Below are 257847 nucleotides of genomic sequence, written 5' to 3'. Positions count from 1 at the left end.
AGGCAGCCCTGGAGAGTCCGCCTCCCTGTGGGATGGCACGTAGGCGCATTTCTGAGACTCAAGCCCAGGCACGTGCTCCTGCAAGTGCGGACGTGTGTCTACGCCTTGTAGCGTCCTCCTCCTTCCCGTGGGTCCATCTGGGATCACGGTCCTTGAGCCTGAGGAATTAGCAGCAGCAGTGAATTCCCTCGGCTTCTGCTCGTGCAAAAAAGACCTCTCCGTTTCACCCTTAGTTCCTAAAGGTGTTTCCTCCAAGTGCAGTTGAGGGTGGGCAGGGGTGTGGCTGTCTGCCTCCTGCCTTTTCTGTTGAGAAGCCAGCACTTTGGTCTCTTGCCTCTTTGAGTCTGGTCTCTGGTGCCTTTAAAGTTTTCTTTTTGTCTTTTAGTGAAAACAGTTTCCATACATTTTGGGGATCTTTTTTCAAGTTCATTTTGAGAGAGAGAGAGAGTCCCAAGCAGGTTCTGCACTGTCACCACAGAGCCCGACCTGGGGCTCCAACTCACAAACCCCGAGATCGTGACCTGAGCCGAAATCCAGAGCCAGACGCTCAACCGACTGAGCCACCCAGGCGCCCCGTGATGTGTTTCTTTCATCCATCAGTATGACACCTTTGTCCCTTTTGAAAGCTCTTGCCTTGGATATTTTCAAATCCTACATTTTAAGTTTGTATTTTAGTGATGCAAACTCAAGACCAGTCCGAAGGCTCCAAGGGCACGTGCACAGTGAGCAGTGACCCTCATTCCTGGCTTTTCCGTGTCCACTTTCTTACGTGTCCCTGGAGAGCTATCGTCCGCTCACGACCAAGACAGACCTCCTACACCCGCACGCTTTTCCCCCAGGGTATCTGAGCACTCCTTCATTTGGCCGGCCTTCCCGGGTCCCCTGCCGCGACTGCGCATAGCCACCCCCCCCCCCTCCCCGTGCACGGGTGCCACCGGGTCTCCAGCCTCCCGGGGCACCCGCCTCGCCCACCCCCCGCCTTCTGCCGGCGTGCGTAGGCACCTGCGTGCTTGTGTGTCTGCGAGTCGTTTCTGGGAGCCCCTCGTGGAGCACGACACTAGCTCTCGGCAGCGCGTTCTGTTCCCCCGCCCACCGCTTGCCTGTACGACCGGCGCGCGGCGTCCCTGCCACGCCCACGCCTTGCGTTTACATCAAGCTTTTCCCCCAGTGGCTTCGGGGTGGTTGTTCCGTGGGGAGGTTACAGGTCTTCGCTCTCCCCTGGTTTCTTCCAGCGACTTCTTGTCTTTCCCCCTTTCCCTCCCTCCCTCCCTCCCTCCGTCCGTCCTTCACCCTTCAGTTTGTCCCATCTGGAATTCGTTTCACCATGAGGGAGGCCCCCGGAAGTGATGCGAGGCGCTCCGTCCCCAGCGGCGGACTGACGGTGCTTCCTTCACCCGCACCTGCCAGAGACGCCGTTTCTGGTGCATTCCTCCGCCCCTGCACGCGTTTCTGTCTGAGCCGGGCTTCCCCTCCTCTGCAGATGTCAGTTACGACCCATCCCTGAGCTTTTAATTACGGCTGCTTTGTAATTTATTTATTCTCTGGTAGGACTAGCGCCCCCCCCCCCCCCCGCCCCGGCTTCGTTAATTATTCTTCCCTTTTCAGAGTTTCCCCGCACAGGCTTGCATGCTCGCTTTCCTCACGGAACTAATCAGCCTGAGCTTCAGAGCGTTTTCTTTACCTTGCTGTTCTGAAGTTTCCTGTTAGCATTTTGGTTGCAACGGTAACTGTCGAGCGCGTGTTGCCCTGGCGTCTGGTGGGTTCCCGGCGAGGCCTCGGCCCTTCTCTCCAGGTGACTAGGTGACTGCAAACAGCGGTGGGGGGCTGGGGGCTGGGATGTTCCTGCACCGGCTCTCGAGAGGTTTACCGGGCGGTGCAGCGGGATCGGCTTCTCAGGTAGACGGTGCAGATTCTCAGAGTGGAGAAAGAAACCTAGCAGCTTTATCAGCCCTGTTTTTGACTTTTCCAGAGCCTTCCGTTCGCAGCCCCTCACCTACCTAGGCACAACGGACCTTTTGTGGCCAGGCAGTTTTTCCTGGTGTGGGGGGCTCCCCTGTGCACTGTGGGCTGTGGGGCAACAGCCCTGACTGGCCTCCCCCCACCGAGCGCCCCTAGCACCTGCCTGCCTAGTTGGGACAAACCCAAAATGTCCCGTAGACGTCGCCACACATGTTCTGGGGGTGCAGGACCACCCCGGGTAAACACCACTGCTTTGGCGAAACCACTTTCATCGTCCTTTTACCTTTGAATCTGAAACACTGCCCCAGAGGGGTGGCTTAGCGAAAACCGGGGAGGGGTAGCGGGCATCGCTGGGGGCTTCCCTCCCACCGGAAGGCGGCTCTGTGATCATCCAATGGGGGACGGAGGAGGCCCACGGCAGGCGGTCTCCTGAGGCAGCAGGAAGCCCCCCCCCACCCCCCCACTGCTAGTATTCATTCTTCTCCGAGTAAAACCTTTCAATCTCAGGCTGGTACATCTTGCCCACGTTGGCCCTCTTCAGTTTGGCGGTTGCCCCTGAAACAGAATCACGTCCAAGGTGGGGCCTCCACCCCCCCCCCCGCAGGATGAGGTGTCGGTGAGCCAGATCTGTCCTAAGGACGCAGAGGGGTGACTGGATTGAGGGGCCCGGGGAAGAGGGGTCCGAGAGGCCTGTCTCCGAATGCCCTGTGCCCACCCTGCCTGGGGACCACCGCGGGCAACCGCCTGCCAGATTCCTCAGAGGTGCTGGTTAAAAATGCAGGTGCCAGGGATCCCGGCCCGGGAGATGGTGGCATTTTAATGAGCACCCCAGTGCCTTGGCTGTGAGCGACCGCACCCGGACCCCTTCCCCGGCCCGTGCCCACTCACCCAGCTGCCCTCCGGCCATGGAGAAGTCCGTCTCAAGGATGGTCCACTTGACGATCTTGGCGCTGTGGGAGGTGACCTCTGCATTGGCAGCATCGATCCCCTGACTGATGAACTCTGTGACCACCGGGTCTCTGTCACAAACGATGTCCGACAGCCTGGTGGACTGGCTCTTGAGCTGCCGGCAGAAAGCGACCGCCTCGCTGGTCAGCGCGTTCCGAGGCTCCCCCGTGTCCGTGTTGATCTGGCACTGTCGTTCGGGGAAGGCGGGTCAGGTGGCTCTCACACGGCCCCCGAGGCCGGCTCCCCGTGCCGGGGCTCACGCTCATGGTCCCGACCCTGGGAGGGCCAGGTCCCCGCCCCCATTGTACAGATGAGGAAGCGGGCTCAGCCTGGGACACCTGCCCAGCACCTCCCCGCTTCCTGGGGGCTGGGTGGGCTGGGCTCAAGTCCCTCTGCCATTTTTCTGGAAACAGGCCAGGAGCTTCTCCCCTACAGGCACAGCCAATGCCCCAGGCCCATGACATGGGGAGCTGGCACTGAGCAACCAACCCACTGCCTCTCCTCTCCCAGCCTCGGTCTCCCCATCTTTTTTTTTTTTTTTAATTTGTTATGTTTGTTTATTTTTGAGAGAGACAGAGACAGAGCGTGAGTGGGTGAGGGGCAGAGAGAGAGAAGGAGACACAGAATCCGAAACAGGCTCCAGGCTCCGAGCTGTCAGCACAGAGCCCGAGGCGGGGCTTGGACCCACGAACGGTGAGATCGTGACCTGAGCCGAAGTCAGACACTCAACCGACGGAGCCAGGCAGGTGCCCTCCCCCACCTTTTTTTAAGTTTATTTTGAGAGAGGGTGCACACTCATGGGTAGGGGAGGGGCAGAGAGAGAGAGGGAGAGGGAGAGAATCCCAAGCAGGCTCCGCACTGTCAGCACAGAGCCTGATGCAGAGCTTGAACTCACAAACCGCGAGATCATGACCTGAGCGGAAACCAAGAGTCAGACGCTTCACCGACTGAACCCCCCCCCGCCAGGCGCCCCAGTCTCCCCATCTTGAAACCAGGATCCAGCCAACACCCCAGACTTGCCACGAGGCTCAAAACCAGCGGAGGTACCTTGAGCGTGAGCAGCGCACAGAGGTATGGGGCGTCCTGGCCCACCAGCACGACGTAGCGGACAATGGGAATGTGCCTCTTCACCCGCTCCTCGATGGGGTTCGGGTTGATCTTCTCACCTGAACTGAGGGTGATGAGATCTGCAGGCAGAGAGGAGGCTTGTGGTCCTGAAAAGCTACATCAAGTCAGCTGTCCTGGAGCCCAGAGCCACCCCTGGATGCTCAGAAACAACGGAGATAGAGATAGACAGCATACAAAGGGTGCCCCTTCCTCCAAGCTGGACCTCAGTCGTCCCTCATCATCGTGCTGCCTGCAACCTGCACCACTGTCCGCAGCAGCCCCGTGGGGCCTGGTCAGAGGCAGAGAGCACCCTGCAGCCTGGTCTTGCTCACCCCTTTCGTTGCCCGTGACGTAGAGGAATTCATCATCGTCCAAAAAGCCCAGGTCCCCCGTGCGCAGCCAGCCATGGAGATCAATCTTCTCCTGGGTTTTCTCCTCATCGTCGAGGTACCCCATGAAGATGTTCCGGCCCCAAATGTGGATGTCCCCAATGCCATCGTCATCCTCTTTCTGGGTCTTGGTGCGGGTGCCGGGGAGGGACTTCCCACAGCTGGGGACAGTGATCAGGGAGGGGGTGATTATAGACACCAGATACAGATCCCCACTGGCTTAGGGGTGCCCCCTGCTCGCTGCCCCTCTGCCCCCCGGCACACAGGTGTCAGATCCCAGGCCTCTTCTGCCTGCCTGGCTGCTAGAGTCCCATAGATCCAAAGTAGGGGACAGATGGGGAAGGGAAACAGGGTGCGGTCCCCCAGGGAGGGAAGGCTTGGCCCACCCTGACTCAGAGCCAAGCTTGCAGGGCACGTGGACGCACGACACCCGGCCCCCGGTCCCTGGGGAACCCACAGGTAAGTACGGGGGACAAGGCAAGGGACAGGTAAACTCAAGACACCATCTGGGTGGAATTGGTTGCTGGGAGGGAGAGGAAGCCATGATCCAGGCGAGAATGAGGCAGCTTACCACCTGCTTATCTCCTTGGAAATGGGGGCCGGGGGAAGATGCTTTTGCTTCACCTCTCAAAGTTCGAGGGTTGCTGTCCTGGCACCTAGACCCCCGTCCTTGCCCTGCTTCCCCCAGGCTGTCTGGAGACTCAGGGCAGGGCCTCCAAGCTGGCCCAGCCAACACCCAGGATGCACCCTGCCCGGACTGAATTGCGTCACCCTCAAATTCCTAACCCCCAACGGGGTGGTATTTGGAGGCGATTAGGTTTAGATGAGGCCCTGAGGGTGGGGCCTTCGTGATGAGTCTGATGTCCTTCACGAAGAGACACCAGAGTGAGCTTGCTAGGCCTCTCCCACCGCGCAAAGACACGGAGAGGAGACGGCCGTCCCCAAGCCAGAGAGAGGCCCTCCCCCAGAACCGAATCCACGGCACCTTGATCCTGGGCTTGCAGCCTCCAGAACTGACAGTAAATCTCTGTGGTTTAAGCCCCCCACCCCCTCCGGTCTGGGGCGCTCCGTTACGCCAGCCCCGAGCTAAGACACACCCCATGAGGGCCGACGCCCAGGCCCCAGGGCAGCGCGAGCTCCGAGTTCAGGTTCAGACCCTCCCTGAATGCGCAAACTGCCCAAAAGGAATGAATGGAAGCTGAGAGCCTTCAGTGAGCGGCCCCTGTTGTGACTTCACGTCTGCGAACACCACTTACCGCGGGCCGCTTTACGGCTTGTGTGGAATGATCTGGAAGAATCAAGAGCTGTCTCTGGCTGCCTAGACTGCAAGCCCCACACCCCGCGTGGGAGGGATTCTGTGACGCCTGGTGTCCCCGCTGTAACCCTAGGGGTGTGACACAGGCCTAGCAGCTACCTAGGAAGCATCGCTGGGGCCCGGACCAGAAACTCCCAAAACCACCTCCCAGCGGCCGAGTAACCTCCCCTTCCTTCAGCCTCCCTGCCTGACCCCCTTTCTGCCCTGCCTCTCTGGGTTTGGGGGTCGAGGTGAGTAAGTGCTTTGTGACTGGCTCTGTGTCCTGTCTCTGCTGAAAGTTGATCCCACCTCCCCCAAAGCCAAGGTGCACCAAGGGTGGTGAGTCTCTCCTTGACCAAACTCTGGTCGGGCTCCTCTGAGCCCTCTTCTCGCTGGGTCCTAGCCTTGCCGTCTAAGAGCCGCAGGCTCTGTGCTCGAACGATTGCATCCACTCCCACACAGGAAGACCTGAGAACATATTCGCGTTTCTGAAAGCGCGGGCCCCATCCCCAGGATGACTCCATCCCCCTGCCCCCCGCATTCCTGCCCGAGAAAACCCCGAGCTGCCAGGAGAATTTCCCAGATGGCCGCTTAAACCTCCCCCCTGTAGACTAGCTCCTTTAAAAAGCTTGCGAATAAGTCCTTTCTCCGCCCTTTGAGATGCAAATCTACTCCCCAGAACAGTCTCCTCCCTTTGAAATGCAAACATTCGGGAGATAAACTCTGGCTCTCTCCTCCAGCTCTTGTGGGAGGTAACGGGCCCCACCGCGGAGGGGCGGCTGGCACTGACCTACACCATCGCCTCCTTCCAGAAACGCGCGAGGAGTTTATTTCTCTCTAGAGCGGCGCCGGTCTGCGGACCCCCAGATGAGTTACTGAACCCCCTCCCTTCTTGCTTTTTGTGTGTGTGTGCGACTGCCATTTCCCAGACCACTGAAGCCCCCACCAGCCTCCCCTACCCCACAGACTCTAAGATGTCCGGTCCCCTCGGCCCAAATGGAAATGGAGGTCCGATCGTACTGGACCCTCCTCGCGGCCGCGGTCGTACTGCGTAAAATCTGCCCCTGTCGCTTTAAGTAGCGTCTGGTTTTATCTTTGAAAACGGTCCCCGTTGGAGAGGTGAGTCCCAGGTGAGGAAGATCCAGGACAGGAGAGAAAGCCGGCGCACCAGAAGGGCCGTGACTCTCGCCCCGGTCGCCTGTTCTGTCCCGTTCTTCTTTCAACTCGGCACTAATCCGCTGGGAAGCATGCGGGGGACCCCCAACTAGATCGGAGGCTGCAGTAGCCGGCCTCCTGGGTGGCTCCCAAAGATCCCTTTGCCCACCCAGAATCCACACCCTCCCACCCTGGATGGGGCTGATCTGCACGACCCGTCAGAAGCGGCAGAAATAACGAAGGGCCTCTTCTGAGGGGGGGGGGGGGGGACAAGGCCGGGTGATAGCGGGCACCCACCTGGTCCGGGAGCGAGCGGGGGAGGGGGGGGCCAGCCCCGCCCGTCCCCCCGCCCACACCCACACCCACCTCAGCAGCCGGAAGGCCTCCTGCCTGGACAGCGTGTGGACGCCCGTGCTCTCTGACAGGCCGTAGAGCTCACAGATGGGCATGTTGAGGCTGAGGAAGTACTCCGTGGTGGCTCCGGAGAGCCCCGTGCCCAGGTTGAAGTACTGGCGACAACGCTGCAGGCCCAGGAACCTCCGTGCTTGGTTGAAGGTCAGCCTCTTGGCCAGGCTGAAGCACACGGGGGTGCGGGTCTGCCTTGAGGAGCAGACGCAGGGGGAGCAGAGCTGGGCCTCCGGACTCCGCCCCCGGCCCCGACGCGCCCCCACCCCCACCCCCACCACCACCCCGGGCGGCCCTGAGACCCAGCCTCACCCCAACATCCGCCTTTTGTTGGTCCTGAGCCCCAGACACATGGCCCACTTGTCGAGCCTCCTCCGGAACGGGGTGGAGGCCAGCTGGCTGGTCTTCAGGCTGTCCAGCAATCTGTCCCAGACCCACGGGACGCCGTAGAACATGGTGGGCTTGACCTCCCGCAGCGTGTCTATCAGGGAGCCCTGCACCACACGGCACAGTGGGCACCCCGCCAAGCCCCCCCCTCCCCCCCCGCCACGGGCACCCTGGGCCCTCGGCCGCCCCCCCCGCCCCGCGGCAGGGCCAGGTGCTGGAAGTCCTTCCCGCCGCCCCGGCCGGGAGCCGTGTGGTGAGTGGGGCAGGGGGGCAGTTAACAGCCGCGGCCAGAGCTCCGGCGGGGATGGCAGGGACCATCTGCTCCCAACTGCCCCCATCAGCGGGACACGCAGGATCCGTGTCCTTCCCCAGGTGGCTCAACGCGCCGTTGGCTGTCTCTGTGGTCCTGTCCACCCTCTCCCAGAACCCCTGAGTCGGGGTGAAGGGGTGCGTGGAGAAGAGCCGGGAAGGGAAGGTGCAGATACAGAGACCCCCAGAGATGGAGGGACCCCCAGAGATGGAGGGAGGGAGAGACGAGACGAGATACAGAGGGAGGGATGGGGGTCGGAAGGAGAGAACAGGAGGAAGTAGGGCACGGGGACGGACAAACTCCGCCCTTGTCACTCTTTCCAGACCTCCTTCCAGGTACCGGGAAAGGTCCCCACAGAGAGACCACCACCGAAACATTGACCCTGAACGCTGGCGAGTGAAGTCTGTACCAAGCGAGGCAAATCCCACCGCGCCCGCCCGAGCCAGCCTTTCTACCGGCCAGGACAGGGATGGCAGAGGCCAGCCCCAGAGCCGAGATGGCTTGGACGTTATGAAAAGGCCTCTCAGGAGTTCCAGGAGGGAAACTGTTTTGTGACGCGTGAAAGCACGAAACCGAAACTTTGGTCGTCCGTAAAGTTTTCCGGTTTGGGCCGCGGGGAACCTGCAGGTACGTGGTCTCTCCCTGGGAACCTACACGATGTAGGGAAGCCTAGATCACTTACTGCCTGGCCCTTCGCAGGAAAAGCCTTCGAGCCCCTTGGCTGAGGGAGTCCTAAGGATCCGGGCAACGATGTCAGTGTTCGTTCCCCCCTAATTCCTGTCTTGATGGGAATTTTGTGTTTTTCTACATTCGGAGAGTGACTGATGTTTCATGATGTATGTCAGTGACCTCGTGTGCTTTTTTTTTTTTTTCAACTGGAAGTAAAATTCACCAAACACCATTTTCACCACCTCTAAGCGCACAGCTCAGGGGCATCAAGGGCACTCGCTGTCGTGCAGCCGCCCCCGCCCTCTGCCTCCAGAACTTTCCATCTCCCCAGACTGAGACTCTGTCCCCATGAAGCACGGACTCCCCACCCCTGGCTCCCACCATCTACTCTCTGTCTCTGTGGACGGGACGCCTCTAGGACCCCCTGTGCGTGGGGTCACGCGGGACGTGTCCTTCTGTGTCCGGCTCCTGTCACCGTGCACGGTGTCCTCCGGGTCCGTCCACGCGGTGACGGGCGGCAGGAAGTCCTCCCTTCCCAAGGCTGGATCACATTCTATTGTACGGACGGAACTCATTTCTTTATCCATCTATCTGTTGATGGGCCCTTGGGTTGTTTCCACTAATATGCTTTTAATGGCTCAGTTAAGCTTCCTGCACTGGGAATTTTCTCGCTGCGAGAGGAGCCAGATACACGCTCCCCATCCTGCACGACACTAGCTCCTGTCCGCTCACCCCCTTCGCTTTACAGATGGGGAAACTGAGGCGCAGGGAGGCGAAGGACCAAGGTCGCACAGCCACCGGCGGGGCACCGGGTGGGGATCCCAGTGCTGGGGTGAGCCCCTCCCCTGCTCAGGGCGACCCCCCCCCCCCGCCCGGCCGGCCTCCCCCACCACCCCTGCACCCACCGCGGCAGGGGACCCAGGAGCTCTGCCTCACCCTCAGAGCATCCGGCTGGGCAAAGTAGAGGGCTCCGGCGACAGAGATGGAGACCCACACGTCGAAGAGCTGGGCCGTCAGGTAGCTGAGCGGGAGGTAGCTCACCAGGACCTCCTGTTCCTCCGGGGGGCACTTATAAGACAGGGTCTGGGCAGCGGTCTCCGTGGTCCACGTGATCTGCAAGGCACCTTAGCTGTCTCCCGTGGGCCATTCTGCCCGCGACCCCCGGGAGCACGCGCTCGTCCACCACGCGAGGCCGGGAGCCCCAGCCTGCCGGCTCCGGGCGGGACGCTCACGTTGTCGTGGCTGAGCATCACGGGCTTTGGGGGGCCGGCGACCGACACGCTGTAGAGCAGGGCGCAGCACTGGTTGGGCTTCTGGGAGTCGATGACCTGGTTTAGCGTGTCTTCCGAGACGCCGTCTGCCAGGTCCAGGAAGCCCCTCCACTGCGGAGAGGGTGCCGCGTGGGCTCACGGGGGTGGCGGTGGGTGGGGCCTGTGACCTCCACCCCCGGGGCCGAGCCTCCCCCCACCCCCACCCCCGGCTCCCGGTGAGGACCTACAGAATACAGGTTCTGCAGCCGGGTCCGGATCTCCTCCTTGTACTGGACGATGGCCTTGAGGTGCTTCAAGTAGCCCTGGATCTGCCGGATACCGCGGGGCTCAGCAGGCGCAGGGCTTGAGAGCCGGCGACAGCTCAGCCCCGAGCCCCAGCGCTTCCTACCACGGGCGGCCAGGGCGCTCCCCGCCTTCCCTTTTATTGTGTCAAAAGGCACATGAATTTGCCATTGTAACCATGTCAGAGCGGGCGATGCAGTGGCGCTTAGCACCGCTAAATTCACGTCATGCGACCGTCACCCTCTGTCCAGTTCCAGAACATTCCATCTCCCCGAAAGGGAAGGCGGGGCCCATCAGCGGTGACTCCCTTCCTCCGTCCTCCAGCCCTTGGAAACCACGGATCCGCTCTGCCTCTACGGACGTGCCGGTTCCAGAGGTTTCGGACACGTGGAATCCCACGCTATGTGCCGCTTTCCCCGAGCGTCACGTTTTCGAGATCCAGCCACGTGCAAGCGCCTCACTCCTCCTGCGGCTGAACGACCGCTCCGGTGTGTGGATGGGTCGCAGTTTGCTTGTCCGTTCACGGGGTGGTGGGCAGCTGGGCCGTCCCCATGCTTTGGCTGCTGTGGACGTCTGTGCACGGGTTTTTGTGTGCACACTTGTGCCCCATTCTCTTGGGGGGACACCTGGGAGCAGGATCGCTGGGTCACGGGATCATTCTACGTTTGGCTTTGTAAGGAGCCGCCAGACTTTTCCAGCTTGTTCCACATCCTGACACTTGTCACCCGCTTTTCTTTTTTTAATTTCTTTTTTAAATTAATTTATTTTTTTTTGAGAGAGAGAGAGAGAGAAAGCAGGGGAGGGGCAGAGAGAGAGGGAGACACAGATTCCAAAGCAGGCTCCAGGCTCCGAGCTGTCAGCACGGAGCCCGACGCGGGGCTCGAACCCACGAACCGCGAGATCATGACCTGAGCCGAAGTCGGACGCTCAACCGACTGAGCCACCCAGACGCCCCTCTGCTATTCTGATAATAACTGGCTTCGTGGGCGCAAAGGGGTGTTTCGTGGCTTCACTCTGCGTTTTTCCCCGATGACGTTAAGTGTTGGGCATCTTTTCACCGGCTCATCGGCCTCTTCGTTTCTTCTCTAGAGAGAGGTACTTAAGTCCTTGGCCCGGTTTTTGAATTGGGACTTTAGTTGTGGTGGTTGTGTTTTGATTTTGATGTTGGGGGGTCCTGGGCACATTCTGAAGGCAGACTGCACTAATTTCCTACGGCTGATAGGGGCCACTAAGGTACCACATATTGCGTGATTTGGTCAGGTCTCTGCTTAGAGTCTCATAATCCCCAAATCCAGGTGTGGGTGCTGGGTCCCTTTCTGGAGGCTCCACGGAGGATTGTTCATTGGGACCCTGGCTCATTTGAGTTGTTGGCAGAATTCAGATCCTTGCAGATGTAGGACCGAGGTCTGCCTGTCTCCCTCCTGGCTGTCAGCTGAAGGCCATTCTCGGCTTCTAGATAGCGCCATATCCCCTAGCTCGTGGTCCCTTCCTCCATTTTCAAAGCCAGAAACAGGGTGGGGTGCGTTCCTCTCCTGCTTTGAATCTCTCTGCCGTCCCTTCTGCCTCACATCTCCCGTCTCCAGCTGGAGAAAGTTCTGTGCTTTGAGGGGCTCGTGTGATTATAGGAGACCCACCCGGATAATCCAGGATCATCTCCCATCTGAAGGGCCTTACTCTTAATCCTAAGAGCAAAATGCCTTTTAGCCACGGGAGGCGCCCGGATCACAGGCTCCGGGAATTAGGACGTGGACGTCTTCAGCCATCATTCTGCTGATCCCCCAGAGCCAACAGGATTTCCTGAGAGAGGGGACCCGGGAATCTGGAGGGAGGAAGTACCCGCCACCCGAGACAGGAAACTCGGAGGGAAGGCGCAGGTCGTGGGCGGGAAGATCGGGAGGTTAGGTCTGGATAGGCTGCGTCTGAGATGCTTCTTAGGCGTCCCAGTGCAACCATTGGGAAAGCTGGAGATGAAAACGTGGGACATGTCAGCAAATAGGTATCACCTGGGGGGAAAGTACAGGACCCAGAGCAGCCATCTGCTGTCCCAGACGTGGCCCTCTAACTGAGGTTCAAACAAGACGAATGGCAAAGAGCAGAGGTCAGTGAGGACAGCCAAGCAGTGTAAGTTTCACTATTTACATCTTGCACTGGCCCCTTAGCATCTGAGTTTGCGACCCCACCTTCGCAGGGGCTCACCTTCCAGGTGGCTAATGACCCAGGCTGCACATACCTTGTCACCTGCACAGACCCTGTCTTGGGTTTATTTACTTATTTAATAGACATAGAAAATTAGAATCGTGGTAAAAATAATATACAACAAAGTTTAACACCTTAACTACTTTTAAGCATATAGTTGGTGGTGTTAATTATATCTGCATTCATGTGAAACAGAACCCCAAAACTTTCTCATCTCCCCCAAACTGAGACTCTGTCCCCATGAAGCACGGACTCCTCACCCCCTTGCCCCAGCCCTGGCTCCCACCATCTACTCTCTGTCTCTGTGGACGGGACTCCTCCGGGGACCTCCTGCGAGTGGGGTCGTGCAGGACGTGTCCTTCTGTGTCCGGCTTCTGTCACTGAGCACAGCATCTTCATGGTCCATCTGTATTGTAGCAGGTGTAGAAATGTCCCTTCCTGGGGCACCTGAGTGGCTCAGACAGCTAAGCGTCCAACTTCGCCTCGGGTCATGATCTCACGGGTTCGTGGGTTTGAGCCCCGCATCGGGTTCTGTGCTAACAGCTCCGAGCCTGGAGCCTGCTTCGGATTCTGTGTCTCCCTGTCTCTCTGCCCTCCCCCACCCTCCCTCTGTCTCTCTCTCTCTCTCTCTCTCTCTCAAAAGTAAACATTTAAAAAATAAATAAACGTTTTTAAAAAAGGAATGCCCTTCCTTCCTTCCTAAGGCTGGATAATATTCCATTGTTTGGCTGGACCACATTGTGTTTGTCCATTCATCCATCAGCGGACACTGGGTTGTTTCTACATTTTGACTTCTGTGAATACTACTGCTGTGCACTTGAGCGAACAAATAATATCTTCGGGGCGGGGGGGGGCCTGGGTGGCTCAGTTGGTTAAGCGTCTGACTCTTGATGTCGGCTCAGGTCATGATCTCACTCACGGCTTGTGGGATCGAGCCCTGTGTCAGGTTCCGTGCTGACAGCCTGGGATTCTCTCTCTCCCTCTCTCTCCGCCCCTCCCCTGCTCTCTCTCTCTCTCTCTCTCACACACAAGATGAATAAATAAGCTTAAAAAAAAACAATCTTCGAGATCTTTCCTTCACTTCTTTTGGGTATGTAGCCAGCAGTGAGATTGCTGGTAACTCTGAAGCTTTGAGGAAACGTCGTGTTGTGTCCTACAGTGGCTACGCCATTTTACGTTCTCACCAAGACCAAGAGAGGATGGAATTTATTGAGGAATAATTTCCGTGCAGTAAAAGTCGCCTCTTTAGGCGCACGGTTTCGTACGCGTTGACCAACTTAGAGCGGTGTGACCACCGCCTTCATCAAGCTGTAGAATGTTTACGTCACCCCCTACAGTGTCCCCGGGCCCCGTGTTGGTCAATTTTCCTCCTTTGCATCTGGCAACCACGGATCGAGATTCCTGTCCCGTAGCTTTGCTCTTTCTGGGGCTTCCTATGTACGCAAATCACACGGAGTCTATAGCCTTCCCTCCGGCTTCCTCCATTCAGCACGTTCGAGAGGCAGCCACGTGATTTCACACGTCAGGAGACCAGCCGTCGCTGTTGTTCGTCCGAATCGTAGAAAAACAGCCGCGTCCTGGTCCGTGGGCTGTTTCCAGTTCCTGGCGATCGCGCGCAGAACAGCCACGGACACTGACACGCAGTGGAGACACCCGTTCTCGTTGCTCTTGGGTGCATATCCGGGGGTGAACGGGCTGCACCACATAGTAGGTGTTTATCTAACATGAAACTGTCAAACCGCTTCCCAGGGTGGCAGGTACCATCCTGCAGTGAAGGTCCTCATCAGCGCTCGGTATTACCCGTTTTAAAATCGGAGTCATCCTGGGGCACCTGGGTGGCTCGGTCGGTTAAGCGTCCGACTTCGGCTCAGGTCATGATCTCGCGGTTCGTGAGTTCGAGCCCCGCGTCGGGCTCTGTGCTGACAGCGTAGAGCCTGGAGCCCGCTTCCGATTCTGTGTCTCCCTCTCTCTCTGCCCCTCCCTCTCTCTCTCTCTTTCAAATATAAATAAACATTAAAAATTAAAAAAATTTTTTTGAGTCATCCTAGTGGGTGTTTCATGGTGGTCGTCTTTGCCTACTTACCTCTGTCTGCTTGTCATGGTCCTCTTAGCGTCCCCATGTCACAGGGAGTTGCTTTGAACCATCGCGCCCATGCCCAGAACCACCTCACTCAGATCAGCCCCGGACCCAGGGAAATTCAGGGTTCCCCCCAAATAGGACGTGTTGTACCATCCCAATAAGATGAAACATCCAGAACAGGCAAGTCCACAGAGACAGAAAGTGGGTTGCCAGGGGCTGGGGCCAGGGGAATGAGGAGTCCCCACTAATAGGCACAGGGTTTCCTTTGCAGGTGATGGAATGTTCTGGAACCAGACAGAGGTCATGGTTCCATAATACTACGAACGTACTAAATGCCACAGAATTGTACACTAAAAAGGGTTAAGAGGGTAAATTGTACGTTGTATGCATTTTACCGTAATAATTTTTGTTTTAAGTGGGAGGAGGGGATCTGCCTGCTCGCAGCAGGAAGGTGTAAGTCCCAGTTGGGGGTGCGTTGGGGGTTAGCGCCAGAACCCGCACCGGGTCAGAACATCACTCGCCTGGCACCCCATAGGGGCCCTGGGCCCATCCATCCGTGGAATCCGCGGTTCCCATCTCATGAGAGACCGCGGATGGTGGGTCCATCGCTCATTGGGTTCCTTTTCTTTATTAGGCAAAGTTCGTGCCTTTGCACGAGTCACTAACCTGGATGATTTTCTGCAACTGTCTGTCATTATCCACCACAAAGATGTCCATCTCCGAGCTTTCGGCGATGACCTGGCAGGTTTTTGGAGAGTTGGTGGACAAGATGCCAACGGAGAAGCCTCTGGAAGCAGAACCCAAGGAGTGAGGACCCACTGGTGAATCGGAGGGCTCCCAGGAGGCCGGTTGTGTCACAGGAGAGACAGTCCCTTGGGTGGGGTGTAGAGTATGGCAGACATCCCCTGACACCCCCAATATGCCTTGTTTGAAGGTGGGACTCAGGGACAGCTTGGGCTTGGACCCTGCCTTCCAGGGGTCCCCCAAAAGTCTGGACAGGTAGAGGGAGGTCTCAATGCTGGGGAGCCCTGGGGAGGCTTCTTGGAGGAGGGGTCATGGGAGCTGGGCTTCACAGGATGTGTTTGAGTTCGACAGGTAGAGAGTGTCGGAAGGGCGAGCTGGCTGGTGCCCAGGGCTGGGCCCTTGACAAATCCCACTGAGCGCAGACCAAGCAGGAACCTTAGTTTGCTCCCTGAACTGGGGACTCTTCCGTGAGACCCCTATGGATTCAAGGGCGGGGGTGGGGGTGGAAGGAGGGGGGAAGAGCCTTTGCTGGGCTGATGGCTTCCTGACTCCGTGTACCCCAGGGCGATACCCGGTACCTCTTACCCAGCCATGATAGCACCAATGCTCGCGATGACCCACTCCTCGGAGTTTAACCCCATGATCCCCACGCTGTGGAAGCGTTGCAGGCCCAGCTGGGAAAGGAGGCCCTTGTGAGGCACAGGGGGCTCACCGGCCACTTGCCCCCACGTGCCCAGGAGCCTCAGGCTGAGAACCTTGGGCTCTCTTTTCTCTGTTGACCATTGGTGCTTCTGTTTGCTAATAGAATAGCCCATCCCCCCCCCATTACGAGCTACCATATATATTCACGTGGAGCAGGGGTTCTCAACATGGGTGATTCTGCCTTCCAGGTGACATTGGGCAACGTCTGGAGACATTTTTGGGGAAGGGGATGGTGCTGACATGGAGTGGGCGGGCACTGGGGTTGCTAAGAAACATTGTCTCATGTACAGGACAGACCCCTCCTCCACAAAAGAATGACCCAGCCCCAAATGCTGATAGATGGAGATTGAAAAACACTGAGAAAAGACAAACAAAATGCCCACCCCCGACATTTTTATGAATAAATACTTGACAAAATCTGGGCAGTACTTATCCCTATATGATCATAACCCACCATTGTTCATAAAACCATGCATCCTATTTCCCCAGCCTTTATTTATTTATTTTTAAACATTTTATTTATTTTTGAGACAGGGAGAGATAGAGCATGAACAGGGGAGGGTCGGAGAGAGGGAGACACAGAATCTGAAACAGGCTCCAGGCTCTGAGCTGTCAGCACAGAGCCCGACGCGGGGCTCGAACTCACGGACCGCGAGATCGTGACCAGAGCCGAAGTCGAACGCTTAACTGACTGAGCCACCCAGGTGCCCCTCCCCAGCCTTTAAATATTTCTCTATGGTATCAGATATAACACCTCTATGATATTGTATTGTACAGAAATGTCATAATTTAGCGACTGCCTCCCTACCCCGCTTTACTGGTTGATACTTAAGTAAGATCCTTTCTCCCCTCTACTTTTATTAGATACAATATTGGGGTGAACATCTGCATGGCTCAAGGTCTGGATTCCCACATGATCACTTGTGCTGACATCTGGATTGACTTAAACATTCAAGATGATACACGTTCACCCGTCCTGGCAGGACCAGGTGACGCCATCCCCAGGTGGGTCGTTCCCGTCCACTCCAGACTCTTGGGCACCACTGCCCACTCCTAGTGTCCTCGTCAGGCAGGCACGACACACCCAACACGGCCCAAACAAAATTGCTGACGTTACCCACCCCCCTCTGCCGGCCCCGCCCTCCACAATCTCAGTCAGTAGCAGTCCCTCCAACTTGCGACTGGCTGGAAATCTTGATTATCCTCAGTGCCTTTCATTCTCTCTGACACCCAATCCGTCAAGAAATGATGTTGGCTCTGCCTTCAGAATCTGACCACCTCCTATCCCCTCCCCGGGTACCACACAGGTCTCCAAACCGCCTTCATCTCAACCTCCACGGGTCTCTCTTTTTCCACGCAGCCTGTAAGCGGCCAACTCTGGGCGCATCCCTCCTCTCACAGCCCTCCATGGCTCCCACCTCACTCCTGGTAAAAGCCCCACAAGACCCAGCAAGACCTGTCCCCGTTACCCCCTGCCCTCACCACCTCCCTCTCTCCTTTCCACTCATTCTGCTTCAGCCACATGGGCCTCTTTGCTATTCAGTCAACATGCATGGCACTGTTCTGCCCCAGGGCCTTTGCACATTTGTTCCCACTACCTGCAACGCTTATCCCCAAATACTCACTTGGCTCCCTGCCCCCCACCAAGTTGTTGAAGTCTTTGCGAAAATATCACTCTCAGAGAGGCTCTCACTGGCCACCATATGTTAAAATTTCCCCCCCCACCCCTAGCTCATCTACCCCCTTCCCTGCTTTAGTTTTCTCTGGACCACTGTCTACTTCACGCATCCTTGTTTATTACGTTGACTGGAGAAGTCCCTTGAGGTCTCTTATCCTCTTTCCTAATCTGATAGATGGGCATTCAGTCATTGAAGACATACCCAAGGGGCTGGTTCTGTTCTAGATTCTGGGGGCCTGCAATGAATGAGGCAGACTGGCCCCTTGCCCTCATAACTGACCAGCTAAACAAATAAATTATACAATCATACTACCAGGTGGCCATGAAAGCTGGGCAGAAAATTTTCAAAGGAGCTGTGATAGAGATTAGTGTGTGTGTGGGGGGGTGAGTTTAGGGACCCAGGGTGATCAGGGATGACCTTGCTCAAAAGATGAGACATTGGAGAAGAGACGCATTAACAGTAACAACCATAAGAATAAATGCTGAGTAATGCTTCTTGCGAGCCAGGAGCTCTTTGATATGTGTCCGCTCACTGAATTCTTGTAGCAAACCTTTGTGCGAGGTGCTATGATGTTTTATTTTATGTATTTGCACACAAAAGTCCTAATATAACAAAGTTTTATACTAAATTCAATACAAATAAAGTATAAAATGGATATGGCCATATAGAACTTTCCTATTTTTAATATTATATATTTATTTATATAATATATAATTTATATATTATATATATATTATATATATATATATATATATATATATATATATAATATATATATATATAAACAGATTCAGAACCCCATGTTACAGATGAGGAAACGAGGGCATGATGAGAATCAGTAATTTTTCAAAAAGGGTAATTGAAATACAGCTGACACCTAATGTTACATTAGCTTCACGTGCACAACACCGTGATTCCGCAAGTCTACACGTGATGCTGTGCTCACCACAAGTGTAGCCTAAGTCATTGTTTAACGAAAGAGATCACAGGCACTGAAGGTACACCTCTCGATGAGGGAGGTTAAGTGATTTGAGCAAGAACGCGCAGACCGGGGCAGAGCCAGGGGAAAGGATTCGCGCCCGCCCTGCAGGCGGGGAGGCAGAGGAGGAGCGGCGCGCAGGCGCAGTGGCGCGGGCGCCGCAGTGCGCAAGCGCGCAGAGGCGGGCGGCGCGCAGGCGCGGGAGGGCACGTGGTACCTTGAGGAAGGCCTTGGCGGCGCGCCGGCATTCCTCGTAGTACTCGATGTAGGTGAGCAGGTGCCAGCCGGTCTTGTGCTTGGAGCCGAGCGCGATGTAGTTGGCGTACTTGATGGCCGTGTTCATGACCATGTCGTGCACGGTGACGGGCGCCTGGCTGGCGAAGGCGTCCTCCTGCCGCAGGTGCACCTCGCCGTCGCGCCTTGATGTCCAGTAGCGGGGGCCTGTGGGCAGGCGGGGCCCGGGGGCCAGGAGACCCCAGGTAGGTGAAAGGGGGCAGGGCTGTGGCTCTGAAGGCGGCCCAGGCGGGGCGGAGGACGCAGGGGAGAGTCGGGGGCGAGAGGCAGGGCGGCGGGAAGGGAGAAAGACACGGCCGCCAAGGGAGGAAGACAGAGGTGAATGGGGAGACGCAGAAAAGGGCGCAGGGGCGGGCGGACAGACAGATGCACTGGCCCCCCTGCCAGCGAGCAGGCAGCTCAGTGACGGGCCCGCCACCCTCCCGTGCACTTACCAAGGACCGGGCACCTGTGACAAACTGCATCCACCTTCGTTCACAGCCTCCCTCCCCTGCTCCCAGCCACCCCCACACGACCTCAAAGATCCCAGCGCTGGCTCAGCCACCCTTGGCCATCCCCGAGGGGCTTCTCTGGGAGCCCCACCTTCTCTAGGACGCCACACCCGGGGCCCAGGGAGTCCCCCACCTCTGGCTTTAGTTTCTGCTCGGTGATCTCTTTCCCTTGGACTCGGCTTGTTCGAGGACATGGTGTCCACAGTACCCTCGGCCTCTCTTCTTCTTACTGTCTGGGAGGCATCTGGTCTCCTGGGACTGAAGAGACATACGTTCATATAAACCCAGTGACAGTCCGTTGGAGGGCTGGGAGTGTCCAGCTGTGTGGAGGCACAGGGGTCCCACCTGGTCACGGGGGTGATTGGACAAGGCTACTCTAAACGGGGGGGGGGGGGGTGTATGAGGTGACCAGACAAAGAAGAGAGGGAGAAGGAATCTGAGAAAAGAGAGTAATGTGATGAAGCCCATCAGGGCTGGAGTATAAGGAAAAGTGGGGGCCGTAGAAGGAAATGAAGTGCGATGGGTGGTGAGGGCAGAATTGGCATAATGGGGTCTTGCCGGCTGTGTTACTAGAATATTGCTTTCTGGTGCCTTCTGTGCCCATCCCCCACCCAGTATGCAGACTGGTTCATCCCTGGCAGGAGCTGAAACATCTCAGCTCCCAACCCCTCCCTTCCACCCACAGCACATTTTTACCCTTCTCTGTCGTCAGGAAGGCAGTGCCCACTTCTGTCTCCAGCTTCTTTTTATCAGCTTTGGTCACCCCCTCTGCTGTAGCCACAGGGGGGACAGCCGTCTCTAGACTGGATATCTAGAATGTTCCCGCCTGTGGCCAGCCTTTGTGACATCACTGTGGATTCCGTAGCCTGGATCCTCGATGGCGACGTGGCCTGTTGCTGCTTTGCAGAGGCCCGTCTTAGGGGACCGGGGTCTACCCAAGAAGGCCCTTCACTATCTGCACCCCACCCCCCGACCCCAGCCAGTGGTTCCCAAGGTGACAGCCCCCAGGGAGGAGGCAGCAGCAAAGTCTTGGGTTTCAGTCTGGCGGCTGGAGGGACTTTATAGTCTCTGCCCGGCTTTGTTACAGCTTTGAGTGAACGTGTTCACAAGGGAGCCTGACAGGGAGTAGTGAGACAGAGGAGGCAGCCTGGAAGGCACTGGCAGCACGGAGGCTAAGGAAGCCGACTGTTTCAAAGAGCTAGGCAAGGTCAGCAGAAGGTCGACAAGGACTTTGATTCCCTGTGCCTGATTGTTCATGAATTCATATGTCCATTCGGCACCTTTTGGAGATAGACTAGTCTCCCAGATGTGTAGGCAGCTATATTTGCACAGATTGTTGGACCCTGTTGAGGCCGATTCGCACACAGATCATTTAGAGGCCTCTTTGGCTCCTCAAAAATTTAAACATCACATTATCGTGTGACCCCACAATCCCATTTCCGGGGATATACCCACGAGAATTGGAAGCAGGGACTCGAAGAGGGTTTGCACACTCCCGTTCAAAGCAGCATGGTTCACAGTAGTTCAGAGAAACCCACCGTCCACTGGTGGATGAAGGATAAATGGTGGTCCATCCGCGCAATGGACTATCACTCAGCCTTCGAAAAGGGAGGACGTTTCTGGCACCTGCTACAACGTGGATGAACCTTGAAGACATTATGCCCAGTGAGATAAGCGAGACACAAAAGGACAAATACTGTAGGATTCTGGTCCTGTGAGGTACTTAAGTCAGATTCATAGAGACAGAAAGGTTGCTGGGGGTGGCTGCTGAAGTTCCAAATCTTGATTGATTTGGAGGTGAGTCACGTGAGGGGGAGAGCCAAGGTGGTTTCTGGCTGAAGCCACATGGTTCTGGGGCCAGCAGTGGGAGCCCCAGCTTCCTGCTTTGGCCAGCAGTCTCCCGAATCAGCAGCTTCTTGGGTACGAACAATGTTCCTGATCACAGCGGGGACAGTGTGATTCCACCGTCAGCTGCTGTAGAGGTGATGGAGCCTTCTCGACGGGGGGCCTAGGGGTCATTCCTGCACATCCTCCTCCAGCCTTATGAGCGATTCCCACCCCCCAGCTTTTTTGAGCTGTAATTTACAAACCATAAAATCCACCCATAAATCCACCCAGTGCAACAATTTTTAATAAAGCCATGCGATTGTGAAGCCATCACCATATTCTAATTTTTGGCTGCTTCCATCACCCTGAAAAGACCTCATCCCAGCCTCGGGCAACTGCTGATCTGCTCTCTGTCTCCATAGCTTTGCCTTTATTAGAAATGTCCTATAAGCAGAGTAATGCATCGTGTGGTCTCTCGCGTCCGGCCTTTTCCACGTAGCGTAAGTTCATCTGCACGTGTTGGTTGTTCGAGCATTTTTATGGTTGAGTGGCATTCCATTATTTGGACGTACTATGTTTTGTGTAGTGACTCATTGGTTGACGGACATTCGGACTTTCTCCCAGCGTTTGGTGCTTATGCATAATGCCGCTATGAACATTGTATCCAAATTTTTGCGTTATCTCTCCTTGGCATCGTATATACGTGGGAGCTGAATTGCTGGGTCACATAGTAACTCCTTGTTTAACGTTGGAGGAGACTTCTAAACTTGCTTTCCAAAGTTGCGGTGCCATTTTGCATTCCCACCAGCAGAAACGGGTTCCGGTTTCTGCACGTGGTTGCCAACACTTGGCATTGGGTGGGTGGGCGTAAAGTGCTGTGACATTGTACTTCCCACTGGCACGTCCTTGATGATTAATGACATTGGGCATCTTTTCACATGTTTAGTGGCCACCTGTCTGTCTTTACAGAAATGTTCCATCAAATCCGTAAATTGAGTCATTTGCTTTTTTATTGTTGAGTTGTAAGTGTTCTTTACGTATTCTGGCCACAAGTCCTTAAACCGATACATGATTCTTTTTTTTTAAATTTTTTTTTTGAGAGAGAGAGCAGGGGAGGGGCAGAAAGAGAGGAAGAGAGAATCCTAAGCAGGCTTTGAGCCCAATGTGGAGCCTGACATGGGGCTTGATCTCATGAGTGTGAGATCATGACCTGAGCCGAAATCAAGAGTCAGACACTTAACTGACAGAGCCAGATACCCCTAGCAGATACATGATTCTTAAATACATTTGTCTTTTTACCTGCAGAGTTGACGTTTATTTGCCAGTATCTTTTGAAGGACAAGAGTTTTTGATTTTGGTGAGGTCCGTTTTTGTCATTTCTTTTAATTTGTGGTTTGTGCTTCGGTGTCATATCTAAGAAATCATATCTCAGAAACTAATCCAAGGGCACATTTATCCCCCCTAATGTTTTGTAGTTTTGGCTTTTCCATTTAGGTGTGCGATACATTTTGATTTCGTTTTTGTGTGTAGTGTGAGGTGATGGTCTAAGTTCTCCGAAGTGTTTTGTTTGTTTTTGGCATATTCCATCATTATTTGTTGAAAAGACTGCCCTTTTCCCATTGAGTCACCTTGGCACCTTTATTAAGGATTAGTTGACCATCAGTGTGAGCTTGCATTTCAGGACTGTCTGTCTTATTGATCTCATACCACAGTTTCGGTCAGTAGCTTTGTGGTAAGCTGTTAAGACAAAAGTCCTGTATCTTGGTTCTCTTATTAAAGGCAAGGATCTGGTGGATGGAGGGACAGGACAAGGAAGTCATCATGGGGGACATAAGGATTACACGGACTCTGAGCCTGCAGGCTATTTGTGACAGCATGGGAGGGTTTAAGAAAATGACAGGCTCTGAGTTCAAATTCGTATCTCAAAGCAGTTTTCAGAGAATCAGTGCTGTGGATGTTTTCGGTGATTTCTTACCTCTTCTAGCTTCAGGTTGCTGAATTATAGCGTGGCATGAATTCTCACCAGGTCTTTGTGTGAAAGTCAGGGCATTTGCTGAGTTAGAGGGACCCTGAGAATGGAAATATTTGGAATGGTGTCATTTGGGAAGAAGACTGTATGATTTTGAGTGCCCGCCCTGAACTTTAGAATCCCACTCAGGCTCCCTTGCCAGGAAGGAAGAAACAAAAGGCAGCCCCTTCCTGCCATCTAGAGAGGCAGTAACCTTGCAATAGAAGCCAGTTTGCACGCTGGCTCCCTCCTTGCCTCCACACCGAAAAGGGAGTGAAGTCTCAAAATTACTTCAGGAGGCCACTTACAGTGCCAAGCCTTGGGATGAAAAATTGCAAACGACCTATAAGATTTGGGTAATGTAGAAACGGGCAGACGATCTGGGTCCTACATGTGGGGTTGGATTCCGAGGGTGCTACACCGGGAAAGGAGAAATGAGTTTACCCAGATAGGTGTGCGGAGTAGAGGTGGCAGCTATATTAGACTGGCTCAAGCAGCTGGGGGTTGTTCTGGTTGTAAGTGGGGTTGGTGAACTGAAAGCTGAACTCAGTGCCGGCCTTGGTGACTACAGTTGAGATGCCAGCAGGAGAGAGACAGAGCACAGGCGGGGGAGGGGCAGAGAGAGAGGGAGACACAGAATCCGAAGCAGGCTCCGGGCTCCGAGCCATCAGCCCAGAGCCCGACGCGGGGCTCGAACCCACGAACCGTGAGATCACGACCTGAGCCGAAGTCGGACGCTTGACTGACTGAGCCACCCAGACGGGCCCTAGCGTATTTTTTTTAAGTGGGAGAAAAATCAAGTTTATGTCTTTTAACATGCCCTTTAAATAGCTTATTTTGAGGCCATAGTAAGTTACGGGAAAGTTTCCAAAACACTCTGCAAAGACCTCTCCATCCTCTGTGCAGATGCATTTCCTCCGTCACCCACTGCCCGCCCCCCGCCCCCACCAGATTGTCCGTTAGTCTTTTTCCGAGAAACCTGCAGGTGTTTCGCACAACTATTCCGAGTGTGTATCTTCTCCAGACAAGGACGCTGTCCTACACAAGCAGCACACAAGCCTCCACATCAGCACATCACCATGTCCGCCTGCCCATCCATTCCTCGCATCCCATTCTTATTTTCTTACGTGATCCGGTACGGCCCCCCTTTCTGGTCCAGGGTCATGTGCCCTTAGCTGTCATGTCTCCTCAGACTCCTTCGGTCTCCTTCACCCCCTCTCTGTTTCTCATCCCTGGCCCGGCTTGAAGAACACGGGCCTTACCTTCTATAGAGTGAGCCCCATCTTGGGTTCGCCTGCTGTTTCCTCTTGACCAGACTGGGGCCACGCCTCTGGCACTTAAAGGAGCCACAGAGGGGCCCCATGTAACTGGCCTGTGTGGTTCACTTCCTCACAGCAGTTTGGGACCTGCAGCTCAAAACCCCAACTTTTTTCTTTGACTTGGAACAGACGATTTTCTAGGTCCCAAGGGTACGTTAAATTATATTGATCATTATGCACCATCAGAAGGGAAAGACAGTAGCAAACTCAATTTCCTACACAGCCAGTTGTTTAAAATACACCTTAGGGGCGCCTGGGAGGCTCAGTTGGTGAAGCATCTGACTCTTGGTATCAGCTCAGGTCATGATCTCACGGTTGGTGAGTTTGCGCCCCGTGTCGGGCTCTGCTCTGACTGTGTAGAGCCTGCTTGGGATTCTCTCTCTCTCCCTCTCTGTCTCTGTCCCTCCCCTGCTCATTCTCATTCTCTCTCTCTCTCTCTCTCTCTCAAAATAAATAAACATTAAAAAAAATAATATACCTTAAATAAGCATATTTTTAGCCATTTAGAGCCTGCTTGCTTTGTATATCCCTTGAAACTTTATGCAACATGTGCCATATAAAAGATAAACTCCGGAGCTATAAGAGACCCCAGGCCACTGTGCCCTTTGGAGCCGTCAGACCCCAAAACTCCCTGCCCAGCTGCTGAGCAATATCACCCAGACAGATAAGCCCTCTTTCTCCTGGGGTGTGAGGGTGGCCCCTTGCCCTCCTCTGGTCCTGGGCGGTAGCCTCTGGAAACTCTCATGCTGTGAGGGACTTTCCCTGCACTGGAACCAAAGTGTTGCCCACATAAAGCTATTGTCACCTTGTGGTCATGCTCAGACCCGGTCCCTCCAACTCGCAACAGCTTTCTTGGAAGGAATGGGACAGAAAGCACGCTATGTTCCTTTTTGCGCGGTCATCAGGAGGTGACATAAACCTTGACCACCTGGTCAAGTTGGTGTCTGTCAGGCTCCCCACCTTAAATTTATCTTTCCTCCTTCTGTAATTGATCGGAATTTTGTGGGGAGGTATTATGAGATTATACCATCTTCCCCATTATCAAACCTCCAGCCACTGACCTTGGTACCCAGTGATGACCCCTGTTTGTCCATCCACCTGCATACTGATTGCCAGATGGAGATTTTCCAGTCCCACTATTCCTTCTGTGTTATTAGGGACTTTGTGTTACAATAGTTATAACCAGTTATTCTGTGGGGTATACTCTGTTATTGTCATTATTTGTTTTGATACTCAAATTGCCCCTGACGTGGCCAGCGGAACGTCCTTCAGCCTGGTTCCTCTGGCCCTTTGCCAGGCCCCACCTTTTGTGTTTTGTTTCATTTTGTTTTAGCATTTTACTTTCTGGCACAAGAAGTTCCAGGCTCTTTCTTGGCCCTGGAGTCAGACATTTCCCCAAACATCCCTGGTTCCTTTTAGCAGTAGATGGGATTTAGAAGCCAAGATCTGGGCATTCAGTGTGCTAACTGCTGCTGGGCCCTTGGAGCAGACGGAGATAGAAAACACGTATGTATGTATGTATGTATGTGCATGTATGTACACAAAACTACGTGAGTGTGTACTTACAGACCTAGTAGATACATATAACACACGTCTATAGTTCTGTATCCATGTGTATGTATTATAAAACTATGAGTTGTGCATAACCTCCAATTCAAATATAATACCTCCTCATTCTAGCCTTTTCCTACGTTTCTTCTCTGGCAACGAGAAACTTGGCTTCCACTTTTTAAAAATCTATTTACTTATTTGTTCAGTGTATGCAGCCTCCTGACCACACTGTTCCTCTCCTCAGCCTGCCATGTCTGTGTTCCCCTCGGTTCCACACCCTTGGCCTAAGCCTGCCCCCTGCTCCTCCCTGTAGCTGCCACCCTGCCCCCTCCTCACATTCTCAACCACCCTGCTAACTGTCCCCTGCCCGGAAGAGAAAATGTCTCTCTTACATATTTTTATATGTAAATATGAATTCTCCCATCTCTATCACACACACATATCTTTTTTCTATAGTGACATATATATTTATATGTAGTCAATTCTTGTTATTTGTGGTAGTTACGTTTATACAGGTGCTGTGAATACTGGATTAGCAAATATTGAACCATTGCTCTTAGGAGAAATACAGAATCAGGTTCCTGACAGCCTCTGTCACAACATTTTTATGAACTGATTGCTACCTGACCTTGTTTATTTGTGTTTTCTGTTCAGGGACACCTTAGTTAATACACATTATTGATCCATTTGCATTGAACTCATGGCCAACAGCGCTAGAATTCATGTGTGAATGAAGTTTATCTGACACCTATATTTTCTCTCCCTGGGCTCATCATAGCCTTCTTGCACTCAGGAACACTAGGCAGAGTTTCAACACTAGACTTGGGGGCCACTTTCAACAGTGAAATCACCCAACAAACATGCAAAAACATGGTGCTAAACAGACCCCCAGAAGGATGTGCATTTACATTGTGAGCTCAAGCGAGAAGCCAAGGCAGTACTGTGTTTGACCTCAGCTGAGAATGTGAATGTTGGGCACTTCAGACTTTTCACTGCTCTGTGCATGTCCACAGATGACCACAAAAGTACAGGGAGCATTGATTTGGGGGTTACAGGTAAGTTTTAGTGAGTGCCAAACTTGCAAATACAGAGTCTTCAAAAGAGGAAGATTGACTACACTTACATATTAAAAAAACAGACCTACCAGATGGGTAAGGAAGCCCACCAAAAATGACTTTACCCTTATATGCATTATTATTATTATTATTATTATTATTATTATTATTGCAAGGAGAATGTCTTCATACATTTCTGATCTATTTATACTTACATATATATAGATATATAGGTAGAGATAGAGATATATATTTAATGTTCATTCATTTTTGAGAGACAGAGCATGAGCGGGGAAGGGGCAGGGAGAGAGGGAGACGCAGAATCCAAAGCTGGTTCCAGGCTCCGAGTTGTCAGCACAGAGCCCGACATGGGGCTCGAACTCACGAACCGCGAGATTATGACTGAGCCCAAGTTAGATGCTTAACCAACTGAGCCACCCAGGCGCCCCTATACTTTTATATTTTAAAAAGAAAAGGGGCCCTGGGACACATGTAGGTATCTAGAACCTTAAAAGACTGGAAATTTTCTTCCTCCTGTCCTAATAGGCTGTCCTCCTTTGGCCTGGGAGGTGCCTCCCCCACTGGTCTTTCAGGGACCAACACTGTGGATTTATTGTGTCAGCTTTGATCTGCCTGTATATGGACTTGTGGATGAAAGAAGAATGAACTTTTTTTTTAAGTTTTTATTTATGTATTTTGAGAGAAAGTGTGTATGTGAGAGGGGCAGAGAGAGAGGGAGAAAGAGGATACCAAGCAGACCCCACGCCATCAGCTCAGAGCCCGATGCGGGGCTCGAACTCATGAACCGTGAGCTCATGACCAGAGCTGAAACCGAGTCAGAGGTTTAACTGACTGAGCCTCCCAGGTGCCCCTGAACTTCTCTCTTCTTTAAGTTTCTGTTATTTTGGACCTTATGATAACAGCGAGACTCATCCCCAGAGATGGCATTCATCAAGAATCAGCTGTTAACCGAGACTTGTGGGTGCTTCGAATGGTAACAGTTTACCTGTATCGAGGGCTTTCGGGTATCAGATGCTGCACTCCGTTTGCGTTCTCTGTGTACCTTTACCTGTGATGGTGTGAGTCTTCCACAGCCACCCTGTGAGTGGCGGTGGGGGGGGGGGGAGGATTACAGAGCCCCACCCCCTCCAGACTCAGAAGGTTGAACTCACATAGCTAGTCAGAATTTGAACTCAGAACTGATTTCAGAGTCTGAACTTCTCAACAAAGGACAAAATGTTTGAATCTGGCCCCAAATCAGGACGTGGGATGCTGAAATGCTTTATTATCGGAACTTATTGGAAGAGTTTCCAGGTTGCTTCTAGGAAGATGAGTTGGCTTGGGGACCCACTTCCTCAGACGTGCGAAGGCTTTCCTCCCATCCGAGTACTAACCAGGCCTGACCCTGCGCAGCTTCTGAGATCAGATGAGATCAAGCGTGTTCAGGGTGGTATGGCCATAGACTTGTGAAGGTTTTTCTTTCTGATGCCTCAGCCCTCTGGGGAGAAAAAACTCGAATTGGAACCCACAAGATGAGAAGTTCTTTTTGTTTTTTATTTTTTTTAATGTTTATTTATTTTGGGGAGACAGAGAGACAGAGTGGGGGAGGGGCAGAGAGAGAGGGAGACACAGGATCCGAAGCAGGCTCCAGGCTCCGAGCTGTCAGCACAGAGCCTGACGTGGGGCTCGAACCCATGAAGCACAGGATCACGGCCTGGGCTGACATTGAACACTCAACCAACTGAGCCACGCAGGTGCCCCGAGAGGTTTTTTATAGACTTCCCCATAAGCTTCCCTGGGATCATGCCTTGAAGGTTCACAGGAATTCAGAGATCTATGATTATCCAATATATTCCTTCAAAAGGCATGGCAGGTCCCTGAGGGGGCACCTCTTCAACAGACTGACCCATGGGGAATCTGGGCTTCTTAAAAACAGGAGAAAAAGCCCCTACCCAGAGGGATCTTCCTGTTGGAAGCTGGAGGGAGAGGAAGGATAAGTTATTACCTGGAGAGACTTGAAATCTGTGTGTTCATTCTCTGAGATCCCACAGTTACCATAGGATGAAAATATTCCTGAATGAATGTATTAGTTTATAAGTTAGAAAAACAATTGAATCCCTCTCCAGTGAACTCTAGAGCAGTGCTGTCCATGAGAAATATCATGTAAGCCACCTATGTAATTAAAAATCTTCAGAGCACCCTGGTGGCTCAGTCGGTTAAGCATCCGACTTCAGCTCAGGTCATGATCTCATGCTTCATGAGTTCGAGCCCCACGTCGGGCTCTAGTGCTGACAAGCTCAGAGCCTGGAGCCTGCTTTGGATTCTGTGTCTCTCTCTCTCTCTCTGCCCCTCCCCCACTCATGCTCTGTGTCTTAAAAATAAACATTAAAAAAATTTTTTTTTAATTTTTTTTCTGGTAGCCACATGTAAAAACGTAATAGGTGAAACTAACTGAAGTAATATATTTTTGTCACCCAGTATGTCTAAAATAGTATCACTTCAACATGTAGTCAATATTTTAAAATATTAATGAGGTATTTTGTAGTCTCTATTTTATACCCAGCTGTCAAATCCAGTCTATGTTTGGACTTATGGCACGTCTCAATTTGAATGGCTGCCATCTTGGTCAGCACAGGTGTAAAGGGTCCATCTCCCACCCCCATGTCAGTGTCAGGTGGTCTTTCACCCAACTGCAAAGTGCAATTGGAAGTCTTGCAAAAGATGCGGAATGATACACATGATTTGTTTAGCTGCTGGCCTCGCCCATGAGACTTTGGCAGATGAAGGTGTGGAAGAGTGAGGCCAGTCAACAATGAAGAAAAGGTGTGATGGGCCGAATTATGCCTGCCTCCCCCCATCCCCCGCCCCGTCCTGATTCATCTGTGGAAGCCCTAACCCCCAGGACCTCAGAATGTGACTGTATTTGAGGATAGAGTCTTTACAGAGGTGAGCAAGCTAAAATGAGGTCATTAGGGTGGGCCCCGATCCAGGATGACCAGTGTCCTTGTGAAAAAGGGAAATGTGGACACAGAGACGAGATGAGCCTCAGAACAAGCCAACCCAGCCGGTACCTTGCAGGGTTCTTGGCTGCAGAAGCCCCGGCAGGCTGCTACAGGTGAGCTGGCTGGGGGCATCAGCAGGCGATGATTTGAACATGAAAAGTTTACCAGTGGCTTTTAGGACAACTGAGAATTTGTTGTGCCGTCCGTCTGCTCTTGCATCTAGCTGGGTTCCCACAAACCTATCAGGGACCCTTGGTGTTATGGGAGCTCCCGTGGATGAGACTTGGGGAGAGGACAGGGGTTGGTAGGTGGGAGTTTTTCAAGACCCCATCCCTTACCATCTGCGATGGGCCAACATGCATCATTCCTTGGGCTCCTGGCAAGTAGCAGTCTCCCCCCACGAACGTTCCTAACAAAAGGCCTCCTCCACATGAGCTACGAAACATTTGAGCATTTTAACAGCAAAACCTGGTCCTGGATGGGAAGATTGCTCCGCTCCTTCTCTGAGATGAGTAGAAAAGGCAGGAGGAACAGCTAACAGCCTTGGCAGCCAGCCAAGAAGGAGTGTGCACGGCTCGCCATGACCCTGGTAGAGAAAGCATGAGTTGAGGCCAGAGCCAGGGCCCCTGGGAGCCGTGCGTGTGTGTGCGCGTGTGGCCTCTGCAGCCCCGCCCACATCCCCGCCCACAGCCCCGCCTGCCACACAGGGGAGACCACCTCCATTGGCCCAGCCCAGCCAAGCCAGTCTCACCTTTGGGACAGCCGAGAGCTGCTCCGCCAGAGAGGTCAGTAGTAGAAGCTTTCAATTAGCCTTTTGTATTTCTGGGCCACAAAATGTCTCCTAACCTTTGTCGTTGGACCTGTCGAGAAAGGAGAAACCAGTTCCAATGTGGGGATGAAATAAAAGCCCACATGTCCTGGGGGGGGGGGGCAGCAGGGTCCCCGTGTTGGGGGCTGGCTCTCCCATCGACTTCCTGGGTGTGTTCCCTCCACCTTCAGTGCGGGGAGTGATGAACTCTCCCTCGCCTTGGGCTGCAGTGAGGACTCTGTGGGCTGGCAGGTGCACAGCACGCTGAGCTCTGTGCCTAATGTGGACAGCGAACCCAGCAAAGGGGGTGCACCGCCCCCCTCATCTTCCAGGTGAGGAAACCGTCTCAGGGCCAGTAGCTCTGAGGTGGCCCAGCATGTGCCCGGCGGGGGCAAGGCATGAATTCGGGAGTGGTCTGATGCACGGCCCAGGCTGCTCGTAGGCTCTGGGTCACTGTGGGGTTCAGGCTTCCCCAGCCGTGTCCTGAGCAGCCCCATGAGGGCTGCATTTTCAACTCGTAGTTGAAAGGACCAAGGCTTGGAGGGACAAGTGCCCCCTCGAGGGACAGGATTTGAACCCAAGTCGTTGGAGGCTGTGTGTTTGCCGTCACTCTAACTCTTTGCTGTCCATGCCATCAGACTACAGCTGAGTGCTGAGAGCAAGCCCCAGAAAGGACATTGGTAGGAGGCAAGACCTCCGCCCGTCCTGGAGAGGGCAGGGTGCAGGGGGCGGACAGACCAAAATCAGCCAATACATGGGGTAACTCCAGATGATGATGTGTTACAGGGAGAAGATGGCGGCAGTGTAGGAGGCGTGCCCTATGAAGGGCGTCAGTGAGTCACGTCAGCTAGGATGGCCAGAGGAGGCCTCTCTGAGGAAGTGTGCGGTAAGGTGAGACCTGTAGGTGAGACCTGGACAATGAGAAGGAGCCAAAGAATTGAGGGGGAAGGGCATTCTAGGCAGTGGGCACAGCAGGTGCAAAGGCCCTGAGGCAAAATTTGCCTGGGGAGTTGTGGGAACAGCAGGGAGGCCTGCGCAGTTGGGGTAGGGTAAGTGAAAAGGGAGAGGTCAATAGGAGAAGGGTCATGCAGAGTCATAATGACTTGGCTTTTATTCCTAGAGTGAGAGACATGCTGCCCTGGGTAGAAGGGACCTTGTGTGTAGGGGGGGGGGGGAGGATCTGGGACACCAGTGAGCTGGAGGTGGACCCTCTGACCCCCAGAAAAGGGCACATCTCCTTAGAGCCCATGTAGTCCTGGACACTAGCCAGGGACCAGCCTCCAAGTGCCAAAGACCACCTGCTGTCCAGACTGCTCACCCAGCTCCCCACTGGGGACAGAAAAGTCCTTCTCCAGGATGGCCCACTTCTGGATCCTCTGTGCATTGGAGATGGCTTCCTCATTCACGGCATCTATGCCCTCCTGGATGGCCTTGTAGACCAGGGGGTCCCGCAGCTCCAAAATCTCAGAGACGGTGGACACGTGGCTTCCCAGTTTCCGGCAGAAGTTGATGGCCTCCGAGCTTAGCTCGTCCAGTGGCTCTCCAGTTATCCCGTCCATCTTACACTGCCCCAGGAGACCCTCGTCACCACACCCAGTGACCGCGCACGCTTCCTGGCCACCCCTGCGGACCAGGAAGCAGATCTCGGACCCACAGGGATGCACCCTCCGGACCCTGGGGCAGAGCCCCCCCCCAGGACAGCAAACCCACGTTACCTTCAGTGTCAGCAGGATGCTCAGAAAGTTTGCCTTCTCTCCCACTAACATGGCATGACTGATCATGGGAATCTTCTCTTTAACCATGTTCTCAATGGGAATAGGGGCCACGTTCTCACCACCAGCTGTGATGAGGATTTCTGGAACAAAGCATGGCTCGGTGAGGTTTCAACAGAGACAGTACAAACGCCCCGCCCCCTCGAGGATCAGAGGGGATCAGAGGGGACGGATGCTGGCACAGATGACCACCCTCTTAGAAAACCCCAGAAGCAGAGGAGGACCTCTGCCCAGGGCCGGGACTCCCACCCTGCCCTTCTCTAGCCCACAGACCCAGCGTCACTCTGCTCCTGTTCCCTCGCCTCCTTGAAATTCCCAGCAAATGTCCGAGTTCTGTGCACAGGACACTTGGACAGCGCTGTATTAATCCATTGCCAGTTTCTTGGTCCTCTGTACCCTGATCCAAGCCCTCCAATGTGTCTTGCTTGGAAGACAGCGACATGCTTCTGGCTGTGCCCCCCAAAAAACCCAAGTCCTTAGGTGGCATCCCTAACTTGGGCAGACCTTAAGAGAACTGCGTCCCTTTTCCTCCCGGCCACTCACGTTCTCCAGGAGCTCCTCCTCCCGCCCCGGCTATGCTCCCTACTTGCTCTGTCGTCCAAGGATGCCGGCTGCCTCCTGTCCCACCCACCCAAGACCTGTCTTATCTTTCAGCTGTCCGGACCGAGGTTGTCACGGCAGTAGTGATAATATGCTTGTGTGACGGACCCCTGTGCTGGTGTTTGCCCGTGACTCGTCTTCCGGGTAACCAGCCCTGCTGTTTCCGTAGGGGACTCTTCTCCATCGTGCACGCTTGTCGTTTGGGCCAGGACCGCTAGGATGAGCACGTGACCCGGTCTGACCAGTCAGTGTATTCCATTCTCTACAGCGATTCACTTCGAAATGGGATCCAGTGACAGTCAGACCTAAGACTTTTGCTGTCCCTGAGGGTTAGGGTGAGCCTTGACTGTTGGCGGCCATCTTGTCACCAAATGGGAAAAGCCCCTTCCAGAAGGACCCCAACACCAAGGACAGCTCAGTAAGGGAAGGATAATGCCAATTCCTTGTGATGTTGTTTCGGCACCTGGATCCAGCCAGGCCTGAAGTGAGACCTTTTTGGACTTTTCCATTTTTGTGCCAATAGTTTCTCTTTGTCACTCAAACGTATATAAGATGGGTTTTCTGTTGCTTATCATGGAAATGATGCTAACATAGCCCGCTTAGTGAATAGTGAACTGCCTGTGTCAGGCTCACTGTCAAATGCTCTGTCAACATCAGAGGTTGGCAAACTATAGACTGTGAGTCCAGTCCAACCTTCCATGTTTTTGTCTGACCACGAGCTAAAAATGGTTTTTATTTATTTTTATTTTGTTTTATTTATTTTTATCTTGTTTTATTTATTTTATTTTATTTATTTTATTTTTATTTTTTATTTTATTTTATTTTTTAAATTTAATTTAATTTTTATTTTATTTTTTTATATTTTATTTTATTTATTTTATTTTATTTATTTTATTTTTTATTTTATTTTATTTTTTAAATTTAATTTAATTTAATTTTTATTTTATTTTTTTATATTTTATTTTATTTATTTTATTTTATTTATTTTATTTTATTTATTTTATTTTATTTATTTTATTTTATATTTTATTTTATTTTATTATATTTTATTTTATATTTTATTTTATATTTTATATTATATTCTTTTTTTATTTTTTTTATTTTTTTATTTTTGGGACAGAGAGAGACAGAGCATGATCGGGGGAGGGGCAGAGAGAGAGGGAGACACAGAATCGGAAACAGGCTCCAGGCTCCGAGCCATCAGCCCAGAACCTGACACGGGGCTCGAACTCACGGACCGCGAGATCGTGACCTGGCTGAAGTCGGACGCTCAACCGACTGCGCCACCCAGGCGCCCCTATATTTTATATTATATTCTATTTTTATTTTGTTTTATTTATTTTATTTTATTTTATTTTATTTTATTTTATTTTATTTTATTTTATTTTATTTATTTTTTGAGAGGGAGCATGCAGAACCACACACAAGTGGGGGAGAAGCACGGGGGAGGGTGGGTGGGAATTTTAAGCAGGCTCCATGAGCCTGATGCAGGGCTCAATCCCATGACCCTGGGGATCATGACCTGAAACCAAGAGTCAGATACTCGACCGACTGAGCCACCCAGGTGCCCCTGGTTTTTTATACTTTTAACCGGTTGGAAGGAAACTCAAAGCATAATATTTGTGACACGTGAGGATTATATGACATGGCCACGTCTGTTTGTCTACATGTTGCCCATGGCTGCCTTCGTACCCCAGTGGCCGAGTTGAACAGCCCTGACACAGCTCTCCGTCCCTCAGATCCAAAGAATATTTGCTGTCAGGCCCTTATCAGGAAGAGCTGGCTTATCCCTGCTCTTCAGCAGTTTCCGTTCATCCTCACTGAATTGTTACAATTATGTCGATCTCAGAGCTAGCATGGGTGTCTCCCCCGGGACCCTTCTTTCCGGGGCCAAATGCTGGGCGCCAGGGAAGAGCTGAAATCTGCAGAGGGGTTGTCACTGTACCTCTGTGGGGGCCCTCCCCCGGGTAAGGTGGGGGGCTGGGAGCCTTTGCTGGTGAGGGTTCGGGGTCAGCCTGCCTACAGGAAGCCCCTGTGGGGCCAGCCCCAGTACCTTTGATGCGGCCGGTGATGTAGAGGAAGCCCTGGTTGTCTGTGTAGCCCAGGTCCCCGGTGTGTAACCAGCCTTCGTCGTCGATGATCTCCACGGTCCTATCTTCCATATCCAGATAGCCCATGAAGACGTGCCGGCCCCAGATGCAGATCTCCCCTATGCTGTCCTTGTTCTTCTGGTACAGCATGTTCTTACATCCATCCATGACTTTGCCACAGCTGCTGGGGGACGGGAGGGGGGGAAATCAGGGCACAGAGAGACCGGGTCACCCACCCAGGTCAGCCCGGGTCTGCAGCCCAGGCTCCAAACGCCGCTCAGCTGACCCACGCGGGATCTGCTGTCTCACCCCCTCCGGGACCTGGTGGGCGTAGAGAGTTCCGAGGAGAAGAAATACAAGTGGATTTTAAATATATGCAAAGATTTTTTTTTCAACCTCACTCATAACAAAAGGAATGTAAATGAAAAGTTGTGTTGAGATACTTTTTTTTTTTTTTTAGCGCAATATATGGTACGTGTACAAAGCGCTTGCTTCAGCGTCGTTTGTGGTGATGAAAGATGGAGAAAAAGCCATACGAATCCCAGCAACAAGAGGCCCCGTTGAGTAAATGAGGGTACGTGCCCCCAGCGGGATACCAGGCGACTGCTGAAGACGGGGCAGCTGTGTGCTCGGATAGGGGAACGTTCTCTACCGGGTAAGAATCTCTCACCTGCCAGACCCATTGGGTTGCTGAGCGTGGGTGGTGAGTCAAGACTGGGTGTTTGTATGACAAACCCAGACAGCGAAGGACACCGGGTTCTCTGACTTCATTGGTTCCCAAGCTCCAGAGAGCAAGTAACAGTTGAGAGAAGACGAGTTTTGGGTTCATTGTCACGTGGAAAATACTTTGGTTTGGGATAGACGTAGATACATCCCGTCACTGCTTATGCAGAGGTTAGCTCAAAGGAAATGCTGTGGTGGCTTTGCCCTCGGGAGGGCGTTAGGGGCTGAATCGTGCCCGTCACTCCCCCTACAGGTTGGGGCACAAGCCCCCAGCATCTCACAACGTGACCGTGTTTGGAAGTAGGGTCACTGCCAGTGTAATTAGTTACATTAAGACGAGGTCCTACTGGAGTAGGGCGGCCCCCAATCCAGCCGCCCTGGTGTCTTTCTAGAAAGGGGAGGTTTCTCCTTCAGACACGCATGTGGGGGGAACCATGTGAAGATTAAGGCGGGGATCCGGGTGATGCGTCTGTAAGCCCTGGAACGCCAGAGGTGGCCAGCAAGCCCCAAGCCCCACCCCAGACGCCAGGGGAGGGCCTGGGGCAGATTCTCCGTCACCCTCAGAATGAGCCAGCCTGCCCACACCTTGACCTTGGACGTCTGTTCTCTGGAGTTGTAAGAAAACGTTTCCCTTGCTTGAGTCTGTGGGACTTAGTTATGGTGGCTGTGGCAAACTCACATCGCAGACTGGAGATTTGGGGTGGGCGGGAGGGAGCTTTTCACCGCGTCATTTTATGCCTTCTGAGTTTGGGGACGAGGGTCTGTATTCCTCATTCATTTAAAGATGGAGGCCGGGGGGCGCCTGGGTGGCGCAGTCGGTTAAGCGTCCGACTTCAGCCAGGTCACGATCTCGCGGTCCGTGAGTTCAAGCCCCGCGTCAGGCTCTGGGCTGATGGCTCAGAGCCTGGAGCCTGTTTCTGATTCTGTGTCTCCCTCTCTCTCTGCCCCTCCCCCGTTCATGCTCTGTCTCTCTCTGTCCCAAAAATAAATAAAAAACGTTGAAAAATAAATAAATAAATAAGTAAAGATGGAGGCCGGGACTTGCACCTTTCCTCTGGTCCCTTGTCTTTAGGGAAGGACTGCCCTTTGGTTTTGGAGAAACTGCACTGGGCATGTGGGTTACACCCCAAATAGGCCTCAGATGGGACTTCGGAGTGGGGAGGGGGACGCTGAGGTGCAGAGCTCCCCCACAGCGTAAAAGCAAAAGGCAGGAGGTGGTTTCGCCATGTTAGGAAGATTGAGCTTACTTTCTGCCAAGTTCAGAGGCGGTTGGAACCTGGCCAAGCGTGAAAGGCAAGCTGGACTTGTGATATGAGGGCAGCGAGGGGTCAGAGAGAGATGGTGGGAGCTCCTGTGACTGTCAGACCCAAAGAGAACTCGTCTTTGGTGTTCCTCCTGTTTCAGTGTCCCTGGGTCTCTACTCCTGCAGCCTGGGACCAGCTGAGCTTGGGAGGAAGCCATGGGGGCCCATGGACGTGTTTGAGGGGGAGCATGGCAGGGATGAAGGGTCCTGAGGTCTCAGGAGGTGAACCTGAGGTGGGCGAGTGAGCCTGGGAGGGCTGTCTGCAGGCAGAACTCACAAATTACAGTGGGGGAGACCCCGGAACATTCTAAGAGTCCTTGTCTGTGGGCTCTCTGGCACATGGGGGCTTCCTTGGTCATGAGGATGTAGGGCTTGGAGGCTGGAGAGCAGGGGCCATTCTGGACACTCAGGCCAGGGTTCCTCTTAGCTCAGTGGCTTGCCCACCCTCCCACCTTTAACCCCTGACCCCCATGTTGCTGGAGGGCTGGGGGTCTGCCCAGGAGGCCAGTACCTTTGAATCCTGTAGCTCTCCCGGCTGGATGCGGTGTGGGGTCCTGAGCTTTCACTCATACCGTACATCTCGCCTATGGGTATGTCCAGGCTTAGGAAGAACTCAGCGGTCTGTTGGTTGAGGGGTGCAGCTCCGCTGATAAAAGAGTGGCAGCGATCAAGGCCAAGGGCGCTCTTGACTTTGCTGAACACGAGGGCCTTCGACACGCGGTAGCTTATGGGAGTATCATGTGTCCTGTGACTAAGAATGCCAAGGACAAAAAAAAAAAAAAAAAAAAAAAGAATGCCAAGAACGGGTCAACAGTCATGCACAACCAAATGGGAGTGGGTGGGGAGCCAACTGGAGAAGGCTGAGCCCCTTCACCCCCTGCCCTCTCCCGGCCTGGCCCCACTGGACCCTGCACCTACCCTAACATCCCTTTTGTATTGATCTTGAAGCCAATAACTCTTCCCCATGAAAACACCTTCTTCCTCAGGCTTGAGAATTTGGCGCCAGTTTCCTTTATCCTCTCCTGCATCTTCTCCCAGATTCGGGGCACCCCCAGGAAGGCAGTAGGCTTTACCTCCTGCAGAGTATTGATCAAGGTGCCCTGCAAGAGACCGAGCTGATCTGGCCGCGCCTGCACCTCGCATGGAACCCACATGTTCATCTCTCCCCAGCCGTCCAGCTCAGCCCAGGAGTACCTTCTCTTTGCTGATTGGCCCAGGGTGGGTTCCCCACCCAAGGGAGCCAACCCATTGGCTGGCCGGTAGCCAATCAGATTTCGCACGCTCTCTAGGGATTTGGTGGAGCCCACAGACTGGTAAAAACAAACCAACCAACCCACACCTGACCCAAGCTTGGAGTAGAATTTTGCACAACCGTTAAGGATGTAAGATTCTCTCCCGGTTAGATTTACGGGTTCAGTGCAATCCCTGTCAAAATCCAGGCAGGTTTTTCCACACAGATAGATAAGCCCACCTTAAAAATTTACATGGAAATGCAGAGGACCTAGAACGACCAAAGCAGTTTTGGAAGAGAAGAACAGAATCGGAAGAAATACTATTTGATTTTGCAATGTATTCTAAAACAGGGCGATTGCCCTGGTTTGCTCAGAACTGAAGGAGTTCATGGAACGTGGGACTTTCAGTCATAAAACTGGGGATGTCCCAGGCAAACCAGGGCAAGGTGGTCGTCCTGCCAGAAAGCCAGAAAACTCCGGTCAGTGCGGTTCTGGCATAAGGACGGACGTACAGTTTGACGGGTAGAGTACATTTATGAGCAGTCCAGTGGAAGAAAGGCTATTTCATATCCTGGAAAATAAAAGAGCCCAGCTTAGTGTCTTCTCATCAAACGCAAAAGTGAACTCAAAACGGAGCACAGACCTGAGTGTAAGAGCTAAGATGCAGAGGCTTTGTGGGACACACAACAGAAACCTCTGTGGCCCCGGGGCAGACAGGGGTCTCTTGCATAGGGCACTACAGTCATGAAAGAAGAGAGAAACGACCTCATCGGAGTTAAAAATGAGAAGACACGATACTGGCAGGAGGTACTTGTAAACCAGCATTTGGTTAGAACCCAACCATAAGAAGATACACAACCAAATTTTAAATTTCTTTTTAAGTTGTGTTTACTTATTTTGAGAGATAGAGCGAGCATGAGCAGGGGAGGGGCAGAGAGGGAGCCAAGCAGGCTCAGTTGTGTCACTGCGGAGCCTCACATGGGGCTCGAACCCACGAACCATGAGATCGTGACCAGGTGCCCCAACCAAATTTTTAAATGAGCAAAAGAGGGGCGCCTGGGTGGCTCAGTCGGTGAAGCGTCCGACTCTTGGTTTTGGCTCAGATCATGATCTCACGGTTTGTGAGTTCAAGCCCCATGTCGGGCTCTGCACTGACATTGTGGAGCCTGCTTGGAATATTCTCTCTCTCTCTCTCTCTCTCTCTCTCTCTCTCTCTCTCTCTCTCCGCCCTCTCAAAAATGAATAAAAAAAAAATTAATGAGCAAAAGATTTGCACAGACTTTTTCTCCCAAAGAAGGTATACAGCCGGTACCAAGCACATGAGGCGGCACTCCCCCCACCCCCCACCCCCACACACACACCCTTAGTCATCAGGGAAATGCACACAGCGCCTTCCTGCCACTGAGACAGCAGCGGTAGGGACAGCAGTACCGTGGCCGCTCTGGAGGGAGTATGAAATGAGGCGGCCAGCTTGGAAACAGTGTGACAGTTTCGTAATATGTTAAGATACTTTATCACCTGTTGGGTTGGTGGTTTGGAAACTGTTGACAGTATTAGGAGTTGATAAGGATGCGGAGGGAAGGGAACGTCTCGGATCTTGAAGCCGCATGTGGGTACAATGAAGCAATCAGCCAGAAAAGAAAGTGTTTGTCATCGAGTGGCTACAACATCTCAGACACGAGCACGGGGGATGTGGGAGAGGGGCCAAGGAGATACCGAAGCGGAAAACAAAACGATGAGAGGAGTCTGCCAGGAGAACAACAGGAGAACAAATCTTCTAGAAGGAGTCACAAAGGCCGTAGGACTTAGCATGCTCGATGCCTCTGGGCAGAGTCATGGTCCCCTGAATATGTCACACCCTAACCCCAGAATCTGTGAATATGTTCTCTTTCACAGCAAAAGGGACTTTGTAGATGTGGTAAAGGGCCTTGAGATAGATTTGGTTTTTTGGAGCTTTTTGGTGCTGGGAATACTGACTTAAACACACACACACAGACGCATACATTTTGCTTTAAAAAATTTTTTTTTAAATGTTTATTTTTGAGAGAGAGACAGAGAGACAAAGCGTGAGCAGGGGAGGGGCAGAGAGAGAAGGAGATGCAGAATCCGAAGCAGGCTCCAGGCTCTGAGCCATCAGCACAGAGCCCGACGCGGGACTTGAACTCATGAACGGTGAGATCATGACCTGAGCCAAAGTCAGACATTCAGCCGACTGAGCCACCCTGGCCGCCCCCAATATGTTCTGCTTTTAATACCAGTCACATTGTTAGTTTGGGGTGGTTCAGCGTACCACCTACACAACCATATGGGGATGCCCTGACGTGGGTAAAGACATAAACTAAAAGAATGTAGTCAACTATTTCCACTGCTCCTGTGTTGCAGCGTAAGAGAGAGAAGGAACCCCTGGACCGAGGACTCAACAAAACCACCCCCTAACCCCGGGCTGCCCTCAGCCTTACCTTGAGAGCGTCTGGCTGAGCAAAGTAGGTGGAGGCCCCGATCTTCATGGTGACCCAGATGTCCATCATCTGAGCCGCAATGTGGCTGAGGGGGAGGTAGCTGACCACCACCTCCTGCTTTTGTGCAGCAGTAGACAGGCCACAGTTCTTTGCTGCTGCTCCTGCCGTCCACGTGATCTAGAACACAAGTCGGGCTCACCACCCAGGGTGCCCCGCCCTTGCCAGGGGGCCGTTTCGGTGCAACTATTTAACGCACGCTGACAAAGCACCGACTGGCTGCTCGGCAGTGCTGTCCTACTTTGTAAACAGCAAGTCATAGCATCCTGGGGTCGGTAGCTATGATTCTGTACATTTGACAGGTGGGAAATACAAACACGGAGCAGTTAAGGAACCTGCCCGAGGCTAAGGGGAGCTGTGAAAATAGTGGGCAGCTTTGGGGCTTGAAGAGCCCCTTGGATCCAGCAACGGGCCCTAGAACCAGAACGTCTTCATGGAGAGTCAGAAATCCAAAGGACTCAGTGAGTGTCCCAGGATCAAATCCTGACTCCACTACTTGCCCACTAGGAGGCCCTGGGCTCTTTGCTCATCTGTAAAATGGGCACAGGGGCTTCTCCTGTCCAGCAAACCGAACAGCCTCCCATAATCCCATCACACAAACACGCAGCAGTTAGCACATCCGTGGTTTTCTTTCCCCACCGCATGCCTCGATGTGAAGTCTTGGCAGATGTATAATTTCGCAGTCTGCATTTCTCACTGGTATCGTAAATCCCCGGCAAGGAATTACCTCATTAATTTCAGCCACACGGGCCTCCACGCTGTTCCTCCGACACACGAGGCAGGGTCGTGCCTCAGGGCCTTTGCACATGCTGTTCCATCGGCTCGGAATGCTCTTCCTCCAGCTTTCCCCCCAACTGAGTCTTTCTTGAGTATTACGTTTCTGCTTAAATGTCGCCAACTCAGAGAGGCCGTCCCATGCCCCCCAAACCGACGTTCCCGTTGTCTGCCTGATCCCCTGGATGTCATCACCACAGCCTGCATGATTTTATCTGCTCATTCCCTGTCTTCCCGAGGGCCCTCATTGGTTCAGTGCAGACTTAATGCGTGTTTGTTGAGGGAGGGAGGAGAGAGATGAGACGTTTAAGTGTGGTGAAGTTTGCTAAGCACTGGCCCATCGCGAGCCCTCAGGATCAGGCCCACTTCTTCCCCTGGGCCTCAGGATGGAGGGAGTTTCCTTCTTTTCCACCAGCCCGTTGCTTACAGCCTGTGCTCTGAGGCACCCAGCAACCATTCGTCCAGGGAGGGGGCTTGGCATGTGTAGACGATGAGGTCGGCCCCTGGTGTCGACCCTCCTGGGTTCAGATGCTGGCCCAGGGACGTTGAGCACATCATTTTCCCTGTCTGAGCCTCGGTTTCTTATCTGTGAAAGGGGTTCATGACAGTTTCCCTGGCGGTAATGGGTTTAGTGAGGGGTTCACACATGCTTATGTTGGCGTGGCACAGAGTGCCCTGTAAGTAGGAGAAACCTGGACCTGTCGTGTCTACTGAGAACACCGGGCTAGCTTTGACTTCGTGCTTTAAAGACGATGATGTGGGCACCTGGGTGGCTCAGTCGGTTGGGCGTCCGACTTGGGCTCAGGTCATGATCTCACGGTCCGTGAGTTCGAGCCCCACATCGTGCTCTGTGCTGACGGCTCAGAGCCTGGAGCCTGCTTTCAGAATCCGTGTCTCCTCCTCTCTCTCTGCCCCTTCCCTGCTCATGCTCTGTCTCCCTCTATCTCCCCAAAATAAGTAAACATTAAAAAAGATGGTGATGTGATTTCACAGCGAATGTTAGCACGGCTGGGTATGGCTTGCTGCGTGTCCGTGTTTATGCTGTGGGTTTCCCTGCCGCACGTCTGTTCGGAGCTGCGGTGTTTTCCTTTCCCCTCACGGGGGGGACATTGGACATTGAACATTGAACTTCAGACACTGAACCTCTGCGTCTGTCCCCGAGGTTGCTTCCTCTGGGGGAGCCAGCCGCCGCACGACGTTCCGTGACCTCGGGGCCACTGTGTGGCGGGGTACCCCAGGCCACGTGAGACAGGTGCGTGCGCCCTTCTTGGGCCAGGAGGCACCAGCTGACGCTTCCCGGGGCCAAAGAATCTCCCCGCTGAGCCCTGCCTGAACTCCAGACCCGGAAGGAATCCACTGCTGGGGTTTTAAGGCAGCCCGAGTCACCCGACACAGTATCTGAAGTAATTTACTCCGTGAGGCATCTCTAAGAGGAAGAAGCCCTTCTGGTCTCCCTGTTACAGATGGGGAAACTGAGGCCCCGAGAAGATGAGGAACTTGTCCCAGGTCACACGGCCAGCAAGTGGGAGTGCCGGGACTCAGACCCAGGTGGGCTCACGGGGGGACCTGTGCCGATCACCCTTATGGGAGGGGAACGTTTCCCCGGACACGACGGACGAGACGAGAGGGAGAGACGCTGGCCAGGGTAGGGTGAGGGCCTACCTAGGTTCCTTGCATCCATTTATTCACGGATTCCATAGAGGCCCTGGGGTGGTTTATTTTTGTGGGTGTTTTCAACATGGAAGCCCGGGAGGGCTTCGTGGAGGCGATAACGTGTGAGCAGGGACCTGAAGCAGGTGAAGCTACAAACTGTGGGGCTCTCTGGCAGCGAGAGCGAGCAGAGGGCACGGCCTGGTGCGTCTGCTGACCGTCCGTCTAGGCTGGGAGGCAACTTCGCGTGAACACTAGCGATCGTGCTGATGGAGACCCACCATCGCCGGTCGGGGGGCGCGTCCTGCGGATGCTTTTCTGCTTCTAAAATGCACACGCGTGCGCCTTGCTTGCTGACGTTGTTTAGTTTTTAACACAGGGCACGGTTTGCCCCGTCTGCCGCTCTGCCCCTGGCTTGGACGTGTTTACGTCGCGTCTCTGCTTAAAACCCGACCTGCTTTCTGTCCCTGTGGATAAGTTGGCATTTCTTAGGTTTTATATAAATGGAATCCCTTAGCATCTGTTCCCTATTTTTTTCCTTTTTTTCTCCTGCAACGATGATCTAAATTGCTTTCGCTAAAAAGACATAAATTGCCTTCGCTTGTGGACTCTGTCCAGACATATATGTCTTTTCCAAAGACGCAGCCTTTCCCGAGTAACCAAAACAGCGATTTCTGCTTTACTTCCGAAGCACAGAATGTGTGTTCTGCTCTCTCACATACGTGTCTTACTATCAAACACCGTCAGTCCTGAGCTCTCTCCAAATGGGAACTCATTTCATTTTCAAAACAGCCCGCCAGGCGGGGATTGTCGCACCACACCCATTTTACAGATGCCAAACTGAGGCCTGGGGCCGTTGGGTTAAGTCCTGAACGCAGGTCTGCTCTGAAGTCCTTGATTTCAGCCCTTGTGCTACACTGCCCTCTTTGGAAGCGTTCTCATGACTGTTCCATGCTTCACTGGGTGGGAGCCGTCCTGTGCCGGGCCCCTAAATGCCACCCTGCCCCTGTGGGTCAAGAACGGAAAGAGCCTGAGGGCCCCTGGCCCAGGGTGCAGGGACTCCGGGTGCTACCGAGTTCATCACTGTTGGCAAAGACCACACTTACGTTGTCGTGGCTCAGCATCACTCCCTTGGGGATGCCTAAGGTCCCAGAAGTATAAATGATCACTGCACACTGATTGGGCCTCTGGCTTTCCATGATCTGGTCCAGCTGGGAATCGGGGATGCTGTTGCCAAGCTCCATGAAATCATTCCACTGTGGAAAGAAGAGACAGGCAGAGCATGAGGACCCCAGATGTGAGGGTGACCCACGACACGCCAGGGGTCGCCCTCCCCAGTCAGGTCGGGTACTAGCAGCCTCTCTGAAGCACGACTGCCAGCATGAGGGAAGGCTTAGGATCACCAGTCCTGGTGCCTCTTTAAAAAGCCCTAAAACGTTTGCTTCTCCTCCTCCACTTCCTGGCCCGGCTGCTGGGTCTGGGCATGTGACGGCCGCTGGTCCAATCGCACTGAAGGTCAGGGCTTTTGCTGGAAGTGCTGGGGCAGGAGTGAGTCATCTGGACACGAATGAGTCAAGATGTAGCCCCGGGAGCCACCAAAGGTCAGCCGGCAAGTAAACAGGAACCAGCCTTCTGAACCAAGGTGGCCAGATTCCAGAGCCCGTGCGCTTAACTGCCTTCAACTACGATGCCTCAGAAGGCGCTGCTGGGTTGTGTGAACGGAGTGGCCACACAGGATCTGTAGCACTTCTGCCCGGGAGCCCCAGCACGGCTCTGGGTGAGGGCGGTGCCCTGGATTCCAGACGGAGGGCACGCAGCGTCCTCCAGAAGTGGAGCCAGGGTGATGCCGGCCCCACGGCAGCAGGTCATGTCTCAGGGCGTTTGTGGTTTCAGCGAGGACAGCGCTGCTGACATCTAGCAGGTAGAGGCCAGGGGCACCGCCTGGCATCCGACACCTCACGGTTCGGCCGCACGACTAAGAATGATCCGCCCCAGATGTCCAGAGCAATGAGGTTGAGAAACCCCACTGTAGGTAGTGTTGCCAACAAGGGAGTTTTTTGTTTTTGTTTTTGTTTTTTAAGGTATCCAGACCTCAGATATTGTTGCTGTGGTGGCCACTCTTAACCTCTAAAATGTCTGTGATTCTGATCAGCTTTCTTCCTTAATCAGTCGCCATCCTGGTCTTGATATTTGAGTGTTTTCTGGAAGGCACACAAGCTGCCGAGGGTTCTGGTTGGCAGAAAGGATCATGGGCGCCTTTTGTCCGCCTTGCACGGAGGGCAACCCGGAAAAACTCCGTGACGTGTTAGGACTTCTGATCCAAGTCATGAGTTTGAGAGTCTGATCACATGGGCGTTAACAGGAGCTTGTCTCGTGGCTTCTGTGAGATCACTCCGTGTACCGTCACGCACCTCACCCCTGCTTCGGCTAGCCTGACGTCACCATGCTTGGAGACGCCGCAGAGAGAGAGGGAGGTATAGGAGGAGGAGCCCGGGCTGCAGGACCAGAGTGAGGACTCGACACTTAGCCTCTAGGGCAAAGTTTAAGAAGATGCAAACAACAGAATAAAACAAAAGGGCAACAAACCTTTGGTAATCAACATAAGTAGTATTTTAATGCAATATTTTTAAAGTCACTAACAACGTAAAAAAAAAAAATCCATGATGGGGGCACCTGGGTGGCTCAGTTGGTTAAGCGTCCGACTTTGGTTCAGGTCATGGTCTCATGGTTCGAGCCCCATGTCATAGGGAACCCGTTTCAGATCCTCTGTCCCCCCTCCCTCTCTGCTACTCCCCTGCCCTTATTCTCTCTCTCTCTCTCTCTCTCTCTCTCTCTGCCCCTCCCCTGTTCACATGCTTTCTGTCTCAAAAATAAACCTTAAAAACACGTTTTTAAATCCATGATGAATGAAATATCAAAAATTTAAATAAAGACAGGCTCCAAGAACGCTGCTGGTCCCAGCCATAGCAGAGCCGCTCAGCCCCGGATGCATAGTAAATGGTGCTTAATGGTTTTAGCAAAATAACCAATTCTGATTTGGATATAAAGTATTTTAAAAAAAATTTTTTTTTAGCATTTATTTATTTTTGAGACAGAGAGAGACAGCATGAACAGGGGAGGGTCAGAGAGAAGGAGACACAGAATCTGAAACAGGCTCCAGGCTCTGAGCTGTCAGCATAGAGCCTGATGCGGGGCTCGAACTCGCGGACCGTGAGATCATGACCTGAGCTGAAGTCGGCCGCTCAACCGACTGAGCCACTAAGTCACCCCTAAAGTAAATATTTAAACTCAATGCTGTGAGTTTTCACACACCTAATTTCCCACAAGGCAGTATTTTTTCAATGACCTTAACGCTCTGGAAAAGAATTAATAACAAAATGATCGTTGTTGTCTTAAGCCGTCAGTCTGGGGGGAGATTTGTTTCACAGCAATAAATAACCAGAGCACACATCTTCCCTTGCGAGGCCGCCCCCCCACTCCCACACTTACAGAGTACAGGTTATCTCTGCTCTCCTTCATTGGCAGCTTGTACTGGATGATCGCTTTTAGGGTATCCATCCTGCCCCGCGGAATCTGAAAGAAAGTTTCGCATGGGCCTCTTGGCCCTGGGAGAGATTGAAGGCGGGTGCCCGTCCCAAGCAATCTCCCACAGCCGCCCCAGCCTCCTTTCTTTGTCCTGCCCACCCTGTACGGCACTGCTGTTTGTCCCAACTGACAGGACACGCCCTGGTCTCTGGACTGCTGGGTTCCCTGTGGTCCGTATCAGTGGCATCCTGCACTTAAAGGCTGGTGAAGCCCACAGCCTCCTGGGTTCTGCCACACACACAGCTGTGGCTGTTGCTTGGTGAGCTTGCCCCTTGTGCTGTGCGGCCAGGAGCCAGCTAACCTTCTAGCTGGAATTGGGCAACAAAAATTCTCTGTGAAGGTGACCGGGACCTGGACAACTTGAGAACTTTCTACCAACACCTAAGACGCCAAGGTTCAGTTGAGCACGCCTGCAGGATTCTTGTATCTTGTTGATGCAGAGGAAGGGGTATGCCTCTGTGCCATGACAGAAGTCACTTCCAGCACCCAGTGTGGTAATTACAATTATAACCAAGACCCCCGTGTGGATTGAGAGAAAAGAGGACAGAAGCGCTCATGACGGTCAGACAGGAGGTTTCTGGAGAGGAAGAGAACAGACCTCTAGAAAGCTTGGAGCAGGCAGTGGCCGGGGATGTTTGAGGACTGTGTAAAGTCTAAGATGGCTAGGACTCTAGCCCTCTAGAGTTGGAGGGCTGTAAGCCATGAGTATCACCCAGAATCAAAGATTTCCAAATGGAACTGAACGTCCAGTTTGGGAGGAGCGTGTCAGAAGCCTGGCTTTGAATCTTGCATACGAAGGATCCGCATTATTTTCTAATGGTGGAAAACCCAACTTGTAAGCCCCACTCTTCATCCACCCCACTGTTTGTTCTGCTCTGCTATGAACAGAACAAACAGGGAATGACATGAGTGTCAGGGACCACAGACACATCACTTAATTTCAGGGTCGGCTGGGTGGCTCAGTCGGTTAAGCATCTGACTCACAGTCCGTGAGTTCGAGCCCCACGTCAGGCTCTGTGCTGACAGCTCAGAGCCCGGAGCCTGCTTTGGATTCTATGTCTCCCTCTGTCTCTGCCCCTCCCTGGCTCATATTCTCTCTCTCTCTCTCTCTCTCTCTCTCTCTCTCTCTCTATCTCTCTCTCTCAAGAATAAATCAACATTAAAAATTTTTTTAAAAGAAGAAAGAAAGCAATTTGAGAAAGCTCAAGGCTGGAGGGGGGAAGTCTGCTCTCCCTGAACCAGGTCAAGGATTAGGCATCCAAGGAGGCTTGGCTGCCAAGTGGTCTGTTTCACTGGGTCTAGCTGATATCGTGAGTCTGGAAAGTCTGCCCTAATTTCAGAGATGTTAAAATGTGGGCAGACATGCCAGCGGTGATTGCAGGATGCCATTGACGGCAAGATACATCTCAACTCCAGAGACCTTAAAAAGTAGAGAAGTGTGTAATCCAGAAATATGGTGTTGATGCAAGCATCCAGGGGGCCCTTGGGCTGAGTGGTGAATCTGGTCACCTAGGCTCACCCTCCTGAGGATTCCCCTTCCCATAGGATCTTCCTGCCAAAAGATGGGTGAGGAAAGTGCGGCTCATTCAAACACTAGGAACTGAGAAACTTTCTACAACATCCATACGAAGATACTACAAGAAAACAAAAGGGCAGTCGGAGGGGAGCCAAATTTTGTACACAGAGAAAAGTCACCACAAAGCAAAGGAAAATTGCCACCCAACATTCCAACATAAAATTTAAAACAAAGTAGGCACAGCTGGGAAGGAAGAACACAAAGCAAACATACAAGCACTGAGGGAAGAGAGAGCCACACCAGAAAAAGGTGAAACAGGAAGAAATAGAAGAGAAAGACCAGCATTTTATAAATTATGACAGTTACAAAAAATATAATTACAAGGGGTATAAGTCTCAAAATAATTACATTTCTAAAAGAAAATAAACAGCAGACTGTACGTAAACATATTCTGAAAATAGAAGCTTAGGAAGTAGAGTTAACATGAGTCAGAAATTAAATCTCCCTGGCTCCACCCTGCTCCCCCTACTCACACCAAAGTAGCCTTAGTGAACCCGAGAATGGGGCCAGCCCCCTCACCCCACCTATCTCTTGCATCCACCTGGGAGCGACAAGACATGTAGTCAGAGCCCTGAGGTCCCCTTGGGTGACTGGCGGACAGTGTTTGGGTTAAGGTTTTACCGAGAGGATTTTCTGTAGCTGTAGGTCATTCTCAACCAGCAGGATGTTCACTTTGGCATGAGTAATGACGTATTGACAGGCGTCCGCAGAGTTGGTAGAATAAATACCAACACAAAGACCCCTGGGAAAAGAAAACGTGTGTGTGTGTGTGTGTGTGTGTGTGTGTGTGTGTGTGTGCGCGCGCGCACGCGCGCACGCACACACCCCCACACCTTAAAGTGAGAATGTCCTGGAAGGTGGGGGAGGGGAAGGGTCTATAGGCAAGTTCTGAGTTTGCAACCTTGGCACCAGCCTACCTCCCTCCACAAGTTAACCAGGATGAGAACAGCAAAAATGAGGGTAATGAGAGCAGCAGCTCCTATAATGTCATTGTGACGGCAGATCACGGAGCCCACACAGGGTCTCACTTTGTAGATGAGCATTTTATAGGGCACTTTGTTCTAGCAATAGATGCTAGAAGTGGGATTTGGACCTATACTCAGCCACCTGTTCCCCTCCATTTTACTGCCTTTTGTTCTTGCTTTTGACAGTTCTGGTTTTTAAAAAATTTTTTTTCAATGTTTTTTATTTATTTTTGGGACAGAGAGAGACAGAGCATGAACGGGGGAGGGGCAGAGAGAGAGAGGGAGACACAGAATCGGAAACAGGCTCCAGGGTCCGAGCCATCAGCCCAGAGCCTGACGCGGGGCTCGAACTCACGGAGTGCGAGATCGTGACCTGGCTGAAGTCGGAAGCTTAACCGACTGCACCACCCAGGCGCCCCGACAGTTCTGGTTTTTAAATGTGCGTTTCCCTGGGGCGCCTGGGTGGCTCAGTTGGATAAGCCTCCAGCTTCAGCTCAGGTCATGATCTCGAGATCTGTGAGTTCGAGCCCCGCGTCAGGCTCTGTGCTGACAGCTCGGAGCCTGGAGCCTGCTTCAGATTCTGTGTCTCCCTCTCTCTCTGCCCCTCCCCCCGCTAGCACTCTGTCTCTTTCTATCTCTGTCTCAAAAACAAACATTAAAAATTTATTACTCAGTTACAGAAGCGCCTTATGTATCCGAGATGCTGGTCCTTTGTCACATTGGTTGCTGTGTCTGTCTTGCCTGCTCACCTGGGGTTGCACCTGAATCCCCGGTCACATCTCAGTCAGAGGGAGCCCAGGGCTGCTGGGCCCTGAGCAGTGGCCCACCCACATTCAGAGTCAACCAAGCCCGTAGTCTTACCCTGCTAAGATGGCACCAACAGAAGCGATAAACCACTCAACGGAGTTAAACCCCAGGATGCCAACTCCATGGAAACGCTGCAGGCCCAGCTGGCAAGGCGAGAAAACGGACAGATAAGCAGAAAACAGAAACACAAAGACCTGTTGTTTCCAAGTGGGACCTGCTCCCTGGATGTGTGAAAGCAGGCTCCAGAGCCCACCCATGTGGTCACCCTGGGAAAAGCCAGTGTTGAGCCTAAAATCTGGGGTGTGATACTTGTGTGACCCTTGAGAGGGCGGTTCGCCTCCTTCTACGCAAGGCCCCATTTATTTATTCTTATTTGTATATATTTTATTTTTTATTATGGTAAGCCATCTATAGCATGAATATGCATCTTTTTTTTTTAATTGTTTTTAACGTTTATTTATTTTTGGGACAGAGAGAGACAGAGCATGAACGGGGGAGGGGCAGAGAGAGAGGGAGACACAGAATCGGAAGCAGGCTCCAGGCTCCGAGCCATCAGCCCAGAGCCCGACGCGGGGCTCGAACTCACGGACCGCGAGATCGTGACCTGAGCTGAAGTCGGACGCTCAATCGACTGAGCCACCCAGGCGCCCCATGAATATGCATCTTAACCAGGTTTTAGTGCACAGCTTACTGGCGTCAGACACACTCACTGTCGTGTAGCCGCCCCCACCACCCGTCTCCAGAACTTTCCATCACCCCAGACTGAGCCTTTGTCCCCCATGAAGCACAGACTCCCCGCCCCCTGCCCCACCCCGGTCTCCCACCATCTACTCTCTGTCTCTGTGGATGGGACTCCTCTAGGGACCTCCTGTATGAGTGGGGTCATGCAGGACGTGTCCTGTGTCTGGCTTCTGTCACTGCGCACAGTGGCCTCCGGGCCCGTCCACGTGCTGGCAGGCGGCAGGACGTCCTTCCATCTTTAGGCCGAATAGTAATTTATTGTATAGACGGGCCACGCTGTATCTTATCCATTCACCCACCAGTGGACACTGGATTGCCTCCACATTTTGGCGGCTGCGAACATCGTGTTCAAACACCTCCTTGAGTCCTTGCTTTGAATTCTTTTGGGAATTGTTCGGTGAAATGTAAGCCCATGTTTAATTTTTTTTGAGGAACCACCCACCGTCTTCCGTAAGGGCTGCACCATTATCCGTTTCCATCAGCAATGCTTTCTCCGCGGCTTCCCTGACACCTGTTATGTTGTTCTTTTTTTTTTTTTTAAATAACCACCTTAATAGGTGTGAATTTATTTTTATTTGTAATAACAGAAGTACTTAGAGTGACAGCCTGTAGTGGTGATAAATTGCACTTTTTAAAGCATAGCCTTGGTCTGAGTGGGCTTGAGGATGAACTAGGAAACCTCTCCCTCCTGAGGGGAGGCCCAGGTTTTGTCACACCCCAGATTTTAGGCTCAGCACTGGCTTTTCCCAATGTGGCCCCATGGAGTTTTGGAAAACTAACTTCGTTGGTTCTTTTATTTATTTATTTTTAATGTTTGTTTATTTTTGAGACAGAGAGAGCGCAAGTCGGGGAGGGGCAGAGAAAGAGGGAGACAGGATCTGAAGCAGGCTCCAGGCTCCGAGCTGTCAGCACAGAGCTCATCGCAGGGCTCAAACCCACAAACCGTGATATCATGACCCGAGTAGAAGTCGGATGCTCAACAGACTGAGCCCCCCAGGCATCCCATCATTGGCTATTTTAGTTATAATGCTGGCAAGGCTGGCAATGACCCACTGTTCTTGGGGAACCAGTAAGTGTTTGAAAGGCATCTGCTTGCTGATGCTTCCGAATGCGATGACAAGTCTTTCTGCTTAATGACAAATAGGCTGTCTTCTCTGTAGGTAGAGAGTCTCTGTTAACGTGCAGATAAACTGATTTATTACTGATCAGATCCCTGAGGATTAAGAGAGAAGGGGTCTTTAAACCCCAGATCTAAGGGCATAGCTAAAGAGGATCATCTTTCAGGAGAGGTGAACTAATCACAGCACTGTGGTGAGGCAGCCAAGCAGAAAGTCAGTGCTAACAGATGGTTCTCAGTGGTGACCTCTCATAGGCTCTCGGCAAAAGCACATGGGTGTCAGGGGAGGGGAGAGGGGAACTCAGGTCTGGGTCCAAATGTGGTAGCAATTCCTATAAATCAAAACCACCAGGCATTCCCTTTTACGTACGTAGGAGACACTTATCATATTCATGGTCAATTGGGACATAACACATCACCACAAACTTAGCAGCTTAAAACAACACACATTTATTATCTCAGTTCCCGTGGGTCAGGAATCTGGGCACAGCTTAACTGGGTCCACTGCTAAGGATCTCCTGAAGCTGCAGTTCAGGCATCGGGGGGGACTATGATCTCGTGTGAAGCTTGAGAATCTTCTTCCACACTTGTAGATTGTTGGCAATACTCATTCCCTTGGGGTTAAATGACTGACGTCCTGTTTTTCACTAGCTGGCAGCTGGGGACTGCTCTCCTAGAGGTTGTCTGCCATACCCTGCCACTTGGCCCTGTCCACAACATAGCAGTTTGCTTCCTCAAAGCCAGCAGAAGAATCTTTCTTTTAATGGTTTTCCTGCTTAGGTCAGGCCCACCCAGAGCATTTACCATTTTGATGAACTCCAAGTCAACCGATCAGAGAGCCTAATTCCATTTGCAAAATCTCTTCACCTTTGCCACCACAGGAGGGAAATCTCATCATAGTCACAAGCTCTGTGCATACTCAAGGGGGAAGAGTCTGTCTGTATATACCAGGGGTTGGGAATCTTGGGGGTAATTGTAGAATTCTGCCTAACATGCCCATCAAAGTAGCCAATATGAACATTTTTTATAATGTGATGTTGGCAAGAATAATAGGTAAGCAGATTCTGTCACACCCTATGAGTGGGCATACAGAGGCACTGTTGCTATAAGAATTCATTGTATAAAGAAGCTTCTGTGTGGCTCCATATATGGTGGCAAAGCGTGGAAACACCGTAAATGCCCACCAGTAGGGGGCTGGTTATGCCAATGTTGTTATATACGTATCTGCGTATTTTGTTGGAAGAGTATGGATTGTTTTGTTTTGTTTTGTTTTGTTTTTGGTAGTAAATGAATGTAGTAGGACCTGAGTGTGGCAGCCAGCCTCCAAGATGGTCCTCTCCTGGGGTTTGTAGTCTTGTGTAATCCCCTCCCACACTATATCAGTGCTTGTCTGCGTGACCAGTAGAATGTGGAAAGGATAGTAGGTCACTACTGAGATTAGGTAATGGAAGGTATCGTGGTTCCCATCTTGTTCATGTTTTTTTGGATCACTCATTCTGGAGGACGCTGGCTGCCATAAGCTGAGGACACCCAAGCAACCCCATGGAGAAGGCCCAGGAGCAAGGAACCACGGTCCCCTGCCAATAGCCAGCCATGTAAATAAACTTACAAGTGGGCCCTGAAGCCCGACTCAAGCCTTTAGATGACAGCTTGACGACTACAACTATGAGAGACTCTAAAACTAAATTTGGGGGTAATTTGTTATGCAGCTAAAACCTAGAGATAAAAAAAAAAGATTCAGAATCGTGCCTACAGTCGGCTACTGTGTATGTAAAAATTTGCATATAGAGAAATTTTATAATATACACATACCATTTATTTCCTAGAAGGATTTATAGAAACTGGCAGTGGTGGCTGCCTCCATAACGGATGGGTCAAGGGCCAAAGGGAAAAAATCTCACCGGTTAAGCTTCACGTCTTATGGTACCTCGTGCATTTTATACCATATGTACGTGTCTGTAGAATGAATGACTGAATGATGAATGAATGAGCGAATGACTCATTTACCTTGATCAAGGCTCTCGCCGCCTTCCGACAGGCCTCGTAATACTGGTTGAAATTCAGAGTTTCCCACCGTTCACTGTTCTTCGTTGCGAGGGCCGGGTAGGCCCCGAATCGGCTGACTGACTCCCGGAAAAATGCAGGGATGGTCACTGGGGTCTCATGGCCTGGCCCATGTTTTGATAGCCTCAGCAGGACTTCTCCGTCTTGATGAATGGTCCACAGCCCAGGAGTAACTGCAAACAGTCGCCAAGGTTGGGTGGCAAACGTTTTCATTAATTAAATAACTTTGGGGGAGGAGTGTCCTTTTCTGACCTGATGTACTGAGTGTTGAATTAATCCCACTCCTCAGGTGAAGTCAAATGGCCAACGCCAGTCCGCTCACGCTTTCTTATTTTTCCTTCCCCCTCTCGACACTTCATTACGAAAAATGTCACACATACAGGAAAGGTGACGGGACTGCATAGCCACCGCCCTCTTATTCGCCATGTGGATTCCACAGCCCCCAGCATTTACTGTATTTGCTTTATCATCACATCTCTGTGCAGCCACTTCTCTATATCCACCCATCGCTCTGTCTTTTTTTTATGTTTGCTTATTTTTGAGAGAGAGAGACAGTGTGAGCCAGGGAGGGGCAGAGAGAGAGAGAGAGAGAGGGAGACACAGAATCGGAAGCAGGCTCCAGGCTCTGAGCCATCAGCACAGAGCCCAATGCGGGGCTCAAACTCCTGAACCGCAAGATCATGACCTGAGCTGACGTCAGATGCCCAACCGAGCACCCAGGTGCCCCTCACTCTGTCTTATTCATGACGCATTTCAAAGGAAGCTGCAGCCATCCATCCATTTCATTCTCAAAAATCTTTTTAACATGTGAATCATTGTGTGTCACCCCCAGGAGGAAGGTTTAAGAGCCAGTGGGTGGCTCGCCATACGGCCATTCTCCTGCCACAAAAAATGGGGAGAGAAGATTCTAGAAACCCTCTCAGAGAACTGCGTGCGTGGCTCTTGACTTTATTCCACTGAAACTCATCTACTCGAGAGGTGGTAGCCGAAAACGGCAGCGTGGACAGCGGGGTTTGCAAGAAAACCTGCTGAGGGACATCGTCTTTCCCCTCGACTGACGTGGGCCCCGTGGATGGGCTCCTAAAGGCTTTTGGCTGGAAGCCAGTAGAAGGAGCCCGGAGATACGTGCTCAGAGGCAGATGCTGAGCAAAGAGCATGAGCTGTGTGTCAGTCAGCTGGGGCTGCCGTGACCAAGTGCCCCAGACAGAGTGGCTGACACAACAGACATCTGTTGTCTCAGTTCTGGAGATAAATACGAGACCAGGGTGTGGGCAGAGTTGGGTCCTTCTGAGGCCGTGATGGAGAATCAGTTCCATGCCTCTGCCCTAGTTTCTGGCGAGTTGCTGGCAATATTGGGAGTTCATGGCTTACAGAAGCATCACCCCGGGTCTCTGCCCTCAGCGTTCGCCCTGTGCATGTCTGTGCCCAACTTGTCCCTTTCATGTGGAAAACCGGTCATACTGGGTTAGGACCCACTCAAATGACCTCATGTTAACTAATCACATCTGCAAAGACCCTGTTTCCAAATAAGGCACATTCTGTGCTGTTGTGTGTTAGGATTGCAACATTAGAATTTTGGGGTGTATCTTTGTTCTTTTGACCGCTATAGCAAAATACGATACACTGGGTATCGTTTAAACAACAGGCATTTATTTCTCATGGTTCTGAAAGCCAGGAAGTCAAAGATCAAGGCACTAGCAGGGTAAGCGTCTGTTGAGAACCTGCTTTCTGGTTCATAGTGTCTTCTCGCTGTGTGCTCACCGGCCAGAAGGGGCAAGGGCGCTCCCTGGGGCCCCTCTTATTAGGGCCCTGATGCGGTTAGTGTGGGCTTCACCCTCATTTCCTGATCCTCTCTCGAAGGCCCCACCTCCTAATGCAATCACATTGGGGTTAAGTTTCAACATACAAGTTTTCTGTAGAGGGACACAAATATTCAGACCGTAACAGGGGGACACAGTTCAACCCATGACCGCCTACATCAAGGGCAGGCCAGTTCACAGAGGCTCCCCCTCACCAAACCGCCCACCCCCAAGGAGAAGTAGGAGGAGGAAGCATGACAGCTCGCCGTGGGCAACAGGGGAGGACGTGGTCAAGGGCATGAGAGGGCAGCACGGCAGGCCTCCCCGCCCCCACTGCCCCAGGCATCCAGCCTGAAGCCTGGGGGAGGGGGGAAGCTTTAACTAGGACAGGATTGTGGAGGGGAGTCACCTGGATGCTGGTTGGGGTTATTTTAATGACTGTATTGGGTTTAATGATGTTCCCTCCAGATTCATGTCAGAATACATCAGGTCAGAATATGACCTGATTTGGAAACAGGGCCTAGGCAGGTGCAACCAGTTGTAGGGTTGGCCCTAAATCCAGTGGCTGGTACCCTTAAGAGGAGGGGACACAGAGACACACGGAGAAGGCCACGTAATGACAGAGGCAGAGATTGCAGTAGGGAAGGCCAGGGACTGCCAACGGCCACCAGAAGCCCGAAGCCTGGAACGGATTCCCCATCACAGCCTCCAGCAAGAGCCAGCCCAGCCGACGCCTTGATCTCAGACTTCAGGCCTCTAGAACCGCCACAGAATGAGTTTCTGTTTCCAGCCACCTGGTCTGGGGTACTGTGGTACGGCAGCCCTTGGGAATGTGACACGGTGACCGGAACGAGATTCTGAAGATGATTATCATCTGAGAATGACTCTCAAAGTTGTCATTCTTGCCAACATGTTGTGTACTTGGAAGACAGCGGCTGTGAAAGATAATGAAGGCCCCTCATCTCGTGATGCTCCCTGAGCCTTGTTCCAGCAGTGAAGTGGTTACTGCATAGTGATAAACATTGTTACCATATAGCGGCACTGTTTATGTATTTATTATATAGAGAATACAAATGTCGGTATAATTAATACATAGTTACAGTATATCTGTACTATGTTATTATATGTCCATACCGTATAAATATCATTACATCTGCAATAGATAGATAGTATGTGTATATATATAGTATCTATCTATCTCTCTATCGATAGATAGATAGATACTATATATACTATCTATCTCTCTATCGATAGATAGATAGATAGTATATATATATATACATACACACACATGCCATTATATCTGTACTGTATCATATCTGCTCTCTATAATTACACATGGACTATATTATTACATCTGTACTATATATACACAATTGGATCTGTACTGTTGTACTCTCTCTATCGTTCTAGCCATGTGTTTTGTTATATCTGCACTATATATAATTATACATAAGTATATAATATTATATAAATAATATAAATATTTATACTTTTATGTATAAAGATAATACAAAGGCGCGCCTGGGTGGCTCCGTCGGTGGAGCAACCGACTTTGGCTCAGGTCATGATCTCACGGTCCGTGAGTTCGAGCCCCACGTCGGGCTCTGTGCCGAGAGCTCAGAGGCCGGAGCCTGCTTCGGATTCTGTGTCCCCCTCTCTCTCCGCCCCACCCCTGCTTGTGCTCTGTCTCTCTCTGTCTTTCAAAAATGAATACACACAAAATTAATTAATTAATATAAATATTTATATTATTTATTTACATGAATATAAATATTTATACTTTTTATTTATATAAATAATATATACACTTATACTTTTATTTATATAAATAGTATATATAAATATGTAATAATATATGTTTAAAAATATATATGCTCTACATATATGATTATATATAATTATGTCTGCACTATATAATTATATAAGTGTGTTATACATATAAATAAGTATATATAATTATATACATACATATATACATATATATATGTACGTATGTAATTATGTCTGCACCACATATACATGGTTCCGGGGTACTTTACCCACATGGCTTGCTGCCCTAACAGAGGTATTACTATCAATGCCCTGTGGTACAAACGATACAAACGAGGCTTCAGAAAAGCAAACCACTCACCACTGTCACAGGACTGGCAGGGCTCCACTCTGACTGACGTGGCCCCACTGTCAGCAGCCTGCCTGTGCTGCCTGCCCTCCCTATCAGGTGTAGGTAGCAGTACCCCACTCCTCCACCCCCTGTGTCAGGCGCCTCAGCCACGGTTAGGGGCCCGGGCAAGGATCAGCTGTGTCCTGACTCTCTGGGCCCCAGGCTCCTTTCTCAAAAGGCTCGGCCGAGTCTGTGTGCCTTTCTTTCCCACGAGCGTTCTCGCCAGCATACCTTTGGTGTCACTCATGTCCAATTCGGGGTCTCCAGTTTCCTCTTCATGAGCCATTGGGAGTTTAGCCCTTCCAGGTCCAGAGAGGCCATTCTTCACAGCACTGCAAGGCACAAAGCAGGGGGCTTAGCAGGACTGGCAAAGGGGCTGCAGGTCTGAAGCCAACTTCCATCCGCTGGTCATGTCTGCCTGGAATCCTGGGAATAGATTAGTCATGCCTGTCCTGGGCGTAGGAGGGGAGGAGAGGGTCTATGTGCCAGATCCTAGAGCAGTTGTAAGCCCAGAGGGCATTCAATCTGTGAGTTTCCAGAAGAGTCTCTTCAATGCTTAGAATATAGGGACCAAGTCTATATGTGGTATGTGGGTAAGAAAACATTTTAACCTGCCCAAGGGAAAGAAACTTACAGGAGAGTTCTGTTCTGGTAGGTTGTCTTTTTTTTTTTTTTTTTAGCATTCATTTTTGAAAGGCAGAGAGAGACAGAGCGCAAATGGGGGAGGGGCAGAGAGAGGGAAACACAGAATCTGAAGCAGGCTCCAGGCTCCGAGCTGTCAGTACAGAGCCCGACGAGGGGCTTGAACTCAGACCGCGAGATCATGACCTGAGCCGAAGTTGGACACTTAACCGACTGAGCCCCCCGGGCGCCCCTGTTCTGGTAGGTTGTCTTAAAGATAGTACAACATGAAAGCCCAAAAGACATAAAGGAGAAATGGTAAATCTTGCTACATAAGAAGTTTTTCATTTCCCACATGGCAAAAGAATGCCATAAACAAAAGATCAACAACAAGCTGAGAGAATATATGAGTAACATGTAACAGATAAAGGCCTGATTTCCTTTATATGCAAACAACTCCAGTGGACCAGTAAGAAAAAATCCAAACCCCAATGGAGGGGCATAAATAGGAAGCCCCTAGGCTTCCTATAAATAAGAAGTTCTCTGAAACAAATCTTACAGTGACTTTTTCAGTCATAAGAGAAATGCGATAGAAAATACTAGGATGGGATTCTCACCTGTCTGATTGCGTAAGATCAAAAAGGATTGAAAAGTATATTAGCAAGGATGTGGGAAAACAGACACTCTCATATGTTGCAAGACGGACAGAGCCCCCTTGGAAGACATTGGTCAGTGGTCAGACTTCAGATCACATGGTCGCTAACCCATCCTTGGAGGATGGTGCAGGTTCTGGCTGTCGGGGTCCTTGCACACTCCCTAACTGGACCGTCTTGTTCGAAGCCTTTCGTGTATGATGGGGTCAACCCCCACTCTTTAACCTTGTTTGATTTTCAGTAGGTTCATCCTTAAATTGATGAAGCAACATTCTTTTAGACATTTACTTAAGAGAAATCAATAATTATTTTCCTGGACTAAATTATGTTCCCCCAAATTCATATGTTGTAATCCTAACCCTCCAATGTGATTGTGTTGGGAGATGGAACCTTCCCAGGGACGTAATTCAGGTTCGATGAAGTTCTAAGAGCGGAGCCCTGATCAAACAGGGTTAGCGTCCTTATAAGAAGAAAGGAAACTGGCCCTTGCTCTGTCTTCAGCATGTGAGGACACAGCGAAGAGACAGCATCTGCAAGCTCCGAAGAGGGTTGTCACCAGAAACCCGCCGTGCTGACACCTTGATCTTGGACTTCCAGCCCCCAGAAATGAGAGAAAATAAATTTCTGCCAAGCCACCCATTCTGCAGTGTTTTCTTCGGGCAGCCAAAGCAGACTAATAGAGTTGCAAAAATGTTTAGAAGATGTGCACATATTAAATGTTGTTTAATGAACTTTTGAATTTTAACGAACCAAAATTTCCAGAACATTTGGACATTGGCCACACACGTTTCCTTAATCAGATTCCCCTAAGCATGTAGTTAACACCACAAATCCGGTATGCCATTTTGTCCCAATCAAAGACGTCTGCAGACGTCATCAGCTGTCCCCTTGGAAGCCAAAATTGCTGGCTGACATTGATTGAAAACGATGTGTTGGCAGTTTCCAAGAAAGAAAATTGTATTATCTTGTCCATGACAGACATTCTACTTCATGCAAGAATCAAGCCGTTCTACCTTCTAGATCTGCGGTTAATGTTCTACAAGAACCAGGGACATGGCAGACGAGAACCTGACGGTACACGGTCGGGCAAATGTAGCCCTGTAGCCTGCACACCGTTCCACACTAGCAGGCACTGGCTTTGTATTTCAGTGAAAACAGGTAGCTAAAAAGGCACATGGCAACATGAACTTAAGTGAGTCTCTGTGGCATTTACACACACGGAGTACATCAATCTGTGGGACAAAGCAAATAGCCAAAGAATCTGGATGAAGCTGTGAACACCCACATAAAGACAATTGTAAAATGTGCCACAAAAGAGGAAACCAGAAGGGCCTTGGACCCAGGCCCGGACCAGGAGGGTGTGGCCCAGAATCTTAGGGTCACCCTTGATCCACCCTTGAGTTCCTACACTTTTGCCTCCATTGCTCTTTCTATCATCCCATTCACTCCATCATTCCATCCATCTATCCATCCATCTTTCCCTCTTTCCATCCATCTTTCCATCCACTCATCCATTCATCCATCTACCCATCACCTAACCATCTTACCTCCCTCCCTCCCCTGCTTTGTCTCTCCCACCTCTCTTTTCTCCCTTCTCCCTTCCTTGCTTCTGTCTCCTCTCCTCCCTCCCGCCCTCTCCCCCCTTCCCCCCACCGTGTCCGTCTCCTTCCCCACATCCGACCCATCAGCAAACTCCCATCAGCTTAGTCTTGCAAATAGGTCCCCACATTCTGCACCTGCTGTCCCTTATGCTAAAAACACTGTTCTCCCTAATCCTCATCTATCAATCTCTCCCCAAACTCAGCCTCTGCTTATGAGTCTTTTCTTAAGGGGAATATCCTAGGTTATCTCAGGCTGGGCTAGACCCTACACCCTCTAATCCCACCATCTCTTTCCCTTTATTGCATAATCTAGGTTTGTCACTAGGTAGGGGTGTGTGTGTGTGTGTGTGTGTGTGTGTGTGTGTGTATCTTGTGGATCATTATATCCCTAACACGTAACACAGTGCCTGACACACGAAAGGGGTTCACTCAATATTAGGCAAATGAGTCTATATCTAAATATACCGATTCAGGAGACCTGTGGTTCTTAACCAAGGGCCATTCTGGGCCCCTGGGGACACCTGGCAGTGTCTGGAGACATTTTGGGAGTCACAATTAGGGAATGCTACTGGCGTCTAGTGGGCAGAAGTAGAAGATGCTGCTCAATGCCCTGCCATGCCCAGGATAGCCCCTCACGACTAAGAGTTCTCTGACCCCGAAGGTCAACAGTGCCAACATTGAGAAACCCTGGACAAGACAAGGCAGTTACAAGGTGCAGGTGGCAAGCACAATTCGAGTGTTTTCTATACACGAAAGTAATATGGGAGCCATACCCTGAGTCATTTCCTTGTGCTCCTGGGCTGAGAGGATCCTGGTAAAACCAGCAGTCCTGTTAAGACCAAGACTGCATTTAATACAAAACAGCAACAGCAGTCACAGAAAGTAACAGAAGGATCTTTCCTGTGCACCAAGTACTGTTCTGAAAGTTTTACACACATTAACTCATTTAGTCTTCACAATAATCCTAGGAGGTAGTTACTATTATTAACTGTTATCCCCACTTTACAAATAGAACACAGCAAGGTTAGTTTGCCTGTGGTCACAGCATAATTTTTTCTTCTTCATCTTGGGAGCACTCGTTCATTCATGAGCAGCTGGTACATGGAGATGGGTAGGAGTCTCCAACCAAGCTAAGGTCAAATCCAGCCATGTGTTAAAAGAATTTTGACCAGATGAAGAATGTCTACTTATTGAAACATCAGAAAACAGGAAGTCAAGACAAGTCACTGACTGGGGATAAGATATTTGCTTGGATCATATACCAAGAAATAATTCACACCCATAACATGACAAGAGCACCTCTGGATTAAAAAAAGTATAGGTAAACTTTCAGATATGTTTTTCATGTTATTTTATATGCAAGACGCTTCACAATTTTAAAAGGTCACACAGGATTTATTGTAACTGCAAAAATTATTCAACATTAAACATCTGTCAACGTGAATTTCTGCATTTAAGGGACAAGGGGTGGAAAAACATGATCTCCTCAAGATAGAATTTGATGAAATACTATTTTTTATGAAAATCCTTAACAAATAAGAAATGGAAGACATTTCCTTAACTAGCAGAAGCATGCAATAAATATTGTACTTAATAACAGCAATGAAAGCACTGGAAGAATTTCTAAGAAGGAAGGAATAAGACAAAGATGTCAGCTGTCACTGCTGCTATTCAGCATTGATCTGAAGGTTCCTAGTCAATGCAATAAGATAAGAAAAATAAATGAAGGGGATATAGATCGGGAACAGACAGCATTGTCATTTTGCACCTAATACGATTGACTGCTAGACTATCCAATAAACTGAAAAGCTATTAGAAATAAAAATTTCTATAAGGTTATCAATATTCGAAGATCAATAGCTGTTTTTGTGCACCAGCACAATCAATGAGAAAATGCAACACAGATAAGGATACTGAGAGTCTAGCTCAAGGTCAAAATGTGTGCCTCCTGCTGAATGACAACGAGACACTGAATCCCAAAGGACCCCCACATGCTCCTCTCCCATGTCACTGTCACCTGCCACTTGTCATGAGCCCTGGCCATCGCAACATGTCTTTGGTCACTGAAACATCTGGGCAGTCAAAGTGTTTTCTTCTGAAAAGATGATAAACAGGTTGCCCCTCCTGGAAATCTGGACATGTGCTGCCCCTTGCCAGCCCTCGTCACTGTCTGGGTCCAGCCAGGATGGTCGTGGTGACGAGAAGCAGGAAGGTGGTCCGTATTCCTCTCCCAACAGCCTTCTACCTCATTCAACCTTCCAGAACCTTCCATCCCTGCCACCTCTTGTGACATCACTGGCTGTCCTTGCCTCCCCACCCCACCCCCACTCCTGGAGGAGACTGCTGCTGGGGCAGGAGGATTGTTGTTCTCGTTTCACTCATTCACTGGTTCGTGCGTGCATATGTGCAGGTACCTCATTTCTGCAGTGGAATTTGTGGAATTGATACAAAGCTACAAAGCCACAGCACTTACACTGTGCATCGTGTTAGATGCTGGGGACACAAAGAGGACCAAAACCGGATGAACTCTGTTCAGGAAGACAGTTGGAAAACCTAGAATTGTGCAAATGAATGCAAACTTAACAATAATGCAGAGACCCACAGAGTGCCAAGTGGTTTTGATGAGGAACCTGACGTGGGGAGGTCAGGAGAGGTTCCCCAAGTGGAGACAGGATCCCGCCACTTTCTTTTTTTTATTTTTTTTAATTTTTTTTAACGTTTATTTATTTTTGAGACAGAGAGTGACAGAGCATGAACGGGGGAAGGTCAGAGAGAGAGGGAGACACAGAATCTGAAACAGGCTCCCGGCTCTGAGCTGTCAGCACAGAGCCCGACGCGGGGCTCGAACTCACGGACCGCGAGATCATGACCTGAGCCGAAGTCAGACGCTTAACCAACCGAGCCACCCAGGCGCCCCAATCCCGCCACTTTCTATTACTCTGCCCTACATTATGGATCTTCAGTCAGCCTCCCCTTCTCTACGTCCGTTTCACTCATTGCTGCTTCCCTGGGAGGGCACAGAGTAGCTGCTCAATACATAAAGATTTATCAAGCAAATATTCTGCCCTGCTGAGAAGAAGGGACAGGAGGGTTCCATTGTCTCCGGAGCCTCCTGGGTGGTTCAGGTCTGCAGCTGACCAGTGTTCACCGAGTACTGGGGCAGCTGTGGCTGGGAGAGCCAATGCCCACCAATATCCACTAGGCTGCTGCTTCTCCAGACCCCTCAGCTAAAGACTGTGTTTCCCAAGACCCTTGACGCATGTGGTCATCTGGCTAAATCTTGAGCCGTGGTATGTGGACAGAAGTGATGGAGGCCACTTTGGGATCATGCCTTTAACGGACGGGACATGGCATTCATGGATAGGCAAGTTCGCAGGGACAGAAAGTGCAACAGAGGTTGCAAGGGGCTGGGGACAGGGGGGATGGGGAGCGACTGCCGATGGATAGAGTCTACCCTTGCAGCGATGGGAATGTCTTAGAACTGGGGGTGGTGGCTGCATAACATTGTGAATGTACTCAATGCCACTGGGTTGTCCACTTTAAGCTGGTTAATGGCTCATCTCATGTGAATTTTTCCTCAATTAAGATTCTTTTAATGTTTATTTATTTTTGAGAGAGAGAGAGAGCACAAGTTGGGGAGGGGCAGAGAGAGAGAGGGGGAGACACGGGATCCGAGGCAGGCTCGAACCCACGAACCGTGAGATCATGACCTGAGCCAGTCAGACACTTAACCGACTGAGCCACCCAGGTGCCCCCCTCCATTCAAATTTTTTTAATAAATAGGTTATTCTGACCCTGTGGCATGATTTATACTCAGAATGCACCCCATTAGAGCCACGAAAGGTCAGAGAGGCCAAGCCACTTGGCTGAGGTCACACAGGAAGCAAGTGGCAGAGGGACGCAAGTCCTGCCCAGCCCCGTAACTCTGCTCTGTCCCAGCTCTTCACAGAACATCTGGACTCTCAGAGAGTCTTTGAGTTGTGGCCCCCAGACCTGAGCAGTGCTTCCTCAATACGGCCTAGTAGCTGCACTGTGGGAGAACCGTCCCTGACTTTACTGATGGGAAATCAGAGAGGCTAAGTAATTTGCCCAGGGGCGCACAGCCGGTCAGAGGCAGGGCGTTTGAGAATGCCAGTTCTAGACCCACATCACTTCTCTGAGCCCTCGCTCTGTCCTGGCCGACATGGAAATTCTTCCTAGGGGGTGTCTGGGCTCGTCCTCCAGACATTTAGCAAGGACCTGACCCTGCACATGCACAGCTCACAGCCCTCTAGTCCTGGCCCTGTCGGATCCTGTCTGTATTGAAAACGTTGGCGGTTTGTTCATCGTGGATTTTTGGCATTCGTCTTGTTTCTTTAACCTACTGCATTAAAGTGCCGTTCATCTTGGTGGCTGGTTGTTTGAGTGTTGCCTTGTTTTTGTTTTTGTTTTGGCTTCTCCTTAAATTTTCTCCCCTCACCCCAGCCCTGCATCCTATTTATTAACCCAGTTCATGTCTGTGACTGGTTGTTCTGGGAGCTGAAGTGGACCTTAACCTCTCTTAATATGATGATGGTAGTAGACTGTATGTATAGCCATTTCCAGCCCCAGAAAGGGTGGAAAAGCAAAATCCCCTTTCCCAGACTCCTGCACAGCGGCAAGTGCTGCGTGACCATCTTGACCAATAAAACACAAGGGCAAGTCAGTCTCTGCCAGCACATCTGCTTTAAAGGACAAGCAGGAGGGGCGCCTGGGTGGCTCAGTCGGTTAAGTGTCCGACCTCGGCTCAGGTCATGACTTCACGGTTCGTGGGTTGGAGCCCCGCGTGGGGCTCTGTGCTGAACTCTTGCTCAGAGCCTGGAGCCTGCTTCCAATTCTGTGTCTCCTCTCTCTGCCCCTCCTCTGCTTGTGCTCTGTCTCACTCTGTCTCTCAAAAATAAATAAATGTAAAAAAAAAAAATTTTTTTTTAAGGACAAGCAGGAAAGGAAAGATCACTGAGGTTTCTCCCTCCGTTCTTTTCTTCTGGAACGGAGATGTACTGTATGGAGCCATGGCAGCCATTTTGCAATCATGAAGCGACGGTTAAGGGGCACAAGAAAGAAGCCAGCAGCTTAAGACATTAAGGTCCTGGAACCTTGATGGCAACAGTGAGTAGCTGAATCAATGCCAGCATCCATTTACATGTCGATTTCCCCTCTGGTGAGAAAAAAGTAACTCCAGTTTTTTAAAGGTTTTATTTTTAAATAATCCCAACGCCCACTGTGGGGTTTGAACTCATAACCCTGAGACCAAGAGTGGCGCAGGTGCCCCAAGCCCCTATTTTAAAACCTGCTTCGGTTAGATTTTCTTTTAGATACAGGTCAAATGCTAACTGCTGTAATCTTCAAATGAGAGTTCTGGGCTGACTACAAGTTAGCAGTTTATGATGGGTGTAAGTTATCTAGCTAAGTAATTAGCCCCAATTTCTCAAGACAAAAGTCTGAACCTCATTCGTGAGGCTCACATACTGTTGGTAGCAACGCATCAGTACAACTCTGTTGAAGAAAAACTTGACTGTGTTTGTCAAAAATTTAAAACATATATCCTTTTTCCCCTATCCCTGTATTGAGTCAATTTAGTATTTGGTTGGGGGGGGGCTAACCCGTTACTTTTTTATATTTAAATTAATTCCTAGAGGCACCTGGGTGGCTCAGTCGGTTAAGCATCCGACTTCAGCTCAGGTCATGATCTCACAGTTCGTGAGTTCGAGCCCCACGACGGGCTCCATGCTGACGGCTCAGAGCCTGGAGCCTGCTTCGGATTCTGTGTCTCCCTCTCTCTCTGCCCCTCCCCGCCCACACACATTCTCTGTTTCTCTCTCTCTATGAAAATAAACAAGTATATATTTAAAAAAAAAAAAAAAGGAAGTTGCTAAGAGAACAGATCTTAAAAGTTGTCACCCCAAGAAAAAAAATTCTAAGTACCTACAATGATGGTGACAGGATTTGTGATCACTTTGCAGTATATGCAAATAGAATTGTGTTGTACATCTGAAACTAATGTTATATGTCAGTTATATCTCAATAAAAAAAATAGGATGAAATAACAAGACAAAACAAAACAAAACAAAACAGAAACAAAGCCCGCAGGTTGAGGGCCGGATTTGGCCCACCGCGTGGCGCTTTGGCATTCTCTGCTGTAGACCAGCCTTGGTGATTTTCAGTTTTACTTTTTCCAGAGAAAAGTCGTTGCGTTTTGTCACAGCTCCCCCTGGTGGGAGCTTCCACATCTCTCTCTACCTTCCAGGCAGCCGACTGGTCCAGACGGGACTCCCCGCCGTGGTGGTTTTAATTTATACATTGTTTCCCTGTTGTTCCAGTATCAAAAAGATGAGAAAGGTTTATCCCGAAGTAACAGCCCCTTGTGCTGTCTCTGCTACTCAAATCCCTTTCAACACTGATTCTTTCCCCTGGTATTAACCTTACTTTCAGACATTGTCTTTTTTGACTTCCTCTTTCGGCCTTGCTCTCAGACGATTTCCCACGCGCTTTAATATTTTTTCCATCATGTTTGCCTTAAGCCTACTGGTAGTTTTGTTTTGTTTTGTCCTTTCGTTTTGCCATGTGCTTGAACACACAGGACAAAGATTGGCAAACTGCAACCATTAGGCCAAGTCCGGCCTTCTGCCTGTTCTCACAAATCAAGTTTTATTGGCACGTAGTCATGCCTGTTCATGTATTTCTTGTCTCTGGCTACTTTTTGTGCTGTAACAACAAAGATGCGTAGTTGCGACAGAGACCATAGGACCCCCGAAGCCAAAAATGTTTGCTATCTGGCCCCGAGAGAAAAAGTTTGCCAACCCCTGATATAGGGCAATACATCAGTTCTTTCTTTTCCCTCCTGGGAATCTTGGACTCTGAGCCCACCCTCCACTCAGTGCCATTCTTCCTGTCTGTTCTTTCTTTTTTTTTTTTTTTTTATTTTTTTTTTAACGTTTATTTATTTTTGAGACAGAGAGAGAGCATGAATGGGGGAGGGTCAGAGAGAGGAAGACGCAGAATCTGAAACAGGCTCGAGGCTCTGAGCTGTCAGCACAGAGCCCGATGCGGGGCTCGAACTCACGGACTGCGAGATCATGACCTGAGCCGAAGTCGGCTGCTCAACCAACTGAGCCACCCAGGCGCCCCTCTTCCTGTCTGTTCTTATGGGGAATGAGGTCATGCTGGATTTGGGTGAGTCCTAAATTCAATGACTAGTGTCCTTATGGCAGGAGCCGGAGGGGGGCTCCCAGTAGAGATATCTCCCGGCAAAGGCCCCCGTCCCCACATAATGTCACTTTTCATAATTTGTGAATGGCTTGTAAAATAATTCCTATCACCTGTCAACTATAATTTTACCCGTGGCACAACTTACAAAAGTTGTCATTTCTTTTTTTTTTTTTTTACTGTTTATTTATTTTGAGAGACAGCAAGAGAGGGTGAAAGGGGGAGGTGCAGAGACAGAGAGAGAGAGAGAGAGAGAGAGAGAGAGAGAAAATCCCAAGCCCCAAGACGTGGGGCTCGATCCCGCAACCCTGGGATCATGACCTGAGCCTATATGATGAGTTGGACGCTTTAGCGACCGAGCCACCCAGGCTCCCCTGTTTGTCATTTCTTATCAACTGTGTTTGCATACAAAGTTTCTTGCCAGTTGTGCCTATCAAGAATTGGAGGACAGGGCACCTGGGTGGCTCATTTGGTTGGGCATCGGACTCTTGATTTCAGTTCAGGTCATGATCTTATGGGTCATGAGTTCGAGCCCTGCATCGGGCTCTGCACCGACAGTGTGGAGCCTGCTTTGGGATTCTCTTTCTCTCCTCTCTCTCTGCCCCTCCCCTGTTCTCTCTTTGTCTCTCTCTCTCAAATAAATTAATTTCAGAAAAAAGAGTTGGAGGAAACTGGGACCCATCCAAATGCCCATCAACAGGGGAGTAGATCGCTAAATCCTGGTGTATTCATACAATGCAATACTACTCACCAGTATTTTTTAGGGTGAATAAATGATGACTCAACAGTAGGAGTGAATCTCACAGACACAATTTTACACGAAGAATCAGGCACAAGAGAGTCCATTCTGTGTACTCCCGTCACCGTGAAGTCGAGAATGAGCAAAAGCCGTGTGGCGGCACAAGTCAGAATCATGGGCGCAGAGGTGTTAACTGGGAAAGGACGCGAGGGCTGGCAGTGTTCCGGGGACAAAGGTCCACACACATGTAAAAAGTTACACATAGGTAAAAAATGAACAACCGTTCGCTTTGAGGTACATAAGTTATAGCCCAGGAAAAAAGAAAAGTGTAAAACGCTTTTTTTTTTTTTTAATTTCATAACATTCTCAAACAATTTGAAAAGACCATTAGCCAAATTTGTCCATCGGAAATGGGAGTTAGTGATTACAAGCATGGAAGTTAATTTAAAAAGTTATTCACCCAAGGGGCACCTGGGTGGCTCAGTCAGACTCCTTGGGATTCTCCGTCTCCCCCCCCCCCCCGCCCCCGCCCCTCCCCAGCTTGCGCACGCTCTCTCTCAAAATAAATAAATAAATGTTTTTTAAAAAAGAATTTTGGGGGCACCTGGGTGGCTCAGTCGGTTGAGCATCCGACTTCGGCTCAGGTCATGACCTCACTCACAGTTCGTGAGTTCAAGCCCCGCATCGGGCTCTGTACTGACAGCTCGGAGCCTGGAGCCTGCTTGGGATTCTGTGTCTCCCTCTCTCTCTGCCCCTCCCCCACTCATTCTCTCTCTGTCTCTCTCTCTCTCAAAATTAAATAAACATTTGGGGTGCCTGGGTGGCTCAGTCGGTTGGGCGTCCGACTTCGGCTCAGGTCATGATCTCACTCACAGTTTGTGAGTTCGAGCCCCACATTGGGCTCTGTGCTGACAGCTCAGAGTCTGGAGCCTGCGTTGGATTCTGTGTCTCCCTCTCTCTCTGCCCCTCCCCCGCTCACACTCTGTCTCTCTCTCTCTCTCTCTCTCTCAAAAATAAATAAGCATTAAAAAATAAAAGTAAATCAAATGAAGAAGAATTTTTGACAGCTTTTGTCACCGAACTGTTTCCCTTGCCCGCTTTCTAAAACCCTTCCATGCCTCTTTCTATCCTCTCTCCTCCCCTTTGCCCTGTCATTCTCAGGCAATATGGAACGTTGGCACGGCCATTCTGTTCCCCTGCTTCCTGGTTGCCTAGAAGTGGTTAAGACTGAAAAAAATGGGATTTAAGGGGAAAAAAATGTGCTTGACGTGGATTCAGCCAGCCCTTGCGAAGGCTGTCCGAGGTCACAGCAGTTTGCTATGGAAATGATTCAGTATCGCGGAGAAATGTGGCAGCCAGTGGCCAGAAAGCCATGAGAAAAATAAGGATCTTGGTGGCACACAGGTGTTTTCCACACAAAATGCACGATTCAGAAGCTGCATCATTATGGAAATTGTCCTTTTGTGCCACCCTTGAAAGGATCAGATGCTCAGGTCTGTGCCAAAAAAGTGGCTTTTAAAACCTTCCCCCCACCAATTCCTAAATGGTCTTTAAAGTCCTAATAGCACTGGTTAATTAACAGCCATTAGTTAAATAAAAACAGTCAATTAGGAAGAAGCCCTTCTGGGAGGGAAAAAAAAAAAAAAGTTTTAACAACCACCGAGGGGAAATCCTTTCAAGGAGATTTGGAAAGCTCCCAGAGGGATGTATTTCATACCATTCTTGGACTCAAAACTCATTTTTGGTGGTCCTGTGGTTTTACTGGTTAATTCTTTTCTTGTAAACATGTGGTGAAACTTTTTTTTAAATTTAATTTTTATTTGATCTTTCAGCCAAAGCTATCTTTTCGTTTTATTCTGCTTTCGGGTTTTTTTTTTTTTTTACACCCTCCCCCCTCCCCCCCGCCAAAAAAACCCAAATCTGATTGGAATAGTAATGTTTGTGCTTGGAAATACAGACACACAGACATGCAGACGGCCTCAACAGTACGAAAAGCTCTATGGAGAAAAGCTCAGCCTTTCTCCTCGTGTGTATGTTCCCTGAGGATGCTCACTCTCTTCCAGGAATGTTCTGTCCATAAGCAAGCAGGCTGCAGAAGAGCCACGAGACGTCCTGAGCAGAGGCCGAGCACATGCGTACCCCCCCCCCCCCCACCGGCTCTGTGGTTTATTAGCTCCGTGAGCTTTCTCCAAGGAGCCTCTGGTGGCAGTCACCAAGGCCAGGGCTCAGCAAAGGGGAGCAGGGACTCGCGTCAATATCAATCTGTTTGCAACCCTATCCCTGAGTTACGGCACCTGGAGTGTTCCCGGGGACCTGGACCTTTCAGGTTTTTAAAAAAAAAACCAGGGGCGCCTGGGTGGCTCAGTCGGTTGGGCGTCCGACTTCGGCTCAGGTCATGATCTCGTGGTTCATGGGTTCGAGCCCCGCGTCGGGCTCTGTGCTGACAGCTCAGAGCCTGGAGCCTGTTTCAGATTCTGTGTCTCCCTCTCTCTGACCCTCCCCTGTTCATGCTCTGTCTCTCTCAGTCTCAAAAATAAATAAACATTAAAAAAAAAATTAAAAAAAAACATTTAAAAAATCATTGCTCAGATACAATCCACATAACATAAACGCCATCGCATTAGTGTGCAAGCTGGTGGTTTTAGCATATTTGAAGTGTCACGTGCTCATTCCCATCGCTTAATTCCAGAACATTTTCGCTACCCCCGGAAGGAAACCCCCAACATCTGACCCCGTTACACAGGCCCTCAATTCCCCCTCTCCGGGTCCCTGCCAGCCGCTAATCCGATGTCTCGCGGGCACGGGATCCCACCTCTCGCGGCCTCTTGTGTCTGGTTTCTCTCACTGAGCGTCGTGTGTCCCGGGTTCGTCTCCGCGTGTCACCGCTTCTCTCGTTCTGGCTGCATCCTAGTCCACTGTGTAACTACACCCCGTTTGCTTCATCCGTTCAGCCGCCGGTGGCCATCTGGGTCCTTGCCACGTTTTGGCCCTTGTGCGTAATCTGCCACAGACACTCGTGGACCAGTTTTGGTGTGGACGAATGTTTCCCGTCCCTTTGGGCATTTACCTAGTAGGGTTGCTGGGTCATAGGAGAACTGGGTTGAGGTTTTCCGTTTAAACAGCGGGAAAGTCCCAGGGAAGCCAGGATGTGTTGGCCACAGCCTGTGAATGACGCCTCCTTGATGTCATTGGCCCTGGACCTTTCGTTGAGAGGACAAAGCAAGCAGGAATGCATCCCATTCCCTCCACCGCCACCGGCTTTTCTGGTCCTGTGGCTTCCCATGCTGCAGACTCTGGTTCTGCCATTTTCCCTTTAAACCGTGCCCTGCGTGGTCCTCGGGAGAGCAGGGTGTGGTCCGAGTGGCTTCTCTAAGCAGGCAACACTTTCTCTCGGGAACCGACTGTAAGCGGAGGGCACGAGGGGAAATGTCAGCCTCTCCTTGGTCCATTGAGGAGCAGAGGCCAATCCCTCTCCTCCATGGCTGTCCCCGATGCCCGGTGAGAGCAGGGGCCTGGTGCTCCTTTGGTAAGGGATCACTTGGGCCTGCATAGGGATCCTGGGAAGCAAGGAGTGACGGAACAGAAGGTTCAGTCCTGAGCTGAAGTTGCCTGCAGGAAGTTCACACGTGCCCCCTGCCCGGACGCGATCCGTAACCACCACTTGGGCAGGGGATCGGGCGATTGCACGATCCGTGGGAAAGCCACGGGTGGATCTGGGAGCAACTCCTGTGTGTGTTTCCTGGGTTGGAGTCAGAGGGTTCAAACCCTTCCTATCAGCACAGAATTGCATTCTCTTCCTCTGACATTCCGCTCGTGGGAGAACCGCTTCACAGTCTCCGCCCATCTCACCTTAAGAGATTCGAGCAACGAAAGAATGGAAAGCAGGGTCTCTGGAGATGTTTGCGACACCCGCTTCCTCGGCAGCTTTGTTCACAGTAGCCAAGAAGTGGGGCCACCTGTGTGTCCATCCGTGGACGAAGGATGAACGCAACGTGGTCTGTCCACACACTGGAATATGATTCCGCCTCAGGCCATCCTGACACCTGCTGCATCACAGACGGACCCTGAAGACATTACACTCAGAGAGGGAAGCCAGACACAGAAGGACACAACCTGTGTGGCCCCACGCACAGGGGGAGTGGCGTCCACAAAGACAGAGAGTAGATGGTGGGGGCGGGGGTGGGGAGTCCGTGTTTCATGGGGACAGAGTCTCAGGTTGGGGAGATGGAAAGTTCTGGAGACAGATGGTGGGGGTGGCTGCACGACAGTGTGAGTGTCCCGGATGCCACTGGACTGTACATGAAAAACGGCTAAACTGGTAAATTTCATGTATATTTTATCTCAAGTTTTAAAAACTCTTTAAAAAGAAAGATTTGGGCGAGATTCCTGCACATGTGCTGTCCTACCACCCGTTTATTCAACAGCGATTTAGTAAAGGAACAGCTGTGCTCCGGGTTCGATTCTAGAGCAGGGCTCCTGAGCCTCAGCACTTGACATTGGTGCCGGATCATTCTCCGGACCAGGACCGTCCCATGTGTGCCGGGTGTGGAGTGGCGTCCCCACCTTCGACCCGTCAGATGCTCGTAGCCTCCTCTCCCCCATTCATGACTGCGCCAGCTCTGCAGGGACACGGAGCAGGGGACTTAGCCATGCCGGGGAGGGTGCCCAGGGGGGCATCACACACACCAGCTCCCACCACGTGCCTGGCTGGCTGCGTCCAGTTCCGCACCAGGGCCCTGGGGAGTCTTACCGCCTGGGGGAAGGCCTCCCCTCTGCCCCCCACCCCCCGTGCTGTAGAGGGAGCAGCCAGGGCTGGAGTGATGTCAGGAAAGAGAGGACCCGGGATGTGTGCTGGGACCTCACATTCATGGATTTCATGTCCGAAGACATTTCAAGGCTTTCAGCAGGAAGATTGTTATTTTTTATTTTTTTATTTGGTTTTCTTTTAATGTTTATTTTTTGACAGAGAAAGAGAGAGAGAGAGCAGGGGAAGGGGCAGAGAGAGAGGGAGACACAGAATCCGAAGCAGGCTCCAGGCTCCGAGCTGTCAGCGCAGAGCCCAATGTGGGGCTCGAACCCATGAACCGTGAGATCATGGCCTGAGCCGAAGTCGGACGCTTAACCGACTGAGCCACCCAGACGCCCCTCATTCCTATGTCTCTGCCCCTCCCCCACTTGCACTGTCTCTCAAAAATAATAAACGTTAAAAAAAAAGAAATTTAATTTTCATTTTCTTAAATGTTTATTCACTTTTTGAGAGACAGAGAGAGACAGAGCATGAGTGGGAGAGGGGCAGAGAGAGAGGGAGACACAGAATCCGAAGCAGGCTCCAGGCTCTGAGCTGTCAGCAGAGAGCCTGACGTGGGGCTTGAACTCACAGACTGTGAGATCATGACCTGAGCCAAAGTCAGAGGCTTAACCGAGTGAGCCACCCAGGCTCCCCAAGAAATTTCATTTTCAGACTGTTCATTGCTAGTGTATAGAAAAACAATTGAGTTTTGTATATTGACCTTGTATTCTGCAACCTTGCTGAACTCATTGATTAGTTCTCAAAGAATGTTAGAATGGCCTCACAGAGTATTCTTTACTCTTCTGACTTTAATAATAGTCTGGGAAGGATTGACATTAATCTTTCTTTATTTTTTTTAAAGTTTATTCATTTATTTGAGAGAGAGAGTGCATGCGCTCGAGCAGGGGAGGGGCAGAGAGCGGGGGAGAGAGAGAATCCCAAGCAGCCTCCGCACCGTCAGCATGGAGACCAATGTGGGGCTCGAACTCACGAACCTTGAGGTCACAAAAGGTCACCTGAGCCGAAACCAAGAGCCAGATGCCCAACCAACTGAGCCGCCCCTAATTTTTCTTTAAATAGTTGGTAGAATTCACCAGAGACACCATCTGGTCCTAGGCTTTTCTTTGTGGGAGGTTTTTTGATTACTCATGCGATTTCTCTATTTGTCATAGGTCCACTCAGATTTTCTATTTCTTCTTGAGTCACTTTCTAGGAATTTGCCCATTGCATCTGGGATATCTAATTCGCTGGCATACAGTCATTCACAGTATTGCCTTACCATGTTTTCTGTTTACATAAAGTTTGTTGTAACGTCCCCTCTTTGACTCCTGATGTGAGTAATTTGAGTCATCTCTTTTTTTTTATCCCAATCTGTCGAGTTCAAGATTTGTCAGCTTTGCTGATCTCTCCAAAGGACTAACTTGTGATCTTCTTAATTCTCTGATTTTCTCATCTCTGTTCCATTCATTCCTACTCTAATCTTTATTATCTCCTTCCTTCCGCCAGCTTTGGGTTTAGTTTCCTTGTATTTGCCATCTTAAGGTGGAAGATTTTCTCTCTTTTTTAACATAAGTGACTATAGCTATAAATAGTCCTGTACTTTAGCTGAATCCACAAGTTTTGGTATGTTGTGTCATTTTCATTCATCTCGAAGTATTTTCTAACTACTCTAGTTTCTAATTTTCTAATTCCTAATATTTCTGATTCCAAAGTACTTTCTAATTTCTCCTCATTTCTTCTTTGAGATAGCTGAGTCTTACATGTGTCAAATGGTTAAGAAAAACATACACATTACTGTAAATACGGCATCAAGTTGGGACAGACTTGAATTTTCAAAACACAAGTTACATCGGAATGGGCTGTACAACATGGCTTACAAGACACCTCCCATCACGCCCTAAAACTTTATCACTCAGCTCCTCACATCCAGTCCATCAGAATGTTCTCCAAAAATGTACAGTCCAGGAGAACTGTAACAGTCTCCTGAGATCTCTTGCTCTGTCTTGTGTCCTTCAATCTGGCCCCCATGTGGTGAGCTTTTAAAATCACAGGTCACAAATCTGGTTCCATCTCCCTCCTGCTTAAAGCCCTCCCATGGCTTCCCAATCTGATGAGGAGCCCTTCCTATGGCCTGGCAGACCTTAAGTGAAATGACTCCCTCCAACCCCTGACTCACCACCCCCCACCCACTTATGCCCTCCCCATTCCTTCAGCTCCAACCATACCCAGTGATCTGTTGTTTATTTAAAACGAGTTTCCACACCAGGGATTTTGAATTCTTGATAATTTCCTTTCCCTCTTCCTCATTATTCCAACATTGGCCCGAATGTCACCCTCTCAGAGAGACCTAGGGTGACCAGCTCTTCCTGTTGGGTCCAGGAACTTCCTCTATTGAGCACTGAAAATCTCACATCCCGGGAAACCCCATAATCTCAAACCATCCAGGATGGTTGGTCACTCTTGAGAGGCCATCCCTGGCTACTCTATCCAAAATAAGCCCCACCCACTCACCCCCAAGTTACTGTCATATCCCTTTTCCTGTAAGCCTGGGAATTGTGTCCCTAGCACCTAGAATGGTGTCTGGCAAATAGTAGACAAACAATACATATTTTGACTAAATTAATAATTGAAGGAAAGGAACTGATTCCTGCAGTCCTAAGCTTAAGGCTCCATCATACAGGTTATTTGCAGGAAGCAACCCACTAGACAGTGGCCAAATCAATTCAGCAGGTCACCATCAAGCATTTTCATTAAAATGAAAAGAATAGAAAAGATCAAGCATTGCCTCAAGTATCATGCTTTGAAAATTTTGTTTTAGTTATGATGTGTTTGTGTGGACTGGGCCTTTGAGTCAAATGTATTTCCTGCTGTGATTCTGTGGTCAAAAACATTTGAAAACCACCCATCTAGTGGTCAAATGCATGGACTTCGGTACCAGACTGCTGGGATTTGAAGCCTTACAAGCTGTTTGGCATTGGGCAAATTCACTCATACTTTCCAGACCTCAGTTCCCTGATCTGTAATATGGGGGTAAATGCATATCGCATTTCTTGGGAAATGAATGTGAGATTCAACCGAGTCAGCATACAAAAAATGTTTAGATCAGTTTCTGGCACCTAAGAACAATTTAATCAGCGCTCACTAATATGATTATTTGTTGAGTGAATGGATGAATGGATGAATGATCGGGGCTGAGGTCTAATCTTCCTTTAAACTGCCCTGCTTGTGTCTTCCCCAAACAAGTTTTCTCTCTTGGTGTTCCAGCCCCTTCCCCCGAATAACTATATATGTTTACTTATTTATCAGTTTATTGTCAGCGTTCCCCCATTAGACTAAAAGCTCTAGGAGAGGCTGGATTGTTTGTCCAATGTGTAGTTGGATTTATGATCTAGGGATGAGGGGGGGTGGTGAGAGGGGAAGAGGGTTGGCAAACATTTTCTTGTGAATGGCTGGGTGGTAAATATTCTAGGCTCTGCTTATGCTATTCCATTTTTGTGCAACGAATAAACTTTTCACTATGCAACTCTTGTCCATGTAGTGTGAAAACAGCCTTCCACAGTTTCTTAAAGGATGGGCCTGGCTGTGTTCCAATAAAACTTTATTTACAAACACAGAGACATAATTTGGCCCAAAGACCACAGTTTGCCAACTCTTAAAGATATTGAAATACTGGATTCAGTAATACAAGAGTTTCATATAGATAACACAAAATTCTTCTTTTGACTGTTTTAAACCACTTAAAAAATATTCTAAAACTCTCGGCTTGTGGTCCATGAAAAACAGGCGGCGGGTAGGATTTGGGCCGCAGGTCGGAGTTTGCTGATCCCAGACTCAGACTGTGTTCGCATGTCCGGTAATCATTTGTGGAAGAAACTAAGGCCCCATTAGAGTCACCGAAACTTAGCCTTCCCGGAGCAGCGCCACCCACCGGGGGGCCACGCGCGCTTCCCGCTCGCCAACCCTCCGAGCCGTGCGCGCCTCCTGCCAAGCCCCGCCCCCCTCCGCGGCAATTGGTCGAGACTCGCCCTCATCCTCTCCAGGGAACGCCCCTCCTGACAGGCACCGTGGACAGCCAATGGGGTGCCGGAGGACCTTACGCCCCGCCCCCCCTCGTGCCCTTTGGAGGCGGGCGTGGGCGGGCCGTTGAGGGGTGGGGCGTGGAGCCTGGTAACCGTTGCCGGTAACAACGCCCCGCCCCATCGCGGCGGGCGGGCAGGCGGGCAGGCGCGCGAGGCTGGCGGGCGGGCGGCGAGAGCGGGAGGAGGAGCGGCTGCCGCCGCCACCGCCGCCGCCATAGAGACTGTAGCCGTGGAGACTGTTACTTACCAACGGGGACCAACACGCAGCAGCCGCTGCTGCCGCCGCGGGAGCTGCTGCCCGAACTCCCGGCCCGAACTCCAGGTGACCGATGCGACCGCCCCAGGCCCGGCCGGGCCGGGGGAGTGCGGGGGGCGGCGGGGGTCCGGCTTGGGGGGGGGGCGGCAGGCGGGCGGTGCGGCCCCCAGCCGCTCACCCCAAACGTCCGGGACGGCGCGCCCGCGGGACCCGCCTCCTTAGCCCAGTTCCCCAGGCGCGGCCGAGTTTGGGGGCGCCCGGGAACCCCCCCCTTCTTTTAGCCAAACTCGGGGGCAAGTGGGAGCCCATCGCTTCGCTGTTCAAAAAACTTCCCGAGTCGCGGGCCCCCGAGACCCCACTCTCAACTGTTACCCTCGAAGGCCACGAATTGGGTGCGCCCGAGGCCCCTCAAACTTTTACCTTCAAATTCCCAGAACTGGGGCTTCTGGGAACCTCCTGTTACTTTTATTCCCCAGATCCTTAAATTGAGGGCGCCCGGGCACCCCTCTCTCACTTTCTCTCAACTTCTTGAAACCATCTCAAGCCCTTACCTTAAACTTTCTGAATTGGGGGCTCCTGGGGACCCCTCTTCTCTTTTAGTCCCCAAATATCCGAAATTGGCGTTCCGGGGGCCCCTCTCTCACTCCTCGCCCCAGACTCCTGAATCGGGAAGGGGGCCTGGAAGATTCGTTTTCACCTTTGCCCCAATTTCCTGGGTGTGGGGTGTCCGGGGGACTGGCTGCTCGTTAGCGAGTTTGAGGGCTCCCCTGGAATCCTTCTCACCCTTTAGCCAGAAGTCGATGCGCTCGTCTTGGGGGAAACACCCCCCCCCCCCTCACGTTTTCGCCCCAAACTCGCCGATAATCGGACTTCCCGGGGACCTGTTTCTCACCTCCTGAGGTCTTGAGCAAAGATCCTCGCGGCTAAGGCTCCTCGGACACTCCTCCCCTCTCTCCCTTTGAACCCCCATTCCTGAGTTTGGGCGGGGGGGGGGGGTCCGCCAGTGCTTCCACGCCCCTCGGGAAGCCCCTTCGCACACCCGCAGCTCCCCCATTTGGACTGATCTCCAAGCGAGAGAAGAGTTTCACCAAAAGTTTGTTGTTGTTTTTTTTAATGTATCAATTTATGATTTTGTTTAAAGAGCCCAACTCGTGGCCCAAACTGCTCAGTGACACTTTCTCTTGAGATTGTGCGAGTGCGTTTGTGAATTTAAACCCCACCCCTGAACACCCCCTCCCAAACGCGCACTTGCACGCGCGCGCGCACACACACACACACACCCAAACGCTCTAGTCCTCTCCCGGCCCCCTGGGACGAGCCACGGCTCTCCCTCCCGCTCAGTCCCCGCTGGCTGTTCTCGGCTGCTGCACCGGCAAAGTTGGGTTTCCCGATCCCAGTGGCTATTTCAGGGGCCCCTGAGGCCGAAGTTCCCCTGCCATTCCGGCGGAGGCGGGGGTGGTTCATCGTCCTAATTTTAACCTCCCGCTTGCCCCGCAGGAATGAGGGAGGGCGTCCAGGTCCGCTTCTGGATGCTTTCCTTACGCGGCCCCCCAACGCACAGAGCACGCACGCACGCACGCACAACTGCACAACTACCGTCTTGCTGGGCGCCGCGAACTGTCAGTGCAGAGCACCCCCCCCCCCCGCCCCCAGCGGTTTCCCCTCCCGGCCTTGCCTCCGCCAATCCAAAATATCAAACCTTATACAAGACTCTCGGTTTCCACTGAGATTCCAACTAAATCATTCATTACGGTAATGGTAATAATGACGCAGAACAGCAACAACGAAAACTTTTTTTTTTTCCTTGCACATATTGTCAACATGTTCTTATCATTTGGCTACCTGTTCTTTCTCTCCCTCAAGTTTAAAAATAACCTTAGAGTTGGTTCCTCACCTGCTCTTGCCAGAGAAGTGAGGAGGAGAGTGTATGGTAAGCGCCTTCCCCTCTCCTCCCCCCCTCCCCCCACATCTCAGCCTGGCCCAGCACCCCTGCCACTCCACCAGGAATCTGATTTCCTTAATCACTGATCACTTTGGACCCGGACAGGCTTGGTGAAGTATCAGAGGGGATTTGGTAGCTTTTAAAAAAAAAGACTTCTAGAACACGATGGACAAACGTAACTGCTCCTGTGGTCCTGTGATATTCCGGCTGATTTCGGCTGGGAATGAGCTCAGAAACCGTTGACCTCCGCAGTAAAAGCGAAACTAAATTATTTAGCCCCTTAGGTACATTCCTCTCTTGTGCCAGATAAGCTGCGGAGAAGCTCCAAAGGGGCATCTGGGAACAGGGCGACAGAGTTATGAATTACACCCGGCAACAGAACAAGTCCTTTGAAACTCAGCTGATATTTGCATTCTGGGTGAAGGGCACGCATTGCCTCAATATCCATCTTTTAGCCATGCTTACTTATCACCCAAGTGCTGCCGGGAGGGAGCCATTCTCCAGAGATACAGATCCTGGGAAATTGTTTATCTGGATCTCATTCCTTGGAGCTAAATTGTAGTTTCAGACTCGAGTTAAAATTAAGTTCATATTAAGGCAATATTTAATTAATTGAACTTTAATATTGTAACTGAGTCAAAATTTTGAAGGTACTGGTGGGATTTTTTTAAATAATCACTCGCGATTGTTTTGCTCGTAAAATTCCAGGGCCTGTAGGAACCATATCTTACAATATATTTGGCCCTTTGTAATTAATTGCAAGTTGACCACTTATTTAAATAATGTACCTCCCCCACCCACCGCCCCACCCCAGACACCTACTTACTTGTAAAATGTGGACTATTTGAAAGGCAAGGGAAGTTCACAGAGAGATCTTCTGGCTAGTTGGGACCCTCACTGAACTTGGGGACAGGAAAGTACAAGTCCTGATCCAGTGTCCGAAACCCCTGGCCCGATATGCAGGCAGCAAACACATCCATGTTGTTTGAGTATTCCAACCAAATGGGTAGATAAGGACCATAAGCAACCTCAAGCCAGTTCGGGTTAGAGTCTGCCAAATTTACCAAAAAGCTTCCAGATTTCAGAGCTTTTTGGCTATCAGCACTGTTATAAAGGATTGTGGACTTACATATTTAAAAAGACGTTTCCACTCCCTTTCTAGAATTTAAATGGTGAGCAGCTCTGCCACAGGTCATGTTCTCTAGACGAGTGCCTGGCACACTTAATTTGCCGAATGAGGGAGTGAGTGAATACGCACTGAAAATTAGAGAGAAAGCTGAGAACCACCTACGTGCTTCTTGGAAGCCACAGGAGCCACAAAGGAATTCTTACGGGGGGGGGGGGGGGGAGAAGAGGGAAGACTTTAGGAGAGGAAGACCCAGAATCAAGTGTGTGGGGGACAAGGAGTAGGTGAAGGAGGCTGGGAAGAAGAACCAGGGATCTGCGCCTGGGAAGCATGGTCTGCCTAAGGTGATGAGTGGGGGCACCGGACCCTCAGGCCTTCCGAGCAGAGAAGTCTGCCCAGCTACTCGCCGCACACATCAGGTGGATTCTGACAGGCAGCTTAAACACAAGGTGGCCAAACGGAGCTCCCGAAAGGCCCCACCGTCTCCTCCAGGCTCCACGCCCGCTGGCTTCTTCCGCTGGCTTCTCCTGGTTGATTTGGAGTCGCCCCGTGTTCTTTTTCTCGTAAGCCATCAGCAAATGCTCCGGCTCCACTGTCAGTGGGGACCTAGAATCTGAGCACGCCTCACCACCCCCGCCGCCAGCCCCCGCCCCGGGCCACCCGCACCTCTTGCCCAGATGATTCCAGCCCGCTAACCTGGCGGGGGCATGTTCCCTCCTGTTGCGTATCCCTCAACTCCAGATCCTCCCACGGCTCCCATCTCACTAGGAGCCGAGGCCGGCCTCCTCCCACCCTGGGCCTCTCCAACCCGGGACTCCTTGGCCTCATCGCTGACAGTGATCCTGTTCCTCAGGCCTCTTCACCCCTGCAGGCCTCTTGGAAGCCCCTCGAGCCTTCTGTCTGGGAAGCTCTTCCCGCGTGTAATTGGGGGGGGGGGGTGCTCTCCCACCTCCTCCAGGCCTTCTCTCAGACGTCACCCTCCCAGACCACCCCTCCAAAGTGACACACTCTTAGCCCCCTTGCCTTTCTCGTTCCTTAGCATTTATCGCTCACGTGCCAGACATAATGCGCATTTATTTTCTTACCACCATTTCGTCAGAAGGTCAGCTCCTTAAGGGGAGGAAGCTGTGTGTTTAATTCACTTCTCTTTCCTCCGAGCTGAGCGCAATTCTGGCACCGAGTAGGCACTCAAGCACGTTTGTTAAATGAATTGTTTCCTGCATACCTACAGGGGAAGCCCATGTGGAAACTGAGAGTTGCTGCTCAACTTGCCCTATGTCGCCGCCCGTGTCTGTCTTGCAGCAGCTTGGGTGGGACGCGTGGGGGGCAGAGGGAAGAATCAAGGGGAAACCGTAGACCCGGGCCGGGACCCAGCAGAGAAGGGCTTGCGTGTGGTGTCTGCGCCGCTTAGCTCGGGGGCTCCAGGCGGGGTGTGGCATCCGTGAAACAGATGACGATGGTGCTACGGTCACCATGTTAGAAAGATTACCGCTATTTAGCACAGGGCCTGGCCCAGAGCAGGTGCTGCCCAGAGACTAGCTGTGAACTATTCTTATCACAATGGTTATTATTACGATTAGGGAGCGAACGGGCAGCAGGGCCTGGGATCACGTTCTTGGTTGGGTTTTCCGACCAGTACAAGCGCGAGGAGGCCTTCGGGACGTGGGTTTCGCCCGATGGAGTGGATGAGCCTACGCTGTCTGTCTGCGGGCGAGGAAGGCCCTCCAGTGAGTGGAGAGGCGGGCTGGTACCAATACATCATCCCGCAAGCGTTAAGTACGCGGCAAAAACACAAGCAACTAAAGCGACTGGAGCTCTTCCATTTTGGTTGTGGCGTGGGCCCGTCTCCGCTTCGTGCCCACACGTCATCGTTTCGGGTGAGCTCTGGCAAGTGGCCAGCTCTGCACACGGACGTTTAAAAGCCGGTTTCCCTTCTCTGTTACCGCTGGCCCTTGGGCGCCGTCCTGGCCGAAGTCCGGAAATCAGCCGCTCGGAGGTGAGAAGCGGCCCGCCCTTCGTGCCAGGACTCGAGTTAGGCCCTCAGGAGCAGACAGCCTGGCCTGGCTCCTTGCTGTGTTTCCTTCTCTTTTCCCGAAACGCATTCCTGCCTTATGATACACAGGGCTCGTGTGCCTGAAAACGCCGTTGGTATGCCCTGGCAGCTCCCAATTCTCATTTTAAACGTTCTGGAGTTCTGTGGCTTCCTGGGAAATACAGTTGACCTCCCAAACCTGTAAGTGGTGCATACAGCAAGTGGGTATCAGACGCTGTGAGTCAGACCACACCTGCCGTAGTCTGCTTTAGGAAGGAAGAGAGAGAGAGAGAGAGAGAGAAAGAAAGGAAGGAAGGAAGGAAGGAAGGAAGGAAGGAAGGAAGGAAGAGAGAGAGAGAGAGAGAGAGAGAGAGAAAGAAAGAAAGAAAGAAAGAAAGAAAGAAAGAAAGAAAGAAAGAGAAAGAAAGAAGGAAAGAAAGAAAAAATCATACAGCCAATTAAAAATAGGTTGTCATACTTACACGGAAGGCCTGAGACAATGATTCTTTGTCATGCACTCTGTAATGAAGCCCAGACGTGCTATATGCAGTAAGCCTATTTCTACTAAGATCTCCACGGTTATTTTGAGCCTGTGTGTGTGTGTGTGTGTGTGTGTGTGTGTGTGTGTAAGAACTGGGCCACTGGGTCCCGGGGAGCTCTTCAGGAGGTGACAGTTGAGCTGAGACTGAAATGCTGACGGGGAGCAGCCCTGTGGAGTTCAGAGGAAAGAGCCTTTCCAGGCATGGGGTGGATGTGGGGGGTCAGGTGCAAAGGGCCTGTGGCTGGAGGACACAGCTGGGCCTGGGCAAGGCAGAGAAAGGCAGCCATGTGGTTGATGCCGGTGACATCTCTGTGGGGCAGGCATTTGGGTGGGGACAGTCCTGGCGTGGCTGTGTTTCCAGGAACCTGCGAGCGGCCCTGACCAGCCGAGTACAGGGTACAAGGGAGATGACATTGGAGAGAGGAGCAGGTGTCGGCAAACGACAGCCCTCAGGCCCATTCCAGCCTGCAGCCTGTTTTTGTGAGTGAGGTTTTATTGGAACGCAGCTCCGCTCATCTACGTACTGTCTCTAGCTGCTTCTGCGAGGCAACGGCAGAGTCCAGTTTTTGCGAAAGAAGCAGAATGTGACCAGCAACACCTCAAATATTTACCACCTGGGCCTTTAGAGGAAAAGCGTGCCGAGCCCTGGCTGGACACGTGGGTCTTGTCTCTGGCGCTGGGCTGAGAGCCGCTTGTGGGGAAGCAGCTTTGTGGTCACGTGTGATTTTGGAGGGTGCGTCGGAAGGCTTCGAGTCTGGAGGCAGGCAGGGGAGAGGAGGTTGTTGCCACGGTCCGTGCGTAAGGCGACAGGGGCCTGCCCGACAGCACCGGCCAGGGGGCTCTGGGAAAGGCTGAGCGGCCAGGTTCTCAGAGGCTCGGGGACTTCCGGACTCGCTGGGCCGAGGCGCGGGGAGGGCGATTCTCAGCTGTCTGACGTTGGGGGGTTCTGGTAGAACGTGTCACTTCAGTGAGTCAGGGGCCACGGGAGAAGCTGGTGCTGGGCAGGGGAAGTAATGAGTCCCGTCGTGGGCGCGGCCAGCTTGAGGTGTCTTTGGGACATCCTGCTGGGGACGGCTTTGCAGTGGGCAGCCGATCGCAGGGTGTGGAGCCGATGGGGGTGGTCCAGGCCAGGGATTAGCATGTAGGAGCTGTCGGCGCACAAATGGTCACTTCAGTCACAAAAACGCATGGGACCATCCAAGGAGAGGGTGCAGAGTGAGAACAGAAGGCCAGAGCCGTCAACATCCAAGAAGCAGGAGCCAATGAAGAGTCAGCAGAGGAAAGTGGTTTTTTCAATTGTGGCAAAGTACATGGATCGCATAAAATTCACCATCGTACCCGTTAAGTGTGCAATTCAGCGGTACTAAGTGCATTCACGTGGTGTGCAGCCATCCCCACTGTTGCCAAAACTTTTTTGTCACCCCAAATGGAAGCTCTATTCCTGGCAGCAGAAACTTTCAGTTCTTTCTTTCTTTCTTTCTTTCTTTCTTTCTTTCTTTCTTTCTTTCTTTCTTTCTTTCTTTCTTTCAAGTTTATCCGTCTGTTTTGAGAGAGAGAGAGAGAGAGAGAGAGAGGGATGTGGGAGGGGCAGAGGAAGAGGGAGACACAGAGAATCCCACGCAGGCTCCACACTGTCAGTTCAGAGCCCAGTGTGGGGCTCAAACTCATGAACCACAAGATCATGACCTGAGCCAAAACCGAGAGTCAGAAGCTGACCCGACAGAGCCACCAGGCTCCCCTTTTAGTTCCCTTTCTACCCTCCCAAGCCCTTGGTAATCTTTAATCTACTTTCCGTCCCTATGAGTTTACCCGTCCTAGATGTTTTGTGGAAGTGGGATCGTGTAACAAACGTGTCCTTTTGTGTCTGGCTTATTGCACTAAGCACGGCGTCCTCCGGGTGCATCCACACAGTGGCAGGTGTCAGCATGGTCTTCCTTCTACGGCTGCCTGAGACTCCAGCGTGTGGGTGGGCCAGTTCGTGCCTGCCCACTCAGCCGTCAGTGGACACTTGGGCCGTCGCCACCCTCTGGCTACTGTGGCTATAATGCTGGGCGGAGGAGAGTTTGAAGGGATTCTTAGGTGGAAAGGGAGGCTGGGAAAGGACCCTGAAGGCCAAGGAGACGCAAGGCAGGGGCCGAGCCCCAGGAAGAGCGAGGCCCAGTAGAGACAGGCGGGCGAGACGTGGGCAGCCCGAGGAGAGAAAGGAAAAGGGCCGGTCCCCACCGACAGAAGGCCCTGCTCCCGTGCGCCCGGCTCCGTGGAACACTGCTGAAACCATACGCGTGCTACAAAGTCCATTCCTAAGGTTGCAGCGACACCTGATTACACTTAAACTTTTGAAAGGCAACTGTTTATCTTGTAGAAACAGTGCTGTGTCCAGGATGCGTTTCTGTCTGAAAGGTGATCGGCGGGGTAAGGCCTTGGAAGCCGAGGCCCCCACCCCCAAATTACCAGCCCACAGATATGTGTTCTTGCTCCACCCCAGCCAGTGAGAACCCAAAGAAAACACCGGACAGCACTCTCCCACCTCTCCTGTCCTCAGAATACAGACAGACAGATGTAGCCTGCCTGGAGAAAAAAATATACTTGGAATCCCAGACTCGCGGAAAATAGCTTGAAGGATGTGCTTCTGATTTTTAAAATTCTCCATATTCTAGAAGAATCCACCTTCGTGGGGACGTCTTGGTGTGAGTTGCTCTCTGGGGTCTCTGTCCACTCGGCAGATATGCGTGGGCCCCAAATAGCAAGCATCTGAGGCGTTTATACTTGGCCGAGCACGTACGTGTGGTAACATACCCTCCCGGGAGAAGTTGAGACCAGAGAAGGGGCTACAGCGATTTGGAATTGTCCGTGGCCATTGGCCGCTGCGCTGAGGTTAGAGCACGAAGGGGACATACTTCAGGAGCTCATCGGTTGTGTGGTTATACCGGCAACTCCTCAAATGCCAAACAGGAGTGCATAGAAAGTATTTCTGGAAGCCCCGTGTGACCCAGTCCCTTGCAGTCTTACTTCGCAGCCGGGCGTCCCATCTGTCGGCTGGACGGCGGCCTTCGGGGAGCCTTGGTGGGGAAAAGACACTGTTCCTCAGTTGGGGGTTAAGGGAAACTGCAGGCGGTGGGGTTAGAAGGGCCGCGGGGCCGCGCCGTGGTGCCCCCGCCTCATTTCGGGCCCCGTGTCCCCACCTTCCTCCCAGCTGGGGGGTCCGCACGAGCCCAGCTTCTGTCCTCATTCTGGCTGCAGGGGCGACCACAGTCCTTTGTTCCCCTTGCGGCAGACAGCCCAGCCCTGCTCCCCTGCTCCGGAAGCAATATTGCCCCAGCGCCCAGGAGCACACTCCGCGGTCACCTCCGTGCCCTTGCACAGGGCTGGTTCCTTCCCCTGGCACTCTGGTCTTGCCTCCCACCCACCTTGCTCGGCCCTTCTGGGCTGTGTCGGGAGGGCCGACGGGCACATCCCCTGCCTACTGGCCGACCTGGTGGACTGGCCCCTGGCCTTTGGCGTAACCACATGGTGCTTAGCTCAGCGTTCGAGGCTGTTTCCGGCCTTGAAATGAAAAGGCTTCCTTTCCATCACCTTGTCCCTTGGTCCCTGGAATGGACTTGCCATGCCTCACACATGCCTTCTGTCTGCCCTCCTCCCTGAAATGTCATTTCTGCTGATGGAAATCTTACTTTTCCCTCAGGACCCGTGTCCGGGGCTCCCTTACCTGGGAACCTTGAGACGTGACTTAGTGAGCCGAGTGGGAAGATGTTCAGACTCGAGCCAGATTTCTCCCTCTCGCCTCTGTCGCCTTTGCACCTCGTAGGGCTCTGAGTCTCCACTGGCCTCCATCTGCCAGTAGCACCCGCCCCCTGTCCCCCGGGTCGTGACAACAACCGTGTCTTCAGGCGTGTCTGAATGTCACCTGCGGGGACAGAGTCACCCCCTACTTAGGGACCGTGGGATTAATCGGCCAGAAGTGGCACTACTCCTGAACTGCCACAGCACAAGGCTCCTTGGACATGTGGTGTGATTTACGTGTCTTGTCTCCTGTTCTGGGTTGTAAGCTCCTGGAGGACAGGGGCAGCCGTGCCCGCCACACTTCCCCCAGGGCTTCACATTTAGCGTGTGAGTGAGCCAAACGCCGGAGCCCAAAGCGTTCTTCAGGGGGCAAGGCCTACATCAGGTAACGGCAGCCTTTGGTTTTAGCGAGAAGCAAAAATCATGAAACCCTTGCCTGAGATCCGATAGCCCTAAAGGTGCCGTGTTTTTGATTCAGTCTAGATTAACATTCCAGTCGTTTCGACGCGTGGTTTTCCTTTTCCAAATCCCCAAAGAAATTTTAATCAAAGGCCCCTTCCATTCGTGATGCCCCTTTTTGCTCAGCAAAGAGATTGCGCGTCAGGCAAGTCGGCTGCTTTTCCGGGAAGCCTGGGGTCTTCCTGGAGAAATGGGGCCTCAGGAGCCAGCGGCTGTACACAGTGGAGGGTACTAAATGCCTCGTTCTGCATCCAGGCCAATTGCAGTGTCTTGATTCGTCTTTGGTTTGCTTTGGAACTTTTCAAAGATTGTACTTTGTTAAAAAGTTGGTTTGTAACAAGTCTAGTTATCGTGCCCGTCGAATTGTTTCATCCACAAAACGTAGCGCTCAAAATTTGTTGAATGGATGAATTCTTCTTTTTGCACCTTGTCAGTACTTAGACCCTTAGCTCTTGTGTGGCTCTGGCACTTTGTGAGGGTTTGAAAGCCTGCCTGCTGTGCTGGAGGAAGGCGTCACAGAGGATCAACAGAATTGTGTAGAGTTGACTCACTTTGTAGGTAAATATTTGTAACCCTGGCTCCCTTCCTGAAAGATCCGTTTCCCCAGCTCAGGAGCGGTTCCCATAAGGAGACGCTGGTTCAAGGTCATGGCCCCTTGAGGTGGTGGACGTGGTGGCTGTGTGTGGGGTGAGCGCCCAGGGAAGCTCGTCTCACTGAAGGCACTTCCTGTCCTGCAGCCCCTTCCCCTGTCCTCTGTGAAAGTGTGAACATTAGTCCCGTACCCGCCGCAGTGCCCAGGCTGGGGAGGGCCCCACTTCCGACGTTTCCACCGCAAGGCTCCCAATTCTAGTTAGATCGTCATGATTCTCACTGGGAATAAGAATAACTGCGAATGCCAGTCAAAATGGAAACCAATTGGACAGGCTGAGATGCACTTCATGGAAACCGAAGCCCCCGTATTGTTTGCCAGTAGAGACCCTGAGATATCTATCTGTACGGTCCCTTGTCCTGTTAACAAAGCTTGTAGCTAACATGACATTTAGTGCACCATTTTCACCTTCTCAGGGCCGTATGAGACCTTCCAGTGCTGGAGGGATTCTTGTCCAAGGGAACTGGAGACATTTGGATGCAGGAACATGTTCTCAAACGACCGTGATCCATGGGCTCCCGTGAAACATGCTCACGTGGATCCTGAGAGTTTCAGGCGGACAGACTGCCTTCTGCGGCCAGGGAGGGGACGGGGCCCGGCAGCCCAGCACTTCTGACAAGCGACTGTTGAGTGGCCAGGCTCCCCCTTGTGCTTTAGACCAAGGAAAAGAAGGTTTTTCGAGAAAGGCAGAGAGTGGCAGATGGGGCAGGGAATAAAGAGCAGCTCTCAGGAGGGGGCAGCCAGACTTTAAAAGTCGTGACCGCGGGATCCCAAGGTTATGTTTTGAAAATAAAGGGGTTGCCGTGACCTCACACCCTGAGCACCTACCATATGCCCGGTGCTTTACGCACATGCCTTCTGACCCTGGTGCAGCCCTGCTGGGGTCAGTAGGGCCAGCAGGCCCCGACAGAGCTAGAAACGCCTCCTGTGCTTCCTGGTCCCTTGGGCAGGTAGCGGAGCAATCCTTCCTCCTGCAAAACCCAGCTCGACTTGCCTTTCGGCCGCAGTGTGAGCTCAGTCTAGACTCCTCTCTAGTTTTAGAGAGGACTGGGCCCAGGGCCAGGGAGGACGGCAAGGCGGTAAGTGAAGGAGAAATTATTATCCTGATGCCACAGTCTCGGTGGCCAGCCTTGAACGCTGGGCCTCGCGCCCCCCGCCTTCTTCCCCCGTCCTTCACCCCACTAACCGCTGCCCACACGTCTCCATCCTGTCCATTCTGCTCCTGCTGTTCCAGTTCAGATGCTCTAGTGGAAGACTGCAGACCGCCCTTGCGAGGGCCGTGGCGCAGACCCACTGTTCTGCCTTCTCCTTCCACTGCTCAGCCGCGGCCTTAAGCTGCTGGCGGTGGCGGGATGGTGCCTGACGTGTTTGCGGGACACTGTGGGATATCAACACCTTTAATTCAAATCACGTGCACTCACAATGTTCTTACTAAGCAAAACATGATTAAATTATAAAATACGATGCTGGTGCGCAACGGCCGCTCCGAGCAAATGTCCTTTAAAACTCCTGCCGTCGAGTCAGACACAACGGGCTGACCCAGCATCTCCCAGTAATGCCGTACGTGTAGGGAGTCGGTTGCATTGCTTACTGCTGGTCACTAGCAGATGAGAGGAGACCTGTACCAAGGGTTTAAGAAACATTCTAGGGCAAATTGTCTTTAATTTGAGAAATATATCCCTTACGTATGTTTCTGCAAATCAGCAAAAGTACCATAACTTTATCTGAGCAGATAAAGCCCGTAGGATCTCTTAGTATTCCAAGAAAGTGGAGGAGTCAGCAACCATTCTCTATAACGGACCAGACAGGAAATATTTTAGGCTTTGTGGGCCAGACGGGGCTCTGCTGTTGACAACATGTAAATGAATGGGTGTGGCCATGTGCCAATAAAACTTTATTTCTGGGCACTGAAATGTGGATTTCATGTAATTTTCATATGCCACAAAATATTTTGGCTCTGATTTTTTTTTATAACCCTTTATGAATATAAAGACCATTTTTAGCTTACGGGCTATATACACACCAGGCGGTAGAGTGGGCGGGACTTGGCTGGGGCGTTGGGCCGTGGTTTGCTGACCTCTGCCCTGTAGGATGGAGTCGGGGGCGGGGGTGGGGGGGGCTCCACCTGGCATTCACAGCCTTTCTCCGGGTGGCCGAGCCTGTGCCCTCTGCTCCAACCAGCTCCAACCCATCACAGCCCCCTGCTGTGCCCAGCTTCCCACTCTTGAACTAGTCCCTCCTTCCTGTTTGCCCGACCCCCCCCCCCCCCATAGGTCCTGCCCCTCCCTCGGGGTCCAGGATGGGACCGTCCCAGATTCCCAGCTGGAGTCTGCACCTGTCCCCTTTGCCGCATAAGAGTTATTTGTGACTCTCCTTTTCTCTCCTGAGACGAGAGAATGGAGACCACGTCTCACTGCCTCTGTGGGACACCAAATGATTACACCAAGTAATCACTTGTTGAATTGACTCGAGTTCTTACCAGGTCAAAATCTTACCTAGCTCTAACAGTCATTTTGCTTACTTTCTAGGAAAATAGGACCTCGTAAGGTATTTGCAAATTCACAGTTTGTTGATTTACTCTAGGATTGTTCTAGATCACAGTTGTCTAACAAACACAATGTGAGCTGCGTGTGCAATTTAAAATTTCCTAGTAGCCTCAGTTAAAAAGTAAACAGACAGGTGAAGTTAATTTGAATAATGTGTTTCACTTACTCCAATATATCCAGAAAATTGTTGTTTTAACATGGAGTCTGTATGAACACATCTCTGGTGGGATGTTTCACATTCTTCCTGCCGAGTCTTTGGAATCCAGTGTGCACTGTACACGCACAGCACATCTCGCTTTGGACCGGCCGCATTCCAGATGCACCGTGACCGCAGATGGCCTGCGGTGTCAAAACGAAAACAGGCACACCTCCTCGGTCACTGCCGTTCTTTCTAAAAGGTGACCATTGTCTGAGCTACAAACCGCTGTTCAGATAGTTCACGGCCAGTTCAGTTTTAGGTCACTCACAAGGTGTGAGTAGCACAGGCCCACCTGACTCAAATGTTTTCCATTTTCTCCAGTGGTCGTGGCTGGGCTTTGCGCACCAGTGTCCCTTCCGGGCCACTGAGCAGTTTGATCCCAGAATTCCGTGGTGACCGGAATTCACGACTTGGGGACCCTTCTGGGCAGTTCCCAATAACTCTTGTTTCCTTCCTCTTTTACGTCAGGGGAATCTTTTCACGGTGAAGCCTCCAAATAATACCCAAAAATACAAAGGGGGAAGAAGAGCCCCTGGCTTCCTCCGCCTCTCTTCCTCTGCCCGTCCCACCGCTAATAAAGTTTGGTGTGGATTCTTTCCGATATTTTGTATGCATATAAAAGACACATGCCATACGGTGTTATTTTGAATTGAAATATATTCATATGCCTTAAAAACTCCCTCTTTGATGTAAGTGTATAGCGTATAATAGTTTGGTGCGTTTTTTGTATATTCACCAGGTTGTATAACCATCACCACTGTGTAGTTCCAGAACATTCCATCACCCTATAAAGAAACCCTGTGCCCATCAGTAGTCCTCCTCCACCCCGCCTCCTCCCCGCCGGCCCCCACGAGCCCCCTTCCTGTCTGTGGATGAGCCTGTTCCGGACGTTTCGCACACATGGAATCACACACCGTGTGGCCCTTTGTATCTGGTTCCCTCTCTGAGCGTCATGTGTTCAGGGTCTGTCCACGGGGTAATGTGTGTCGGCGCCTTGCTCCTTTTATGGCTAGTCTAGTATTTTTTCTTTTTACAGAAAAAGGATCGTCTCTTGCCCACTTTTCTGCACCTTCTCCCTCACCTAGTTTGCCTGTCATCTTCATTCTTTCTCCAAAACCGCGTGACTTTCCACAGTACCCGTGTGCCCTGAGGTACTTAACCAGCTCTTTATTGAGGGGTGTTTTGTTGATCATTTTTCACTTCACCAACAGTGCTGCGGTAAACATCCTTGTCCAAATGTATTTGTGCACGAGTGCGGGATGTGTGAAAATTCCCGGAAGGGGACTTGCTGGGTGGGAGGGACTTCCTTCCCCTTTGCATTAGGTCTCTTTCACCCACGTTCACGCTGCAGGCCTGCAGAGATGGTTACTTTCCGCTGTGTCCTTGCCTGCACGACACCATCCACAGCACGTCCGCTCTGCCACCCCCTCCACTCCCGCCCACGCCACGGGCACCCTGACAATATGCCCGTCCTTCCCTCCACTCCCCATCCCGTCCGGAGAACAGTGGGTCACAGGACTTTTGGCAATCCGGTGAAAATGTCCCCCCACCCCCAGTCACCTCTCTCTGGGCCAGCCCCGACTTCCGAAACTTGTTCCCTGTCGATTCTGCTCTGCCTAGTTTCCAGCCCACGGTGGCTGACTCAGCCCCGGTCTGTCACCACGAGCTGCACCCATGCCCGAGTGTGCCTCTGGGGGAGGCCCCGCCACCCGGCCGGTTTGTGCCCACACAAGCTCATGCTTGTTGCCCTGGCTCTGAGCTGCCTCTCCCACAGCAACAGCATCTTCCCAGCCCTTTGAATTCCCTGCCGACACGTGGTTCCAACTCTTTGCCTCCTTGACACTCCAGCAAAGCGTTCATCCTGCTGCACCCCCAGCAGACCGGTCCCAGCAGGCCAGCAGGCCACCTCCGGGCCACCTCTGTTCATGACCCGTGCATGGGGTCCGAGCCCCGCTGCAGCGCCTGCCCTCGAACCTCTGTCTTTCCGCTGTAGTGTAGACTCTTTCTCGTTAACGCCACACACTTTGAAACCAGAAATCCGACGCCCTGGTCACGGATAAGCCTATCCAGCCTTCGTCTGAGCTTTCTGCCCACCTTAAATTCGATGGATCTTATTTTTCTTCTTAACCTCCTTTAAGACTTCTGAGACACTAACCTATCTGGCTTTTCTTTCTTAGTGCTTCATGAGCATAGAGTCTTCCAGAAACTATCCGCTCTTTCTCCAGTGGTAATGTTCATGTAGGCCTTGGCCAGAAAGTCTATAATTCAACTCCAGAATTGAGCCCTATTCTCGTGTCGAGTCCTGATGGTGAAATGCCTGCCTCTCCCCTCTCATTTTTCGCTCGTTACCCACCGTTGGTTCTGTGTACACATTAAACAAATGTTTTGGCATTTCTAAAAGAGGCTTCCTTACACCTTTCACCAGTACCCACCCCCTCCCCCCCCACTGCTGCACCTGTCCCTGGAGGTCTTCAAACAGAAAGTCTCTCAGGGATTGTGTGCAAGGGCTGTTCTGCTTGTTAACGAAGGTTGTTTCTGAAAATGTTAGGAAGGGTTTCGACCCGAGGCGCCTGGCTGGCTCAGTCTTGGTCCCAGGGTTGTGAGTTCAAGCTCCACATTGGGCGTAGAGATTACTTAAAAATAAAATCTTAAACAACAACAACAACAACAAAAGATTCGAACCTTCTAAGTGCCCAGGCCTCACTTTCTTATTGTTTCAAGCTGTACCATCGTTGCTTCTCAAGTAGAGAATATAGGGACAATTTTGGTTTATATGTTGTCGGGTCTCTTCTTGTCTGGCCTTTGCCAACATGTTTGCTGGGTCACCTTTCTCTAAAAATCGAGATAAAATTCGCGTAATGTAAAATTGACCATTTTAAAGGACAATTCAGTGGTTTTTAGGCTATCCGAAATGTTATGTGACCGCTGCCATGCCACCATCTAATTCTGGAATGTTTCCATCACTTCAAAAAGGAGCCGCATTCCATTAAGAAGTCACTCCCCACCCCGGCCCCCACACCCCGGCAGCCATGAGCCCCCTTCCTGTGTGCGGATGTGCCTGTTGCAGATGTTCCACGTAAATAGAACCACGCGCCGTGTGGCCCTCTGTGTCTGGTTCCCTCACCGAGCGTCGTGTGTTCAGGGCAGCCGGTGTCGACGCCTCGCTCCTTTTCATGACTAAATAACATTCTGCCGTGTGGATGGACCACAGTCCTCCGCCGATGGACGTTCGGGTGGCTCCTGCTTTTTGGCTGTTACCAGAAATGCTGCTGTGAACATGTGTGGATGAGCTTTTGTGTGAACACGGGCCTTCATTTCCCTTGGGCAGACACGCTGGAGGGGGGCTGCTGGGTCACATGCTCACCCCGTATCCGACTCCTTGGGAAACTGCCCAGTGTGTGGCACAGCGCTGTGCCGTTTTACGTTCCCACCAGCCCCGCAGGAGAGCTCCGCTTCCTCCCGCCAACACGCTGCCTTCCCTTGTTCGTGTTATGGCCAACCTGGCAGCCGTGTGGTGGTTTCTACCTTCGTTTCCAAGTGACCAATGACACTGAGCATCTTGTCATGTGCTTACTGGCCATGCGTGCAGCTTCTTTGGAGAACTGTGTGTTCAGGAGCGTCACCTCTCACAATTTTCTCGCATCCACAAATTTCTCTTCTGTGAAATGCCCAAAGACCCTGAATCGTGAAGGGGCAGGGTAGACGCCAGAACTAGAGCGGGCAGGGGCGCCTGGGTGGCTTAGTCGGCTGAGCATCTGTTGATTTCAGCTCAGGTCATGATCCCAGGTTTGTGGGATTGAGCCCTGTGTCAGGCTCCGGGCTGAGCCTGGAGCCTCCTTAAAATGCTCGCTCTCTCTTTCTCTCTCTCTCTCTCTTTTTCTCTGTCTCCCCCTTTCTCTGCCCCCCTTCTCCGCTTGTGCTGTCTCTCTCTCTCTCTCTTAAATAAAATAAAATAGGGGCACCTGGGGGGCTCAGCCAGTTGGGCATCCAACTTCGGCTCAGGTCATGATCTCACGGTTCATGAGTTCGAGCCCCACATCGGGCCCTGTGCTGACAGCTCAGAGCCTGGAGCCTGCTTCGGATTCTGTGTCTCCCTCTCTCTCTCTCTCTCTCTCTCTCTGCCCCTCCCCCATTCATGCTCTGTCTTTCTCTCTCTCTCTCTCAGAAAGAAATAAACATTAAAAAAATTTTTTAATAAAATAAAATATAAAAATGCTTAAAAAAAAACCCACAGAAGGCGGTAGAGGCAAGAGAGGGTCAGAATCAGCAGGACATGAAGGCTGTCCTCTCTCTCCCTTGTGACACAGCTCCAGCTCCGACCTGTGGGCGTGCCCATTTCAGAGACTTCCCACAATCCTACATCGTCATGCTTTAGGAGGAGGACGTGACGGATGTCGGCCTTTACCCTCAGAGGGTCCTTGACTGTCTGGGCACTGAGCTATCTGGAATGTTATTTGTAAATTAACTGTGCTATCTGATTCCTGTCCGTTTGTCCAGAATTATTTTAGTCTCTCTTTTAGAGACACGAGTCCAAACATTTGAGTCTAGTACAGGTTCAAAAAACCACCTCATGGGCTGACTCCAACCCACCATCCGATTTGGGATGGACAAGAGCTAATAATGACTTTTTATGTTTCATGGTTGAAAAAATAAACAGAGGAATAATATTTGGGAACACGTGAAGTTACATGAAATTCACATTTCAGTGCCCATAAATGAAGTTTGATGGGCAGGTGGCCATGCTCATTAGTGCACATATTGTTGCTGGTGGCCTTCGCCCTACAGTGGAGGGGTTGAGCAAGTCCCACCAGGGGCCGTTTGACCTGCAAAGCCTAAAATATTTGCTATTGGGCCCTTCACAGAAAAAGTTTGCTGACAGCTGGTCTAACAAAGAGCCCTGGTTACATCTGACTTGTACTAATATAGCATAACATCACCCGTATATGGATACGATGCTGGTTTGGAGGTACACGAACGCCTTAGACTCTTCAAATCCCCTTTGCCTTTTTATGTCAATGAGACTGTGCCTTTTTTCTTTCTCTCTTTCTTTTTTTAATTCCACAGCACCCTGGCCTTTCTCTCCGTGGTGTTCCTCCTTGTCTCCCAGGCCGTGGAGAGCCCGGGTCAGGTTCAGACTATCACCCCAGGGCGGTAAGGCGCTCTGCAGTTGGGAAGCATGCGTTTCTCTCCTTTCTGGTCTCCAGCTCTCCAACACTCAGCCCTGCGTGGCTGTCACTTGAGGACTGCCACTCCCTTTTGGCAGGTGGCACCAGCTCTGGAATTTGGTGTGCAAATCCTGGCATCCAGGAGTGATTCTGGACACAAGTTACTGCTGCAGACCAGGGCCCAAGGAGGCGGGCTCCCGTGTGGGAGAAGCCGACGTCTGTGGCCACGTCCCTTCGTACTGGAATATGCCGTTAACAGTGACTCCTAAGAAGTAAAAATGTGTGATGGCTAATCAATAAGGAAAAAAATCAGCGTTCAGAGATCAAAAAACCACGTTTCAGCCATCTTACGTTGCACTAAAATCCCACCTGAAATGAATTCTGCGCGACTTTGTAATCTTTCGTCGTGGCCGTGGCTTTTAGAATTAAGACGTTCTAGGGATCACTGCTAGAAGCAGAACGGGTGTGGGGCTTCTCTGCGGTAAGAGCAAGTGGGGCCTCGCCTTAACCCCCTTGCTGCAGGGCTGGTCAGTGTTGGCTTCCAAAGGTGGCAGATCAGTTACGTTTCCTCAGTTCGGCTGCTCCCTTCTCCTCCCAGTGCCCCGCTGGCAGAGGCTTCTCTCTCAAGCTTCAAATCCGTGGCACGCGTGGGCTTGGTGGCCTGTGGGTTGCTTATTGCCGAGGTGGTCATTGAAGGTGTAGCTACTTATCAGCACAATCCCTTCCTGGACTCTTTGAATTCCTAACTGGGCTGGTAGGAAAGGAGACCAGATACCTTCACACTGTGGCTTCCTGCTAGAGGTGGGGCGTGCGGCTCACCGTACCCCCGTGACAGTCACCTGGCCCCATGTCTCTGCCGTATGTGATTGGGGCCCACGGCCACCCTTACGACCTTCCTCCAAGAAGTGAATTGTGTCTCTTTCTTCTAAAGACCGCTGACCTGCCTGGATTATACAACAAGGCCCGCTTAAATTGGAGTCCTTGAATTTATAAACTTAACTTAAAAAAAGACAAACCCACATATCACGATAGCCCAGTGGTTCTTAACCCTTCTTCAAGGCTGGACCTTTTTTGTAGTCTGCTGAAAGTTGGGAATTTCTCCCCAGAAGAACAGGTGTAAGCACACATGCCCCCACTTAAATTTCACATTCAAGCTCAAGTTCATGGGCTCCCTGAAGTGTGACCCTTGTGCATCTATTGACCCAAGGTATAGAATCCTGCTGTAGCTATTTGAGGGGGCATATTACAGAATTTAAGCCACTTCCAAATATTCTGTAGAAATTTTTAATGTTTACTTATTATTTTGAGGGAGAGACAGAGCATGAACAGGGGATGGTCAGAGAGAGGGGGAGACACAGAATCCGAAGCAGGTTCCAGGCTCCAAGCTGTCAGCACAGAGCCCGACGCGGGACTCGAACTCACAAACCGAGAGATCATGACTCCCCTGAGCTGAAGTCGGCCACTTAACCGACTGAGTCACCCAGGCACCCCTAGATTTTTTTTAATAGAAGGGCTGAAATTAGGTGGAAATCTAACACTTCGGTAGGAACCAGAAAAAGCAGGTCCTCACAAGACGTTTGTATCTCTGTGGAGTTGTGCGGGTCAGCTACTCACAAGTTCCATTTGAAAATGATCATGAGAAAGTCACCATGGAAAGCAGAAATGAGAGGTGTGCACGGACCTATCCATCACTATTGAAGGGGAAAAGTAGAATTCACCTCATTTATGCCTGCTTCTTTCACAAATTCATATTGAGGGTGCCCTCTCTGGCAAGACTGGATCTTCACATGTCACTTTAATTACTTCTTTATAATATCTTACTCCAGCAAGGGTGCCAGGACCATTCAATGGGGGAAATGACAGTCTTTTCAACAAATGATGTTGGGAAACTAGATATCCACCTGCAAAACAATGAAGTTGGATCCTTACCTCACGCCATATACAAGACTAGCTCAAAATGGATCAAAGACCTAAATGTCAGGGCTAATAGTACAACAGTCTTAGAAGAAGACACGGGGGGAAAGCTGCGTGAGATTGGATTCAGCAGTGATTCCTTTGCTGTGACACCAAAGGCAAGGCCACAAAAGGGAAAAAGCAGATAAATCAGGATTCATGAAACTTAAAAAAACTTTTCTGTACATCAGAGCATACTAGAAACAGAGTGAAAAGGCAACCCACAGAATGGGAAAAAATATTTGCAGATCATATATCTCAGAAGGGGTTAATATTTAGAATATATAAAGACCTCCTACAATTTTACAGCAACAAAGAAACAACCCAATTAGAAAGTGGGCAAAGGACTTGAATAGACATTTCTCCAGAGAAGGTATGAAGATGGCCAATAATCACAGGAAAAGGTGCTCAACATCACTTAGCATTAGGGAAACACAAATCAAAACCACAATGAGGCCACTTTGCACCATTAGGATGGCTGTCCTTAAAAAAACACCCAAACAAACAGAAAATTACGAAGATTGTTGGCAAAGATTTGGAGAAATGGAAACCATTGTGAACTGCTAGTGGGAAAGTAAATTGTGCAGCTGCTATGGAGAACAGTAAGGCAGCTCCTTGGGAAAAAGAAAATTAAACATAGAACTACCATATGGTCCAGCAACTCCACTTCTGGGCATATACCCGAAGGACTGAAAGCAGGGGCTTGAACAGATATTTGCACACCCACGTTCACAGCAGCACGTCTCACAGTAGCCAAGAGGTGGAAACGGCCCATCGACGGGTGAACAGATAAACACGGTGTGGTGCCACCAACAGTCTTCAGCTTTAAAAAGGAAGGAAATCTGACACCTGCTACACCACGGATGGACCTTGAGGGTGTTATGCTCAGTGAAATAAGCCAGTTCCAAAAGGACCAAACGCGCTATGGTTCTACCCCTGTGAGGTCCCTAGAGAAGCCAGATTCATGACGGAAAGTAGATGGTGGGAGCCAGGGGCACGGAGAGTTACAGTTAAGAGGGACAGAGTCTCCGATTTTGCAAGATGGATGGTGGCGACGGCTGCACAACAATGTGAATGTATCTAATGCCACACTTGAAAACCGTGCACCTGATAAATTTATATATTTTATATATATATATATATATATATATATATATATATATATATATATATATGTTTGTAATATATAAATAATATATGTACATATATATGATGTGTAAATAATATATATAATCATATCTTTTACCACAATTAAAAATAAGAATAATAGGGGCGCCCGGGTGGCTCAGTCGGTTAAGCATCTGATTTCAGTTCAGGTCACGATCTCATGGTTTGTGAATTTGAGCTCCGCATCGACCTCTCTGCTGTCAGCACAGAGCTCACTTCAGATCCTCTGTTCCCCTCTGTCTCTGCCCCTCCACGGTCATTCTCTCTACCCCTCTCTCCCTCTCTCTCTCTCTCTCTCAAAAAATAAATAAATAATAAAAAATACTTTAAAAAATAAGAATAGGGGCGCCTGGGTGGCGCAGTCGGTTAAGCGTCCGACTTCAGCCAGGTCACGATCTCGCGGTCTGTGAGTTCGAGCCCCGCGTCAGGCTCTGGGCTGATGGCTCGGAGCCTGGAGCCTGTTTCCGATTCTGTGTCTCCCTCTCTCTCTCTGCCCCTCCCCCGTTCATGCTCTGTCTCTCTCTGTCCCAAAAATAAATAAAAAAAAAAAAACGTTGAAAAAAAGGAAAAAAAAAATTTAAAAAATAAGAATAATAGACACTCCAGTTATATTTTCTAGTATTATATTAAAGGAGGCATATTCTTTCATAGTTTATAGTTTCTAGTTTATTCTTTCATAGTTTATAGTCCTTGGGAGTCCCATCCCTCCTGCTGAATCATAGGAATGGAGCTTCAGTAAAGACCCTAGGAATTTATCCTGTGGTTGTGTACCAGCTGGATGATGCATAGCTAACTCATTGAACTTGCACACCCCCACTTGGGAAAATTACACTTTTTTTAAAAAATAGTTTGTTTATTTATTTGAGAGAGAGAGAGCACGAGCAGGGAAGGGGGAGGGAGAGAGAGGAGAGAGAATCCCAAGCAGGCCCCTCACTGTCAGCACGGAGCCCGAGACGGGGCTCAATCTCATGAACCGTGAGCTCATGACCTGAGCTGAAACCGACTGAACCACCCGGGGCCCGGCGCCCCGGGAAAACTACACTTCTGAGTCAGTGGTCCTTCCTGGAAAGGAAAGCACAAGGCAGATGGGGGACACGGTCTACAGATGGCTGGCGTTCTGGGTCTGTGTGCTGATGCCTTTGGGGGACCTTTGGGTGAGAAGAGAATGGCAAGTAACCCAAGCAGGAAGCTCAGAAAGGAGAAAAGAGCACTTTTGTTCAGAGTCACCTGAGTGCCAACTTGCTAGAAGTTGCTTTTCCGAGAATATAAGGAGAAACCAGACCCGCTTCACAAACGGCCACCCAAGACAGAGGTCAGCAAACTACGCGCCGGGGGGCCACATGGGGCACCCGCCTGTTTTTTTGTAAGTCCTACAAGCTGAGAATATCTCCTGCATTTTCAAATGGTTGAAAAAAAATCAAAAGAATAATATTTTGTGCCACATGAAAACTATATGAAAATCAAGTTTCAGTGTCTGTAAATAAAGTTTTATTGAAACAGGTCCAGGGCCAGAAAACCTCAGGTATCAAGATAAGTCACATTTCACTTATGTAGCATTTTAAAAATCGAAACATGCCACACACACAAAAAGATCCATCGAGCAAAATGTCAACATTTTAAAGACAGGATCAGTATTGCTGACTTATGTCCTTTGCCGCAGGTTCTGGTAGGGCTCTGGATGCAACCGTACTCATTCCTTATGTAAGGTCACTGGCAGCTTTCTGGAAACAGTGAGAGTTGAGTAGTTTTGACATAGACCCTATGGTCTGCAAAGCCAAAAACATACTCTGGCCCTTTGCAGAAAAAGTCTGCCAACCCCTGATTGGACTCAATTTACTCTATTAATCCCTACCGGTGAGTAACTGTAACCAAACTACAGGTTCAAGGCCTTGTTCATTTCCTCTGTCTACTTTTTTATGTCCCTTTTTAAAACAAATAAGTATGCTTGTAAACTATTTAATTTGGGGATAATGGCATGTATAAGTCAATACGGACAGTTACCACTGAATTAAGAAGCAAGCTGATGCTTGTGGGCTGTGATGACTTACTAAGAGTGCAATTACCTGCATGAAAGTCGTAGAGGCTTTCATTTACTTTCGTGGTGACTAAATACTTAATTAGTTAACCTTTCATTGACTGGGATCAATGTTACTTGACTTCTTTATAAAATGACAGATTTCCTATCCAGCTTCCATATATAGGTGTTAATAAGCTCAGTTAGGGACTTAAAAAGCATTAATTATTATTAAAATCTTTAAACAGTATATGCCATGGGAGCTTCCTCCCTGGTTTTCCTGCCTTCACTCTTTCTCCCAATAGTCTAAGAAGAATATAGTTTAACCAGGATGTGTTGTGGCCCTGCTTGGAGTTTCCCTCAGGAACTGGAATAAGATTCAGACTTCTGGCCATGCCCTCGGGGTCTCTGCTGTTGTCTCCAGCCCCCTGCCCTCCCTTGCCACAGGGCCTTTGCACCTACTGTTCCCTGTGTTGGGAGTGCTTGCTCCCATCTCCCTATGTCTGGCCAGGTCTCATGTCAGCACCGTCCTCCACAATACCCTTCACTGGCCTGGTGACAGCTTGGGAGCCCCTTTTCCACCACCCCTCCCCACCGGCTCTGTCCCTCTGCCTTCTCCCTTTGTCACGGCCCAGATCTCTATGAAATAACCTTGTATATCTGGTGACTGGTTTCTTGTCTGACTCTGCTGCATGAGGATGTCCGCACCCCCAGATCTGGCTTGTTCACTTTTGAATCCTCTGAGCGTGTGCCTGCTTTTTGGTAAATTCACTTTGTTCCTTTCTGTTTATTTATAGTTTAAGTTTACATACAGTCATGTTTACATTTTGGGGTGAGTTTTCTCACACACGCATAGGTTCTGGTAACCACCACCCACCAAGTGGGCAGAGAGCAGTTCCAACACTGGGGTGTGTTCTCTTGAGCTGCCCCTCTGCAGCCAGACCCTCACTCCACCCTTGACCCCTGGCCACCCGCTCTGCTCCCCTCCCCGTCGCTTGGCGTAATGCCTTCGAGACTCATTGTGCCGTCACACGCGACGATAGCTTGTTCTTTTCATTGCTGAGTTGTACTCCACTGTACGAATGCTCCACAGTCAGTTTGTCCAGCAAATTTCCTCTTGGTGTTTGATACTGAATTAATACTAAAGCCTGTGGCCGTATAAGTGGCAGCATACTGTAGACCAAGTGGGTCGAAGAGCAGTGGTGTTCCTGTATGCACTGCATTCACGAGGTACAGTGTGCAAATTTATAAGAACCGATGTGCTTTCCAGCGCTTATAAATGTTATCACAATTTTTAGAATTAATTTTAATGTTTATTTTTGAGAGAGAGAGACAGAGCGTGAGTGGGGGAGGGGCAGAGAGAGAGGGAGACACAGAATCCAAAGCAGGCTCCAGGCTCCGAGCTGTCGGCACAGACCCCAACGTGGGACTCGAACCCACGGACCGTGAGATTGTGACCTGAGCCGAGGTCAGACGCCCAACCGACTGAGCCCCCCGGGTGCCCCGTGCTTTATTCTTTTTGATGGTGTCATGGCATTACACCAGGGATGTACCGTAATTTATTGAATGATTTTACTACTGATGAACATTTAAGTTGTTTGCAGTTTTTTTGTGACTTCGAGTAACTCCACCAGGGCTCTGTAGATCTTGTTTTCACAGCTGTATTGAGATATATTTTACTTACCACAGTGTTGGCCCATTTAGAGTGTGTAATTCAGTGGGTCTTTGTGTATCCTTGGGGCTTATGTAACCATCACCACTGTCTAACTCCAGAACATTTCCATCACTCCCAAAAGAAGTCCTGTCCCCATTAGCAGTCACCCCAACGCCACCCCCCCCCCACCGACCCCGGCACCCACTAACGCACTCTCCGTGGGTGCACCTGTTCTGAACATTTCACGTAAATGGCTTTTGTGTCTGAGCATCGTGTGTTCAAGGTCCATTCACGCTGTGGCGTGAGTTAGAGCTTCACTCCTTCTTGCGGCCGAGTAACATTCTCTTGCGTGGATAGACCACATTTTGCTTAATCAGCTGATGGACACGTGAGTTGTTTCTGCTTGGGAGCTATTATGAATCCTGCTGCTACGAACACCAGGGTACAGCACTTGGCCCTTTGCCTCTTCGGACACGTGTGTTTCCATAGGATCAGTTCTGAGGGAGAAAGGAAATCGCGCTTCCGGCTAGCTCTGCATCCCGGGACAAGTAGGTTCAGACACGTCCCAGGCCTTGAGGGATGCTCAAAGGTCGTTTTCTGCGGGGGCCGACCCTGCTCTCGGGCAGGAGCCCCTCGCTTTGTTGCGGGGCTTTGCGTCAGCCTTCATCAGTTTAACAACACAAAGCCTGGAAACTTGTAGCAAAGAAGAAAAGGCCAAGAGGGTCTCCTTATGGGGAATTGAAGAGACCCACCAGCTCCCGCTCCGTCTCCACCAGGAACGACAGCACTGAACACATCTGCATCAGGCACCACTTGTCAAGCGATGTAAGAGATGCTCGGCCGTGGAAAACGTGCCGTCTACGCTCTGAGGTCCCACGGAAGGACAGGATGCCTGAGAAGGGAAAAGGAGGCAATGATAGAATGTAATTTTTATGACAGTAAGGCAGCAGGGTTACGTTGGAAGTTTGGCTGGATGCTGCGAGAGGCGTGAGTATTAAGTATTGGCCAAAATGACGAGCCCGACAAATATGCCCTGGGATGGACCCAGCACACGGCGCGAGCCATCCCCTGAGGCGTTTAGCGTGCTTGTTTGCCTGTGAAATCCCAGATAGCAAAGCGTCTCCCTGCTTTCAGGGTTTCAGATCAATGAACAGGCAAAACCCAGCAGGAGCTCTTGGCTACCTCGTAACGGAGGGGATTCCGACCAGGACTTTAATGGATATTTACTGAGCGCTTCCCATGTGCAGCGCTGGTAATTAAACTCCACGATTGTCAGCCTCACCTTCTTCAGCACGGTGGCCCCCGAGGGGCAGACAGAAGGTATTTGCTCCGTTTACCGGTAGAGAAATGGAAGCTCTGGAGGCCTTAAGTCACCGGCTGAAGGTCACCAGCTAGAAGGTGGAGGACACGGGACTTGGACGCAGCGCCTCCTCTCAGGCAGCGTGTTCTGTTTACACGGCGTCATCGCTCTGCTGGGGCCATGTGTCGAGGGGAAGACACGGGCCCTGGGCGCTCTCCCCCGTCGTGCATGCAAGGGTAGGAGGATGCTGGTCGGGGAGGAGAGCAGGAGTGAGGGGAAACGCTCAGGGAGGGCACTGGCGCCCCCCTGCTCCTCTCAGCAGGTGCCCCTGCCCTGGGTGCCTCCTACCCTGCCCCCAGCTCCACAGCGGCCCCCATCTGGGCCCAGCAGCCCGCTTGGGGTGGGACTGCCCCCTTCCATCTTCTGTCTTCTTGAGTGTTGACCTTGACTGGGACACTTCCCAGAGCCCCTGAGGCCTGCACAGGCCTGTCTAGCGGCTACAAGAAGTCCCCGTGTGGTTAGCCGCGGTCACACACAAGTAAGGACCAAATGCACACGTCCTATCCGCCAGAGAGAGAAGAATCCGGCAGCTTTCTGCTGGTCTCCTGCACCCTCACAGATGTCCTCCTCATGAACACGCGCTGAGTAGTAGCCCGGGGAGATGCGTTAGATCCCCAGAGAGGGGCACCGAGCCCACACCGCTGAGGTCAGCCATCCACGCTTAATCTCCTCTTAAGCATGAAATTCGGGTGGCGCCTGGGTGGCTCAGTCGGTTGATCGCCAGACTTCGGCTCAGGTCATGATCTCAAGTTCGTGGGTTCGAGCCCCGCGTCAGGCTCTGTGCTGACAGCTCAGAGCCTGGAGCCTGCTTCGGATTCTGTATCTGCCTCTCTCTCTGCCCCTGCCCCGCTCACACTCTCTCGCTCTCTCTCAAAAATAAATAAATGTTAAAAAAAAAATTTAAGCATGAAATTCAGGTCGCAAAAGAGGTTTGACTTCCGCAGAAGGCGATCGCGTCTTCATTATCCCAGCCGGTAGTAAGCTTTAGAGGGCTTTTTATTGATTCGACCCGACTTTTTTCTTTACTCCAACAGTTTCAAATTTCATTTGGACAGAAGTGTCTCAGCTGTTTATCTTTTTAAAAATCCGGCTGAAGTAGTAGTAAATGCTTTTCAAGCGTAGTGATGGTCCAGATCGCCCAGCAGCTAGGCGACATCAGCCCCGAGACTTCCAGAAGCAAGGAGGATTGGAACCAATATGGGGCCTGGGAGGACGGGGGTGGGGGAGAGGCGGCCAGCGGAGGCCGCTCACTGTTACTTGCGTTACGTTTCAGAGGACTCCTCTCTGTCGCTCTTGCCACCTTTCAAGCAGAGCTAGAACATTCTATTCCAGTTTTTTCCAAAATTATCTTGTGCTCCGCTTTGGGAGCTGACTTAACACGGAGCCGGGAATGGAGACACCCAAAACAGAAGCACACAAAGCCAGGCATTTGTGCCCGACAGAGCGAGCTGCCCCCTGGTCTCACGCCCCACGGTCCCGCCCCGCTGCACGCCAGCCCAGAGAGCCTGCTGAGAAAGACGAGGGCCCACCTCAAACCTTTATGAAATAGGAAAGCCATTTAAAATATTTTCAAGGTCTCATGGCACCTTCTTAATTAAAAATTAAAATGTCCCCCCAACCTTTTGATTAGAATGCCTTCTGAAAATGGAATCTGTTCCAGTGTATCATCTTAGAATTAATTAGGGTTCGTTAAAAAAAAAAAAAAAAAAAAAAAAAAAAACCCCTAACATATCTCCAAGACTTCTCTCTTTGTATTTAATTAGAAAAATGAGTTTAACACTTTTGTAAAAGGCTGTTTTGCTCCGTTCTGTGAGAGCACGCTGAGGTTTGCACTGCGGTTGAAACTTTCACGGGGACAGACACAGAATGTGCTTTTGTTCTCGTAGGGTTGGATGGCGGGGCCAGAGATGAGGTGGGAGGTGACGGGTTGGATAAACATTTCCAATTTTGCCTTTTGTTGCTTCATTTTCATTTCCTCAGAGACCCCTGGGTCCTGCCGAAGGGATGTCTGACTAGATTCTTGGTCCCGGGCCCCTAGAGGCGCAGCTCCCCGGCCACTTGAAGCAACGAGAGGTCCTCCCAGCAGGGGACAGCGTGCCAGCCCAGTGCCGAGTGCGTTGGTGGCCCCAGCCAAGGACTCTGCGTTTGAAACTCCCACAGCAGGATTCCTGGCCGTACTTGTTTATCTTACACTAAATTTCTTGGTAATCTTGCATACTTCAAGCATGACTTAGCAAGAAATACACTTTTGTTTTTCAACGTGATGCTGAGACTTTTCTTATTTAAGCTTGCATGTTTGTACGTTGACATGGCAGAAAAAGGAGCCGTATTAGAACTAGTCTCTAGCAATCGTTGGACCTGGAAAGATCAGACATTTTGGTGGATCTGGAAAGAGGTGCATAGTCATCATAAAGAAGGCAATGAAAAGAGCAAATCGCGTGTGGGGCGAAACACGAAGGATGGGTTCTGGGAGGCTGTTGAGGGGGACCCGCAGGGTGGGGGGCAAGCGTGGGGTTGGCTCAGTCCGTCGTAACAATACCACGGGCTGGCCGGCTTCTAAACCACGGAAATCCAGTGTTCCCAGTTCTGAGTTCGGGTGCTGGCATGACCGGTGAGGGCCCTCTTCGGGGCAGCAGACTTCTCGCTGTGTCCTCACAGCCTGGAAGGGCTGAGGGAGCTCCCTGGGGCCTCTTTCATGAGGGCGCTCAACCCCCTCCCCAAGACCCCACCGCCCAACACCTTGAGCATTAGGTGTTGCCACATATGAATTTGGGGGAGACGCAAACTTTCAGACCCCTGCATGAGCAGATGGAGCCCTGAAGCCTGGGGCCCAGGGAGGCCATGTGGGGGCTCGTCCCTAGCTCCAGCTCACCCTTCTCAGCCCGGGCTCTGCCGGAGACTCTGGCGTGAGATCTGCAGACCTGAGTCATCTTGTGCGATGCCCAGCTCCCACCCCACGCTTCAAGCCTTCCACCTTGCTGAGGTTGGAGGCCTCCCAGCAGCCTTGCAGGGGCCAGCGCTCTGGCTGTCGGGGGCTTGAGTAGACTTGGAAGGGCCCTGGAATCGTCACACAGGGACCCCACAGCTGAGGGATGGCACTGGGGACTGGGAGCTCCTGAAGAGACTTGCGGATTTGGGATAACCCATTTATGACTTGGTGGTACCCCACCTCTCCCTGCATCTGGGCAGAGGCCCTGTCCTGGGCTGGTGGACCAATGGCCACGTGCAAGTTCTGGCCAGTCCCTCCTCTCTTCTGCGGGATCTCTGCATCCCGTCTCACCTGTGTAACGGCACTCCACCAGCAGTTTTCTCCACTCCCGCCCGCTGGGTCCTGCCCGTCCCTTCTTCCATTTCAGAAGCCCTCTCCCAACTGGACTTCCCATTTCCATGGCTACCCTCTTCCTCTCCTTTCCTTTCCAGCAGAGATGCCTCAAGGGCTGCCTGTGCCTGGGGTCTCCAGTTCCACGACTCTTGGTTTCTCTTGAATCCCCCAATCTCTGTGGACTTTGCCCACAGGGTTCCCCTGGAACTGCTCTGTCACGTCACCATAATCCAGCGATCAGTTCTCAGCCCCCAGTTCAACTAATGCTCAGGACGCTACTCGGTTTGCTGGATTTCCTCCTCTTTAGGATCGCTAAATAGTAGAGAGCCAAAGAGCCCAACCCTGGGCCTCTTCTCCGCCCTCTTTTGGTGAGCTCGGCCAGGCTCCTGGCCTTAAGTAGGCATCTATACACTGCTGGCTCCAGTCCTTGTCAGAGATACACTGCTGGCTCCAGTCCACATCCTTAGACGCTACGCACATCTGTACATCTGTATACTAAAACTCTGGCCCAGGGCATCTGGACACTGGTGACTCCAGCCTACCACTTGCCCCTCCGGCCCTCACTTATATATCTGTTGACCTTCTCAGCATTCCAGCTTGGGTGTCCAAGAGCCTCTCACCCACCTCACACCTTTAAAACTCAACTTGTGAGTGCTCCCCAGTCCTCGTGCTTCTCCCTCGGTTTTCCTGATCTCATCCTTTTCCCTGCCAAAAATCTTTGACACAGTCTTACCTCCCTTCTCTCACACCCCACATCCAGCCCATCAGTAGATCCTATCGACTCCACCTCCCTTTATCCAGAGTCTGACTGCTTTGCACCCCTCCACTGCCATCACCCAGGCTCAGCCACGTCACCGTCTCTCACCTGGACCATCACACCACCCTCTTGGCTGCTCTGTCTCCTTGCATCCTTTTCCTTCTTTGCCTGTTCTCAACCCAGTAGCCAGAGGCACCTGGTTAAAACCAAGTCAGATCAGATCAATTGCCTGGGCTAAAACCCTCTGATCACTTCTATTTCATCCTGAGCAGAAGCCGAAGCCTGTATGATTGTCTCTGTGGGCCTTTCCCCCTCTTCTTGTCTCCTGGTTTGCCCAGCTCAAGTCACCAGCCAGGCATGGCCTCATCTCAGGGCCTTTCCACTGGCTATTCCCTCCACAGGAATGCTCTTCCCCTAGATGGCTCAGCCCCTCACTTTCCTTGTTTCCTTAATGAGTCTTCTGGGGGAGGCATTCGGCAATCCTTTAAAAATTGCAACCCCATCTCACCCCACTGCTCCCTGCCTCCACTCCATTCCCACCCCCCACCTCCGGCATCTATCGCCATCTGACATATTGTAGATTTTCTTATTTTGTTTACTGTCTCTATCCTTCCCCACCCACCCCCACTACCTGGGGACAGAATATAAGTTCCAGAAGGGAAGGGAACTTTGTGTGTTTTGATTAGTGGGAAATGCCTGGCCCATGCCAGGCACTCAATAAATAGTTTGTATTGAGATCAATGAATAATGTACAGAGGACCCCCATGTCAATCCTCTTTCCAGAGATGGGGTTTGGGACCCTCACAGCTGCGTGTCAGAGCCTCCCTTCAGATGGCAGAGCGCAGGCAGAATTGGCAGTGTCCCCTAGGCCTTGGGAGCAGTGACTCCCACACTTTCAGCTGCTGGTGGTCTCACTGCCAGGTTAGAGATCAGCGCTACTGTTTTGCCATGCGTTAATGGCCCAAATATCTGGCTTCAAACTTCCCAGCTCCCTAGAACCCGGGTTCAGATTTTAACAGTGTGGAGTCTGCCTCCCCTTACTCTCAAGGAAACACTTTCATTCTGACTTGTTTATTCAAAGAGCGCCTCCTGTATGCTCTCTTAGGAAAAGAAGGTTGCTTTGTGTCAGTCATGTCTGTCTCAAAGGCCAGGTTTCGCTGGAGGCCAAACCTCAGCCGGGAGCTGAAAGTGTATGCCTTAATCACGCACAAATCTATCAGTGCCGGGTGCCTTTATAACCTAAAATGTGGACCCACTGTGGCTACGGCCACATACTTCCTGTTCTGTCAGCATGTTTTAAGATTCTTGGCCATGCTCCCCCCTTAGAATAAGACCATCCCCTTAGAACTGTGCCCTCCCCTTGTAAGATGGGGTGCTATCCCCTTCCCTTCCAAGTTCCAAAGCCCAAATTCCTCTGGACAGAGCCAAGGCTGGATTGGCTTTGAGGTTAGCCTGGGTTTTTTTCTCGGTGGGTCAAGATTGGCCAAAGCTAGACACCTCCCTATCACTGCTCTCCGAGACTGTGTGTCCCTGTGCTTCCCAGGCCTGGCTTCCTCTTCCTCTTCCTCTTCCTCTTCCTCTTCCTCTTCCTCTTCCTCTTCCTGTTGCTGAGTGGGGCAGGAAGGGCAGGCACAGGGACACCAGATGCTGTCGGTTCCTTCCCGCAGAGTCCCAGGAGGCACTTCTAATGCTGACTCAGCAATTTGGTCTGCACTTATTTGTCTGTACATGACATTTTCAAAAGTCTTTTAAATTAGGTATCTACTCCTCTGTTCTTACATCTTTTTCAACTAGCTCAATCCCCAGTTAGTTTTAGTTTGTATAATCCCTGCCCAGAAAACCCATGTGCAGCTATGAATATCCCACATTGTTTGCTTGATGATAAATAAATTCTTTCCTCTTGGAGAAAAAGGCACTTTCTCCTCCCGGCACTGGGAAGGCTTGTAGACGTCTCTGCTCTGATGCTGACCGCGGGGAGAGTTGGTCCTTCTTGGGTTTTGTTATTTCAGAACAAATATGGTAAACTGTTTCCCCCTTGGTTACTATAGAGAAGAGATTATTTGCCTTTCTCTTAGGGCTTCTGAAAATAATAGATTACATATTTGGGAGGGTTTTTTTTTAGATCTGGTTAATGTGAGATAGAGGGGATTGCTCCAGGGATGACATTGTTTGGTTTGGGAAGTATTCTTGTGGTTGCCCAGCAACAGGCTCTTAGAGACGGGAGTGGACTGCGTTGTCCCTGGCAACCGTTGTTACTCAGCAAACAATGAGGGCCAGCAAACAGCGCCAGGACTGCGGACTCCAGGTTTTAATTGAACATCTGCATATATTTTTCTCTGATGAAATTATGTTTGAGTTTGATTTGCCACAACAGGTAGACCTGGGTCCCCCTGGGGTCCCCGTGGAAGAAAAGGTGCTCTCATTGTGACAGCTCATCCAGGGGGGAAGAACCTTTAGCCATTTGAACATATCCTAGACTGCTCTCCACTGGAGACTTGTTTCAGTCTCAAGTGGAATTTCTTTTTTGATCTAATTCCTCGTGTTTGTAAAATTATTGCCTGGCCAACCTACTTTTCAAGTGCTTTCCAGCGAGATGTTTTCCTTGTGGCTGCTGGAGAATATCAGAAAAGCCGGGACCTGAACCCAGTGGGTCACATGTGACAACATTCACATATAAGATTGGCTGGTGACGGACACTGGACCCAGAGCCTTCTGGTTCTTTACTCTCCCTCGCTCTTCCTGTTGAGAAGTTGGGTACTCGGGTGACCCTCAGGCGAACGCGTATATTGCGCATATTGGGGAAGCAGATGTGTTCCCTCTAACTGGAGTGGAAAACCCTCACCCCGTGGAGGGGCACTTTGCAGCCACCCCGTGGATTTTGATCAAAACAGTGTCACTCCCTACCTCCTCCTCAGTGAGCCAGAGATAGCGATTGTTTACCAGGGCTGGTTGCTTGGGTAAACACTGCCCCTGCCTTCATTCAAAGCCGGTGACACATTTCTTTCCCCCACTCTCGGCCCCGCCCTCCCCGCCCCGCCCCGCCCCGCCCACCAGCCAGGGCTATAAATCGGGAACTGTTAGTCAGCGCAGGCTTTTTTTTGGTGGGGGCTCCGTCCTGCCTTGTTCATCTCGAGTGCAGTGTGTCTAAGGCAAGAGCACAGCGCCCGCGGTCGGTCAGACAGCTCCGTGGTGAGATTCGCTTTAGTTGTACAGATCGGTTGGTTTACCGGCAGCTCGCTCTGTAGCTGAACGCCCCGAGAAGTGTCCCTTGCACTTTTGCGCCAGCACCCGGGCTAGTGTCTCGGGACAATGGGAAGTATCTGAACAAGCTTCCGACTTAGTCTTGCAGCCAAAACTTACAATGGGATGTCATTTGCGTTCTAGGACAAATAAAAGCAAGCTGTGAGTGTCTATACAAGGCAAGCTTGTTAGCCACCAGCCCTGTTAGATGCAATAATTAAGATTCCAGTGACAGCCAGCGTTACTGGAATCAAAATGAGTAAGTTCTGACTTACACTAAGATGCCCCAGAAGATTAATCAGAATACAAGATTCTTCCCGTAACCTGTTACAGCAGGATCGCGGGAGAGGAGTTTGTGCTGAGGAGGTCAGTCCTTCCACGGAAATGCTACTATGCGTTCCGGAAAATTGGCAAGTCCTTTGTCAGGAATTGTCGCCTCGCTTAAAAACTTCCTATTAAATGGATCATTTAAAAAACTTCCCCACGGAGATACCTCCCCCCACGTCAGGACTTGCAGCTTGGGCAAAGCGCTTAACATCTTCGGGTCCCTTCATCCTGCGGGCAGAGGAGCAGGGCTGGCTGATTCGTACGGGCCCCTCCAGTGCTGGCCTGTTACGGGGGAAGTTCCTGATGTTCAGCTCGGCCGTTTGTCTGCTTTCGAAACTCCGGAGTGAGGGGTGACCCCGAGAGGAGTCGGGGTCACTTGGAAAGGTCCCGGGTGTGATGCTGGCAGCAGGAGAAAAGCCAGCCTCTCCTTTGCCTGACTCAGTCGTGGAGGTACCACCCGACGCTCGGGCCTATTGGCCATTTCCAGGAACAGGAAGTGCCCCTGTCACTGGGCAGCACCGTCCTGTGCGGGGTGGGGTCAGTCGGGCAGATGTCCTGGAGCAGGGAGCCCCCGGCCAGCCCCTGGTCGGCCTGCCTTGCTCCTCCTCTCCCAGGCTGTCGGGGGCGCTCTAAAAGCCTTGTTTTCTTGAGGACGGCCTCGTCCGGGAACCAAACATGCACAACTGGGAGACAGAAAGCAGAACATAGAGAATGGCTTGGTTAGTCTAGAAGTACCAGGTTCAGCGAGGCCGTGGCGTCAGACCAGTGGTTCTCAAAGGGGGCCGCGCTGACCTTCAGGGAACACCACTGGGTGGTGCCATTTGGGGTTGTGATGAGGAGGGGAGGCCCCTGGCCTGGAGTGTGTGGGGCTGGGGATGCTGTTCCACCCCCCGCAGTGCCTGGGATGCCCCACAGAGAACAGCGTGGCCCCAAACGTCTGCAGTGGGGAGGGGGGAAATGGTGGTTCAGAGAAGCGCCCCTCAAACTTTCATGCACGTACAAATCTCCCGGGAATTGGGTTGAAACGCAGGTTATAGTTTAGGAGCAGTTCCAGAAAAGGCAGAGCAGTGCCTCTCACCCCCTGCTGACTTGTCCCCTAGGGGACACTTGGTTTCCACGGCTGCGGGTGCTCCTGGTTTGGAGTGGGTGGCAGCCAGGATGCTGCTCAGCCTACCCCCCCCCCCGCCCCCACACACAGGGCCCCAGACAGCCCCCCGCAGCCAAAACTGATCCAGCCCCAGTGGCCACGGCACCGAGGCCAGGGAGCCCTGCTCTAGACGGGGGGATGACGGACGGCGGGTGTTCATCGCGGTGCATGGTGCTGCTTGGGTCCATTCGGAAGCTGCCGATGGCGGCTCCCTGTGACCCAGCAGTCCTGTTCTAGCGGTCACGGGTGGGTGAACTTTGAGGGCCGCAGCGCTCTCTAGCGTCAGCCCTGCTTTCCGGGGCCGCATCAGTCCCATCCTGGCAGCTGTCATCGCCCCTGTCCTCACAATCGCTGTGGTGCTCACGGGGACGCCAGTCCCAGCCTCCAGTGGACCCTCACACCAGAATGGCCCCCACCCACCTTGTCCCTGCCAGTCGGGACCTCTGCAGCCACACTGGCCACCTGCAGAGCCGTATATTTGGTGGAGGCAGCACAGTGGCCCGCACCCAGGCCCACGGGCTCGGAACCCGGCACATTGAATTCCGTTGGGATTGAACTGGGGGTGCCGAGGGGTCGGGTAGCCATCCCATTCAGACCATAGAGGAGGCCTCGCTTTCTCCAGAGAGCGCCAGCCAAAGTGGGTACAAAGCAGAGGGCAGGACGGGGAGGGCTGCAGAAGACGAAGCCCAAGTGGATAGGCCGTAGTGTCCAGATGAACCCGTGAGGCTGGGGGAGGACGGAGGGGGGGCGCGGAAAACAAGGTGGCGGCGGGGCCACGGGGCATGGGATGTGCCCAGCTGGGCAGGGGCCCCCGGCGTGCTCCCCACTACGATACCACTCTGCTTTCTGGTTGCTTTGTGGGAAAAGACAGAGGGGACGGTGGCATCAGAGTCATTATTGACAAGTCCCTCCCGGTGACCGAGTGGCAGGAAGAGCCGCTTCTTGACTTGAGCCAGACAGAAAGGGCCAAACGTACGTGTCCAGCTTGGACCCGTGTCGTTCGTCCGCGTGAATCGTTCCAGCTGATCCACAGCTCCAGCCGGTGACGTAAGCTCAATTACGTACACCTGTAGAGCAGAAACCTGAGCTCATGATATTATTCTGAGTTCTCTTTGCCGTGGGGCGGAGGAACAATTTACACGGGAAGGAGACGGCCTCTGTAGCACACACAGTGGGAGCCTCGGGGGTGTTCACAGACCAAGTGCGCCTCCTTTGCCGAAAGGAGGAAGACCCGGTTCGAACCCAGCACCCAGCTCTGCCTCTTCAGGCTGTGTGGCCTCGGGCTCTTGCTTGACCTCTCTGAGCCTCCGTTTGTCCCTTGTTGTTTCTAAAACGAGGATGATAATGGAGTAGCTTCCCGAAGAGTTAAGTAAGATCACACTTGGCCCAGAGTCTGGGGTACAGTTAGGCCGAACCGCATTGCTGGCCGCTGCCGATGCAGGTGTCTTTGGGGTTCTCACCCTTCTGCCTTTCCACTAGGTTGTATTCTATTTATCAGGCACCGGCTGGGGGCCAAGCTCGGGGCGGGCACGCCTCACGCATCATTGCACCTCATCCGCCCGACCCCTTTCTCAGATAAAGAAACTGAGGCCACAGCGAATGACGGAACTAAGATCCGAACTCATCTGTGGGAGTCCACGCGGCGGGTCAGCCACCTCAGTGTTTGCTCAGAAGTTGTGCCTGCCTTACGTCTGCGATGACGGCTGCTGGGTCTTTTCCGTGACGGACCTGAGACCCTATGGCGGGCTGGGAAGCGGGAAGCGAGCCAGGTGTCTGTTCCCGGGATGCGTTCACGGAGCGGGGCTCTCGGACCAGCTCTGAGCAGACAGTCTTCATGTCAGGAGGTCTGGAGCATCCAGGGCAGGCCGGGCCGCCTCGTGAGCGTGAGCGTGAGCCGCGCCTGGAACCACGTGACGCTCGATGCTCAACCTTCTCGAGGACCACAGACCCTTGGCATCAGAATGTGACAGACGCCGCCCCACCCCTCAGTGGTCAGACTCCTAGTAGCCCTTGATTTCGGACCGGCAGTGTTGCCCTGGAGGCAGACCCAGAACTTCCAGTGAGCAAGGAGGAGGAGGCCGGGATTGCACCAGGTCCCTGGGAGGCGGGCGGTCCGGTCCGCGCTGGAGACATCGTTCGACGTGGCCCCGAGGCCTGGGGACATGCCTGCTGACCTGCACTAGTCCAGTGGCTTAGGAGGCAGAGAGGAAGCGGCAAGTCTGAGCAAAAGAAGTGGTTGGAAACCAAGTCTGGTGGCGTTCAAGGGATTATGAACGAGCGGCGGAATTGGGCTGCCTGCCAAAAGCGTATTTCCTGGGTGAAGATGCCCGTGAGGGCTGGGTGGTTTTTAATTCACGCGCCCCCTAAACCCATGACGTTGTAAACGGCAACCAAAATCAGACTGCATGTGAGTTGACGTAACCATACCTTAGTTTGGACAATTTGTTTTTTTGAGAGAGAGAGAGAGAGAGAGAGAGAGTGGGGGAGGGACAGAGAGAGAGGGAGACAGAGGATCCGAAACGGGTTCCGTGCCAACAGCAGCAAGCCCGAGGTGGGGCTCGAACTTGTGAACTGTGAGATCGTGGCCTGAGCCGAAGTCAGACACAACCAACTGAGCCACCCAGGCGCCCCCAAAATTTTAAACTAATTGCCAAATCGTGTCCTTTAGAGAGGAACGTAAGTGGGTGTTGCCCTGTTGCGATGGGGGGCGGGGGGGAAGGCCGCTGTCCTTTGTGATGAGAGTAGCCTGTCCCACCCGTTGCCTCCTGCCTGGAGCCCTTCAGACGGCCAGCTTGCAGGGCTCGGGCCCGCTCCTCTGCTGGACGGCGAGGGAACGTTTGGCTGCTGTGAAGAAAACAGGAACAGAAGCCCAGTTCTTACCAACAGAAAAAGGAATTTGAATTCTGTCGATACTTCATTCCAGAGAAACTCGGAGCCAGCTCTGACCCTTCAGAGTCGACTGCTGCAGAAGAAAAAAATGAAAAATTGAGGGACGACGGGGCATCCGAAGGGTTTAGGCAAAGAAGGAATAATGGGGCACCCTTGCTGGCAGTTGAGACTGGATACCCCCCAGAAACGGGGGAAGCGTCCGCAGGGCCCACGTTTCTGCCTCCAGTTCTGCCTCCCGTTGGGCAGAATTGCGGTCACTTCGTGTCCGGGTCACTGCAGCGTCCTCCTCTGTTGTCCTTCCTGTTGGTCACCTGCCTACCTGTGCCTTTTACCCAAGGGCCGTCTGTCCAACTCCCTTCTCGGACACTGCACTTCACTCAGAGCGGTGGCTCTCCTTCGGCCGCCATCGTTCCCCCAGGGGACGGTCGCCAGTGTCTGGAGACTCAGGGCCGAGGGAGGGTGTTCCTGGTGTGTGGTGGGAGAGGCCGGGGATGCCGATCAGCACCCCACAGAGCCCGGGACAGTCCCCCACGGAGAAACGGGCTGATGTCTGCAGCGCCCAGGCTGGGAGCCCTGCTTTAGCGCCCACTGGGTGGGTGCCTCGGTGGGGACCCGGGAGCGAGAAAGGATGTGTTAACGAGTACACTTTTCAGCAAGGAGATGGACATTTAGATCTCCAAGTGCACGAGCCTTTTCCGGGTGCCTGGAGCTGAGCAGGGCTATCCCGACGCCAGCAGGGATAGTTGGGACAGAATCTAAAGTGGGCATCGCTGGCTCCTTAGACCTCGCGCCCACACTGAAGGAGGTCCAAGAGAAGCAAATGGACGTGGTTTTTCTGGCCACCGAGATAACACTCGGAATGTCAAACGGGCATCAGGGCAGAAGCCGGGTTGGAAACAACAGTACTCTCTGAGGGCGTCCTGGACTTGTTGCTTCTTGTTCACGGGAAAATAGGAATCACTTTCTCGGGGGCAAGGGGACCCTGGTGCCACCAGTACCAAGAACCAGGAGAGCATGAACTGACAGCTTTGAGGAGGCCATGGGTCTCTCCCCACAGGAAGAGGGAAAGGCCCTGTGTCTCCCCAGAGCGGAAGTTAACTGGCCAATCAGAACGAAGGTAACTAAAAGCACCGTTCTTGCTGCCCCCCCCGCCCCCCCCCCGTTCCTGCAGAGATGACAAGATGTTTTCTAAATACCCATCCGACCTATGTAAGGCAGGCGACCCCTCCGCTCCGCACACGGAGGAACAGGAATAGAAAGGAGATTGCTTCAGGTTGTGGTGAGTCAGCGCCCGCCCGGCCAGGAGCAGGGCCCAGAACTGCCCTCAGCTTTTTCTGCGTTTCCTTTCCTGTCATTACTGGTTACTAGGTAACCGGAGTATTTTCCTGTAAACAGAAGCCTCTTCCCTTTGTGCCCAGGGCAGATCCATTCATCGGGCGGGCGTGATCCAGGCTGCTGCCCGCCGGTCCCCCCGCTGCCCCTCGCTTACACTCGGGAAACCCGGGCAGAGGCTCCCCCTGCCGAGTGTCGCCGGCAGGGCCCCCAGGTCGGATGAGCCTTCTCAGGCCTGAGCCGCAGAGGGGGGCAGTCACACCAAGGAGGCTGTTCTTGCCCACTTCCTTCCCCAATGTGTCTTCATCAGGGACCAGGTGGCCAACGAAACCTGCTTGGCTTACAAACAACACCCAACCTCACAGGCTGGGCAATGGCTCGCATTCGAGGCCTCTCTCCTCTTGACTGACCATCTCGAGGCCCCCAGAGCCCAGTCGAAAGTGGCCACAGATGAAGGGAGTCGGAGGAAGAATGCTCAGGCCCCCGCCTTGGGCAGGGTTCTCCTGCTTAGGGGAGCAGCAAACGAAGCTGAGGGAGCAAGCGGGGAGTCAGACAGACCGATTCCCAGTTCCCATTGCAAGTTCAAGTTCAGAGCAGAAGCACAGACCCACACTCTTCCCTACCAGACCGTGTCCAGGGGTCGAGGGTGAGTGCCATCACTCAGGAGCCTGACCAGCTGAGCGGAGAAGGCGAAAAGCAGAATTTAGGGATTCCCCGACCTCACATCCTATGTGGTTGGTGCCCTTGTCCCGGGGGCCAGCCCTGCCCCTTCCCCTGCTGGTCCCTGTTCTGCCGGGTGGAGGGCTCACTCACACCCAGCCTCACACCTTCTAGAAGGACTCCCCGATCCCCTGCTCTCATCTCCAAGGGCTGCTCGCATGGCGAGCCAGCACACGCAGAGAGAGGCGGTGACAAAATGTGCCTGCACATACCCTTTTGGACTGACAGCTAATTGCCGGGTGGGTTTTTATTTAACCTTTTATCACGGAAAACTCAAACATCTACAAACCAGCACACGGTCTAATGAGCCCAGTGCAGCTCTCACTGGGCTGTACAGGTATCATCATTCTGCCATTCTCATGCCACTTCTCCCTGCCCACCCCCAACCTCCACTCCGTTATTATATTTTTACAGGGTTTTCTGGGTTAAAATTTACATACTGTAAATGCACGAATCTTGACTGTCACCTCTTGACAAATGAGTGTCCCATGTAACGCATACCCTGTTTTCATGGAGAATGTGTCCATCCACCTCCCCGGAAAGTTCCTGCCTGTCCCTTGCCCATCAGTTCCTGCCCCCTACACTGATCTGATTTTGTTGTTTTTTAATATTTATGTATTTTTAAGAGACAGAGCGCGAACTGGGGAGGGGCAGAGAGAGAGGGAGACACAGAATCGGAAGCAGGCTCCAGGCTCCGAGCTGTCAGCACAGAGCCCGACGCGGGGCCCGAACCCACGAACCGCGAGATCATGACCTGAGCCGAAGTCAGATGCTTAACCGTCTGAGCCCCCAGGGATCCCTGATTTTTTTTGTTTTTTAAAAAACCTTAGATTAGTTTTGTCTGTTCTACATCATGTACTCTTGGATACAGCTTCCTTCGCGCAGCATAATGACTTTGAAATTCACCCAGGGGTTGTGTATTTCAGAGTTCATCCTCTTAGATCAATCAGTAATATCTCAGCGGTGTTCCCCTGTTAGCTTTTAGCTGCATCTTTTGTATTTTTTTTTAAGTAGTTGCCTTAGGGATTACAATCTGCATCTTTAATCTAGCACAGCCTACAGTTTCTCATCCATTCTCCCGACGATGGACATTTGGGTGATTTCACTTTGGGGCTGTTGTGAATAAAATTGCTGTGAGCCTGTGTATACGGGGTTTCGTGTAGACATGTTTCCATATTTCCTGGATGAACACCTCGGAGATGCATTCTGGGCCAAAGGGTGGGTTTAACTTTCTAGAAAACTGTCAAACCTTTTTTCCAACATGGTTGTATCATTTTACATTACCACACGTGTGTGAGAGTTACGATTACTCCCTGTGGTCACAACATTGGTTGTTGTCAGATTTTATTTTAGCCATTCTAGTGAGTGTTTAGTGGTATCTCATTGTGGTTCTAATCTGCATTTCCCTGGTGACTAACAATGTTGAGCATTATTTCATATACTTGTTGGGGATCTGGATTATCTTTGTCAAGTGCCTGTTAAAGTCTTTTGCCCACTAGGTTGTCTTCTTATTATTGAATTATTGGAGCTTTTTACATATTATAAATAAAAGCCCTTTGTCAGATACTTGTTTTGCAAATATTTTCTCCCAGACTATGGCTTACTGATTTGTGTTGTTGAAGTCTTTTAATGACAGAAGTTTTAAAATTTTCACAAATCTAATTTATTGGGTTTTTCAGTCATACTTATTACTTTCTGCATTCTGTCTAAAAAATTTTTGCCTATGCCCTTATGTTTTCTCTCAGAAGTTGTATAGTTTTGACTTCTTTGTGTAAGTCTGTGATCTAATTTAAAATCACTTTTGTGTGAGGTATTGGACAGGGATCGAAGTTCACTTGTTTTATTCTTCCCATATGGACATATAATTTGCTTAAACAATTTTCCTTTCTCTGTTGAATTGCTTTGTCACCTTTGTCAAAAATCATTTGAGGAGGGAAGGAGCTGGGGCTTCATTAGGGGGAAAAAAATTGAAAATGTAAGTATGGGTTGTTAGTTTCATATTGCTGGACTTGATTTATAATATTTTGTATGATTTTTCTGTATGTGTTCATGAGAGATATTGATCTAAATACTTCTCTTATAATGTCTTTATCAAGTTTTGGTATCAGGTTTTTTTTTTAATTTTATTTAAATTCGTGTTAGTTAACATAGTGTAGTATCGGTTCCAGGAATAGAATTTAGTGATTGTCACTTACATATAACGATGAGTGCTCATCACGACAAGTGTCCTCCTTAACGTCCATCTCCCATTTATCGCATTCCCCCACCCACCTCACCAGTATCAGCGTTTTGATGACCTCCTAAAATGAGTGAAGTATCCCTTTCTGTATTTTCTGATGGAATTGGTGTATTAATTTTTGTTTCAGTGTTTTATAGCATTTAACAGTGAAAGTCTCTGGGCCTGAAGTGTTCTCTGTAAGGAGGATTTCAATAACATATTCAATTTCTTTGTTAGATATTCCACCCACAGTTTCTATTTCATCTTGTGTCAGTTTTGGTATGTTGTGTTTTTTAAAAAACGTGTTCATTTGATCTAAGTTGGTGAATTTATTGGCTAAAGTTCATAATAGTTCCTTATCATTTTGGTTTCTATACGATTTATAATGATACATCTCATTTTGCTTTTGATATTGGCAATTTGGGTTTTTTTTTTCTTTCTTTTCTCTTATCAATCTTTTATAGGGGGTTGGCAATCTTTTCTCTAAAACTTTATCTTTTTTAGGGCAGTTTTAGGTTCACAGCAAAATTGAGAGGAAGATACAGAGATCTCCCGTGTCGTCTCTGTCCTCACACATGCACAGCCTCCCCCTTCGTCAACATCCCCCTACCCACCCCCCACCCCCCCGCCCCAGAGTGGTGCATTTGTAGAGGAAATCTGCACTGACACATCGTTATCACCCAACGTGCATAGTTAACATTAAGGTCCACTCCTGATATGGTACATTCTGTGGGTTTGGACAGATATATGATGACATGTGTCCACCACGGTAACGTAGCATCACACAGGGTAGTTTCTCTGCCCAAAAAAACCCTCTATGCTCCACCTATCATCCCTCCTTCCCCTTAAACCTCTGGCAGCCACTGATCTTTTTACCATCTCCATAGTTGTTCCTTTTCCAGAATTGTCATATAGTTGGAATCATACAGCATGTATGCATTTACCTAATAGTAGAAATTAGTATAAATAGTATAAAATAGTATAAATAGTATAAAATAGTATAAATTTACTTTTACCTAATAGTATAGATTTATGTTTCCTCCAGGTCTTTTCATAGCTTTATAGCTCATTTCTTTTTGGAAGAAATTTCACTTTTGGAGAAATTTGGGTTCTGTTGGTTTTTTCTCCATGGTTTGTGGAGTTTTCTTTCATTATTTTTTGACTTTATTATTTCCTTTTTTCTACTAAAGTTTGGTTTGCTTGTCTTTTTGTCGCTTCCTAAGGCTGAAAACTTAAATGGCTGATTTTTAAGCCATCCTTTCGAACTTAAGTTTATAAAGCTAAACATTTCTCTCTAAGCACTGCTTTATATGCATCCCACAAATTTTGATATGTGATGTTTTCATTATCAGTCAGTTCAAAATATTTTCTAGTTTTTCTTATGGTTTATTCTTTGACCTGTGGGTTATTTTAGAGGTGCATTTAAAAATTTCAAAATATTTAGCATATTTCTAGATATCTTACTGACTTCTAATTTATTCCGTTGTTGTCAAAATACATATATTTACTTTATGGTCCAGAATATGACCCACCTCAGCGAATATTCCTTGCACATTTGAAAAGAACGTTCAGGTTTGGTTTGTTGTGTTATATAAATGTCAGTTAGGTCCCTGTGGTTGATTGTGTCATCCAGATACTCTGTATCCTGACTGGTATTTTTGTTTGGTTTCTATCAAAAAGGAAGAGTGTTTCCACTCCAAATCTCCACTGTGACTATTTATCTATTTTTTCCTTTAAGTCCATTAATTTCTTCTTTGTGGTAATTTGAAGCTGTACTACTAGCTGTGTGTACCTTTGTCATGATTAGGTCATCCTGATAAGTTAATTGACAATTTTATCAGGATGAAATGTCCCTCATTATCTCTAGTAATAGTCCTTGTCTTGAAGTTGGTTTTGTCTCCTCATTACAGCCACTCCAGCTTTCTTAAGATTAGAGTTTGCATGGTATGTCTTTTTCCATTCGATTACTTTCCACCTTTGTGTGCCTTTGTATTTAAAGAGGATTTCTTTGGGGGCTCCTGGGTGGCTCAGTCGGTTGAGCGGGCCGACTTCGGCTCAGGTCATGATCTCACAATTCGTCGGTCTGAGCCCCACATTGGGCTCCATGCTGACAGTGTGGAGGCTGCTTGGAATTCTCTCTCTCTCCCTCTCTCTGCACCCTCCTCTCAAAATAAATAAATCAACTTTAAAGAGGATGTATTTTGGGGTGCCTGGGTGGCTCAGTCGGTTGGGCGTCTGACTTCGGCTCAGGTCATGATCTCAATGGTTTGTGACTTCGAGCCCCGCCTCAGGCTCTGTCCTGACACCTCAGAGCCTGGAGCCTGCTTCGGATTCTGTGTCTCCCTCTCTCTCGGCCCCACCCCAGCTCATGCTTTGTCTCTCTCTGTCTCTCTCTCTCTCTCTCAAAAATAAACATCAAAAAAAATTAAAGAGGATTTCTTTTAAAAAGGCAACTTACCATGGGATCTTGGTTTTTTTATCTAGGCTGACCATTTCTGTCTTTTCATTCAAGTGTTTCATATATTTATACTTAATGTAATTATTAATATACCTCAATTTAGGAAAGCCATTTTGCTATTTGTTTCATCTTTTTTGTTGTTCCTGTGTTCTTCATTTTCTGCCTTCTTTGAGGACAATGAAATATGTTTAGAATTTCATTTGCTTCTTCATTAGTTTTAAGCTATATATTTTTTTAATTTTTTCAGAGATTACATTAGGGATTACATGATGCATCTTTAATTTATCACAAACGAGATTACTACATGATGTAAAATGCAAGAACCTTGCATGCCTAATTCCATTTACCCCTCTCCTTCCTTTGTGCTATTGTTGTTGTATAGATTACCTCTACATATGTCATAAAAACACACAGTAGAGCATTATAATATTTTTTTGTTAAATAGATGTATTTTAAAGAAATTAAGAGGAGAAGGGGTGCCTGGGTGACTCACTGAGTTCAGCATTGGACTTCGGCTCAGGTCATCATCTCACAGTTCATGAGTTCGAGCCCCGTGCCAGGCTCTGCTGACAGCTCAGAGCCTGGAGCCTGCTTCGGATTCTGTGTCTTCCTCTCTCTCTGCCCCTCCCCAGCTCATGCTCTGCCTCTCTCTCTCTCTCTCTCTCTCTCCCTCAAAAATAAATAAACATTAAAAATTAAAAAAAAAGAAATTAAGAGAAGAAAAGGAAAAAATAAAGTTTTGCTGGATATAGAATTCTAGATTGGCAGGTTTTCCTCAGCGCCATAAATATGTCATCCCATTATCTTCTGGTCACCGTTATTACTGATGGGAAGTTGGTTACTATCCATACTATTGTTCCCTTACAGATCATGTGTAGTTTTTCTCTGACTGCCTTCAAGATTTTCTTTCTCTTTTTTTATTTTAGCAGTTCAACCATAACACATCTAAGTCAGTTTTCTTTGTATTTATCATTCTTGGGCTTTGTTGAGCTTCTTGGATCTATAAGTTGATGACTTTTTAAAATTTTTTTAATGTTTATTTATTTTTGAAAGAGAGACAGAGAGAGAGAGAGGGAGAGAGAGAGAGAGAGAGAGAGAGAGAGAGCGCAAGTGGGGGAGGGGCAGAGAGAGAGGGAGACACAGAATCCGAAGCAGGCTCCAGGCTCTGAGCTGTCAGCACAGACCCCGATGTGGGGCTCGAATCCACGAATCATGAGATCATGACCTGAGCCAAAGTCAGTTGCTTCACTGACTGAGCCACCCAGGCGCCTCTCTATAAGTTGATATCTTTTACCAAATTTAAGAGATGTTTGGCCATTCTTCAAATACACGTTTTTCCTCTCCCATTCTCTCCTTTTCTTCTGGGACTTCGGTCACATATATGTTAGACCGCATGTTCTGTTCATTTTTCTTCAGCTTTTCTCTCTCTCAGTTCTTTAGATTGGGTTCCATTGATCTATTTTCCAGTTCACTGATTCTTCTTTCCGCCATCTCCAATCAGCTATTAGGTTTATTCAGGGACATTTCCATTTTAGTTATTGTACTTTTCAACTCCAGAATTTCTACTTGTGTGTGGTTTTTTTTTTTTATAGTTGGTCTTTCTCCATAGAGATTCCTGTATGTTCCTTTATTGTGCATATAACTTCCTTCAAGTTCTTGGCTATATTTTTAGTAGCTGCTTTGTCTGTATCACATCGACTCTTCCCCTTTTTTCTTAGGTACGGGTCACAATTTCCTATTTCTTCTCCTAGCTCATGATCTTTGTTGGGTCCTGGACATCATGAATGCTATGTTGTAGAATTTCTGGATCCTGCTGTGTTCCCCTTGCTAGTGTTTAACTTGGCTGGACTTGAACCCTGCCCCTCATGCAAATATATCTTTTTCAGCAGCTGAACTCTCCTCTTAGTTTGTCCATCTTTGAGCTGCTGGTTTTTCTCCAAAACCCCTGGTGTCTTTCCCACACAAGTATGGCTTAGTCAGCTCATCAAAGATTTGGGTGGACTCCAGGCAGATCTGGGGGCTCGCCCCCTCTGTCGCTCTCTATCTTCCAGGATTCCCCCTAACATACTGAACTCTCTTCTCTGGCACTTCAAGACAACCAGACTGCTGCTTTCTGCCACCCAAACATTCATGGAGCGTGCCCCTGGCAAAACTCCAGAATCGTCAGTCTGACTGGCAGAAATCTTTCAAGGGTGGGCTCCCTGGCAGTGTCTGCCTGCTTTGGTCGCCCCCCAGTGTCTTTAAATAGGTGTGTGCCCTTGAATAATGGACCTGAATTTTTTTTTTTTTAAATCCAGGAAACTGGATCAGCTTATATGCAATGTACCACCTCTTAGATGGGTAAGGGAGGATTTCATGCCCTCTGCAGACAGGCATATTGTGTGTCAATGTATTGGGGCAGCCAGGCTGACCTACATGGTGTCTGTGAGTCTGTCTGTCTGATACTAACATGAAGGGATGTGTCCACAGAGAGTAGAATGGTCAGTCGCCAAAGGTGATTACACTTCCCAGAATAGTCCTATTTATCCTTAAAGTAACCAGGTAGATTGTAGGGGCGCCTGGGTGGCTCAGTCAGTTGAATGTCTGACTTTGGCTCAGGTCACGATCTCACGGTTCGTGGGTTTGAGCCCCGCGTGGGGCTCTGTGCTGACAGCTCAGAGCCTGGAGTCTGTTCCAGATTCTGTGTCTGCCTCTCTCTCTGCCCCTCCCCGACTCATGCTCTGCCTCTCTGTCTCTCAAAAAATGAAGAAACATTAAAAAAAATTTTAATAAAATAAAATAACCAGGTAGATTGTAAATGTTCTGAAGCTTTATGTGGATGCTCACTATATATAATTTCCTACAATTCAGTATGGGCTGTAATCCTAAAGAGGCACTAAGGTATTTATTTAGTTGGTAAATATCAGCTGCCTGGGTCGTGCATGGCACCCGCGTACTACACAGAAGCCATCTCGTAGGATGCTTTTGTCCCAACTGTGCCCCTTCATCGTATGGATCCCTGCGTGAGTTTCCTGGGGTCGCCATGCTAAGTACCACAGACCGGTTGGGTGGCTTGAAACATGTGAAATTTACTCTCGCAGTTCTGGAGACCAGAAGGTGTCCGCCGGACTGTGCTCCCTCTAGACAAGGACCCTTCCTGCCTCCTCTGGTTTCTGGGGGCCCCAGCCATCCTTGGCTTCCCAGGGCTTGTCGCTGTCTCCATCTATCGCCTCCTCTGTCGTCACACAGCCTTCCTCCCTGTGTGTCCTATCCTGTCTGTTATAAGAACACTGTCCCCTGGATTTAGGGCCCGTCCTAATCCAGTATGACCTCATCTTGATCCCTTACCTTGATTATATCTGCAAAGACACTATTTCCAGATAAGGTCACATTCAGAGATCCTGAGTGGACATGAGTTTTGGGGGTCACTATTCAATGCAGTACAACTTCCCAAAGTGATCTGCCCCTTATGCCGAAACTCCTGTCTTTTTTTTTTTTTAATGTTTATTTATTTTTGAGAGACACAGAGAGACAGAGCATGACCTAGGGAGGGGCAGAGAGAGAGGGAGACACAGAATCTGAAGCAGGCTCCAGGCCCTGAGTTGTCAGCACAGAGCCCGACGCGGGGCTCGAACCCACAAACAGCAAGATGATGACCTGAGCTGAAGTCGGATGCTTAACCAGCTGAGCCACCCAGGCACCCGTCCTGTCTTAAGTTTTAAGGGCTGTGCCTGGCTTCTGACATTCCGGGACTTGATGATTTTATTTGTAACCTTATAAACTTCAGGAGCACTGTTGTCATTTCATGCCAGATGATATTTCCATTCGTCTTTAAATGCTGGCAGCTTCATCCTCCTAACAATTTGGATCATCCCCTATGGCCCCTCCAGTTCTCTCATGCTGGTGAGATGTGGCCCACAGGACCTTTGCAGTGGTTCCAGGGCCTGGGACCTCAAGACTTTGACCCCAGACAGTGTAATTTTTCGACCCCACCTTCCAAAACCACATCACTTCATCAAACCTAAATTCTATGAGCCAAGGACCAACAACTATAGTCTATAGGACATTTTGTAATGGCCTTTTTTTTTTTTTTTTTAAGAAATGAAGTCTTATTTGTGCTCAGCCAGGATCACTCATGCGTGTTAGCAATGGCCGCTCCTGTGCCAGCGCAGCAAAGTGTAGTAGTTGCAAGAAAAGCCTCTCGTCCTTTGCGGAAAAAATTTTGTGACCCTGGGCCTACACACCATATGCTGAGCAGGGTGACAGACAGCACATGGTAAATAGTGCAGCAAACCAGGAAGCACGTCAGTGTGAAAACTTGGCGTGGTGTCGGATGATTTGCATTCTGGAAGTCGCATTCTGGCCGCAGTGAGCCGAGCATGGGCTCGCTGTCTACCTCGCACTCTCACGGGCTCCCCCGGGTTTTTCAAAAGACTCAGACTGTGGAGCACAGTTATTTCCTGCCCGTGAACAAGGAGCCGGCCTCTGACTCAGCCCGCTGGCTTCATCACTAGTGGATTCTTTCCACCAAGAGCCCAGGTCCAATGCTTTCCTGCTCCTACCACTGGAGTTACCCACTTCCTGGCTTCAGATTGGAACAAAGGGGTGCATGTGTGCAGATGACTGATTCGGATGTTGGAGGAACTGTGCATAAGACCTCGACTGCGCAACTTCCTGCAGAATAATTCCGAAGGTCAGTTCTGTCAGGAAGGCAGAGAGTTGGAGACCCAGGAAATACACATTGGAAATTCTCACGCCTCCTCCTCCTGTGGAAGAGGAAAAGAAAAGTAGGGGGTGCCACTCATCACATGGCTCTGGGGACATCTAGTGGTAAGGACCGAGTCAGGGAAACAGGAAAGCGCCACAGGCACAGGCCACAGATCCGTGGATCCAGCCAGTAGCTCTCGTGGTGCCAAAGTCTTTGGGAGGGGGATGGGCCACGTCATAGAATATTCCTCATCAACAAAGATGGGGTCAAACCAACACTCAACAGATTTAAAACACTCACACGCTGCCTTCCGCTTTCTTTAGGCAAATTATATTCATCTGTTAGCAGTTTTTCTTTGCATTAAAAGAAAAAAAAAAAGAAGTTTTCAACAAATTGTTCACTCATCCTCAGAGGTGGGAGCCCTCGCGGTGATAGAAGCATATGGAAAGTTCTGGCAGGTGCCTCCTGAGCAGCATGCTGTGTACCTGCTGCTCAGGCCCCGCATGAGGCAGAAGTGGGGAGACCCCACCTGTGGCTTGGGGGGACGTGCTCAGGACAGGGCTGTACCTGCCCACAAAGCCACCTCCTCTCTGCAGTTTGCATATTTAACAGCTTCTCAAGTGCCGAAGGTAGCCGGTTCTTACAAAGTGCAGACCGTCAGACCGTCTGACCTTGAGCATGTTGATGGAATGATTTTTTTGTACCATCTGCCACTTGGTTCTGGTATTAAATGAGTCTTTTTGTATGGAATTAAAAAAAAAATTTTAACGTTTTATTTATTTTTGAGAGAGAGACAGAGACAGAGTACGAGCAGGGGAGGGGCAGAGAGAGGAGACAGAATCCAAAGAGGGCTCCAGGCTCCGAGCTGTCAGCACAGAGCCCGACACGGGGCTCAAACTCACAAACCGCGAGATCATGACCTGAGCCGAAGTCGGACGCTTAACCGACTGAGCCACCCAGGCCCCCTCTGTATGGAATGTTTAAACTACCTACTTGAAAGATGTACGCATCTGGCTGCAAAGAAATACACTTGTATGCCCTTCTCGTGGGCGAGGATCTCCAGGAACAGAAGGCAGGACTTCTAGGCAGCCCAGGAGAAAATGCTTCTTTCCTCCCACTGTGTATTGCCTATCTTGGACAACGTCTGAAGATATTTTGGGTTGTCATGACTGGTGGGGGGTGGGAAGGGGAGAGGCGCTCCTGGCATCTAACGAGTGGAGGTCAGGGGTGCCGAGGTCGGCCTGAAGGACAATCCGGCCCCGGTGTCCCCAGTGCCGAGGGGCAGAAACCCTGCCTTAGGAGAATGCACTTGTAGTTTGGGGTACCTTAGCCCGCCAGATGGCAAGCGGCCATCAGGAGCTGGTGATTCGCTGGCTGGATGAGTAAACAATTGTAGGAGCCCCGGAAAGGACTGTCTGCAGAGCTAACTTTCGGTTTTCTACTGGGAAAAACGTTTCCTGCCACCCCTCCCCACCCCCGCTGCTCTTCCTATGAGGCATCTGTGCCACTGGTTTCCCTGTCTCCCTTCCCCAGTATGGCCAGCCGACTTGCACCTGAAGGTAGCTACCACTTGGGCCTCCTTGGCTGCAGTCCCGCCCCACTCAACCTCTCTCCACCTTTCTTTAGAACTGAGCATGCAGAATTCGGAGGGTGGATCCGATTCGCCGGCTTCTGTGGCTCTGTGTCCGTCGGCAGCAGCCCAGGCCCCCGTGGCTCAGCCTGTGCCAGCCTCCCCGCAGGTAACAGACCAGCCTGCCCGCTGCTCGGGGCTCAGGCTGTTCCGAGAAAGCCAGTGTGGCCTGGTGGGGGGGGACGCCCCCACTTAGGTTTGGGAAAACACTTGAGGCAGCAGAGAAAGGAATCTATATTTTCCTGGACTGACACTACGGTCCCAACGCTGCTCCCGTCAAAATAGCAGCCCCTCTGTTCTGTTCCCCCTGCCCCTCCATGTCGCACTGGCTTCTTCGCTATTTGTTGCAAAGGCCCCACCAAGGACCCAACGCTACAAACTCAAAAGGAAACTTGGCTTGGTATATTCCTATCTTTTAATGGACATCTTCTTAGGCCTTGGAAGTACCCCTATTACACGGGGAAACCTTATGGATAAGGCAAAAGATCGGTTAAAATCCTACCATCCAAACGGGTACGTTCTTTACAATTTGCGAGGAGAGAACTTCCACGTTAAGGCTCTTGCCTTCTGGATTTCTACCATGGCTGGAAGCACACCATAGACTTAAACGTAAAGTTAGCGATGTAAGACCACACCAAGCCGAAGGTCACGGAACAGACTGGAAACCTGGAGACATGCACGGAGGCCCCCTGTGGCCGTGTGACCACGTACGAGTACGAATCCAAAAGTCAGAAGCATGACAGAATTGACAAAGGTAGAAAAGCCCCATAATTCAGCCAAAACCAAAGGGCAGATGTGAAAGCGGCTTGTTCATTTCAGAACAGATAATCAGACGTGCTTAAGCTTTCATTTCTTGCAAACACGCAGCCCCGGTGTGGGCCTTGGAAGCCCGTCCCGTCTCAGGGCACCAAGGGGATGTGACCAGACTGAGTTGTAGCTAATTGACTTGTTTCCCCGCCCACTTGAACCTGACACGCCGGCCCTCCGCCCCCGGCCGCCTTGGCTCCTTCTCGCCACACCGCAGTCTCGGGCCTGAGTGCCCAGCCTTTCTCGGTAGCAGCCACGGGCTGGCTGGGGCCCAGGCCCTGCCTCCAGGGTCCTGCCATGGCCCACCGCGTGCCTCCCCAGTTCCAAGGCTTCGTCCCTGCCAGCAATGCATCCGGTCCCCGCAGCCACCCACGCGCCGTCCCTGGCCTCACCTCCCCCCGCCCCCGGGTGCATTGTCTGCTCCCCGTGCAGACTCCCTGCCGCTGACATGGGGTGCTCTCTTTCTGGGAAGTTCCAAGCGCTCCTGCTGGTGGGCTTCCCTGCCTCCCCGCAACAGTGGGTGCCTCTCTCCTTGCCAGAGAGGAGAGTTCCTGCTGCCTCAGTTCCCCAACGGGCTCTTCACGCTTCGCCTTCCGGCTTGCCCCATCCAGCATAGCTTCCCACCGCGCTGGACCCGTGCGGCCACCAGCCCCAGCTTGGTGCCAGGGATGGGAAAGGTGGTGTGGACAGCTGTCTGCAGGGTCCTTCTTATCACCCAGCCTCTCGGCCTGATGTCAGGGACAGCCCAGGCCACCTCGCAGACAGACCCCAGGGAGGGAGAGCTGCTGGGGGCAGGTGGAGGCGCATGTGCTCCGGCGTGCGAACGAGAGTGTGTGTGTGTGTGTGTGTGTGTGTGAGTGTGCACGCGCGCACTCCTCTCCTGCCAGTCTTGCTTATGTTTCTGGAAGGTGATGGTGGAGTAGGTGGCGGCAGCCCTGGTTATAATCTGTATTTGCTTTAAGGACTAACCTCTGACAAGTCTAAATGTCCTTTTCTCCTTCCATTTTAGAGGGTGTTGGTCCAGACAGCGGGCTCGGCTCCCAAAGGGGCCCAGATGCAGCCAATCTCCCTCCCCAGGGTCCAGCAGGTGCCACAGCAGGTAACCATAGCCCAGGTGAAACGGGACACATCAGCACTGAGTGATCCGGTGCCCTCTCTGGACAATGCGTCCTTTTCTGTTGTTGCTATTGCTTGGTCTTTGATATCTTCAGCTCTGTACCAGAAGGTTCTTTTGAAGCCTATGTTTAAAAAAAAATTTTAATGTTTATTGACTTTTGAGAGAGAGAGCGAGCGGCGAGCAAGGGAGGAGAGGCAGAGAGAGGGAGTCACAGAATCCGAAGCAGGCTCCAGGCTCTGAGCTGTCAGCACGGAGCCTGACGCGGGGCTCGAACCCACAGACTGTGTGTGGACTGTGAGATCATGACCTGAGCCGAAGTCGGATGCTTAACCGACTGAGCCACCCCTTGAAAGCTATGCCCCTTGAAAGGCTCAGCCTTTCTCAAGGCTCAGCCCCTTGAAAGCTATGTTTAAAAAAATTCTTTTACTGCAGATAGTTTGCAACAAGCCAAGAAAGCTGATGATCTTTCATTCATTCAGAGATTCAGCATTTGGGGGGCAAGCCAGCACCCCGACGGAGCACTGGGGTGCTGAGATAGACACGCAGACAGAGAGCCAAGTTTCAGGTTTGGAGGAACATGGAACCTCTTGGGGAGGCGATTGTCATGCCCTCAGACGAGTGCACGACCCAGGAAGCACTGCTTGTGACATGAGGTTATCTGGCAACCGAGCTTCAGGGCCTGGGTGCACCAGCCACACAGAGTCAGCCTGATCCGGGACAGCGGAGGGCAGAACTTTTCCGGCAAAAGCCAAATAGTGTCTTTTTTGGCTTAGCAGGCCAGCTGCTGGACTCTGCCACTGTCCCACAAAAGCAGCTGTAGATGTACCCGAAGGGGCGTGGCCGTGTCCCAGGGACACTTAATGTACAAAAAGAGACGGGCCAGATTTGGCTGGGGTTGGCGGACTTGTGCCCTGTCACATACGGCATTAAAATTAGTGCACATTCCTGCCTGAAAGGACCCCTGAGCGTGATTGTGGTGACAGCTGAGACCAGAGAGCACACGTCTCTCCCCCGGCGGCTCCGGCTTAAATCTAAGCTGGTGAGTTTAGAGGAGCTTGTCCGGTAACTGCGTCAGTGAAAACCGGGGCAGGTTTTCGGGTCGTGGGAGAGAAGCGAAGGCTTCGGCAGGCCCGGCAGGGAGCCAGTGGGTCTGTCTCGGCTCCTTGAGGGACAGGAGAACAAGACTAGTGTCGTGATTCTAGAAGCTTCCTCTCTGTGGGGCCTTCGTCCCTGAGCAACTTGGACTGGCAGAGTGACTTCTGTGTTTCACCCAGTCCCCTGAGGCACAGCCCGCCCAGCATGTTAATCCCTAGAAGCTTCTCACGATCTATCGATTGTTAACTCCAGCACCCACGCTGGCCTGGCCTGGCCTGGCCTGGGAGGCGGGAGTCAGTCCCATCCTGCCAACCCCACACGAAGGCTTAGCGGTCACGATGACACCCAGCTCCAGATTTTTTCACCCCAAAAGGAGGCTGGATTAGGCATCCATTAAGGTTCCCTCCGTGGTGAGGTTTTCAAGGTCTGTGCGCAGAGCTCTGGGTCTCCACCACCAGGGCCAGCGTCCCTGTCCGCGGAGGTGCGCCACGGCCACTGCCACAGACGAGGCTTCCCGGTGCCCCCTCTGCATCTCCCACTCCAGGCACGTTCTCCTTCCAAGGACCCCGGCCCCTCTGGGGAGGGGTGCCAGGGCCGCCCGGCCACGTAGAATATAACCGGCTTGCGCCCCTTGCCCTGTAGGGCGAGGGGTGTCTGACGCCCCAGATCGGAAGCATAGGAGTAAATGGCCACAAAAGGCCACAGAAGACACAGACAGGCTGAACAGCAAGGGGACTGGTGTGTGTGACACGAGGTATCTGATGTTTCATGTTCCAGGTCCAGCCCGTGCAGCACGTGTACCCCCCGCAGGTGCAGTACGTGGAAGGCGGAGACACGGTCTACACCAATGGAGCCTTGTACGTGGGTTTCCTCTCCCCTCGGAAGGGCCCGCCTGTCAGAGAAGCGTGGGCCACGTCCGGAACCTTCTCTCACGACTACCCCACCTTTTTCCATTCGGGGCCTGTACTCGCAAACTTCTCCTCCTCCTCTCTGGGTGGTGTGGGAACCATTAGGACAGTCTGAGGGCATCAGAGCCCTGCGGAGATTTCAGAAATCAACAGGCCTTTGTAGTTTTTACTGCCAGAAAAGGCAGTCTTTCAACAAAATGGAACGAAACAAAAACCTAATCCAGCTTTTAAGTCTGAAGGTTCAGTCTTCACAACCCAGAGACCATTTTTATCTCTGCCTTCTCATCCTTGCCTGTGTTCACCTCTGGCTCTTTATGAGGTTGCTAAAACTTGATTTTCCATTTGTCAAGGACTTCTAGAATGTTCTGCCTTCCAACTATGTGGCGCTCGGGGCAGAAAATGATACATTTCCCATGAAGCTCATTGCGCTTAAGACACGAGTCCCTTTGCCCATTTGCTTTCCATCACCCCCTTTCGGAAGTTGAGGGGTGGGCATGAGGGCTGGCGGCCGTGACGGCTGGAGCTGTGTGAGCTTTTGCAGCACAGCGCCGAAGCTTCCGAAATATGCACAGACCCATGTCAGGACGTGAACAGGGCATGAACAGCCGTGAAAGCTGAGCGAGGTCTGCGGGTCGCCCCCGTGCCCCTGGGCTCGATCCTGCGCTGCAGTTAGATAAGCTGTCGCCCTGGGGTGGGGTCGGGACAGGAAGGAGATCACACTTCTGGGAGGCAGTCAGAGGGGCCTCACTGCCACGCGGAGGGGCCAGCTCACGACACATCGCTACGCTTTGGTCTTTTACTGGGGCCAGCTCGACAGGAGCGAGCGGACCTTAAAACTGTGAGTCTCAAGCCGCATGGTTAATCATTTAATCCAGATGGTAAAGGAACATCAGGCAAATTCTTGGTATCGCTTAGAAGTTCTTTTAAGTATGCAGTTTCATTTTGCAAACCTTTTCGTTCTGAAAGAATCAGAGACTCTGAAGAAGTTGCAGAATTAGCACACAGCCTCCCCCGGGGGGGGATCTTCCCTGACCGCAGCACGATACCAGGCAATTGGCTTTGGGATACACCGCCAGCTAGCCTGCGGGCCTCAGTCCCGTCTATCGTCCTACACGCGTGTGCGCTCTGCACCATTTTGCCCCACGAGTAGATTTCGTGTAACCATAATAAGACACAGAATTGTTCCATCGGTTTCGATGGGTCATCCCGTGCTGCTTAATATTTTCAGAAACGATGGCTTTGAACTTTGCACTGCCCTGACCCCTCGTGTCTGAGTGACCCCGTAGGCACGGTCTCCTGGGGCTCCGCCTTAACGTGGAGTCCTCCCGGACCCCGGTGAGACTCAGGAGGCACCTCCTCTCTTCCTGACAGACGGACGGCCTACGCCTACAACCCCGAGCCTCAGATGTACGCCCCGAGCAGCACAGCGTCTTACTTCGAGGCCCCGGGCGGCGCCCAGGTGACCGTGGCAGGCTCCTCCCCGCCGGTGGTCCCCTCCCACAGCATGGTGGGCATCACCATGGATGTCGGGGGGAGCCCTATTGTCTCCAGCGCGGGAGCCTATCTCATCCACGGGGGGATGGACGGCACCAGACACTCCCTGGCCCACACTTCCCGGTCATCGCCGGCTACGGTACGTACGAGGCTCTCCGGGGCAGCGGGGTAGACCCGGAATAGACTCTCCTCGGCAGCGGGGATGGTGAGCGAGAGGCAGCCTGGGGCACCGGAGCCGGAGCTCTGCGGCCAGGAAGGGCGTGTGGTCTGAGGCAAGTGTCCACCCCTTGGAACCAGGTACCCCGTGGCAAACAGAGAGGGTAAAAGGCCCGTCCCGGGCTGCTGTGGAAATCGCATCCGGGGCCAGCGTCGCCGTGCTGGTGGGACCGCCACCCTTGGCGTCGCCCTCCCAGAGGCCCAGGCCCGTCTATCCCCGTGACCGCTGGACCGACCTCGGCTCGGAGCAGTCTCCCTCGGGAACTGCACCCCCGTGTTGCCGCCAGGGTCCTGCCCCAGACTCTGCTCCTGACCTGCTTTAAAAACATGTCTGATCTCAAAGCCTATTTTCCACGCTTACTTTTATTTTAGTTCATTTGGAAAATTAACACAGAGTAAAACTGACCTTTCTTGGCACTCACAGTGGTGCCTTTGAGACCCATTCACGTTATCACACGGATCCGTACTTGCTGCTTCTTTGCTACTGGGAAGGATTCCGTTATACCGCAGCTCACCTATCCATTCACCCTTTGAGGGTCATTTGGGCAATTTCCAGGTTTTTGGTGATTATGAACAAAGCTTCTGTAAGTACGCACGTGCAGGTTCTTGTATGGACATACGTTTTCCTTTCTCCTGGGTAAATACTTACAAGCAACATTGCTGGTTCACGTGGTAAGTGTGTGTTGAATGTGATCAGAAACCACCAACAGTTTTCCCAAGTGGCTGCACCATTTTGCGTCCCCCCCACCCCACCCCCGACGTATGAGTCCCCGTGCTCCACTTCGTCACCAGCACTTGATGTTGTCAGCCATTTTTCATTTTCGACGTTCTCATAAGGTGTGTAGTGATATCTCACTGTGGTCGTGATTTGCGTTTTCTTAATTGCTAACGATGGTGAGCAGCTTTTCATGCGATTGCTTGCCTTTCGTTATGTGCTCTTTGGTGACCTATCAGTTCACGTCATTTGCCTATTTTTTAACTGGCTGGTTTGTTTTCGTACTGTTGAGGGTTGAGAGTTTTTTATATATCCTGGATACGAGTCCCCTGTCGGAGATGTAATCTGCAAATATGTTCTCCCAGTCTTTAGAGTGTCTTTCCATTCCAGATTGGGTAGAGCGTTTCCTCTCACTTCACTATTATGTGGGCTGTTTACATAAATTTAGAATTTTCTATATAAGTTTTAGGTCAGTCTGTCTATATCCACAAAAAACTCATAGTGAGATTTTGATTAAACAATATTAGACCTGTAGATCAATTTGGGGAGAACTGACATCTCTACTCTGTTGGGTCTTCCCATCCATGAACATAGTATGTTTTGTCCATTTATTTAGATCTTTGATGTCTTACGTCAGCATTTTGTAATTTGTAGCATATAAATTCTGTACATATTTTGTTAGATTTATGCCTAAATAGTTTATGTTTTTGGAGCTATTATAAATGGTATTGATTTTTAATTTCAGTTTCCAACTGCTCATTTTTGGCTGTTGGCCTCGCATCCTGCAGCCTCCCTGACTCACTTATAAGAGCTGCAAGAGTCTTTTGTTGTCTGCGAGTGGGAACAATTTTACTTCTCCCTTTCCAATCTGGATGATTTTATTCCTTTTCCTTGTCTTTTTGCACTAGCTAGGACTTCCAGTACAGTGTTGAACAGGAGTGGCAAGAGTGGACATCCTTGCTTTGTCCCCAGTCTTAGGGGAAAATCTTCAGTCTTTCACCACTAAGTGTCGTATTGGCTCTGGGTTTTCATAGATGCCCTTTTTCAGATCGAGGAAATTCCCCTCCATCCCTAGTTTTCTGCAAGTCCTTATCATCAATGAATATTACTTTTGTCAAATGCTTTTTCTTCGTTGATATGACCATGAGTGTTTCTTCTATAGACTGCTCCTGTGACAGATTACGTTGACCGATCGTCAATTAGGAAGTAACTTCCTCTCTTGGTGTGGGGCTAACCTCCCAAAATAGAAGGTGATGTTCCTGCCTCATCCCTGTCCTTTTGGTCCTGATGTGCTTTGGGGTCACTGACATCAGAGAGCACCCCTCCCGGGTTTTGCTGCCCTCTGTGTCCGGAGTGCTCTCCAGGACCCAGTTCTGTGGACAGGGTGGAGAGAAGTCACTTGTTCTCTAGAGGCGGTAGCATGTGGGGTGGGGTTGGGCCTGGCTCACCAGCTCGCGCCTCGCCTCGCTCAGTCCCTTCCGCCCGGCAGGGCCTGGGTGGCCACTTGCAACCACACGTATACTCCCTCGGAGGACTGGCTGCAGGGATGTGAGTTTAGAGCGGATACTGATGAGAAAGCATTCCTCGCAGACCACGTTAACTGTCATGAGCCTGACAGGTTGGATGTTAGTAAATTGCATCAGTACGTAATAGCAGCACATACTAGGGTCGCGGGTCACAGATTTACTGAGAAACTACAGCGTTCTCTGTGGTCCACGCTATCCTGTTGCAAGCATATGTGCTGCCCAGAGCCTAGGCCACCCGGCCACTGTGGTTTGTCGTCCGGTCGCTTCAGAAGAATCGTGTTTTTAAACCAGTTGGGAATCCAGGAATGGGCTGTGTTTTGACACCCCTCTCCATGCAAGCCCCGGAGAGTGATCGTTCCAGAAGACGATCTGGTTCCCGACCCTGCCTGCTCGCTTGTTTATCGACCTGTTTTGGCACAGGAACATGTCACACGTTTGCAGCAGGGATCTGTGGGACTTTCCAGGAAGCACAGAATTAACCCGAGGCTCCTGCCCCCGGCCCTTGACGCCTGCCAGCTTTGCCCATCAGAGTTTTGGGACTTCGAGTTGATTCCGAGAACAGAGGTGGAGGCTGGAGGGAATCACCCTGCGGCCTTGAGGAGAGGTTTCCGACTTCCGTGGTGGATTTTCTTGAGTCTCGGTTATTTCATTGGTATCTTGTAAAACTGAAAAGTGAGTTGCCCGAATGGTGAGTTTTCGATAAAGCCGCTTAGCGCTGCACTTTCTTCAACCACACCCGACAGAGGTTCTCCCCCGAGAGGCCTGCCCCTGCCACTCCAGCCCAGGATTGGCCCTTTGGGTCGTGTCAGGGTGCGGGGAGCCGGGGGCCCTCGGGCCGCCCAGGGTGGAGACCCTGCCGCTCCCTCCGCCCGCGGGGCTCTCGGGCTGCAGGCAGTCATGCCACACAATCGGGCGGCCCCCGTGGGCCACACCGTGGGGACTGAGGAAGGCAAACGGTCCGGCCAGTTTTCACAGTAAAAACACAGCACTCCTGTCCGTGCGGGAACCTGCCATCGCGGTGTTTCATCGGGGCCTAGGTCCGGCCTACTGAAGGGTAAGCCGACCCGGTGGCCAAGTCCCACTTGACCCCTCTGGGTGGTGTCTTCGTGAACTCTTAGCTTCCAGGAAAGCGGGGTCCTGGCTCACAGGTAGCGGCGGAGATCGTCAGAGATCGGGATGGCGTCTGCCCGGGCCACGCGGCTGGCCTTCCAGCACGTGCCGCGCCGAAGCCAGAAGGGTGAGAAGTGACGTTGCCTCGGAGAACGGCGTCAGGCGGGCTCTGAGCTTGCTCTGGTCGCATTCTGCCCCACCCCACCCCACCCCCCCCGAAAGAACTGGCGTCAGCTTTGTGGCACCTGCTGTGATTTTCAAATGTGCCTAAGACTTGAGATCCGCCTAAGACTGCCGTGATTGCTTCCTCCTCCAGAGGAAGAAAACCCTCGTGCGCTGGGTTTGAGAAGCCAGTGGGGATCGGCAGCCCAGTCCCTTGGGACACTGAGTCGTCTTCGAAAACCCTGAGATCTCCTTTCCAACATGAGAAATGGCGACATTTCGGGCCCCGGACCGACGTCTCCAAGTTCCACAACGCACACCCCGGAGACACGTCCCTTGAAGTCATAGGAATTTCTGTACTGGTGTCATCAGAGACTCAGCTCCCGCTTTCAACACACAAGCGAGCCTCTCGGCCCCGAGGACCGGCACACGTGAGTTCAGAAAAGCCGAATCCCGGGTACTCCATCCAGCTCATCTGCGCTGGGTCGAGGCCAGGGGAGACCGTGAACGGAGCGCCCGTGGCTCCCGCTGTGTGGCCTGGCCTCCCGGTCTCACGGTGACCCTTCCAGGTGGCCCGCGGGGCCGGTGTGCCACCCACACAGGTCACAGCTCACGATGGATCACCAAGCACGAAAACGTCTTCTCTAGAGCCTGCCAGTGAAGATGCGGAACACCTTAACTGCACAGCGACCTCACACGCATCGCAAGCATTTGCTAGAAGCTCCCTCATCCTCTGCACATCAGAGCTTTTGCCCAACTGCCAGAGCAGACCCTTTGGGAGCAAGCGCGCGTTGTTTGATGAAGGAATTTTGCCGATAGAGCATCCACTTTTTTCTCTGACTAAAAAAATATTTATCATCACTTTTTTCTTTAATAGACTCCTTTTTTTAATAATTTTTTAACTTTTTTTGGCGGGGGGGGGGGAGAGAGACAGAGCATGAGCAGGGGAGGGACAGAGAGCAAAACTAACACAGAACCTGAAGCAGGCTCCAGGCTCTGAGCTGTCAGCACAGAGCCCAACACGACACAGGGCTCGAACCCATGAACGCAGGATCATGACCTGAGCTGAAGTCCGATGCTCACCGACTGAGCCACCCAGGCGCCCCGACTCCTTTTTTTTTTTTTTTTTTAAGCGCAGTCTTAGGCTTACAGAAAAATTGAGCAGGAAGTTCGAGAATCCCCGTAGCCCCCCCTGCCACCAACACACACACAGTTTCCCTTCTTAGCATTTGGGGTAAGTTTGGCAGGTTTGTTACCCCAGTGAGCCCATCTTGACACACTGTTATTATTAACTAAAGCTCCTAGTTGACATCAGGGTTCATGCCTGGTGCTGTGCCTTCTGTGGGTTTGGACAAACATTCAATGACATCATCACCCTTTTTTTAAATTTTTTGTTATTGTTTTTAATGTTTATTTTTGAGAGAGTGAGAGACAGAGTGTGAGCGGGCAAGGGGCAGAGAGAGAGGGAGACACAGAATCCGAAGCAGGCTCCAGGCTCTGAGCTGTCAGCACAGAGCCCGACGCGGGGCTCGAACCCACAGACCGTGAGATCATGACCTGAGCCAAAGTTGGACACCTAACCGACTGAGCCCCCCCCCCCCCAGGCGCCCCCGACATCATCACTTCTGAATCTGGTTTTGCGCATTTCTCCGTAAAGGCAGGGAACACTACCTGCGTTTGCTCAGGAGCACCGCTTTGAGACGGATCTGAGGTTTCCGTCTCTGGTCTCCTCTAGTGACAAAAGTAAACCATGTGAATGTCATCCTGGGCAACATTCTTCTGTGCTTATTCTGAAAAGCCTCAATTAATTTACTGGAGAAGCCGTTGTTCCTGTGCAGAGCGACACAAACCCACGTGGGAGGTCAAGGGCGACTGTGGACAAATGGGTCGTTGATCTAATGAAAGCTTCTTCCACTCCCCGCCCATTTCTCATTTTTCTGGTATTTTCTCTCACGGCTGTGTATGCAAAATGACCACAGCGTGTGACCTTGGACTGGATCCCGGGCCAGAAAAAGGACAGGAGTGCAAGGACCGTCACATTCTAATGAGCCCTTTCGGTTGGCTGAGCGTGGTGAGTGGGGCTTGATTTCTGGGTCTTGGTCCTTGTGCTGAGGTCACGTGAGACCTGGTTCTGTGCTCACGGGAGATGCTAACATTTCAGGGAGGCTGGCGGAAAGGGTCTGCGGGAATTCTTGGCACCAATTTTACAGTGTTTTTGTACGTCTGGAATTATTTCCAAAGGAAAAGTTTAAAATTTTTAAAAATTGATTAAGAAGTAGGAGTCTATTGTTAAAAGTTCTAGGAATTATAAGAACTAAACACGCTAGCTGCTAAAAATGATTACCAGTAGAAAGACTGTTTCTGTGACAGAAAGGACAAGAGAAGAGGGAGGCTTGCTGTTTTAGGTACCTTTTCCTTCTAGTGAATTCTTTTTTTTTTTTTTTAATGTTTATTTATTTTTGACAGAGACAGAGACAGAATGTGAGTGGGTTAGGGGCAGAGAGAGAGGGAGACACAGAAGCAGAAGCAGGCTCCAGGCCCCGAGCCGTCAGCACAGAGCCCGACGCGGGGCTTGAACTCACGAGCCGTGAGATCATGACTCGAGCCGAAGTCGGACGCTCAACTGAATGAGCCACCCAGGCGCCCCAAGTGAATTCTTAACCACATGCATATGTTACCTTATAAGTTTTCTTAAGTCTTTTAAGTTTTTTTATTTATCTTTTAATTTTGTTAATATTTGTTTTTGAGCAAGAAAGAGAGAGTGCACATTTGAGTGGGGGAGGGGCAGAGAGAGAAGGAGACAGAATCCGAAGCAAGCTCTGTGCTGTCAGCGCAAAGCCTGACGCGGGGCTCGAACCCACGAACTGTGCGATCGTGACTTGAGCCGAAGTCGGTCACTCAACCGACTGAGCCACCCAGGCGCCCCTAAAGTTCATTCATTTTTGAGAGAGAGTGAGGAGGAGAGTGCCAGCAGGGCAGGGGCAGGGAGAGGGAGGCAGAGAGAGACTCCCAAGCAGGCTCCGCACTGTGAGTGCAGGGCCGGAAGCGGGGCTCGAACCACGAACCGTGAGATCATGACCTGAGCAGAAATCAGGAGTGGGATGCTTACCCAACTAAGCCATCCAGGTGCCCCTATCTTATTTATTTTTATTTGTTAATTTTTTCTTAAGGCAAAATTTCTGTCACATAAGATTAACCACTTTGGAATATGGAATCACTCACAATACCACACCACCATCACCTCTATACCCATATCGTTCACCAAAAAACAGTTTGACAATAGTCTAAAACACCCAAAATGTGTAATTCTTGGTAGAATCGTGGGGCAGGGGGAGCAGCAGACCACAGCTCCAAAGCCAAATCCAGCCGGCTGCCTGGTTTTCTAAACAAAGTTTTACTGGCACACAGCCACGCCCCTTCCTTCACTTGTCTGTGGCTGCTTTCCAGCTCCTAGGACAGAGTTGAGTAGTTGTGGACAGAGACTGGCCCACAAAACCCGAAACAGTCACTATCTGGCCCTTTATAGAAAAAGCTTGCCAGCCCTTGATGTGTAAGAACTGCCTCAGAAAGGTAATCACAAAAGGTGAAGTGGTAAATGCAGGTAAGCAGAGCTGAATACCTAACACAACCCCAACTAACACAACCCCCCCCCCAAAAAAAAACATTAAATGAAATGTGAGTCCGATATAATGCACCTGAAAGGACCCACACCAGGCTATTGGTAAAGGCCTCTCCTCCCACGTAGGGAAGTCGGGTGCCGGAGAGAAGTTGAGGCAGGGCTAGAACGGGATGGGCCAGGCCAGGTGCCCAGGGCACCAAATTTAAGGAGGCGCTCACCCCTACGTGCCACCCTTGCCCTGACAGGATCTTGAGAATGAGCGCCTCCTTAAGGTTGGTGCCCGGGGCACCTTGTGGCCCCACCGCCGTCCTGGCCCTAAGTGGAGACCATCTCTGGCAGAATCAGATTTTTGTGCGGCAAGCATGTATAATAGTACTTACATGTTTTTAACATGTTTAATGAGCAAAATAAAAATGGACAAACGGGGCGCCTGGGTGGCTCAGTCGGTTAAGCGTCCGGCTTCGGCTCAGGTCATGATCTCACGGTCCGAGGGTTCCAGCCCCGCGTCGGGCTCTGTGCTGACCGCTCAGAGCCTGGAGCCTGTTTCTGATTCTGTGTCTCCCTCTCTCTCTGACCCTCCCCCGTTCATGCTCTGTCTCTCTCTGTCTCAAAAATAAATAAACGTTAAAAAAAATTTTTTTTAAATGGACAAACAGATTTAAAATGCCCTGTTTCCCCCAAGCCAGCCTCCTCCTTCCCCAGCGGTGAGCCCCAAATTCTCTCCACGTTCCCACCTGGCCCTTCGCTGTGGGCCCCGTATCCTTTCTGCAGGCAGAATTCTGGGCTTTATATCCTTGCCCTCAAAAGTCCAACGGTGTCTCTTCCTGTTAAACGACTCTCCATTTTCTTTAGAGATTCATTCAAAAGGGTTGCTCCTAAAGCATTTAAACTTTGATCTCCTCCGTTCATGGTCACATAACTGGGCTACATTTGAGGATGCAGGGTTAACACGTTCCTGTCCCGTCCCCACTCCTCCCTGGCCTTTCCAGGGAACCCCCCGGAGGCATGGTCCTGATGTCAGACTTTGGCAGACCCGTCTGGAGATGCCGGGGCCACTTCAACACTGGTCATTGCTGGCCCTTGGTAGGGGCGACCCCTATCCCGGCAGGTCCTTTTAATGTGATTATTTTGTTATAAGTGGAATGGCCACGTGGGCATACACTCATGAACCTCCACTCATGCCTCCTTAGGAGGCACCAGTACAGTCTTTGAATCAGGAAGAATCTTGCTAGGATTACACATGAAAGGAGAGGAATTTTCTAAATAATTGGCTTATTTTAATATACTCGGGAACTGTTACAACTTGACCGCTACCTGCTGTTTACGTCAGGTTCTTTTATCTTTGATCGCGAATCCTTATGTATTTTTTCTGCCCTCCTTCTGAACAAGCCCTCAAAGCATGTGTCCTTTTTCCCCTGGCATTCTGTTAATAATTCATGTAGCAGAAAAAATGATGTTTAGGGGGCCAATCAAAAGGAGTATGTGCTGCATTACACCGAATCAAAAATAAAAATTAAGCTCCCGAGGAGTCAAGAAATGGACGCATCAGCATATGCACAATGCCAAGATGGAAGGAAAGTGCTGGGAGTTCAAAAACAAATGATTTTAGGGAAAGCTGCCTGGGCCCCGGGCGGGGTGGGGCTCTGCTGAGGCCACCCTTGGCCCCCTCCTTGCTGAAGATTAAACTCCAAGCAAACATAAAATTAGCCTCTATGTTAAGCGTATTCAGAGGGTAGACACTAACTTCGCCAGCCACTGAGCGGACCGGATAAGGCGTTTGTACTTGTGCAGCGAGAGTCGCCCCTGCAGGTGTGCGAGGAAGACTCGGGCTGCAACCGCGAGATGCTCCTTTTCCGCAGATGCCGGTAGGGCCGCCCGCGCGGGGCTGGGAGGTGGCGCCGCAGCGCCCTCTGCTGGACCGGCGTGCGCACTGCGCCCTCCAGCGCTGCCTGCCGGGCGTTAACCTCCCCCTCTGACCTTGGGCGGGGGGTTCCTTACCTTCTTTATCGCCTTCTGATGTTTACCCGACGTCTTAATTTTATTTTAATGTTTATTTATTTATTTTGAGAGAGAGAGAACGAGCAGGGGAGGGGCAGAGACTGAGGGAGAAAGAGAGAACCTCGAGCAGCCTCCAAGCTCAGCACGGTGCCTGATGTAGGAATCGATCCCACGAGCCTCCGATCATGACCTGAGCCCAAATCAAGAGTCAGATGCTCAACGGGCTGAGCCATCCAGACACACCCAACTGTCGTTTTGATTTTCAAAACACAACGAACACCTGGGGGAGGTTCCACTGTGCGTCAAATTAATTCTCTGCACCCGCGGGCTTGAGCGGACCCTATTTAATAGCTATGGGTTCTTCAGGATGGTCTTCTGCAGCCAGCCTTAAAGTTGTGTGCTTTTCCACGATGCTCGATACTCTCGATACTCGTAGCTCTACAGTTTTTAGCAGGCAGTCCTCAAGACGTCTGGCACTCTTCTGGGTGTCCCCAAGACCGGCCCGGAGGCCCACCCGGGTCAGAACTGTTTTCATAAATAATACTAAGCCCATCAGTCTGTCGCCAGCTTTCCCAGTGCTGACGTTTGCACTGATTGTGCAAAATCGACATCGATGCGCCCCCGGGGCGCAAAACGCAGGCTCGAGCAAGGCGGAGAGGCGACAGACTCTCCCAGAAGCCACCGGCTTCTGCAACCGCCCTGCGCTCACAGCGAAAAAGAGAAGAGAAGCAGCGAATTCCCGCACTGCAACTTGCCGTTACGGTTCACCTAAGGTCCCCGGTGAAGCAGTAAACAGTCATTGTATGAAACCCCAGTCCTTCCTAATATTCTGGGTGGACAAAAGGCACTTCTCTGCCAAAGTGTGATGACTGTGCTAAGGAAGAGCCGCCGGGCAGATGACTGTGAGCTGCAACCAGCCACTTCTGTCACGAAACACAGTGTTTGCTTGAAGGAATAACAGACAAATGAGGGGTTTTCAGACTGGAGGATTTGGCAGGCATTTTTCTCAAAAAGGAGAGCAGAGCACGAGGCGGATGGGTCCGGGGGGGGGGGGGGGAATTAATCTGGTTGCCAGTAAATTTTCAACCAAAAAAAGAAAAACTTCGAATTTTGAAAACCTGGTATCCTCCTAATGAGCTTGGTAGTGATAATAACAAATGCGATTTTCAGTAGCGTTTAGTGAAGCGCGTCATCATTTGGAACATCCGGAAACTCGGCGAGCCAATATGTTCCACGTGACCAGTGTGTGATGTTACAAAAACCATACGTGTGGGCAAAAAGATCCCATTCAAAATCGCAAGAGAACAATAGGTTTTTTAATTGGTTGTGTATTTTTTTAAATCAAGGTAAAATTCACGTAACATAAAATGCATCTTTTTAACCATTTAAAAGTATACAATGCAGGGGCGCCCGGGGGGCTCAGTCGGTTAAGCTTCCGACTTTGGCTCAGGTCACGATCTCGCGGTTCGTGGGCTCCAGCCTCGCGTCAGACTCTGCTGACAGCCCGGAGCCTGGAAGGAGCCTGCTTCCGATTCCGTGTCTCCTTCTCTCTCTGCCTCTCCCCCACTCACGCTTTTGCCTGTCTCTCTCTCAAAAAGTAAATCAACGTTAAAAAAAAATTTTTTTTTGAGTGTACGATTCAATGGCAGTTAGTAGAGTCACAATGCCGTACGACCATTAACTTTATCTAGTAGTTCTAGAACATTCTCATCACCCTAGAAGGAAAACCCGCTGTAAACTGGTAACCCTGACCAATCGGCAGTCACCTCCCCCGCCCCCCACTCCCTCCTCCTCCAGCCTAAGGCAGCTAGTCTGCTTTCCGTCCCTATGGATTTTGCCTGTTCTGGACATTTCACGTAAATGGAAACCATACGCTACCTGGGCTTTCGTGACCGGCTTCTCTCACTGAGCGTCATGCTTTTGAGGCCCATCCGCATTGTAAACGTGTATCACTACCTCATTCCTTTTCGTGGTACGAGGAACATTCCATTGTATAGATACACCACGTTGGATGCATATATGCAGTCGTCTGTGACCGACACTCAGATTTTTCCTTTTTTTTTTTTTTTTTGCCATTATGAATGATGCCGCTACAGACATTTGTGTACCCAGGAGTGGAATTGCTGAGCCGTAATAGTTCAACTGAGTTTCTGTGCAACTTTTTTGAGGAACTACCGGCCTGTTTTCCACGGCAGCTGTACCGTTTTACATTCCACCGGCCACGTGTGAGGGTCCTTTCTCTTTTCTTTTTTTCTTTTCTAGTAGCCGTACCAGTGCGTGGGAAAGTGCTGTGTCACCGTGGTTTGGGCTTGTGTTTCCCTAGTGACTAATGATGCTCGGTATCTTCCCATGTGCCTCCTGCAGACAGGTCTGTTCGAGTCCTTTGCCCATTTCTTAATTGAGTCATTTGCCATTTTGTTGTTGGGTTGTGACAGTCCTTTATACGTTCTGAATACGAGACCCTTAGCAGAAGTACGGTTTGCAAATACGTTCTCCCATCCTGTGGGATAAAGTCCCATTTATCTTTGTAAAGAATTTTTTTTTTAATCTTTTGTTTGTGCTTTTAGCATCATATCTAAAACTCCATTGCCAGGGGTGCCTGGGCGGCTCAGTCAGTTAAGCGTCTGACTTCCGCTCAGGTCATGATCTCGTAGTCGGTGAGTTCGAGCCCCGCGTCGGGCCCTGTGCTGACAGCTCAGAGCCTGGAGCCCTGCTTCAGATTCTGGGTCTCCCTCTCTGTCTGCACCGCCCCCCCCCCCCCCCATGCTGTGTCTCTGTCTCAAAAATAAATAAATAAATAAAAATTTTAAAAATCCATTGCCAAATCCAAGGTCATGAAGATAAACTTATTGTACGTGACTACCTTATATTTTCCTCTGAGAGTTTTACAGTTGTGTCTCTTACATTTAGCTCTTTGATTCATTTTTGAGTTGTTTTTGTATATATTGTGAGGTGGGGGGGCCAACCTCATTCATTTGCCTGTGGAAGCCCACTTGTTTGGAAGTTTACTCTCTCTATTCAATGCTCTTGACACCCTCGTCAAAACTCAGTTGACCACAGATATATGGGACTCTTCCTGGAAGTTTGATTCCACCCCACTGGTCTGTATGCGTCTACCTATATGTCTCTCCTTATCCCAGTACTGCACTGTTCTGGTTACTGTAACTTTGTAGTAGGTGTTGAAACTGGGAAACGTGAACCTTCCAACTTTGTCCTTCTTTTTCAAGATTGTTTTGGCTATCCGGGGTCCCCTTGCAATGCCATACGAATTTTACGATCATCTTGTCCGTTTCTGAAAAAGCAGTCAGAAGTTTACTAGAGGATTTTCATAAGGATTGCTTGGAGTCTATAGATCAACCTGGAGAGTATTAATCTAAATATTAAGTCTTCCAGCCCGTGAATATAGGATGTCTTCTGCTTATTTAGGTCTTTAATTTCATTCAACAACGTTTTATAGTGTAACGTACAAATGCTTTACCTTGTTGGTTAAATTCATTCCTAGGTATTGGATTTTCTTTGACGTTACTGCAGACGGGACTGTTTCTTTATTTCGTTCGCCTCTTGTTCATTGTTGAGACAGAACCGATTTGTGGGCATTGATCTTGTAACCTGCAACTCTGCTGGGTTGCTTATCAGCATTAACAGTGCTTTGGTGGGTCCCTCAGGATTTTCGGTATTTAAGATCATGTTATCCGCACGTTACTTCTTCCTTTCCAATACGGATGCCTTTGGTTCCTCACTGTTGCCTGAGCCCCCGGCTAGAACGTCGGCACAGTGTTGGGTAACAGTGAGGAGAGCGGACACACACACACAGCGGTCAAAAGAGGTGATGGGCAAAGCAGTAACCCTCTTGCTCCCGCACTCAGCCCCAGGAGCCCCGTCCAGCTGCGCTTTCCGAAATACGTGTTCCCCCTGCTCTCTGCACGAGCATCACTGAGGTCTGCCTTCCGTGCGTGTTTGAGGAAAGTCAGCGCATTAGGTTTACTTCCTTCCATTGCAGTCCTGGGCCTGCGTGGTGGCCTCCAGCAGATTTTCAGTTTCCGTTTGACGTGCACAAGTCACATTCAGCACGGACAGATGTGGTGGGAGCCGCCCACAACCGGCTGTTTCCTCCTGTGCGTCGACCCACTGCACCACCTCAGCTCCTTGCCTCCAGGAAGTCCTCGGGACCCAACTCAGAAGCCCCTTCCCCCAGGAAGGCCCACTGTTAGCTTCACGTGACGTGCCCCTGCGACTCGTTCTCCTCCCTGTATAACCCTCTTTGCCCAGCCCACGCTTCATTCAACATTCAGGAGCTTATCTCTCTGACATGCCCGGTGGCCCCTATGCCTCCCGATGGCAGGGCCAGGGTCTCCGGCCTCGTTGCTATTTTCCTGGAGCATCCAGGAGGGAGGCTCTGAGCTCTGTGACAGGACAGGCTGGCCAGGAAGTCAGCGCCGCTGGCCGCCCTTGGGTAGACAGCTGATTCTCCCTGGCAACCGATGACGATGACGGGTCCAGGGGGGCAGCGGGCAATTATGGTGCTGGCTTTGCTTATACGTGAACTTACGCCTCGGCTCAGCGTTCGTGCTCTGCGTGTTCACGTGTTGTGTTACAACGCAATCGCCAGCATTCACAGCACAACTCATCCTGCTGCCTGTGCTCCCCTCCCCCCCCCCCCCCCGGCTCGCCTGCATGGCAGGAATAACACTCCCGGCCGCAGCTTGAACTCACAACTTAACCGTCCCCCCGCCTGTGTCCAGCCTGGTTTTTATTTTGTAGGCGCTTAAATCATTATTTGGATATTAATAAAAAATCTTGGCTGATGCTAACCATCTGATTTCCTTTTTTTTTTTTTCCATTTTGTTTTGTTTTGTTTGTTTCTGCACACATTTTCTTTAGCTTGAAATGGCGATCGAAAACCTCCAAAAAAGCGAAGGGATCACCTCACACAAAAGCGGTTTACTCAACAGCCATGTAAGTGTGTGTCGATCTGGCAGTCTGCCCTGCCGCGCTCGTGACCTTCACAGACAGTTTAAAAGCCAGCGAAGACCGTGACGTGACACGAGAGATAGGGGGGCCACCAATCTAGGGCTCCACATCCGGCCAGAATGCCTTTCACCCGCGTGAGGGAGAGGAGTCTCCACTTGCCAAGGTAGCTGGTGACAGCACCCGCCCCTTCTGGCGGGCGGTGGGACTAACGTGTGTGATACGCGTGCCACAGCTCCCCGAGTGCCTGGCAGGGAAGAGGCAGAACCAGTAAAGTGACACGGAGAGAAGCGGTGGCCACAACAGGAGAAGCGGGTGCCACGGTGACTCTTAGCTGCATTTTCTGCGATCAGATTTTTGGGGGGAAAAAAAAAAAACCAAACCAACAGGCAATTTGAGAAAAGTGCAAACCAGCAAACGTCTGCCTGTTCTAACTGTAGGGTCCACCTCCCTCGCCTCCCTCCGGGGAAACCAAGATGGCAGGTTGTTCGCCAGGAGACGGCCAGCGTCCCTGTCCCTGGGCAGCTGCGCGGGGCGGGACGGGACTGGCAGAGGTGACCGGCTAAGAGTCTTTATTGCCCAACTACGACCCCATCAAGGCTCTGGTCGTGGCCGACATTCACACAGGGCACGAGAAAGGGCAGTGATGGTGGGGCTGAAACCGCGCTCGGGGAAGGTGCAGACACTTCCAGGTGGGTGGCTCGGCACGGGTGCGCTGTGCCGCCCCAGGGACACGTGACGAGGGCCTCAGAGGGCCGGTCACGGGAAGGAAGAGCAGCCTCACACCCGCTGTCTTGAAGCCGTAAGTGAATCGAAGCGTCAGGACCCTGCTGAGTGTCCCCCACCCCCAGAGCAGGCGGCTCCTGCCCTCCCCGTCTCCCGTTCCTGCCGGATGACGTCAGCCCTGCGGGCAGACCCGGCGAGGGGAGCATCTGCAGACGAGCTGGGGGAGAAGACCCCTCGGTCTGCAACTCGGAAGGCACCACGTGGCCAAGGCTGCGCAAACGGCAGCCCTGTTCAGCAGGGCCCTGACGCGAACACGCGTGGCCGTGACTCGGCCTGCCGGCCCAGCGCCGGGTCGGCCCCGCGGAAGGCAGCGTACTGGGCGCAAGCCCCGGGCAGGCGGGGTTCGCGGGGGGATTTGAAATGTTGGGGGGACATGCATGAGCCGCTTGTCTCTGGCCGCAGGGGTGCTTCCGGCTTCTAACACTTCCTTTGGAAGGAGGCTGCTTTGACTGCTTCCCTGCCCGTCGGTTTCCCAGCAGGAAACCCGCCCCGCGTCCGTGCCTCCCTGGCCGTGTGTCGTTGAGTCTCGTTCGGGCATCAGGCGCTGCGAGAAGCAGGGTGTGGGCTTGGCGGCCTAGAATCAGAGACTAGAAATAAGATCTTTCTGAAGATTCAGCCACACACACCGGAGTGAGAGACCCACCTAGAGCTCTTCCCGGGAGATGTGAGAGCCGGGAGGGAGGGAGGGAGGGAACGTGTCCCGGCCGATAGGTGGGGCCCGTGTGTCCCACGCTCGCTCACGATGGTTGTCACCACGGCCGCCTGCAGCCCACGGCGCTCTTGTGTTGGGCGACGCTGGCCGAGTCCCGCTCCTTTGCCAGCCCAGCCCCAGCGCATAGGAGTCTGGTTGAGGGCTGGGCCCCACGGCCCCGCTTTCCTGGTGGCCTCCCAGCCGACCCGTGTCGGAAAGCCTGGGTCGTGCCGTCCCACCCCCACCAGACCCGTGCTGAATAGGAAGCAGAAGGAACGAGGGAATCTCACTCCAGGGAGCACAGTGGCCAAGCGTGTGTGAGAACGTGCACCCAGGTGACACGTGAGTATGCACACAGTCCCGCCGTGGGAGTCCTCAGCCGGAACTGGTTGCCACGCTCCGCAGGGTTGGCTTCTCGAAGCGCCGTCGTAGGCTGGGCAGGGCGGGCGAGATGCCCCGAGCCTGGGAGGCTGGACAGCGTCTTCCACACGCAGCCAGTGCCGCCGCGGTCCCTGGAGCTCCCCAAGATGCCCTGAAAGGGCCGCGACCAGGGGGTGTGCAGGTGGAAGGAACTTTCCAGCCTGGGGTTGAAAGGCCCACGGGAGAAGGAGGGCCTCAAGCGGTCTCTGAGCTGGGGGCAGGCAGATCTAGTGGCAGGAAACGTGGGAGAGCTGTTTCCAAGGACGTGAAGCGGGGCCCTGGGGGCGGAAACGCCTTCCCCACCCGCAGCCACCGCTTGGAGGCAGCCCCCGTGCGCGCCTGGCCCCGGGAGAGGAACTTGGGGTCGAGGTCCCCCTCCTTGAGCAGGGGAGGGGCCTGGGCTCCTCCCAGGGCTGCCCCTCAGCCAGATCCCCCACACAGAACAACACCCCCACTCAGGGACCCCCCCCCCACACCGGTGGCTCAGTCACTGTCCTGTGGGGACAGCCGTGGTCCACTGCAGTGAACTGTTATTTTCCAACCCTGGGAGGAGGACCTGTTGTTAGATTAAGTGTATTCAGATTATATGACTTTTTTTTTTTTTTTAACGGAGAAACAGATCGTCAAAGGGCGCTTGGCCGTCAGCTGGTGGCCGACTGCAGGCCCGTGTGACGACCAGGCGTAACTTGCAGACCAGGCTTGGGGCTTGGCTAGAATTGGTGGCTCCGTGGGATGGTCCCCGGCTTGCTGACCCCACCCTGGCTCCCTGGGGGAAAGGCTGTTTCCCGGCGGGCACCCCCCCTCCCCGGCCTCTCCCGAAGCTCCCCCTCCAGGACCCGCCTGCAGCTTGGGGCCCAGCACCGTGTGTCCCAAGCGGAGCCCTGACCACCCCGACCCCTGTGCCCCCCGCCCTCTGCTGCGGGGCACCCTTGCTTCCCACCCTCCTCCCCAACCCCCCCCCCCCAGCCAGATGCTCTTGACCTCACCTTCGGAAAGATCCAGAATCAGACCACTTCTCCCTCCTCCTCCACCACAGCCCCCCTCCCCCCCCGCCACCCCCGCCACCACCATCTCTCCCGTGGAGTGTCACGGCCACCACCTAGCCAGCCCTTGGCCGCTGCCCTCGCCCAGCTTCCAGGCCCTTCTCGCAGCAGCTGTGAGGGTGGTCCTACTGGAACCAGACTCAGATCGCGGCACTTCTCTGTTCAGAAGCCTCCGGGTCCCCCCGTCACATTCCCAAGTAGAAGCCTGCGTCATCGAAACAGCCTCTGGGGCCCTGCCCGACCTGCCCTGTTCCCTCCCTCCCCTCCTCCTTCTGTCTCCAGCCACACAGGCCCCTCACTGTTCCTCCACTGCGCCAGGCGCCGTGCCGCCCCAGAGCCTTTGCACAGGCTGTTCCCTCGCTAGAATGCTTCCCCATGGCGCCCTCTCTCAGCTCCCTCATGACTCGAGTCATCGGTCACTTGAAACGGCTTCCCTCTGGGTACCTCCTCAGCGCAAAAGAGAGAGAGAGTGTAACTGACCGTTCTTTGGGGGGCTGCTAGCGGGGTCTGTTCTCTCTGGGGTTACGTCGACTTGGGAAGAACTTGCTGTCGAGCTACCGATGCATCGTCGATGTCAACGTCCACTTACCAAACCAAGTAAAAGGTCCACTTCCAACGTCAACGACACGGGGCCGGGGGCAGTGACGAGGTGAAGCGAGCATCCTTCCCGACACTTCCTCATACGTGTGAGCCAGTCCTGTGCCCTCACACACGTGAGCCGGTGCCCCGTCCTGCCCACCCCCCAGAGTCTGGCCTCACCCCCTCTCCGGCCCCAGAGGACCCCTCAGACGCGGCACCGTGTGCCCCCCGCCCCCCTGCCCGGGGTGGCAGAGAGACAAGTCTTCGGCCTCCTCGCCCTCGGCTTCCCGCACACGGGGGGGCCCCCCTCTGTGCCTCCGTGTTTCTTGGGGCATCGTCAGGATCCTGGGGTGCGGATGTGGACAGAGCCTCTTCCATCTCGACCCGCCCGGGGTTCTCAATCCCGCGGGGCAGACACGCATCAGATAAAGTGTGCCTGCCAGCTCCAGAGGGGGAACGTCTTCTGAAGACAAGCTCAGGGTTCAAAGGACCCCCTCCAACGCCAGCCCCTCCTCACCTGGCTCCGCGTCCAGAGCCCCGGCGGCAGGGGTGCTCAGGGCGGGGAGGAGGGTGCGCCCTGGGGTCAGAGGGCACTGCCACGCTGGCGAACTACTCACTGACTTTGCAGCTAAGCCTTCGTCCCGTGGCACCAAGGGGAGAGGGGTCGGGGCGAGGGGGGGACCAAGGAGGCGGCTCCGCCGGGACCTGACTTTCCGTGTGGCCGGCTCCCGCCCTTCTGACCCGAGGCTGAGCTCTGGGGGGACAGCGACTTGCTGTGGATTCGCTCAGCCTGCCTTTTGGCCTGGGCACAAAACCTCGCACGTAAGCCTTTTCGGTATTGCGTCCCGTTTGCATTTGCAATCTCTCAGTCAGGGACACAAGGATATATCAGTCCGTCGGTCCGTCGTCCCGTGTCTTGTTTTGTTTTTGTTTTCTCAGAAAGAAAGAAAAAAAGCTTTACTAAGAGAAAATACACAGCAAATTCCAGAGTGCCCGGTCTTCAGGCCACTCCATTCCCCCCTCCTTCCCCCCCCACCCCGGCAATAGGAACAGAGACCATTCTGTCCGCACACATCCCCTACCTCGGGGAGGAAGTGTAGCCGCTGACATCTGGCCTGAGAGCTCTAAGGAAAGGGGCAGGGCAGGAGATGCCATGGGCCCCGCCCTTGGGGAGGGCCCTGGCTTGCAGCAGAGTCGCGGCCAGTGAAGTCAGTTCAGTGGCTGCGGTGAGGTACCCTCCGTGGGGGCTTCACAGCCCAATTAAGAAAAGGGGCAGGAGGAAGGAGTGTCTGGGAAATCCTCCCCTCCTTCTTGGCCTGTTCTAGTACAATCTGACCGCCCCAGGATGCGGAAGTCCTGGTTGGGGGCAAAGAAATAGCAGCCCAAGCAATGAGGCAAGAATTCAACCAGGACTTTTATATTCGGTGACCAGCGGATGAGACAGGTGGCCAAGCCCCAGCCACCTTCACCCTTAGATTAATGATTTGTCCCTCAAGGGCAAGATGCCAAGAGGTGGACAAGCCATAAAGACCAAGGTTGCCCTGTTTAATGCCGGGTGCAGTGCTGATGGGTCCGTCAAGCTCTTTTCAATCCTCTTTGTCCTGACATTCCTGAAAGTATAGGAGACACTTGGTGTCCAAATGATTATGAAGACCCAACCCAAAAGGTCTCAGTCACACGCAGGCTTTTATAAACCAAATCAAGGAATCTGAAAACCAGGCTGGAAATTGAAGGAACAAATACAGGCGTGGAGAGAAGCTATTAATTCCTGCGCCCAGAATCTCTCGAACCCAAATCAGTGACCGTGGATGTGAATTTCTTCACCACATCAATGGGGAGAACGTATGTGATTCTCTTAATGAGTCCATGTTAGCATTTGGGGGGATCCTGACGAACGTGAGCGTGTCTTTCTTTATCCAGCTCCAGTGGCTGTTAGATAATTACGAAACCGCGGAAGGCGTGAGTCTCCCCAGAAGCTCTCTCTACAACCATTACCTCCGGCACTGCCAGGAGCACAAGCTGGACCCTGTGAATGCTGCCTCTTTCGGGAAGCTGATCCGCTCGGTTTTCATGGGGCTGCGGACACGGCGGCTGGGCACCAGGTGGGTGCACGCACGGGGGTGCCTGGGGGTCCCACGCCTGCCCATCCTCTGCATCCCCTGTACAGATATTGAGCTTTGGGAGAACGTGGGCTCCCTCCTGCCCGTGTGTCCTGACCTGCGTGCCCCTGGGTGAACTTGGGTTTGTTCTGAATTGGCGGCACGGGACTGGCCGGCCCGAGGTGTTGGCAGTGGCCGTCTCTCTCCCGGTGACACGGGCTTTGCTCCAGCACTCTCTCGTTGTTTAACAATTTCCATAATAGCAGGCTTTCATCCCTGGATGATCTAGTAGAGTTGGATTTTTCATCTCTTGGTGCTTTCTGCCATGCCTGGACCCATCCCCCAGGGCCTGCCCTTGGCCTGCAGCAGCCAGGGACCGTCGTGCGCCATAAACTTTTCCCAGGCACGAATCCAACACTCCCCCCACTAGAAAACAAAAAGTGGGTGGCCCAGAGCACACAGAAGGCTGTTTCCTGCATGGCCGCTGTCTGTGGAGTCACACGTGGGGTCGGGGTCATGCGTACACCCTCCGAAGCTGGTGTCTGGCCAAGAGAAGGTTCTCGGCCATCCTCTGATCCATAACAGAACATCCTTACGCAACATCGCTGGACGGAGGAGGGTAGGAAGGGGGAGAAGGACAGCGAGTCCCTGGTCTCTGGGGACACAGCCTCCACTGTCTTTGGGTCCTCTCCAGAAGGCTCGTGCCCGGCCTCCACCGTCAGAGCGTCCCGGATGCTTGGCCTCAGGCCAGGACCGGGGCTTTTCTCCCCACTGCTTTCCCTCCCCTGCCACCAGCTAAGCTCTTACCTCTTCTAGAAAGGACCCGCGCTCCTCCCGCTTGTCCCCATTGCCAGACACCTGTCTGTCCTTCGGTGCTTCTCTCCTACGGAGCCCCTCTGACCTGTTTTCTTAACCAAAATGTCTAAAGCCCTTGGGTCATCATGTCTCCCATAATAAGCTATGACAGTGTTTCCCACAAAGTGCCATTTTCCAAATCATGTTGTTAGATGATGTGGGGCGGGATGGGGGTGGTGATGACGGTGGTGGTGGTGATAGGGATGATGGGGGTGACGGTGATAATGAAGGCGGGTGTCGATGATATTGATAACGATGGTGTTGATGGGGGTGACGGTGAGGATGGTCGGGGAGGCCATGCCGGGTCACACAACACCGGACTGCGTTTCCCATTGTGAGACTTCTCAGAGCTATTATGATGCTTAAGTGCAAGAAGGCAATCTCCAAGAGAGGGGCGAGTATAGAATTTCCTAAACCCCTCGGATTGTGGAATAGCCTGTGAACATTTCCCATATGGTCCAGGGGACACTGAACCCAAGAACCCGAAATAAAGGGCCAAGACCCGGCACCTGTCTTGTCGTTGAGGACAGCTGCAAAGAGAGCTGACCCTGAGATGCTTGGTTTCTAGGGGCAACTCCAAGTATCATTACTATGGGATCCGTCTAAAGCCGGACTCGCCCCTGAACCGGCTGCAGGAGGACACCCAGTACATGGCCATGCGCCAGCAGCCCCTGCACCAAAAGCCCAGGTGAGTGACCTGGCCCAAAGCCAGCCCGCGGGCCGACTTCCCTGCCCGAGGTGGGGGTCAGGTCTGAGCTTCGCTTGGGAGAACATACAGAGAAGTGTTTCTCAAATGCTAAATATACAGGTTGGGGGGGGGGGGCTCTCCAAACTATGATGGAAAAAATAAATTCCCATTAGCCTCTGGTTCCAGTGTCCTGGGAGAGCCAAGGCACAGGAGGCTGGAGTCGCAACCTCGTCCAGCTAACAGAGCCTTCAGCCTTTCTCCTTTTAAAAAAAAAAGATAGGCGTTATTTTTTAGAACCGTTTTAGGTTCACAGCAAACTCGGGCAGAAAGTACAATGCTCCCTGTCCTCCCACGCACGCCCCCCCCCCCATCAACATGGCACCAGAGCTGTGCGTGGGCACCTCGTTACCACCTTAAGTCCATGCTCCACGCTCGGGTTCTCTCTTGGGGCTCCATTCAAATGGGTTAGGACGGGGGCGCCCGGGTGGCGCAGTCGGTTAAGCGTCCGACTGCGGCTCAGGTCACCATCTCACGGTCTGTGAATTCAAGCCCCGCGTCGGGCTCTGTGCGGACAGCTCGGAGCCTGGAGCCTGCTTCCGATTCTGTGTCTCCCTCTCTCTCTGCTCCTTCCCCGCTTGCGCTCTGTCTCTCTCAAAAATAAAACATAAACAAACAAACAAACAAACAAATGGGTTTGGACGCAAGTGTACCCAGCATCACAATCACAATGTCACACAGGGTAGTTGCACAGCCCTCGCAATCCCCTGTGCCCCACCTCCTCACCCCTCCCTCCCCTCAACCTCTGGCAGCCACCGAGGTTGCCATAGTTTGGCCTTTTCCAGAAGATCACGAGAGCTGAAGTCATAGATCTTTAATTTTCGACAACAGGGGAAAAAGAGAATGTTGAAAAGAACCCAAGAAGCCTGGAGAAAGAAGCTTATATACTTAAATGGCTGCCTCTTCCTGACATTTTGATCCAATGGCTGGAAAGGCCCGGTCATTTTCTGGAATGTTCTCTTCTCTACCCGTCACATAGCTGCTCGTCTTTTAAGGCAGGGGTCAGCACACTTTGCTGTCAAGGGCCGGAGAGCATCTCTCTGAGGCTTTGCAGGCCACACACTCTGCTGACTGTTCAGCTCTGCCATCGTAGAAGGAAAGCCACCGCATGATCCCTAGACAAGTGGGCACCATGGCCGTGTGCCCGTAAAACTTTATTCGCGGGCACCTCTTTCTGCCCACAGGTCCTGGGCTCTAATAAAATCACCTTGTTTACACCCTCCCCCCCCAAAAAAAAAAAAACTTTATTCACAAAACCAGGAGCACAATTGGCTCTCCACAGCTGGGATTTGCAGACCCCTGGTTCAGGGCCCCACTCGAGTGTCACCTCCCTGGCAGCCTCGCAGTCACCTCTCCTTCCCTGCTTCCCTCTGCCCCTGGCTCCTCTCCGCAGAATCCAGACTGCTCCGGGGCAGGGACCGTGCCCCACTCACCTCCGCGTGGCATCATCATACCTTGGCCAAGCCGTATGTGGCTAAACGCCGATTTTAGCCGCTCTAAGGCCATCCCAGTGACTCCAAACCATATGTTCAATCGTGGGAGCCGGAGGCCACGGAAGAGAATCTCTAGAACGCTCTCCGGGAGCCAACGGATGGAAGAGTGGACCCAGCAGTCCTTCCTGTACCTGTCTGGGCACAGTGTGGCCTCTGTAGCTTCTTCTTGTTGTTTGGTCCGGGCCCTGCAGACACCTGTGACTCATGATGCCAGGTGGCGTGTTATCTGAGGACCAGCCCTGGACCTCGTGCCGTTGACACTTGGAACCACCACACACCCGGGAGGCATTTCTCTGTCCTCGTGGGAAGCCCGGCCCCACTCTCCACAAGGAGAGGAGCCCCCCGCTGGAGCTGGACCCCCCCCCCCCCCCCCCCCCCCCGCTCTTGCCGCCACACGCTGTCACCGCCCCCACAGCGTCCTGCTGGGCTCAAGGGACACGGGCCCCGGGGAGCGCACTTCGCCGCCGGGACGGGCTGGTCATGCGTTCTGGCTCGAGGCGAAATGAAAGTCCCGGAATTTCCTTCGAGACTATGTAATAGTCAGATACTTGTGACTCTGCAGAAAGAAATTCACTTATCTTCTAAGAGAGAAGTATTAGGGGGAAAACACACACACACACACACACACAACCTGAGGACTCATCAGCAGATGAATGGATAAGCAGATGTGCCCTCCAGACCCTGGAATGTCATTCAGCACTAAAAAAGAAGGACATCGTGACAGGACATTATGTTCAGTGAAATAAGCCAGACACAAAAGGACAGATACTGGAGGGTTCCACGCACAGGGGGTCCCTAGAGGAGTCCCATCCACAGAGACAGAGGGTAGATGGGGGGAGCCAAGGGGGGGGGCCGGGGGGGTGGGGGGGAGTCGGTGCTTCATGGGGACAGAGTCTCGGTTTGGGGAGATGGCAAGTTCAGGAGACAGTGGGGGCGGCTGCACGACAGCCGAGTGTGCCTGAGGCTTTTAAATTTACACAGACACACACCCCGAACTGAATCCTGCTCAGCTCTCTGCTCCCCGGGCCCCCGCGGGCAGTACTGCTGGGGCCTCACGGTGGCGCTGTGTCCCCCGTCCAGGTACCGGCCGGCCCAGAAGACAGACAGCCTTGGGGACAGTGGCTCGCACGGCAGCCTGCACAGCACACCGGAGCAGGCCATGGCCGCCCAGAGCCAGCACCACCAGCAGTTCATCAGTGAGCCCCTCCCCCCCCCACCCCCCACCCCCCCCCGCCCCCCCCAGGCACAGGGCCTTCTGGAAGAGTTCCGGCTTCCTTGAGTTGCTCACGGGGTTCACCTACAGGGGGCTTTAGGCTGCTTTCTTGTATAATACCTTGTAAATTACATAGAGGTGTTCTATGGTACCCCCAAGATTCCAGAATAATCAGCAGATGCCCCCCAAATTAACGTGCAAGGTGACCGTCGGGAAAATGAATACGTAACGTGAAATGCCCATCAGAAGGGAAGGCCAGATTATTTTAAAACCTGTTGGCTCAGGACTTGGCCGCCCTCCTCAGTTCTCCCCCTTGTTGCCCCAGAGCCTTTAGAATGCTCGGGACTCCCTGAAACTGCCTCTCCCCTCCGGGGGCCCTGCCACCGGGCTGCCTGGCCCTCCCCTGGAAGACCCCCTTCCCCACTGGCGCCACCCCTGCCCCGGGGGAGCATCTAACTCGCAGACTACACTGTGCGACAGGCCCGGGGGTGGGGGGGGGGGGGCTTGCTGAGGTCACTGACCATAGGCTCACACACTGAAGACAGCAGTGGCCTTCGACTATCTTTAGTGTATTTTTGGAGCCCAGGCAGGACCCTTCTGGGAAGTCACCAGGGACAGCCACGGCTGGCCCCCTCCCCGGATTCGCTGCCCTGGGTGCACGCTGGGGCGATGGGAGCGCTCGCTGAGTGCCGGGGCCCTGGGCTCGGCGGCCACCTGTGTCAGCGTATTTGCTGTCGCCGGGAGAGGACAGTCCTGTCCCATTCTGTCCCTGAGAAAACCAAAGCTTAAAAGTCGTGAGACCCGGGGCTGTGGAGCCGTCCCTGGCACGCCGGGCCAGCGTCCCCCGGCACCGGGGCGTCCTAGCGACTCCTGCGTGCGGACCTCCTGCAGCTCCGTGAACCCCCGCTTTCCTCCCCCAGATGTCTCCCACGTCTTCCCGGAGTTCCCCGCGCCTGACCTGGGCAGCGTCCTGCTGCAGGAGAGCATCACACTGCACGACGTCAAGGCCCTGCAGCTGGTCTACCGGCGGCACTGCGAGGTGACCGTCCCCCCCCCCCGCCCCCCCCCCCCCCGCACCGGAGACGGCCTGGGCCGCGGGGGGGCCCCCTAGAATGTGGGCGGAGAGCAGGGCGTGCCTCCCCCAGGTGAGGCGCTCAGCCTCACACGTCGCCAGGACCGCTGAACTCTCACGTCACCAGGTGTCTCTGGGCGACCCGGAGGAGACAGGAGTGGCCCCCCCCCCCCCGCCTCCTTTGGCTGAGAAGTAGATAGGATTTCCACTCTCTCTTTTTTTTCTTTTTAATATTCATTATGAGAGAGAGAGCAAAAAAAAAACCCAAAAGATCGAGCAGGGGACGGGCAGAGGGAGAGGGAATCCCAAGCAGGCTCCACGCTGTCAGCGCAGAGCCCGATGCAGAGCTCGATCCCCTGAACCGTGAGGTCACGACCTGAGCTGAAATGAAGAGCCGGACAGCGAAGCGACTGAGCCGCCCAGGGGCCCCAGAATCTCCAGTCCCCGAACCGTGGCCCATCCGCTCATTCTGTCCCTTCTTGGGGTCTCTCTCTGCGTTTCAAGGGACCCCACTGCGGCTCCTGTCACGCCTGCCCGCCCCGACAACAGTGCCAGGCGCGCTTTCCAATGCACAGCTGTGTCTGACCGGCCGTGTTCATTCGCAGGCAACCTTGGATGTCGTGGTGCACCTGCAGTTTCAGTACATGGAGAAGCTGTGGCTTTCCTTCTGGAACTCCAAAGCGCCCTCGGGTGACGGCCCCGCCCCTCTCCCTGCCAGGTAACTCACCGCCCCTGCCCCTGCCCCTGCCCCCGCCGAGACTGGCCGCTCATTTCCCAGGACCCCAGGCTTAACCTGCAGGCTGCGACCCGCCCCCCCCCTCCGCACTGTGACCCAGAGACCAACGTGTCACCTTTCCGGGAACTGGTGCTCAGAGCCCCCTTCTGGGTGTGTACGCTTTTCACACCCTGACCGTGGCCTGTGGCTGGTGTTGCCCCTCCGTCAGTTCAGCAGGAGGGACCGTAGGGGACCCCAAGAGTCCCAAATAGAGCACGTGTCATCGCCTGGCCACAGGCAGGGGAGGGGCGGCGCGGGCCCGCCGGGGACTTGGACGCGGGGCTCGGTGCGGTCCTGTGGCCCTCCTGCCACCCCACAGGCCGCGGCTCACCCCGTCTCCCCCTTCCCCACAGCGACGGAGAGCCCGAAGGTGCCGTCCTCCCGAAGGACAAGCTGGTGTCTCTGTGCAAGTGTGAGCCCATCCTCAAGTGGATGAGGAACTGCGACCACATCCTGTATCAGGCCCTGGTGGAGATCCTCATCCCCGACGTGCTGCGGCCGGTGCCCAGTAAGCTGCTCGCAGGCGGCCGCTCTCCCCCGTTGGCCCCCTGTGCTTTCCCTGTCCCCCAGAACGAGGCCCAGGGGAGGGCCAGCTCGTGGCTCTGTGAGGCCCGCCACCCTCGGGCCACCGGGGCTTTGGAGGGTGTGTGTGAGGCTGAGGTGTGCCCAGTGCTGCGGGGGGGGGGGGGGGGGGGGGGGGGGCGCCCAGGTGACACTCCAGCTGGGAGGAGATCCCCAGAGGGTGGGGCTGAGGTCACAGGACAGACCTACCCCAGTCTGCAGGTTTGCTAAAACCCCACTGGGGCTGGCGACCTTCCAGGGGGCCCCTGCCCGGATGCCTCCAGGATGCAGGTCGGGGGGTCCCAGTCCCTACAGGCTCTCCCTCTCGGCCTTCTGAGGGCAGAAGGAGGAGGAAGCTGGGCCCTGAGGCCTCGCTCTTTTTTTTTTTTTTTTTTTTAATTTTTTTTTTCAACGTTTTTTATTTATTTTTGGGACAGAGAGAGACAGAGCATGAACGGGGGAGGGGCAGAGAGAGAGGGAGACACAGAATCGGAAACAGGCTCCAGGCTCCGAGCCATCAGCCCAGAGCCTGACGCGGGGCTCGAACTCACGGACCGCGAGATCGTGACCTGGCTGAAGTCGGACGCTTAACCGACTGCGCCACCCAGGCGCCCCGAGGCCTCGCTCTTAATGAGCGACTGCAGGGGGCGCCAGGGGTTACTCCGGGGCGGGCGGGACCTATCGATGTCTGTGCCTCTCGCCTCTGGGCCCAGCGGAAGCTTTGCTCTTTCTCTGTGGGCCGGTCTGCTTCTTTCGTGCCAGAAAATGGGAAACGGCAAAGCCATCACGTTTCTCCTCTGGGCTCAGCCTGCCCACAAACTGCTCGTTGTAGCGTGCAGTTAAAGTCTCCGTATGAAGCTTTGGGTTGGGGTATATTTCCTTTTACGTTTTTGTAGGGTTTTTAACAGCCTTAGTGGTTTTGTATTGCCAGCCATCTCTCAATGCACTTGGAAGCCAGTAGAATATACGTACGTGGGTGTGTCTGAGGGCTTCCCCTCAGCACTGTGTGGATCGTTCCGTCATCGGGGCTGTCCTGGGTACTATGGGGGGTTGGGCCTGGCCCCCACCCACTCGGTGCCCGGAGCTCCCCCAGGTGCACCGACCACAGAGGTCTGCACACATCCCCCGGTGTCCCCTGGGGGCAGAGTCGCCCTCAGTGAGAGCCACTGGCGCAGACAGGCAGGTGAACAGAGCTGAAGGCCCTGGGCGGCCCTCATCCTTACCCAGCGCCCCCCCTGCACTGCGCGCCTCGCCCTCTCCCCCGGCCCTGAGCCCGCCGCCTCTTTTCCTGCACTGCTTGCTCTTCCGGGTTCTGTGTGTGTGTGTGTGTGTGTGTGTGTGTCTTGCACTGATGCTGATCCCGATGGGCAAGACTGCCTTTCTCACGGTGTCTCGGCTTCATCTCCCAGGCACCTTGACGCAGGCCATCCGTAATTTTGCCAAGAGCTTGGAAGGCTGGTTGACGAATGCCATGAGAGACTTCCCACAGCAGGCCATCCAGACCAAGGTAGCCGCTCCGCTGAGAAGGGAGCAGCTGGGAGGGGCCCCTGTCCTCTGCCCCGGGGAAAGCAGGGGGCTCCTGTGCCTCCTGCAGACCCCTAGTCCTCCCGGGAAGCCCCGAGGCTGCTGGCGAGGAGGGCCCGCACTAGCAGGGAGGGGCACGACAGAAGGTGTCATTTGCTCCAAGGCACTTGGGTCGATTCAGAACAGGTGGAATGATTCCATGTCCGTCATAGGGGGGAGGGTTTAATCTCCCTGCTGCCAGCCTTACTGCAACGGTCTTGGCCACAAATCAGAACCTGAAATGAGCCCACTTGGCCTCCGTGCACAGAGGACAGTGATTGCCGGATGCTCTCACAAGCGTCTCTTAGAGACCTGCAAACCGGTGAGGCCAGGTTCCCAGCATCTGGCCTCCCTGACCACCTTCTGGAACTCTCTGTTAGACCAGTGACTCTCAGACTTAGGGCGCCTACGAGTAGCCAAGGTAGCCAGGGTTACAGTCACAGATTCCCAGGCCCCACCCCCACAAAGCCTGATCCCGTGGCACCCAGGAATCTGTATTTCCCCTGGCCACTCCTGAGAGCCAGGGGATTCTGGGGGGATAAGCATACCGTCCTGAATGCTACCTCCCCGATACTGTGGCATCTGCTGTAGATGCCAAGGTGCCTTGGGGAGGTTTGTGTCCTTCATTTATTCTCACTCTTCAGGTCCTTGAGACTGTCCGAAGCTGGGGGGGGGGGGGGGGGCTCTTCCCTGCTCCCTCCCCCTGCACTGTCCCTGAGCCCAGCACCCGCCCAGGAGAAGAGAGAACAGCGGCTCGGGCTCACTGTCTACGGGTCTCCCTCGTCACAGGTGGGCGTGGTCAGTGCCTTCGCACAGACTCTGCGCAGATACACGTCTCTCAACCACCTCGCTCAGGCAGCCCGGGCCGTGCTCCAGAACACTTCCCAGATCAACCAGATGCTCAGTGACCTCAACCGCGTGGACTTTGCCAACGTGCAGGTGACTCTCCCGTGCGATCCACCCCCCCCCCCCCGCCCCCCGTGGCCTGCGGTGGGGCACGAAGACCGGGCCGCAGATCGGGGACGCCGTGCGTGACCCCCCCACCCACCACCCCCCACCCCCCACCCCGCCGGCCTAGCCTTCCAGCCTCGAGAAAGATGCACAAAACCACGAGATTCAACCCACAGCAAAACCCGGCATGCGTGAGAACAGGTTCAGGGTGGAGGCCCCCCCTGCAGCCCACCCAAGTCCCCCCCCAGCCATGATCCTGCAGGCCCCCCAGCGTCCGGGCGCCTGGACCCACACCTCCGTTCCCACTCTTTAAGAATCTACCTTCCCATTGCCATTTTCGTGGCTGTCTCCTCCGGGCTCAGGCTGTGCGCATGTGGCTCCTGCCGCGAGGACGCTCACGCCGAGTTCGTCCGCTAAATACACAAGACACACATTTGGGAAAGTGACCACTTAAAAGGAAAACGCCACAGAGACCCGGTGTGTCCTCTGAGCCTCGGACCCGCGAAGCGCGGATTTAAGCGCTCAGAAGCCCGGGGGGCTCCCTCTCTGGGTGTTGCCTGTCCATCCGCATCCGCCCCTGGGCTCGGCGGCAGCAGGGAAAGGCCCGGAGCTGGCCGTGGGGGGCGCTGTCCTGACCCGCCGCCCGCGCCCCGCAGGAGCAGGCCTCGTGGGTGTGCCAGTGCGAGGAGAGCGTGGTGCAGCGGCTGGAGCAGGACTTCAAGCTGACCCTGCAGCAGCAGAGCTCCCTGGACCAGTGGGCCACCTGGCTGGACAACGTGGTCACCCAGGTCCTGAAGCAGCACGCCGGCAGCCCCAGCTTCCCCAAGGCCGCCCGGCAGTTCCTTCTGAAGTGGTCCTTTTACAGGTGAGTCCGGCTTGACTTCCGCCAGAACTCGGGCCGGCGGGGCTGGGGGCCCCAGGGCCGGAGCTGCCTGCTCGGGGCGGGGACCCGGGGACCCGGGGACGGCGTGTTGATAGCTTCCTTGATAGCTTCCGAGGGGAGCAGCGAGCGGCCTGTGACCTTCCTTTCGGGACCCGTGCCCCTCCCCCTCCGCCCCGCCCCCGTGGTTGACCGGAGGCCTTGGGGAGAAGGGGGCGGGCGCCACGTCTGCAGCTCGTGGGTGGGGGGAAGGGAGCCTGGGGGGGGTGGGGGGGGAAGGTCCCCGCCAGGGACCCAGAACGGGAGCTCGCCCGGTCACCTGCGGGGGGGGCTCGGGCACTCGGGGTCTGTCTGGGCGGCTGGCAGGCCCCTCGCGGGTCCACGGGGCCCCCCCCCCCGGGAGGCCTGGCCGCGACTCCCTGCTCCCCGGAAGGTTCCCAGCCCCCGTCCGCCCATCCCCCAGCTCCATGGTGATCCGCGACCTGACGCTGCGCAGCGCTGCCAGCTTTGGCTCCTTCCACCTGATCCGCCTGCTCTACGACGAGTACATGTTCTACCTGGTGGAGCACCGCGTGGCGGAGGCGACTGGAGAGACGCCGATCGCCGTGATGGGAGAGGTGAGGGCCCCCTCCCCCCGGCTCGGGGACCGCGGGGCAGCGGGGGCGGCAGGGGCAGGTGTGGGCGCGGCCGACAGACGCCCCAACAGAACACGCCTGCAGGAGGCCCGCAGGTGGGAAAGAGCTCCCGGGCTGGACCCCACAGACCCGGGTTCAGACCTGGCTCCGGAGTCCCCGCCTCCGAATCGAGACCTTGAACATCCACCCCCCCCCCCATGGCGTTTACTGTAAACTACGCTTACAATTTACCATTCTAGCCATTTTTTTAAGTTTATTTATTTATTTTGAGAGAGAGAGCACGTGCGAACAGGGGAGGGGCAGAGAGAGAGGGGCAGAGAGAGAATCTCAAGCAGGCTTTGCCCCATGAGCGCAAAGCGCGACGTGGGGCTTGAACCCACGAACCGTGAGATCATGACGTGAGCCGTGCAGGTGCCCCTGCCATCCCAGACAATTTTACGCGAACGCTTCAGTGCCACTTAGTACATTAAGAGTTGTGCAAACAGCACTCCTATGTGATTCCAGAAAGCTCCATCACCCCAAAAGCAAACCCCGTCCTTGGCAGCAGCCTCTCTCCCCCCGTCCCTCTCCCCAGACGCTGGCAGCCACCGCCCCGCTTTCTGCCGGGATTTGCCCGTCGTGGACACTTCACTCGCACAGACTCACACGTGATGTGGCCTTTTGTGTGGGGCATCTGTCACTCGACATAATCTTTCCGTGTCGTAGCGGGTGTCCTTGCCTCACTGCTTCTGTGGCCAAACAGCATCCACCGCGTGGCTGTTCAACACTGTGCGTCACCTGTCCCCGCACCGACGAACACACGGCTCGTTCACACTTTTGGGCTGCTGTGAACGCTGGGGGCACCTTCTGGTTGGAATCCCTGTTTTTGCCTCATTCGGCCACACTCCTGGGAGTGGAATGGTGTGTCACATGGGGTTGTTCTGAGGAACAAATGAGGTGACGCTTACAGAGCTCTTAACACATGGTAAGCCTGTTACCACTCAGAGGCCACAGTCCCTGTCCCCTTGTGGCCTGAGCAGTCAGCACCCCCTCAGCTCTCCAGCGGCTGCCAGGCAAGGCCCAGAAGGTGCCAGAGGGGACACACCCAGCCTCAGTGCCACCTCTCGCGTGGGGACCGCTACCATTTCTAAGCGAAGGCCTGTTTGAACTGTGGCTAGGGGACGGTGGCTGACATTCACCGGGACCAGGCCCCTCTGCGAGGCCCCTGACCCCCCGGGCTTCTCTCTTTCAGTTCAATGATCTCGCCTCCCTGTCGCTGACACTGCTCGATAAAGGTGGGTGTGTCCCTGGCTTTTCTGTGTGGCTCTCCCGGGGGTTCCTCCTCCCACTCCTGTGCTAGTGGAAATCGAGGCAGCTCCCGGGGTGGGCTGGGGACCTTTAGGAGCTGCCTCCAGACAGGCCAGGATGGGCCAAGGCTCCAAGGAGCAGCCCTGCACCTCCCCCTCGGGTGGGCGCCTCGGGGCGATGTCTAATTCCGCTCCCCAAGCACCTCCACCCCGGGCCCAGGAGCAGGGCCACAGCCCCGGGCCTCCGGCATCCTCTTCTCCCCACCCCAACCCATTCCCTGCCCCACGGGGCGGGGGCACCAGTGCCAAGGGGGACGCTGCCAGAAATGTGACCGGGCAATTGGACCCTGGTCAAGGGAGGTCTCCGGTCACAAGGCCTCCTGGGGCACTGCGGCCGGGGGGCGGGGGGGGGGCGGGGACCCTGGCCTGGCCATGCCTGTGCACCTCTCAGAACGTGCTTCTCTCTCCCTCCCTGCCGCACCCCTTGCCCGCACCCCTCATCCCCAACGCTAACCCTGCAGATGACCTCGGCGAGGACCGCAGCGGCGAGGCTGACCCGGACGCCCACGGCCTGGGTGAGCCGCTGGTGAAGCGGGAACGTGGTGACCCAAACCACTCCCTGCAGGGCATCTAGCTGGACGGTGCCTTCCCCGGGCTCCGGACCGGGCCCCTCGAGCTCCGCCGCAGCAGTGCCTCTTAGGTGACGTGACCTGACTCGCGAGGCACTGGCGCACCCTCACGGGACACGCTGTTCCTCAAGAAAACCATTGGTAAACACGGCAGAAGGTCACATCGGGCTCCCGAGCGCCCAAGCTGCTCTCCTGGTGCCTCCTGGGTCATCTTCTTCCGAACGTTCTCGCTCTCTCCTCTGCTGGGCTGTGAACTTCGGTCTGAGTCTCCGCACCCCCACCTGAGGGCCGGACGGGTCGGCGCCTCCACACTGGGCTCCTTTGCTGTTCCGCTGGTTCCAGTTTCCACCCTTGTGTCTTAAAAGTCAGATCCCGGGAGGGACGGGATGTGCCGCAGCTGTCGGGCAGTGCTGGGCTGACCGGTGCCCACGGGGCCCCCTGGCCTGGTGCCCTGCGGTGGGAAGGGACCATCTCAGCGCCGTGCCCGAGGCCTCCTGCCCTTGCCCGCTGTGCCGAGGTGCAGAGGCCGGCCCGCCGGAGCCCTGCGCGCAGACGCCAAAGGTCTCCGGAAGCCGCTGCCGACTGCCGAGTCCCTGGACCACGCACAGCCCACAGCCCCACGTGCCTCAGAGAACATGTCACGGAAGTGGCCTGCTCGTGCCGAGATACAGTGGTGTCTTTAAGAATCAAAACCTTAAGTTTTATCAGCAACTAGAAGCATTTGGGTTCTGTCCGAGTTCACGGCCAACATCAGGCCAAACTGCTGGGTCTGCAATGAGTTTTTCCGAGGGGGCTCGGTGGTCCGTGTTTCAGTGGCACTTTGAGAGGGCAGCCATCGGGCCAAGTCGGCCTGGCTCCCACTGCACAGAATCTTCTGGAACGCCTGCCTTTGAACTAGCAATCCTGGAGCACTTTGACCCCGGGCAAGTCCCATCTTGAACTGCTCCAGGTTGAAACCCTTCTTTGAGTTAAATAACTTTGAACACTCCGGATCTGCATCCGTCATAACAAGTCGCACTCGGTTCCGTGCGAGAGTTCTGCCCCCAAACCAGCTGCAAAGAAGAAAGACAAACCTCTGGTCTAAGAAGCGACGTCTTACGAAATGCAATAGTTTCTCCTTTTGGAAATACGTTTATATCAATAGTTTTGTGCTCAGCGCGTTACTAGAACGTTTCTTATGAACATGTGTATTGCGGTATATTCAGTCCCCGATGTTTTTTCTCATTCACACAGAAAATGCTGATGTAAACTCACGTGGCCTTTAAAAACCTTCTTTCCTCAGCCCACTCCAGGGGCGCGGAGGGGTGCGGAGGGAAGGACAAGAAAGACAGGCGCTCACTTGAGAAGCCAGAAGCCCGTGATAATCACCACGTTTGCCTGCTTTTACAGCCGGAACCAGACAGAAAGAATGTCTTTAAAATATATATGTCCTCTCCTGGGAGACGTTTCAGCTGACGGACTGGGATGGCCTGCCTTTTCTTCCACATGCGCGAAGCAGTACAAACGGGGTTTCTGCCTCACGCTCCTGCCTTTGCAGGTTCCACGAGGGACAGTAGAAGCGACGGTAAAGACACGAGCCTTCCAAGCCCGTTCTTGTTTCGCGCTGCAGTGAACACACTGAGTGCACCCACTCCAGGGACCACGATCCACACCCCAGCCCCTCCCACACACACACACACACACACACACACACACACACACACACACAGTGGTCCTGAAGGATGCGGCCCTCCCTCCAAGCCAGTCCCCTGCCGTAGACTGCCAGCCCGGCCAGGCTCATCCCAGGCGAGGCTCAGAGGAGAAGCAGTGGCCTCTGGCACCTTCTTCTTGGCTCTCCGGGGAGTGTTCCGGAAGGAGCAGGTTCCCTGAGCTTCATTTAGCAGGGCCAGCCCTGGGCCAAAGATAGCAAGAAAAGAATTCTCAGCCCAGGATGATGCAGACGATTTGTAGGCAGACGACACCCATTCAGATCCTGCTCCAGCCACTGACGAACCCGCCAGTTGTCCTCAGGGCTTGTCGGGTAGAGTGGTGGGGGCCGAACTTGGGGATCCCTAAGAATCACTGCGGGAGCTTACTCTAAAGTGGCCAATTCTTGGGCCCCAGCCACAGCGGAGCTGCCCGGGGGGGGGGGGGGTTGCTGGGGGGGGGCCGGAAAGCAGCACGGTTTGGACCGCCCCTCTCGGGGGGCTCTGACGCAGGGGGTGGTAGGACTTGGAACAGTCCTTGCAGAGGAGACCAACAGGCTCCGAAGCCGGGATGGGAAGGCGTTCCAGAAACACGGACTTGGCTCCTGGTCAGCCCCTAAAGTTGCCCCTCCGTGCCACGCCAGTGCCCCACGTGGCCCGGAGATGCTCGGCCCTGGCCCCAGCCCAGGCCCCTCTGTCCCTCTGCCCTGAAGCCCCTGGGTGACACTAAAATCGTCTACTACGTCCCGGGGCTGGGACCTCCACGGCCTGCAGGTGGCTTCGTGCTCTGCTGTCACCATCTCGAAATTCTCAATGATTTTTTGAACAAAGGGCCCACGCTTTCATTTTGCACCGGGCCCTGATGCAAATTTTGTGGCCAGCCTCGGGAAACTCCCAGGACGCAACCACACAGCCTCTGCTTCAGCTGGGCACCCGGGGCCCGTCCCTGTAGCGACTCCCCGCCAGGCTCTGGGAACCCAGCAGAGCCCAGACTCACCCCATCTCGTGGTTCACGGTCTCGGGCCCTCTCCAGCCTGAGACCCCCGAGCAGTGCCAGCCCCCGCACCAAGCAGGAGCCAACCCCAGCCCCCACCGCCCTGCCTCCCCGTCTAGACCCAGGCCCAGTGCCGGGGAGGCAGGGTCCCTGGAGGAGGAGAGCCAGGCCCGGCTCTTGGGCCTGAGTGGCTGGTGGCAGAGTGAGCGCAGATAATGCCCCCATGACAGCTGCCTCGGGAGCCCAAGCGGAGACGAGCAGGGGAGACCGCTGAAGGTCCACAGGCTGTCAAGTCCCTGTGAAGGCCCACCGGGTAGGAAGCCAGGCACGGGGGGTGAACAACAAGGGGAACCTCATCTTACCGAGAGCCTCTGGGGGTTCTGAGTAATCACGCTAGATGCTTCTGTCCGAGCTCCACTTTTTGACAGTAGGTGTTACCCACATTGTACACACCCGGGGAAATTTGAAGCTGCTGGCTGGAATGCAGACGTGATGGCTGGCGCATCCACAGACATTTGAGACCTCGAGGTGGACATCATGTAATAAGGATGGCCAAGTAATGAGACAAAGGATCCTGGATCCCTGATGATCATGGAGCTGCATTATAATCCTGATGACCCCCAATCAGCGTTCGATAAGCCGGGGCGGGGCGGGGGGGGAGGATGCAGGGCAACCCACAGATGTTCGTGCCTCTGGGAATTCTCTAGAAGCAAGAACTCCAAAACAAGACGTGAGGTACACCCCACACAGACATACACATGCCCCCCAGCTGTGGGGATGCTGAGAAGGGAGAGATCCCCAGCCGACGGTGTCACCCCTCCCCCACTCGTCCTCCCACAGCTCTGGCTGGTGCCCACCCGCTCCTGGGTCCTCCAGAACCTTCCGCACTGTGCCCTTGCACGCGCTGCGGACTTGCTCCCCAGCGCCGCCCCCCCACCCCCACCCCACCGCTCCGAGGTTTGCGGGTGCTTCTCCCTCCACACAGCAAAGCAGGAGCTCAGCATCTGACCTTGCGGACCTCCTCCTCCTCGTGTCCGTACAGCACTGCCCCACCGTCCATCCCACTGTCCAGACCAGAAACCCAGGGCCACCTCCCACTCCCCAAAATGCCCACAACGCAGCCACTCTCTCCTTCCTCCTTGCCACTCCCCAACTCCTCCTGGCCGGGAGAGGCAGCACGACAGGGAAAATAGGACTAGACGGTGCACGTGTGAGCGCCAACTCCACGCTGGCTGTCCCTGGCTGTGCCCTCATCTCAATGACAACTGACCCTTGGACAACGTGGGGGTTAGGGGCGCCAACCCTCCTTGCAGCCAGAAGTCCACGCGGAACTTCTGTCCCCTCGAAACCTTAATAGCCTACTGTTGACCGGAGGCCTTACCAATAAACAGTCAACACGCGTTCTGTGTGTTGTATCATATACTGTATTCGTAAAGCAAGCTGGAGAGAAGAAAATGTAGTTAAGGTGATCATGAGGGAGAGACAATCCGTCTACAGAACTGTCCTGCATTGACTGCTGTAAAGCTGCATCTAAGTGGACCCACGCAGCCCAAACCCACGTCGTTCGAGGGCCAACTGTACTTATGTTAGTTGCCCCCCCCCCCCACCTCACGGCGTTTAAGTGGACACTGAGAAAGAAAGTGCCGGAGTAAACATTCAACAATGGTTTCTCAGCCTTGGCACCGTGCACACTTGGGACCAGCTCGTTCTCACTGGTGGGGCGTCCTGGGCTCTGCGGCCTGTGGCACGGCACCCCTGGCCTCTCCCGCTCCGTGCCAGGGCCCCCTTCCCTCCCCGAGTTGTGACAACCACGGACGTCTCCAGACATCGCCCGGTGTCCCCTGGGGGTAGGATCGACCCGCCCCCCCCCAGCTGAGGGCCACTGGGTGACAGCATGATCTTTATGGCCCGTTCTTGCATCTTTTGAACGTTTACGGCCACGTCACTGATCACTTGTCTTGCTCGCCCTGTGCCTCACGCACACCCTTACCCACTCGATGCTCTGATTTCTCGCACCTGGAGCTCAGCCCACGGCCTCGTTTGGGGCCCTGAGCTTCACCGCACCTCCCATCTAACCTCCGTGCCCTTCACACACACGCATCTGCCGCGGACGTATTTGACACCTCCTCCAGGAAGTCTTCCTGGAAGCTCTCCCGCTAGATTAGGATCCTGTATACCCCACATTTCCCATGAACACTGGGGACTAGCTCTTGTCTGCCTCGTTCAATACTGCATTTTCCAAATCTAGCATAGGCTCTACACATGCTCAGCAAACATTTAGCGAGTGAGTGAGTGAAGAAGGCTTCTGGGAGAAGGCGCTATTCATGGTAACCATGGGAAGGGAGGGGGAGGGAGGAGAGAAAACGCGTGGAGGAACACTGAGGAGTGACCAAAGAAAATGCAGTCACACCTTGTGCTCTGCGAGTGTTCCGCAAGGCGAGCAAACGTTTCTAACACAGTTTAACTTCATAAACGAGCGATGTCTTGCAATAACAACTAGTACGTGATGCCGAACGTCACGTGATCACAACTGAGCCAATGGTTTCTCTCTCTCTCTCTCTCTATCTCTGTGGGATTGTGGGTGATCGTCTCCCACACTCGGATGCTCGGTGTGAGGCCGTGGCGTTGAGCGGAAATCAGTGGTTTTTCAGAACGTTGGAAGGTGCCCACAAGTGGCACTCGTGGACAGTCCTTTGCTCTTCCAGACAAGAGTGAGCTTAGGGATGCTTTGCTTCCTTCTAGGCCAGGCTGCCTGCAGATAGAGACCCTTTCCTCTGCTGCCTTAGTGCCAGCTACGTTCAACACAGTCTATGACAAGAGTTTGTTAATACTGTACTGGAGTCCACATCCATTAGTGGCAGTGAAAGCCGTCTCACACAACAACCCTCCTGTCCCTTGACCCCCTCACACCAGCCTCAAAGGTTTTCCAAGGTGCGTGCGGGCTAATTTACGTTTCTTTATTTTTTATTTTCTTTATTATTTTGTGTTATATTGCAGTACTGTAATCCTTTTTATATGAAGATTTGGGGCCTATGGAATGAATCATCTGAGTTTCCATGATTTCTTATGGGGAAATTTGCTTTGGTATACAAGCACTTTGGATTAAAGCACGTTCCTGGAACAAATTAATGCTCGCAAGCCAAGGTTGTACTGTAAATCCATTCAAGAGGCCACCACCAGAATTATTTTATATAATCAGAGATGAGCTTTAGAAAGATTTATTCTGGTACGGTGGATTGTACATAAACGGGAAGCAAGGACGCCAGTTAGGTGCCTGTTCGGATGGTACAAGCAAGGGGTGGGGATAGAATTGCAGTGTGGCAGTGGAGAGAGCGCCAGGGAGGGGAGTGGGCAGAAGCGAGAGGTCCTCACAGCAGACCAAGTGAGTTACGAAATCGAGCGGGAGGGTTATGACCAGGTTTGGTTTTTTCATACTGGAGCGGGATAAAAGCAGAAACCATCTTGGTAAAAACCTTGTTTCAGTATAATGTGTGTACATACAGAGACGGTATCAGGCTGCCAGATAATGCCGTGTAAAGTGTACAATGTATCGGACAAAGGAAATGTATCGCATATACGTATGTATCAAAGGCCGCCAGTACTAAGCAGTGATTCTCAACCTAGTTTGAGGTCACGGGTCCCTCCTAAAACCCTCTGTGATAGACGTCTGTGGGGTTTTGCCAGCCAGCATCCATTCCACATCCCTTGGCAATAACACCCGATTCCCTTTGGAGGAACAACCTCTCTGCCATGGATTTAAATGCCACCTCTGTGTGCGCGCTGGAGAGAAAGGGCTTGGCGTACGTGGGGAGCAGTGAGGAGGCCAGAATGGCTTGGCGCAGGGTGAGGGGGCGGGAGGGAGACCAGGAGGAAAACCTGGAGGGCTTCCTAGACCCTAGCCGGGACTTACGGGTTCATTCCAGGAGTGAGGACCCAGGACCGCACGATAGATTGACAGCCCCCCCTCCTTCAGCTCTCAGACGTATGGCTTCCCACCGGATGCCTCCACTTGGACATCTCAAATGGCAGGTGGCACCTCAGACCAGCCGCTGGGCACCTAAAGGCATTGGCTCAATAAATGTTTGATGGAGGCATGAACTGGATAGCTGGGGAAAGCAGGAGGGGGGCAGGGACTAAGTGCCCTGCCATGCTGGACCCGTCCAGCACTTTCTGTTGGGGGTCTGAATCGTGAGCTGAACGTAAGCCTGAAAGCAAGAGAAGTCTGGGGATTCTCCTAGAGGTGCCCCTCCCATTCTGCTAAACTGTTCCGGCTGCCAAGACCCACTGGAGTTACACAGTTTCTTCTCTTCTCCTTTTGATCTTATGAGCATCTCAAAGCTTCCCAGCAAATTCTGCCTTTGCTTACATTTGCCAGAAGTGTCTTTGGGGTTTGCAACCGGTCTCCAAAACGACACACCTTCGGTACCCACGAATCTCGCAGTCAGGTTCAGAAGGGATTCTCAGACCTCCCGGAAGTCCTTCCGGGATGGAGAGCCCCGCGGCCAGAGGTGGCGCATGCGCTGTGCTGAGAGCGTAATCCACAGAGCAGCAAGATCGGTGCAACCAGAAGGGCTCCGTCTTTATTGGAGCCGCCGGCGCCTTCCTGACCTGGTTCGGGGAGATGCCCGACCCCAGCTGATGCACACACAGCCTTTGAGTCCCCTCAGGTTTAGCTACTTAGGAGCGGAATGGCTTCCCAATCCTCTGCCGCCCCCCAGTGGTCACTGTGTGACACGGCCTCTTTCTTTTCCCCTGGGGACACACAGAGCTCGGATTTTTGCCGAGAATGGAGGCAGTTTTATTTACTAAATTGCGACAATGCATGCTAGGAAAGACCACAACAACAGACTGAATGAGCGAGTTTCCTTCTTGCCCTCCTCTGCCTCCCCCCCTTCTCTTTCTCAAATATTCTCTGCTTATTTACATAGACGCAGTATCTCCCCCACGAGATAGTAATTACAACGGGAAAAGTAGTAACCTGGCAGACGCCATCCAAACCAAGTGATCTCAATTATCATCACTAATGGTACTATTGACATCATGTGCCTCCTGATAGGGCGCTCTGAGATGGACACATCGCTCCTGCCAAAAAAATTAGCAACCTGAGCTTAATCATGAGGAAAACATGAATCAAACCCAAAATTAAGGGGCATTCTTCCAAATAACTGGGAGTACTCATTACCAGTGACATAGTCAAGAAAAAATAAGACCGAAGAACTGATCCAGACTGAAGGAGGCGAAGGAGAAATGACATCTCAATGGGATCCCGGACTGGATCCTGGGACGGGGAAAACAATTATCAGCGATGAACAATCGAAATTTGGATAAGGTGTGTATGTTAATGAACAGTATTGAATCAATGTCAATTTCCGAGTTTTGATCGTTGTACTGTGGCTGTGTAAGACGTTAATATCTGGGGAAGCTTGGTGAAGACTATACAAAATTCTTTGTGTTATTTTTGCCACTTTTTTAAGTCTGAATTTATCTTAATACTTGTTTAAAAACTACAAGTAAAAAAAAATTCTTCCCAATTCCATACTATATTTAGCTGTTGCCGAATATAGGAGCAAGGGAAGCTGATGCACCCAGCTGGCGTCGGCTCCCATCAGCACCCCCCTCCCCATCAGCATCAGCCCCCATCAGCATCAGCATCAGCCACACTGGATGTCCTGCCGTCAGGAACCCCACCTGTGGACTGAGGGAGGCCAGGCAAGGGTGCAGGGTGGAGGAGGCAACCCAGGACGACTTCCCTTGCCCTCACCTGACTCTGAGCAAATTGAGGGTGGGAACTGCAGCTGATTAATCATTAGGTCCTTGGTCTCAGCGTGGGGCTGGGCGCAGAGCAAATATTTCACACGCCGGCTTCCTGCCCATGACGTGCATGGAAGATGAAAGGAAGATGGAAGATGAAAACCTAATCACAGCTGTGAAAACCCTTTCAACGGAACCCGAAGCACAGAGGCCATTTACAACTTGGCTGCGGAGAAGGCAAGTGCACAGTTCTCAGGGCACAGCCAGGGCTCAGGGGGTCCTCAGCCCTGTCTCCTGGTAAACCAAGGAGGAAGCAGGCAGCCGAGAAGCCACACTTGAGGGCAAACCATTTGGATCCTTCCATTTCCCACTCCTGACCCTTGTATTAAAAACCCCCAAACTCGTTGCTGTGACCTACAGGGTCGTGACATCTAAGTGGGATCCCGGACTGGATCTGCCCTGGCCACACTGAACTCCTCACTGCCCCTCCAGCTCCCCAAGCTGGCTCCTGCTTCAGGACCATTGCACCCACTGTCCTCTCCAGAATGCTTCTCCTACAGATCTTTTTATTAAGTGTCACCTCTTCAGAGGGGACACTTTCCTGACCAGCCTATCTTAAGTATTCCCTTTTTCTGCCACTCTGTCACAATATGCTGGCTCATCTTCTTTGTAGCACTAGTCGCCATCTCCTGTTACTTTGTTCACCTATTCTAAGTCTCCCACAAAAGAATGCAAAGCTCCATGAAGCCAGGGTCTGTCTTTTCCATCCTGGGCCCCAACATGCGGAGCAGTGCCCGATGCTTAGTAGTGTGGTGGGTATATACTGCGGTATAACACCTGTCTCCCAGACTTAATGGCTTGTAATAGCAGCCATCATTTAACGGACCTCTCGTGGTTTCTGTAAGGAACAGGAAGGGCGAACTGGGAATTCTTCAGGGCTTTGCCATGTGGCTTGCGTGTTCTGGCTTCCTCACAGCATGGCGGCCTCAGGGCCGGTGCACTGTTTGCATAAAGACTGAAGGCTTGAAGAGCAACTGTTCCAGCAAAGCAGGTGAAAGTTGCATCCTCTGTCTCTGCTGTGACCTAGCCTCATAGAGTACGCGGTGTCATTTTGACTGTACCCAATTCGTCCACCGTTAACAAGTCCACCCCCATTCCAGGGAAAGGAACAGATACCTCACCTTTCAAGGGTCAAAGAGTTTGGGACCGTATTTCCCAACTAACACCAGGTAAGTTATAAACAAATATTTACTTAGTAAATAAATATCAACCAAGTTGATCTGTTAGAGGGGACCACATAAAGAAAGCGAAAAACAGGCCTCAGGGGCAAATGTTGGAGGCCACTGGCACTTTGAAGACAACTGTGAAACCAGTGGAAATTTCATTGGCTCACCAGGCTGATAGGTTTAGCATCTCTCACTGTCCCTTGAAAAACCACCACTGCATTATATTTAGCAAGTGATGATGCGTTGCTGGGAGTTGCCCGAAGTGTGGGACGAATGTGGTGTATGAAATGACTTTAGGAGACATGGAGACATGGTTTTAAATGACACCGAATCAATGATTTATAGTTATCCCATTACCAGTTCTTTTTCAGTACTTCTCATCATGTCAAGGGGAGTTTCTGTTAGTGATAATATGCCTTTAATAACCCTCTGAGAAATCTCTCTCTACATCAAAGAAAAAGTAGGCTTGGGGCTCAGCAACCTTGGCAAACAATGGTGTCTACCCAGAATTTAAAACCCTTGTTTTGTCTTCATGTTTACTTTTACAGTTATTTCCTATTCGTGGCTTGGTGGTTTTCTAGTTTGGGTGGTGATATACTCTATTTAAGGTAAATTTAAACCAATAAAAAGGCAAGCAAGGTATTAAGTTCATAAAGGGTCACAGAGTCCAGACGTACGGCAAAGGCCAAGAAGACCTTTGAGCAAGGGCTCTAAAATATATAAAATGAAATATAATGAAATCCACAAACTAGAAATGAGAAAACCTAAGCCTACACGATCCTGGCGACCAGACAGACCTGATGACCACCAGGGTCCTTTCCAGCATTGGTATTCTAGCCATTCCTAGAGCATTTCTAACCCAGGGTCTGTGGCCTGTGCTTATAGCCTGGCAGCAAAATCTAGGGTAGCAGAATCGAGGCATCTATTAAATAAAGTTGGGGAAATTCTTAACGGTATTAACCCTATGTCACCCCCAACAATGAATAAAAGTTCCTAAACGGGGCACCTGGGTGGCTCAGTCAGTTGAGTGTCTGACTTTTCGCCTCAGGTCATGATCTCACAGTTCGGGGGTTTGAGCCTTGAGCCCCAAGTTGCACTCTGTGCCATCAGTGTGGACCCTGCTTGGGATTCCCTCTCTCCCTCTCTCTCTGCCCCTACCCCGCTGGCACGTGTGCACACACTCTCAAAATAAATAAATAAAGATAAAAAGTAAATAAAAGTTCCTACACAAGGTCTAACATGCATCGGAAGCCCCTGGGTATCTTGTGAAAATGTGGATCGTGATTCAGGTCTGGTTTGGGGCCTGGGATTCTAAGAAGCTGCCGGGTGATGTTGATGTTGCCGATTTGGGGACCACACTGAAAACAATTAACGAGCTCTGGAAACAAATAGAGGGTGTTTCTGAGCATCTCTTCCTGGCTCTGCCGCTACTCACGGTCGCGTTAGTTTGAAATCAGCCACGGTTGGAGTATTTGCACCAAGAAAATCCGCACTACAAACCAGGGTTCGTTTCATTTTATGTTTTATTAGTTGTCTTCTAGCCTTAAGAAAGTGATAGGAAAATATAAGTACAATTTACAATAAACTATAAACACACAGGGGCGCCTGGGTGGCTCAGTGGGTTGAGCGTCCGATTCTGGATCTCGGCTCAGGTCTCCATCTCACGGTCCTTGAGTTCGAGCCCTGTGTTGGGCTCCGCGCTGGGTGTGAAAAAAAACCTCTACACACGCAGGCACACATATAAATACGCATGCAACACACCCCATACTGACATACGCATTCTGCCCCAGAGAAGCTGTTGTTAAACATTTGCCACCCCCCAGGGTCGGTCGTACAGATACGTACAGGGCAGCCACGCGGACAAGCGGTTGGCAAACTTCTCCTGGAAAGACCCAAAAGCTCAATATTTTACGTTTCGTTGGCCAGTCTGTGTTAAAGGGAGTCAGCACTGCCGCTGCAGCTTGAAAGCAGCCGCAGACGTTGTGCAGAGGAACAAGTGGGGCTATTTTCAAATCAAATGTTACTTGTGAGCACTGAAACTGAAGCTCCATACAACTTTCCCGCGTCAGGAAATGGTATTCTTCTCATTCCCCCCGCCCCCCACCCCAGCAACTGCAACCGCTAAAACCATTCTTAACTCACCCACCGGATGCGGCCACAACTAATGGAAGCGGAGTGGCGCTGGGACTCAAACCAGGTTACGCACGCACGGAGACACGAAGGGATCGGCAGGTGCAAAGGCCCTGAGGCTGGAAGGGGCGTGGCAGGCCCCGAGGCCTCAGAGACCCACGTGGCCACACGTCGATGAGCGAGGCGCGCGGGGCGCTTCGTAAGCCTTAAGAGGAGACTTGGGATTTATTCCGAATTCGGCAGAAGGCCCTTTGGGAGCGTTGAGGGAAGACGGGCCCTTGATCGAATGCGCGTCTTGGAAAGAGTCGCCTGCGTGCTGCTGCGCGCGAACAGAGCCCGGAGCTCCCCGGGGGCGGAGGGCGGAGGCGGCGCGGCGACCCCGGGAGAGACGAGGCCGCGGTGGCCTCGCCTGGGGAAGCAGAGCCGGGGATGTGTTCGGAGAGACGCCGCGGGGGTGAGTCGAGAAGCGGCCCCCGCGCCCGCGGGGCTGTTCAGCGCGGCTCGCAGGCGGAGAAACGCGACGTCCCGCTCGGCGCGCTCCCGGACCGCGATGTCTGGCCGTCCGGCCCCCCGCCCGGAGCCCGCGTCCTTCGCGCCGCGCCCCCCAGTCCACACCCCTCCCTCCCCTCCCCCAACTGCCCCTCCTCTGACCACACCCCCCCCCACCGCCCCATGTGGCCCGAGGAAAACGTTGGTCCAAAGTACTGGACACTCAGAAGGCGAAATCGATGCCGCAGGGGACGGGGCGCCCCGCAGTCCCCCCGCCCCCGCCAAACACACACGCAGAGATTCACCTCTAGGGACTCCCCGGTCGCGGTTCCCTAGGCGGCTCACGCTCCCACCGCGAGAAACCCCCGGAAAACCAGCAGGAAGTCGGGGCGTCGAAACCGGGCTCCCTGCGCACCCGTCTCACAGAACGTTCGTCGCCGCGTCGCTGGCGACGCGCGCGAGGCTCGCGCCGCACGCGCCCCGCCCTGCCCACGCCCCCTTGGTCGGCGGGAAAAGGAGGCGGGGGGGGGGGGGGGCAGTTAGTGCGCAGGCGCGTGCTCGGAGCGTGGCTGGGCTCGGACCGCCAGCCGGAGCACGACTCCGCGCCGGGCTCAGCGCGCAGGCGCGAGCTGCCAGCCTCGCTCAGAGTCAGCTTGAGAAGTGCGCACGCGCGCAAGTTTCTGGCAGAAAGCAGGCGAGCCCGGGCCGGCGCGGGGCCTTGTGGGAGGGCTTAAGGAAGTAAAATGGCGGACCTGGCGAACGAAGGTAGGGGAGGCGCCGTCGGGGGCCAGCTGGCGGCCAGGGAACGGGCGGCGGGAGGCCCAGGGGCCACAAGCCCGAGGGGTGAGCACCCCGGAGTGTGGGGGACCTGTGTGCTCCGGGATAGCGGCCCAGCGGGCCCCACAGCCGCCCCCCATTGCGTCCCCTCAGGCTGGGCTCACCGGCCCGGCCCATCACTCCCGGCAGACTCGGCCCTGCCACCGTCCGGCCAGAGGCCGCGGGAGGCCGCGGGAGGCACGGCCCTGAGGCCCTTCTGCCTCCCGAGCCAGGTCGGGGCCTGGAGGGGGCGGGAGGCGCGGCCCTAGCGCCTTGGCCTCAGATGTAAATAGACCTCCGGGCCTGGTGGCCGTCCAGCGCGCCACGCTCCCTCCCGCACCCCCTCGTTCTCGGGGACCGGGCTTGCCCCTTTCCCTGGCCTGGCGCCGAGCAGGCCCACCCCCGAATCCTGTGGGGTTCTCGTCCTACGCGGGCCTGCCCCACGCCGAGGATGGAGGGCACCCGGTCTGTTCCCCCACCCCCCACCCTGGACTCGGTCCCCCAATTCCCGCCAGTTCCCCCACATCCTTAGTGGCGACCTGAGAGTCACGCCTCGTCTCCCTGCATTTGGGCCTGGCCGCAGGACATGGACCGCTGAAAGCCCTGGCTGCTTTTTGGCCCTTTTTTGCTGCACTGCCAGAGAGAGGGAGAGAGAGAGTGAATTCCCTCCTCTCTGGAGCGCTGACATCCCACCCGAGCGTTTTTAACAAGGTTACCGTTCCAAATCCCCCGGAGAAGGCACTCCATAAGCTGATGTCGGCCTAAATCAAGAGTGGTGTTGATATTCGCGGTGGCTTCAGGACTTCCGAGACCTGTTTTTAGCTCCCTCCGTTCCTCTAGGTGCACAGCTGTAGTTCAGGCGACCTATCTAGCTGCCTGATCCTGATTCCCCCCGCACCGTGCTCCCTGCTGCTGGAGGGTGTCCTGAGGTTTCCATAGTGAACCGTAAGAAGGCAGGAAAGAAGTCACTGCCCGCCCTGGCGGAGCGTTGGGGATGATTCCAACGCCCCGTTCAAAGTCTTGAACCCTGTTGTAATACTCGTCACAAAAGATCCACGAAGTAGGGACCGTTAGGCGGTTAAGCTACTTGTCCAGGGCAGGTCACGCTGCTCGTGAGGAGCGGAGATGTGAATCAGGTGGTCTGGCTTCAGCGCCCATGCCCCCCGATACCGACACCCACACCCCCTGCCGTTTTGTGCTGTGTCTCTTTTGTGAGACAGGGGAGCCACGGAGGCTTGACGCATTCCGGTTCCCGAGATCTGGTTAAAGGCAGAAGAGGGTGTGGATAAATGGGAGTCAATACGACGTACTTTATGCATTTACATATATGGCCCGTTCGGTTTCTTGGGCTTGTTCCTCTGAAAAATAATACCGTTAGCTATTTAGCTGGCAAGATGGGCTCCTTGAGGAATAACAGAGAATTGCAATTTAAGACAAGCAAGCGATGGCAGAACCATAGGCCAGTCTCCCAACAAAGGACAGGAACATTATTTCAGGAAGTAGGGGACAGTTGGGAGAAGTTGTTTCGAATCGCAAGTCTGTTGGAAACAGAGCAGGATGATGACAGTTTCTCATTGGCTGAGTTGCAGGGGCAGCGGATTTCTTACAGAAGATCCAAGGCATGTAGTTGATCATTGTTTCCTGTGGATGTTTCTTCTGTTGGAGGCTGGAGTTGACAAGTCGCCCTTTCATGTCTGTTCTCCTCTGGCCTCCTTTTCTAGCCCGCAGGTCCACTTTAGTGAGGTTTTTCCTGTTGTTAATTTTCACAAACTCAAGACTCACATATCCACCGTCGTAGTCGACATCTGCGTTTAAATGTCCAAAGGGCGCATTGAACAAAATCCCTGTCTTTCCCCCCCGACACCTGCCCATCCCACGGTCTTCCTCCCATGTGCAGTAAGTGGCAAGTCCATTCTTGGAATTGCTTAGGCCAAAAACCTTGAAGTCACCCGTGACTCCTCTCTTTGTCTCACATGCCACAGCAAATCCTGTCACTTGTACCTTGATGTGTTTCCACAAGGTGCCCGCTTCTCCCCACCAACGCTGGTTTCCACCCTTACCCATCTGACAACTCAACCCAGCAGCCAGAGTGGCCCCCTGATACCTCCCTGTCCTCCTGTCCCCCCACACTCTCCCTGACTTGTTGTGCGTGGACCACTCTGGCTTCCTCGCTGTCCCTTGAAGGGACCATACGCTCCCTCCGTGATGCCATTGCTTCCCCTGCCTGAAGCAGTCTTCCCCAGATATCCCTGTGGCTCACTCCTTCGTGCTTTTATTCAGACGTTCCTTTATCATGGGGAACTTCTCCGCCTACCTGTTTGCAATTGGATCCACGTTCCCTATTCCCTTTATCCTGTTTCATTCCACTCCACAGACTCCCCATCATCTGAAATGCTGAACTTACTTGTGTGTCTGCCTACTCCTCCTCTAGAATATAGGCTCCACGAGGACAAGGATTTCTTTCTGTCACGATCACTGATGGATTCCCTACATCTAGAACAGTGCCTGGCGCAACATAGGTATCCAAGAAATGTTTGTTGAATGAATCCATCAGTGAGGACCCTTATTGTGAGGTGCACCGTTGAGCATAAAGGGGAAAGCATGGGTTCCTGTTTTCCAGGGATGCCATTTCCAGCATATGTGCTGACATATGAGCTACTGATTGCATAATTGGACAGTAAGTATAAAATAGAGGAATGGAATGTTTTGCACCTAAAGTTTTTGCCTAATAAATGCCACACACACTTGGTACTTTGCGTCTGACACCAGTTCTGGCATAGTTGTCCCCAGGATATCAAATCTTAGTGGCTTTTTGGCTTGTACAGCCTGCTAGAATGCTTAATTTATGATCTGCTGTGTAAAGCAGGGCTTTCTCGCCTATGCATTTCGAAGCTTTAGGGACTGCCTAAAGGATGCGTGCTTTTCCTCTTGCTGGTTTAATCTCCAGTCAGATGCTGTCTTAGCTTCCGTCTTTTCAAACTGGTATTCGAAGCTGGTCCTTCTTCACACCCTACCCTTCTGTCTCTCTTCCCTGGGCCACTGCCACCTCTGTGTGAGTCCGAGGCCGTGACTGTGCACCTGAACTGGGCGACACAGTCACGGGGGGAGCTTTCTTAAAACAACAAAGGCTCAATCCCCACGCCCCACCCACTCCGATTCTGCGACATGAGGGGTGGGCCCTGAGCTTTTGTACAGTGCGAAAGCAACATGGGTGATTCAGATGGGCAGCCAGGGTTGAGGACCACTGGCTCGAGCAGGACAGGTTAGGTGTGCTGTGCTAGTGCACAAAGAAACGTTTCCAATTGTGTATCTAATACGGCATCTTGTTGGCCTTCGTTGCCATGGTGATCTCTTCAGGGATGGTGACAGCAACTCCCACAGCCCTTTCTTAGTACTCCAGAAGTCTGTGACTTTTAAAGTCCAGTTGGAATGCTTTTCTAGGAGAGAGGGGGAGAATGTGTGTGTGTGTGTGTGTGTGTGTTTGTGTTTGTGTTTATCCTTGTATCCAGGGATGTTCTGTTCTCCTTGGCATTTTGCTGTTGCTATATCCTGAGCTCATTAATCGTCCTGTCCCCCGGAGTTATTCTGCATCATAGATGGATGTCAAGATTTGAAGGCAGAATTTTGTCTCTGGTAAAGGTAAAGAACGGGCAGGGGTAAGTAAAGTGTATTTGAGCTATAGGATATCTCGCATTCCACATCCCGGTGTTAAAAGATACCAGATACGTAAGAATCCTCGCTGGCCTGCGGACACGGGTGGTGGAAACCTGGGAGACGGTATGAAGCAGTGTTGTTAACTTTGGTCCTGTTGACATTTTGAGCCCAGTGGTTCTGATGTGAGGGCTATACTATGCACTGTAGGACGTTTAGCAGCACAGCACTGTCCTCGATTCTCCCCACTAGATGCCGGTAGCACACGCCCTCCCCTGCACGCCTGTCCAGGGCTCATGACGACCAAAAGTGTTCTCAGACACGGCAGAACGTCCCAGGGCAGGGGGTGAGAAGAATCACCCTCAGTTGAAACCCACCGGTATAAAGTAATGGCAGGGCACAGGCTTCGCCTTACGGAGAATTGGGTTTCTGTTTTGACTCTGCCGTGCACTCACTGAGTGACTTTGAGCAAGTATCTTAACCCCGTTGAGCCTCCGTTTTCTCACCAGTACAGTGAGAATCATGATACTCGTGTCTATTTCATGGTTGCTCTGAGCCCTGGATGAATTAATGCATATAAATTATTTAATGCCTATCTCCACACACAGTAATAAAGTCAGTAGAAGGTAGCTATTTTTGGTTTGGCTTAAATTCTCAGCAGAAAGAGAGCAAGAAGTGAGTGTAAATACTGCGAGTGAATCCAGCCCACTGAGTGAGATGGCCCCCGGGGTGAGCTGTGAGGGGAGGCCAGCTGGAGCTGGGCTGTCAGCCCTCCTGGGTTCGGCCTTGCCTTCCGTCCGATCGTGCGGCCCAGGTTCCTCAGCCTCGGTAGACACTTGTGAGCAGGTGATTCTTTGTTGTGGTGCTGCGCCTTGTAGGATGTTGGTCAGCTTCTCTGATCTCCTCTCTCCCTCTCCTCCCTCCGCCAGACACGACAACCAGGAGTGTCTGCAGACATTGCCCGGTGTTCCCTGGAGAGGCAGAGTTGCCCTCGGTTGAGGAGCTCAGATCTAGCCTGACCAGATGTCACTCTAGAGATTTTCAAGGGCGGTTTGGCTTTTCTCAGTTTTCACCTTACTTGTTGACATAAAGCCTGACCCTTGACAGAATGAGATGCCAGTGAATTTTTATGGTGGATCCAGAACTCCACAAGTGGTTAGAATTCTCAATTCGCTCAATTCTCGCCGTCCCCTTCCCCTGCCCTAAACTTAACTTTTAGGATAAGTGAAGTGGTATGCGCCCTCAGAGGCTGTGGAATCTTTATAGACTTTTTTTTTTTTTTTTAATTTTTTTTTTTTCAACGTTTTTTATTTATTTTTGGGACAGAGAGAGACAGAGCATGAACGGGGGAGGGGCAGAGAGAGAGGGAGACACAGAATCGGAAACAGGCTCCAGGCTCCGAGCCATCAGCCCAGAGCCTGACGCGGGGCTCGAACTCACGGACCGCGAGATCGTGACCTGGCTGAAGTCGGACGCTTAACCGACTGCGCCACCCAGGCGCCCCATATAGACTTTGAAGACAATTTAAGTTTGGGCTCCGTTGTATAGACAGAAAAGGTCGTAGTTCTGCAGAACTTTTGAACTCTGCGTGAACTGTGCATGGGATTGCCCAAGCAGTCCCCTTACCCTCGCAGGGTCGTTGGGCATCAGAGATAGTCAGGGCCTGGTGTGTGTTTATACTGTGGAGGAATTGGGGCGAGTGGAGGCAGTAGGAATGAAGTGAGTCTAGAGCAGACAAGTTCAGAACGGCATTTGGAAGAGTGACGTGTGGCAGTGGCAAAGGGGGCATTTCAGGCGCCAGTTGAATTCCCGCCTTGTTAGTGAGCTCGCGCACAGGGAACAGGCCAGGGTGGAGTGGGAGATGAGGACCACTTGGGGAGCGATGGGATGCATTTGGGGGATCTGAGACGGGCCTTTGTCTGGTTGGGAGAACCCTGAGAAGGCAGGCAGCAGAGGTGGCCGTGGTAGCTCTCCATGGTACTTGGAAGCTGTCCGGAGGCAGGTGGGTTTGCATCATTATCTGTTCAGGATCTAGTGGTGCTGGTGAAGGTGGCCGCAAGCAGCAGGAGTTCTTTTGTGTGGAGGGGATTTGTTTTTGCCACCTATGCACCTTACCCTTCCAGGGACCCGTGGAGCCGTGTTCGGTATGACTTTGCACTACTTGGTAGGGCAGCAAATAGCATAGGGCCTTAGAAAAGCCCGCCGCATGTCCACACTTTGCTTTATCCTTGGCAGTTTCGGCATTCGGGGTGCTATTGCCTAGTACATGCCCTGAATCTTAACCCTGAGGGCACTTCACACTTGTTTAAGGAACCTGTTGAGGACAATAAAAACTGACGCCCGGGCCGCCCCATCAGCGATGGTTGCAGGAGGTCCTGGGTGTCTGTAGTTTTACAAAGCTCCACGGATGTTTTATGATACGAAGCCAGACTCAAAAACCACAGGCAGAAGTGGCAAACTTGCTTCAGGGGCAAGCAGACATGTTTAATTTGGCCCATATAAAGGTTTTTGTTTGTTTGTTTGTTTTTAATTAGGGACCAGCACTTAAGAATTCAGAGATTTCAGGGGGGAAAATGATCCAGGTTTCTGGTTTCTCTTGTAAAGCAGGAACCAGCCTCTTCCAGTGGTCCTGCACAGTAATGAGTGGCCAGGACTGAGGAGCAGCTGCCGCCCTTAAGATAGATTGTGTGCCCTCGGGGACACCGCAGTCCCCACCGAGTAGCCTGGGACTGGCCCACCTCCTCCTTTTCCGGTGCCTGCCTGACCTTGGTTGGCGTTTGGGTTTCAGCCCTATTGTACCACGTCCCAGACGCAGCGGTCTCTGCACTTAGCATGGAACCTCAGCATAAAGCCTTTGGCGGGTCTGTAATGAATTCAGGATTCACTGTCCTCAGAATGCTGGGACTCGGAGAACAGCATATGGCAGCAATTCTCCAAGATGGTCCAGAGGCCTCTTGGAGTCCCTAAGACCTTTTCAAGGGGACTGCAAGTTCAGAACGATTTTCATCACAATACAGGGACATTGTTTGCCCTTTCCATTCCCATTCTCTTGTGAACGGACAGTGGCGGTTTATCCAAAGGTTACAATAGCGTTACAGCAACAGATGGACTGTAGAAGCAGGTAGGAGGCTGGCTGTCTTCTCTTAAGCCAGACGTTAAAGAGATTTGTCAAAATGGAAAATAATGCCGCTTTTCTCACTAATTTTCTTTTATTTTAAAACTTATTTTTCATAAAAATATATTGTTTAGCTAAACCTTTGCTGACTTACTACCTTAAATAAGTTAACGTTTCGGTATTGGTTTTAATTTCTAACGTGGTAAGTGTCAACAGCTGTAGCCAACATTTGCAAAAGCTCTTGGAGATCTTCAATAATTTACAAGCCCGGAAAGCGGTCTCGAGACCAAGAAGCTTGAGCACTGCTAGCATGTGATCGTGGAGCCATGTAGTGAGATCAGCATGGGTTTCTCCCTCGTCTCTCCAGCCTGGGGCAATTTTAACCCAGGACTGCCTGGCAGGCTCTGGTTGACTCCTCGTGGCACAATTGGTTTGTGTCTTACCTCTGCCACTCAGTTGCCCAGAATCTTGGGCAGCATATTTGACCTCTGTTCCTGCATCTGTAGAATGGGGATGATGCTCATCAAGCCTGAGGGTCATTGTTGAGGGAGAACGTGTGTCGGGTAATTGACCCACTGGCATGTGGAGATGTGCTGTCAGTTACTACCGGATGTTACTCTTCTGGTGGATGTCCAAGTAGAGCGAAAGCTGCCTTTGGATTATAGCCGTGTTTCTCCACTTCAGCATAATTGACATTGGGACTGGTGGGGACTGTCCTATGCATCGCAAGATGTTTAGCAGTATCTGTGGCCTTTATATGGTGCCAGTGGCACCCCCTGCCCCCGGTCACGACAAGGAAAAATGTCTCCATACATTGCCAGATGTCCCCTTGGGCAGAATCGCCTGAGTTTTAAGAAACCCTGGGTTAGGGGAGTCCATTGAGTCCCAAGAAACTACATTACCCAATCATCTGACCTACTGAGGTCCTAGGATGCTGCACACGTTTAAATACAGAGCGTGGGGAGGGAGAGGAGAGGTGACTCACAAAAGCTAGGGACCACCCCAGTTCGTCCCGTCTGACCCACTGGGAACTTACTTTGGTATATAATGTGAGTTAGGATCTAATGCAGTATTTTCAAAATAATTAATGCAAAGTTTTTCAACCTCAACACAGTTAGCATTTGGGGTTGGGTTATTCTTTATGGTTTGGGGATCCTCCGGTGCGCTGTAGGATACTGATCAGCGTCCCTGGTCTCCACCCACTAGGTGCCATTAGCAGCTCCCCCGCACTGTGATAACCAGAAGTATCTCCAGCCATCGCCTGCTGTCCCCAAGGGGCCCATCACCCGTGGGTGAGAAGCACTGGGTTATGAAATGAAATAAAACTATGCAGGAATAGATTGTTTACCAACTGGAATTTAGGGCTCACCCTCCCAACCTTTTTCCATTGTGGCCTTTTGGCAGATGAGTGGGATCATGTACTTCATATCCCTGTTAAGGAGGAACCATGATCTTTATTCAGCACTGTCTCAAGTTCAATGTAAGGACCTTCAGAGATGCTCTGGGTTCGGGCCATTCCATTTCACAGGGGCTGGGGCCAAAGGCCATGTAAGCAGGGAGAGTCAACTGGGACAGTGTGCCTCCTTCCATTCTTTGGCCTGGGAGCCCACGGTCAGTCATTTGTGGTGGGTCAGGAGCACTGACTTCATGGGCACGAGTTCTCCTCCGGAAGACTGGCCCATGTAGGGCACTATGCTTGGCTGTTCCTCTCAAAGAGAACTTGGTATTTGCAGAGATGGGAGTGGTTATTCCATGCACGTGTTTAGAAGGCAGGCCTTGCTCTGTGTAGTAAGTTTAAAATGCCTTTGCTGTAGTTGAACTCCCCCAGGTTTGCCACACAGAATTTCAGGAATTTGCTGACCCAGAAAATGGCTGTGTCACATTTGTAATAGCAGAGTGGGAATGGGGCACATGGTTTTTGCGAATTTGGCTTTCTCAGGTTGTGAGGACACAGACCACCCTTTACTCAGAGGGGAAAGGATGTCTCGTAGTGTTGATGGCGGTAGCCCATGGGGATCTAAGAGTCCAGGGCCTGGATCAGTCATTATCAGCACCATTGGAGGGCCCCCCTGCTTGTGGGGTCTCATTGCCACAGGAGACAGGCTTGTTTTAGCTAACAGCGTCTGCCGCTGAGTGAGCAAGACGTACTTTCACGGCCCCTTTACCATCCTCTGTCTTCCCACAGCTGAGGCACCAGCCAGCTCAGTCTCCACAGTCTGCCAGAGTACCCACTCTGCCCCGTCTCCAAGGCCACAGGACTAGCCCGGGTTGCTATTTGCCCCACCAGTTGTCACCTAGATGATTCCTGAAGGCTCCTCACTGGTCCCCTCTTTTGTGCTTGCCTCCATGAGACCTGTCCTCCTCACCACCCCCAGGGAGATGTTCCCCAGCATTTTATTACCAAACCTTTCTCACACACAAAATACGAAGAATTGTGTGAGGACCACTGCCAGCAAGATCCTTTAAAAATACAAACCAGGTCGGGGCGCCTGGGTGGATCAGTAAGTTAAGCATCTGACTCTTGATTTTCGCCCAGGTCATGGTCTCAGGATTCATGAGATCGAGCCCCGTGTCGGGCTCTGCGCTGACAGCCTGGAGCCTGCTTGGGATTCTCTCTCTCCCTCTCTCTGCTCCTCCCTCCTTCTGTCTCAGAATAAATAAATGAACTTAAAAAAATAAATACAGGGGCTCCTGGGTGGCTCAGTCGTTAAGTGTCAGACTTCGGCTCAGGTCATGATCTTGCAGTTAGTGAGTTCGAGCCCCGTGTCAGGCTCTGTGCTGACACCTCGGAGCCTGGAGCCTGCTTCGGATTCTGTGTCTCCCTCTCTCTCTGTTCCTCCCCCACTCACTCTCTGTCTCTCTCTAAATAAATAAACAAACATTTAAATAAATAAATACAAATATAAACCAGATCAAACTCCCCTCCTTGGTCTCCTCCTCTGGCCTCCCTTTAAACTGGATAAATCCAGACTCCTCACCATGGACCCCAACCCCACCCCAACCCCTATGTTTTTTCTAACTCTCCAGCCACATTAACCTCTAAATTCTTTCTGTCCTTAGGACTCTCGTACCTGGGATGCCCTCTGCACATTCACCTGCCTTACTCCTTTAATGTCTGAGGTTCAAATGGCACCTTAGGGAGGCCATACCCAACCATTCCCCCTACAGTACCCTTCTCCCGGTACCCTTTCCCCCCACCCTGTCTTATCTTCCTTATAGCACCTCTTGTCTACCGTTCATCCTGTCTCCAGTGCCAGACATGGTGTCTGGCACATGGTAGAGGCTCAGTAAATCGTGTGGCTGCAAGCAGGGTTTAACTGGTTAGCCTTCCTTCAGGTCAGGGCTTGAGGGATTCTGAACAACTGAGCATTTGAGTTGTCCCGGAATCTGGGCAGCTTTAGACGGGGCCACATTTTGAGGCATTCATCATTGTTGGGGACCTGGGGGTTGGATCCAGTCCTTGAATCCATGACCCATGCTTTAAGGTGGCATCAATGTGCTTGCAGTTTTCTGGGTATAATTATAATAATGATAGTAATGCCGAGGTGGAATCCCCGCTGTGTGCCAGCCACTCCGGAAACACTTTGTGTGCATAATTCCATTTAACCCTCCCTGGGACTGCCTGGGGGACAGCACCATCCCTGTTAGACGGCCAGGGAACAGGGAAGGTAAGTTGCGGTGCCCAGGATCCCAGCCACAAGTGGTTGAGGCCAGTTTGAATGCACACAAAAATCAGAGCCCGCATTTCATCAGTTTTGGTCTGCTGCCTCAGCAGAAGTTCTGTAGTCCTTAGGTTTCCTTCCTGTGGGGGTGGTTTCCGTGGTCTTTCCTGGAACTTTCCCCCAGCCTTCGGCCACTTTTATTTCACCTCAGCTCTGCCTGTGTCGCGCCACCTAGCGGCAGAGTTAGAAACGTGTGGCAAAACTGGCTCCCTGAATTGCGTTCTTTTGGTGAAGCTGCTGACTTTGTATGATTTATTTAATAAGTCTATGGGGTTTCTCTTGGATTCAAGGCGCAGGGGTGCCCAAAGCACAGGTTCTGTCACAGCCACTTACAGTCTGGGCGACTGGGGCGGAGAGGGAGGGACAGAAGGGCTCGACTGCAGGGCCGATTTGTGTAGAAGGCGGCAGAGTGAGGCTTGGCCCCTGGGCTTGGCCTCGGGACCCGAGGCATCCAGCTTGGAAGTCAGACTCGGGGTTCTGGTCCCAGCTCTGCCACTTACCAGCTTTGTGACTTCGAGCAAAGCACTATCTGTCTGAGGCGTCTCAGTCTTATCTCATGATTTGCAGGTCAGAGATGATAAACAGTGTGGACATCACAGGAATGTGATGACATGAAATGAAATGAGACTGGGTGTGTGAAGCACCTGCTGCTGGGTCTAGTGAAGGCCGTTCAGCAAACGTGGGTTGCGTGTTGCTCACACTGTTGTTTGAAGTATGGGGACACACCAGTGTCCCCAGCATAGATTACAGCCTTGGAAAGTGGCTTGGATTTCAGTAGGTAAAGATAATGGCAGGACGAAGAGAGCATTCCAGAAAGAAGTGCGTAAAATAAAAGATAGCATCATCTCCGAAACTATGCCCTGTATGATCTCCCTGAAGCCAGCTGGGAGTTGCTTGGGGAAGAACATATTCTAGTACTGAAAAAGGAATTAAGGGGCCCCCCACCCTCTCCTAGTTGGACTGGGTGGCCACTGAGCATTTGGGACACCAAGATCAAGAGAGGCATCACCTAGCAACAGCATGTTTGAGATTATCTATTCTTCACCAGAGAATTAGTTTGCGAATAGAGTTGACACATCAGTGACAAATTCACCTTTATGTTGCTGCGCTGAACTGTTTATAATAATTCCTGAGCAAAGAAATAACTTGAAGGGTTGAGATAGAAAGTGTTGTAGGATTAAAGCAGTTGTCACGTCTTAACAGACTGTTATTTGTGTTGCCAAGATGCTTTCCATATTTTTTGCACAGATAAGAAGATTAAGACACATCAGCCCAGGATTAAAGCTCATTTTACACAAGTACCTTGCTGACATTTTGGTCAAGAATTCCAAGTGGCTTTCCAGATGGGGGCCGTTTCCTGGCAGGTGTTTGAGTCATCATTTAGGAGGGGAATAAACAGAACAGGCAAAGATATTCCAGATTCCCTTCTCTGTGTTTTCCTGGGCCTACATATTTTCTTCTGTTTAGTTTAACAGGCAGTCCTGAGAGACAAAGGTTGGAGGCAGCCACTGGGGGTGTCAAAGCTTGTTGGGAGGGCGGGCCTGCCGGTAGTGTCTGTGTACTTTACTTCCTGCACAGCGTGGAGAGAATGGGTTTTCAGCTTAGATTCTGAATATGTTCTGCAGGGCATTGTGTGGTTGACACTGGGAAGATGAAGTCAGTGTACCTTGTCTCACTGTAGGGCGTCCACACCTGGGACTGTGCCTTCATTGTGTCCTTGGCCATCCTAGGGATCTGCTGTTTAATAACAGCACCCTTGTCTGAGGCAGATGGTCACCCCAGAACTCATCACACACCGTCTGGTTTCCTTTGTGCTTTTCTGGAATGTTAACTGACAGCTGCTTTCTTCCTGATGTTATTGCTTCTCAGAAGAAAAGAGTGTCCACATCTTAAGCTCTAAGGCCCAGCCAAGCGGAAAATATGGAAGGATGCAAAACCGAAGTAGTAACTTCCCCCTTTGGCCCTGGTACCTGGCTGGCAGCGTAGCTCAGATGCAGTTGGAGAGCTGGCGGCACCTTGGGTCACTCAAGCCTCTGAGTCTCCATTTTCTCTTCTGTAAAATAAAGCCCTTTGTGTGGCCTCCCTCCAGAAGTGGTTGCAAAGATTCAGGGAGGTGAGGCATATCAAGCATGGAGTGCCTGCCCAGCCCATAAATATGCCCCCTCTGACTGCTCACCCACGTATGAAACCATCCCAGGGTTTTGGGAAACCCCAACTAGGAATGTCCTTGCTGTGAATCACATGACACAGGCTGGCAGAAGTCTAAAGATGGGATCCCAATCCCAGGACCTCCGTTACCCACAGATGGAGAAGCATTCTCTTCTGTCACGGAGCCACCTCTGGGGTCCAGGCCAGCTCCGTGCTGTCCTTCCCACGCTTGCAGCCGGTGGCAGGGACTCCACCTCCTTTCCTCACATCTGGGCAGTTGCCGTCACCTGCTTGCCCCCCAAAGGGTTCTTCTTCCTTCTTACACTGGCTTCCATGCAAAACATTCTTGCTGCACCCCTTTCCTTCTTGCATTCTTGCTGCCGCTGAGATAGGTACATATGTCATTTTCTCTTTAGGGTTTTGCCACCAGTCAGCTTCTGGACAGAAAAGACAAAGTAAAACCCTGAGTCCTGGTCCCTGGCCTACTTACAGGGGTGGTACCAGGAAGCCCAGTGTTTTAATTCTCTCAAGTATGGGACTTGTTTAAAACTCTCTCCTTTTGAGCCTCTTTACCACTGTTTGAGGAGGTATTCTATGGGCCCTCTCCCTGACACAGATATCATACACCAAATTATGGACGTGACTTTTGGGTAAGGCTTTTAGGACTTCCTTCACCTGCACCCAAGGCATCTGAGGACTTTCTCTATGAGCCAGGGCCCCAGCTCAGTTCTGCCCTAGGAGAAGGGCCTGCCTTCTTGGAGGTAACCCCCCCCCCAAACCTTTTACCCAGAGAGTTGTGCTCCCTGTAGGGAGAGTGGTCTGTGGTCCCTCGGGTCAGGAGGGAGCCTGCATTTCAGGGACCCCCGCCTTCTTTCTTTGGAGCCATCTTTAACTTGTGTCTTCAAGAAAGGAACTGCCTGAATGATTGGTGCTTACCTTCCAGGAGCTTTTACACTAGACCTCGCAGACGTAGATGTGCAAACCTGGGATCCGGTGAAGGCAGGGGGCGCACTGTGCTCCTGTGGCCCTGGGCTGGGTGGTCTGTTTTCTGTCTGTCCTTGAGGGTCGGGAGTCAGCTGGTGTGTTGCAAGCATTAGTAAATTAGCAGGCACAGAGCAGACACCACCTTGACCTTTGAGTTCTCCCGGTGCTCCTCGCTTTCTGCTGCCCTCCTCATCCCCGTTCCTGGTCACCTGGCTAGATGCTGCTGTCCTTCTGCTTGGATGGCACATCCCTCTAGAAACCTTCCCGGATCCACTCCTTTTCCACACCCTCACCAGGTTGGATGCCCCTGCTCCGCACTCGAGTCACTTTTGTGCTTCTTCTGTGTTGCAACATTCAACTGAAGTCTGACGTCAGCTCTTGGCAGGCAGGGGACACATCTCTCCTTGTCACCACCACACCCTGGAGGCCAGCATGAGGCCTGGCGCCCAGTGGGCACTCGGGTGTGTGGAGTTGCCGAATGAATATTATGATTGAAGCTATGAATGTAGCGAGATGTGCGGCAGGCCGAGTGGTTCCCAGGCTCTGCTGGGTGGCGTAGAGTGTCCTGTCAGTCAGGGCTGTGTCAGCAATGCCCCTGGGAGCAGCACCGGCCTGAAGACGGGTTAGGGGGTGTGTGTGGAGAAGTCCCAGACATCTGGCAGAGGTTTGAAACAAGAACTCTGCAGCCTTTCTGTGACTGGGCTTGCCTGTCCGTGTTGTCACCATGACTGCAAAGACCAGATCCAGGACGGCCCCCGTCCTCAGGGATTACAGCTGGGCAGTCCCATTTTGCATCTGTGCCTCACAGTTGGGTGGAGGGTGGCGCGGGACGCAGGACCAGAGGGAGAGCAGGTCCTGTGGGCCCGATGTCCCGGGGGTTCACTCCTTTCTGCTTCTGGCCAGTGCCCCCGACCCTGCTGTTTGCTGGGGATTGGGAGGTTGGGAGATGTTTCCCGCCCCGGGGCCTGATCAGCATCTGGGATCACGGTTGGGCTCAGGCGAGGTGCCGCCTGGACCGCGTGAGCCGAATAGGAGCGTGTGGAGGAGGGTTTGGACGTGGCAGCAGCCACCGTGGACTTGGCACGCAGTGTCATTGAGAGCTTCACGGAGGCCAGAGCGCCTCCCACATTCCCAGCCGGTGGAGCCCACTGTAGTGGGAGCCACTCGGGGGCTCCGAATCGCACCCCACTTCACACACCAGTGTTGGCCACGGCCATCCACAGGATACGGTTCTCACGCCTCCCATCGGGGAGGGGATGGGGAAAGGGGTTCCCTGGTCATACAACTTTGGGGAACATTTGGTTCAGCAGGTTTCTTTACTGTTGATTTTCTTAACCCTTGCTGTGCTGATGTGTTGAGCCAATGCCCCAGGAGAGCTCCTTCTTTCCAAACTCCTTCCATCAGAGAGCATTTTACAGGAACAAAACAGAACACCTGGTTGACAGAATCTGGATCGAATTGTTGGCGTTTGATTAACATTTTCATATTTTCGGTCTTCATGGTGGCCCGGGTATGTCTAGAAATCTCTGGTGGTGTTTTTCCCTTTGCTTGTGACAGACCGGCTGGGCTGGGAATTCAAGCAAAAGTCACAGAAGCCTCATTGCTCTGTCCCCTGTTCATTCCCCAAACTTGGGTTTCAGCCGGCTGAGTGAAGTCTGCTTGTCCAGTGACATAACCAGAGGCAGTTGGATGGGAGCCAGTTAAGAAAAGTCTGTGGCTGCTGTGGTGAGTGTGGGGCGCTCCTCCTTGGAATGGGGTGCATCCGAGTTGTCCTTTTGTAACGTCAGCACTAATTTGCAGACTTAATGGACGTCGGCCCTCCTGGAGCCCAGTGGCAATGAAATCTGTGTGACTCTGGTGCTTTGTGTTTTTGGTGGAGAACTGACGGAAGTTTGTGGCCACATTTTGGTTAGTGTAGTGGTTGGGTTTGTCACAATCACCAAACCATCCATCAGTGGGGGTCCCAGAGGGCCTTGACCTCACCGGTCACCATCCTAGTGACATTTCATGTTGAGCCTCGTGTTGAGCGTCTACTCGAACCTCGTGTTGAGCGTCTACTACGTGTGTGGCTCTGAAGGCACAGCGGTGAACACAACAGAGCCCCCCCCCCCCCCCCGTTCTTCTAGAGCTGCCAACGGGGGGGGGGGTAGATGTTGGGGGGGTGCAGCGAACAAATTACCCCCCACAAGCTCCAGGCCACGAATACAAACACACCCATCCCATCCCTTTTCATCAGGTGTTTTACCCTGAGGTTTTCTGCTCCTGACTTCCTGTTCCCCATTGTGCCTGTAGAGCCTTGCACAGCTTAAGGGCTCAATAAATACTGGCGTGATTACATAGCAGCTGGTGTTACACGTGTGAAAAAGTGCAGAGGGGATTCAGTTCAAACATTTATCGGCTGCTGCTTCGTAGTGTGCACCAGCTGATGAGCCGGGGATGCTGTATCCGTGGTCTCTCCGCCTCCCTGACAGGCAGCCGCAGTGTGACCTGTGGTGGGTGTGGGCCGAAAGCATGCCCAGGCGCACGCACAGGGGGCGGGAATGTAGATCAAACTCGGAGCTTCCAAAGGGATACGGTGCCTGTGCCCGAACGAGTGTAGGCCACGGAAGAGAAGCGAATGTGCTCCAAGCAGACGTCCAGAGCGTGACAGACCACAGGCCGGGCAGTGCCCGGGTAGTGGTCAGGTGGGGGCCGCCTGGGGGGGGGGGGGGACTCTGCCCCGTCTGGGAGGGCGGTGCTGCTTTAAGTGTGTGTGTCACACCAGGGCTTCTGGCTGCCGTGCGGACACTGGCCTTCAGGGAGTGAGAGCGGAGGTGCGGAAACAGCAACAAGGCTCTTAACTACCATAGTGATGGCCGAGGGGGTGGAGGACCCGGGCCGGGATCTGGTGAGGGAGTATCGGCCGGGGTTCCGGTTCTTCAGGAAGCCGCTTTCACAGCTTGGCCCCCGTGGCCCCTCTGTTGCCTCCCTCCGACCCCAGCTGAGCAGCGTGCCCGGTTGTGGTGCAGAGTTGTTCTTCTCACACGGGACCTCTCCCTGCTCGTGCCTTGACCTGCCCTGTGGCTTTGTCCTGTCCCAGGGACCCAGAGGCAGCCCAACTCTCCCTCGTTTGCCCAAATCACCGCAGCCCCTTCTGGGTGCCGACATAATTCCCAGCACCAGAAAGCTCTTCGTCTGCCATCCAGTTGGTTCTCTGTCTGTTCTAGTCCTTCCTCAGTGGCCTTCCATCCATTTTCCCCAGCACCCCCTTACCTTTACTTCTCCCTCCATCCAGTATTTGTTGATGCCAAGTATTGATCTCAGACCACGAGTCAGCAAGGGGAGCGAGGCGGTCTCCGATCTCATGGAGTTGATGTCTTAGTAGGGGAGATAGAGCAGAACCCATAAATACTTAGTGTATCTGGTGGTCATATGTCCCGAGAGAGAGAGAAAGAAAGAGAATCTGTGCTTCACCGAGAGGCCGTGCAAGGTTTCTTATACAGAGTAGTGTGTGTGTTTAGTTAAGTCTGCGGTGGCTACGCCTTTCCTCTCAGGCTGGAGGCTGTTAGAGAAAGGGACAGAAACTAAGCTCAGACCGGCTTAAGCAAAAATCAGCATTTGTTGGCTTAACTGAAAAGTCCAGTGGAGGTGAGGTTAGCTCTGGGCTGGGCTGGACCCACGGCTTCCACCAGTTTCTCCAGGATTCAGTTTCCTCCTCCATCTCCAGCTCTGCTTCCCACTGGATTGACTCCGGTCCAAGGTCCCTTTTGGTGACGTGACACTGCTCACAACCCCAGGGTTACCTTCCACCAGCTCTGCAGTCCCAGCGGAGACAGAGCACCCCTTCACCAGCTCCAACAAAAGTCCTAGACCCAAGTCTCATTCACTGTCAGTGGCCTGGGCTTAATTACATGTTGTGTCCCCTGGGGGAACGTCCTCAGACCTAGAACCCAGGGACGAGGGAGGGGTGGTTCCCCAAAGAAACGGGGAGGGGTTGGAGGGATGCAGGGCTGGCCCACACTCACAGCTCCCTCCAGTGTGCCTTAGCTCCTTGCAGCGGCTGGGAGTCTAAGGCATAAGTGAGGTCCAGGCCTGGATCTGCAGCCCTGGATGCTGGGCTTGTGGGGTAAAGGGCAGGGCCCGAAGATCTCTGGGGATCCCCATAGTACAAATAGTGTGGATAAGCTGCTGCTGTCCGAGGGCCCCTCCACCCCTCCACCCCTCCGTTGCTGGCATTTATTGTCTGGCATGGGCACATTCGATCATTCATTCACGCGGGTTTGTCAAGCAGCACCAACCCCTGTGCCAGGGACATGGCTGCTTAGGGAATCGTGGAAGCTTCGTAGGCGACCCTTCTGTCCCCCAGCCGCCTCCCTTGTACTTTGGTCTCATCCATGTCATCCACCCCAGTGTTCGTCGTGGGTTGTGCGTGGTGAGGACTGTCACGGTGGATCAGACTCAGGGACTCAGGTGCTGCGTGGAGCACAGTGGAGGGAATGGCCGCCATCAGTGGGCTGTTGCCCCCAAGTCAAGACCAGTGTCTGTTCTACTTCTCCAAAGAGTGAAAATCTGGGGGGATGGGAGTGGGCCAGTGTGCTTTCGATCGTCTCAGTCTTGTCCCTTTTCCTCCTCCCACCTCCTCCCCTCCCCATCTTTAGCGTGGGTGATCGCCATTCCCTCCTGACTAGTAGTGTCTCTGTATAGCCTCCTCCCCACACTGTTCTTTGAACCTGAACCCAACTCCTTTTACGGCACTTTCCCGAATCTTTAGCACAGAGATCATCTGCCCCTGGGGCTCCCCGTCACTTTACAAGCCCCTCTGGCCTCTTCTCTTTGGACTTCAGCATAGCCACTTCTCAGGAAAGTTCTCCTGACTCTCTAGACCAGCCGCTATGACCAGCTCCCCACGCGACTGCGCTCTCGAACCAGAGGTTGTGTCCCCTCCCACCTCGCGGTCCTACTGGGTAAAGCTGGTGTAAGGGAAGGTTTTCTGTTATCCTGGCTTCCCAGGACCGAGGGCTCCACAACAGCAGGGCTGTGCGGTGCTCCCCATGTTCATGATCCCCCTCGCTTCCCATCCATTGTCTGCTCTCGAGGCTTTGAATGCCGACGAGGGCCCTGGGTGCACCCAGAGCCACCATACCCAACCCCCAGGCAATGAGGCAGGCAGCATCCGGGCCTGCCCCCACGGGTGAACGTAGTCCTCACCCACAGTCCCCGCTGCCATCCACGCAGGCACGAGTGGCAAAGGGCTGTAGATTCAGCTGCCCCTGGGTAAGAGAGAAATGGTGTTGCCTGAGAACAATAGGTCTCATCACGTGTCTGAACATTTCAAAGGGTGTCTTCCTTCCACAACAGCTATGCAAGATGGACTCAGAATTTTCGCAACTCCTTAAATCCTTTTTTTTATTTTAATGGGCAGTCACTTAGAGATCCAGGTGGAATGTCAGGTGACTCAACCAGGGTAAGCTCTCCAAAGAGCATGAGCTGTGTGGATAGAGGTTGCAGTCTGGTTATCCCCCGGCCCCCGCTGGCCTATAAATTAAAAAAAAAAAAAAAAAAGATAAACCTAAACTAGTCTTCAGCATTTGAAATTCAGGAGATGCCACGTAAAGGTCTGACATCTCTGTGCCACATTCCTGCAAGGCCACGGTTGATGGCGCAGAACGGCATTGTCTTGGATACCCTGCAGCGTGCCGCCCTCCCCACCACTCTCTGTCCATCACTGGCGTGGCTGTTCTAAGAGAGTCTTGCAACCTTTTTCTTGATGTATAACATGCACCAGAAAAGTGCACACACCCTAACATTAAGTGTCAGATGTTCACAAACAACACGCCCCCGTGGCTACTTTAAGAAACCATTTTCTAAGTGATTTTGACGTTCTTTGGAGTTACTAGTTTTATATCGGGTTTGGTTTTTGCTTTTAACTTATTACAAACAAATGCAGCTTTGTTTACTGTATGAATATAGTGTTGGGGGGAAAACAACCAATTTTTCTTTTTGCAGAAAAACCTGCCATTGCTCCGCCCGTCTTTGTGTTTCAGAAGGATAAAGGACAAAAGGTAAGGGGCCGGTATGTTCTCTCGTCACATGATTACTCTGATCTGTTTTCTCCCAGAGGTCTCTCCCAGGTCACAAGGCCAAGGGTACTTCTCTTTTAAGCCTTCACTTTGAGCTTGAAAGGAAAAGGTCCTGTGGCTTTAAGTTATCCTGGTGAGAGGTTAAGACGGGCGTGTGTGAAAAGGGTTCAGAAGCCTTGCTATGAACAGTGGTAGGAAGCTGCTTTCTAATTGTTAATGGTTCATTTTAGAAATGCTTCTGTACATTAGGAAGAGTAGGAGAGAAAAGGTAGAAGGAAGGGGGAGGGGGAGGGAAGGAGGAAGGAAGGAGAGCGAGTAATGGTGGTTCAAGGGGAAGACAGGACCTTTAAAGATTTTAGGGAGATATTTTGGCCCCCAACCAACTTGGCAGAAATGCATTTAGAGTAATTATCTAGTACTTGGCTTGCATTATGTATTTACCATCCATCTTTGTTCTTTGTTGCCTTCTTGCTCTTGGATTTCAAATGTCTCGGTTGCGCTGATGTTGGAAATACCTTGCCTAACTCCTAGCAATGAATGAGCTAGCAGTTCGTCAAAGGCCTGATTGTTAAAGGCCTGATTGGTGCCATGGTAGCGTTCTGACGTCGCATGCTGCCGTTTACCTAGAAGTCGTTGATTTTATGTCTGTCCCTGACCAATCAGTGTGGAAGATTGGGGTTGTGTCCAAGGTAGTTGATGTTCTGTGGTGATGCTTCCCAAGCTTATATGAGGACTCTACTTGGCCAAAAAAATAGTTGATCCCTCCCACCCCACCCCTCACCCCCAGGACAGCAGGTATAATTTAATACCCTTGGCAAGATTTCAGAGTGACCAAAGTGCTAGATTTGGTGTGTTTTGACATCTGTTTGTATCTTTCTTTTCTTTTCTTCTTTTTTTTTTGTTTTTCTTCTTGAGAGAGCGCAAAGTACACACGAGGGAGGGGCAGAGGCAGACAAAGAATCCCTAGCTGGTTTCACGACACGGGGCTTGAGATCATGACCTGAGCCGAAATCAGGAGTCGGATGCCCAACTGACTGAGCCACCCAGGTGCCCCAAATCCATTTACATCTTGTTGATAAGAACAGATCCGTTCAAAAGCTCTCCTTTTGGAGACTTGTGATCCACAGGCGAGGTGTCTGCTAGATGCCCGGTCCTCTGGCGGCGTGGCCAGCCCTGAAGTCCGGGACCGCTGGTCTGGCGATTTGGGACTCCTCACAGCCCAGCTACTGCTCCTAGACCCTGTCCCTCGGGCTGAGAAGAGAGGCCAGGCTTCTGTGTGGCCCACGTTTTCCTGGACCTTGTTCAAGTACGGTGCCAGGAAGAGAGCGTGTGTGCGCGCAGGGGGGCAGGAGGGAGAAGTGGTGTCTTAAACCCACGAACACACACACATACCCTTGCAGGGTGCCTTCTTGTGAGCCGGGGCTCGTGTGCTTGTCTTGCTCTCATGTTAAACTTTCCCATTGTTTGTTCTTCTGCTAAAGAGAGAATGACAGCACCCAAGGAAACATTCTTCCTGTTTCATCTCAGTTTTCCAGGTGCTGTTTTCAAGACACATCAGCCCTCTGGGGTCTCCTCTCCCCTGGGCCTTGACTAGTACACGTAGCTTAATTACAAGTATCTCTGTCATTTGTCTTTTGGGGGTTCGCTCACAGAGAAGGGGCTGGTGCGCCTTTGCTAACTCTTAGAAATGCATGTGTTCAGTTTCTGTTTCAGATGTGAAAGTTGCTTCTCTCAGGCTTTCTGTAAAACGAGGATCTTTTAGAATTTTGAATGTTTTTATGATCTTTTGAACCACTTTGAAACGGGTCGGCAAACTAAGGCCTGCCACCACCGCCTGTTTTTGTAAATAAAGTTTTATTGGCACACAGCCATGCCCACCCTGTTCCCAGTAGCCGAGGCTGCTTTCCAGCTGTGACAGCAGAGTGAGGTAATTTGGGCAGAGACATATGGCCCACAAAGTCCAAAATACTTAGTAGCTGACCCTTTACAGAAAAAATTGGCCGACCCCAGATTTAAATTTAGGAATCAATACTTTCAACCCGAAGACTTGGACAGCCAGCAGGAAGAAACACTAAAATGTAGCATTTGTTCGGCCAAATTTAGAATGTTTTTTAAATCTCTGACTCCCATTTCAATACTGTTTTCACGGTCGAAGTGCTTCTTGCCTGCAGCCTTGTGGCTCGGAGGCTATAACTTCCACGTATTACCTCCAGCAGGCTGGGGTGAGGCTGAATCAGAAGAGTAGCTAGGAAACTGCTCAGCATCATGTTAAAAATGTGCAAATGTAGTTCTTATCAAAACATTCACTCCGAGCCAACTCTAAATGGGCTTCTAAAAATAACCGATCTCCGGTTCCTCAGAGTTCAGCCCTCCACTTCTGCCGGGCCTGCGGGACCAGATCCCCGGCAGGACGCGGGAAGTCTCTGCGTGTTTGCGAAGGAGGGCCTTCTGTGACCGTCCATGAGGGCAGCTGTCTGAGCTGTTGGGTGGGTAGTGGCCGGGTGAAGGTGGAATCTTCCTTTCTTTCTCTGCTGCTTATGACGGCTCAGAAGCGAGGCGGCGCTGCAGGGAGCAGCCCTGGCACTTCTGACAGACGAGGGTTCGAGCCTCGTTCAGTTCCCATCTCCCTGGCCCAGGTTCCAGCCCGTCTGCTTCTCACGTTGCAGAAGCAGAGCTGGGAACGGGCCGCACAGGCTGCTCTCGTTTTGGTTTCTCCTCTCCTGTCCACCTTTGTATTTTGAAAATATTCAGTCCTCAGAAAAGTTAGAAGACTGAGCCTGCAGACGCCGGGATGTCCTTCACCTGGCTTCACCTGGCCTCAGCGCGGACATCTTTGTCTTAAATGCTGGAAGCACTCGACTATAGGTGGTGCCCACCTGATGCTTCTCCCCTAAATCCTTCTGCAGGTGCCTCCTGGGAATAGGGCGGCCCTCGCCATGGCCCCAGAGCTATTGTCACTCCTAAGCAAGTGATGCTTATTTTAGAAGTGTCCTTCAATACGTAGGCCATATTTATGTTGTCCTAATCGTCGGCAAAATGTCCCTTACGACTATCTCTGGAGCCCTTTCTTGACCCACAAAGACCAGGAAGTCCCACTGTCAAATGTGGGACCACTGACTTCCCTTTCAGTAAACTGTCTCTAAACCACCCAGCGGGCTGCCCTTCAAAGAACTTGTGTCTCTCCTCCCCCTGCCAAGGAGAACACTCCACAGGCCCAACTATTCTCTGAACCATGATTGAGGCAAAAGATTTGAAATCAAAAAGAGAAAAAATGAACCCGTTAGCCCAGGCGGGGTTTTTGGTTTTGTTCAGTAGCAAAGCCACGTGGCGTCTTCTGTCAGTCCTAACCACAGTCCAGGTTGCATTAACAGCAGGCTACAAATTGGTGGCGGTGCCCTGCCAGTGGTGGCATCTCTTAGTGTCAGCACAGGTTGTCAGATCCCCCTATTGTTCCCTGTTAGAGAAAGCGGTTGACAGTTTGAACTCCAGCCCTAACGCCGAAAATCCAGTTGGACCCAGACCCAGAGCCCAACCGACAGCCCGGAATCGTCCTTCCTTCCTCCCATGCTCTCATGCTTCCTCAAGAGGGCGCTCCTCGTGAACGGCTTGCCTTCACGTATTTCTGTTTCTTAACTGCCTTGAATGGAGACCCGTTTGGTTTTTTCTTCCTTTTGATGTAAAGAGATTTTCGAAACTCCTTAGGAGTGTGTTTCATTGATTGTGACGACTGATGTTTCTTTCAGACACTCTGTCTTCCGAGTGTATTACTCTGCAGGGGTGAGGCTTTGTGGGAGTTGCACTTGGCCGATGGGGTAACGTCTGCTTGGTGGAAAGACAAAGCAGTTGCAGAGATGCGGATGGGCAGGAAGGAAGGGGTCACTGAATGCTGCCACAGTATGTTTAGACCCAGTTTCAAAGCTTACTGCTGATTAACAAGCCTATCCTGTGTGCGCGTGTGTGCGTTTTGGTTTTTGTCAGCCATGTACATTTCAGGATGATGTCAAAGGCTCCCAAAATCTTGATGCCAGAGTTTCACAAATATGTTGAAAAACTACAGGCCCTGTCTTGGTTCTCTAGAGCTCCCTTTTCCTGTCCGACAAAAATACTCAGACCCAAGTAGAAAACGCTGGAATGGCATATGTGTTTCTTTTTGGTCCTCCAGTTTAGCCGTCATTTCAAGTTCAATGCCATGAGAGCATTTGAACATTCGTGCTCTAAAAGCAGGGGTTAAAAAAAAAAAAAAAGAACCCAAGTGGTTCTAATTAGAGATAGGCCATTGTCCACAGAGCTTATGGCTTAATGTTCTCTTATCGGGTGTTTAATCTCCAGCCGTAAAGTAGCACCCAACTGGTGCATGGGCCAACCTCTGCATGTTGAGTGGGTTTGAGGGACAGCTTGAGAAGGAAGGCTTTCGTGTCTGTGCTTCTCCCCTTTATAGGAAGAATCGGTTTTGCTGACTTGTTCGGTGTATGAATGAGCTCACATTTTGTTGCTTTTGCTTTCCTCAGAATGTTCAAAAGTTCTCTCAAGTCGTCTTTGTAGAGTTCCTTTGATCCAACAGACTGGCATTTTAAGGAATAGCCCCCAAGCCCTATGTAAAGAGGTTTTAGTCACTTCACACTCAGAAGAAGAGTGGCCAGGTCTGTGGAAGGACAAGGTGGCCACTCAGTTCACAGAGCGAGAGAAATGACTCTGTGTTGCGAACGATGCCAAGCGGGAGATTTGGGGACCAGAGCCCATCTGTTGCAGGACACCGGCTTTGTAACCCATTCCTCAAGAGCTCCCGTTCGTCCCAGAGCTCCCGGTCCCTGGGAGCCCCTCCAGAATCCCAGGAACCACCTCGTAGGAAGCCAGGGGTGTTGTACCTTCAAGAACAAAAATTTCCAGAACCAGCTTTCTCTTACCCTGGCTGTTTTCTAAATACACCCTTGCCAAGGTATTTGGGGTGAACGTGGGAAAATCCTAGGCCAAGGGTCTCCCTCCTCCAGCTGAACTCCCACCCATCTGATAGAAAGCCAGCTCTCTGTGTCTCTGGCAGCTGGTTTGGTCACCCCGCATCTGCACTCACTGAGGCGAGAAAGCGCTCCCTTTATCTCAGGTTTAAGCGGAACGAATTGGAAGGTGCTAGAAGCCCTGTAAACCGTGTACACTCCGTTTTGTAGGCTATTCCAGGCCTGCCTCCCCTCCCCCACTTTTTTAATGGACAGAAATGGTGCTGAGGGCCAACTTCCCTCCTCAGTATCCTTGCAGAGATGGGTCATCAACCCCTAGAGACAAATGGACATAACCGCCCCTGTTCCCCTCCGGTAGAGGCCCTGCCCCCATCTTCGTCTCGTTCACAGCCCATAAGCACAGTAGCTCCAGGCTGCAGGTTGTGGAAATGGGGTCCCAGGCCTCCTGCATACCTCAAAGCTCCCTGCAAAGTTAAACAGCAGCCAAGTCCGCACTCATTTTCCATTCTTTCATTCTGGAGGGCCAGTGTCGTCGGGCAGAACACAACAGCATGTGCCAGGCTTCTTGTCTCATCCTCCCAGGCAGGGGCTGCTGAAGTCTGAACATCTCTAGCCCTTCGATCCCCGCCCACCCCTTGCCCTGTGTTGCAGCCTTTGTTTACATTGAAGGAAAATTGTCTTTTTTGCTCCCAGTCCTCTGCAGAGCAAAAAGACTTGTCGGATTCGGGAGAGGAGCCTCGGGGGGAGGCTGAGGCCCCCCACCATGGCACGGGTCACCCCGAGTCAGCTGGTGAGCATGCCCTAGAGCCTCCTGCCCCCGCTAGCGCTTCAGCCAGCACTCCTGAAGCCCAGCTTCTTCCTTTCCCGCGAGAACTGGCAGGGGTAAGTCCACCTCCACCCAGCACTCCACGGCCTGGGGGTCCCAACCCAGACCGGCCCCTTTCCCTTTGGGCTCCTCAGGTCAGACCCTAGACCGCAAGCAGTCGATCATAACTGAAAAGATGATCATGATCTCTGCAGCACCCCTTAATTCTTGCTGCCAGAAAGTCAGGGAAGATTGAGTCCCCTTTTTCATTGAGACTTTCTAAATGGGGGAATTTATATACACCCCTAGCAAGAAGCAAATCCTGTTGCCTGAGAGAGACATAAGGGGTCAAAAGAGGGATTGAGTAATGGGGTAGAACCTTCCAAATCAAATTCGACCCCCTCTCCGTCCTTCCATTTTTCTTTCTCCTCTCCCTGAATTTGGGCGTTCAGGTTCAGGGCCTTAGAAACACCAGTAGCCCCAGCTTCCTTGATCTAGAGGAAGAGGAGGTGTCTAAAGCAGACTGCTTTGCAAGACCGGTTGTGTTTGGACTGTGGTTAGGCTGTGAACTGCTTGTCTTCAATCAAAGCAGGAAGAAGAAAAGACTCTTCTTTTGAATCCAGAGGGAACCCCTTGAGCCCTTTATCTTTGTATTGAGAAGGCTTTTGAAGATTATAGGTGGAGAAGATTGTGAACTCTCGAGAACAAGAAATGTCTTGAGTGTTTGGAGGTTGATAAAATGGGAAAGGTAAACATCACCCTACATTCAGGATTGAAAACTCCACGTGGGTACCTAAGACCCCCATTCTGGCAGGGAAAAATGACTCTTAAGGAAACGAGGAACCCTGCTGTGCACACCCAACACTGGGTAGCCATCCAGGGTGTCCCAGTCCCAGACCTTCAGCGATCCCTTGTGTCACATCACCAGGGTGCTTGAGGAAATGATGAAAATTCAGTTACAGCCACCAAACCCTGGGACACACAGGAAGAAGTGATGTTCAGCAGAGGTGAGGTTGGAGGCCACTTGGAACATTTTGGAGGAGTCAGTGTGTAGTGGAAGAAGAATAAACGGCCTTTACCGTGTGTCGGGCAGCAGTGACGGGGGCAGTCCCTCATGGTGTACAAGTGGGTTTGGGCCCAGTAAAGATTCCGGCCGGGAGGCACCCACACCAGAGTGTTCCAGGGGTTCACAGGCAAGCACAGAACTGACAGAGCAAGAATTAGGAGATGATCACTTTTTCGGTTGGGGGCCCAGCAGCTCCTGGAACCTTCTGCTGAGCAGGTATTGTGAGTTATTGTGCCTTCAGCCTCCGCAGGCACAGGAAATCGTGTCCTCGGTTCCCTGAGAACAGACGACCTCCGTGTGGATCTGCCCAAGAGGCTCTGGGGCCCTTTGCTGCTGTCTGGTCTGAACAGCACAACAGCTCACAGAGCCGCCTGTCACTCGAGAGGCTGAGGGTTTTCGATTGAGAGTAGCAAATGGGTAGGTCACAGAGGTGGAGTCACAGCAGCTGTTCCTCCAGAGGCACACAGGCTGGTGTGGGCCTTATCTAATGCCCATCTGGTAAGACCGGGGTGGGGGGTGGGGGTCTCACCTTCTGCCTGCGGCCGGGCCAGATGGGGATTTCTGTAGCCTGTCCGATGGGACTGGACTTCTCAATTCTTGTGGACTTTGGGTCAGAGGCTCTAATCCCCCAAAAACCATCCCCAGCCTGGCCATGCAAGGTCAAGTGTTAACAGTGGGAAACCTCAAGCCGGGTTGTGGGTCACCGGGGGAGGAAGTCAGGACCGGGGGGAGCAGTCGATGAACATACCAGCATAGCAGCAATGGCCGTGCACATGACACACACATGTGCTGTTTGGTTTTAGCATTTGTAGCTGTGGGAGTCCCTGGTCCCATCAGAAGCCCGTCAGTGCCACCTTCACATCATTTGGTGATAGCTCTGAGCCAACCAGGACTTACTCCTTTGGGTTCTCAGCAGAGAAAACTGGCTTGTTGCCAGTGGCTGCCATTAACTGGCTTTCTCTAGTGATCGGGCATGTTCAAAGCAGAGTAAACTTTTTCTAGGTCGCTTAGGGCATAAATTAAAGCAGATGGAACCTGATCCCAGTTTCTTCTCAGGTTGAGATGTTCCTTTGGTTAGCTAGGACTAGTTGCTCTCACATCCAAACAGATTTGGATCTTGCCCTGTACCACACTGGAATTCAGGAAACCGCCCACCCTGACCCAGCCAATCTCGTCCATCACGTTTAGTCTGTTCTTTATTGCATGATCCCTTGAGGAAACGTAAAGCTGAAAGTTCTTTATAATAAATAGCGGCTCGCTGAATTGTTGCTTAGAGAGGGCCCGCTCATCTTTCAGTCTCCCCGGACTCTGGCCATCTAAGACTCAGTACCGGGAACAAGCCTCTATATATCAGACTTCCTGGCTCTCAGAAGACAGCTTGGAGAAGACCAGACCACATCCAAATTAAGTTCTCTGATCCGGAGAAAGCAGGCAGCTCTTTGTGCTTACTCTGAGTCTGGCTTAAGTCTCCTGGACTGGTGCTCAGAGCCAAGGCCCTGCTGAGCCCGAAGTGTGTTTATTAGACCCACCAGGAAGCTTAGGTCCTGGAACCAGACCCCTGGCTGGACAGCTTCCCTCCTCTTCTAGGTTCTGCATGGGATTTGGACCCTCATTTCACACCCCCCGCCCGACATTCAGACCTTCGGAGGCCATGATTTTTTTTCTTCAGTATCTGCCTTTTTAGTAAGAAGTTCTGAGCTGGTCACCCAGTTGCAGAATAAACAGCATTGAATCAGCCCATAGTGCCTTTGAAGACAAGGACATGTCCGGAGTCCCCTCCCTTGACTGATTCTTCATCCCAGGCATCCATTTCCCTGTAGCCCCAGCCAGGCAAGCTTTCTAACGGATCAGTCCCTACTGGAGTCGCTGAGGCCCAGGCAAGCCAAATGGTGTCTGGCATGGTCTCGTTTTCTGGGAAGTCGGGAAGGCAGTGCTGTTCACTCCTGCTTACTCTCCCTGTGTGTCAGCTTTGGAGACACAGTGGCCAGCTCCATTCCTTCCCCTTGGATCGGCCTAGCACCTTTGTCCTTCTTGAGGCCACACCAAGCAGCCTCATGAGAGCCATGGTTTCTCAGGGCATGGGGTGGGGGTGGGGGATCCTGGATAAGCACAATGGTCATAAATTTTCACCGTTTCATCCTTTACAAAGAACTGAAGCTTCCCACGTCTGCAGTCCAGGGTCCTGTTCCGAGTTAGACGTTACCATCTATTTTGTCCTTGGCAAGAGGGACACGCACACCTCACAGAACGAGCGGCTCCCCCTGAGGTTCCCGTGGCTCTGAGGGGAGAGGGCTGCCGCCCCTGTGATTCTTTCCACCCGTCCACAGCAGCCGCCACCGTGGGGGCCTTTCATCTTCTGTAAGCCCGAAGCGAATTGAAGGATTCTCTTTGGGCTTCTTTCTTTCCTGCCTCCTTATGTAAGTGTTGATTTGGGGTATGTTCGTCACGGTGTCCCAGATGGGTGCTGACCCCAGTGTCCTCTAGGTATCCTCCCGAAACCCTGACCCTCAAAGAGGTGGATTCTAGTGTGGGAAGAGGCAGAGGAGGAAATGGGGCCTTCACACTGCTTCTGCCCTGGCTCCTCCCCACAGAGGAATCCTGGAAGCCTGTTCTTCGAGTCCCCATGGCTGTGGCTCCTGAGCTTTGGATGCACACTTCCGGGGTCCGAGGAGCCGTAGCTGTTTGTGCCCTGGGCATTGTTCTCAGCTGACCCCAATCGGCCTCTCCCTTGGTTGGGGTGAGGGGTGGCCCCTGACTACCAGGCTGCTGTGTTGGCAAAAAGTGTGCGTGGAGACTGCGTTGGCCTTGTTTGGGGCCGGGGTTGGCTTCAGAGGGAGTTGCTTTGCTCCAGGCCTTTCCATTTGGGGAGAAGACAGCACGAGACAGCCAGACAGCAAGCTGAGACCTTCAGTGCAGTTGGGGGGTGGGGGCAGACCTCAGGCTCACGTGGGCAGCTGGAAGAGTTGAGGGTTTCTGGAAGAGTTGACATATCCAAAGGCAAGCAGAAATTACTTCCTTGTGCATTGTCTTGTTTCTTTGTGCTAGTTCCTATTGAGGAGAGTCGCTGGCATCAGTTTCCTTACTGCTTCTGAGTTGGCTAGTTCAGACCCCACAGGAGGTTCCAGCAGCTTCTGGAAGGTTCTTCCTGGTGGGGGAATCTCCTGTGTTGTCCTCCCCTGGCCTTGGCCTCTCAGCTTTTCCAGGACCAAGACACCAGTCACCACATGCCTCTTAGAAGAGATTTGAGGTGTGGGTTTGAGGGTCTCCTGGGGCTTAAGGGACTAGACGTATCTGAATCTTGTCTGGCCAGGCACCCTCTCTTCTCCAGGTCACCGAAGGGGCTGCGACCAACTCGGGCTCCATTTATGCAACGAGTGCATGCCGAGCATCTTTTGTGCACAGCGTCCCGGGTGTTCTGTGCTGAGCTGTGGGCAGAACAGCCAGACGGACACGTTAGATCCTTTCCAGCTGGTACACAAACGGCAGAGGCGCGAGAGGCTGTGGGTGGGGTGGAGAGGAGCAGCTTCCGCTCGCTGTGTGGCGGGATAGTGAGCGAGCTCGGCTTCCCCCGGAGGAGGGTTCCCCCTGGAGGAGGCCATGCTGAGCGGAGCTGCAGGAAACTCGTCCCAGGCCTTGGGGGCAGCACACACAGAAGGAACCCTGAGGCGGGAACAGTGTTGGCAGATTGAGAAAACAGGAAGGAGACTGGGAGTCTGAAGCGTGACAGCAAGGAGGGGTCGTAGGGCATGGACAGACGGGGCCCCGGAGGCCCCAGCTCTTGGTCTGGGCACACTTCTGGGGGGTTCCTGGCACCCATCACGTTCTTAAGGAGACTCCCGATTCCTGAGACACTTGGGGTGTTGTTGGCATAGGTAAGAAAGTTCGGTGTCAGTTAAGAACCCCAAAACACGTGAAGCAAAAATTGACAGAACTGAAGGGAGAATTCAGATACAGTCGTAGTGTCGGAGAGCCCAGCACCCCAGTGGAGTAGTCTGCAGGGCTCCGGGAGGGCTCGGACAGCACTCAACCCCGCTGGCCTGGCAGGCCACCTGCCCCAGAGAACATTCCAGACGGCGCTGTGCTGCAGAGTAACCGGGACACTCTCCAGACAGACTGCTTGCGGGGCCACAAAACAAGTGTCAGTAAGCTGGAGATGACTGAAATCACACAGTCGTTTGCAAGCACAGTGGAAGAAAATCGGAAATGTGTAGATTTCTGGAAATCCGCACATGGGGAAATGAGACAAGATAGCTTGCAGGGCAGAGGGAAGTTAGGTGCAGAGGCCTCTTGGCATTGAGCTGGTGGAGGAACACCCTTTTCGGCAGCTGAGGAAACAGGAAGCTGGGGCGTGACAAGCTCTCTGGACTGCTGACCAGGCTAGGGGCCACTCTTCTGCATGGAATGCAGGGACACAGGCCTTAGCAGCTTCTCTGAGGCCCTCAGAGCACCTGAGATAAGTGTCCCTTCACTGAACAAATGCCAGGCGAGGTCCCACTGTGTGCTGCGTGCCAGCGCCCTCCTGGGACTCAAGCCGGTGGAGGCCGTGACACAGATCGCACGATCAGCGTGAGAGGCGGAGGACTGCAGGGGACAACGAGGCCAGAGGACAGGGGTGGGTGTGAGGGGGTTGTCAGGTGAGGAGCCAGGGACAAGAGAGCAGGACCGGGGGGGGGGGGGGGGTGGGGGCGTTTCCCGATCCCAGAAGTCGCTCTGCGGAAGTAACAGATCCCGCGGGATCTGAGAGGCTGCCACGTGTGGGGTTGGTACAGCCAGAATGCTTAGTGGGGGAGAGGAGCGAAGCACCAGGAGCCACGGGACCAGACCTGGGTCTGCACCTCAGTGATGTCACCCAAGGAAGGGGATGGTCCTGGGAGAAGAGGTCTGTTGTGCCAGCGTCATGGCTCTGTGTTGTCAGATGCCACCCCAGTGCTTAGTCCTGGGCTCGGGGCCATCTTCTTAACACCCCTGGCCCCGTCCCCATCCCTGACTCCTCATCTGGCTGCCCCAGGATGTGACTTCACATCTGGACCCTTGTCACACAGGGCATAACATCCAGCGGAAGTGAGCCGGCTGGGAGAGCCCCACCTTGGCCGGGCGTTGGGTCGGGCTGAGTGCTGCCCCACCTGCTTATCCCACTGACCCCGTCGATCTCCCTGAGGCGCCGGTGCCGGCGCCCCCATTTCCCAAGCAAGGAAACGAGCCTGGGCACGTGAACCAGTTTGCCCAAGGTGTACCTGTAGGAAGTGTCGAGCTGGGAGAAAGTACTGCAGGCCTTCCAGAGGGGTCGAGCCCCTTGAGGCTCCTGCTGCCGGCTTGTGCCCATCTGGAGCCCGCCTGCCCGACTCCTCCCGTGTTGATTTCGTGTGGGACCCAGTGGTGCGCTCACAGCTGCCCCACGGGCTGTCGAGCCCCTGTTGTGTCATGAGGGGTTCGTTTACTAAGCACTCTGCTGGATGGCCTCCCCTGCGCCCCCGGATCAGCCTTTGCGGATGTGGGGACAGCAGCCGTCCTCGCCCCTTCACAGAGGCTTGCAGCGGGCGCTTAGAACAGCTTGTGTTTCTGACTCCAGCCCACGTTGTCAGCTCACACAGGAGAGCGTGCAGCCTGGGATCCTTTGCTCTCCCTGTCCCTTAGGACAGGGTCTACACTCCGGGCCTCTGTCTACAAGCTAAGATGGTGAGATATACACGTGGCCCAAAATGCTGCAAGTCCTTTGTGGCCCTTTATGGGGAAAGTGGCGCCCAGGGCTCCAGCCGGTGCTCACAGCCCGTTATTTACGTCATTTAGGGCAGTTACTGCAACTGTCTCCACCCCGCCCTCGGCTCACAGAGCACTTTCCCAGGCGCGCCTCATCTAATCCCTAACAGCTCCTCCAGGCAGGTGGTCCTCCTTTGGCTAACCTTGACCCCTAGGGGCTTTTCTGAAACTAAGAAAATTGGCTCCTCTGCTCACTCCCACGTTCAGTGCCCCGGGAGGACTGACGTGCACTCGTCAGTGTTTGCTTCTGGCTGCTTCTTTCGGAAGAGTCACACGTCTCTGAGAAGGGCTGTCTGCTAGGGGTTGGGTATTATCCGGGGGTTGGGAACGGGGCCTCATCCTAAGGCTTCTGGATGGCTAGTTGTGAACATTCTAAAACTAAACGTTGTTAAGGAGGAAATTCTTCGGCCACCTTCTGACCTCGCTGGTGATTTTTTGGTAGGTTGTGTGGTCCGCTGAGTTGTTCTGAACACTCTGCATCGGACTTAGGTCCCAGGCATCACAGTTCTGTATCTTCTGGAAATAATAACCTTGAAGGAAATAATACCTTGAAGCAGCGTTCTGCACTGTGCAACAAGCCAGGGCAGGGAATGGAGGCTGCTACGATCCGGTGTTAGGTGACCATTTTACCCAGTCTGGCTGCCCTCCAGAGCGGAGCGAGTCACTTGCCAGCTCTTGGCAAAGTGAATTCCAGCCAGGCACCGTTTCACTGTGCTTGACTGGGGGGGTGGGGGGTGGGGGGCGGCGGGTGGCACGTAGTTAGCTGTGACCTGTGGAGAGACAAAGACACCAGTCTTTGTGCAGTAAACATGTTCTCAGCCCATGGACTCCTTGGCCCCATGGCCTGGAAAGGCAGACACAGAAGGTTCTTGGGGGGATTTTTGAGCCTAATGTTAGGTTGAAAGTCTGTCCGTGACTTGGGTGCCTGAGCTCAGGGAGCTGGCCCCCGGGGCCGCGTTTCAGGACGCACTCACTGAAGAACTCCCACACTGCCGGGTGCGGGGCAACCTGGCCCTCTCTCACCGCCCTGCCGTGTGTTCTCGTTTCAGAGGCCAGCCGGAGGCTCCAGCCCCGAAGGTGGAGAAGGTGAGGAAATCTCTGAAACGGTTCATCCTCTTTGGTTGTAAAAGGGAAAGCAACCTGACTTTCTCCTCCTCTTCTTCCTCCTCCTCATTTTCTGTAGATTCCGACCGAGAAGATGGAAATTACTGCCCTCCTGTCAAGCGAGAAAGAACGTCCTCTTTAACCCAGTTCCCACCGTCACAGTCAGGTAACCGTTGCAGACCGTCCCCAAGCGGTGAAAGCGTCCGTGCTCCCCTCTGATGTCTCCTGCTCGGCCCAGACCCACTTAGAATCCATCTGAGGCTCAGCGTCTGCCAGGGATGAGCTCAAGTGCTCCCCACTCGAGAACCCGTGCCACTCACAGAGGCTTGTGACCCAGCCGACTAAAAGGAAATGCACCAGGAAGTAGTCCCTCTAAAAGAGAGGGAAAGGACGGTCAGTCCTGTTGGGAGCTGTGGCCATTAAGTACGTGTCCTCCTACTCGGGCGTGTGACTGTGTCTGTAGACTGCAGGCATAGGAAGCGAAAAGTAGTGCGACCTCCTGACCCTTCAGGCATGTGCCTAGAGCTTGGCGGTCTGGTCCAGAAGCCCAGACACACACACACACACGGTACATAACGAACCAAGTGGCCCCGGAAGACACTTCGGTGATGGAATGCCATGAGCCCCCAGAGGAGGAGGGCTTGGTGGAACCTTGGTGGGCGGGCCAGGCTAGGACCCTGCGGAAGTGGCTGGGCCCGAGGGCTTGTATGGAGACCGATGCAGGAGAGAGGGCGTTGCCCAGAGTAGAGAGAGATGCCGGGGCTACTTGGTGAGAGGTTCTCTGAGCCTGGGGACAGCCCTGCAGATTCAAGGGCAAACATAGCCTCAGGGCTTGCCCCTTCCCCTCCCCATCTTGACTTGGTCCCCCTGGCGTCGTCCGTGTTCTCAGTCTTGGCGCCCAAGTGCAGACTCAGAGATGCGTATGTGTTTAGAGAGGATCTCCGGTTACCTGTCTTGGCATCCATTCTTGGGAGGTTTGTGTAACTGTGAACCTTAATGACATCACTCTAAGAGAAGAAGCACGCCCTGGAAGGTCATTTGTGCTTACGGGAGTAATGTAGACGTTACAGGAAGGTGCAGTGTAGAAAGCGAGCGTCCTTTCAAGATCCTCCCCTGAAACACACTGGATTCCCTTCCTGTTTCCCTTAACACACGTGTTGTGGACTTTGCCACACCCTTTCTCGTGAGTGCTCCAGGCCCCGGAATGGATGCACTGTCACTTGCTAATAAGCAGGCCTTGAGGAACCTGTCCAGGCTTCCATAGACCTCCTCATCTCCCTCGTTGCCCGGTGCTCCTGTGAGACAGGGAGCTTCTGCTTCCTGGCAACGGATCGCATTCCTTGGCGTTCACCGTGCACTGCTGAGCCACGCTCTGTGGCAAAAGGTGCAACAGAGAAGTGGTTGGTGCTGTGGCCCTAGGCTGCAGGGACAAAGGACAGCCAAATATCTCCCCTCTGCTCTGGCACAGTGGCATAGGAAGTAGCTCTCAGTCACCGCGGGTGGAGAGACACGAGCAGAGCCGGTAACTTGGAAGGCGTTGTTGGTGCCCTGCGCTCTGATTCTGTAGCCGTGTCCGTCCACCCAGATAGTTCTTCAGCTCCGAGGGCCATTGCATTACTGCCCGGCCCACACCCCAGGCAGCAGTTGATAAGTGTAAAGTAAGATCCTAAACAGGTGAGGGGAGTAGGGGTGCAGCCAGCCAGCGAGCCCTGGCAGGTGACAAGGAGCAGGGACCGAGGCTGGGAACATCCAGTTCATTCTGCTTCCCTCCTGGCTGCCCACTTAGGGGCCCAGGGTGCCAAGGAAAAGCCAGGGGCGTGAGGACGAGACAGGCGGCCACAGTGGACCACAGCATCTAAAGGCCTGGTTCACAATGTTGAGCCTCCTAGAGTGGGGCTTGGAGATCGACCCTTCAGGTGGGAGAGGTGACCCGGTTCGTGTGTTCTCCGCCTACTTACATTGTTTTTCCTCTTGTTCCCTTCCCTGCCCGCACCTCCTTGTCGACAGTATCAAAAAACAATGTTTTTATGCCATCAACCTTCTGCGAGCCATCTGCAGGCAATTCTGACTCAGAACCAGGTGAGCCCTCGTGTCCCTTTGCGTTTTACTGCCCGTCGCTAGGGGTTTTCCTGGGATGAAAAGCAGTTGATATTGTAAAATAAGATCTTAAACAGGAATGGGCAATTTGAAAAACGGATTCTTTTTCAGTTCTTAAATGTTTTCCCAAATCTTCAGCTCGTAGATTTGGAATCCAGTGTGAGGCAAGCTTCATAAGCCCTTAGTTTTTTTGCTTCTGCAAGGAGGGCCTGGTCCCAAGGAGTCTTTAAAGTTTTGTTGTTTTTTGTTTTTTTGTTTTTGTTTTGTTCTTGCAAAAACAAAAAGCAGCTATAGATCAGTGTACTGCTCGTTTTACAAGGTTTTTGCACAAGTAATAACTCATACCATTTTTTTAAGGCAAACGGGAAATACACAGAGTGAAAGAATCTGGCTGCCCCGCTCCCTTCCCCACCCCAAGGTAACTGCTGTGAGGCCGATGGAATTTTCCAGACCCCTTGTCTGTGCATCAGACCCTCACACTAATAATCAGTGTGACTTAGACACGTTCAGATGGATATGTAAGCGGACTCGGTCGCAGCTTTAAACCTTGAGGGCAAGAGCTTGCCTCCCCCCGAAGACTGAGAGAGCCTTCCTTTTTTGGTCTCTCACTGGAGACCCAACTCCGGGATTTCCTGAACGTTTCTCCCACGTGGCTGAAATTCCTCATAAAAGATTTAATGAGCAAGTTCAACCACCCGAATTCTGCAACCCAACCTGCCTTATATAAATTCATTGCCGACTTCAAAAGCATTGCAAGAGAAGTCCTACTCTGGCATGAGGGCAGTGTTTTTCTAACTCACGGGATCGATTCGATAGCCCCATTTCACACAATCAAACTCATTTTGGTTCGAAAAGCAGACTGTTTGGCGCTGACCCTCTCACCAGGTCCTAAAGAGGAGTTTGGTTTCTAAGCGTCCTTGGGAATACCTGGAGTGCTCGCTTAGCAAGAGCGCTGTGAATGGTAGGGGCGACGTGAGCCGCGGTGAGCCTCCTCTGGGCCGGGCTGTCAGTCCCCGAAGCCGAGTGTCTAGATCGCGTGGAGCTGGCGATTTCCATCACGAATCTCACAGCGCCTCGTGAGGTCTGTGAGTGATGGCCTCGCTCTCTTCTTTCCCCCCACAAAACCTTCATTCTGCAGCATCGACAGCAGGGCCACCCTGAGAAAAGGGGGTCCCCAGGCCTGCTGAGGCGCCCTGACACAGCTTCGCTTCCTGCTACCTGACGCAGGGTGGAGTCATATCAGACTTGCACATCGGTCCCACAGAGCAGGCCTCCTCTGACCTTGCCTGCCTGCCTTTCTTTTGGTTTTTAGCTTTAATCGTGGGGGGCGGGGGGTGCAGATTTTAAACTTAGGGAAGAATTTATAAAGCACTTCTATATCCCTTTGCTCATTTGATTTTCCCCCGTCGCCCCAGTGGTGTCCTTCATAGCAGAGGGACCAAATCCAGAGATCATGCACCACGTCTCTCTCTTTCCATCTGGAATACTGCCTCATTCTTCCCTTGACTTCTTTGGCCGAGAAGACGACAAGCCCATTATTTTGGAGGAGTTTTTCTGTCTGGGTTCGCCCAGGGATTCCTGGCGATCCCACCCAGGTGGTGCGTCTGGGGCTAGAATAGCACAGGAGCGAAGCTGTGTTCTGCCCGGCGCCCCAGCCCTGCTACCAGTGGGGCTGATTTTGTCCTCTTGGTCACAGTGGGTTCTGTCCGTTTCTGCTCTGTGAGGTCACCCCCCTTTTTCCAGAGAGACGCTCTGAGACCCTGGGGAAGCCCACCCCCCACCACTTTTCCCCTCCAGCATCAGCATCCACTCGTGTTCCCTTGCTCGGGTTAGTCATTCCTCTGATGACCGATCACGGCGGGATTTTCTGCCTTCGGTGTTGCTGGTACGTTCAGGTGGTGCTCTCCTGTGGGAGAGGGCTTTCCCTTCTGTCCGCTTAGTCCTTTGTTATCCTGTACCTCAAGGCGGGCGCGTGGATTCCTGTTTTAGGCAGCCAGTTACAGTCTGTCGTTCTTAGTGCAGAATTTAACCATCCCAGATTTGGCCAGCGGGAGTCGCATCACGCGGGTTCCTGTGTCATTTTGCCACGACGCGTTATTCTTTTAAGTGCTTTCTTTCTGTCCTAACGAGAGAGGCTCCAGGCCCACCATCATGTCTGTTTTTCTGAGAGGGGCCCTTAGTGGAGGGAGCGTGGTCTCCAGAAACCAAAATCTGGGTCTCAGCGAGCTCACCGCCACTGGACTGTCACTGCGCCTGGGCCTCCTCGGTGCCCAGAGACGGGGACACGTACCCGTACTTGCGTGCACACACGTGTGTACACTTACACACGTTTCTTTGTATCTGTCCGCGTGTGTGGGTAGCCCCAGGCTCACGTGTACTTCCAGTCCAGCACCAGCAGGGTTCATCTGAACCTCCTTGCTTTGAATTTCTCCCTCTTTCTTTCTTTTCTTTTCTTTTCTCTTTTCTTTTCTTTTCTCTTTTCTTTTCTTTTCTTTTCTTTTCTTTTCTTTTCTTTCTTTTCTTTTCTTTCTTCCTTCCTTCCTTCCTTCCTTCCTTTCTTTCTTTCTAAGTTTATGTATTTATTTTGAGAGAGAGCATGAGCTGGGGAGGGTCAGAGACAGAGGGAGAGAGAGAATCCCAAGCAGGCTCCGCACTGACAATGTGGAGCCCGATGTGGGGTTCAAATCCACGAACCGTGAGATCATCATCACCTGAGCCGAAACCAACATCAGACGCTCAGCCTGACTGAGCCAGCCAGATGCGCCTCCCTCTTTCTGACAGTAAGAGACCTGCTGCCTTCACCTGCAGTGCACGTTCTTAGACCCTGCACGTGCCAAGCACCCTCCCACCTGCCCCTGCCCGGCCCCCACCAGGCTGCCTGTTACTCTGGCGCACACCAAGTTCAAGTTCCCTCAGGGGTGAGTGTTGCTTCCCTCACCTATCACTTGGGGTCTTCCCGAGGCAGGCCGGAAAGCACCCGCAAAGAGGCCTGCTTGCTTTAAATGTGATCGGAGGAGGGCAGAGACTGCTTCAGAGGGAGCAACCTATCCGCCCAGTGAGCTCACAGAGGGGCACGAGTGTGCCCCGGTGCAGTCGCTCCTGGACGCCAGTGACCCTGCCACGTGTGCCAGGGCTCTGGCTCATCAGACAGGCCACACCTCTTCATTGTGCCCTGACCATGTCGCAGGAAAAGGGAGTTTCTTGAAGCCACGAACAGAGAGCACGTCTGTTTTGGTGCAGATGGGGCCCGTGAGCCCCTCCCTGTGAGCACACCTCCCTGCTGCCTTGGGCTCCTTCTGTCCCCAGTCCTTGGTTGCCATTACCGGCGTGGCTTGCTTTGCCTGTGTGTCGTCCGCTCGCTGCAGCATTCAGTGTGATTTCTTGTGCGTCTGCTAGGCGGGCCGGGTGCGAGGCCCGGTGCCGCGATGCTAGGTGGCGGCGATCATCCGGGCCTGTGCCCCCGCTGGTCGTCCTCGGCTAGCGGCAAGGGTCGCATGGTGCCACCGTTGCTCTACACAGAGCAGAGAGGTAGAGATTGATCGGGGGCCACAGTGGAAGCATTGCAAAGCCAGCTATAAGGGCTTTTAAGAATTACCTCGATTGTGAACTTCGTCTTAGTTTTTCCTTAATGTTTGTAAGTTGCCGGTCGTCTTATGAATGATACTGAGCTTTGGGAATGTGTTTGAGTATTTCCCTTCTAAAAAGAAACATCTGGCAGCTTGTCTTCCCCCGCATCTGGGGTGTCTGAATCTCGGGAGGGTGGTTTTTATGACCTCTCTCTTACGGGAGCGACCCCAGCTCCACTAACACAGGCTCTTGGAAGCCTGGCGGACTCAACTCCTTCATACCAGCTAGCAGCGAGAGTTTTTTAATCCTGTTTTTGCCCAAGGAGAGCAGTTTGGCTCACCCACGTGCAGACAGCAAAAAGAAGGCTTTCCTGCTCCGTTCAGAATTCTGATTTGACTTTGTTTTATGCCTAAAAGTTTGCTCTGGTAAGGCATTTTTGGTGTTCCAGTGTAGAGTTGGTCGGTTTTTAGTGTATCCACAGAGTTAAACAGCCATCGCCATAATTAAATTAATTTTAGGTCATTCCATCACCCCGAAAAGAAACCCCGACCCCGTCAGCAGTCACTCATCACCCCCTCCCCCAGCCCCTGGCAACCAAGAATCCACTTTCTGTCTCCATGGATTTGCCTGTTCTGGACGATTCATATAAATAGAATCACACACTGTGTGACCTTCTAAGGCCTCTTTCCATTTGTTTGTCTTTACTTTCTTCCAATGATGTTTTGTAGTTTTCATTTGTTAAATTTATTCCCACGTATTATTCTCTTTGGTGCTATCGTAAATGGAATTGTTTCCTCAACTTTGTTTTTGGATTATTCGTTGCTAGCGCATAGATTCACGCAACTGATTTTTGTGTATTGATCCCGTTCCCTGCAACTTGACAAGGGTTTCTTCTGATGAGTTGGACCTTAGCACAAAAGCAAGGCTGCCTCCGGTAGCCCCGAATGCTGTCATCCCTGTGCTGCCCCAGGGACAGACCTTCATGCTGATCCTTCCTGTCAAGCACATCAGACCGTCCCCCCTCCCCACCCCTTAGGAGATAGGCCAAGTCCACAGCATGCACAGATTAAGGGATTTGTATGGACCAGTGGCCCAGCTGAAATCAGGCTTTGAGCCGTCGCCCTGCTTCCTTCCCCTTCCTTCTCCTGGGCCTTCCAGTGTTCTCAGGAAGCGACGAGGTGAAGTTCTCCAGACACATCTGGAAAGAGAGCGAGCCTGCTGTCTGCCACCTTTGATCTTTCACCACAGAAAACGTGTCTCATTTCCCAGACATCTGCTGGTGGTGCAGAGGGTTCTCCCGATTACACAGGCATTCTCTGACAAGACAGAGAGACGGGTCTAAGAAAGGGAGACCGGTCCTAGAGACCCTGATTGGGTGACTCCCTGACATTCTCCAGGGCCTGTGAGCCCAGCACAGCTCCTGGCAAGCTGCCGGGTGAGGTGGCCCAGGCATGGACCAGCTGCGCACGCGCTGTCACTTTTGTCTCGCACCTTCAACAGCCCCCGGTCTTTCATTGGCAGCACGCGACCTGGAGTCAGCACTCCTGCGACCCCCTGCCTCCTCCTTGTCCAAGCTGCTGCCTTATGACCTTGGTGGTTGGACCGGGCTTCTGCGTTTCTGTTTTAGTTTAGAAACATTTCCCGGGTTCTCCAGGCTCATGGCCACTGAAGCCCAGACCACGGTCTTCCCCTGCCCTTGACCATCTCAGCTTCGCTGCCATCCCCAACCCCTAAGCAGTCCTGCTTTTTACCTTTTGTCTTGTGCTTGTAGAGGAAAAGAGCAGTGGGTTCCGGTTGAAGCCACCAACACTGATCCACGGCCAGGCACCCAGCGCAGGTAGGTGCCCGCCTTTGAGGACAGTAGAGGGCCTTTCTCACACCCTTCCCACCTGTGTGCAGCCTCTGTGTGCGTGGCTGCCTGAGGCAGCCCAGCTGGTGTGCTCCAGGCTCAGCCCGCGCTCCACGTCTCCTCAGTTCCCTGGTGCATGAGCATCGACAAGTCACTCTAAAGAGCCCATCAGATCAGGAGAGATTCTCCCACCTGGCAGCCCTCTGCCACCCTGAGGGGGGTGGGTGCTGAGGGAGTGGACTTGGCTCGGTGTGGGACGTTGAGGCTCTGTGCCCCGCGTTTGCTCTGTCGGTTCAGGCTGTGTCTCCAGAGCGTCCCAGCCCCAGCGTGCCACAGAGTCACCCCAATCAGCGGAGTGGCCACGAGCCAGTGGCCTGCTGCTGGGGAACAGGGCCTGGCAGTGGTGCGGAATTGGAAGCATTCTCTTGTGGCTCCTGCCCAATTTGTGTTTGGCAGAAGGCTTTTCTCAGTGTGGCATTTTGAAAAGCAGGTGCAAGGGGATTTTTATGTGAGCCTGAGCAGAGTCCTAAACCCTGGGAGCCTGTCTGCGGCTCTCCGCTCTACTTCACCGTCTCTGCTTGGCCCTTTAGCCCAGCACTTGAGGACAGCTGTCCCGTGCTTCCCCCGTAACATTACTGTACTCACCGGACTAATTTCTGTAAAGCCCCCTGAGAGCCGTTGCAGGGGTGTGCATTTCTGCCCATGAAGACCGAGGGCCCCGGGCAAGCCATCCTCTGTTCTCAGGTCTGCCGAGCCAGAAACCCAAGGAGCAACAGCGGAGTGTGCTTCGCCCGGCAGTGTTGCAGGCCCCACAGCCAAAGGCACTGTCACAGACCGGTAAGAAACGGCCTGGCGCACAGGCTCGCACGGTGGGGTGTAGAGCGTTCCTGAGATGGGCCGGGGGCAGCTGTGTCTCCAGCGAGGGGACTTCAGCCATACGTGCTGAATGCGCTCCGGAACAGAGAGAGTGCTGGGGAAACGATCCTTTAAATCCTCGGTGAGCTCAGGGAAGACAGAGAGAGATGCCGTCTCCCTGCAGCACTGGGCCACGGTGACAGCCGGTTAAGACGCGCTTTGTGCACGCACTGGCTTCTACAAGCTGGCCTGCTCCCAGGCGTCTGAGATTCAGCCCAGCATGTTTGCAGGCAGAACTCAGCCCCGTGTGTTTGAGAAACTCGTGTCATTTTGGTCACGTGCCAGCCGGAAGACCTAACTCGTCAGCCGCGTTCCCACCATCTCCACACGGTGGTGGTTTGCAGTTAACCCTTAATTTATTAATACTAATGAGCTTTTCTTGTCTCCCTCTTGGTCTTTCCCTGTAATTTAAAAATTCCTCATCAGAAGCAATCCAACATCCCCGTGAGGGAAATAGTTAATATTTCTGAAGAGTTTCAGTGGGAAGGCTTTTGTACATGATGCTGAAGAATCAGCCAGATTTAAAGCTGTGCGTGTCACATGATCTCAACTATTTCAAGGGCAAAGATGCAGGGAACAAAGATGTTTCTTTTTAATTTTTCTTTTTTAACGTTTATTTATTTTTGAGACAGAGAGAGAGCGTGAACGGGGGAGGGTCAGAGAGGGAGGCAGAATCCGAAACAGGCTCCAGGCTCTGAGCTGTCATCACAGAGCCCGACGCGGGGCTCGAACTCACGAACTGTGAGATGATGACCTGAGCCGAAGTCAGATGCTTAACCAACTGAGCCACCCAGGCGCCCCAACAAAGATGTTTCAAGTAAAACTTATTTTATAAAACTCCTAATTGTTCCTTCAACATGTATTTTTTTTTTGTTTTTTTTTGTTTTTTTCCATAATTAGCAGTGTTGTTTCTAAGTATGCTGAAAATTCATACGGTTCTTTGTGGAATAAGCTGTAAGATATTCTCATTCCCGTGAGGCTTTAGTTCTGGGTTTGTTTTTCTGTAAGCATTTGTGATTTTCAGTGGTGACGCCAGATCCTGTTCTTTACAAAGGAGAAGTGACCCTGTTGGTCTAGATGGTGACGGGGGCGCAAGAGGCCGTGCCGCACTCCCGTGACCCCGCGTTGTCCTTCTCCCCCACAGTCCCCAGCAGCGGCACCAACGGGCTCAGCATCCCGGCAGACTGCACGGGGGCCACGACGGCCACATCGCCCGACACCCCCGCGCGGAGAAGTCCGTCTGATGAGGCGCGAGCGCCTGAGGTGCGTCTGTGCTGGGCGGGGAGCTTCGCCGAGCGTGTGGGCGGTTCCCTGCCCCGAGCAGAGCCAGGGCTGGCCCGCGTGGAGGCTTCTGGATTAGCTCGGCAGCGTGTGCACACAGCAGCCACCGACGCCAGTGGTTGCCAGAATGCCGATGATGGTCCGCGCGCAGTTCCAGAGTCCCGCCTGCCCAGGCTGAGTGCCACCCAGCCGCGGGTGGCGGGCGGGCCTCTGAGGAGTCCCTGGGGCCAGAGGAACGGCCGTCACCGATGGAGCCTCGTGCCGTTGTACATGAAGAGATGTCTCCCCTCCCTGTTTCCACAGCTGAGCAACCTAGGGATTCGATACACGGCCCCGTGCTAACTGGAGAAATGTGCCTGGGGAGGCAGCTCAGATACCTTTCTTTCTTTTTTGCAACGGAGCCCGGGGTTCTGGGATCGGGCGGGCCGAGGGCGTGTGTGCCCAGTAGCGTCGCGCGGCAGCTGCACGATGAGGGTCCGGGACGAAGAGCTTGCACCTGTGGCCGGCAGGGGCGGCCTTGCGGCCCGGCTGCAGCAGCACCCGGCCCGCCACACGCTCAGCCGCCCCGCGCGTGCGCGCCCGTGTCCGCGGCAGAGCTGCCGCCCAGGCCTCTACACCCGCCGCCTCCCCCACGCCCCGTCCGGGTAGATGTTGGAGCCCAAGCGGTGAAAAGCGTCATCGGCGATTCAGTGTTAGAACGTCCCTCGGCCCCCCGCCTTCCCGCCGCGCTTTGCAGGGTTAACATTAGGAACCGTCGCTGCCACCTGCCACCACTTGGAAACGCGGGGGCCGGGGCAGCAGCCCAGTAAGTCTCCTGCAAGTCTGCTGCAAGCCCGGGGGACACTGAGGCGGCCCGGACGCCCAGGGACCCCGCCAAAGAAGACAGCAAGCACGTGAGGCATGAGAGGGCCCATTTTGCTCATCGGGGCTAACCTGTCGCCTCTTCTCGGTTGTCTTGTTTGTGCCTCTAGGACAAAGACCCCCAGAAGAATGAGCCTAGCGGTACCGGGGAGGACTGTGAGAAAGCAGAGCGGGCTGTACAGCAGGCGTTTGTGTTCGGACAGAACCTGAGGGACAGAGTCAAGGTGTGTGAGTGCTTGTGCTCGGGTCGGTCCGCCTGGCTCCTCTTTCCCGTCAGAACGGTGAGGAGGTGGACACCGTGCGTCGCGGGCTATTCCTGTGGCTCTCGGCGTGTCCAGCAGCTTCCTGCTTTACACGCCTTCCACACCGCACCCTCCACGGCGGACCCCTTGTTCTCCTGGGAGCAGCGGACAGGGAGGCAGCCGAGCCTGCCCGTCCCTGAGAACCGACGCTTTCGAGGCAAAGGAGGCCGCGTGATCGGTCCTTTCCACATTGCCAGAGAGGCTGCTGTCGCCTGCCTCGAGGGCTTCTCTGGGCACAAAGCAGCACTTAGACCACCCGCTTCACTTCGTTCTGAGTTGCTGGAGGCCGGTCCTGGGGCGTTGAGCGGCATCCCTGGTCCCTGCCCTCTAGGCGCCAGGCATATACCCCTCCCCCCAGTATGACAACCAAAAGTGTCCCCCAGTAGTGTCGAGTGTTCCCTGTGGGATTAAGTCACCCCTAACTGAGAAGCATTACCTTATGTTTTTAAGGGAGGGCAGACGGAAAGGTAACTGTTTTCTCTCCCATAGGAGGCAACGGCATCTGTCTCCTCCTGGCTGCCCCGGGGCCTGTTGGTCTAGGGGATTTTGAGTCGGGGGGAGAGCATCTGGCAGTGGCAGGGGACTGGGCTCTGGACCCCGTGTGCTGACGCTCTAGGAGACCAGACTGGGTGGCAGTGCCTGTCCGGCCACAGGGACAGAGTGTCCTTCTGGGCCATTTCCAGCAGCTCATCGGCAGGAGCTCCTTTAGAAGCCTGAGAGACCACATCAGTGGCTATGTCTGGGGACGTTTGTGGTTGTCACGACTAGGGCATAGGTATTACTGCCATCCGGTGGGTGGAGGCGAGGGATGCTGCCCAGCCCCCCACAGGGTCCAGGGCAGCTTCCCCACAGAGGGGTCCCGCCCCGACGTCGGGGACGGTGACAAGGAGAAGCCCTGAAATAAGGAAACCCAAGTCTCTCGGGTGCATAGAGAACTTCGGGTTCTGCCGCCCGCTTTCTGCTTTGGTGCTCACTGCCCAGGAGAAACCCAGATGCCCAGAGGTGAAGAGTAGTGTTGCTGTTGCATGGCTTTATCCAAAATAATGAGTCCCTGGAGGCTGCTCACTCCAGGGAGAAGGAAGCAGGAGAAGGAAGGGCCTGGAGATCCCCTGTGCTGGGGGCAGTGGTCTGGCCTGGGCTGTCAGGTTGAGTCTGTTCCTAGGGTTTAGGGGGACGGCTGCTTGAAATTGGGGCGGGGCTTTCTCTTCTGGAGGCCTGGGGCTCCTGCGATCCGTGGTCTCAGTTAAAATGCCAGCTTCTCGGTGGGGGTGACTTCTGGACACCCCTGAGTCTCTGCTTTCCCGGTCATAGAATGAGGCTGAGAATACCCATCTCTCAGGGGTCCCAGGAGGGTCCCATTCAATGAGCTGTTTAACACAGCTGGCACAGCACTTAGATTAGAGGAGCCCTCAAGAAACGATGCTTTTATTACATTTATAATACACCCCTGAAGGTATCAGATTTGTAAGTCTACTGTGGTCGCGTTACAGAAGCATTGTTGAAAATGCCAACAAGATGCCAGCTTGAGGGTTTGGTTTTTTAACAAAAAAGGAAAAGCTCTCTCATGCCTTATGGACTGTGTTTTATATCTTCACCGTTAAAAGCAGAAATGGAGACATTGATTACAGCCCCACTCCTGGTATGTCCACACACACACACACACACACACACACACACACACACACCCTCACGCCTGTGCACAATAGGATTTGTGTCCTGGAAATGTACCATGTGGCCTAAGGGTTGTGCAGACAGGCTGAGCTGTAGAGGCCAGAGCAGGCAGGTCTCCGACTTGTAACTGTGCCTCTCTGTTTCCCAGTTAATACACGAGAACACTGAAGTGGCTGACAAGGAGAATGCCGGACATCCCAGTTCAGAAACGCCGACTGCGACCAACTATTTCCTTCAGTATATCAGCTCCAGGTGTGTGTCTTGGGCCTGTGCCCAGCTGCCAGAGGGGACTGTGGTCCTCCATCGCCCGTAACTGGGGACCCAGACAGGAGACAGCACCGGGGGCAGGAAGGAGCGGGGGGGCGGAGTTTACCAGAATCCTAGACACACACCCCCAGCTTCTCCCTTTATTCCCGCTCTGGGCACGGCTCTGCAGGGGCCAGGGTGCTGTGCTTTGACAGACACACAAGGCAGCATCCAAGTTTTGCCTGGCCCTCAGAGGGATCTCTGTCACCCGGATCTCATGCCCGGAGCAGAACCCAGTAGGCCAGTGTCTGCTTTGCCTGTTACCCACCAGGTTCCAGCCTGTGGGGACCCTTCCACTGGATCTGAGCTCGCCGCTGGTTAACATTGCTGGTAGCAGTGCTCACTAATGGCCTGGGGGCCCCACGGGTGTTTCCGAAGGAAAGCGTGTCCCTGCCTGGGAGACAGGCCAGCAGAGCAAATAGAACATGGGCTCGGATGTTGGAGAGGCCTGGCATGAATGGTGGTGACGTCGCACTTGGCTGCCTGGACCCTGATTAACAAAGTGCATCAGATGTTGTTTTTAAAATTTTTTTTTTAATCTTTATTTATTTTTGAGAGAGGGGGGACAGAGTGGGAGATGGGAAGGAACAAAGTGCATCACGTATGGTTTCTTAAATTTTTTAATCTTTATTTTTGAGAGCGAGAGAGAGGGACAGAGTGGGAGGGTGGGGAGGGACAGAGAAGGAGGGAGACATGAATCCGAGGCAGGCTCCAGGCTCCGAGCCGTCAGCACAGAGCCCGATGCGGGGGTCAAGCTCATGAACCACAGGTTCGTGACCTGAGCCGAAGTCAGGCACTTAACGGACTGAGCCACACAGGCGCCCCAGCATCAGATATTTTTTTAAAGACCCATTTTTTGGGCACTGCAGCATTTCCCAAATTGGGATGCACTTACAACTGGGACATCGTAAACTGGATGAAATGTGATGGTGAGGGCAGCTCCAAGGTCATCCCGTGTCACCTGCCAGCAGCCCAGGGGTGGGAGGTGTCGCCTCCTTTGTGCAGGCCAGGGGACGGGGCTCACAGAGCTGCAGTGACTCACGGGGGCGGCTGCTGCCAGGGACGGGCGAGTTCCTTCCGGGAAGTGGGTGGCTCCTGGTCTGACCTCTGTGGTCAGCCTCTCGGAGGCGGTGTCCTCATGCACCCCGAGGGTGACGCCCACCTCCAGGGGTCAGGGAAGGTGGCCGTGGGGCGAAGGTGCCCACACGAAGTGGATACTTGGAAATGGGAGCGGAGCTGCAGGGGGGTGTTTACCGTCTGGTACAGCCCAGCCTGGAAGCTTGTGAGCCCTACGTGCTGGGCCCGTCCCCCGCAGGGAAGGCTGAACGGGGCCTACACCAGGCTTTCTCACCCATTCCTGCCGTGCCCGTGCGTGTGCGGCCCGCGCCAGTGCCCACCTGCCTGCCCCGCTCCCGTTGGCTGCCCCACACCCACGGCTTGTCTTCTCTTCAGTTTAGACAACTCGACCAACAGTGCCGACACCGCCAGCAACAAATTCGTGTTTGGCCAGAACATGAGCGAGCGCGTGCTGGTGAGTGGCCCTGCGGGGACCGTTCCTCCTGGGGCACCAGGCAAGGGACATGTGAGCGCGGCTGCCACCTCGTCTTCCTGTGAAATGAGGATGTGTTCGGTCGCAGGAGAAAGGCCCAGCTCAGGCTTGGGGGGCGGTGCACCAGCAGGCTCCTCAGGACCCTGTGTTGGAGCTTCCTGCCTTTCCTCCCTGCCGGCCAGCTCAGCCTTGTCCCAAGACAGGCTTCCCCTCAAGTCAGGGGCTATGCTTCTTCCTGGCCGAAGCCGGCTACGGTGACCACCATCGGACCAGAGTCCTTAGCCACGTGCTTTTGGAGCCACCTCTGGAGCCGAGGGAGTTCAGCTCCCCTCCAAGACCACGAGGCTGCAGCATGGAGGAGGGGGTCTGGTGAGGTGGCCTTGGGCCCCTGCAGTGTCCCACGTGTGTCCTGCACGCACCAGGGCCAAGGCTCTTGGGTGCCTTCAGGCTGCCTCCCCGTCCCAGAAAGCCTGGCCGGCTTGAGATGGGGTTCCAGAATAGTTTACCTGCTTCCTTATTTTTGTTCCCTTTTCTTTCCTTCCCCACTGCATCCATCGTGAGCATGTTTAGGGAGCTGTCTTGTCCCACCTCGTCACATCCGCCTTTGCCTGTGTCCCCATTACGTTAAGGAGCCTCCTGCTGCTTTTCTCGAGCATCACTACTGTCCTTTTTCTGTTATAGTGAAATAGTCCAAGCCAAGAGCTGCCTCCTACAGAGATGAGCAGCTCGAGCCAAGGTGACTGTCACCTGGTGGTACACACCTCCCTGACACATCAGGGGAGGCCTCACTTGGGGACCAGAGTGCACGGTTCGCCTACAGCATACAGGGGGACAGGGCAAGCTGCCTGTATCGTGAGGGTACTTTCTGCCAGGTTTTACCCAGTGATGCTCAAGGATCGTTGTGTGGAGATGGGACCCCAGGTTGGAACCCACCCCCTGGGGAGGGGGTTGTCTAGTCTCGTCTGCCGGGTCTGGGTGGATCCCCAAAACTGTGAAGGAGAAGCCGTCTGCAGAGCAAAGCCCTCTGCCTGGCAGGAAAAGTGCCGAGAGCCGCCATCCCGGCAGAGAGGTTTCCTGATCCGCAGCGGCTGGCCCCCAGGAGCACCCAGACACGCGCCCCGACCCGTATGCTTTCGTGTGCCCTGCAGAGCCCCCCCAAGTTAAATGAAGTCAGTTCAGATGCCAACAGAGAAAACGCAGCTGCTGAATCCGGGTCCGAGTCCTCGTCCCAGGAGGCCACCCCCGAGAAAGGTAGGCTGCAGCCCTGCGGCCTCGTGGGAAGGGTACCGAGGGACAGGGCACCGTCCATCCAAGCCCCTGCCCGGGAGGGACGGGGGCCCCAGCTCTCTGCAGCGGCGGTAGCCTCACGTGAACTGACCGCTGGGACAGAGTCTAAAGCACGGCATGGTGCTGGTTTTCAGCGAGCAGAGAGGGGACACGTTCGTCCTGAAACCACAAGGTTATGGCCCTGCGTGGTGCCTCTGGGGGAGAGGGTCGTAGAGGTGGTTGTCCCCTTCTTTCTCCTTGCCCTGGCGTGGGGGGCAGAGGGAGTCTCCAGTGCTGTGTGGGAAGAGCCTCACTGTCCTGTCCTGTGCTGGGGAACCAGCAACGGGAGGTCTGCAGCCGTGCTGGCAGCTGGCTCCTAGGTGGTCGCCCTGCAGGCTCGCAGGGCCAGACCGCCCTGTCTCAGAGGTCCGCTCCGGGTCTGGAGCCGGGACCTTTTGTTTTGTTTTGTCTCCTGTGAGGTACACACGCACGCACACACACCCCCCCCCCCCCACCCCCAGCAAATAAATAGTCAATGTCGTTTAGCCAATAACATTTCAGAGTCCCTGGCCGAGTCGGCAGCCGCCTACACCAAGGCAACAGCCCGGAAGTGTTTGCTGGAAAAAGTGGAAGTCATCACCGGGGAGGAAGCGGAGAGCAACGTGTTACAGGTGCGGCGGGCCTGGTGGGGGTGTCTGGCTCCTCTGGGCCTCCTGGCCCTTAGGTGGTAGCGTGAGGGGCTGTCAGTAGCCCCCCGCTTCTCGGTGCATCTGACAGGCTGGACAGAGGTACCGGTGCCCTACCCTTTAGGACCTTGTTGGCAGAGCTTCTGAGAGCTTAGCGAGCGCTAAGGGACTTGTAGTCTTGCTTTGGTTTTGAGTAGAAGGATTGGTTTTGAGACATTCTCAATGATTCGGGGCGTTACAGAGACTCTTGTAACAAACACCCGGAATGAACAGCTGGGAACATTTTGTCACACTGGCGCCCCATGTTGTCTTACTAGGGAACGGAGACCACAGATGCAACCCAGCCTCTGTCCCCACCTCTCCCCTGTGCCCGTCTTCCTCCGCGTCCCGAGGCAACACGGCCACTTTAGTGGGCCTCATGCCTTTCGTTCTTGCGCACACATATGTGCGTGTGTCTATGAGTTGCGTCTGTAGGGCATCAGAGTTTTTAATGTGGGGTTTAGATTTTTTTTTAATGTTTTTTTTTTTAATTTTTTAATTATTTTTGAGAGAGGGTGTGAGCAGCAGAGAGGCAAAGAGAGACAGGGAGACACAGACTCTGAAGCAGGCTCCAGGCTCTCAGCTGGCAGCACAGAGCCCGACGCGGGGCTCGAACTCACGAACTGCAAGGTCATGACCTGAGCTGAAGTCGGACGCTTAACCGACTGAGCCACCCAGGCGCCGGTGTAGGGCTTTTAGAACTACTGCTGTTTCTGCCCACTCAGCATTGTTTTGAAGTCTACCCGTATAAAGAGAGCAGCTTGATAAAGATCTGCACACTTCATGTGGAGGGCCAGGCATGGTCTCTGTGGTATATTCCGTTTTTATACACCTATAGCAGCTTTATTGAGATAGAACACATGTACTATGAAATTCACCCTTCTGAAGCATACAATTCAGTGGTTTTAGTATATTCACATAGTTGTGCAACTGCCACCACTATCAAAATAGAACATTTTTGCCCCCAAAAAACAAACTTCATATCGGTTAGCAGTCAGCCCTCCCACCCCCTCCCCAGCCCCGGCCCCCACGAGCCCCCTTCCTGTCGGTGGATGGGCCTGTTCTGGACGTTTCACACACGTGGACTCACACCGTGCGTGGCCTCTCGTGGCTGCTTCCCTCCCTGAGCGTCGTGTGTTCGGGGTCCGTCCCCGGGGCGGTAGGTGTGGGCGCCTCGCTCCTGCTCGTGGCTGAGGGACGTGCCCGTGCCTGGTGGACATTTAGGTGGTTTCTGCTTTTTAGCTGTTACGAACCGTGCTGCCGTGAACGTGTATCAGGCTCACGTGTGAAGATACGTGTCGTTTCTCTAAAACCCCGGGCCGTGCGGTACCTCCACCTTTGACATTTTGCACAACCGTTTTCTGCAGCCGCCACGCCGGTTTTCATCCCACCAGCCGTGTGCAAGGCTTCCGGTTTCTCCACACCCTCCCCAGTGCCTGCTGCCACCCTCCTAGCAGGGGCGAAGTGGTACCCCATTGTGGTTTTTAGCTTTATTTCCTTAGTGATTTTTTTTTTTTTTTTTTTTTAACTTTATTTTTATTCACTGAGAGAAAGAGCATGAGCAGCGGAAGGGGCAGAGAGAGAATCCCAGGCGGGTTCCACGCTGTCAGCACAGAGCCCAACGTGGGGCTCCCATCTCACAAACCGTGACATCCTGAGCTGACAGAATCAAGAGTCCGCTGCTTAACCGACTGAGCCACCCAGGTGCCCCGACCTTAGTGATTTTTTTAATGTTTCTCTGAAAATGTAGACTTCATCTTCGCTGGAGAACAGGAAAAAAAAGAAAAACTGGCCAAGGGCTACGTGACCCGCTCCCCCGCCCCCAGGCCATAGTTTGCTGACCTCTGCCTGCTAGTTCACTCGGTAGATTGGAGGCTCTGGGGAGTTTGTCCACACCGCTGTCCACCCCCGCCGGGGCCCTGCTCACCCAGAGGGCTGCCCTGTGTTCCAGATCCAGTGTAAGCTGTTTGTCTTTGACAAGGCCTCACAGTCGTGGGTGGAAAGAGGCCGGGGGCTGCTCAGACTCAACGACATGGCGTCAACTGACGATGGGACACTACAGTCCCGACTAGGTGAGCCGTGGAGGGGGCCTGGGGTGGTGCAGTGGTCCCCACGCCCAGAAGGGCAAGATCCCAGGGCGGATCCCCACGGGAGAGCCCCTGGCACCCACACCCCGTGGCCTGCAGGCCCAGGCCTTGATCCCAAGGCTCTCGCAGCCAGCTCTCCCGCGACTCTCCTCTTTGTGGGTGTGAAAGTAGACGAGTACGTAGCAACTTTCGAACTTGTTTTTAATAGTAAAAGTGCCGGTTGCTTTATGGGGCAAAAAGGAAAAGGAAATCAAACGGTAACTTCAGTCACCCCGTACGGCTGTTGATCCTCATCACAGACCTTCCTTCCCCCAGCCCGTCCCAAGCGCTCCACCTGGCCTCGGAGGTGGGCCCACTGGGCGCAGAGGGCTCGGGGAGTGGACTTGCGGGAGTCTGGTCACTAGGAGCCCAGGACCCCACCCTGCAGCCTCCCTGAGCTGGCCCGAGCTGCTCCGTCTGGTGGGGAGGGGTGGGCTGACAGGAAGACGAGCCGTCGCCATGTCCGCAGGGTCAGGGCACATGCGGGGAGGGTGGGCTCTGGTAGAGCCGGCAGGTGGACAGCGGCCTTGGGCCCGCTGCAGGTAGAATGGGGTGGTTCTTCCAGAGAAGGAAGGTCTGTAGCCTCTTTTTTCTTCACCATGTGTCACCCTCTGTCTTTGTCTCCCTCCTGGTGGAAGCTCTGAGCCGCAGTTGGCCTCGGTCTTTTTTCTCAGAAAGCCACAGGGTCGGGGCTGGGGCTGCCCTGAGAATGGGGCCGGTCAGGGGTCCCCTAAAAAAGCGCCCGTGCCCAGCCCGCGGTTGTCCCTATCGGGCCCCACCTCCCCCTAATCCCCCCCTTCCCCAAGGGAGCCATCGTCCTGGCGCCTGCCGGGAGGGCCAACGGAACCCTCCACGCAGTGGATATGGCGGCCTCTTAGCCCACCCGTGGCCATGGGGGAGCTAGGGAGTCCAGGGCTGGCCTGGCGCGTGGGGGGCTACGGCTCAGCGGGCCTCGAGGGGATTGTGGGGTTTCACCCCTGGGATGTTTTCGTTCCGGGTTGTGTCTGCTCTCCTCGCCGGCTGTGGGGTGGGGGTCAGGGGCCGGGGCTGAGTGGCCTTGCTGGTTGCAGTGATGCGGACCCAGGGCAGCCTGCGGCTGATCCTCAACACCAAGCTGTGGGCCCAGATGCAGATTGACAAGGCCAGCGAAAAGAGCATACGCATCACAGCCATGGACACCGAGGACCAGGGCGTGAAGGTTTTCCTGATCTCAGTGAGTAGCCCTGGGGACGGGGTGGGGTGCTGCTGACCTCTTGGGGAGAGGAGCTGCCAGACGGCGCCCTGGACGAGGGCCGTGCCCTCCTGCGCCCCCACAGAAGGGAGGCTCCCGGGCGCACCCAGTCGGCACACCGCAGGGCCGCACTAAGCGCCGCCCCTCTGTGGGGCGCCCTGTGGCCCAGGGGGCCGATAGGGTGGCCTGCAGGCCAGCCAGTGTCCAGAAGGAGCGGGTCGGGACAGATGGGTGGAAGAACGACCAGAGCAGCCCTGCAGCATGAGCACCAGCGCCGTGCAGCCGCAAGCGGTGCGAGCCCCTGGGGAGGACGGGCCCCGGGGCAGCAGGGGCTTCCGTCCGCTGTCCCTGAGTTTGTCCTCCCCGGACACAGCCTGGGGATATGGTGGCAGCCAGCCCAACCCAGAGGCCTTACAACCCACCGCTTCCCTCCGCCTCTCCCAGGCCAGTTCCAAGGACACGGGCCAGCTGTATGCAGCCCTGCACCACCGCATCCTGGCCCTGCGCAGCCGCGTGGAGCAGGAGCAGGAAGCCAAGATGCCTGCCCCCGAACCCGGGGCAGCCCCATCCAACGAGGACGACAGTGACGAGGACGTCCTGGCTCCATCAGGGGCCACCGGAGGCGGTGAGCTGGTGGTCCCCGCCCTGGAGTTTGTGGGGGGGCCTGGCCAAGGGGAATGGGGCTCCGTCCAGGGTGGGGACCTGACGGTGAGGCCGCTGCTTCCCAACAGGTCCTGGCGATGAAGGGGACGGGCAGACGGCCGGGAGCACATAGCGCCGGGAGCCGGCTGCCCGCGAGCCTGCTGCTTTGTCCGTCTGTCCGCCCGCCCGCCCCGCCCCGCCCCGCCGGCAGTGTTGAGGCGTGGGGCTCGGGAACCACACTCCCCGCTGGGTTGGCCACAGTTCGGATCCGCATGTCCCGTTCAGAAGCAGACTCGGGAACTGCCTGAATGTGGTTTGGGACACGAGACCTCATCATATTGATGAGCAAAACGAAAAAGAACATTTCTTCCCTCCCCTCCTTTGAATCGAAATGGCACATTAAGACTTGTCACGGCTTCTCACTGGGACTGGGACACCTTGTTTCTTCACCCCTCCCTCCTCGTGTCCCCGGCCTCTGTCGCCGCCGCCCACCCAGGCGGGTCTGTCCACACGAGTATAAACACTGGGCCTGCTGGACGCTTTGTTAACCACCATCTTTGTCTCCAGTTTCCCACCTTCTGATTTGGGGCTTATGTTTTTAGATCTTTTTTTCCCCGAAGCTTTGTGTTTGGTTTCTTAGGTTAAGACTCTCCTGTGCATCGATTGGGCGCAGCTCCATCCTGGGCCACATCCTCCTCCTCCCTGTGCTCCTGGCCTCTGTGCTGGGGTGGGGGGCAGGCCCCCGCTCGTTCCCTACCCAGGGGTGCTTCAGGCCCAGTGCTGACGTGTTGAGGGGTTGGGCCCCAGACCTGGAGAGAGCTTACCTAGAAAAGGGTCGCTGGACCCTGGGAGGGTCCCCATGCACCTTCCTGCCTGTCCCCATCACGTCGGTCACCCACCATCTGGCACCCAGGCGCAGAACTGCTTCCTGCCGCTGGCCATTCCTTGCCCAGCCCTGGACCTCACCGCCCCCAAGACCATCCAGGGCTGGGGTCCTCTGTGAGAGGCAGAGGGGGACCTTGGCAGGGCCTTCGAGGAGGGGGCAGGGGACTGGTTCCCGGCAACCGGCCATCCCCCACGGGAGCAGGCGCTATGCCCACCCCCCACCCTGGAGCGTGGCCAAGAGCCAGCCGGGCATCATGCACCTGGGAAGGCCTGTGAAGATGGTCCTGTGCACCGGGCCCCAAGGGATTTCAGAGGAAACTGCCCAGCCCTGCCCTCAGAGGGTGAGAAGGCCTCATCTGTGCAGCTACACCACCCACACCTCGGGTCGGTCGTGTGCAGCCTGAGCCTGAGCCATGGGAAGACACCAAAGGCCCTCCCAGCAGATCCGGTCACACTTCTCTGCTTTAAGCCTTAGCCAACTAGTGACAAGTAAAACCAGATAATGCCCATGTGTTTTGGAACATTTATGTAAGATTGTCATATGAAATGTATTTGGGAACTACATTAAAACTTTTAACTAAAAACCTGGCCTCCTGCATGCCCCAGGGGCCTCAGGAAGCCAGACAGCCTGGCCAAGAACAGCCTCCGGCTCCCGGGCCAGCCTGGCCCCTGGGCCCCACTGCACGTCCGGGCAGGTCACCACGCTTGGCTGCCTTCCAAGACCGGCCGCCTCCGTGCTGAGCTTTGCTTTGTCCCCGGCAGTCTGGCTTCCCTGGGTGGGGGCAGGGTGGGGGGGCACGCGTAGGGGCAGGGCGTTGCTGGCAGGGCCGAGGATTCACTGAGCAGAGACGGGAGGAAGCAGGGTGGGGGGCATCTGCAGTGGCTTTGTGAGGCCTGAGGTCAGCACAGCAGGGACAGGGATTCTGAGCCAGTGACCCAACCTTGGAACCTTTGTCCTCCTTCCACCTGATGGCCAAGCTGGGTCCTCTGAGACCCGGTCCGGCCGGTCCCACAGCCTCAATCTTCCACATTCCTCTGTAGCCCCCCCACCCTGGGCGCTGTGCAGCTAGAAGCCCAGGTGAGCGGGGCCGGGGCCCGGGGGCCAGGGTGGGGGTCCTACACTACGATGGTGCTGGCTGGGTAAGTGTGTACTGCTCACAGCTGCCAGGCGCTGGTCATCATGGCCACAAACTCCTCATCTGTGTCCACGGAGGCGCTCACGCCGCTGTAGTAGTCCTGGAATTCAGCCAGAGTGACCTGGGGGCGGACGGGCTGTAAGTGGAGACCACACACCGGGGCGGAGGGGGCAGGGGTATCCGGGGGCACCCACCTGCCCGTCCTTCTCAGAGGAGTCGAAGTTGTCCAGGAAGCGGCGGAGGACCTCCTCCTCGGTCCACTCCCCATTTCGCACCTTGGGGTGGGTGCGGCCACTGTAGACCCCCCGGAGGTCGTCCACGGTCACCACGCCGTCCCCACTGCGGTCCAGCTTGGCAAACGCAGCTGCGATGACCGCCTCCCGGGCCTGGGACATGGGGGGCTGGGGAGGAGAAGGCAGTAACTGGGGGGCCCCTCCACCCACCAGGGCCCTCGGACATCCGGTGTCCGCACTGTCCCGGGCAGGCCCACCCTCCGGACCGCGGGGCCCAGGGCCTCACCCGCAGTGCCCTCAGGAACTCCTCCAGGTCCAGCGTCCCACTGCCGTCACGGTCCCAGCGCCTGCACACACCCTCCGCCTCGGCTGCGTCCAGCACCAGCCCCAGCTCAGCCAGGCCCCGCTGGAGTTCCCCCGAGTCCAGGGATCGGCTCTCGTCCCGATCCAGGCGGCGGAAAAACCTGAGGGGCGGGGGGACGGAGTTAGAAGGTAGTCTCTGGAGCTGGGGGTCGAGAAGGTTCAGGGGACAGCTCACCTAGCCAGGCCCTGGATGCCCAAGGCCCCTCGGGACAGACACTGTGCCCGGAGCTTCTCCACAGTGGCGTCCACAGCATCCATGCTGGGTCAGGGCTGTCTGGGGAGCTGGGTTGGAGAGAGCTGGAGGAAGGGCTCCCACTCTGCCGGCCAGGCTGTGGTCAGGTGCCGCAAGCCTGCCCTGGCCCGCTACCTGCTCACCTGCCCCGCGTCTGTTCTGGAAGCCAGACAGCCACTCCTCTGGCTCCTGCCCACTTTGCCCAGCGCTGGCAACGCGTCCTGCCCGGCAGGACTGTTGCTAAGGGATGGTGGCTCAGGAGACTGGGAGGGGCCCCGGCTGTAACTCTCACTGTGCCGGTCCCTCGTAGCCCTAGGCACACCCTGTGGAGCGGAGTGGCCGGGCCAAGAGAGACAGGGCAGTGCTCTCGCGGGCACCACTGCCCAGCCTCTGTTCTGCTCACTCCCAGCCTTGCAGTGCCCAGGTCTGGGATAAAGCCAGACCCAGGTGGGGAGTCGGGGGTCACCCTTCCTGGCTATAAGAGAAAGGTCCCTATTCCTGGCTATAAGAAGGAGGGGTGGGCCAAAGCCCTACAAGGACCAGGGTCCTGGATGGAGAGGGGCAAGGTCATGGCCGAGGAGGCTCAAGACCCAATTCCTGTGTGACCTGGAACAGGTTCCCTGCCCTCTCTGGGCTTTACCGGCCCCCTGCCCCTTTTCACAGGGCAGCAGCAGCCAAGGCTGCTGAGGGATCCAGGTTCAAAGGGGTTTGAGGTGGCCCAGGCCCACGTCCACGTTTTCAGATCAGTGTGCCTGAGCCAGGATACAGCAGCCTTACGATGTTTCAACATTGTCAGAGAAGTTCCTGGTAGTTTTTTAGAGGCCAGTTGTGGTGTTTTTGTCGATGTGGGTCTTTTGGTGGTCGGTTTTCAGTGCTCAAACGTCACCCGGTGGTCTTGCTCATAATAAGCTGGGGGAGCCAGGGGACTACGGCACCAAGTGACAAAGTGCCTCTGGCCCCCCCCCCCCCCCCGCCGATGCCCGAGAAGAACCAAGGCCACCAAGGTCGCGGAAGGCCTCCGATCGAGACTTTGGACACCTTTGCCAACTGAGAGCATTTCAAACCCACAGATGGGGCCGAAAATGACTTTGGATTTCCCAGGACCTAAAACGTGGGCCCCGTTTGGGGACCCATCAGCTGCAGACACCCAGAGAGGTCATCAGAGGCTTTTCGAAGCCTGGACTCAGACACAGAACAACGGTGGTATCAGAAACCAATCCACAGAGAGCACGCGCCCCAGCACCACGGTTCGGGCCACAGCTGATGCAACGCTGTCAATTGTATGTGAAACTACAGCAAAAATTCTGGTGCCCTCCCGCGGCCCGTAATTGTTCGAGTAGGCAGAGAACTGCTGCGTTGTGTTTTCCACGCGGGTTACAAAAATCACATTTTTTTCCCATAGAAAAATGTCAAATATGAACCACAGCCATTGTGACTCTGTTTTGGCACCGCCTCATCTTGAAGAGAATCAGAATCTCAACAATAACCCCCCGGGACGTGGAAGTGTTCCAGGTCCTCCCGACCCCGAGGCCCACACTGAGCCTCACTTTCCACACCTGTAAAATGGGGCGAGCCTGTGCCGCAAAGATTAGACACCAGCCCCCGTGGCTGTAACCTGTGTCTCCCCGCCAGGCAGGACCCCACCCTGACCCCGGAACGGCACCCGGGCCGCCCCTCCAGTCCCCACCCAGGAAGGAGGAAGGAGGAAGGACCAAGGCCAAGAAATCATTCAGTTTATTCTTGAGCTCAGACAGGCCTCGGCCTGCCTTTCCCTCATACGAGCAGCCCCCCCTTAGTCATCCTTAGAAAATGGGGCCATTGTTCCTACACTGAGGGGTCACTGTGAGACACCAGGCGGGCAGGCAGCACCATCCTGGGGGCTGGGGAGGGACACCGACCTTTCCAGGCCAAAACAGGCCCTGCCCCTTGGCAGTTCTTGGTGTGAAATTCCCTGAGTAAGGAGGCGGGCAAATGGCTACGTGGTACCGGGCTGGGCGCTTCATTCGGCTGGGCAGAGAAAGGCACAGGATTCCCTGGTTTGATTTAAAAACAAAAACAGGCACCCTGGATGTCTCTGGCCAAGAAGGGGCAGCAGGGAAATGAGATTTAAAAAAAAAAAAAAAAAAAAAAAAGATTCTCTAGAAAATATAAAAAGGAGCCAGCTGCTTGCTACAAAACCTAAACTGACCAGGGGGCTCATCAGATGTGCTGGGGTTCGCTAACTCCCTTCAGGGCCCACAAACCCATCCTGTTCCTACGGAGGTCCCAGGAACCTCCTCCTGGTGATAACAGGAACCCTGCCCTCGAGTAGCTGACACTCTGGTGACAAGAAGTTCCATAGAGATAACAGAATGATGGGAATCACTTCGGATAAGGCAATCAGGGAAGACCCCTCTGAGGAGGTGACTTCTGAGCAAAGATCTGAGGGACAAGGAACTGGTCCTTGTGACATCTGGGGGAAGAATGTTCTAGGCAGAGGGAAGAGCCAGTGGGAAGTCCCTCAGGAAGGACTGTATCAAGAAAAGGTTGAGGGATGCCTGAGTTTTCCGGGGCAGCACAGCCTAGCTGCCAACATCTCACAATGTCTCACACGTACGCTCTGCCTTCTGGGCTAAAGGTTGACAGAAGGACAGAGTTAGGGGGAGAGAAAAATCTAGCATTAAAAATTTGTCTTCCTACAACCAGGGCAAAACGGAACAAGTCTTGAGGTTCCCAATTCTGGAGTGGGACGAAGGATAAGAAAGAAAAAGCTTTAGCCTGGGACGAGAGGTGCTTCGGAAGGAACGGGAATCAGGGCAGGGGGAAAAGGTGGAGCAAAACTCGATCATCTGCCGCCACAAGCGACAGAGATGTCAGATGCTTCAGGGGCCGCACATCTGGCCCTAAGAGAGGCAAGAGAGCCAATCGGACCTCACACTTTGGCTGAAGAGGGTATCCCGGGCTCAGATCCAAGCAGGCGTGACCAAGACTGAAGCCAGAAATCCAGATTTTTGTGTAAACATTGCCAAATTTTCAGTAAATTGACTGACTTAAAGTTTTGTTTAAAAACAAAAACAAGGGACACTTGACTGGCTCAGTGGGTAGAGCATGGGCCTCTTGATCTCGGAGTTGGAAGTTCAAGCCCCACAAAGAGATTATTTAAAATCTTTAAGAAACGACAAGAGCAGAACAAAACCAAAAAACTCTCTGGGCTACACATCTGCCTTTGGCCCACGGGCTGCCTGCTTGAAACCTACGACTTTTTAGCAGGTTTTGGTGCTTGGAAAGGATTATGGCTGTGCCACGGGGCCCCCTCTCGGACACAGGTGACCCCTGAGGACACCCACAGCAGTGGAAGTGTGTCTCCGTTGTGGGATCTGTGCTCTAGGGCTCACACGGTGGTCCCAAACACCGCAGGCTGCAGGTGGTTCCTGTCTTCCTCGTCCCCAGTGCTGTTGGCAAGGCCTGGACCGGGCCCACTGGGGGGTGGGTGGCTGGGGTCTCCAGTTGGCAAGGGCCCTAGGCGCTCGGCTTCGGCCAGGGCGGCCAGCAGCCCGGCCACGGGTGGCCGCCAACGGCAGATGTCCTGCAGCAGCTCAGCCCGGGGCTGCAGCTGCCCGATGAGCTCATTCCTCTGGCGCAGGGCGGCCTGCAGGCTGTGGACCGTGGCCTCGGAGGTCAGCAGCTGCTCCTGGAGAGCGGCAATCTCACTGGCAGGAAGGCAAGACAGGGCAGTTGTGGTACCAAGGAGACCAGAGATTCTTCTCCCTGCTCCCGACCTCGTGGGGGGCTCCCCATCACCATCAGGATAAAGGCCCTGCTCCTCGCCACTGCTTCAAGGCCCCCCTTGGCATGGACTGGATGTTTGCGTCCCCTCAAAACTCTTGGGCTGAATCCCTACCCACCCATCCCCAATGTGATGTATTTGGAGATGGAGCCTTTGGGACGTAAGTAAAATAAGATGAGATTGTGAGGGTGGGGCCCTCGTAGAATTAGTGCCCTTGTAAGAAGAGACACCAGAGAGCTTGCTTGCTCTCTGCGGTGTGAGCACAGAGCGAAGACAGCAATCTGCAAGCCAGCAAGACAATCTGTCACCAGGAACTGAACCTATCAGTTGGACTTTCCAGCCCCCAGAACTGAGGGGGGGGGGGAGGAATCAGTTGTTTAAAGCCCCCCAGTCTCTGCTGTTCTGTAATGGCAACCAGAGCAGACTAACACTACCCTCGTTGCTCCCCTGCAGGTCCCTTTTCCCCTACATCTTTTCCTATTTGTTTAGCTTAGATGGCCCCTCCTCCAGGAAGCCTTCCATCTGGGCCCTCTCAGAACCCTATGTGCCCTTCCATCACAACCCCAACCACCCCATTTTGTAACTGCTTAGTATGCTTGAGGGCTATGCTATGTAGGTCTCACTTAGGGGCTCTGGTGCGCCGAACCTACCTGGCACATAGGTGCTCGGTAAAGATGAATGAATGGATCCAACCAGGTCCGAACCCTTTCCCACTTGGGCTCCAGACCTCCCTCCCCCGCTGGGCGCTTGTCTCATCCCTTTCCATCCTCAGTGCCTCTTCAAAACTAGAGGGGCTCTTCAGAACTGCTGGTGTGCTCCCATCCTCCTCTGCTCCAAAACCTGTCATGGCTCCCAATACCTAAGGGGAGGTCGGTGATCCCCGCACCCCTGGAAAAGAGCCGATTTTGCCTTGTGGAAAAACGGGCTCTGTTTTAAGTTAGAAATCCACACTTGTGTGACACCCCTCAACTTTGCATGCCGGTGACTAGTTCGAGGTTTTTGGTGTTTGTTTTCTCAATTGCACCGGAAGTCCAGCCTACACGTGAATGTACACGGTTCCCGCGCCTCTCCTCCCTTTCCAGCCTCGGCTCTGCCTCCGCCCACGTCCTTCAAGAAGTCCACCTGGCCGGCCCCGGGCCTCACCAGTCCTTGGCGCGGCCCAGCTCCTCCAGCGCAGCGCGCAGCTGCTGGTCGTGGCGGGCCAGGCGCTCGGCCTGGGCGCTCACTGTGCGCTCCGCCGCGTCCAGCCGCGCCTCCAGCTCCGCCGCGCGCCGGTGCACAGCCGCCAGGTGTGCGTTCGCCTCGCGGATCTGCAGCGGCTGCGGCGCCGACATGGCCCCGGCGCCGTCCGGGACGGCCCGGAACCGGGCCCAGGCCCCGCCCCCAGCCCCAGTGGGCCACGCCCCCAGAGGCTCTCTCCGGACCGAGCGATTGGCCTCGGCCCGATGGGTCGCGCCCTCCTCAAACCCAAACGCCCTCAATGGTTTGGGCGCCTCGAAACTCCGCCCCTGAGCCCGGCCTGACTCTAAGATTGGCCAACGTCCTGACAAACCACGCCCCCAGGCGGGCCTGGTTCTCCTGCGGCCCGCCCAGTTCAGGCTTCCGCAACGCGATTGGCCACTCCTTCGAGACAGGCCCCGCCCCACTGAGAAGCCAACACTACGATTGGTCCGGGTCCTGCGGTCCAGAAAGCCTGACCACGCCCCGGGCTGCGAGTCTCTGGGAGCTACCCAAAGGGCCACGGCCACGCCCCTTAGGCAATCGTACAGCTCCGGATTGGCCAAGTGCCCTTCAGGCAGTGTTTTCCCCCCCGGCCACGCCCCCCAAGTCTAGCGCTTACCTCCTCCGGCCCGGGGCTTGGACGAGGCAGCCGCAGGCAGGGCACAGGTGCTGTCCCGCTAAAATCCTAGCCCCGGGATCGGCATCTTCCGCCGCCCGCGAGTCTGGCCACGCCCCCAAACAGTCGCACGCGGTTCGGACTCTGCTTGGAGACCGGCCCAGGGCGTGATCACGCCCCCTTGCGGATTCTGGCGCTGGGAGTGGCCGCATTTCCGCTGTGCCCCGCCCCATAGTTACATCTTGCTCCTATCAAATGGAGTTCCGCCCCGCGCCCAAATACCCGTCATAGTCCCACCCCCAGATTAGACCCCCACTCCGGGTCAAACCCTTCCTAACCTAGGCCCTTCTGAGTTGGGGCTAGCGAGATCTGCCTTCACTGATTCTGGCTGACTTCAGTTTCTCCCTCCAGAAATCGGCTGGGGGTGCACGCGCGCCTCCTTTACGCCAGTCTCGACTCGGCGCTTGAGCGCCACCCGTGTCTGTGTTCTCGGTGCTCAATAAAGTTGCACGCTTGTTGTCGGCCCCTGCGCCCGAGGGGTTGCGCGCGCCGCCCAGGAAGTCTCGCGAGAACGAACGGCGGCGGCTGCCCTTGGGTGCGGGGAGGCGGTCGGGTGTGCGGTGTGGGGCCAGGGGTGCGCGGTCATGGTGCAGACGCTTCTTCAGCAATACCGGGACATTCCCGATGGCACCGAGTGCCACCGCAAGACCTACGCCAGTACCACACTGAGTGGTGCCGCTGGTGAGCGCCGCCCGGGCCCCGAAGGCAGAGGGTGCAAGGAGGTCATGGAGTCGCTGGCGGCTGTCCGAGGGCGTCTTGAGGGGCTGGGGATCTCGCAGGTGGCGCATGGTTGTCACCGGGGTGCCTGCGGTGGCCCTGGGACGCTGGGGAGCTCTTGTATGAGATAGATTTTGTAGGCGTGTCAGACTAATTCAGAGGGCGCAGGAAGTCCTAGGGGGTCTGGAGCTGGGTATCTCACGGGGTGACACGTGGGGGTCGTGGGAATGTCTGGGGAGGCCATGAGGGACTCTTGTGTGAAGGGGGTCCTGCAGGGTTGGAGGGCACTGGGAAGTGGTACCTGTGACAGGCTCTGGGGTCGTCAGAAGCTGTTCCCGGGTGCTCGGATTTAGGGGTTATTGTTGAAGCTGTCACCAGGCTCCGGTCGTTGAGTGGGAGAGGGCCGTTATCGGGATCAAAGGAGCTGGGGATTCATGAGACTTAACAGGGTTAAGTTGAGGTTATTTGGGGGCGGGGGGGGGGGGATCGTGGGTCATTATCCTGGAGGGGGATGAGGTTTTCTTAGGGTCCAGGAGAGTGGGATGTTTAGGGATATCTGAAGCTTTAATTGGGACCACCAGAGGGGTGGTAGGGGTGCCGAGATCATAGATGCGCCGGGTCAGGGGTACTATAAGGGTAGCCTTGGGAGGGCATAAGGGGATTCACAGCCCTAGCACTCCCTTGCAGGGGAGACCCCAGCGACTCGCCCCTTCCAGTGTCCCTTTTGATGCTCAGTCTCTCTGAGAAGTAGTAGATAGGAGGTTTGGGCCAGCTCCTGAAACGAGGCCTGGCAGAAGTTGAGTCTCCCCCAAGCTACCATTTTCTGCGTGTTTAGTGAGATCAGCGGTTATCGTGCCCATTTCTCAGAGATGGACACTGAAGGTCGGAGAGGTGTATTAGCTTCCCTTTGGTCTTTTGGAGCCGGTGTGCAAATCCAGGTCTGCTGATCTGGTCCTGAGGGTGGCTGAGGCAGGGACTGTGCATGCAGGGTCCTTGTGGAGGGGTCTGAAGAGAGAGGGTCGAGGGGGAGTCCCTGCGGATGGGTTATGTGGAGTCTGTTCGAGTGGTGAGTCGTTGGGACGGTGGAGGTGCATGGCGGGATCTCTGGGGGGCCTTGAGAGAGGGGTGGGCAGTGTGGGGTTGGATCACTGTAGGGGGAAGTTATTGGGGCACATTCTTTTTTTTTTTTTTATTTGGGCACATTCTTAAGGGGCGATGCTGACATTGCGGGAGGCCTGGCCGAACTTGCTGGAGGCTCATGGTTGTGTCTAAAGGAAAGTTAAAGCAGGAGGGGTCACCTGAGGGGCATGTGGGGCCTTCAGGGCGAAGATTTGGGGGATTTTGAACCTGAGAAAGATACCAACGTTGGTGTTTGTGAATGGGAGTGCATGTGTTTGATCACAAATGTGCGGTCCTTGGGGGTGGACTGGAGTCTCAGGAGGCTTTTGGGGGAGACTGAGCACTTTCCAGGAGTGGGGTGCTGAGTGAGCCAGGAGCCTCTGGGGGAGGGGGGTTGCTGGAGGGTCTTTTAGGGAGGGTGGGTGGAAACCTTTGACAGGGGCGCCAGATCAGGCAGTGTGTGTGTGTGTGTGTGTGTGTGTGTGTTGCTCACTATGCCCGCCCGCGTGTTCGCACTGGCCAACTCCATGCAACATACGGGACTTGGCTTCTGGATCCTTCCTCACCTCACCCTGCCTCATTCCCTGCCTCCCCTCAGCCCTCACTGAGAGAACACTCTTGTGTCCCATCTGGCTTTCCTGAGATGGTGAGCCCCTGGGGAGTGAATGAATGAATGAAGGCACCCAGTAACTCTTCTTTTTTTTTAATGTTTATATTTTTTTTTTTTTGAGAGAGCAACACAACATGAGCGGGCGAGGGGCAGAGAGAGAGGGAGACACAGAATCCGAAACAGGCTCCAGGCCCTGAGCTGTCAGCACAGAGCCTGACGCGGGACTCGAACGCACAAACCATGAGATCATGACCTGAGCCGAAGTCGGATGCTTAACCCACTGAGCCACCCAGACGCCCCTAGGCGTTCAGTAACTCTTTGGGATGGGGGATGGATGGATTAGGGTTCACAGTAACAGTGGATGAATGTATGAGTGAATGAAGGTACAGAGGAACCGAATGAATGAATGAGTGAACGAATGAATGAATGAATGTGGGTGCACAGTGAATGAATGAGTGTGTGCATTGTGTCTGGAGGTCACTGCTGGAGCAAGTGGGGGGTCAGGAAGGGGGCCTTCAATGGGGTGATGGGGGGCCGTGGAAAGGTCTGAGTCATTACAGACCCTCGTGTGCTGGGGATCACGGGACCTGGGGAGGGGGGGCTGTGGCAGGTCACCCGCCATGTTGGATGGTTGCTAGCAGAGAGTTGGGGCGGGGCAGTCTTTGACCCTGGGATAATCGGGGACAACTGGGTCACGCACTCCCAGTTCTAGGACTTCTGAGGGCTCCGGGGTGACGGGGGCACTGTCTGTGTGCGGCCTGGAACGTCAGCTGGCAAACAACAGTTCAGTTTTGCTGGGATGGGATAGGCTGGGCTGGCCCTGGAGGTCCCTATGGCAACTAGGCCAGGCTGGGGGTCTATAGGGAGAGGAGGGGTGTGTTGTCTGCCCTGAGCAGGGTCAGCTGGAAGTCGGGGAGCCCCGCGTTGGGCTGTTTCTGGTGACTCAGAGCCAGCCAGGTGGGCTTGGTCTGCCTCCCACCGAGGAGGATCTGGTGAGGGCAGCTGCCCAAGGGCTTGCCTTGGCCTCGCCCCAGACCCGCACACCAGCCCAGGCCAGTGTTTGCTCAGGATGCCCACGGACGGGGCCTCTGTCCTCACCACCCACCCACCGCTCAGCTCCAGGCCCGGCCCCCGGCGGGCCCCTCATGCGTAAAAGCCAGTGTCGGGCAGGGAGGCCGGGGCGACAGCAGAGATGGAAAAGCTGACCGGGTGGTGAGGCCGGGTGGGCGTGAGCGGCTGCCGAGCCAGCCAGGTGTGAGGGATGGCCCTAAGCCCAAGCCGCTAGCAGGGAGGGGGCCCCAGGGTGATGAGGGACAGGCCCAGGAGCCAGGTCTCTGCCAAGGAGGATTAGGCTGAGGAGCCCAGGGCCCCACGGGAGAGTGCAGCCTTGGACGGGAGTGGGGAGCAGGGCCTGTGGGGTGCAGCTGTGGTGTCTGTGCTGACCCTGGAGGCCAGGGAGCGGCCCAGTCCACTTAGGCCCCAGGCCTGTGCTCCTGTCCATTGCACGCTGGGCCGGTGCGCCATGGAGGGTGAGGGGTCAGGCCTTGCGGAGGGGGGCCTGGAGTGCAGAGGTGGGGCTGAGAGCCCAGGTTCTGGAACAGCAGACAGGGCTGGAATCCCACCTTGGCTGCTCAGCAGCTGTGGGGCCCCGGGTGAACCCCAGAACAGTCCCTTCCTGGGCAGTGGGGTTGGTTCGGGGGTTGCTAGGAGCCTCCTTGAGGGTGCTGTGGGGACAGAGGGACAGAGGGTTTCTCTGATAGCAGGGGGGACTGCCCCCAGCCAGGGCCGCGCCTCGCCTCGGTGCCCAGGCCCCGGTGCCACACACCTCACCCGCTCTGGTCCCGCAGGCCTGATCTTCTCCGCCTACAGTGTCACGCTACAGCCGCCAGATTCCTTCCTGGAGGGAGTGGCGAGGACAGGGCGATACACATTTACTGCAGGTAAGGGAGCCTTGGCTTCTCCTTGGGGGCCCTCCTGGCGCTGGCCCCTGGGCCCTGACTCGGCGCCCGCCCCCCCGCTGCCACCCCGACAGCCGCCATCGGAGCCATATTTGGCCTCACCTCCTGCATCAGTGCCCAGGTCCGAGAGAAGCCCGACGACCCCCTCAACTACTTCATCGGAGGCTGTGCCGGAGGCCTGACCCTGGGAGCGCGCAGTGAGTGAGCCCCCCGCCCCTGACCTCCGCTGACCACCACCCCCCGTTCTGTCCTGGACCAGGGGCCAGCTGTGTGGAGTGCTCGCCCCAGCAGAGGAGAGGGGCTGCCCCAGGAAACCTTCCAGGGCTTTTGACCCTCCGCCACCGGCCAGTTCAGCAATAGTAAGGGCAGCTGCTTCAGCACCTACCGCATGTGTACCTGACCGAGCCCTTACACCCTCCTGTGGCTCCCTGCGACATTCAGCGTGGCCCATAAGGCCCTGCACAATCCGCCCCGTCCCCTCCCTGCCCCCGCCTCCTCCCTCTTTCCCCTTTGCTCGCTCTCTACGAGCCACGTGAGCCTCCTTGCTGGTCCACCAAGCCAGGCCGGGTCCTGCCCCAGGGCCTTTGCATGTGCTCTGCCCCCTTCCTGGAGTGCTGTTCGCCCAGGTGTCAGCACAGCCCCCTCTGTGTATGATCTGGAACCCCCACTGCCCTCATTTCCATATCCCCTTCCTCTGCTGCAGCTTGTCAGAGAACACGAGGTCACTGCCTGTCTCTGCCACCACCCCACAAGCATAGAGGGGGTGCATGGTCCTTGTGTTGCTGTCCCTCTCCCAGCACCCAGAGCCCTGACTGACCAGACACCCAGCCCTCCAGGGGACTTCCATTCACCATCCCTTCTAGAGATGCAGGAAGGGAGGCTCAGAGAGGGGGCTTGGGTGGCCCGAGGTCACCTGGGAACCAGCAGAGGTGCCTCCCTAGTGGGAAGGCAGGCCGGGGCCCCACGCCAGCCTGGCACAGTGGAGCTGCCCAGGCCGGGAAGCAGACAGTGCTCTCTCCACCTCCCGTAGCCCTGGCCCACCAGCCTGCCAGTGCTTGGTGGAACGTTCCAGCCAGGCAGAGGACAGGCACGGTGGAGGAAGTCCCATGCATCCTAGCCTTTGCTTTAAGACCTTGGGTAAGGTCGGGTTTGACGTGCACCCCCAGCCTGCCGTAGGGGTGACCCCTGCATACAGCAAGCAGACCTCCCTCCCCAGCGACGGCTCTCGGGCAAGCAGGGGCATTCTGTCCCCTTCCGTTCCCAGTCCGCAGAGCAGGTACAGGGCCCGGGGCCTGTGGCTGGGGCACAGGCTGAGACTCGACAAAGCGCCGTCCCCTCCACAGTCGGGTGCCCCACCCCCGGACCCGACAGCCTAGATCCCTTCTTGCCTCCGTTTCCGGGTTTCCGCGCACGTCTTCAAAGTCAAGGGGTCACGCGACTTAATCCTCAAGGAGCCCTCAGCCTCAAGGGAAGGACATGCTCTTGGGCCCCCTGGGTGGCTGCAGGTGAGCCCCACGCGCGACTGACACCACCCTCCCAACTCTGGCAGCTCACAGCTATGGGATCGGAGCCGCCGCGTGCGCGTACATGGGCACGATCGCCGCGCTGGTCAAGATGGGCCAGCTGGAGGGCTGGAAGGTGTTTGCAGCACCCAAGGTGTGAGCCCCGCCGCCTCCCGGGTCCCCGGCCAGGTTGAAATGCGACGAGAAATAAATTCTGTGCATCCTGTGTGTGTGAGTCTCCCGCCCCCCCTCCCCTGGCGTCTGCGATGTAGCCCCGTCTCGGGAGGGCAGGGCGGCAGTGACACCCCAGCAGCAGCCCAGCAAGGGAGCAGGAGACACGGCATCTGGGTTTGTTCTGACAGGGCCCACGGCGCCAGCTGGGCCCTAAACACAGGGCATCTGGGGGTGGGAGCTGGGCACCACCCCCCACGGCCCCCCTGTGCCCCCCCACACAGGTCACAGGCCATCCCCTCTCTGGGCACCATGGGGGGGACACACCCAGAGCCCACGCACAGCCTGACTCCAAATTCCTTGGCATTGGAGCGGAGCACCCCAGACGGGCTGACCCAAGAGCTTTGTCTCCATGTGACAGGTGGGTGACAGGCCACCAGGAGCCTGCAAAGCAGGGGCGCATGGCAGGAACGAGAGAAAAGAATCCTGATCCTCGCCCGCCGCCGCCTGTCAGGCCCAGTGATGTAGGCAGCTGCAGAATGCTGGCACGGCCCTGGCCCCCCGCTCTCCGCTCTCCGCAGGCCTGGGTCTGGCTCTGCTTCCTGGCAGCCGGAAAGGGAGGCTTGCTCCAACATGTCAAGGTGGACCATAAATTAGGGCTCTCGGGGCCCTACCCCGGGGAGCAGGGGTATGCACGGGCAGCGATTGGGTCCTGGCGGGGTCTGGGCCCTGAGTCCCCCTCCTCGCCCATATCTGGCCCCATCCCTCCCGCTTTCTCTCCAGCCCACCCTGGTGCCAACATGGTTGGAAGCCAGACTTGGACCCTTGCTTTCCTCTGTCCGCCCCCGGGGTAGTCACTCAGCCAGGTGTCGGGCAGCTAAAATTCGTGTGCAGAGCCCAGGCCCTGCTGGCATTGCCACCGCTGTTCTGTCATTACCCCGCAGCCACCCTGGGTCTCCTGCCAGAGTGGGCACAGGCACCAGCCCAGGGGTGCGTCCGGGCCTGAGAAGGGCTGGAGGCTCCCCCCACCCGTGGGCCGGGAGAAGGGGGGCCTGCCGAGCCCCGAGAGCACTCTGGGGTCAGAGTCCCAGCTCGCAGTTCTTTACTGGGTCTGTCCTCCGTGGCAAGCGGGGACGACAGGGTCCCTCCCTCAGCAGTGTTCAGGGACAACGGAGTAACTTAGTTTCCAAGGACCTGGTGCTGCTGGTGGGGCCTGTGGTCACTGAGGGCTGGACCAGGGGGACCTGGTCAGGGCCGTGCCTTTGGTGACGTCTCAGCCGCCCAGGCCTCCCCTCCCTGTACATCCTTCCTCAGTCCCCTGGCTCTTTGCGAAGCCCAAGCCCCAGAGGGAAAGGGAAGACTCCTGGCCAGCCAGTCCCTTCCTACCTCCCAGCCTCGGTTTCCCCTTTAGTCAGCTCAGACCAGGGCTGTGCTCGGCACCTACTCAGCCCTCTCTGGGCTGGCTGGCTGGCTGCCAGTGTTGGAGGGGGCCTCTGCCAGGGCCCCCAGAATGGAGCAGGAGAGAGCAGCTGCCTGCGGGGCTCCAGGGAGCCCCCAAACCCAGACCCCCTTGCCCATAAACATTTATGAGGCTGTGAGGGACTGACATCATCCTGCCCCCCACACAGACCCCATGGGGGTGGCCCTTGTTTATAGCATCCAGCCCCCCGCCCCCTCCCCAACACACACCTTTGCCTGGGACACCACCTCCAGCCCCAGCAGCCCCTGCTCGGGGCAGTGAAGGACCTTTCCAGAGAAGAGCGGTCCCCTGCCCCCATCCCGAGCTTGATGAAGCCATTTCCAGCCCCAAGCAGTCTGGTCTGGAACCGAGAAGAACTCAGAAAGGGCCTGGGGACGAGGGGGGTGGAGGGAGAGTCTGAAGATCCAAGGCTGCAGAGGTCCTGGGAGATGTGCGCGAGAGGGACGGGCGTTCTGCGCAGATGGCAGCCTGATCCGCGAGCGGCACGGCCAGTGCGTGATCGAGGAGGGGGTCGTGTTCCCACCAGGGGAGACCTCTGGGGCAGTGGGACACACTCTCCCCAAAGACCCCCTCCCTGGAGGCACACCGCCCAGTGGGAGCAAGTCTGCAAGGGCTGCCTCAGCCCTGCAGTCTCAGCCGGGGGTCTCGGCCAAGAAACCGGGAGTGGCTTAAATGAGACAAAGGAGCCTGCGAGAGCCTCTCCCAGGCTCCAGTTGGTACTCTTAGCCCATCTAATCCTTGCAGCAGCCCTCAGAGGGAGCTCTCACTGGTCCTGTTTTACAGATGAGGAAACCGAGGCCCAGAGAGCAGGCCCGGCTCACAGCAGGCACGTGGCGTTAGTTCTGTGGTTATTACTCGCCGTTGTTGGGCAACATGTCTCTGAAACACTTCCCAAGCGGTCGTGATTGGGGTACAAGCAATCCAGTGGGACAAGGCCAAGTGGTCTCAAAAGCAACACTCCCCACCGATTCCTTTAAAAAGCTATGTTGGTGGGGCGCCTGGGTGGCTCAGTCGGTTGAGCGTCCGACTTGGGCTCAGGTCATGCTCTCGCAGTCTGTGGGTTCGAGCCCCGCGTCAGGCTCTGTGCTGACAGCTCGGAGCCTGGACCCGGCTTCAGATTCTGTGTCTCCTTCTCTCTCTGCCCCTCCCCCGCTTATGCTCTGTCAAAAATAAATAAAACAAAAAAATGATAATTTAAAAAGCTATGTTGGATGTGGGCTGGGGTGCCTTTTGGTCCGGGGTGGGACATACCAGTCTATCTTTTGAGAGGGGCCCATAGGGCCTGAGGGGCTAATTCTTTCTCCCTCTCACCCCTTTGTGAGTCCACAGTCTTTTTTGTTTGTTTGTTTTTAATAATTTATTTATCACCGGGGAGAGCGCAGGCAGGCCAACAGCAGTGAGCCTGATGCAGGGCTTGAACTCACGAACTGAGAGATCATGACCCGGGCTGAAGTCTGACGCTCAACCGACTGAGCCCCCCAGGTGCCAGAGTCCGGAGTCTCGAGATCCACTCTGGATCTCCAGGACCCCAAGCAGGGGCCAGCCCCCATCATCACCCTCCTGCAACAGCACACTGTCCTCCCCCGACAACGTCTTCTCCGAAGCAGCCACCAGAGGGTGGCCATGAGCATCCCAGTCCTACCCTCTGCCCACAGTCCTCCAGGGCTCCCACCTCCCTCAGAGTCAAAGTCTGAGGCCCACAAGGCCCTGCGTGACCTGCCTGTCCCCTCCCTACCTTCCCCTCCTCCCTCTCCTTGCCCGCTCTGCTGGCTGTTCCTGCAACACGCCAGGCCCAGGGCTGCCCCAGGACCATTGCTCTGCTGTGCCGTCTGCCTGGAACCCTCTTCCCCCACGTGTCCCCACAGCTGCCCCCTCACTTCCTTCGGTTCTCAGCCCAAATGTTACCTCCTCACTGAGGCCTCCCCGAATCCCCACACACACTTTACCCTCTTCTTGTCTTTGCCCATAGAACCTCGAAGCTTCTGGATCCCACATCATCATCATCATCATCATCATCATCATCATCATCACGTGTATTGTTTAATGGGCTGTGTATCTCCTTGAGGGACTTATCCTGGCTGTCACACCCTTGGGTCAACAACCAGCCTAGGAACACAGCAGGACTCCATAAGTATGTGGCCCAGCCCTGCTTCCTGAGTGCCGGCCCTGGTCAGGGTCCCGTTCACTACATCCCCATTCGATGACAGCTGTGGGGGGCGGGGCAGGAGAAACCATCCATACCCAAATCTCAAGTCAAGAGTCGAAATTCACTTACACATATTGACCGAGAACCTACATGTGCCATGCACGGTCTGGGGCCTGGGTGGGGGTCACATCAACCAACAGCACCAATGACCTCGCTCCTTGCCGGGGGGACCCAAAGCCTGGTCTTGAAGGGAAAAAGGAAAAGAGCAGTTTTTTAAAATGAGCAAACAGGGGGCGCCTGGGTGGCTCAGTCGGCTAAGCATCCGACTTCAGCTCAGGTCACGATCTCGCAGTTCGTGGGTTCAAGCCCCGCGTCGGGCTCTGTGCTGACAGCTCAGAACCTGGAGCCTGTTTCAGATTCTGTGTCTCCCTCTCTCTCTGACCCTCCCCCGTTCATGCTCTGTCTCTCTCTGTCTCAAAAATAAAAAATAAAAATGTTTAAAAAAATTAAAATAAAATAAAATGAGCAAACAGGCAAGCATGTTTTACACAGAACTGTGCTTGAGAGAGAGAGAGAGAGATCATGCTGACACAAAAGGCAGGAAGGTGGGGGGAGGTCTCTTTAGCTAAGGGTGCTCAGGGAGCTCCCAGAAGAAAGCAGCCTTGGGGTGCTGTGGAGGAAGGGTGTTCCAGGCAGAGGGAACAGAGAAGGTGGAGGTCCTGAGGCTGGGTTGAGCCCGGTGCACTGCCCCAGTAATAGCTAGGAGGCCATGCGACAGGGGGCGACGCACCATGGGATCCTCGTGAAGGGAGGAGAGGGGCCAAAGTCAGGTCATGTTTCCCAGGTGGGACACAGCAAGTCAAGGCAGAGATTGCCGTCCAGGGGGTCCTGCCTCCTAGGATACCAGGAAATCCGTCCTGCCATTTCTCTTGTCCTGGCAAAGACCCCACCCAGAGCCGCACCTGCCCATGTGAACACACCCAAAAAGGCTGCCCTGGGAGGGGGGGCCTGAGCCCTGAATGCCTTGGGGCATCAGACAGCTGTGCCCACAGGTCCTCATCATGGAGGGGCGGGTGGGGATCTTCCGACTGCGTTCTGGTGGGGAGCCTCAGCCAATGTCACCACCTCAAAGCCTAAAGCCAGGCTGGTCCCCTCACTTCGGGGGTTTCGAAGTCAGGGGCAGAACTTGCCCCCCTAAAACCCCTGTCTGGCTTGACATCTAGGGCTCAGAACACAGCAGAGCCCCCACCCCCAGTTCTGTGGATACAAGGCAGCCACAGCCAGAGGGTGGCTTTGCTGGTGGGGAAACTGAGGCACAGAACAGTCACCACCCCCCGAGACGTCTCGCAGTTCCCCTGCAGTTATCTATCCCTCACCCTTTACTCTGGTCCTCCTCGGATTAGGCAGCTCCCAGCCCCGTGTGGGGTCCCTCCTCAGAGCCAGCCAAGCGGCCTGGGGGCTTCACGGAGGGCTGGGTGGTCGGCCCCAGCTCAGCCCCAGCTCAGCCCCTCTCTCGCACCTCCAGGAGCCCCGCTGGGCTCTGAGCATTCCCTGAACCAGGGGAGGAAAGGTGTGAGCCAGGGCAAGGCTCTGGGGGGGACCATACAGGCGGGCGGGAGGGCTCTCAGCCCAGTTGGAGGGGAAACCCATGGCCCGGCCTAAAGTTCTCCCTCCTTTCTGAGAAACCCATCCAAATGCTTTTATTTTACTATTCCCCCCCCCCCCACAGCAGCCTTGCTAAAACACAGTCTACAGTTTCTTTTTTTCAATAGGTAAAACCGACAGAGACCACAGAATTTACAATATGCCAAAGGGTGTTCCAAAAAAATACCTCTCTCCCCAGCCACCACCCCCCCGACACACACCCTGCCGCCCTCCCCAGAGGCCGCCAGCCCGGTTTCTGGTTTCTCCTTCCAGCAATGTTCCATGCCGAGGCAAACGTGTCTGTATATTTTCTTTTCCTCCCCCAGCGAGTAGATCGCACCGCCCCTGCTGTTTCGTAGGCCCGAGTCTGGTTTCCTGACGGTAACACATCTTGGATTTCGTCCTGCACAGTAAAGACTCGGGTCTCTTGCTTTTAACGGCTGCATAATATTTCATCCTGTGGCTACATCGTCATCCCCTTCAAAGGACATTCCTCGGTTCCCAGGTTTTTGCTACCGGCCCCAGTGCAGAGTTGAAGGAGCGCCTGTTATACACGGTTTGCATGTTGCTGAATACAGCCGCCCGCTTCCCGAACTTGTTTAAATTAACGAACTTTCTTTTCTAGAGCGGCTTTAAGTTTGCAGAAGAAGCGAGTAGGGGGCAGGGAGTTCCTCTCTACCAACTCCCCTCCCACAAGCACACACACGCCACACACTGTGGCCCCTTTTGCAGTCTTGCATTACTGTGATACCTTTGTTACAACTGATGGTCCTGTATTGATACGTTGTTATAAACGAAAGTTCAGAGTGGGACACGCGGTTCCCTGGTGGTGATGTGCATTCATTCATTGGGTCTGGCCAAATGGATCATGGCAGGTAGCCACCTTCGGGATCACGCAGCGTCGTCTCACTGCCCCCCCCCCCCCCCAGATCGTCCGGGCTCTGTCCCTTCATCCTTTCCCACCCGCCCCCACCGGCGCAGACGCCGATCTCTTCACTGTCTGCACAGCTTTGCTTTTCCAGAATGTCACGGAGTTGGAATCATACAGTGTGTAGCCTTTTCAGGCCGACTGCCTTCTAGGGATAGGCATGTAAGTTTCCTCCGTGTCTTTTTGTGGCTCAATGGCTCGTTTCTTTTTAGCGTTGAATGACATTCCGTTGTCTGGATGTCTCACAGTTTGCCCACTCGCCTACGGAAGGACGTTCCGGGTTGCTTCCAAGTTTTGACAATTACGACTGAGGCTGCCATAAACATCCGTGTGCAGGTTTTTGCGTGGACATAAGCTTTCAGCTCCTTCGGGTAAATACCGGGGTGGGGTGTGCAGTTGCTGGATCGGATGATAAGAGCACGTTTAGTTTTCTGAGAAACCTCCGCAGATGCCTTCCAAAGTGGCCGGGCCATTTTGCATCCGTACCAGCAGTGAAGAAACGTCACTCTGCGTCCTTGCCAGCATTTGGGGTTGTCAGAGCTCCAGATCTTGGCCGTCGCAATAGGTGTGTGCAGTGGTATCTTGTCTAAATGTTTAAATAACCATTTGCTGGGGCGCCCGGGTGGCTCAGCGGGTCAAGCGTCCGACTTCAGCTCAGGTCGTGATCTCATGGTTCATGAGTTCGAGCCCCGCGTCGGGCTCTGTGCTGACAGCTCAGAGCCTGGAGCCCGCTCTGGATTCTGTGTCTCCCTTTCTCCCTCGCTCACGCTCTGTCTGTCTCTCTCTCTCAAAAACGAATAAACGTTACAAAAAATTTTTAATAAATAATCAATTGCTGATGCCTCCTTCCGGGAGCCAGGCACGGTCCCGATACCTTTAACATGATTTCGCTGCAATTCAGCCTAGGAAGGATGTGCTGTTACCCCGTTTTACAGATGGAGAGAACAAGGCTCAGAGAGGGATAGCTGCTTGCCTGGGGTCTTACAGCAAATGAGGGTAGGGCCAGGGCCTTGTGGCTGATTCCAGAGCACTTCTGCCTGCAGTGTCCCAGGCCCCGTGCTGGGCACTGGGGACACAGTAGTGACCAAGGTAGATCCCGTCTAGTGGGTCTGGACCCTCCCAAGGCTCACAGTCTAGTGGGGGAGACAGACATGTGACCGGGCAGTTCCAACTCAGGCTGACTAGGACTGTAATGGGGTTGCACAGGCAGAGGACGACCCACAGGAGCCACCTGGCCTGGGTGTGCAGGGAGGCTTCCCGGAGGAGGGGGTGCTGAAGCATGCAGAGGAGCTTCCCAGGAGAAGGGGAAAAGAGTGACGCAGGCAGGAGGAACAGCATGGAGGGTGGCTCAGAAGAAAGAAAGGGCCGTAAGCCAAGAGCACAGGCTCCGGCATGGGAGAGTCCCGGTTTCCTACCCCACGGGTAGCCATTCAGCCCCTTCCCTGGGCCTCGGTCTCTGCTCTTCAGCATGGCTGTGGGGATTCAGTAAACCCCCGTGGGTAGCACACTCGGCTGGGGCTGGTCCGTGGCGAGCCAGAGGGTGGGAGGAAGCCAGGAGAGCCAGAACAGCCCTCACCCCTGGCCCAGGAGGACCCCGCCCGAGGGAGGAGGGGGACAGGTGGAGGGAATAGAGAAAAGCAGCAGACATACAGCCCCGGGTCTCCCGTCTCCACGTAAAAGGAAATGGCAGGGTGTGGGTGGAGGTCTGCTTCTTTCCCCTGAATGCCCCCCCCCGCACCCCCCTGCCCCCACTCACTCTCTGGCTCCCATTAGTGAGGCCACCTGCTGCGGGGGCCTCGGTCCCAGGCATTCCCCTGCCCACACTCTGCCCCGGTGACCACCATTAAAAATGAATAATGAGCCAGAGCAGGTGGGACCCGGAGGCCGCGGAGTGTGAGACAGAGAGCCCCCCCCCACCTCGGACCCCTCTCCATCCCACTCCCTCCCGCCCTCTTCTCCAGCCCCTGGGAAACTCATCAGAGGTCCCTTTGCTGAGAGGCCATCCGACCACCTTCTGTGGCTTCTATTCAGCCTCCTCATTACCTGCCCGCCCTCCCCGGACGCCCGTTGCCCCGCCAGCTAAAGTCATCAGACTAAGCAAACAAGAATACAGATGGCCGGTTAAGTTTAAACCTCAGGTAAACAATGAACGACATTTTACTGTATGTTAGCATCCGTCCCATCCAATCTGTGGGACACACTTACACTAAAACATGATCCATTGTTTCTCCGAAGTTCAGATTCAGCTGGATGCCATCTGGCAGCCTTTCCTAATCCCATCTGGATGGATGACGGGCCTCAGTTGTCCTTCCTGCATTATGGGTGAGTACCCATTGACCAGTCAGAGGGACCCTGCCCCCAGGGCATGCGGGGGTGGGGGGGAGGTGGCTCATGTCAGCTGGGTCCTCCGCTTAGATGCTGGCCTTGAGGCTCCAGGGGGGGCCCGGTAGGATGGGAGAGGTTGAGTCCACAGTGGATGTGTCGTACTTTGGGTGCTGGAGCTGTCACTCAGGTGAGGTCCCTGGGGGAGAGGAAAGGAGGG

The 257847-nt window shown here is 53.4% G+C and overlaps 7 protein-coding genes and 2 long non-coding RNA genes across 22 annotated transcripts; 3 read left to right on the top strand and 6 right to left on the bottom strand.

Moving 5' to 3' along the window:
• Window positions 1–2211: 2211 nt before the first annotated feature.
• On the bottom strand, window positions 2212–20151 carry LOC109255999 (long-chain-fatty-acid--CoA ligase ACSBG2). Of its 3 annotated transcripts, none has more exons than XM_053897530.1 (14): window positions 20038–20151; window positions 19475–19599; window positions 18774–18997; window positions 15782–15870; window positions 15119–15239; window positions 10122–10202; window positions 9856–10005; window positions 9560–9736; window positions 7570–7751; window positions 7219–7452; window positions 4347–4564; window positions 3955–4094; window positions 2848–3094; window positions 2212–2514 (listed from the first exon to the last, which is right to left on the bottom strand). In XM_053897530.1, the coding sequence occupies exons 2-14, from the start codon at window positions 19533–19535 to the stop codon at window positions 2426–2428; spliced, it is 2013 nt and encodes a 670-aa protein (XP_053753505.1). In that variant the 5' UTR covers window positions 19536–19599; window positions 20038–20151; the 3' UTR covers window positions 2212–2425. The 3 variants fall into 3 exon arrangements, with proteins under 3 accessions (XP_053753505.1, XP_053753507.1, XP_053753506.1); XM_053897532.1 differs by having other exon boundaries at window positions 2848–3022; XM_053897531.1 differs by having other exon boundaries at window positions 7219–7425.
• A 10383-nt stretch (window positions 20152–30534) lies between these two features.
• On the bottom strand, window positions 30535–63518 carry LOC109255996 (long-chain-fatty-acid--CoA ligase ACSBG2-like). Of its 2 annotated transcripts, none has more exons than XM_019430907.2 (15): window positions 63282–63518; window positions 58621–58721; window positions 54370–54599; window positions 50559–50647; window positions 49354–49474; window positions 47061–47144; window positions 44678–44827; window positions 41091–41267; window positions 38318–38499; window positions 37911–38150; window positions 35337–35557; window positions 32627–32766; window positions 32230–32476; window positions 30855–30963; window positions 30535–30689 (listed from the first exon to the last, which is right to left on the bottom strand). In XM_019430907.2, the coding sequence occupies exons 1-14, from the start codon at window positions 63314–63316 to the stop codon at window positions 30890–30892; spliced, it is 2091 nt and encodes a 696-aa protein (XP_019286452.1). In that variant the 5' UTR covers window positions 63317–63518; the 3' UTR covers window positions 30535–30689; window positions 30855–30889. The 2 variants fall into 2 exon arrangements, with proteins under 2 accessions (XP_019286452.1, XP_019286454.1); XM_019430909.2 differs by having other exon boundaries at window positions 35337–35554.
• A 14706-nt stretch (window positions 63519–78224) lies between these two features.
• On the top strand, window positions 78225–168646 carry RFX2 (regulatory factor X2). 5 transcript variants are annotated; one of them, XM_053898355.1, is made up of 18 exons: window positions 78225–78417; window positions 129662–129774; window positions 131482–131571; window positions 133462–133541; window positions 134964–135225; window positions 149314–149388; window positions 154840–155021; window positions 156442–156561; window positions 159192–159307; window positions 160245–160363; window positions 161002–161114; window positions 161525–161679; window positions 163142–163239; window positions 164085–164234; window positions 164903–165111; window positions 165590–165743; window positions 166993–167035; window positions 167569–168646. In XM_053898355.1, exons 2-18 carry the CDS (start codon window positions 129670–129672, stop codon window positions 167679–167681), a joined length of 2184 nt encoding a protein of 727 aa, XP_053754330.1. In that variant the 5' UTR covers window positions 78225–78417; window positions 129662–129669; the 3' UTR covers window positions 167682–168646. The 5 variants fall into 5 exon arrangements, with proteins under 5 accessions (XP_053754330.1, XP_053754327.1, XP_053754332.1 ...); XM_053898352.1 differs by having other exon boundaries at window positions 165560–165743; XM_053898353.1 differs by lacking the exon at window positions 78225–78417 and adding an exon at window positions 112163–112206 and having other exon boundaries at window positions 165560–165743.
• Window positions 103897–105718, bottom strand: LOC109255954 (uncharacterized). The gene is made up of 2 exons (XR_002075443.2): window positions 104861–105718; window positions 103897–104470 (listed from the first exon to the last, which is right to left on the bottom strand). It is a non-coding gene; the product is annotated as an uncharacterized LOC109255954 (long non-coding RNA).
• A 10191-nt stretch (window positions 168647–178837) lies between the features above and the next one.
• Window positions 178838–180027, bottom strand: LOC128775509 (uncharacterized). Its single transcript, XR_008420213.1, has 2 exons — window positions 179475–180027; window positions 178838–179032 (listed from the first exon to the last, which is right to left on the bottom strand). It is a non-coding gene; the product is annotated as an uncharacterized LOC128775509 (long non-coding RNA).
• Window positions 180028–180603: 576 nt separating this feature from the next.
• RANBP3 (RAN binding protein 3) lies at window positions 180604–235055 on the top strand. 7 transcript variants are annotated; one of them, XM_019430753.2, is made up of 18 exons: window positions 180605–180716; window positions 200373–200428; window positions 206092–206280; window positions 214076–214112; window positions 214210–214296; window positions 216138–216209; window positions 221566–221631; window positions 222388–222480; window positions 223703–223821; window positions 224811–224924; window positions 226822–226925; window positions 228432–228510; window positions 229677–229779; window positions 230356–230465; window positions 232471–232591; window positions 233716–233858; window positions 234321–234501; window positions 234608–235055. In XM_019430753.2, the coding sequence occupies exons 1-18, from the start codon at window positions 180695–180697 to the stop codon at window positions 234649–234651; spliced, it is 1740 nt and encodes a 579-aa protein (XP_019286298.1). In that variant the 5' UTR covers window positions 180605–180694; the 3' UTR covers window positions 234652–235055. The 7 variants fall into 7 exon arrangements, with proteins under 7 accessions (XP_019286301.1, XP_019286299.1, XP_019286298.1 ...); XM_019430752.2 differs by having other exon boundaries at window positions 230341–230465; XM_019430756.2 differs by lacking the exon at window positions 216138–216209 and having other exon boundaries at window positions 180604–180716.
• Window positions 235056–235912: 857 nt separating this feature from the next.
• CAPS (calcyphosine) lies at window positions 235913–238002 on the bottom strand. Its single transcript, XM_019430760.2, has 4 exons — window positions 237311–238002; window positions 237059–237236; window positions 236734–236940; window positions 235913–236660 (listed from the first exon to the last, which is right to left on the bottom strand). The coding sequence occupies exons 1-4, from the start codon at window positions 237391–237393 to the stop codon at window positions 236559–236561; spliced, it is 570 nt and encodes a 189-aa protein (XP_019286305.2). The 5' UTR covers window positions 237394–238002; the 3' UTR covers window positions 235913–236558.
• A 1081-nt stretch (window positions 238003–239083) lies between these two features.
• Window positions 239084–242531, bottom strand: VMAC (vimentin type intermediate filament associated coiled-coil protein). The gene is made up of 2 exons (XM_019430761.2): window positions 242277–242531; window positions 239084–241056 (listed from the first exon to the last, which is right to left on the bottom strand). The coding sequence occupies exons 1-2, from the start codon at window positions 242465–242467 to the stop codon at window positions 240738–240740; spliced, it is 510 nt and encodes a 169-aa protein (XP_019286306.1). The 5' UTR covers window positions 242468–242531; the 3' UTR covers window positions 239084–240737.
• A 1000-nt stretch (window positions 242532–243531) lies between these two features.
• On the top strand, window positions 243532–249162 carry NDUFA11 (NADH:ubiquinone oxidoreductase subunit A11). The gene is made up of 4 exons (XM_019430762.2): window positions 243532–243711; window positions 247324–247416; window positions 247509–247631; window positions 248984–249162. The coding sequence occupies exons 1-4, from the start codon at window positions 243615–243617 to the stop codon at window positions 249094–249096; spliced, it is 426 nt and encodes a 141-aa protein (XP_019286307.1). The 5' UTR covers window positions 243532–243614; the 3' UTR covers window positions 249097–249162.
• Window positions 249163–257847: the final 8685 nt, after the last annotated feature.

This window comes from Panthera pardus, unplaced genomic scaffold (genome assembly GCF_024362965.1).
Source record: "Panthera pardus isolate Hobbes unplaced genomic scaffold, ASM2436296v1 HiC_scaffold_8, whole genome shotgun sequence".
NCBI lineage: Eukaryota > Metazoa > Chordata > Mammalia > Carnivora > Felidae > Panthera > Panthera pardus.
The sequence above is the reverse complement of the archived record's forward strand: the minus strand, read 5'-3'. Positions and strand labels throughout refer to the sequence as shown.

Coding starts and splice junctions, on each gene's coding strand:
- LOC109255999 (XM_053897530.1), bottom strand. CDS start 19,535: ATGTCCTCGAACAAGCCGAGTCCAAGGGAAAGAGATCACCGAGCAGAA. Junction 9,737..9,855: donor TGATGCTCAGCCACGACAAC/GTGAGCGTCCCG, acceptor GGTGCCTTGCAG/ATCACGTGGACCACGGAGAC. Junction 7,453..7,569: donor AACAAAAGGCGGATGTTGGG/GTGAGGCTGGGT, acceptor CTGCTCCTCAAG/GCAGACCCGCACCCCCGTGT.
- LOC109255996 (XM_019430907.2), bottom strand. CDS start 63,316: ATGTTGCGATGGCCAGGGCTCATGACAAGTGGCAG. Junction 58,722..63,281: donor GGGCTCATGACAAGTGGCAG/GTGACAGTGACA, acceptor TGTGCCTTGCAG/TGCTGTGAAGAATGGCCTCT. Junction 54,600..58,620: donor GGACATGAGTGACACCAAAG/GTATGCTGGCGA, acceptor GACTGTTTGCAG/TTACTCCTGGGCTGTGGACC.
- RFX2 (XM_053898352.1), top strand. CDS start 129,670: ATGCAGAATTCGGAGGGTGGATCCGATTCGCCGGCTTCTGTGGCTCTG. Junction 155,022..156,441: donor ACACGGCGGCTGGGCACCAG/GTGGGTGCACGC, acceptor CTTGGTTTCTAG/GGGCAACTCCAAGTATCATT. Junction 165,112..165,559: donor CTGAAGTGGTCCTTTTACAG/GTGAGTCCGGCT, acceptor GCTCCCCGGAAG/GTTCCCAGCCCCCGTCCGCC.
- RANBP3 (XM_019430752.2), top strand. CDS start 180,695: ATGGCGGACCTGGCGAACGAAG. Junction 232,592..233,715: donor GACACTACAGTCCCGACTAG/GTGAGCCGTGGA, acceptor TGCTGGTTGCAG/TGATGCGGACCCAGGGCAGC. Junction 233,859..234,320: donor TGAAGGTTTTCCTGATCTCA/GTGAGTAGCCCT, acceptor CGCCTCTCCCAG/GCCAGTTCCAAGGACACGGG.
- CAPS (XM_019430760.2), bottom strand. CDS start 237,393: ATGGATGCTGTGGACGCCACTGTGGAGAAGCTCCGGGCACAGTGTCTG. Junction 236,941..237,058: donor AGTTCCTGAGGGCACTGCGG/GTGAGGCCCTGG, acceptor TCTCCTCCCCAG/CCCCCCATGTCCCAGGCCCG. Junction 236,661..236,733: donor CCTCTGAGAAGGACGGGCAG/GTGGGTGCCCCC, acceptor GTCCGCCCCCAG/GTCACTCTGGCTGAATTCCA.
- VMAC (XM_019430761.2), bottom strand. CDS start 242,467: ATGTCGGCGCCGCAGCCGCTGCAGATCCGCGAGGCGAACGCACACCTG. Junction 241,057..242,276: donor CTGGGCCGCGCCAAGGACTG/GTGAGGCCCGGG, acceptor CCTTCCTGCCAG/TGAGATTGCCGCTCTCCAGG.
- NDUFA11 (XM_019430762.2), top strand. CDS start 243,615: ATGGTGCAGACGCTTCTTCAGCAATACCGGGACATTCCCGATGGCACC. Junction 247,417..247,508: donor GCGATACACATTTACTGCAG/GTAAGGGAGCCT, acceptor CCACCCCGACAG/CCGCCATCGGAGCCATATTT. Junction 247,632..248,983: donor CCTGACCCTGGGAGCGCGCA/GTGAGTGAGCCC, acceptor CAACTCTGGCAG/CTCACAGCTATGGGATCGGA.